The 253660-nt window shown below is 44.5% G+C and overlaps 3 protein-coding genes across 6 annotated transcripts; 1 reads left to right on the top strand and 2 right to left on the bottom strand.

Annotated features, from left to right (window-relative positions):
• Positions 1–36619: 36619 nt before the first annotated feature.
• Positions 36620–113856, bottom strand: LOC143942831 (cathepsin K-like). 2 transcript variants are annotated; one of them, XM_077464231.1, is made up of 8 exons: positions 113771–113856; positions 84444–84570; positions 81597–81719; positions 74419–74571; positions 61082–61300; positions 51825–51990; positions 49023–49128; positions 36620–41480 (listed from the first exon to the last, which is right to left on the bottom strand). In XM_077464231.1, exons 1-8 carry the CDS (start codon positions 113839–113841, stop codon positions 41381–41383), a joined length of 1065 nt encoding a protein of 354 aa, XP_077320357.1. In that variant the 5' UTR covers positions 113842–113856; the 3' UTR covers positions 36620–41380. The 2 variants fall into 2 exon arrangements, with proteins under 2 accessions (XP_077320357.1, XP_077320358.1); XM_077464232.1 differs by lacking the exon at positions 113771–113856 and adding an exon at positions 104745–104901.
• A 3475-nt stretch (positions 113857–117331) lies between these two features.
• Positions 117332–143262, bottom strand: CTSK (cathepsin K). 3 transcript variants are annotated; one of them, XM_077464235.1, is made up of 8 exons: positions 141105–143262; positions 138022–138151; positions 132661–132783; positions 130880–131029; positions 129539–129757; positions 127928–128093; positions 118380–118485; positions 117332–117673 (listed from the first exon to the last, which is right to left on the bottom strand). In XM_077464235.1, exons 2-8 carry the CDS (start codon positions 138145–138147, stop codon positions 117574–117576), a joined length of 990 nt encoding a protein of 329 aa, XP_077320361.1. In that variant the 5' UTR covers positions 138148–138151; positions 141105–143262; the 3' UTR covers positions 117332–117573. The 3 variants fall into 3 exon arrangements, with proteins under 3 accessions (XP_077320361.1, XP_077320359.1, XP_077320360.1); XM_077464233.1 differs by having other exon boundaries at positions 141065–143258; XM_077464234.1 differs by lacking the exon at positions 141105–143262 and adding an exon at positions 140551–140764.
• A 58614-nt stretch (positions 143263–201876) lies between these two features.
• On the top strand, positions 201877–245311 carry CTSS (cathepsin S). The gene is made up of 8 exons (XM_077464230.1): positions 201877–202042; positions 222815–222932; positions 224846–224968; positions 230217–230372; positions 238113–238337; positions 238430–238592; positions 238909–239011; positions 245068–245311. Exons 2-8 carry the CDS (start codon positions 222816–222818, stop codon positions 245165–245167), a joined length of 987 nt encoding a protein of 328 aa, XP_077320356.1. The 5' UTR covers positions 201877–202042; position 222815; the 3' UTR covers positions 245168–245311.
• The last annotated feature ends 8349 nt before the right edge of the window (positions 245312–253660 follow it).

Here is a 253660-nt window from a genome sequence, read left to right as displayed (position 1 = left end):
AGTGCAGGTGCCCCCATGCAGCTGGGGGACCTGAGCCGTGCCCAGGTGTGCCCACTCCTTAAGACAGCCCTGGGTATAAGTTCCCTGTATTGAAGTGTTTAAAGAACTCATGAAATGCTTTAACAAAAGTGAAGAAAAGTTGAAGCATGGGACTGCTGGCAACATGACAATATTACGCACGTTTGCTAACATCAGATTATTGTATTTTGTAACACAGTGTTTCTATTCTCATGGTGTGAGTTTGTCTCTTGTAACATGACCTCTATATTGCAGATAAAAAATGTCTCAAATTACCCAAAAAGAACAAACCACAAATATAACTTCCCCAAAATACCAAACCACACTGTGTAACCACAATTTATGAACAAATTCTGAATAATTATAACAGCAGATGAATAGCTGAACATGCAAAATGCACATAGAAAAATATTAGGGTCCACCAACTAAGCAAACATTTTTTCTTTTAGAAATGTGAACCAAAAAAGTGCTCTACGGTGTGTCTTTGGCCCCCTATTTAAGAAGAAGAACCCCTCCCTAACCCCTTGGGCCACAAGACTCTTGATGGGGGCAAGGCATACTCAGGTCCACCCAGCAAAATTGCCCAATGGATTCTGCTGCTCATCAGCCAAAGCCAACGAATACTATATGGGGAGCTCTCACAAAGAAAGACTCCCCCAAAGAAGTGGAGGAAAGAACCCAATGGCCACGTATTCTCCCCCTAGACTTCAGGGTAGGCCCAAAGACCCAAACCTTACCATCTGTGAAATGAAAATGAAAAATAATGAAAAAAATACATAAAAATAGTGCAGAGAGACATATGTGGAGAGTGTATAAATAAAAAATAAAAAATGCCAATGTGTGCATAATGGCAAGGCCTGCCACCAACTAAGCAAATTTTATGATCTGTAAAGGTATATTGTATAAGAAAGACATGAAATCTGATCCACCAAATATAGGGGCTAAAAGTCATACCAAATCCATAGATATGGAGATAAAATCCAATTTTCCATTATGGATGCTGAATAACAAGCTAAAGTATAAGTTCTGCACCTGATGTAGGTCCACCTAAAGGTCCCTTCCACACAAGGACGTCCAGCTGTCTTGCATCCCTCTCAGGGTTTTAATTCACCCAGTAGGGACAGAGTTGCAGATAACCTGATGTGATAGGAAAGACCCTGAGGAATGTACCCATCAATGGAGATCAGTCCTGGAAAGTGACAGCCACTGAAACCTGGATGTGGCTACGATGCAGCAACATGCTTCAGAGTGACCAACTCTACTCAAACTCTTCTGTTATCTTCAGCCTCAGTACAATAAACACATGAGGAGTTCAGTTTCATTTGCTTCGTGGAGTTGCTGACTTGCTATGATTGTCTTGTTTAAAATGCTTGTAAACCTCTGAAATGAAAAAAGAACGAAATGAGGAATGAAGCATATTCCTCTATAGTGTGAACTTGCCTCAATCCAAACCACTAAGTCTTGTTCCTATACGATATCTCCTCCCTCTGCTTGAGCCACTTCTGACAGATTAAGCCGACACTGCAGAATCCTGGTGATGGCCCTGCCCACGTTCCAGCACATGGAGGGTGATTGACACCCTCAGCTGTGCATGTTTCCCTATGAGACTGTGTAGGGGGTGTCCCTTCTCTACATTCAGATCTCATTTTACACTCAGCTCTCTGCTCTGTGCTGTGCAACAGGGGTCCCCAACCCACGGGCCATGGCCTGCTGCTGGGCCGAAGCCTGTTTGCAGCCGGGCCGTGAAGGCTGCGCTTTCAGAGGTTTGACAGCGGCGGGCGAGCAGAGAGATGAGATCACCTCTCGCCACCCGCCCCGCATCACAGCAGTTCCGCCCTCACAGTCGGCTGAGGATACAACACTGTCCCAGGTGCTGTGTGCGAGCAGAGAGATGACGTCATCTCTCACTGCCTGCCCCGCATCACCACCGTCCAGCCCTTAAGGCCGACTGCAAACACTACACTGAGGTTTGGCAGGCGAGCAGAGAGATGACATCTCTCAGTGCCCACCCTGCATCACCGCTGTTCCGCCATCACCTGGAAAGTGACAATCTGCGTCTGGCAAGTGACAAGCTGCATCTTTTGGTAGGCGACGGTGGTAAGTGACAAGCTGCCTCTTTTGGCAGGCAATGGTGGCAAATGGCAAGCTGCATCTGTCGGTAGGCGACGGTGGCAAGTGACAAGCCACATCTTTTGGCAGGCAATGGTGGTAAGTGGCAAGCTGCATCCGTTGGTAGGAGACAGTGGCAAGTGACAAGCTGCATATGTTGGCAGGCGACGGTGACAATCTGAATTTGGTGGCAGGTGACATGGCAAGTGACACACTCAGGGTTCCCACTGATTCTGCATTATGGTGAGTTTAACTGTTTCTTTTTTTATTACAATGTAATAATGGAAATTATGTGCTTCAATCATCCTGATACCATATCAACAATGGTGCTGTGATGATTAAAGCCCAAACATCAGCCATTGCCTCAACAAATGGCCCGCAAAAAACCACATCACCAAAAAGAAAGTTAATTAAATCCACAAGGACTTTTTTTTACCACTTTTATTACTTTATATTGGCTTTTAAAATTTACAAATGTAGCAATTTAGAATTTGGATGAAAGGTTTAGCACTGGGAAACACTTTTTGAAAGATAAAAAGTGCATTTTATATGCAACTATATAGATCAGACCAAAATGAGGGACAAATTTGGGTGAATAAGGAACAGAGGGACATTGCTCCAAATCAGGGACAGTCCCTCGAAATCAGGGACAGATGAGAACTATGTGATGGTAACATTTAAATGCTTGAATAATTACTCTAAGAAAACAGATTTTGAGCCACTGAATTCATGGATGCCTTTTATGAATCATGTTTAAATGCATGAGACTTGTTAAACACTAAGCAAAGTTTGTTCTGGATGTTTTCATTAAATTATATATGTGCATTGTCTTGGATTGCCCTTGTTAAATACATACAGCCTGATGCTCAAATAAATCTGTGTCTCCAGTTTTGGAACTTTGTACTAGAGTGGTGCAGATACCCTGCGAGAGAGAATGCGTATGTTGTGGGAGGATATATATCCATAAAGTTTGCTTTATTGATCTCCTCTAGACCAGGACTATATATACTATATTACCAAAAGTATTGGGACACCTGTCTTTTTACACACATGAACTTTAATGGCATCCAGTCTTAAGCCCAGGGCCGTCTTTAAGGCAGGGCAAAAGGGGCAGCTGCCCTGGGCCCTGTCATTGTTGTGGGGCCCAAAGCAGCTGCCTCATACTTGCCAACTATCCCAGTTTACATTCCCTTGTCCCTTGAAGTTTTAGCCCTGTTGTTGTGTACAGATGACTCACCTGCAGACCCTGTGTTTACATGTAAATAACTGGCATTCATATGTAAATAGCAGCGGCATTACTAAGCAAATAGCTGTGGCCATCTGCACTGATATGTAAATAAAGGTGACATTCATATGTATATCATGCTCCCCTCCAGTGAGAAGATGATGTGCTGTAACCTCTAGCAATCAGTGAGCAGTATTACTGTACAGTAATCTCTAGCAACTAATTAACAAGCAGAAATCATTTGCTGTAACCTCTAGCAACTAATCAGTGAGCCGTAATGTGTGCTGTAACTTCTAGCAACCAGTAAGTAAGCAGTAATGATATGCTGTAACCACTGGCAACCAATCACAATTGCTGCCTGATCTGATACAGTAAACTGATTTTAATTCTAGCTGCTATTTATTGTATGTCTCAGAGCAGGTGGAGAGTGAAATTGCATGGGAGGGGACCCCCAAAAAATTTTTTTCCTGGGGTCCAATCAATATTAAAGACGGCCCTGCTTAAGCCGCGTACACACGACGGGAAATGTGTGATGACAGGCTGTTGGTGGAAAATCCTACCATAAAGCAACCAATTTTTGGTCCAAGAACTCCTCCTCTTCCTGTTCCTGGACTGGACTTGGGTCAAAGCGATAACTCCAAGGCCTATAATAAATAACACATCGGGGGTTATTTACTAAAGGAAAATCCACTTTGCACTGCAAGTGCACTTGGAAATAAAGTCACTGTAGATCCGAGGGGGACATGCAAAGAAAATAAAAAACAGCATTTTAGCTTGCACGTGATTGGATGATAAAATCAGCAGAACTTCCACTCATTTCAGATCTACCCCTTAGATTTAGGGTGACTGCATTTTCAAGTGCACTTGCAGTGCAAAGTGGATTTGCCTTTCGTAAATAACCCCCATTATCTCCTCCGATTACGCAACATGTCTGGCTGACGAATGGCCATTCAGAAATGAACTGAAAAGCACGAAATGAAAAGTGTGAACTGAAAAGCGCTAAATGAAATGCGCTATATGAAAAGTGCAAAATGAAAAGCATGAATCAACACTCACCAAACTTCTACTAACAGGAAATTAGGAGAAGGAGCCCAAAGGGTGGTGGTAATGAGCCAAAAAAACATGAAGTACGTCTGTACTTTCGTGTTTGTTTGCCGACAATTCAATAATTTGGACCAGTGCACAAACAAGGTCCATAAAGCCATGGATGAGCGAGTTCGGGGTGAAGGAATTTTATCTGGCCTGCGCAGATTCATGATCTCAACCCGATAGAGCGCCTTTGGGATAATTTAGAGTGGAGACTGCGAGCCCAGCTTTCTTATCCAACATCAGTGCCTGACCTCACAAATGCTCTTCTGGAAGAATGGTCAAACATTCTCATAGACACACTCCTAAACCTTGTGGACAGCCTTCCCAGAAGAGTTGAAGCATCCCAATACTTTTGACAATATAGTGTATGTCTGCACACCTTGTGGTGATACAATTTTATCTGTGAGAGGGAGGTGACAGGGGTTTAATATTAACCATCTGCAAAATCCTAGGAGTTTTTTATCCTCCACCTTGGGTCACCCCCTCTGGACCACAGTAATCACAAACACACCAATCTATCTAAGCCTGGCTTTTTTTCTCAAACAATAGGTGCTGGAACTCAACCACGACCCCCCAAAACCCCTCCCCCCACACACACCCTCCAAATCACATCAAATAATGTGTGTGGTTATATTTCACAAACAGTAGAAGGGATTGCATTACATACAGAATGCAGAGTTCATGGGGGTTACACACAGTGCAGAGCTGTCACTTGTAAACACAGAAACCAGACTTCTGTATTTACAAGTGATTGCGGACGGTGAGCAGGCACCAAAGGGTCTGAGCCAGAGGTGGTGGAACTGAGTTCCACCAAGTTCCCCCTGAAAAAAAGCCCCATATTCAAGGATTTCAGGATTTCAAGGATTTCAGGACTTATATACTACAGGGGATGATAAAGTTTGTGGATGTACTATGAACATAAAGTCAAGCATATATGAACACTAAATATCTGGGGCTGGGCTAATTGCACAATTGAAGGTGTTTCTATGTTGGAAGCCGGCAATGCACATGCATCCTTTATGAACGTATATATAGCAAAGAGAAATATAACAAGACAACCTAAAGTTAAGGCTAATGTCTCATGTGGCTCCATAGGGAGCAGATATGTGTTTAAAGTCTAAATGCTCATTTAATCCATGAAGTACCTTTGGACATCTATCCAGGTGGCCGCCTGCAGTATTCTACAAATATATTTTTGATACCTTTTGCACATATTTCAATTATGTTTAGTCAGTTGGGTGCAACAATGTCATTGGGTTGTTTTTAACCTGTGTTTGGTTATTATTGGTTTGTTGAAGATGTGTGGAACAATTTTTAATATACAAAGAATAAAGATATTTTTATTTTTACAAACAGGAGTTGTCCTATTCTAGTTAAGATTTAAAAAGGACCTAAATTGCACTAGACAATAGTATGAAGGGTTAATGCACTTTCACATCAGGGATGTGCAGTCAGGAGAGGTAGGTGAAGTTAAATAATCAAATACAGTGGCGTAACTAGAACCTTCAGGGCCCTGATGCAAGAAACCATGAAGGGCCCCCCTGAACCCCAGCCAGGGCCCTTCCCTCCGAGTCCGGCGGTGGAACTCCAGGGCGTGATCACAGGTATGACCTTTGTGAGCCCTGTAGTTCCACCACTGGTATCAGTATTTTTTTTTTATTATTATTTTTTTTATTTTTAGGTGCCCCATTGGGGGACTTTCCCTAGGCAGGATGGGGTCCCCGTTTCCAGAAGAGATGAGATCCTTTTCTCCAGGGCAGATGAAGTTAGGGGTCCCTGTCCCCAGGGGAGATGGGGGTCCCTGTCCCTACATGAAAAGGGGTCCCTGTCCCCAGGGGGAGATGGAGGGGGTAAGTAATGGTGTGTGGGGGATGGGGTCCTCTCACTCACCATGACCAAGCTGCAGGCCGTGCACTCATCCATGTTGGCCTTGGCTCCATCCAGTGTGCTGGACGGGCGATCAGCATATCTCCCAGAAAGACCTTTCATCATCTGTGTATGACGGGGGAGGAGGGGGGCTGGCAGACAAGCCTGCAGTGTCCTCCGGGGAGCCGTCTCTCATAGGGCTGCACTGCATCTGTGTGCTTAAAGTTTGTTTACCCGGGAGAAGTATGCAGTGCAGTGTGGGCCGGACTCAGGGGGCGGGACTCTGGCTGGGGAGAACAGACATCGGACTGAGCGGCAATGCATGGAGCAGGAGAGGGGTACTCTGAGGAGCCGGCCGAGGACACAGGTCATGCGAGGAATGCACAACTAAGGAGCAGCCAGTGCGATAGTCGAGCATGGAGCTCTGCTAGTCACCCTCCACCTCCAGCCACCCGTGTGCATGGTGCACTGGTACCCCTAGCTTCCTATGCTGCTGCCGGCCATATGTAGAGGGGGCTGCATGGGCCCCCTGCATCACAGGGCCCAGTTACGGTCGCGACTGCTGCACCCCCTATAGTTACGCCCCTGATCAAATATGTTTGCAAAATATGTAATGTCAGAATGCAGTGTTGCTGACACTTTCGTGAAAAACCATACTATTCCATTACGGCTTAAAGGCATCTCCCAAGTATGTAATTTAAACCCTTGGCGCTGGCTGCCGCCAGCCCTTTAGAGGGTTTGCTATGCCGGGAGGTGGGCAGGGCTTATGGCCACGTGACTGAAGTGATTGGCTGTCACGCCAGTCACATGATCCGAAAAGTCCCGATTGCAAACAGCGTACAGAAACATTCCATGAGCCGCTGGTCACTGTGCCGGGAGTACTGTCAGTAATATTGCCGAGAGGCTGCATATTTGCGTGCGCTTGGTGCTAAGAGGTTAAGTGAGTGGTGTTTTTATATGTCGCCCTCAAAGTTGCATTAGAAGGTCCCTCTCCCAGCAGTATGACATTCTTTAGAATTTTTTTCTTTGTTAAATGCTGCCAATGGCAGTTCCAAGCTCCCAGTGCCCCTTTTTGACAATTGTTTGCCTATTAGCCTTGAAAATTACCTAATTGGTATTTGCTGCTAAGTTTGGGTTTTTATAACATCTAAAATAGGATTTAAGGAACCCCCTGTGAGTCAAATCCAAACAGATCTGACCATCCCTAATTGTGATCTTTGCCACACAATGATGACTCACTGAACTCCATACTGTATTCAGGGTGGGCCGCATGTGTTTTCTAACAATGTTCAGATGAATGTTCCTGTAGCACCCTCTAAGTAGGTAGGTGCTAGAGGTAGGATTCCTTGTTAGGACAGGTACATTTAGGTAAGCCTGGCTGTCAGTCAGGCCTGCTTGTTTTGTTCTGATCTGGGCTGGGAGTGGCTCAGAGTAGTGCTGGGTGACTCACAGGTGACATCACTAGGACCTCCTACTTTTTTCCAGAAGGTTCTAGTGTTTTCTGGAAACAGAGGCTGGAGGGGAGGTGGAGTCACCTGGGGTGTTCTGGCGAGCCCTGACCAATCCCCAAATTGTATTGGCAGGGGGAAGGCCTCCTCAAGTACCCAGGGTCAGCCCAGCTGGGGGGAGTTGTTAGGTGGAAGAGATGGAGTGAGAGAGTGCTGAGATTGTCGGAGGACAGCGAGGGAGCTCCCTGGTCTGGGGGGGGGGGGGTGACCTTGGGCCAGGGTTTGGGTGCAGTCAGGACCATCTTTAAGAACAGGTGAAAATGTTCAGGACCTGAGGCACAAGAGAGAGCAAGAAGAGGACAGTGGGAGAGTGCAATGCTGAGAGACTCCAGGGAGGACAATTGGTCGCAGTCAGGAGGGCTGGTGAGTGAGGCACAGTCAGGAGGACTGGGGAGGCACACCTGGGAGGACTGGGAGCTTGCAGTCAGAGATGGGTGCAGAACCAGAGGAGTGGACTGTGGAAGGAACAGTGGAAAAGAGGCAGCTGCAGCCAGGAGGGCTGGCAGGACCCGAAGAGAGCTAACTGGGATCAGTAGCTGTAGTTAGGACAGCTGGCACAAGGACTTTCTACCATTTTTCTCTGCTATACCAAAGGGCCCGCCGTCCCTGCCTGTAAAGGGTGGTTACTAAGGCCTGGCTGACCAAGTGTCAGGCCTAACCAACATTATGTGCTAGCTGATCCTGGGAACCAAGTGACATGCTGGAGGTTGCTAAGTGTAACAGTCTGCAGCAAGTTAAGTGCTGGAGGTGTGAGGACTGATGATCTTCAAGCAAGAGTGTACAGGAGGAAGCTGAAGTAGTATGTACAGGGAGTGTACATAGTTTTGCCAAAACAAATTGCTTTGATTCATGCTGGGCATCCCATATCTCCCATTCCCATCCAAGTTATATCCCTCAACAAAACAAAAAAAGAACAAAGTTTACTGACTGATTCATGTCTCGGTGTGCCTGAGAGTGAATGCAACTGGGCAGGGTGATAGACAAACCCCAATATTCAGCAGCCCCTGTGGGGGTACCTCTACATTCCAGTATCGCATACCTGAAAACCAGGCTGCCATTTCCAAGGAGAAGCTGCAAGATTTACACTTCTTCTCATTGAAAACGTCATGGTGGAATTTTCCAACACAGAGTTATTCTACCATACTATACAGGGCTCCACTGGAACCAAGACAAGAGCAAAAAAAAGTAATAGGGCTAATTTAGACAGGATCTAATTAACCTATCCGTGTGGTTTTCAGAGCATGAAAAGAAACCCACACAAGCAAAGAGAAAAAGTGTAGGCTTCATGGAGGTCATGTCCTGGTTGGGATCTGATCTAAGGATCTTAGTGACGCAAAGCAGGAATGCTAACCACTAAGCCACTGTGCTGTCCAATAGTTGCTGGGTAAATACAAATCTATCATGGGAGAATAATGGAGGCTGCCATCGCTAATCTTTCATTTTGATAATACTAGTTTCCTGCGGCCAAGCTGATGGCTTCAATGCTGTGTTTGTAAATGACTTGGAACAAATTTAGGGATAAGAATTTCTGGCACTTTTCTAAGACAAATTTTCAGCATGCTTGTTTTGGGCTATTGACTTAAAAGTACTGAAGTCAGACATAGCCAGGCATATAACATATTTGAAAAGGAGGTCAACAATGGCAATCACCCTAGGACAGGATAAATTATGTTTAATGGTCTGTGGAAAGCACAACTTGAGATTTGAAGTTTGCTCATAGTTGAGTACTCTCTATTACTTGACTACTCTTGACTACTATCTCTCTCTATGACAATGCTGGATATTTGGAGGCTCATCACCAAGCATCATTCATCACTGTCACATAATTTCAGGAAGGGTTGTGAACCACATACTCCCCATTACCAGGGCCATCTTTAATATGGATTGGACCCTGGGCAAAAAAAATTTCTTGGGGCCCCCCCATGCAATTTCACTCTCCACCTGCTCTGAAACCTACAATAAATAGCAGCTAGACTTAAAAGCGGTTTACTGTATCAGATCAGGCAGTAATTGCGATTGGTTGCCAGAGGTTACAGCATATCATTACTGCTTACTGACTGGTTGCTTAAGGTTACAGCACACGTTACTGCTCACTGATTAGTTGCTGAAGGTTACAGCAAATGATTTCTGCTTGTTGATTGGTTGCTAGAGATTACTGTACAGTATTACTGCTCATTGATTGGTTGCTAGAGGTTACAGCACCTCTCATCGGCTCACTGCAGGGGGGCATGATATACATATGAATGCCGCATTTATTTACATATCAATGCCATCGGTCGCAGCTATTTACTTATGAATGCTGCCGCTATTTGCATATGAATGCCAGTTATTTACATGTAAACACAGGGTCTGCAGGTGAGTCATCTGTACACAACAATAAAGCAGAGCTGGGCAACATTAGTAGCAGTACTTCACACTGAGATATCGGGACACAGCACAGGACTAAAACTTCAAAGGACAGGGGAATTTAAACTGGGATAGTTGGCAAGTATGAGGCAGCTGCTTTGGGCCCCACAACAATGACAGGGCCCAGGGCAGCTGTCCCTTTTGCCCTGCCTTAAAGATGGCCCTGCCCATTACCCAGGTGCTATCCCAAGTCACTTATGTCATCAGACCGCAAATGCATTCAACAGATTAGCTTCTAGAGGGAGGCCTTTGTACAATTATCAAGGCATGAACCGGTCAGAACCTTTTCACCTTATTAAAGGAAGAAGAAACTGGAAATGAAATACCACAGCAAATAGCTTAGTTACTAACACAGATATGAAGAATCAAATGATTTGTAATGACTCATTTCTCACAGTTTGAGCCACAAAAAAAAAAGGCATTCACCACAGCAAAAACAAAACGATCACTACGCAAGATAGTACCAACTTGCCATGCCCATGACACAATAGAGGGTTGTACTCCAGTAACTTGAGGGAACATCAACATTTTTAAACTTAAAACAACTTAAAGTGGAAGTAAACCCTTCTATCGTTCAGTCTAGGAAGCTGCCATCTTGGCCTCTAATAATTCTTCAACTGCCATAATGCTGCACATGTGATCAGTTATGACACCAGCCATTGGATGGTTTGAAAGTTTGGTTGAGAGCACAACCAATGTGAACATTAGCATTTCCGGCATGCCGGGAATGTAAGAGTTTTTTTAAACTGGGTTTACTCCCGCTTTAAGCCAAGTACACACGATCGGATTTTCCGACGGGAAATGTGTGATAACAGGCTGTTGGTGGAAAATCCCACAGTGTTTGTGCTCCATCAGACAATTGTTGGCCAACTTTCAGTGGACAAATGTTGGATGGCAGGTTTATAAATTTTCCATGGACAAATGTCTGCTGTCGGATTTTCCGAGCGTGTGTACACAAGTCCGTTAGACAAAAGTCCAAAGTACAAACACCAGGGGAGGGCTGGCAGCCTTAGGCCTGGGGGGAAAGTCCAGTCAAGTGGCCCATTGAACCCCAGAATCAGCTGACCATCCATTACACCACATTTCCAATACAGAGAGGGAGGGAGACTGCTCCACATTGCCCGAGAGAGAGAGAGAGACTGCTTGACACTGGCGGTCGCTCTCTCTGTGCGGGCAGTGTGAAGCGGTCGCGCTCTCTGTGCGGGCAGTGTGAAGCAGTCGCGCTCTCTGTGCGGGCAGTGTGAAGCGGTCGCGCTCTCTGTGCGGGCAGTGTGAAGCGGTCGCGCTCTCTGTGCGGGCAGTGTGAAGCGGTCGCGCTCTCTGTGCGGGCAGTGTGAAGTGGTCGCGCTCTCTGTGGGGGCAGTGTGGAGCAGTCACTCCCTGTGGGGGCAATCATTTTGGAGCAGTCTCCCAGAGAGAGACTGCATGATTGCCCCAGAGAGACTGAGAAAAAGAGCTTGCCCCTTCCCCGCACCCAGTACAAAGACCAATAAGACTGCAGGAGGGTGAAGACTAAAGACTGTTCTGTCACTGCCGCCACACTAAGTGCTACCTGTGGAGTCTGGAGCTTCTCTGGTGAGTGAGCACCACACCACTGGGCAAGCCAAGCCAGCAGAGTAGCCGAGAGTCACAGCGAGTTCAGCAGGCTAAACATGCAAGTCCTGCTTTCTCCCTGGCATGACCACCATATTCACCAGGGTGCAGGCTCCACCTGTGTCAATTGTGGGTAGTGAGAAAAGCACATGCAGGTGCACACCCTGGGGCACCAGCCAGATTAAGGGCATTGTGGGCCTGGTGCTGCAGTGGAGCAGGTTTAGGAGTGGCAGGAATATGAGGCAAGTAATGTCATTTCCCAGCTCTCCTCTTACTGGCCATCCTTCCCATGTTTCCAGGAGCCTGTGCTAGCTTGTGCCCAGACTTGGTCGCAGTCACACAGGTGTAATGCTAGTGAAGCCTGGCACTTGATTTACTAACCATCCATAAGAGCTGTGTGTGGGTGTGTGCTCTGAGGTGAAAGTTTTCAAGCCATCAGAATACAGGGATCGCTGCCGGCAGCTTAGCAGCCAGCAGTGATCAAAAAAAAAGAAATAAAGACAAGCTGGTTGTATTGTCGGTTGATAGATCGAATTCTGTGCAGCCAGTCTGCACATAGATTGATTGAAATTTCTGCTGAACAGGCAGAATTTCAATCTGTCTACGGTGGCCTAAGTCCACTAGTCTCTGTTTAATAATATCCTCAAATCTTCTGAACGGAGCGCTCCACTTAGGTGTAGAAATTCACTTTGAACTCCACCTTATTTCCAGAACTCTTTTTAGGGCCCTTTCACACTGAAGGCGCTTTACAGGCGTTTTAGTGCTAAAAATAGCGCCTGTAAACTGCCTCTCATGCCACCCCAGTGTGAAAGCCCCGAGCGCCCTCACAATGGGGCGGTGCGCTTGTAGGACATTCTGAAAAGTGCTGCAAGCAGCATTATTGGGGCGGTTTGGGAGAGGTGCCCTGCCCACTGAAATGAGCAACACAGGCGGTTTTAACTCTTTCTTGAGCTGCTAGTGGGTTTTAAAAGTGCCCCGCTAGCGCTGCTAAAACGAGCAATGCTTTACCCCTACTGCTCACACCGCCCCAGTGTGAAAGTACCCTTGGATATTAGATGTGCAAACAATAAGGTGAGAGCACATCTAATACCTACAGAGAGTAATGGAAATGAGGTGGAGTTCAAAGTGAACCGTATAATTACCTGCAGGGAATGGCATTTAGAGGGTTAAAACAGGCAGGGATGAAATGTAATATCAACTCCTCACTGCCTGTCAAATGCCTCTGAAAAGTGACCTGAGCATGGATCACTTTTTAGAGGAGTGGCTGCTGCAAGTGAATACAAGCCTTGACTAGGGGATGTGCTCATTTGTGAGGCTCTTCTATAACCACTTATACTCTAAATTACTTATCTAACAAATGACCAGACGACACATTATCCTCTTTGGAGTCGAATGGCCATAGCAGCCCATTTTTCTTTATTACAAACATATGAAAAAATACAAAAATACTCTGAAACATAACTTAAATGCATATAAATACATTTTTAATAAAAAACATTATAAACCAAATATATATACATCCAGCATTAACCCATTTTTGATCTAGAGGTCTTTGAAGGTAAATTAGAATTTTTAACCCACCAGTTGTATCGGTAAACCATAAACAGGCCCCCCGCCGTGTAATTACGCAAGCTCAGAGACAAACCAGCAACTTCCTTCCAGATACAACCTCCTCCATTCCATTATTAACCTTTTAAGGGAGAAAAAAGGACACCCATACCTCCATCTGTGCCCAACCCCCTTTAACCTCCATTATTTTTTCCAGCACCACCTTCAAAGACCCCATAGACCTAACGCTGCTACGACAACAAATTCCCCCTAACCTACCAAATAACAAAAAACTGAAGCAAACCGCCACTCTGAAACATGGAAAAAACACACACCGCATACCACTACACCGTGACCACTAAAATTACAAGTAGGGAGGGAGGGTGGGAAAAAACTCTCCTCCTGCTTCCTATTCCCCCAGCGCGCACTGAAACTCTGCGCGCCGACTCCGCCCCCTTTCCTCGTCATCCCCCCCGCTCAAGGGCCCGCCTCCTCCACACTTCCTTTCTGCCCAGCCGAGCCTCACCGCCCCCACCCTCGTCATGTCGGCCCTCCCCTTATCCTAATGTCCGGGCCATTTCTTTAGTGTGCACAGTCCCCCAGACTTCTTTTAGGTTGCACATTTTTGCTGCATTTTCTGGAATTGCAACAAAGATGCAGCATGCAGGACGTTTTCAGAACATGCAGTAAAAATGTGCAACCTCTATGGGACCAGGGACAACATGCAGGAAGACTGCCAGGACACCAGTACTGCAGCCAAACCGCAGCATTCCAGTGTGAGCCCACATCATACCACCTAGAAGGTACTGCTCAGGCTGCTAGAAAAAAAAAAAACTCATAGGCTGCAAAGTGGGGGAGGGAGGAGGAGTTCACTTACTAGGATGGTCTCAGCCTCCCAGGAGCCTTACTGGATTCCAGCCGACTGCTCAGATTGAACTTTCCCGCCCACACATCCTCCTCACAGACAGCACACGGGCTGCCCCGGAGTGTGGGGGGGGAAAGAAGCAGGTCCTGCCTCTGCCAGCCAATGGTGTGGAGGAGGGAGGTTCTGGGCGGGGCTGTGCTGTGTAACACAGACTGTCAGCCCTGAAATGAAGACATCGCTGGATCACAGTACTGGACTCGGCCAGCTCAAGATCTGCGCATGTGTGCTCTTGAGCTGATGGCACAGCAGCCTTTGCCACAGCATATCAGAGCAGCCCAGGGGGCAATTGCATCCCTGCCCCCCAGCCCAGCCCTCCCCTGACAAACACGCATGCTCAGAAGCAAGGACAAGCTGGATGCAGTCGTTCTTGTAAACTAGCATTCGGAATGGAGAATTAACATTCATGACGTGGCAAATTCTGAAATCTCCAAATGCAGCGCACAATTCTCTTCTTCTTTAATGGGATAATAATGAAGCTGCTTTGCTGGTGATACCGATGGAGTTATTGCAAACTAATTTTCAAAGGCTTATTTTTTGGTGTCCCTTGTTAATTTTACATTTTTGTAAAATGTAACTGCCTACTCCCAAACTGTAATTTGAAGTAAAACACATAACCAAGTATTATTCTACACAATTCTTTTATTGTGCATTAAAAACAGAAAACAAATAAAATTAGACTTGCTATCTGCCAATAGAATTTAATAAAAAAAACTGCATTCTATGCATCCAAAAATAGACAAAAAAAAAAACAAATCAAATCTTTATTCAACCAAAAAAATAATCTCAATAACTCCAAGGCCAATAATTAATAACACGTTATCTCCCCCAATTCCGCAACATGTCTGGTTGACGAACGGCTGTTCAGAAACAAACTGAAAAGCCCGAAATTAAAAATGCAAACTGAAAAGCGTCAAATGAAAAGCGCGAAAAGAAAAGCGCGCATCAACACTCACCAAACTTCTACTAACACAAAATTAGCACAAGGAGCCCAAAGGGTGGCGCTAAAGAGCTGAAAGACAACGTAGTAAGTCACTATGTTCATATTTGTTGGCCAACAATTGTGGGGGTGTGTGTACGCGAGACAAGTTTGGGCCTACTGAACAAAATTCCACGGTTTTGTTGGCCAACAAGCCGATCGTGTGTACAAGGCATAAGTTATAACTGTTGTTACCACTAAAAGCCATTTATGTCAACAAAAATAAAAGTATTAATAAGCAAGGCACTTTACAAACCCAAACAACAATTGCAAAAAATCTTGAGGAAAAATTAAGATTTTTACCTTAAAGAACTTTTATTTTTGCAATATTGGATATAGAAAGTAATTAACCGTCGACCATTATGCCATATAAAGGTTGCTAGGAAAATTAAACATGCTTAAAATATGGTTGTCTTGCCTCCAGTTTTCAGCTTAGAAAATCATACACCATTCTATATTGGCTCATAATAATCTACATTTAGAAGAATGTATAGACTGTAGTTTTTGTCTTCATCCTTAAAGAAGATTTTTTGGAGAACTAAAGAGGTATGAATACATGTATTTAGGATGTCATCATTAATTGCTGATATTCCTCTCTGTGTTTAATAAAATGAGGGATTCTAGAATTTCCGAATCCTGACCAACCAAAGACCTTAATCTTACACAGTTGAATACATGCAAAACTAAAAAGTGCTTTATATACTGCACAAAGGTTTGTAAAGATATGGTGGTGGATTTACCAAAACGGGAGAGTGCAAAATATGATGCAGCTCTGCATAGAAACCAATCAGCTTTCAGGTTTTATTGTCAAAGCTTAATTGAACAAGCTGAAGTTAGAAGCTGATTGGTTACTATCCACAGCTGCAACAGATTCTGAGTATTTCAGTTTTAGTAAATCTCCTCCATGGCCATACAAAATCTTAAAGCAACAAGTAGGACAATTTTCTTATTCTAAATATTTCACGTCAACAGTGGCAGCTGGTGCTCAAAAAATTTTGGGGGGGGCGCAAACAATCTGAAAAATTAAACTGTGCCCATCATATGCAGCCTCACTGTGCCCATCAATTTCAGCATCACTGTGCCCATCAAAATGCAGCCTCACTGTGCCCATCAAATGCAGCCTCACTGTGCCCATCAAATGCAGCCTCACTGTGCCCATCAATTTCAGCCTCACTGTGCCCATCAAAAGCAGCCTCACTGTGCCCATCAAAAGCAGCCTCACTGTGCCAATCAATTTCAGCCTCATTATGCCCATCATATGTAGCCTCACTGTGCACATCAATTGCAGCCTCACTGTGCACATCAAAATGCAGCCTCGTTGTGCCCATGAATTGCAGTCTCACTGTGCCCATCAATTGCAGCCTCACTGTGCCCATCGATTGCAGCCTCACTGTGCCCATCGATTGCAGCCTCACTGTGCCCATCATATGCAGCTTCACTGTGCCCATCACAGTAAGCCAATCACATTTCAAGTAAAAGAAAATAAAACCACTTAACCTAAGGTGTCCTCATCAGAGTCCCCCTTTACAACAGGTGTCCCCATCAGCATCCCCCTTAATATCGGGTGTCCCTATCAGAGTCCCCCTATACATCAGGTGTCCTCATCAAAGTCCCCCTTTACAGCAGATGCCCCTCTTTACATCAGGTGTCCCCCTATACATCAAGTGTCCCCATCAGAGTCTTCCTATACATCAGGTGTCCCCATCAGAGTCTTCCTATACATCAGGTGTCCCCATCAGAGTCTTCCTTTAGAACTGAATAGTTTTAATTGAAACCAAGAAACATAAGCTGAACAATATCAACATTAACCAATTGAGCTTCAGTTTTCAAAGCTTCTTTTGGAATGTCACTTTGTTCTGGCAAAAACATTCAGGGTCTAAATATTACGAATCAAATTTATATTTTTTGAGAATGATAATGGAAAACGATTTGTTTTGGAAAACTGTATACAGTGAGTGAGGTATGATCTCAAACATACTAAACAAAGCTTTTATCTGTACAGAGTATAAAGTTTTTAGAAATATTGTTAGGCCTCAACATTGTTATGCCCCATACACAAGGTCGGAAATTCAGATGGAAAAAGCCAGATCGGATTATGTTGTCGGAAAATCCGATCGTGTGTGGGCTCTATCTGACTTTTTCCGTCAGAATTTCCCGTCGGGAAAAAGTTTGAGAGCTGGATCTAAAAGTGCCACACATGCTCAGAAAAAATTTGGAGACGAAAGCTATTGGCTACTGGCCTCTATATAGTCCAGTCGAACGTGACAACTTTGTGCAACCTTGTGTATGCAACACAAGTTTTGGCCAAAATCCGTCGGGAAAAATCAGACGGATTTTGCGGTCAGAATGTCCGACCGTGTGTATGGGGCATTAGATGGTGAAGGATGTTTCTTTGTGTTGTCTTATGCTTGATGGGATTTGGGTTGGGGAATCAGCCTTTTCTGGAAAAAAACAAAACTTTTTTTTTCCATAACTATACTTTAAGGGCCTAATTTCTGGGCTCACGTTACTGTGTTCCATCTGGCTTGGCATCCATTGACCTTAGGATGGCATTGGGAAAGGAGCAATGCTGCTGGAGAACATTACTGTTACATTATAGTTGAAACATGTTGACCTGCGGATGGAAATGAAACTATTTGGAGTAGGCCACTGAGTGGAAGTGGTCATTAGCTGGTGGATGATGTCTAGATGTTCCAACATGACTTAGACACACTGGCACGTATGTTAAGTAGCACTGCATACAAGGTGGAGGGTGGGTCATAGTAGCACCTGTCAAATCATTTTCATAGTGTGGTGCCCTGATGGCATGTTATATCATGGTTGGGGCAGGCAAGTTGCTTGAATTAATGAAATATTTGTATAGCGCACAACGCAACCTAAATCACCTCAAGGCGCTTTGACGAGCTTTGGTCATAAGCTAGAAGAGTTTTTTCCTAAAAGCCAGGTGGTTTTCTTCCAGACAGATGTTGATTGGTAGAGCATTCCATAGCCGAGGTCCTTGGACAGCGAATCTCCGTTCCCCCTTAGATTTATACCGGGCTTTTGGCACGAGGAGGAGGTTTTTGTTGGCTGATCGAAGACTGCGGCTTGGTGTGTAATGATGTATTTTCTCAGCTGGGTATTGCGGAGCTTCTCTATGCACGCATTTGTGGGTGAGGCAGAGGGTCTTGAATGTGATCCGATTTTTTACGGTTAGCCAATGTAAGCTCCTCAGGGAAGGAGGGATTGGTTCCCAGGGTTTTTTTCCTGTTATCAGCCTTCCCGCCGTGTTTTGGATCAGTTGTAATGACCTGTTATCAAAGGCTTTATAGCAGGCATATCGGCAGGCCCATTGAAGCATTCTCCTGCTCTCTGGTGGACCAGTCGGAATCTTTCTAATGTTTTATTTAGATTTTTAGGAAATGTGTAATAATGCATGTAATCGCACATACATAAATGCATGCATATATTGCACATGCATATAATTGAAATCTAAAATAAAGGCTATAAAAACGCATCTGTTTCCTTCTTTCTGCAACATGCTTCTAGATACCAAGTAAGCCTTCATAACAGAGACATTTATGGTTGGAGAGATTAGAGAGATTACATTAATATGTAACTAGACAATACTTATCTTTCCATTTTAGGCAGAAGAGGAAGTGGTAGTAAGATCTAAGGTTTTACGCCCCGGCTGAGCCCACAATGCTGAACTGTACAGATGAGTTTCGGAAAGTGATGGCCATAGATAACTTCTCTGCAGAAATAATTTTTTTTCTAATTTGCAGCACTGTCGAACGATGACTGTTATGGCAAGCTTGGTGCATCTGCCAGTAAGTCCAGGAGCCTAAAGTGTCTCCAACTAAAGGAATTGTGGATAGACTTAGCCCTTGTACACACGGTCGGAGATTCCAGCGGAATGTTTCCTATCGGACCGTTTTGTCGGATATTCCGACTGTGTGTGGTCTGCATCGGACTGCTTCCGTCGGAATATCCAACGGACCAAGTTTTCCAACTTGCCGGTAAAATTTTCCGACAAAATGCTCCTATCGGACATACTTCGATCATGTGTAGCCTACTCCGACGGACAAAGTGCCACGCATGCTCAGATCAAATTCCTAGACCAAAGCTATTGGCTACTAGCCTGAACGTAGTCCCGTCTTAACGAAATAACGCCATCACGTTATGTACAATCGGATTTTCCAACAACTTAGTCCGACCGTGTGTATGCAACATCACTTCCGGAATTACTCCGACAGATTTGGTTGTCGGAATCTCCGACCGTGTGTACAAGGGCTAAGGGAGGGTTATAAGCCCTGCCAATTTTACATAGTTACAAAGGTTGAATAAAGACACCAGTCCATCCTGAGTGAGTGTCTTCAATTGTCCCTATCCCTGTACATTGCACACTCACATCAGTCCCTACCCTCAAAGAGCCCACAATCCAAGGTCCCCATTCATATACTAGGGCCAATTTACCTACCAGCATGTCTTTGGAGTGTGGGAGGAAACCAGAATACCTGGAGGCACAGGGAGAACATGCAAACTTGAGACAGGTAGAGTCATGGTTGGGATTTGAACCAGTGACCCTTTTTACTGCTAGGTGAGAGCGTTAACCACTAAAACACTATGCCACTATGCCACTATGTCACTCAATAATTTTGATTTACTATAGGGGAGATTTCCCTTCACTTCATGTCCTGTAGCCAAAACAGGATCCGAGAGGAAATCCCTCCTCCCATTTTGGTTTCCTTCTCTTCCCATATTTGATTTCTGACATGTTGGCTCTTTTGGAGCAATTGAGGCAGGTGTTCTTTTCTCACCTATGATTTGGAGGTTCGTATAGTGCTTTTTTGGTGATCTCTTCATTGCTGTGGCCATTTCATCCACGCTACCTAGGGGAGGGAGAAGGAGAGTCATCTGATAGGTGAGGCCTATGTGGATTATATTTAAAAGTGTTTTCCCAGTTTTTGGATACCAAGGATAGTCAAGGTTTTTCCATTTTTTTTACAGAAATATTGCTTTGTTTGTCTATATAAATTTTAGAACTTGGTTACTGGAATGCATATCCTCCTGTGAAGTCTGTATTTTTGTGTGTTGGTTTAAGACCATCTTTCCACACTTGGGGTGTCCTTTGAACTAGTATTGGCTCCTTTTTCCCATCCTTTTACAGTCAGGTAAGATATCTTTAGTGGTCGTTTTAATATCTGAGCTCTTAATAATATCTGTATACTGTAAAAAAAAAAAAAATGATATATATACACACACACAGTAGCTCACAAAAGTGAGTACACCCCTCACAGCTTATGTGGTATCAAACGTATATCGGCAGGGCAGGACTTAGGGTGCTGGGGGCCCCTGGGCTTGAGTCACTTTCGGGCCCTACCTTCTATATTAATTTGTCACCATCTGGTGCCGTAACAATATAATCGATCCAATCGTTATTTGAAGTGCCAAGCTACTTTTAAAAGGTGACTGGTACCGTAGACAGTGTTAAATGCTAAACAAAGTAATAATCTATTATCTGATTGAAGCTTGAAAAGTTTTTTTTCCAATAAATAAATAATGATTAAAAAAGTTCAAAGTGATCAAGTATTTATTGCAATGCACAAATATCTTGGTCAGAATGAGAACATAAAACACTTATTTACCTGGAAAACATATTGAAAAACAATCAACTACCTTGTAAGGTTGCAATCATAACAAATCAATTGCAAGAATATAACAAAATAACTAATTGAACAAAGTAGTGCCAGATAAATTGTACATTCTACTCCTCCTGAGTATTACAATACCACATGTGTGGGACTTTTCCACAGCCTGGCCACTTAGAGAGGCCCAACATGCAGGGAGCGCCATCACGTGTTCTAGGAGCATAAATTACACATCTAACTTCTTGACTACCTATTACACTTTTGAAGGCCCTGGAGCACCAGGACTATGACACGTGACACTGATGTGGCACTGATGACAAGTGGCACTGATGTGGCACTGATGACAGATGGCACTAATATGTGGCACTGCTGACAGATGGCACTAATACGTGGCACTGATGACACGTGACACTGATGACAGATGACACTAATACATGGCACTGAAGACACATGACACTGATAACAGATGGCACTAAAATGCGGCACTGATGACATGTGACACTGATGACAGATGACACTAATATGTGGCACTGCTGACAGATGGCACTAATACGTGGCACTGATGACAGATGGCACTAGTACGTGACACTGATGACACATGACACTGATGTAGTGGTCAGTGTGTAGTGTAGTGGTCAGTGGGGTGTGTAGTAGTCAGTGTGTAGTGTAGTGGTCAGTGGGTAGTGTAGTGGTCAGTGGGTGTGTAGTGGTCAGTGGGTAGTGTAGTGGTCAGTGGGTGTGTAGTGGGCAGTGTGTAGTGGGCAGTGGGGTGTGTAGTGGTCATTGTTCAGTGTAGTGGTCAGTGTGTAGTGGGGGTGTAGAGGTCAGTGGGGTATGTAGTGGGCAGTGTAGTGGTCAGTGGGGTGTGTAATGGGCTATGTAGTGTTCAGTGGGGTGTGTAGTGGTCAGTGGGGTGTGTAGTAGTCAGTGTTTAGTGTAGTGGTCAGTGGGGTGTTTAGTGGTCAGTGTTTAGTGTAGTGGTCAGTGGGGTGTGTAGTGGGCAGTGGGTGTGTAGTGGCCAGTGTGTAGTGGACAGTGTAGTGGTCAGTGGGGTGTGTAGTGGTCAGTGTGTAGTGGGCAGTGGGTGTGTAGTGGCCAGTGTGTAGTGGTCAGTGGGCAGTGTAGTGCTCAGTGTGTAGTAGCCGGTGTGTAGTGATGAGTGTGTAGCGGTCAGTGGGCAGTGTAGCGGTCAGTGTGCACACTAACCACTACACTACCAACTACACACTGCCCAGTACACTGTAGTGTAGTGGCCAATGTAGGAATAAGGTAGGTCAGTTTAGGAATTGGGTAGGTCAGTACTGTTATAGGAAGGGAAGGGACCACTACATTATAAACTGACACTGACAGTGAGACTCTGGTAGAAACATCCAATGTAAAGAACACACGTTATGATGCATAAACTAATGTAGTTAGTAATTAGGGCCGGTTCACATATATGTGATATGCGAAATCGCATGTGATTTGCACCACACTGCAGTGCAAATTACATGCGATGTCTGTGTGATGCGAATTCAGCCATACAGATTGTACAGATTGTATGGCTGAATTCGAATCACATTGGGACCATTGGGGGGCGCCGATACAGATTCTCGCCAAGGGCGCTAGAGACCCGAGGTACGCCTCTGCACATGGATTTTTGTTATTAGCTCTTTATTATTGACTGTATCTGTTCCAGAAAACGGCTGCTATGGAAGCTCAGCTGGATGCAAAGAAATGTGTAGATATGTGAAGACCTTTTCGTTTCGTAGAGAAGACTTGTGTTATAACAAGTTCCGTGTACTTACCGGTCTCTCCCCAGATGGGTAGATACTCATCTTGCTGGATGTCCAACATGATTTCCAAGCCGTTTCCTGTCCCTCCTTTCACAGTGGTGAGCGGAGGCCGACCATTGTGTCCAGAATTGAACATGTAACATTTCCCGTACCTTGTGAACACCTGAAGAGACAGAAGAGAGGAACGGCCTTAATAATTCATTCTACGGCATCAGTAAAGCAAACACACTGGTAAAAGTTAAAAATGTGTTACTTAATTAAAGTTAATTAATTAAAGTTAAAAAATTTGTTAGTTAGTTAGTTAAAAAATTAGTTAGTTAAAAAATTAGTTAAAAAATATGTGACATGTTGAGAAGCGTACGACAAAGTTACCCCCCCCCCCCCCCCTACGGTTTTTCCACCAGAAAATTTACACCCAATCATTGCACTGCAAGAGGGTGTTCTTATGTTTTCTGTTTATTTTTTTATGACTACTACCATGGGCGTCCGCAGAACTTTTTTCAGGGATGGGCATCATTTTAAGGTCTCCCGTGCTCTGACCCTTTTCGACAATGTCATTATCACATTATCACGGTCATAGACTGCAGATGTAGTACAGGTGATGGTCAAAGACTGCAGACATGGCCCAAGAGACTGTCAGAGACTGCAGACATGGCCCAAGGGAATGTTAGAGACTGCGGACATGGCCCAAGAGACTGTCAGAGACTGCAGACATGGCCCAAGGGAATGTCAGAGACTGCAGACATGGCCCAAGAGACTGTCAGTGACTGCATACATGGCTCAAGAGACTGTAAGAGACTGCGGACATGGCCCAAGAGACTGTCAGTGACTGCATACATGGCTCAAGAGACTGTAAGAGACTGCGGACATGGCACAAGAGACTGTCAGTGACTGCATACATGGCTCAAGAGACTGTCAGTGACTGCATACATGGCTCAAGAGACTGTAAGAGACTGCGGACATGGCCCAAGAGACTGTCAGTGACTGCATACATGGCTCAAGAGACTGTAAGAGACTGCGGACATGGCACAAGAGATGACCAGAGACTGCATATATAGCCCAAGAGACTGTCAGAAACTGCATACATGGCTCAAGAGACTATGGACATGGCACAAGAGACTGTCAGAAACTGCATACATGTGGGGGGTGATAGAGAGAGAGAGGGGGGTGGCAGAAAAAGACAGAGGGGGTGACAGAGAGAGACAGGGTGATAGGGGGGGTGAAAAAGACAGAGGGGTGAGAGAGAGAGAGAGGGGGGTGATAGAAAGGCGTGATGGGGTAATCACTCCTGATCTGATTCCGGGGGGGCACTTGCCCCCCCTTGCCCCTACCTGCGGACGCCCATGACTACTACTAGGATTATGACTTTGTGAAGCATACATTATGTTGTTTCTCTGATGGGTTTCAAATTCTAAAGTGGAACTGAAATCAGATGTCGAGGTTTTCATTCAAGAATATGACTTTTCGATGAGATCCGGGGCTATTCTCACTACTGGACTGCCTACTTGCCTTGACACTAGGCTCCTAAAAACACAATGAAGGAAATGTCTGTTATCCACAGCAAACAAATCCAGCTGTCAGTTTTCCAATGCATTTTTTTTAAAAACAAAAGGCTAATTTACATCGGTTGCTATGGGGAACATGTACACTTTTTTTATTTTATTTTTTATTTTAATTACAGATGTACTTATTTAAAGGCTGCCAACCAACAACGTGCCAACAGCCTCAGAAAGCTTTTTTTTTGCATTTATGACCACATTACAGACGATATTCAGTATTTATTTTGTTGTCAAAGTTGCACAAGGTGGTAAGAAATATAATTATATAGAGTGTATACAGAAAAATTGTATATAGCATCATATAAATGGAAGGGTTCATTGAGATTCTACCATTAGCCCTTGTACACACGGTCGGACATTCTGACAACCAAATCCGTTGAATTTTGTCCGACGGATTTTGTCTGAAACTGTTGCATACACACGGTCGGATAAAGTTGCCGGAAAATCCGATTGTACATAACGTAATGACGTTATTTCGTTATGACGGGACTACGTTCAGGTTAGTAGCCAATAGCTTTTGTCTAGGAAATTGATCTGAGCATGCGTGGCACTTTGTCCGTCGGAGTAGGCTACACATGATCGGAGTATGTCCGGTTGGAGCATTTTGTCGGAAAATTTTACCGGAAAGTTGGAAAAGTTGGTCCGTCGGATATTCCGATGGAAACAATCCGATGGAGACCACACACAGTCGGAATATCCGACAAAACGGTCCGATAGGACACATTCCGTCGGAACCTCCGACCGTGTGTACAAGGGCTTAGGAGAGGCCCTGACAGAGAATGAGATGATATTTGGTGAGGGGAGAATAATAAACCTGGAAATGTAACCACAGTGACACTTCCTCTCTTTATCTTCAACCTAGAGGAGCGTGCAGCTAAGGGTTCTATCCATAGTAGGGTTGCCACCTTTTCTTCAAGCCAATCCCGAACACTTTAGCGACACGGGGCACATTTTTATTCGAAGTATAGACTATAGGATTATAAAAGACCTGGGACACCTTTGGGTGCCCCAAGGAGAGTGGTAATGCAGCATGCTGTGGCAAACAGTGGGTGTGGCCAAACTGCTTTTGCTGACATCATGCCCCCCTCCCAGTGATGCCAAACCTGCCCCCAGACAGCGTCCCATAGCTCACGAATGGCAACAGATTTTTGTGCGACTATCTCAGTTACTAGGGGAGCCACAGCTCAGTCTAAATAATGTGTCCGGGTTTCAGGCAGACTGAAACCCGGACACACGATTCTAAACCCGAACTGTCTGGGTGAATCCTGGACAGGTGGCAACCCTAATCCATAGATTAATCATCGACAAAGTCAACAAACATAGTCAAAGTCACCTCTGAGAAGACAGAGTAGAGCTGCCTCATAATGAGCAGCAGAGTAGACTGAGGCAGATCAGGTTGTGGGGATGCTTTTCTACAGCAGGGACAGGGAAGCTGGTCAGAGTTAATGAGAAGATTGATGGAGCCAAATAGAGGGCAATCTTAGAAGAAAACCTGTTATGCCCTGTACACACGGTCGGACTTTCCGATGGAAAATGTGCGATCGGATTGTGTTGTCGGAAAATCCTATCGAGTGTTGGCTCCATCTGACTTTTTCCGTCGCAATTTCTGACACACAAAGTTTGAGAGCTGGATCTAAAATTTTCCTACAACAAAATCCAATCATTTATATTCCGACCGCGCGTAGACAATTCCGACAGACAAAGTGCCGCGCATGCTCAGAATAAATTACGAGACGAAAGCTATCGGCTACTGGCCCGTTTATAGTTCCGTCGTACGTGTTCTACATCACCACGTTCAGAACGAATGGGTTTTCCGACAACTTTGTGCGACCGTGTGTATGCAAGACAAGTTTGGGCCAAAATCCGGAGGAAAAAAATCCAATGGATTTTGTCGTCGGAAAGTTCGACCGTGTGTACAAGGCATTAGAGTCTGCAAAAAAGACTTGAGACTGGGGCGGAGGTTCACCTTACAGCAGGACAACGACCCTAAACATACAGCCAGAGCTACAATGGAATGGTTTAGATCAAAGCATATTCATGTGTTAGAATGGCCCAGTCAAATCCAGACCTAAATCCAATTGAGAATCTGTGGCAAGACTTGAAAATTGCTGTTCACAGACGCTCTCCATCCAATCTGACAGAGCTTGAACTATTTTGCAAAGAAAAATGGGCAAAAACGTTCCTCTCTAGATGGGCAAAGCTGGTAGAGACATCCCCAAAAAGACTTGCAGCTGTAATTGCAGTGAAAGGGGGTTCTACAAAGTATTGACTCCAGGGGGCGCCATACAAATGTACCCCACACTTTTCACATATTTATTTGTAAAACATTTTGAAAACCGTTTATCATTTTCCTTCCACTTCACAATTATGTGCCACTTTGTGTTGGTCTACCACATAAAATCCCAATAAAATACATTTACGGTTTTTGGTTGTAACATGACAAAATGTGGAAAATTTCAATTTCACAGAGAGTGCGCGTTGCAGTGTATTGTGTTAAAAAAATGGCTTATGTATGACGGTTGAAACAAAAATACCATTTGAGTTAATATGTAATGCACAAAACCTTATAAGGTAGATAAAAAGCTACTCTGAGTAAAATGACAAGCCTCCATCCCGGTATATACATAAATATGCAAAAAATAAAAAAAAAGCTGTGGTCATGGGACTTTGAGTGAGGCAAGTCACTGAATCAGATAAAGTATATATGTATATAAGTAAAAATTAAATTGATCTATTATACAGATAACAAAAAAATTCTCATAATACATGATACAATCATAAAAACATTTTCCATAAAGAGCTGACATACATGAATTCAATTTATTTTATTTTATTTTATATTGTAGATACATGATTGCATGAATAAGTAGGCACATAGATAAACATAGATCTGGGTAAAAAATCAAACTTTGGAGACAAATAAAACACTCTATGGGTTTTGAGGATCCATCTTTTCATCAGGAGTGTGTTGTCAATAATATCTATACATTTGAGTAATAAAAAATTATGTATTAATGGGGATTCCCTATATAAGGGAAAAAAAAAAAAAAAAAAAAAAAAATTTTTGTTTTTAAATTGGAAAACAAGAAATCTAGACACTTATATGTCAGCTAATGTGACATGTATAATAGCCAAGCTGCTGAAAGAGTGTTTATTGGGTGTCCAATAAAGTGTCAGCTCCGGGGCTGAGGCTAGGGTATGCACACTAAGCCTAGGGAACAGCCGATAAGCAAGATCAGAAACCTTATTTGATGATGACGGTAGAAAACATGTATAAGATTATTTTTTATTTTTTGCATATTCAAGTGACAGTACTGTCAGTCCAGGAAACAGAGAGCAGGACTGGTAATGTTGTGTGTAATGCGTCTTGTATAATATGTTTGTATGTTTTAAAACTAGAAGATCTGTTAACAGCTTCCGGACCAGGTTGGCTCCCCTGCGCGAGTTGTCGTAGCTGTACGCCGGCTCTTTAAACACCTCTGGAGGCGTGTCCACGGAACCGAATCGCATGCTCGGCGGGGTTGATGACCGCGGGGCATGCAGTGACTTATATAGGGACATCGCCGGGTGATGTCCCGCCTATTATGATGTCACAGTCCCAATGGATGCTGGGACTGTGACATCATAATGGGCGGGGACATCACCTGGCGATGTCCCTATATAAGTCACCGCACACCGCGTCCCTGTCATTGTGGCCAGAGACAGCGACAAGTCAACAGCTCAAGAAGAGAAGAACAGAAGGCGACGAAGACAACGGTGACAGAGGCGATAGAAGACCGGGCCAACACTTGTAAAAGAGCTAGAAGAAGGCGCGGTGGCCCAGCAAGAAGAACCGAAGAGGGGGACAAAACCCCCGAAGTCGGAAGAAGACCCCTGGAAGAAGAAAGCCGGGCTCCTCCGCTAGTAAAAGAGCTAGCAGAAGATAGCGGAGGAGTCCGGTGAGAAGACCCCCCAAGACGGAAGACCCCCGGAGCTGTGCAATAAATTATTTTTAAACCTTGTGTTTTGTGTTTTTTGACTTTTTTTCACAGGTGAATGGGTAGGGGTACATTGTAACCCCTACTCATTCACATAGGGTGGGGGGCCGGGATCCGGGGGCCCCCTTATTAAAGGGGGCTCCTGGATTCCGATAAGCCCCCCGCCCGCAGACCCCGACAACCAACGGCCAGGGTTGTCGGGAAGAGGCCCTTGTCCTCATCAACATGGGGACAAGGTGCTTTGGGGTGGGGGGGCCGCGCTGCCCCCCCACCCCAAAACACCCCCCCATGTTGAGGGCACGCGGCCTGGTACGGCTCAGGAGGGGGGGGCGCTCACTCGTCCCCACCCCCTTTCCTGACCGGCCGGATAGCGTGTGCGCGGATAAGGGTCTGATATTGACCTAGGGCGGACCCCGACGCCGTTTTTTCGGTGTAGGGCTTCCCCTTTAACTCCATACCAGGCGACGGGGCCAGCGACGCTTCCTTCGCTAGTCCCGGCTACCTGGAGCAGCGTTCAAAATTAACGGACTTTCCTCCGTGTGTGTTGTCGCTCTTTTTTTGTTTATAGCGCAAAAAATAAAAACCGCAGAGGAAGCTCTATTTGTGGGGAAAAAAGCACATCAATTTTGTTTCGGTACATCGTCGCACACAATTGTCAGTTAAAGTGACGCAGTGCCGTATCGCAAAAAATGGCCTGGTCAATAAGGGGGAAAATCTTCCGGGGTTGAAGCTGTTAATTACTTGAGGTTCGGGCCATAGCCAAATGACGCAGACCTCAATTTTGGGAGGCCGTCATAGGACGCTCCTCCCCTGTGCACGCTCCCTGCGCGCGCCCTGCAGGGCGCGCACGGAGCGCGTTGTGATCACCTAGTCACTGAGACTCGGGTGATCACTGATCCGAGTAAGGGGCCAGTCTTGGCCCCTTACCATGTGATCAGCTGTCAGCCAATGACAGATGATCACATGATGTGAGCAAAAGCTCGGGAATCAGTTTTTTTCAGCGTGAGGAGAAAAAAAAGCCGATCACCGGCTTTTGTTAAAGGGACATCGGTCCCGAAGAGGAAGGAACACAGGCACCTCATCTGTGCCAATCAGTACCCCCTGCCATTGCCACTTGTTATTGCCACCTGCCAGTGCCCACCAGTGCCACCTATTAATTCCCACAAGTGCCACCTATCAATGCCCACAAGTGCCAACTATCAATGCCCACACATGCCACCTATCAATGCTCACCAGTGGTGCCAATCAGTGCCACCTATCAGTGTAAGCAATCAGTGCCCATTATTTCCACTCATCAGTGCCCATCACTGCCACCCATCAGTACCTATCACTGCCACCTATCGGTGACCATCACTGCCGCCTCATCAGCGCACATTAATGAAGGAGAAAAATTACCTGTTTGAAAATTTTTATGACAAAATATAAAAATAATATATATTTTTTTAAATTCAGTCTTTTTCTATTTTTTTTGCAAAAAATAAAAACCACAGAGGTGATCAAATACCACCAAAAGAAAGCTCTATTTGTGGGTAAAAAATTTTAAAAAATTACTTTGGGTACAGTGTTGTAAGACCGCGCAATTGTCATTCAAAGTGCATCAGCGCTGCAAGCTGAAAATTGGTCTGGACAGGAGGGGGGTTTAAGTGCCCAGTAAGCAAGTGATTAAATAAAATCCGATTTAAAAAAAGAAAATCAGCAAGGGATAGGGTTGCCACCTGTTCGGGATTCACCTGGACAGTTCGGGTTTTGAATCATGTGTTTGGGTTTCAGTCCACCTGAAACCCGGACACAATATTCAGACAGGAATGTGGCTTAGAACAGGGCCCCATAGGAGGGTGAGGGGAGCACTATGCATGCCACATTACTATTCTTTGGAGTGCCCAAAGGTGTCCTAGGCCTGTTACAATCCTATAGATCAGAGGTCTCCAAACATTCTAAAGAATGGGCCAGTTTAGGGTGGCCGGACTATGCCCAGTGGGAGTAAACAATGCCCGATCTTTGGTATTAGGCTGAGAAATAGTTGGTGTCCGTGGGAGGAAATATGCCCAATTTTTGTTGTCGTTAGAAGAAATGATACCCAATCGCTGATGTCAGTGGAAGGAATACTGCCCATTGTTGGTGTCAATGGTAGGAATAATGACTCAATGGCCCAATAAAGGCAAGCAAAGGGCTGCATCTGGCCCCAGGGCCGCAGTTTGGAGACCACTGTTATAGTGTATAAAATATATATTTTTGTTAAAGCGTTCGGGTTTGGCTTGAAGAAAAAGTGGCAACCCTAGCAAGGGATAATGATGATAGCCGCACCCCTTGATCATCTTCCTATCCCACTAAATTGCAAGCATTAAATCCTACATGAGAGTGACAACGCTTCTCTGAATTCAGGAGCAGTGTAGCATTGTTGCCCAGGTGTCACAGAAAGCTGCATTAGGTGGACTTCATGATCAACAGGTATTTGTGGGAACTTTTCAAGGAACTAAGAAAAAACTGGAAGTGCAGATATATTTAAAATTAGGGGGTTTTCTTAGTGGAAGGCCATATTCCTACTTTAAATGAATGGGCTGCCTTTACACAGCTCATCGTTGTGCAAAGTGTAATGCAAAGTATGTATTAAGCCATGCAAGCTTCTCTCCCCTCTGTATCACTCTCAAGCTCTTCCACCTCCTGTATTGCTTCCCATAGACGTTTTTTCCTTCTATATTTTCAAGTGACCCTATTTGTATTGTGGGACGACCAAAGTGATCGCGTTGTCGGAAAATCCGATCGTGTGTGGGGCTCGATCAGACGTTTTCCGTCGGAATTTCTGACACGCAAAGTTTGAGAGTCAGGTCTAAATATTTTCCGACAACAAAATCCGATTGTTTAATTTCCGATCGCGTGTAGACAATTCCGACGGACAAAGTGGCACGCATGCTCAGAATAAATTACGACAGGAAAGCTATTGGCTACTGGTCTCTTTGTAGTCCCGTCGTACATGATTTACATCACCTCGTTCTGAACGGTCGGATTTTCTGACAACTTTGTGTGACCGTGTGTATGCAAGACAAGTTTGGGCCAAAATCCGGAGGAAAAAATCAGATGGATTTTTCCGTCGGAATGTCCGACCGTGTGTACGGGACATTAGCCCATGGGCGGGTGAAACGCCTTAGCAGGTGTGGCTCTCAGTGGAGACAAGCTTTATGTTGTAACCAGGCTGACAACCGATGTGCATCTCCCTACATGTTTCGTCTGTACATATCTATATATTTATACTTTTTTACACCTTGTCGCCGTTCTGGTGTCTTAGCTTCCAGATGCTGCATGCAGGCAGCCCATTGAAGTCGATTAGGATGCAGCGGCTGCAAGGACACATTCACTGGTCCGAAAGTGACAGGGGTGAGGGCCCCAAATATACACTGCCTGCGTATGGGGCCACTTTCCTGCATATCAGTTGGATTTGGGTCCACTGCATCCCAGTAGACTTCAAATTTTGCACTGCAACTGCAAGCCTAGCGTTTGGCTCATGGTGGAAGTTCGTACCACATTGATCCCAATGGGCGAGTTTGAGAGTCAGTGCCACCCATCAAATGCTGCATCCTGAAATAAAATAATTGGAGCCGTAAAGCATCGTGGCCATGGCATGTGTACAGGCCTGTCAGACTGTAATGCTAGAATTAAGGTGGGTGGCGGGGGGGTGGTAAAAACCACTGCTTAGCACTGAACCACTTGTTTTTACTGTCCCCCACCTGCCAAGATTCGAGCTACAAAACGCTCAGTTGTACATTTACAAAAGTACAGCCTGCTGCATTTTTTCACATGAAGACTTACCGCAATGCACATAAACACATGGCAAACGCACGTGAAGACAACTCAGTAAGGGCTCTCGAAAGCCAACCCAAATCCAAACAATACTGCCAGACAGGGCTACAGCTGCAGCATTTTAACGTTGAAAACATTGATACAGTGCATTCCCGCAATGTAAAATGACCTATTGGCAGTTTTAAAAAATTTCAGATACTCCATTACACTATTAGTATGATGGCGCCATCTGGTGGAAAAGTATATTGCAAACACTGCAGTTCACTATTCATCTGATGACGCTCTCTAGTGGTGGAAAAGTGTATTACAGGTACTGTATTTCACCATATATATATATATATATATATATATATATATATACATGGTGCCCTCTGGTCGTGAAAAAATATATTACAGCTTCTGCATTTACCCATACATCTGATGGCACCCTCTGGTAGTGAAAAGGTGTATATATATATATATATATATATATATATATATATATATATATAATTAGTATTTTCTTTATTCAGATTATTTCCAATACAAAGTACAAATAGCTAAATAGTCATTACAATCTTCATAAAAAATCTGAGAAAGTAAATCTATCAATTTATATTTCCTAATCTGGAAATATGTGGAAAAGGATTTCGCAGTCATTTTACATTTTGAATAATTTTAAATGCTCACCAGAAGTATAGATCCGTATGTATTCCTTGATCAAATCTATTGGGTGTAGCACTGAAACTAACCACCAGGTGTCAATCACTCTCCCCCCCTTCCATGCCCTCTCATGGTGGAAAAGTATATTGCAGCTGCTGCATGTCATTGTCCATCTGATTGCGTTCTCTGGATTTCACAATACATCTGATGGTCCCTCTAGTGGTAAAAAGTAAAATGTAATTACTGTTGTTTATTACCTTTCATCATCTGTCTCATTGCACCCTCTGAAGTTCACCTTTCATCTGATGGTGCCATCTTGTGGTGGAAAAGTATATTGCAGATACCGCATTGCACTATTGGTATGATGGGACCATCTAGTAGTGGAAAAGTATATTGCAGACACTGCATATGGCCCCCTCTTGTGGTGGAAAAGTGTATTGTAGACACTGTAGTTTACCCGTTAGTATGATGGTGCCCCCTGGTCATGGAAGAGGGTATTGCAGTTACTGTATTTCACCATACATCTGATGACACCCTCTAGTGGGGAAAAGCCATATTACCATTTTCAATTCACAATCAAACTGCAGGGGGAGAGGGCTATAAAGATTAAGATCAGCCCATAATTTAGCTGCTGTAGGATCTATGCATTTTTTTTTTTAAGTCAAATCCCAGTAAGATGGCGCTTCACTCAGTAAAATGCATCTGTTCTGACCTTAGAGTGTGATGCCGCATGATAGGGAGAAGTGTTAAAGGAGTCTGACTGTATTCATATTGGAACCTGGGAAACAAACTAGGAGAGCCTCTAGTGGACAGGATGTGTCGGGGGACCCTAAGCTGATATTACCTTTGCTGGATTGAGATATTAATGTGTGTATACATCCATCTGGAGGTGAGTTCTGCAAGCAGAGTGGTGGCACAATTGTTTATCATTAAAGGAACAACATTCATGTACCTGGTGTTGGGTGTTATTCTCACAAGAAAGAAGATATTTATTCACCACTACTCTGCATTGTGGAAGTCATTGGAGAGACCTCTTACACTTTTATTTTATTTATATTTTTGCACTTAGAATGCAATGACACTTTTTATATAAGCTTATGTTGGCATATGCTTAGAGCTTTATATTAATCACAATCACTCTGGTACAGTATTTGTATACTATATTATTGCATCACACATTCATATTTTATTCACATTAGAGCTGCATTTATGTAGGTGTGTTGGGATAGTGCAGTATATATATATATATATATATATATATATATATATATATATATATATATATAAATATATATATTGCAATATTGAAATTACTGATGTTTATTGCAGTTCATCATCTGTCTGATAGCACCCTCTGGTGGTGGAAACGTGTATTGCAGCTACTGCTCTTTAACATATGTCTGAGAGCGCCCTCTGGTGTTGAAAATGTACTATGCATCCTTAAAGTTTGGGAGCCATGGCTGGCATATGCCTTTCCCGAACTCCTTCTGGCTAGTATGGATCGGCTCTGGCTGGTTTCCTGGATGATCCCGGGTCCCCCTCTCCTGTTCCCTTCTGACACCATCTGGTGGTGAAAAAGTATATTACAGATACTGCATTACAACATACATGTGATGGGGCATCCTATAGTAATGAAAAAGTACATTACAGTTACTGTAGTTCATCATTCATAGCACTCTCTGTTGGTAAAAAATTTATATTGCAGCTGCTGCAGTTCACCATGGGGCTGATGGGGCCCTCTGGTGGTGGAAAAGTATATTACAGCTACTGCAGTTATCCATCCCTCTGATGCTGACATCTGTTGGTAAAAATGTTTACTGCAGCTTCTTAAGTCTCCTTCAATTCACTATCCATCTGACTGTGACCTCTGGTGGTGAAAAGTATATCCCAGCTAATGCAGAAGAAGTTAATAGTCTCTCTGCTCCTTCAGTGGGTACTTGTCAGTGTGGCTCCTTGTAAGACACGACAGGGGATGCGGTGCCAACCCCCTTGGAGTGCAAGTGGCCTGGGAACACCTGGGATTATTCAACCATTTTTAGAGGAACTCTGGTACATTGCAGTTACTGTAGTTCACCATTCATAGCTCCCTCTGGTGGTAAAAATGTTTATTGCAGCTGCTGCAGTTCACCATATGGCTGATGGGGCCCTCTGGTGGTGGAAAAGTATATTACAGCTACTGCAGTTATCCATCCCTCTGATGCTGACATCTGTTGATAAAATGTTTATTGCAGCTTCTTCAGTCTCCTTCAATTCACTATCCATCTGACTGTGACCTCTGGTAGTGAAAAGTATATCCCAGCTAATGCAGAAGAAGTTAATAGTCTCTCTGCTCCTTCAGTGGGTACTTGTCAGTGTGGCTCCTTGTAAGACACAACAGGGGATGCGGTCCCCCCCCCCCCCCCCCCACCTTGGAGTGCAAGTGGCCTGCGAACACCTGGGATTATCCAACCATTTTTAGAGGAATGCTGAGTAAATTTTTGAAAAATCTTGTCCCCATCCAGAAATGTCAACAAAGGGAAGAGAGCAGAGGGACTATTACGGTGCACATTACAGATGATAAAGACAATGTCTTTATCATCTGTAATGTGCACCGCAATAGTCCCTCTGCTCTCTTCCCTTTGTTGACATTTCTGGTTGGGGACCAGATTTTTCAAAAATTTACTCTACATTAATTTGGGATGATGGTGCATTATGTAATGTCTTATTTTCATATTCTTTATATTGTGAGGCCATTTATAATTTCTTTAGAGGAACGCTGATCAGGAGATTTTCCATTTATACTGCTTATTGGTAATTATGGTTTATGGAAATGTTTTCATATGTATATGAATAACCCTTCTTGTTTAATATGTTGAAATGCTAAATATATAATTTTTTAAACAGAAAACCATACCCCTGAGGAAGACCTTTTAGGTCGAAACGCTTCGGGAATCCTATACAACAGACATTGGACATATAATTCTGTGTATAATTTTTATGTTTGCAATTATTTATGTATGTATATTTCAATGGCTGTACATCCCCCAACCAGAGCTCATATTTTAATAGCAATATGTTTGATTTTATGACGATAACCTCTCAATAAAGAACCCTTTCTTAATATCTATTTCTTTAATTTATTGACCCTGCTGCAGAAAACCCCCGCTGGGGGAACCTTCCCATATTGTATCTCTATGAGGGCAGCAGCACTAATATCACTCACAATCTGTGTCTTTCCCATGCCTGAGGTTAATAGTCTGGCAGTGATATCTGGTGGTTAAAAAAATATAAGTAAACGATTGATTCCTGCTGAAATAATGTCTTTGGGCCATTCTTTATGAATTATATAAATTCCTTATGATTTTTATTTTATTATTAGTATTGCTGCTAGTATTTATTTATGGATTTAATTTATTTTTATGCTTTATAAATCCAATACTTTGTGTCTTTCAATTGCAACAAGTATGCAAATATGACATTCTGAGTATCAAATTTTTAATGTTGATATACTGCAGTAAAATTACGTAATCCTTGCTCCATTTATTTATTGGTTCACACACATGAATTGCTTGTTCCTATAATCAAAATACTATGATTTTTTTTTTTTCTAAAGGCCTAGGCCAGTGATGGCGAACCTTGGCCCCCCAGATGTTTTGGAACTACATTTCCCATGATGCTCAGGCACTCTGCAGTGTAGTTGAGCATCATGGGAAATGTAGTTCCAAAACATCTGGGGTGCCAAGGTTCGTCATCACTGGCCTAGAAGCTGTAGGCTTAGCAGAGATTAAATCTGTTTCCACTGTGAATAACCAATCATATGCAAAGGCCATAAAAATTGAGGCTTTTTGCTAACGCAATATTGGTTGAATGAAGTGAACAGAACTCCATCTTATTTACTAAGCTCAGTGAACACCGCTAAATAAATAATCCCCATTTGTTTAGTAAATCAACCCAATGCAAGTGTGAACAGACACCTGAAATAAAGAAAAAGAGACCAGAGATATTTATTGTTTTTATTTTACTTATTGAACATTTATTGATCACAGCACAAAAATTCCTATTACAAAAAAAAACTAAAAAAAAATCATCATCATCAATATCAAACAATGAATAAAAGTTTGAAATCCAAGAGTTCCAGACTCCTTACGGCTCATTTACACTTACGGCTCTCAGTGCCACCCCAAAGAAGAGTGATCCCTGGTTGATCACTTTTCAGGGGCATTTGACAGGCAGTTTGGAGGTCGTATGTTGCCACCCAGCTGCCTGGATTAACCCTTAAAAACCTGCCGCACTGCTGCCAAGTACATTATACCCGGGTACAGAGCGGCTGTGGCACAACCCCAATCTGACATTTCAATAAAGTAAAAAAAAAGAAGAAGAAAACAAGATAAACAGTGCCCTGTGTTGTAAAAAAAAACAAAAAAAAAAACACATAAGGCCCCACCGCTGGCACACAGCAGACACCAGCATGCACATTAAAGTGCCTTTCGTTTTCGATAATTTAACAAGAAGAGAAAATATCCTAGGAACATTTAACAAGCAATTTTTGTCTCCTGTTAAATGCGCTCAGGATATTTTCTCTTCTTGTTAAATGTTCCTAGGCTAAGATCATTTAACAAGCAGAGGAAATAGCCTAAGAACATTTAACAAGCAGGCTGGTTGAAAGTCCTTGACTGTTGTCTGTTGCTTAGTTAGGGTATTGTTTTGGGCTATCTTTGGTTGAAGGTTCTTAGTAGACATGTGCAATTAGTTTCGTTCCTAATTAGTTTTTTAACGAATTTGGACAAATTCGTTGATTTGGAAATATCCGAATTAGCGAAAACCAGTTTAAATTCAAATATTCGAAAATTTGTAAATTCGTTCATTTGCACATTCGTAAATTCGTATATTCGCAAACTAATACATTCACACATTTGTAAATTTGTACATTCGTAAATTCGCACAGTTGTAAATTCGTACATCCGTAAATTCGTACATCCGTAAATTTGTACATTCGCAATTCGTAAATTCGTACATTCGCAAATTTGTACATTCACACATTCGTAAATTCGTACATTTGCACATTCATACATGCTTAAATTTGCAAATTCATACATTCGCACATTCGTAAATTCGTACAGTCGGAAATGAGTACATTTTTACATTTGGAAATTTGTAAATTCGTAAATCTGAAATAATAACTACAACAACTACTATATCAACTAATAATAACTTAACTATTACTAACTATTAAATTATAGGTATTGTAATTTCCTTTCAAATTTGTCTGTTAGTGAACGTAACAAATACAACTTTATCCAAAATAACGAATTCCGTATCCAAGCGAATGGAACATAATGAATTAATAATAATAAATAACAATAATAATAACTTTTTATTATTATTTATTATTAATGTGTTCTGTTCCATTTGTTTAGATGCGGCATTCGTTATTTCGAATAATTCCTAACGTCGGATAAATTTGTATTCGTTACGTTCACTAACAGCCAAATTTGAAAGGAAATTACAATAGCTATAATTTAATAGTTGGTTATTATTTCAGATTTTCTCATTTCCGGGTTTTTGGATTTTTCTAATTTCGAAATTTCTGAATTTTCTAATTTCAAAATTTACAAATTTACAAATTTACAAATGTACGAATATGCAAATGTATGAATGTACACATTTTCTAATTTACGAATGTATGAATTTACAAATGTGCGAATGTACAAATTTACGAATACACATATTTTCTAATTTACCAATGTATGAATGTACAAATTTACAAATGTACGAATTTACTAATTGCGATTATAATGAATGACCCGAAAAACAAAACAAAAACGAACGAAATGAAAACAAACAAATTTTTGGGCAGTACACCTGTCTAGTTCTTAGGTTATTGTTTTAAAATAATTTTGGACCAAGAAACACAGAAAAATAAATCTTAATCAAAAATCCTAAGAAAACTCAATGAGCAGTAATGTTCAATTAAAACCAATCAAATATCCGTGGTCATTAATTTTGGTTAATCTGATCTTACGGTCACCACTGCAACCAATCAGATCCCTCTCTTGTCATGGCATTGGGGATTGATTCCTCTTTTGCCACAGCATTGGGAGAAGATCTTTATCTCAAACTCTGATGAAGCGTATGTTGACTCCCGAAATGCATTGGGTACTTATTTGATTGTCTCCCTGACCCTTACTGGACGTTATATCGGGACCTTATAGCTGTGGTGTGGCGCTTCAATTCACATTTATGTGTCCGTTCTGTGAAATAACTAACCATTGCACACAACACCTGCTCATACCCAATATTGTCTAATGGCAAACCCGTGTACCCAATAGCAGAAGCTGCAGGATTGTGAACTTATCATTTTGATCCCGGTTCCTTTAAAGCAGAATCTCAGTGGAAAAAAAAAATTAATAAGGTACAATAACAAACCAACTTTTGCTGCAACATTCACATTCAATCTAGAGGTCACCCCCTCTCCCACAGTATACGTTTCTGCTGCTAGATGTCTGATGACCAGCATCATTTAACTCGCGTCCTTTGAGTCCAAGTAGTCCTTGACCAGCCCCCCAGCCTGATGACCGGTCTATGTGGTGTCCTCTTTGTGCATTGTGTATGGGTCACATAAGGGGGTAGCTGCCAAGGTTGGCGATGCCGCAAAAGGAAAGGTAGCACAGTGATGAGCCCATCTCTGCCACTCTTCTCTCTCCTCCTATCAGCATACTTCTTGTCAGCACATGAGATAATTGGCTTCTTGTATTGCGTCTTCTGCTTTTTGTTTTTAACCTTTTTTTTATCCTTTGTTGTATCTCAGTGCTGCTTAACTCCTGAAGCCTCTTTTCAGCCATTTTCTTCTTACATATACTCAGGGCAGCTTTTCTGAAGGTGACAACAATGGATCATATCTGTGTAAAGTCAATAAGCTGTGTGATAAGGAGACAATGCAGAAACACAATTGGAAGACTGAGCGTTGTCACCCTACAACAGGAAGTATCTGAACAAGGACCATTGTGGTGGGATTGCTCTGTATTATTTAGCATGAAATCAGTTGGACTAAATATAAAAAAAACACTTTTAATGACATTAACAGGTTAAAGTTCATGGGCTCAGTGAGTAAAATCTAGACATGTGCACTTAACAAAAAATTTGTTCGTTTTCGTTTCATTTGTTTTTTTACTTGGAAATTTGGAAATTCGGAGATTCGAAAATTTGAAACTTCGGAAAGTCAAAAATTTGAATTACCAGATTTCCGTACTTTGAATTTCCGAATTTTAAAATTTCCAAATTTTTTCATTCCGAATTTCCGAATTTTCAAATGTTCAAATTTTTTAATTCAGAATTTCTGATTTCTGAATTTTCAAATTTCCGAATTTTCAAATTCCACATTTTTGGATTTTCGGAATTCAAAAATTGGGAAATTCTGTGATTCGAAAATCTGAAAAAAAGAAAGAAAATCTGTAAAATTTTAAATAATAACTAACTAATAATAACTAACTATTAAATTATAGGTATTGGAATTTCCTTTCAAATCTGGCCGTTTGTGAACGTTACGAATTTATCTGAAGTTACGAATTATCTGAAATAACGAATGCCACATCTAAACGAATGGAAAAAAATAATAATAAATAGTAATAATAAAAAAGGTTTTATTATTATTATTGTTATTTATTATTATTAGATTGTTACGTTCCATTCGTTTAGACATGGCATTCATTATTTCAGATAATTCGTAACTTCGGATAAATTTGTATTCATTACGTTCACTAATAGCCAAATTTGAATGGAAATCCCAATACCTGTAATTTAATATTTATTATTAGTTATTTATTATTTCAGATTTTCATTCTTATTTTTGAATTTCCTGATTTCCATTTTCCAAAATTTTGAATTTCCAATTTCCGAATTTAGAATTTCCGAAAATTTAGAAGTTCTGAAATTTCAAATTTTCCAATTTCTGAAATTTAGAATTTTACAATTTCCGAAGTTTAGAATGTCTGAAATCTAGAATTTCTGAAATCTAGAATTTTTGAAATCTAGAATTTAGAATTTTTCAATTTCCGAAATTTAGAATACTTACATTTAGAATTTTCTTATATCTTTAACAAATTAATGAAATTTGGAAAGTCAGCAATTCGGAAGTCAACGGATTAACAAAATTTGGAAATTAGAAAAATTGGAAATTGAAAAAATCAGAAATTCGGATTAACAAATTAACGAAATTCAGAAATTTTAAAATTCGGAAATTGAAAAATTCTGAAATTCAGAAATGAACGAATTTGTCAAAAGAACAAATTAGAACTAAACAAATTGCACATGTCTAGTAAAATCTGCCTGTTGTTGTGGCACCTGGGAGCTACCATTGCAGCGTAGTTTAGCCCATTAACTTGCATTGCAATATATGCTGTGGCTGGCTATAGCCACATACCTGCAGGTAATGGCATTTTCACACCAACCTTTGCGCTTTGAAAAATACACCCATATGCTTGGAAACTCAAGTGGCCATTGTTACATGGGTGAAGCCACACACAGTGTATTCTGCAGTGCCTGTCGATCGGCTAAATTGAGCTATAACTGCGGCAAGAGCCCTATAAGAGATTTTAGTGATTGAGTTTATATAAAGGCAAATTTGTGTAAACATTTATATCAGTGTAACTTCCCGACGACATAGAAAGTCATCATTCAAAGAAATAAAGAAGGGTAAGAAGGACGTCGGGGTTCCAGAGATGACCGGTCTATGTGGTGTCATCTGTGTGCATTCTGTACGGGTCACATAAGGGGGTAGCTGGCGAGGCTGGCGATGCCGCAAGCATTATTTTTGTCTCTGGCCATTAGGATGTAGCCTTTATCACCCCAATCCTCGCCCCAGCTGTGGAGAGAAAAGAATTGGATGACATGTTACATAGTTACATAGTAGGTGTGGTCGAAAAAAAGACACAAGTCCATCAAGTCCAACCCATGTGTGTGATTATATGTCAGTATTACATTGTATACCCCTGTATGTTGTGGTCAATCAGGTGCTTATCTAATAGTTTCTTGAAACAATCGATTCCCCGGCTGAGACCACCACCTGTGGAAGGGAATTCCACATCCTTGCCGCTCTTACATGTCTATACAGGACCAGGTTTACAGCCTACAGCTTCTTAGTCACCAGTGTTGCTGCAATAGGTGGAGTCTTATACAGTGAGGAAAAAAAGTATTTGATCCCCTGCTGATTTTGTACATTTGCCCACTGACAAATAAATGATCGGTCTATCATTTTAATGGTAGGTTTATTTTAACAGTGAGAGAATAACAAAGAAATCCAGAAAAAAGTTATAAACTGATTTGCATTTCAATGAGTGAAATAAGTATCTGACCCCTTCGCAACACATGACTTGATGGCAAAACCCTTGTTGGCAATCACAGAGGTCAGACGTTTCTTGTAGTTGGCCACCAGGTTTGCCAACATCTCAGGAGGGATTTTGTCCCCACTCCTCTTTGCAGATCCTCTCCAAGTCATTAGGGTTTTGATGCTGACATTTGGTAACTCAAACCTTCCGCTCCCTCCACACATTTTCCATGGAATTCAGGTCTGGAGACTGGAGGCAACTCCAGGACCTTACTGTGCTTTTTCTGGAGCCACTCCTTTGTTGCCTTGGCCGTGTGTTTTGGGTCACTGTCATGCTGGAATACCCATCCATGACCCATTTTAAATACACTGGCTGAGGGAAGGAGGTTCTCACCCAAGATCTGAGGGTGCATGCCACAACTGTTTTCCACTTCAAACAGCCGACATGCAGCTGTGGCGGGCGGTCCTTAAGTAGTAGTTGAGTGAAATAAGTATTTTGACCCCTTTGTAAAACATAACTTGGTGGCAAAACCCATGTTGGCAATTAGAGGCCAGATGTGTCTTGGAGTTGGCCACCAGGTTTTCCCACATCTTGGGAGGGATTTTGTCCCTCTTTGCAGATCCTCTCCAAGTCATAAGGGTTTCGAGGCTGACGTTTGGTAACTTGAACCTTCAGTTCCCTCCACATATCTATGGGACTAAGGTCTGGAGACTGGCTAGGCCACTCCAGGACCTTAATGTGCTTCTTGAGCCAGTCCTTTGTTGCCTTGGCCATGTGTTTTTGGTAATTGTCATGCTGGGATACCCATCCACGACCCATTTTCAATGCCCTTGCTGAGGGAAGGAAGTTCTCACTGAAGATTTGACGGCACATGGCCCCGTCCATCGTCCCTTTGAAGTGGTGAAGTTGTCCTGTCCCCTTAGCAGAAAAACACCCCCAAAGCATAATGTTTCCACCTCCATGTTTGACGGTGGGGACGTTGTTCTTGGGGTCATAGGCAGCATTCCTTCTTCTCCAAACACGGCGAGTAGAGTTGATGCCAAAGAGGTCGATGTTGGTCTCATCTGACCACAACACTTTCACCCAGTTCTCCTCTGAATCATTCAGATGTTCATTTGCAAACTTCAGACGGGCTGTAAATGTGCTTTCTTGAGCAGGGGGACATTGCGGGAGCTGCAGGATTTCAGTCCTTCACTGTGTTACCAATTGTTTTCCTGGTGACTATGGTCCCAGCTGCCTTGAGATCATTGACAAGATTCTCCCGTGTAGTTCTGGGCTGATTCCTCACAGTTCTCATGATCATTGAAGCTCCATGAGGTGAGATCTTGCATGGAGCCCCAGACCAAGGGAGGCTGAGCCCACGTACACACGGTCGGAGATTTTGCCAACCAAATCCGTCGGATTTTGCCCGTCGGATTTAGTCCGACGGATTGTGTCCGAAACTGTTGCATACACACGGTCGGGCCAAGTTGGCGAAAAATCCGATCTTTCAGAACGTGATGACGTAATTTCGTTACGATGGGACTACATTCAGGCTAGTAGCCAATAGCTTTGACGTAGGAATTTGATCTGAGCATGCGTGGCGCTTGGTCCGATGAAAATGCTCTACACATGATCGGATTAGGTCCGTCTGGCCCAGTTGGTCGGGAAATATTTCCAGCATGTTGGAAAATTGGGTCGGACGGAGATTCGGACGGAATCAGTCTGATGCATACCACACACAGTCGGATTATCTGACGACACAGTCCGATAAGACTCATTCCGACAGATTCTCCGACCGTGTGTACAAGGGCTGACAGTTATATTGTGCTTCTTCCATTTATGAATAATCACACCAACTGTTGTGACGCTCTCACCAAGCTGCTTGACGATGGTTTTGTAGCCTATTCCAGCCTTGTCCCTGACATCCTTTGGTCTTGTCCATGGTGGAGTGATTGGAATCTGATTGCTTCTGTGGACAGGTGTCTTTTATACTGGTAACAAGCTGAGATTAGGAGCACTCCCTTTAAGAGAGTGCTCCTAATCTCAGCTTGTTACCCGTATAGAAGACACTTGAGAGCCAGAAATCTTGCTGATTGATAGGGGGATCAAATACTTATTTTACTCATTAAAATGCAAATCAATTTATAACTTTTTTGAAATGTGTTTTTCTGGATATTTTTGTTGTTATTCTGTCTCTCACTGTTAAAATAAACCGACCATTAAAATTATAGACTGATCATTTCTTTGGCAGTGGGAAAACATACAAAATCAGCAGGGGATCAAATACTTTATTCCCTCATTGTAGGGAAAATGAGAAACTTGTTCCCCATTAGGTCTGCTCTCACCTTGTAATTGACAGCAGGCAGTGGACGGATTCTATAGCCAATAGCAGACTGTCTATTCACCAAGAATATGTCCACTGCCTGCTGTCACTCACAAGGGGAGAGGACCTTTAATGGGAACTAGCTCATGATATTTCCTCCCCCATGTGCCTCTTCCCCTGATTTCTCTGTCAAAATCAAGTGCTCAACTATCAACTCATCCCCCCATGACGAGGTCCTAGGTGTAATCCTGGACTCTGAAGTCTCCTTTCAGGCCCACATCCAATCGATGTCCAAAGCTTGCCGCCTGAACCTCCGCAATATCTCCAAGATACGTCCCTTCCTAACCAAGGTCACCACAAAGCTTCTAACCCACTCCCTGGTCATCTCTCGCCTTGACTACTGCAACTCTCTCCTCCTTTCTTACTCTTACATAGGCTATCCCCCCTTCAGTCCATCATGAATGCTGCTGCCAGACTCCTCCACCTTACAAACCGCTCTGGGTCTGCTACCCCTCTCTGCCAATCCCTCCATTGGCTGCCACTTAACCAACAAATTAAATTCAAAATACTAACAACAACTTACAAAGCCATCCACAACTCTGTCCCCAGATACAGTACATCACTAATCGAGTCTCAAAACACCAACCCAACCGTCCTCTTCATTCCTCCCAAGACCTCCTGCTCTCTAGCTCCCTTGTCATCTCTTCCCATGCTCGCCTCCAGGATTTCTCCAGAGCCTCTCCCATCCTCTGGAATGCTCTACCCCAATCTGTCTGACTTTCTCCTACTTTGTCCACTTTCAGACGATCCCTGAAAACTCATCTCTACAGAGAAACCTATCTGGCCCTCAGCTGACAACTGTACATTTATCTTCTCAATCAGCTCATCCCCCACAGTTATTACCTTTTATATCTATTGACCCTCCCTTCTAGACTGTAAGCTCTAAGGGGCAGGGCCCTCTGATTTCTACTGCATTCAAGTGTATTGTAGTTGTACTGTCTACACTCAAGTTGTAAAGTGCTGCGTAAACTGTTGGCCCTATATAAATCCTGTATAATAATAATAATAACTAGTGTCTTTGAATGCCCATCAGGCTCCCATTCTCTGCCGTAGCACTGTCTGACAGGTGAGGGTAGAGTGTCTGTATGGATACTCAGGTCTCAGTGTGCCTCCTCACTCAGTGTGTGACCCAGATTCATGTAACTGTCTGAATCATAAATCGAAAGGGAAATAGATAGATACAGTAGATACAGTGCCTTGAAAAAGTATTCCTACCTCTTGAAATTTTCTACATGTTGTCATGTTACAAACAAAATTGTAAATATATTTTATTGGGATTTTATGTGATAGACCAACACAAAGTGGCACATTATTGTGAAGTGGAAGCAAAATTTGGTTTTCACATTTTTTACAAATTAATATCTGAAAGGTGTGGTGTGCATTTATATTCAGCCCCCTTTACTCTGATACCCCTAAATAAAATCTAGTGGGACCAATTGCCTTCAGAAGTCACCTAATTAGTAAATAGAGTCCACCAGTGTGTAATTTAATCTCAATATAAATACAGCTGTTCTCTGAAGCCCTCAGAGGTTCGTTAGAGAACCTTAGTGAACAAACAGCATCGTGAAGGCCAAGGAACACACCAGACAGGTCAGAGAGAAAGTTGCGGAGAAGTTTAAAGTGGTATTAAAATATAAAAAAATATCCCAAGCTTTGAACATCTCATGGAGCTCTGTTCAATCCATCATCCAAAAATGGAAAGAATATGGCACAACTGCAAACCTACCAAGACATGGCCATCCACCTAAACTGACAGGCCGGGCAAGAAGAGCATTCGTCAGAGAAGCAACCAAGAGGTCCATGGTAACTCTGGAGGAGCTGCAGAGATCCACAGCTCGGGTGAGAGAATCTGACCACAGGACAACTATTAGTCGTGCTGTCCACAAATCTGGCCTTTATGGAAGAGGGGCAAGAAGAAAGCCATTGTGAAAGAAAGCCATAAGAAGTCCTGCTTGCAATTGGTGAGAAGCCATGTGGGGGACACAGCAAACATGTGGAAGAAGGTGCTCTGGTCAGATGAAACCAAAATTTGACTTTTTGGCCTTAAGGCAAAACGCTATGTGTGGTGGAAAACTAACACTGCACATCACCCTGAACACACCATCCCCACTGTGAAACATGGAGGTGGCAGCATCATGCTGTGGGGATACTTTTCTACAGCAGGGACAGGGAAGCTGGTCAGAGTTGATGGGAAGATGGATGGAGCCAAATAGAGGGCAATCTTAGTACACACAATCAGATTTTCTGCTGATTTTTGTCTTCAGATTTACCAAAACCATATAGTAGAAGGGCCTCTCTGATTGCCTACACATTGAAACTCCTAAGGTTTGCCCTCATATTATATGGTTTTGGTAAATCTGAAGGAAAAAATCAGCAGAAAATCTGATTGCGTGTATGGGACTTTAGAGTCTGCAAAAGACTTAAGACTGGGGCGGAGGTTCACCTTCCAGCAGGACAACAACCCTAAACATACAGCCAGAGCTACAATGGAATGGTTTAAATAAAAGCATATTCATGTGTTAGCCCTTGTACACACGGTCGGAGATTCCGACAGAATGTTTCCTACCGGACCGTCTTGTTGGATATTCCGACTGTGTGTGGTCTGCATCGGACTGTTTTTCCAACTTTTCCAACTTTCCGGTAAAATTTTCAGACAAAATGCTCCGATCGGACATACTCCGATCATGTGTAGCCTACTCCGACGGACAAAGTGCCACGCATGCTCAGATCAAATTCCTAGACCAAAGCTATTGGCTACTAGCCTGAACGTAGTCCCGTCCTAACGAAATAACATCATCAAGTTATGTACAATCAGATTTTCCGACAACTTAGTCCGACCGTGTGTATGCAACATCACTTCCGGACCTCTTCCGGAATTAATCCGTCGGAATTACTCAGACGGATTTGGTTGTCGGAATCTCCGACCGTGTGTACAAGGGCTTAGAATGGCCCAGTCAAAGTCCAGACCTAAATCCAATTGAGAATCTGTGGCAAGACTTGAAAATTGCTGTTCACAGACACTCTCCATCCAATCTGACAGAACTTCAGGTATTTTGCAAAGAAGAATGGGCAAAAATGTCACTCTCTAGATGTGAAAAGCTGGTAGAGACATCCCCAAAAAGACTTGCAGCTGTAATTGCAGTGAAAGGGGGTTCTGTAAAGTATGGACTCCGGGGGGGCTGAATACAAATGTACTCCACACTTTTCATATATTTTTTTGTAAAAAAAATTGAAAACCATTTTATCATTTTCCTTCCACTTCACAATTATGTGCCACTTTGTGTTGGTCTATCACATAAAATCCCAATAAAATACATTTATGTTTTCAGTTGTAACATGACAAAATGTGGAAAATATCAAGGGGGTGTGAATACTTTTTCAAAGCACTGTAGATGGATAGCTAGCTAGTTATAGCATGTATACTCTAAAACCACCACTAGATGGCAGCACATCCCCACCATCATCATTACGTGCTCTGTACTTAAAGCGAACCTTCACTCAGTAAAAGAACTTTCTCTCCTATTTCCTCCACCCCCTCTCATACTCTTATACTATAGCAGAACATTTCACCATTTTCCGTAATGTTTATTAGATTACATGCCCAGCACTCCCTGCTTCCTTGTCTAGGTGAGAATGAGGAAGGGACCCCTGTTGCCTTCTGGGAGATCACGTCCCAACTGTCCCTGATTTTGAGGGACTGTCCCTGATTTGGAGCAATGTCCCTCTGTCCCTCATTTGTCCCTCATTTTGGTCTGATCTATATATCTGTATATAAAATGCACTTTTTATCTTTCAAAAAATGTTTTCCAGCGCTAAACTTTTCATACAAATTCTAAATTGCTGCATTTGTAAATTTTAAAAGCCAATATAAATAGTGGCAACATTTTGTTGAGAATTTTTTTAATTCTCCTTTAAGGGGGCGTGTCGTATGCCTACATACATTTGCTAGTAGGTGTCCCTCATTCCCATCTCAAAATGTTGGGAGGTATGGGAGATCCATGTCTCACATCCCAGAAGACAGTGTTTTACTGAGGGGCACATGAGCACCTTGAGATCTGCGCATGCGCAGACATAATGTTGGGCTGTGCCGGTGCCCCTGGAAGCTGGAAATCATCAGTAAGCACCACAACTCCACTGATCTCCACCAGCTTCCTGGTCATGTACTGAGCGGCTACCCTGCTGCACTGTGAACACAGGAGGTCGGCTGCTTGGCATGGGCACCACTTAAAGAATGCTTTGCATTTTCTGAACAATTACAAGACGTTCTCTGATTGGATGAGGTATCATGATGTCACCACCCCACTTCTCCACCTCATCCATTCAGATAACACTTAACACTTAGCATTTATCAGAAGGTGTAAAGAATTCTCTGAACAGCACCCATGCCAGCTGCCTGCTCTCCTGTGTTCAGAATGCAGCAGAGCAGCCATGGGGGGGGGGGGGGGGGGGCAGAAATAAGTGGCGATCACTGGAGTAGCAGAGGTTTCTAGCTTCCAGGGGCATCAGTCAGGTATGGTATATATACATAGTTATATTACTCAAAGCTGATCCAGTGTAGCTGTGTAAAAATGTACCATACCAGGAATTCTTCTTTAGAAATAAATAAAAATAAATAAATAATAAAGGTTTGTGTTTAATAAAAAGATATGACTTTAAAAAATCACACTGATTACAATACATAACATGTATTATGTACTATAAATAGGTAAAGTACCTGTTCTTGATAATCCAGTACTTCTGTTTCTTCTGTGCCCCATAGCCGACAGCAAGCACAGCATGGTCAATATCTTCTGCATTGCATTCTGGGTCATAATATACACCTGTATTGTCAGTACAGAGGAAAAGCATGTAATTACAATACAGAATAAGAGGACATGTCCTTATCCCCCCCCCCCCCCCACCACCATACTAACCAATATTATATGTTTCCACATGCTCCAATCATTTACATAGGATCTATGACAGGTCATTCCATCCTGACACTGTCATACATCTTCAATGTGATAATAAAGCTTCTTTCTTTTACAAAAGTATTGCAAAGGTTTGGTTGGTCCATAGAAAATACATAAAAAAATAATAATAATAATGTATATATATATATATATATATATATATATATATATATATATATATATAGTTTTAATGTGGGGTACACTATAAGAAAATCGGGGGGGGGGGGGGATGATCATCTGATTTTCCTCATTGTTTCACAGCAAAATCGGAAAAATTTGTATTAAAATTCATATATGACAAAGGCTTTTTTATTTTTTGTTGCTTATTGTTTCTGATCATGCGCATTCTTTCTTTTCTGTTTTATTTTTGTACGGAACTTAAAAGGAAAATCATCAAAAAATTTGGAGTTTGTTCCTTCAGGAAAATCAGCCTCAAAGTTCAATGGACCAAGCTCTTTTAAAGAGTTTTAATGGAGGTGTTTTTTTTTTTTTTACTCCATTTAATAGACAAAGCTTTGCTATCCATAAAACAGGTCAACAGAAATGCTAAATATCTTAGCAATTGCACTAGAGTCAGAGGATTGCAAGAAAATCCAGGAAACACTTTGGGTCAAAATAGTTGGAAGATAAATATTAAACAACAATGTATCCCATTGGAAAAACCTTTAGCAAAGCTTTTAAATGTAGTTGATTGCTTACTCTGAAATGACCACTAGATGGCTGCCCATCATCATAAATAAAAGGGATACACCATATAGCATGTATACTCTAAAATTACCACTAGATGGCGGCCATCATCATAAATAAAAGGGATACACATATAGCCTGTATACTCTGAAATGACCACTAGATGGCAGCACATCATCATGAATAAAAGGGATACACATATAGCCTGTATACTCTGAAATGACCACTAGATGGCGGCCATCATAAATAAAAGGGATACTTATATAGCCTGTATACTCTGAAATGACCACTAGATGGTGGTCATCTGGCCATCATAAATAAAAGGGATACACATATAGCCTGTATACTCTGAAATGACCACTAGATGGCGGCCATAATCATAAATAAAAGGCATACACATATAGCCTGTATACTCTGAAATGACCACTAGATGGTGGACATCATCAATAAAAGGGATACACATATAGCCTGTATACTCTGAAATGACCACTAGATGGCGGTCATCATAAATAAAAAGGATACACATATAGCCTGTATACTCTAAAATGACCACTAGATGGCAGCCATCATAAATAAAAGGGATACACATATAGCCTGTATACTCTAAAATGACCACTAGATGGCGGCCATCATCATAAATAAAAGGGATACACATATAGCCTGTATACTCTGAAATGACCACTAGATGGCGGACCATCATCATAAATAAAAAGGATACACATATAGCCTGTATACTCTGAAATGACCACTAGATGGCAGCCATCATAAATAAAAGGGATACACATATAGCCTGTATACTCTGAAATGACCACTAGATGGCTGCCCATCATCATAAATAAAAGGGATACACATATAGCCTGTATACTCTAAAATGACCGCTAGATGGCGGCCATCATCAAAAATAAAAGGGATACACAAATAGCCTGTATACTCTGAAATGACCACTAGATGGCGGCCATCATAAATAAAAAGGATACACATATAGCCTGTATACTCTAAAATGACCACTAGATGGCGGCCCATCATGATAAATAAAAGGGATACACATATAGCCTGTATACTCTGAAATGACCACTAGATGGCTGCCCATCATCATAAATAAAAGAGATACACATATAGCCTGTATACTCTGAAATGACCACTAGATGGCTGCCCATCATCATAAATAAAAGAGATACACATATAGCCTGTATACTCTGAAATGACCACTAGATGGCGGCCCATCATGATAAATAAAAGGGATACACATATAGCCTGTATACTCTGAAATGACCACTAGATGGCTGCCCATCATCATAAATAAAAGGGATACACAAATAGCCTGTATACTCTGAAATGATCACTAGATGGCGGCCATCATCATAAATAAAAGGGATACACATATAGCCTGTATACTCTGAAATGATCACTAGATGGCGGCCATCATCATAAATAAAAGGGATACACATATAGCCTGTATACTCTGAAATGATCACTAGATGGCAGCCCATCATCATAAATAAAAGATTCCCATGCATGTGCACAAATGAGGTAGGTCTCTACAAAGCCCCTGATTCCCAAAACCTATGGGATGTTTGCAAATGCCAGGGAATCCTCCGCATTTACACAGGTCCCAAATACCTGGCAGACCTGTGGGACATCTGTACACGTTTGGGATATTTCAAGATGGCAGCATAGAAAACTGTGCTGACAAACAGCGTCCTTTCAGTAGCTTAGTGAGCTCTTGCTGAGATTGTAAATATTGGTATAAATCCTATTACATGATAGTGAAATTGTAAAATAGCAGTTATAACCTACAGTACATGATTACAAAATGAAAGCTCAATTCTGATTGGCTGCTATTACTCCAGTTTATTTCAAAATTAGACAAAATTTACCTGTACTGTAAAACTGGAAGGTGGACAGACTGGCATCGATGCCCACTGAGACAGGTCCAACCGTGCCTACGGCCTTCTTCAGCGCCTTCTCACTGCCCTCCGTGACTTCTTTATATGATTTACATTTAGCAGCTTTGCCTGCTGTGGTGTAGTTACAGGGCTGGTCCTAGGAAGAACAACCATCACACATGAGTTTATTTGGTCTAACGCAGCCTTTCTCAACCATTTACCGTGGGGAACCCTTGAAATAAATCCCCAGGTGCATGGGACCCCTAATATTAATGATCTATATTTACAAGTACATGGTCAGGGGGAAGAATGATCCCTTCATTGGTGGTCAATGGGAAGAATGTTCCTTTACATTTGTGATCAGTGGGAAGAATGTCCCTTACATTGGTGATCAGTGGGAAGAATGTCCCTTACATTGGTGATCAGTGGGAAGAATGTTCCTTACATTGGCGGTCAATCAATGGGAAAAATGCTCCTTACATTGGTGGTCAGTGGGAAGAATGATCCTTACATTGGTGGTCAATGGGAAGAATGATCCTTACATTGGTGGTCAGTGGGAAGAATGTTCCTTACATTGGTGGTCAGTGGGAAGGAGGAGGAGGACACACCCAAAGAGCTCTCTGTGAGAACCACCCATTTTTCAAGCCTGGGCCTTGCCTGCTAGCTTGGCCCAGGAATAATGCCTGATCCTGGGGGAGGCCCTGAGATGGATCCCCCTGATGACACGGGGCCCAGTGAGGAGGAGGTGGAGGATCTGTCTGTGGGTCCGGGCCCTGGTATGGATGCCAGCGTTTTCAGCCTTAAGGTTGTTAATCGCTTTAGGGCGATTGGGAGAGCGGAGGAGAAACTTAAAGTTTTGAGAGTGGAGCTTAAAAACTTCAAAGCCAAATACTTCCAGGCCTGGAGTAAGAATCGCACCGCCATGAAGCCTGAGCTACAGGAATTAGAGGAAAAAGTAAAGCAGCAAACTTTATTGTTGGGAAAACTAAAAGAAAAAAGTGGAGCATTTAAAGAAAAGTTTGAAAACGAGAGAAGGTTTGTCAGCCAGTCCTCATCGTGTTCAGTGGATCAGCCTCAGCATATGGATGACCCGGGTCCATCTGCCTCTGCTCCTCTCCCCCCATGTAAGGCCTTGGAGTCGCCGGCGGCAACCAGCCAGGGGGTTGAGAGTGAGAATGGCACCCTGACCTTCATCCAGAGGATGGAATCCCCCCTGAGAGGAGACAAGTTTGTAATGTCTGATAATCCATCAGAGGTCCCGGAGGATGTTCAGAAGAATCAGCCAGGGAATGAGGATGAACCTGCACCAAATCCCCTGAACATGGATGTTGCTGCACCCGCATGTGCTGAGACCTGTAGTTCCACTACCACATTTGCTGCATGTGTTTCACACACTGTGGCTGACACCTGCAATGTGATTGCTTCACCTGAGCCTCTCTGTGTTCCAGCAGAGCTGATTGATGCTGATGGGGGAGGGGGTCAGAATACTGCACCATGTGCAGTGGAAGCCATGGATGTGTCAGTCCAGCCTGCACTGTCCTCTGCAGAAAGTCCTGTCCTGATGGAAGAGAACAGGCCAGCTGAAGATTCCACCAGCACAGCAGTGGGAACTGACACTGCTGGGAAGACTGCAGGACATGTGAATATACCAGCAAGTATCAACAATGACAGTCATGATAAAACAATGAATGTGGTGGGTGGTGGTGGTGATGGTGAAGGGGTTAATACTGCTGGGAAAAACAAAGATGACATTTCTCTCTCTGCTCAGAGGAAAGACTCATCGATTGTACAGACCAAATCTGTACAATCGATATCTGCTAAAGATGTCTCAGACAGTTCAAAACACACAAATATCTCTTCTGCTGGGAGGAATATGGGGAGTTATGCGTCTGTTGTGGGGAGTCGCACCAAGGAGGGTGGGGGGAATACTGTAAATATTGGTGGTCACAATATAGGGGGTTTTGGTGGTGGGTATAGGAGGAGGAATGTGGTTCAGTTCAAGTGGGAGGGGGAGGGGACCCCACCAGTGAGGGGGAGGGTGGCAGAGTTGATTTTGGAAATGGGGTTTAAAGCTGTGGATATTTTTGCTTTGATTTGCCCAGTGGGGAGTTATGAATTTGATTTGTCTTTTGTAAAACCTGAGGGGTTGGATTTATTTTGGGAGCGACATAGGAGGTGCCAGGGCCTTTCGCAGTGGAGTGGTTTGGTGCCAAAGGTGATTTCCAGGCAGCCTCTGATAAAATCGGTGACCATCCTGGTGCGTAACGAATCCATACCAGAGGCTGATTTGATAGTATGGCTACGCCGATATGGTGAGGTCCTCACTCCACTGCGGAAGGTCCTGGATGAGCATGGGATATGGACAGGGGCCTGGACGGTGTCACTAAAACTGGGGGTGCTGGGCAATGTAGTCCAACATCTGCCCTGCTCAGCTTTTCTGGGAAGAGATCGGCTGACTATTTTCTACCAGGGACAGCCCAAAGTCTGCAATAAATGTGGTGAAAAGGGCCATTTTGCCTCTACCTGCACCCGTAAAAAGTGTTCGCTATGCCAGGGTCTGGACCACTTGGCGAAAGATTGTACCCAAATTCGGTGCAATCTGTGCCAACAGCTTGGCCATCCTTACAGTAAGTGTCCAGAGGCTTTACATAACCTGCAAGGATTGGAGGCTGAGCTGCAGAGGCTGGATAGGGAGGATCAGGCCGCTGTAACTGTTGTTGTCCCTCCTGTGTCAGTTCCATCTGTTTCCCCTGGTAATGTGGTCCCTGAGTCTGTCCCTCCTGTGTCTGTTCCATCTGTTTCAGGTTCTGTTTCCCCTGGTAATGTTGTCCCTGAGTCTGTCCCTCCTGTGTCAGTTCCTTCTGTTTCAGATTCTGTTCCCTCTAGTGATGTGGTCCCTAAGTCTGTCCCCCATGTGGTTGTCCCTATTCCTGCTGTACGTAGGTCCTCCAGACTAGCGGAGGCTGCTGGGGGGGCAGGTTTAGCGGATCTTCCTTCTCAGCCTCCAGTCCCTGTCCCTCGGCAGCGCAAACGTGGTCAGGGGAATGTGGGGGTGCTGGATGGGGGTGGGGCGGATGGAAGGGTGTCCATATCCCATGTCTCACCCTCTGTTGAGGGGGATTCAGATGATGAGGGGTGGGAGACGTTTAGGAGGAAGAAAAAGAAGAAGAGGAAGACAAAAAAAGTAGTTATTTCTTCCTCAGAGTCGGACCCAGGAGGGGTACCTCCTGGTAACCCTTTTTCAGTTTTGTCAGGTGATGGGATGTCTGATGTATCTTTTTCTTTATCATCCATGGATGAGGGGGAGTCACATAGTCTGAAGAGAGCTGTTTCTGGTGATGAGAGTGTGGCAAAGGTTAAGAAACGACTACCCCAATCATCCTGATGGCAGTTCCCACTCCGATAAAGGTGGCGACCATTAATGTCGCCAGCATGAAATCTGCAAGAGCTCGTGATATTGCCTTATTTTTGCTCAGCGAGTTTGATGCCGAGATTTTATTTTTGCAAGAGACCTGGCTCAATACTTTGGCCGATGTCCATCTAGCAAAAAGGGAGTGGAGATGCGGTCCCTCCTTTTGGTCTCTTGCGGCAGAGCCCTGCAGCGGAGTTGCGGTCCTTTTTAAAACCGATATGGTAACGTGCCGGCGGGTAATTGAGGTAGAGATTGGGAGATGCATGGTCTTGGACGTCTCTGTTAGGGGGCAGGACTTGCGCCTGATTAATATCTATGGACCGCAGTCAAGATGGGGCAGGAAATGCCTCCTCACAGAGATCAAGCCCTTCCTTTTTACATCCCAGCAGGTTGTCTTTGGAGGTGATTTTAACACCATAATTAGGCCTGAAGACAGGAGAGGCTCCATAGACAGGCTGGCGTACGATAGCGTTTTTCTTAGAGATATGGTGAGACAAGCAGGCCTGGTAGATGTGCATATTAAGCACTGCCCTGGCAGCACGGGATTCACATTTCAGAGAGGGAATAGTCAGAGTAGGATAGATAGGTTTTTTTTAAAGGAGAACTCTGCTTTCTCGGCTCCTGAGTTGAGGGTGGTGGAGTTCTCTGACCACTGTATGCTGTCTGTGACTCTGAATGCCTCGGACACTCCACCCAGGGGAAGGGGTACCTGGAAACTGAATTCGGCTCTCCTGGAAGACGTAGAGGTAAGACAATCCTTTGAGGATTTTTTTCAGGCACAGGTTTCTATTCTGGACTTTTGCAGCACTAAGTCAGAGTGGTGGGAGCTTGTGAAACAAAGGGCGATTGGACTTTTCAAGGCCATAAGTAAGAAGAAGCAGCTTGGTATGTACATTGCCTACCAGCATTTGCGGAGGAAGCTTGATCGTCTTGTCTCGTATAGAGGAGATCCAGGGGAGATCTCTGAGGTCAAGTTTCTTCTTAGAAAGTGTCAATACGACCGGCATACCTCCTTGGTTCTGGAGAGGGATTATGGAAAATATCACTCGCCTGATCCTTACCAGAACTGTAAGCAAGGCATAGCAGTTAAGACGGTCATAGGCCTGAGGGATAGTACGGGTTCCCTGGTGAAGTCCAGATCAGGGATCCTGGAGATCTTCAGATCATATTATGCAGACCTTCTGGGAAGAAAGGACCTTTGTCGGGACAAGATGGAAAGCTTTCTGGATTCTACTCCAGGATTGGGAAATGGTACATTGCCTTTGATGGATTTGACAGAACCAATTTCAGTGGATGAGGTAGTTCATGCTATAGAGAAGCTGGCTACCAAAAAATCGCCTGGGCCAGATGGGTTGACAGCTGAATTCTACAAGTGTTTTAAGTCCATTCTGGCTCCCTTTTTAGCGGAGGTTTATAACAGCTGTCTAGAAGAGGGTTCGCTCCCTCCCTCCATGAGGCAATCCGCTGTGATTCTTCTGTCAAAAGGTAAAGACCCCTCAATGATTGAGAACTGGCGCCCCATCAGTCTTCTCAATGTTGATAGAAAGATCTTGGCGAAGATTCTTTTTTGGCGCTTGTCGTCAGTGGCAGGCGATTTGTTGTCCAGTCATCAGCACTGCTCGGTCCAAGGTAGAAGTACCTTTTCAGCGGTTTTAGCTGTCCGGGAGGCTTTGGAACGATGCAGGGCTGCTGGATGGAGAAAGTACTTGCTGGCATTGGATCAGGCGAAGGCTTTTGATAGAGTCAATCACGAGTACCTGTATTTGCTACTTGGTAGATACGGCCTGCAGGGGAGGTTTATAGATTGGCTGAAGACATTATATAAAGGGGCTGAGAGCTTCCCACTGGTTAATGGTTGGGTTGGACGGCCTTTTGAGGTTGGCTCTGGTGTGCGCCAGGGATGTCCTCTGAGCCCCCTGTTATATGTATTCGCAATCGACCCCTTCATAAGAAGGCTAGAGAGTGGATCTTTGTGCGGGGTGCCTTTGGGCATTGCTGGTGTGCCACCTTTGAAGGTCGTGGCCTATGCCGATGATGTGTCTGTTATTGTCTCTGGAACGGAGGAGGCGCAGGAGGTGGTCTCTATGATAGAGCAGTACACGGAGGCTTCTGGTTCTAAAGTCAACCATGAAAAGAGTGAAGTTTTCTGGATGGGTGAGGAAGGTGAAAGCTTCGAACTTCCGGATGCTTTCCCAGAGCCCCAGCAGGAAATTAAAGTGTTGGGCATCAAATTTGGTCCTGGTGACTATGGTCATCGAAATTGGGAAAGCAGGTTGGTGTGTGCCAATGCCAAAGTAGCAAGTTGGAAGAAATGGAAGCTTTCATTGAGGGAGAGGGTTGACTTGATCAAAACGTACCTGGTCCCAATTTTTTTATATGTCAGCTTCGTCTGTATCTTGCCAGTATCTCTCTATGCAAGGGTGTACAGCTGCTTTTTCCAACTGTTATGGGGAAGTAGGCTGAACCTGATCAAACGCAATGTAACTTACCTGTCTAGGCGGGAGGGTGGCCTAGGAATGGTCAACCCAATAGTTTTCTTTTCTCTGCTGTTTTTAAAGTACAATCTTGGTAACATGCTAGCAGAGAACCCGCCGGGATGGGTGGGTATTTTTCAATCTTGTTTTAGGCCTTTTCTGCGATCCTGGGAAGATGGCGGACCAGTGAAAAGTCTGAGAGTCCGACATGGCAAGCTCCCGGCTTATGTTGCCCCGTGTCTGAAAATACTTCGGCAGTGGCAGGTGACAGTGGAGGATATCAAGTCCCTCCCCAGGAAGCTTCTGGAGAAGAGGATTTTGGGCTCTGCTTTCAGTGTGTCACTGGCCTTAAGGGATTGCCCAGGCTCTGTAATGAGGGAGGGGTTGCGTTTAATCAATTTAGAAAGAATCCCCTTGAAGTTTAGGGATCAAGCCTGGCTCGCCTTCCATGGAAGGCTCTATGTGAGAGGGAACTTGAAGCATCGCCCTGTGGATGATCGGGATTGTCCTAGAGCGGAGTGTGTTGGTAAAGTGGAGTCTATGGACCACTTTTTGCTCCAGTGTCCCTTTAACATAGAGGTGTATAAAAGGGTGGGGAGGGCTCTAGGCATCCCCTTTTTCTATCGCATGAGTTATGCGGAGTGGGTGTATGGGGCATTCCCGACTCACTGGGATTTTGATTTGGATACACTGTTTTTAGTTAGTATAGTTGTCCGTTACTTCACATGGAATGCACGGTGCCAGATTACCCTGCGGAAGAAAGTCCTCTCTGTTGAGGTGGTGGTGCACGATATTCTGGGTGAGGTTGGGAAAATTCGGGGTCTTGAGAAGGGCAGGGAGCCTCGGGCAGTCTGGATAAGGGCGTGGAGGAATATCAGACCTGCCTTTGGTGAACTGCCCATCTCTGGGTGAGGAGCTCTTTTCTTTTTCTGGTTCTTTCACTCCCTTAGCTTTTTTTGGTTAGTATCTTCTTTTTGAAGAAGGGCTGCATGCATAATGGGTACAGGTTTGTTTCTTAACCTCACAAGTTTGATGTCTGGTGTAATGGTGTGAGTCGTAATAGGATTTATGTTATTGCTGTAAAGTATTTTTTTTTTTTTTTTTTTTTTTGGTTTGAGAGCAGTTTTGCTATATTCATTTTAATTTATGTAAATATGTATATATTTATGTATATTTATATATTGTGATTTTATGCTTAATGATTGCAAGACTTTTAATAAAGAAAAATTGGGAAGAATGCTCCTTACATTGGCGGTCAATCAATGGGAAAAATGCTCCTTACATTGGTGGTCAGTGGGAAGAATGATCCTTACATTGGTGGTCAGTGGGAAGAACGATCCTTACATTGGTGATCAGGGGGAAGAATGCTCCTTACACTGGTGATCAGGGGGAAGAATGTGCCTTACATTGGTGGTCAGTGGGAAGAATGATCCTTACATTGGTGATCAGGGGGAAAAATGCTCCTTACATTGGTGGTCAGTGGGAAGAACGATCCTTACATTGGTGGTCAATGGGAAGAATGATCCTTACATTGGTGATCAGGGGGAAGAATGCTCCTTACATTGGTGATCAGGGGGAAGAATGCTCCTTACATTGGTGGTCAGTGGGAAGAATGCTCCTTACATTGGTGATCAGGGGGAAGAATGTGCCTTACATTGGTGGTCAGTGGGAAGAATGCTCCTTACATTGGTGATCAGGGGGAAGAATGTGCCTTACATTGGTGGTCAGTGGGAAGAATGATCCTTACATTGGTGATCAGGGGGAAGAATGTGCCTTACATTGGTGGTCAGTGGGAAGAATGCTCCTTACATTGGTGATCAGGGGGAAGAATGTGCCTTACATTGGTGGTCAGTGGGAAGAATGATCCTTACATTGGCGGTCAATCAATGGGAAAAATGCTCCTTACATTGGTGATCAGGGGGAAGAATGCTCCTTACATTGGTGGTCAGTGGGAAGAATGCTCCTTACATTGGTGATCAGGGGGAAGAATGTGCCTTACATTGGTGGTCAGTGGGAAGAATGATCCTTACATTGGTGATCAGGGGGAAGAATGTGCCTTACATTGGTGGTCAGTGGGAAGAATGTTCCTTACATTGGCGGTCAATCAATGGGAAAAATGCTCCTTACATTGGTGATCAGTGGGAAGAATCCCCCCTTACGATTAGCTAAAATGATCATTGGCATCAATGTCCACTCATTGAGAAGGCAGAAAACTGCTCATTGCTCAAGGAACCACTAACAACCCCCAGAGAAACCTTAGAATTCCATGGAACACTGATTGACAAAGGCTGGACTAAGGATGACAAAAGCATCTGAAAAAACATACATATACTGTACATATCATGTACGCAATCACATGTTGCTTAACATGTTTGGTACATATCTGCAATACATGCACATTTTACCATGTCTTGTCCCCTTAAAATGCTTCAAGTACAGGAAGTCAGTGAGCACCTAGACAACTCTACCTCTGCTGTACTGAAATCCCAAGCAGTATTGTAAGTCCTATTTGAGTTTCCAACTGAACTACAGAACCCCCCCCCCCCCCACTATGTAAGGGTGGTGATTAAAGAGGGAGGTGTTCTGTAGCCCACAAAAAACAAACAAAGAACTCAGTAAGACTGACAGTGACCCCATTATGTCATACAGCTATTAAAAATAACAATGCTAAAGCCTACTTTTTGGAGGAATGAGGTCTACTCTCTAGTCACACATACTTTTGGAAAGTAGATTTAAACCCAGATGGGGTGATATTTAGTTTACTAAAGCACTGCATATCCAAATCTATTGTTTTTTTTTTTTTTTTCATAAAATACTGTTTTCACCTTTTATTCAGGTTTCCTCCAGCCTCTTTCAGCCACTTCCTATCTAGATGCAATTGCTCCAGGGTGGGCTGAACATCATTGGTCGGCACCAGATTACTCATGGCTAAGAGTTGCCACCTCATCCCTTTAAACCCGAACACCTTTTAATTACACAGGTTCTGAGGCTAATTAAATGCAGATAAGGCACCAAGTGAGTTTAATTACCACCTTAATCAGCCACAGAACCTGTGTAATTATTATGTGTTCAGGTTTAAAGGGATGAGGTGGCAACCCTACTCACGGTGGACCATATCTGTGTAAGGTTTGTTGGCACACCCACTTGCAAGGCACATGTGGCAGGGTGACAAAACAGCAGCAGAGTTGGGAGACAGTTGTCACCTTATAGCAGTAAGTGCCTGAAGAAGGACCTTCATGGTAGAGTCACCAAGTATTTGAACTCGAGGTGCAAATTTAAGAATATCAAAAAAAAATTTTGAAGGTACATTTACATAAAGCTTATATAAGAATTCAATGAATGGTTTATGAATGAGTACCTACCTCTCCAACATAAGGATAGGCTTTTTCCGAGTCAATGCCTTTATTGTCCCTCACGTACTCAAACGCATTGGTCATGTAGCCTCCTCCACACCCGTCATTCTTCTTCACACAGTCCACCAGGTTCTGAGGACTGAGAACCACTAGTTTCTTCGTCTTCTTCTTTAGCTGACCTTCCAGGGCCCCAACTGAGCTAAAAGCCCAGCATGACCCACATGAACCCTATGGAGCATCACAGAGAAGGATTCCCATTAGATTACATATACAATATGGAATAATTAAAAGACCTATCTGATGTACAAAAGAAAGAATAAATATTAAGGAATTACATTTCGTAACTGTTAATAAATAAAAAATTAGATCAAATGAGAGAAAATTTGTCCCGTGGTGTAGTGAAACACATGTAGCACTAACCCCCGAGGGAGCTGCTGGTTATTTTTGGGCTTACCATTAACTTCCTCTTCTCCTTGTTGCCCGTCTAGGGGATGTCCCGTGGTAGGTGACCCAGTAAACTTGAGACTGACAATAGATCCACTTGAATGGATTTTATTTGCAAACTTCAATCATTGAACAGTCTTTAACTTGGGATCAGAGGGTTGGAAAGGAATTCAGGTACTCTCAATGTCAAAGTCTATAAACGTTAAGGAACTTGCTTACTTTGACTGCATTCAGAGAATAGCCATTCGCAGCTGGATGAACACTCAGGTTGGACAGTCCCTCTCTCACAAGGCCTAGCAGCCAACAAGGTGCTTACTCAGGAACAAAGTCTTTGTCATGGACGTTGTTGTAGAACACGTAGGAAACTAAGCTGTAGAACACTTGTAGGATACCTGGATCTTTCAGCCTGCTTGGCGATATCCACAAGACCGGATTCTCTCGGTTACTTCAGCCCTTCCAGGCTCTTGTTAAGAAAACCAAACTCACATGTGGTGTTCTTCTAAAGAGTCCTCCCCTGGAATGCTCGAAGTTCAATGGGCCTCTCCCAGATCAGAGACGGCACCCATCCACCTCAGAATCCTCCTCTACTTTCCATGCCTTGGGCTAGCCAGCCCGAGGTATTAAAGTCAGGTGGAACCGCACCCCAGGCCATAGCCTTCCTAGGGGCTGGTCAGGAGGACCAGGACCATGTAATCAGCACTTCATACTGGGCCGGACACCCCAAACCACGTGACGTCCGTGTCTTAAATACCCTCTCCCAGAGGGCACAGCGAGAGGACCACTCCCACTGACCTGACTACGAAAGAGAGTAACTTAAGCACCTGGCTAGACCATAGTTCCACGGCTGCCACCAGAGACAGTGCCCCCTGTGACCAGGCTGAACATCTCACAGTCCAGTCAGATTGACACAGAAGTCAAATTTAGACAAATAAACCCAAACCAAACTGTAGTTTGGGTAAAGTTTTAACTTTGAAAAACATAGCGCGTGCTCTTCAGGAGCCCGGCGCTACACACACTTACAAAAACAAAACACCCGGGGCAAAAAATAAAAATAAAAAAATGGGTACACAAAAGTGAGAACAAAAAAAGTGTACAGGGTGTACACATGGTCCTCCTCCGAATAGAAAGGATCCTTGCTCTTATCCCCTGGGGTGCAAGGCTCTTGACAGGAACTGGGGTACTCACTGGTCCACCTGGGTAAAACCAGGTGGAGCCCTTTCTTTGGAAGGTGAGCCGAAAACAGACCAACCCTGAATACTGCCACATGCCCTCCCCCGCCCCCAAAGACTTTCAGGGCAGGTCAGAGGACCTGCATCCTACTGAGAAAGTGCATACAGTACTGTGCAAAAAGTGCAGGGACAAACACACATATAAAAAAGGGAAAAGGGGAAGTGGATAAGTGTTTGTACCATAGTGAAATACCATGGCAGGCACTTTGGCCATGAATTAAAAATTCCTCTGGTCCAACCCAAAAGGCCTGGCCTTCAGGTGTGAAAAAAAGTGTGTACATGGTGCAGTGACCTTGGTGCCAAAAGCCCTACGGCACCCCTGGACTGCTACCCCAAGAGCAATACACCACGAGGCTTCTTTCACAGCCCTCAGCCAGACCAGTGCAGCCCCATCCCTACCAGGAAGGCATCAGGGCTCAACCGGGAATAGCCTGGTGCACCAGGCCAGAATCAACCCGGAAAAGGCAATTCCGTATGAGATGTAGCTGGGGCCTCAAAACAAAGCTTGAGGTGTTTCGTGGATGTTTCGTGGATGATTATCTATATAAAGGAGCATAGGAGTTGGTGAGTGTGTTTGGTTAACCATCTACCCTGTTTCCCCTAAAATAAGACCTAGCATGAGTGTCGGTGATGGCTGCAATATAAGCCCTACCCCCCAAATAAACCCCATCCTCTTTCCCCAAAAATAAGCCCTACCCTGAGAATAAGACATAGAAGGACTTTAACTAGAGCTTATTTGGGGGGTATGGCTTATATTGCAGCCATTGTCGACAATCACGCTAGGTCTTATTTTAGGGGAAACAGGGTATACACACCAAATGTTCATTCAACTCCTTTATATGGATAATATGGTTCATTATATCTCTATATACATTCCATAGAAATTTTGGCCGCATCAGCTCCTGATGAGTGCAGAAACATCCATGAAACGCGTCGCGATTTGCTTTGATGCCCCAGCTACATCTCATACGGAATCATACTTATTTTATTACTATCTGATTTACTCAACTACATAATTTTCCCCTATTCAGTAGATGCATATTTACCATGTGGGTATACCTGTCGGTATCAGGCATGTTGTTGCTGGCATTACTATGTTTTACTATTCAATCTACTATCTATTATTCAATCATGTGCTGCTGTACAATTATTATTTTTTTTTTATTATGCTCATGCCATGTGCATGCCTCTTATATGTATATGAAATGAATATTTTTTACTGTATATGAAATGAATACTTTTTATTGTCTGTATATTTATTATAACCAATAAACACTCCATGGTGTTATTCAAACATGGTCAAATTTACCTCCACTATCCAAGCGCTTCATTTTAAAGTCCCAACTTTCCCTTTTGTATTTACCTATTACAGGGGTGGAGGCATCATTTAAAGTCCCAATTCCCCCTTTTTTTTCTTATGTTAGCTAAGGCATAACCGCATATTTATTTGAATGGGTTGCCGTTTCCCCCCAGGAAGCTCAGGAAAGAAGTCCCTGTTGGCCCTTGTACACACGGTCAGACATTGCGACGGAAAATGTCTGATAGGACCGTGTTGTCGGATAATCCAACAGTGTGTGGGCTCCATCGGACTGTTTCCGTCGGAATACCCGACCGACAAAGTTTTAGAGCTGGGCTATAAAATTTTCCGACAACATGGTCCAATGGGACTTTGTCCTATCGCTTGTAGAGAATTCTGATCGGACAAAGTGCCACGCATGCTCAGATCAAATTCCTAGACCAAAGCTATTAACTACTAGCCTGAACGTAGTCCCGTCGTAACTAAATAACGTCATCACGTTCTGAACGGTCAGATTTTCCGACAACTTTGTCTGACCGTGTGTATGCAACACAAGTTTCGGATAAAATCCGTCGGACAAAATCTGATGGATTTTGTTGTCGGAATGTCCGACCGTGTGTACAAGGGCTTATACTTTGGAAATGACAGCTTGCATGAACCACGGGTACAGCACGGTTCTCAAAGTAGGTGGGATTTCCAGTGCGGGCGGTGTGCCAGTAGGATTAGGTCCTGTGTTTTACTGTGGGGTGGTTGCAACTATGGGAATTTCTGTGGGTCCTGCAGCGGCACCACCCACACAGGTGTAAACCTAGCCTGAGAGCTCATTCACACCAGAAGGTTTGAGCTGCATTAATCAACATTTATTAACCACTTGCTTACTGGGCATTTATACCCCCCCCCTATCCAGACCAATTTTCAGCTTTCAGCGCTGTCGCACTTTGAATGACAATTGCACGGTCATACAACACTGCACACAAATGAAATATATATCATTTTTTTCTCCAAAATAGAGCTTTCTTTTGGTGGTATTTGATCACCTGTGCGATTTTTTTATTTTTAAATGTAAAAAGACAGAATAAAAAAAAAAAAATGTTATTTTGTTTTAAAATTTTATAACAGGTAATTTTTGTCCGTCATTGATGTATGCTGATGAGGCGGCACTGATCGGCACCAATAGATGGCAGTGATGGGCACTGATGGGTAGCAGTGATGGGCACTGATCGGTTACACTGATAGGCAGCACTTTTAGGTGCCACTGATTGGCACCACTGGTGGGCATTGATAGGTGGCACTTGTTGGCACAGTTACTCTATAAATGAGGCATAATTTCCTCTTCCTTTTCGGGACCGATGTCCCTTTGAGATGAGCCGGTGACTGGCTTTTTTTTTCTCCTCCGCTGTCAGCGTGAGGAGAAAAAAAAAAAACGATCACCAAGCTTTTGTATACATCAGGTGATCAGCTGTCATTGGCTGACAGCTGATCACATGGTAAGGGGCCAGGATCAGTTTCAGTGACTCGATCATATGACAGCCTCCTGGGAATTCACATCCGCGCTGTGGCCGTCATTCAGCCATTAGAATAGGAAATTATTCTCGCACTACCGTGTGTAAAACGGAAATAATAAGAGCAAAAAAAAAAGGGGAGGGGAGGAGAAGGAGAACAGCCGCAAACACCTATGTGGATCAAGCCGCATCCACTGAATGTACACAATATTGAAGAAATTGATGTTGCGCTGTTCAAAAGGAATATGTGGAAAATATAAGACCAATATGTGTCAAGATAGCATAGATCAGCGGGCTAGAAAAATAATAATTCAATTGTGCAAATAGTCTATTTTTAAAATACCTAAGAATAATAGCAATCTACATATATTGCAAAGAATTACTTATGGTGCATATACCTAAAAATCAATATTAAAGTGCATAGTGCAAAACAAAACCTCTATGTGAAAAAACATATGGAACTTAGGATAAATACGTTAAGGAACGTGCAAAAAACTGCAAATAAAGTGCTAAATATCACTATATCAAATATTGGTATCATACACTCTGCATGTAAATAATGGAAGTGCCAAAAAGTGCTCACGTGCAAAACCTGTGCAGGCTGATTCGCATGCGTGGAAAAAACTAATTGCATGTCAATACAACCAATAATTAAATCAATCTGGAAATGTATAGTCCATATGAATCTACCAATCCATACAGACAGAAGTAAATGTCCAAAGATGTCAATCTTATCCTTCAAAAATCTTCTGAATAAAGGATAGCATGTATGACTGCTGCAATCCACCATGCATAAAGTATTTCCTTATGTGCAAAACAACATAAAAAAGTGCAAGTGCTTTCCTTGTGCAAAGTTATCTGATGTGCAAAATATTCCACATGTGCAAAAGTGTTTTTTTCTCTTCATGCCAAACCACACTAGTAAGTAATGGCCTCTTACCTTGTGGTAAAGAGGTAACCACATGTATTAAAATACTGGCCATTTCACCTCCTTTTCCCCATGCCCTAGGATCTGAGTGGATAATGTTTAAGCCTGGACCCCCGGGTTATCCTTGAACCATCTTTGCCTCTCAGCAGTAGCCGGAGTAGCTCAAAAGAAGGGGAGTGCCATATAGTGTAGTATTTTTTAAAACCAGCAACGCATTTATTAGATAAAATACAAGGTACTCATAGAAAACACAACAACAACAACAACGCTTATCTCCTATGAGCACCGATCTTACATCAATATGGAGCGGCTATCCCGTCCCTACACGTGACTTCACGGCTACGTGACTTCAATTATTATTTTTTTTAATGTGAAGCAAACAACAAATAGGACAAAATAGCAGGAAAAGTCAATGTGCATAACTATTCACCCCCCTAAAGTCAATACTTTGTAGAGCCACATTTTTCGGCTATCACGGCTCCAAGTCACTTTGGATAAGTCTCTGTGAGCTTGCCACATCTCACCACTGGGATTTTTGCACATTCCAAAACTGCTCCAACTCAAATCCCTGTACTGAATCCTGGTAACCGAGCCATCCTCTCGCTGGACGCAGCTAAGGCCTTCGACAGTGTCGAGTGGCCTTACCTGTGGAAGGTTTTGGAAAGGATGGGCCTAGGCAGACGGTTTATTAGTTGGGTCAGATTACTTTACGCTAACCCTGTAGCTAGGATTCGGGTTAACTCTGCAACGTCAGAGCCCTTTCCCTTGTTTCGTGGTACCAGGCAGGGATGCCCTTTATCTCCCTTGCTCTTTGCCCTGGCTCTAGAGCCTCTTGCCGCTAGGATAAGGGGAGATGCTGGTATTAAAGGATTTATTTGTGACACAGGTGTGGATGTGGTATCGCTCTATGCAGACGACACTTTATTATACCTAGGTGTCACACAGGGCTCCCTGACGGCCGTTATGACTCTAATTACGGACTTTGGCGCTCTTTCTGGCTTTTCTATTAACTGGAATAAGTCAGTACTCTTACCCCTAGACCCCATACCGACTCCCCTCCCTGACTGTGCAGCTATGATTCAAGTAGTGTCCACTTTTCGATATCTGGGGGTGCAGGTCTCCCGAGAGGTCGCACATTATGTTCAATTAAATCTGGTCCCCCTACTGGCTAAATTTAGGGAAAAATGCAAGGCTTGGTGCAAACTGCCGTTATCAGTGGTGGGGCGGGCTAATCTTATAAAAATGGTCTGGGCTCCCCAATTACTATACGTTTGCCACAACTCCCCGGTGTGGATACCCAAATACTGGTTTGACAAAATAGATTCCCAATTCAGAGAGTTAATTTGGCGTAAAAAAGGTGCCAGGATTAGTCTGAGAATACTACAGTATGGTAAAGAGGCAGGGGGCTTGGCCGTCCCCCATGCCAGGGCCTATTTTTTGGCTTCCCAACTACAGCAGCTTGGTGGATGGGGACTGGAAGATCCGCTGGACCCTATTCGCAGGTTGCTGAGCCATACGGCTCGCCACCGTGTAGCATTCTCAAACTTAGAAGCGGGCTTCCCCTATCTTCCTAGGGGGGCTCCGACTGTGGTCTTATTGAACACACTCTGGAAATATGTTAAGCGGCTGTTGAAAATCCAGGGCTTTTTTTCTCTTACCCCTATTTGGGACAATGGTTCTTATCATCAGCTGCTGAGGCTCAAGGGTTTCCACAGCTGGCAGGTGAAAGGTCTGGAATATTTGACCCAATTATACAGTGGCCCTACACTTAAGTCCTTTTTGGAGCTGCAGGGGGAGTTCGCACTACCACGCACTGATTTTTTCAAATACCTTCAATTGAGACACGCTTTACAGTCTTAGTCCAGAGCTACCCCACTTGCCTTGGTTGACCATGCGATCGTGCACTCTATCATGATGACAGCCAGTAGGAAGGATATGATTTCTAAGGGATATGCCATTATTACTGGGGCGCTCCAAGACTCGGCTATGTTGCCAAGCAGGCGTAAATGGGAAGGGGACCTAGGACCTCTAGATGGTGAGACCTGGGATCTCTGTCTTATCTCTGCCCACCCGGTGTCAGTGTCGACCTCCCAGAGACTTTCACATCTTTATTTGCTACATAGAGCCTATAAGACACCGGCTAAACTGTATGATTGGGGCCTCCGGGACTCCCCCTTGTGCCCTAAATGTAAAAGAGACCACGGAGACCTTCTCCATATGTTCTGGAAGTGCCCTAAACTGACTCGTTATTGGACTGCGATTTTGGAGACTATTCATCAGGTGTTCAGAATCATGATTCCCACAAGCCCGGTGATCTGCCTGCTGGGGGCCCTGGACGAGGAGTCCCTTACCCCAGCCGTCCGCACGGCAATTCTCAGGTTGCTTTATGTGGCTCGTAAATTGATAGCCCAGATGTGGATCACGCCCAGGGTACCCAGCAGGCAACAGTGGATTGATCAGGTTAATAGGATGCTGATACGTGAGAGGCTGGCATACCAACATAGGAACACCCCCCAAAAGTTTTATAATATGTGGCAGGACTGGCTGGACTTACCAGGCCTGGCACCGCACCAGTTGATTCAAAATAGGTTGCTGCAGGGCTAATCTGACCTCGACATCTGCCATGGGTTCTAACTTACCTGTTTAGAGTGTTTGTATACAACTGTTGAAGCATGCTATCGGATGCTGATAGCTGTGGGTATTATGTACGGTACTACTTCCATGTATTCTGTCTCTCAGGGATCTCTGACTATCTCTCCCTCCCCCTAGTCTATTCTGCTTTCTTTTTTCTTTTTTCTTTTACTCTTTTATTTTGTTTCTTTTGAATAGAAAATGAAAAATTCGAGTACTGTGACTGCACGGAAGATTTCTCCTTCTTCCCTCTTGCTTATTATGTTGATGTCATGTTTGCTGACACCCTGTCTATTTTGTTTGTACAACAACGCTCCGGTCTTACTTATTCTCATTTAATGTACCTCCTTGATTTGCTACTTATGGGAAGAATATGATTGTTAATCTGATTTCATAATGTGTGCGTTGATATTGTGTGTGGCCATTGTCATGGATGTCTTGTACTATTATGTTTTCTAATAAAAACTTTTTCTGATAAAAAAAAACAAAAACTACTCCAGCTCCTTCAAGTTGGATGGTTTGCGCTTGTGAACAGCAATCTTTAAGTCTGACCACAGATTTTCTATTGGATTATTGGATTGAGGTCTGGGCTTTGACTAGGCCATTTCAACACATTTACATGTTTCCCCTTAACCACTTGCCGCCCGCCCTATTACAAATAGACGGCGGCAAAGTGGTTTGATAATCCTGACCGGACGTCATATGACGTCCTCAGGATTATAAGCCGCTGGGCGCCCCCGGGGGAGCGCATCGCGGCGAACGTTGTTGCGGGGTGTCAATCTGACACCCGGCAACTACGATCTCGGTAAAGAGTCTCCGACGGAGACTCTTTACCACATGATCAGCCGTGTCCAATCACGGCTGATCACAGTGTAAATGGGAAGAGCCGGTGATCGGCTTTTCCTCACTCGCGTCTGTCAGACGCGAGTAGAGGAGAGCCGATCGGCTGCTCCTCTGACAGGGGGGGTCTGTGCTGATCGATTATCAGCACAGCCCCCCCGAGGATGCCCACACTGGACCACCAGGGACACCACCAGGGAAAAGGTAATCCTCCCTAGACCACCAGGGATGCCCATGGTCAGCACAATGGATGCCAATCAGTGCCCATAATGGATGCCAATCACTGCCCACAATGGGCATCACTGATTGGCATGCATTATTGTTTGGCACTGATTGGCATCCATTAGTACAGTAAAAAAACAAATCCCGCCTATGAGTGCCCACCCGTGCCGCCTATGAGTGCCCACCTGTTATGAGTGCCCACCTGTGCCACCTATGAGTGCCCACCTGTGCCGCCTATGAGTGCCCACCTGTGCTGCCTATCAGTGCCCACCCATGCCCATCTGTGCTGCCTATCCATGCCCATCTGTGCCGCCTATCCATGCCCATCTGTGCCGCCTATCCATGCCAATCCGTGCCAGCTATCAGTGCCAATTTGTGCCACCTATCAGTGTCCATCCGTGTCGCCCATCCGTGTTGCCCATCCGTGCCGCCTATCAGTGTCCATCAATGCCACCTCATCAGTGCCACTTCATTGGTGCCCATCAGTGCCGCCTTATCAGTGCCCATCAGTGTAGCCCCATCAGTGCCCATCAGTGAAGGAGAAAACGTACTTATTTACAAAGTTTTGAAACTGAAACAAAAAAAAACATTTTTTTTTTCAAAATTTTCGGTATTTTTTTATTTGTAGCGCAAAAAATAAAAACCGTAGAGGTGATCAAATACCACCAAAAGAAAGCTCTATTTGTGGGAAAAAAAATGATAAAAATTCATTTGGGTACAGTGTAGCATGACCGCGCAATTGTCATTCAAAGTGCGACAGCGCTGAAAGCTCAAAATTGGTCTGGGCAGGAAGGTGTTTAAGTGCCCGGTATTGAAGTGGTTAAACCGCTCAAGTGTTGCTTTAGCAGTGTGTTTGGGGTCATTGTCCTGCTGGAAGGTGAACCTCCGTCCTAGCCTCAAATCACACACAGAGTGGCACAGGTTTTGCTCAAGAATATCCCTGTATTAAGCACCATCCATCTTTCCCTCAACCCTGACCAGTTTCCCAGTCCCGACTGCTGAAAAATATCCCCACAGCATGATGCTGCCACCACCATGTTTCACTGTGGGGATGGTGTTCTTTGGGTGATGTGATGTGTTGGGTTTGCGCCAGACATTGCGTTATCTTTGGCCAAAGAGTTAAATTTTAGTCTCATCAGACCAGAGCACCTTCCTCCATACATTTTGGAAGTCTCCCATATGCCTTTTCACAAACTAAAAATGTGCCATTTTGTTTTTTTGCTGAAAGTAATGTCTTTCTTCTGGCCATAAAGCCCAACTCTATGGAGCGTACGGCTTATTGTCGTCCTATGTACAGATACTCCAGTCTCTGCAGCTCCTCCAGGGTTACCTTAGGTCTCCGTGCTGCCTCTCTGATTAATGCCCTCCTTGCCCGGTCTGTGAGTTTTGGTGTGCGGCCGTCTCTTGGCAGGTTTTGCTGTTGTGCCATGTTCTTTCCATTTGGTTATGATAGATTTGATGATGCTCTTAGGGATCATCAAAGATTTGGATATTTTTTTATACCCTAACCCTGACTTGTACTTCTCAACAACATTGTCCCTTACTTGTTTGGAGAGTTCCTTGGTCTTCATGGCAATGTTTAGTTAGTGGTGCCTCTTGCTTAGGTGTTGCAGCCTCTGGGGCCTTTTCAAAAAGGTGTGTATATGTAATGACAGATCATGTGACACTTAAGCCCCGTACACACTATCAGATTGTCTGCTGAGTTTTTCCTTCAGATTTACCAAAACCATATAATATGAGGTCAAACCTTAGGAGTTTCAATGTGTATGCAATCAGGCAGGCCCTTCTACTACATGGTTTTGGTAAATCTGAAGGAAAAACTCAGCAGACAATCTGATAGTGTGTACGGGGCTTTAGATTACACACAAGTAGACATCATTTGACTAATTATGTGACTTCTGAAGGTAATTGGTTGCACCAGAGCTTTTTATGGGCTTCATAACAAAGAGGGTGAATACATACACACATGACAATTATCAGTTTTTTATTTCTGAAAAATAGTTTTATGTATATATTGTAAGGGATCTTCCCGGGGTAGGGTGAGTTTGGACACAGTTCACAGCAGACTTGGAATTTATAAAGCAGACCTTGGCGTTTATTCGTGGTACAAACAGTCCAACAAACAAAAATATACGGCAACACCGTGCTTTTTAAGTACAACAGAAAAAAATAAACAAAACAACCTAGCCCGGCTGGGCGCTTACTAACAGGTTCTTCTCACCTATCTGACACTTATAAACACAGCGTCTTTCGCCTGGATATCGCAGGGTGGATTTTAGCTCCAGCAGTGGCTGTGCTTGCAGCTTCCTCCAACACACAGACTGTTCATTCCCAGGCTGAGAGAGAGCACCTGCAGACCCTACAGAGCCTTTACCTTCCCAGGCTAATTAGGATCAAAGCTCACCTGATCCAAAACCCAGAACTGGATCGGGGGGTGTGTGGAATGACAGGTCCCTCTACCAAACCTACCTGCCATTCCATATAAATCCAGGCCCGGCAAGATTAAATAACAACTCAGCAGCATATTGCTGCTGAGAAACTGATCCATCCTGGACTTACCATCTCACACTGTGTAGCAACCTAGGTGAGATGTACACCCCCTCGACCACTTCTCCAGTGACATGTCTACAATATGTAGCACCGGCTTCTGAATAGCACGTGCTATGTGTTTTTTTCTATTTAAAATTCTTAAAGCCACAGTTGGGTTTTAGGGTCAATTATACCAAATTATGGTTTCAGTACCAGTCTAGTTGGATTGCAATAGGTTCTGTTTGGTCACAGGTGTCGCTGTCACTACTGGCAAGTGCGTGAACACAGTTTAGCTAGGTGCATTGAGTGTCATTCTTTCTTGGAACCAGCCCAGTGGGAGTGTCATCCTGCTGTGCATTCTGGGAGAGGGTACTTAAGGTGCTGTGATCACGTGCTTCTGGGTTCCGGTCCAGAAGAGCTTTATGTCTGTTTGGTCCTGGTCCTCCTGACCAGCCCCCATGGCCCTCTTGGCCTGGGGTGTGGATCCATCTAATTCTGAGTCTTGGGGCTGGCTAGCCCGAGGCAAAGTAACTGGAAGGAGGATTCAAAGGTGGTCCGGTGCTGTCTCATCTGTGGAGAGGCCCAGCAACTGAAGAAGCATCCAGAGGAAGACTCTTTGGGAGAAGGCCACGCATAAGGCTGGCTTCTTAGAAAGAGCCTGGAGGCTCAGTTGAAAGACACCAAGTGAATCTACACTCATACTGAATCGCCGGACCGGCTGCAAGATACTGGTACCGTATGAGGGCTCTATAAATTTGTCTACATCCTTCAGTTACAACAAGTCTGTGGCAGAGACTTTGTTCAAGTGTTCTATATGCAAGTCTGTGGCAGAGACTTTGTTCAAGTGTTCTATATGCAAGTCTGTGGCACAGGGTTTATTTTGCTCAAGCACTCTATCGGCTGCTAGGCCTAGTGAGAGGAGGTCTATCCGGTAGCTGTGAGAATCTAGTTGTGAGTGGCCATTCTCTGGATTTCTATAGTGAGAGACTTCCTATCTTTTGCAGTTCCAAGAGTACCTGAACTTCCTACCTAACCCTTTACCCTTCATTGAGAGACTGTTCTGTCTACTTGTTGTCAAATAAATATACTCAGAGTGGATCCAGTGTCAGTTTCTGCAGTTCTTTGGGCCATCTACCACGGGAAACCCCTAGACGTACACGAGGTCAAGAAGGTAACGGTAAGCTTAATTAAATCAGCCGCTCCTTCGGGGGTCAGTGCTACATATATTTTTATAATTTTACTTCACCACCTTAGACTATTGTGTTCTGATCCATCACATAGATTTCAGATTAAAAAACATTGCACTAAAGGCTGTAATGTAACAAAATAGGTAAAAAAAGCCAAGGGGGGGTGAATGTTTTTTTTTTTTCTGCAAGGCACTCTACTTAAGAGGACGTTTAATTAACATTGCTGTTTAATTTTTTACGATTTTTTTACAATTTCTTGCACAGTTTTGCACTTTTTTCATTCTCACTACAGTGCTGCACATTTTATATGATTATCATTTATAGGACTGGGTACATTGTCTGTTTTTGCTAGCAGCTGTGCACATTTTTTATTTCATTTTTTTGGTATAGCGCTCACTTTCACCCCCTTTTTTTGTACCTTTGCCACATGCTCCCAGTCATAAAGGTTCCACATACTATAAAGGTAAATTGAAGTTTATACATTTTTGAGTGGAAAATTGCTAATCTTAGATTAAATATATATTTTTTTAATGTTACCTGATTTCGGATTGGCGTGACATAACCTTTCTTCCTATAATCAATAGAGTCCGGGAGGGGTACTAGTTCCTCGTCATCAACTGTGACATTCCTCACCCTATTTTTTGGTGGGACTTTCAGCCCTGTCATTGTCTTCACAACTTCTTCACTGGTCTGCAAAGAAATCGAGACTTGTAGAATAACAGTTTTACTAATTGGCAGGTCAGTAGTCACAATAAATAGGTGTTAAAAACAAGATAAATTGATTAATATGTCAATAGATACAGGCAGATATGACCAATCTGCAAAGAATCACACAATTCCTGAATCACAATTTCATGTTTGTCTAAATTGTACAATTCTCTTGTTTTGTAAGTGAAAACCTTTCTTTTCTAATAAAAAAAAAGTACAATTCTCTTATTACATGCACATATTTAGTGACATCGGTGATTTGTGGTTGACAGTTCTGGCCTCCAATGCTGCCAATCACAAAAGATCACACATCCTGCGGCGCTGTGTGATCTATCTGCAATTCTTCTAAACATATACAGTGCTGCACCGCTGCGTGGTCTTTCACTTTTGTGAATGAGAGTTTATTGCCATGGGGTTGTGTCATACATGGCACCAGCCTGACAGCGCTGATCAGTCATTTGTAAAGGTGGGCAATCACCCAACACTGCTGCGCTGTGTGATCCATCAGCTGGGGTTGTGTATGTTACAAACAGCCAAAAATACATTACACAGCTCCTCTGTGCTGCCTGTTCATTCTTAAAGTGCTACTAAACCCACAACAGTAAAATCGGCCTGCCTATGCAGTAAAGCATGCTCGTTATAGTCACAGTGGAACCTAAGGGGTTAATCCTCCACATTGTGCAAAAAGGCTGTTTGATCCTGTCTCTTTTGTTCCTCCCCCTTCTTCCAGTGTCCCCAATCAATCTGCTGATAGTACAGAGCTCCGGGAGGCATTCTGCACATGCTCAGTTTAATGTGTATTGCTAGAGAGTTTTTTTTTTGTTCTTGGGAAGGGTGCATGTGATCGGCACAGGGCCAATCACCACTGTCCAGGCAGAGGGTCGGGGTCCTGCAGCCTTATAGGACAGTCAGAGGAGAATTAAAACTCCTCCTACAAGCTTTAACCAGCCACTGATAGAAGTCACAAGACTGCTGTATACTGCTGATGAGAAAAGGTATTTAGCAGGTTATATTTACTAAAATAATTGCATTACATTTTCTGTGTACTGAGGGAGACCAGATATATTAAATGCAGTGTCTTAGGTTTGAGTAACACTTTAATAGCATGGGCTCTTTCACACTAGCGGTTGGGGCAGTAAAACCCCACAGTTCAGCTGCAGCGGCTGGAGGTGTACACATGCCACTGCCATAATGCTTTGCTTATACAATCTGTTGCTGCCAGCGGACTACGCTGGTGCATGGTCAGGGAAGCCCCTCCCGCTAGGCAAACTAGGCAGCCACCTATAGTGCACTACTGCCTAGGGGAAGCAGCCATGGTCACTGACTTCCCCACTAGCCTGGCCGGGGAACACAGGGGGCGAAAAAATGGCACCCTACACAAGGCTGGGGAGCTAAATGACTCTCCACAGAAAGCAGCAGCCATGGAGGACATTTGTCACGGCTGCTGCGGAGGAGGTCAGCAGCAGCTCAGCCTGTAGGGAGAGCGACGGGTGGGCACTATGTCTTTGGACATAGGAGAATTCTGCTGCCTCAATGAGTCCGCTCTGACCCTGTTGTAGCCACCCGCACCCTAGGCAAGACTAATGTGGGGGTGTTTGGTGTTAGTTTTTCCTGTTAGTTTTTCCTAGGGTGTGAAATAGTCAAGCACCGGTCCTGTGCATGGTATACGGGGTTAAGTTGCAGGTGTGGTATGGGCATGATGTGCTGAAAAAAAGTACTGCGTGCAGCCACACGGATGGCAATTAAATTTGAAATGTCTGTGTGACATCTCAATAAAGTTTGTTAAAAAAAACGAAAACAACAGCCTCAAAGATGACACAGTTATGCGGGGCTGTGTGATGTATCTGCAGTTGCTTGTAAGCCAACACAGCCCTGGCTGATTGATCACACAGTGCCACAGTGTTAGGGAATTTTTACCAGATTTATAAATTAACAAATAGCACTAGGGTTGCACTGATACAATTTTTTTATGAGTACCGATACTTTGTTTTTAGTACTCGCTGATACCAATTACCGATACCGCAACTGTTTTGTTTGCACTTCAGCTGTCAGCAATGGTACAAAGCATTGAAAAGTTATTTACAAATTAAAGCGGAGTTCCACACAATTTTGAGAGGTGGTCTTACACAAAAGATCACCTCTCCACCCCTCGCTTTTGGATATTTAAAACATGTTTTTTTTTCTTTCTAACTTACCTTTTTTGGCAGTACTAAGAGTACTTCCGATCCGGCCAGGCCTCAGCCGAGGACGTGACATCCTCTTCTGCGGCGAGCCCCAAGTTGTCTTCTGGGACATGGGAAAATGCTAATGTAAGCAAGCATCTCCCCGTTCTGCCTAGTGACAGTGTCACTGATCTCTGCTCTGATTGGACAGTAAGAAACACTGCCCAGGACACACTTAACCCTTACACTGCCACCTAGTGGTTAAGCCCTTCACTGCCAGTGTCATTTACACAGGAATCAGTGCATTTGTATAGCACTGATTGCTGTATAAATGACAATGGTCCCAAAAATGTGTCAAAAATGTCCGATGTGTGCGACATAATGTCACAGTCACAAAAAATAATCGCTGATCGGCGCAATTACCGGTAAAAAAAAATTATTAATAAAAATACCATAAAACGATCCCCTATTTGGTAAAAGCTATAACTTTTGCGCAAACCAATAAATAACCGCTTATTGCGATTTTTTTTATATATTTTTGGGGGATAATTATTATAGCAAAATGTAAACAATAATGCGTGTTTTTTTTTTTTAATTGACGCTCTTTTTTTGTTTATAGCGCAAAAAATAAAAACGGCAGGGGTGATCAAATACCACCAAAAGTAAGCTCTATTTGTGAAAAAAAAGGACGTCAATTTTGTTTGGGAGCCACGTTGCACGACCGCGCAATTGTCAGTTAAAGCAACGCAGTGCCGAATCGCAAAAAGTGCTCTGGTCTTTGGCCTGCAAAATGGTCCGGGGCTTAAGTGGTTAAACTGACTTACTTCATCTGCAGGAGTTCGTCCCTTAGATTTGTAGATGAAGAAACAGAAAGATACAAAAAAAAACACAAAGTTTCCTTTTATCTTAGTGTTTCAGCAGCTGAGCAATGTTGTTGATAAACATGACTGTTTTTTTTTTTTTTTTGACAGCTCCAATTGCGGGAATACTTCACTGTCAACAGGGGAACCCCACTGACAGCTGAATGAGTCTCATCGGTTGTTATCCTTAATAACTGATAATTGAGTGCTTTTTTTTTTTTGCACTTCAGCTATCAGTGGGGGAATTCCGCTGACAGCTGAAAGAACTGAGCCTGAAAGTATCGGTTTCAGGTATTGGTGCATTTGCATGACTACCAATACTTGTGCAAATGCTTATTATTGGCTAATATAGATTTGGGACAAATATCTGCAGCTGGGCTAATTAAGTAGATACACCACCAAAAGCATGTTAGAGTGAGAAACAACTCATCTATAAAAAGAAAAGTGCTGAGACTGCTGAGGGAGCGGGGGACGCTCTCACACCGAGGTCATTAAAATGCAATATGACTTGTACTGAAAATGTTTATACCACATTTTAACCAAACTGGAGGTTCCCTTTTAGTGTCTCACATCCTCCTAAACCCCGGACTCTGCATTCACTATATTTGGTCTCCCACAGTACACAGAACATGGAAATTACTAAATATCTTTTCTCATTAGCAGCGTATGGTCTTGTGACTTCTATCGGTTTCGGGTAAGGAGGAGCTTTCATACTGCACTGAGCTATAAGGATCCCGGACCCCTGACCCTCTGTCTGGACAGTGCTGATTGGCCCTGTGCTGATTACCCTCTAGCAATACACACCAAACTGAGTATGTGCAGCCTGACTCCAAAGGCTCTGTCTTATCTAGACCTGTTCTGGAGTCAGCGGAAGAAGGGGAGGATCTATGCATACAGGATCAAACAGCCTTTTTTACACAATCCAGAGGATTACTCCTTAGGTTCCACATTGAGTATAACAAGCGTCGGGGCGGCTGGTGCTCACCTTTTTTTTTAATGCAGACAAACTGAAAAATTCTGAAAAATACTTCATAATACTTTGAATACATCAGTTGCAGCCTCACTGTGCCTATCAAATTCAGCTACTTTGCCAATCAAATGCAGCCACTGTGCCCATCATATGCAGCCACTGTGCCCATCATATGCAGCCACTGTGCCCATCATATGCAGCCCCTGTGCCCATCATATGCAGCCACTGTGTCCATCATATACAGCCACTGTGGGCATCATATGCAGCCACTGTGCCCACTATATGCAGGCACTGTACCCACCAAATACAGTCACTGTGCCCATCATATGCAGCCACTGTGCCAATCAAATGCAGCCACTGTGCCCATCATATGCAGCCCCTGTGCCCATCATATGCAGCCCCTGTGCTCATCATATGCAGCCCCTGTGCCCATCATATGCAGCCACTGTGTCCATCATATACAGCCACTGTGGGCATCATATGCAGCCACTGTGCCCACTATATGCAGGCACTGTACCCACCAAATACAGCTACTGTGCCCATCATATGCAGCCACCGTGCCCACTAAATAAAGACACTGTACCCATTATATGCAGCCAGGCGTGTCCCCCCGCCTGTCACTTTAACCAACCCCCCCCCCCCCTGCGGCAGTACTTACCACTTGTGTGGTGGGGCTCTGCTCCTCTCCTGGAGTGACGGGGCTCTCCTCCTCTTCTTCTGCAGTGGCAGGAAGCGGCGACTCCTGTGTCCACTCGGCTTCTCAGGCTTCTTCCGCCGTGTCTCCTCTTCCGCCAATGCATTAGGCATCCCATAGGATCGCCTAATGCTTTGGTCAATCGGGAGACAGGTCTCACTGACCTGCCTCCTGATTGGCAGGGAAGAACGTTATTGTGAAAATAGTGAAAATTAATTTTCACAATGCCACAGCCTATTAGAGCCTCTGGTTCTAATCCTGTGCTTCAAAATACACACCCTCTGCCTATCCCCGCCATAGTAATTCATGTGTCCGGCATCCTGAAAGGGGCCGGGCACATGAATAGGGAGGGCGGCGGAGGTGTCAAGAGGGGGCGGCACCCGTGCGTCCACAATTCACTGCCACTGCCACTGACCAGCATGCTTTACTACATATACAGACTGATTTTACTGTTGTGGGTTTAGTAACACTTTAAAGTGGTTGTAAATCTCTAATATGAAATCTGAACAAAGCATATCTGTTTATATTGTGTACTCTCAATTAAGAGCAATAAAATGGAGTCCCACCCAAAAATGGATCTTCTGCTTTAAGTGTTGGTGACCCCCTGACATGCCACATTTGGCATGTCATTTTTATTGGGGGTGGAGCGGGTACCCTGTTTTAACAGGCAGCCAGCTCCCACTTCCTCCCCTAGCGCCGCGGCGCTGGAAGGAAGATCACCTCTCTCCCCTCCCTCCCTGCAATCTTCTGGGACACGTTCACAGTGCGCAGCGTGCCACAGTTAGAATGCCAGCACCGGGGAGAGGAGTGGGGCTTTGTACGCCCGCATCGCTGGACCGTGGGACAGGTGAGTGTCCGATTATTAAAAGTCAGCAGCTACACTGTTTGTAGCTGCTGACTTTTAAATGGGCGGAACTCCGCTTTAAGGGGTGGATTTACTAAAACTGGAGCGTGCAAAATCGGGTGCAGCTGTGCATGGTAGCCAATCAGCTTATAACTTCAGCTTGTTCAATTAAGCTTTGACAAAAAAAACTGGAAGCCGATTGGTTTCTATGCAGAACTGCACCAGGTTTTCCACTCTCCCGTTTTAGTAAATCAACTCCAAAGTGTCATTTCTGTCTGCTGGATCATTCCTCTGCTATCAGTGACTCTTCTGACAGAGTCCCTTCTGACAAATTTTCCTGACACCAAGAGAAAAATGGTGACAGGGGAGGGAGCTCCAGCACACAGCTTGTGATTGACAGCCACAGCTCTGTTCCTGTGTAAAGGGGGCTGTGTCCTTTCCCTCCAATCAGCTCTCTTTGAGCTCTGCAAAGTGTAACTTCCGCTTTTTGCCACATGCTTTCTAAAGCTCAGAAAAGCTGTGCAAAGTTTGCACTTTAACCACTTGCCTGCCAGCCGCCGCAGTTGTACTGAGGCAGAATGGCACGGCTGGGACGAAACTACATTATGTTATGTTGCTTCGCTCTGTGACCACTAGGAGCCGATGCGAGTGCCCGGCGGTCACGATTACTGCCGGGCTCCTGAGATCATTGTTGCTGACACACGGAGAACCGGAATCTGTGTGTGTAAACACACAGATCCCGGTTCTCTGAGGGCAGAAGAGACAGATCATTTGTATGAACAGCGATCTGTCATCTCCCCTACACAGTCCCCTCCCCCCTTCAGTTAGAACACACACTAGGGAACACAGTTAACTCCTTGATTGCCCCCTAGTGTTAACCCCTTCCCTGCCAGTGACATTTACACAGTAATCAGTGCATTTTTATAGCACTGATCGCTGTATAAATGACAATGGTACCAAAAATGTGTCAAAATTGTCCAATGTGTCCCCCATAATGTCACAGTCCCGATAAAAATCACAGATCACCGCCATTACTAGTAAAATAATAATAATTATTATTATTATTAAATAGTATTAGAACGAACGACCCGAAAAACTGAAAAAAACAAAACAAAAAACAAATGAAATTAATACGAACAAATTTTTCGGTAGTGCACATGTCATGTCTACTTGCAGAACAGCGAAAAGAGTAAAGGGAAAATAGCCTGAAAAAATAAAACGAATGCAGACACCACATCTAACGATTGGAAATCTGCATGTATTACATTTTTTTTCTTGGGTTTAGATACAAACACGCACAATGTTTTTCATTATTAGTTCAACCAATTTTATCAGCAGTCATACCAACCAAACAGCCAACCTATGAAATGGATTAGGATAAGAATCCCATTATGTACTTAGATCAATATATAGGACTGACCAATGAAAACATTTTGTGGGGCTGGCTTTATCCATTGTTACCACGTCAGCCACTTACCATGTCCCCCAGACGATTCATGGCCAGGTTATAGGTGTGTAGGCCTTGCAGAAATTCTTCATTATGGGCAGCAATGAATTTATAGTTCTTCTCCCAAATCAGACGTCTCATTACCTCCTCCAGCTGGAAGATAAAAAAAAAAAGCAAGAGTGAGGATAGAATGAAAAACACACTGGGACTTCTACAAAAGTTCTACAAAGATCTCCAAACTGTGGCCCCTTGCTTGCCTTTATCCATCACTTAGGACACTTTTCCTCTCACTGATACAAGACAATGTTCTGCTACTGACAACAATGAGATACTATTCTTCCCACTGATACCAAATATGGAGCACTATTCCTCCCACTGATACCAATGATGGGGCACCATTCCTCCTACTGATACCAATGATGGGGCACTATTCCTCCCACTGATACCAATGATGGGGCACTATTCCTCCCACTGATACCAATGATGGGACACTATTCCTCCCACAGATACCAATGATGGGGCACTATTCTTCCCACTGATACCAATGATGGAGCACTATCCCACCCACTGATACCAATGATGGGGCACCATTGCTCCCACTGATACCAAATATGGAGCACTATTCCTCCCACTGATACCAGTGATGGGGCACTATTCTTCCCACTGATACCAATGATGGAGCACTATCCCACCCACTGATACCAATGATGGGGCACTATTCCTCCCACTGATACCAAATATGGAGCACTATTCCTCCCACTGATACCAATGATGGGGCATTATCCCTCGTTTTGATACCAATGATAGGGCACTATTCCTCCCATTGATACCAATGATGGGGCACTATTCCTCCCACTGATACCAATGATGGGGCACTATTCTTCCCACTGATACCAGTGATGGAGCACTATCCCACCCACTGATACCAATGATGGTGCACTATTCCTCCCACGAATACCAATGATGGAACACTATTCCTCCCACGAATACCAATGATGGAACACTATTCCTCCCACTGACACGAATGATGGGGGGACTTTTTCTCCCACTGACACCAATGGCGGGGTACTATTTCTCCCTTTACCAAAGATGCATGCTCCCAATGGCCGCAGTCTGGTCCCCCTAAATTGGCCCTTTGTTTAGAATGTTTGGAGACCCCTGATCTAAGAGTTAAAGGGGACAATTAAAAAATCAGCAAACACATTAAGAGCCCTTTCACACAGAGCCACCTAGGGCATCAGCGGTAAAACGACGCCCATAAAGGGGGCGACACCCTGAAAGGGGGTTAAATCCACCCACAAAACGCAGCCGGAGCGGTGTTTTGCCGGCGCTATTGCAGCGCTGCCCCATTGGTTTCAATGGGGAGCAGTGGTGGAGGAGCGGTGAGTTCAAGAAGCTGCTGGCAGGACTTTTCTGATGCCCTGCCAGCGCACCGCTTCAGTGTTAAAGCCCAAGTGCATGGAGCAGCGGTTTTAGGGCATTTTGCAGACGCTATTTTTAACGCTATAGTGCCTGCAAAATGCCCTCAGTGTGAAAGGGGTCTTAAGGACAAGGATGGAATATTTTTGTTGAATCCAGTGAGAAGGAACCAATATCTTATCATTGAATTGACACCCAGAAAAATCTGAACTAGTCTTACATACAATCACTTGTCGAATCTTTCAACATAAAATCAAAACATTGACATGGTACTCGAAGAAAAAAAGTTGTTTAAAATTAGTCGAGTCCATGAAGGCACCATGGAATGGTCAGACGAGCATTTTTTTATACATTCTCATCCGTACATTAGAACAAAATTCTACAGGCGAACGGCCAGCTTGACACTTACCTCATGCTCAAACACCATCCAGCTCAGTATCTCCTTCTCTATGGTCAATGGCCTCCATGCATGGCTTCATTTTCTCTTGTTAAGCCCGTAGGCTAAATGAGAGAAAATCACTCAAATCTCTCATCAATGCTAACAGGATGGATTTAGGAATCTCCACTGCTGACCATGGGACTGTGACAGCTGCACTGACATGACACCTTTTTAAACATCATCCCCCTGGTTTGGATTGCATTTTTCCAGGTTTGCTCTGGGTCCTACTGATATCTAGTTTATTTTATAGCCCTGATGAAGGGGGGATGCTGAGCCCCCAAAACTCATAAAAAACTTGACAGAGGATATAACTTTCCCAATTCTATCCATAGCTAAACTTTAAGAAGGAAATATCATGACACTGAAATATGGTTAAATCCCAGAAAGACCAAGTGCATGTAACACTTTGTCCAGTGCTTATTCATGGCCCCATTGCTGAGCTAGCATGGAACATCTGCCACAGTTAGTAAATGTTTTTCAGCAGTTGACTGATCCTATAGCCCATCAGCAACTAGGACACTGCACAGCCCATTATACAGAGGGAGGGGATGGTGGCTACAGTACTGTAGCTGCCTCATAGAAATGCCCATAAATTGGGCTTCAGCCTGGGGTGGAGCTACAGCACAGCACAGATGGAAGTAAAATTTTAATTTTAATGCAGAAGGCCACAGATTGGAACTTGAACCATGCATTTGGTCTATTGAGGGATTTATCTAGGATTCTTCAAATGTGATTATACTACTTCTTCTTTACACTGCCTTAACATTCACTTCATGTTTAGCTCCTAGGGCCTGTGATGTCTAGTTATACTTGCTATACCATGTTCTTACCGGGTCTTGCCCACAGTGGAAGATTGACAGGTGGCCACCATACAAGATATCAAAACAAATTCAGCCAACCCTACCAAATCTCAAATCTGGGCAATAAACATGAAAGATTTATATTGGCTACACTCTGTCTTAGCTCAATCAATTGAATCTTCTTCCCAAGAACAGAGTTTCCAGTAAATAAATGGTTACCTGTCCATTATATTGTTTTTGGTACGTCCTCTTCCACTGTTCCCACTCATAGTCCAAAGTGTCATCCCAGAATTGACCAGCTTTCAACAGAGGAAAAGCAAGAAGCAGGAGGTAGAGTATCATTGTGCTGCAGAAAGACAATTGTTTATTACATCAGTAGAATGAAGAGAACCAGTCTTGTTTGTAGACATAGTGAAAGCCCCAATTTTGTACAATAAAGCAATATACTCCCAGCTCTTACTACCTATTGTCCTAGGCTGCTAGGAGGCAGGCAGCTCCTACTGCATAGCATACTTAATTTTAGGTCATCTCATGCTGTCTAGAGCATTTGTTTGCTAGGACTGATTTGGCCCCCACTGCCTAGCGCCCTTAGTTGCTAGGATTCGGTTGGCTCCTGCTGCCTAGCGTCCTTGGTTGCTAGGACATATTTGGCTATTGTTGCCTAGTGCCCTTGGTTGCTAGGACATATTTTGCTCCTGTTGCCTAGTGTCCTTGGTTGCTAGCACTCAAACGGCTCCTACTGCCCAGCATCCTCGGTTGCTAGCATTCAATCAACTTCTACTGCCTAGTGTCCTTGGTTGCTAGCACTCAAATGGCTCCTACTGCCCAGCATCCTTGGTTGCTAACATTCAATCAACTTCTACTGCCTAGTGTTCTTGGTTGCTAGGACTCATTCAGGAGGCCATTCAGGACTGTGGTGTAAACATCAATAGTGTGTAATCTGCAGCTGCGTATATCTCGCAGTCATTTCTCCTCTAAGTGCCCAAAGGGTGTCCCAAGTCTTTCAGAGTCCTAGCAATGCCAAACTATCCTATCATTTGAGAGAGCTGAACCCCCGCAGGAAAAATATTATCTACACCCCTGGATACACAGCTGCAATAATCTGTGTCTTTTATATCAGACTGGAGTTCAGCTTTAAATCGTAAAATTCACCTGTTGGTTTACATGGCTACATAGTTCGATTGGAAATAATCCATCTAATTCAACCAAAACCTAGTTCGTCTTTAAAGGTTATTATGCAGATGGTTCAAGAGAGGCAATTTTCTCAATGACCCCCTCCCGATTCTTTCTAGAAGTACTACAGAGGAATAATTCCTATCGCAGGGTCCTGTTTTTACCCAACCCTGGACATTCCTTTTTGCACTGCCATTCTCTCCCCCCCCCCCCCTTCTGTTCCCATGTCCTTCCCGACTAGTGAACATTTCCTTCCCTTTGGGTTCCTTGACAGTTTGTTTCAGAGTTTTGAGGACTATCTGGTCGTTGTTGCTTTAGGAACTTATTGCATGCACTGGTACTTCATTGTATGCTTACATGGCCATGGAACAGAACTTGGCCTATTTATATCTTGAAATGCATATATACCTTCCAGTGCTTTTTATTCATTTTCACCTGAAAAACTTTGAACGAAAAGACAATGTTCCTCTCACAGCATTTTCACTGGAAGGAAGAGTTAGGTCTCTTTTGAATAACTTCACCATAACCCACTGGCACTGCTCTACGAACCCTTCTCTACAGAGTTCTGTCAAATTAATAAAACAGTTGTCTGTAAATTAAATATAAGGCCTTATATTTGACCACATCTGTACTACAAGACCCTGGTTTGATGGGCACAGAGGCGGCATTTGACAGGCACAGAGGCTGCATTTGAGGCTACAAGTGGCTGTATATGATGGGCGCAAGTGGCTGCATTTCATGGGCGCAAGTGGCTGTATATGATAGGCGCAAGCGGCTGCATTTGATGGGCACAAGTGGCTGTATATGATAGGCGCAAGCGGCTGCATTTGATGGGCACAATTGGCTGCATTTGATGGGGCACAAGTGGCTGCATTTGACGGGGACATTGACTGCATTTGATGGGCACAGTGGCGGTATTTGATGGGCACAATGGCAGCATTTGACGGGCACAGTAGCAGTATTTGATGGGCACAGCGGCGGCATTTGATGGGGCACAAGTGGCTGCATTTGATGGAACACAAGTGGCTGCATTTGACGGGAACAGTGGCTGTTTTTGATGGGGTACAGTGGCTGTTTTTGATGGGGCACAGTGGCTGTTTTTGATGGGGCACAGTGGCTGCTTTTGATGGGCACAGTGGCTGCATATGATGGGCAAAGTGGCTGCATATGATGGGCACATTAGCTGCAATTGATGGCACAGTGGCTGCATCTGATGTTTTTTTTTCCGTGTTTTTCTGAATTTTTTAGCTTGTTTGCAGCCCCCCAAAAATTCTGAGCACCAGCCGCCACTGCAGGTGGATGAACAATGTGGTAAGAGGAGTCAGCACAAGAAAAAAAGCCAGTCAGTAGTTAAATTGGCAGAGGTGCCCAAAGTGTTTTTTCAAAGGATAGTAAAACATCCAATTACTTAATTTCGCCAAATAAAACAAATTTTGTGTTAAAGCGTTAAAGCCATGAAACGCTTTTTATTCAATGATATATGACTGGAAGTTTACTGTAACAGAGGATTTGAGCCTATCATTAAAACAAATGCATTGGGCGACTCTGCCAATCGAACTACCGGTGGGCTGACTCCATGTATGATGAATGGCACTGCATTGCACTGCACATAAATCAAGTGCATTGCTGTGCATTGTGGTATTGTGTGTTATTATGTACAATGACACAAAAGTGACTAGGCCCTTACTAATTATTTCCATGAAAGTGGATGTGGTATTAAGCCTGCTCGTGACCAGCTCATAACCTATGTAGCTCTTGCTAGGAAATGAGTAGGTTTGGTTATTCGATAAATATTTCTAGCACATATGGGACGGTTTTCACTAGAGGTGAACTAAGAATACAGCTGACATCTGTGCATTTTGTGTGAATGAGGAAGTTACAAGGAACAGATGGTTTAACTTATAAAAAAATGACTGACGATTGACGCCTACACCCAAAAACACCAAAAAACAGTCACAGCCATCCAATGGAGGAAGAATAAACAAAGGCTGATGCATGCTAAAAAAATTTTTTATGTCTGCTTTATTAGTGCTTTATGTGACAAAATAATAAAAGTGGTGCTTGGCAATGCATTAATTTATCATATGGTGGTGGCGGATCCCCAGGTTCAAGCATGCTTACTCTGGTACTCGCCAAAATGAATCTTCCACTGGGGTCATCCTACATTTTCTCCTTTCCTTCCATCCTTGCTGCACCCCACTGGCCAACCATACACATCCTCCTCTCTACGTGCTGCAGTGCTCACCATCGATGTCCACCTCTCCTCACTACAGTATTAACACCACTCTGATAATGGCATATATTTTCAAACATTTTTTAAATTGGAACATTGGCAGTGGCACAAGGCCTTCATTATTTTGGCACAAGTGATCAGACATTTATAGACGCTGCATAACACTTTAAGGGTTCTTTCAAACTCATGGTAACGGCAATTTTACATTGTGGGACCGCGCCACGACTGTGAGACAAGTGTTTGGCTCACAGTTGCATTGTGGCCCCCGTTGATCTCAATGGTCGAGTTTAACATGCGATAACGTCATTACACCAGCCAATCATGATAGCCAAAGACTGGCACCCAGAAGAAGCTGGCGAGAAGATGCTGGTAAGGATCTCATGGGTGTCGGACTGTCAGAACTATGGTAAGTATTTTCGGCCTATGGTTCCACTTTGATTGTGTAGCACTCTCTAGTGTGCAACTAGTGTTAGTGCGGGCAGATTTAAGTTTTGACTCATGGTAAGTTTGTGAGTCAGGGTTAATGCAGGTAAGGCTGGATGGCTCCACAGAGGCAGGTCTCTGGTACCTCCCCCTGGATATAGAAGTTTGGAGAAGCTTCTAGAAGTTAGGAGGCCAGGAGGGACTGATCTGCATACTTGAGTGAGCTTGACTAATCCCCAGGCAGTATGCTCTGGCAAGGTGGCTAGGTAAGCCCTTAAATATGAGGGAGCGATGCCAGCATGGGAGTCAGGTGGAAAATACTTGAGTGAGCTTGACCAATTCCCAGGCAGAGTACTCTGGCCAGGTGACTAGGTCAGCCTTTAAATATGAGGGAGCGATGCCAGCAAGGTGGAAAATGGAGTGTGGTAGAGGGAACCCTGGGTCTGAGTGGGGGGACTCTGCCTCCAGCTTGGGAAGTTCCTATCAGCATCTCAGTTTGGTTTAAGAGGGAATCTTGCCTCGTGAGTACATCAGCACACCCAGGGATTCACAAGGGGAGAGACTGCCACAAGTGGTAAGCTTTCAGGAGGACAGAGCTGTGCTTAACCCTTCCTATCCCTTGCCCTGGGAGATCTCCGGAGCAGCCAGGTGGGCAAGTAGCCAGGAGGTCTGGTAGTTGTTGCAGGCAATAGAGCTGGTAGCAGTTCTATCATACTGTGCTATAATCTAAAGAGGGCTAAGAGCTCCTAGTTCTCAAGAGACTTTTGCTGTTTTGATCATTAAGGACCGATGGTGTCCAGAAAGGAGAACAGTCCAGGATTTTGTACATAAGAAGGAAGTTGTCCTCATCTGTTGTTTCAGCCAAGCTGGCAATCCCAAAACCCCTTTACCCCATCCAAGTTATTATCCCTAATAAAACAACAAAACCAAGTTCCGAGACTGTTTTCTTGTGTGTGGAAGAAAGTGGAAAATGCTTGTTGCTTGGCTGTGCAGGAATAGGGGAGCCAGCTACCAGAAACCCTGCGGGGGTAGTGCTACACTTGATTTGGCATGACTGACAGAATGCCACATAGAACTTGTCTTTTAATATTGTTCATTTGGCACCTGGAAAATGTGCTGATATTTACATCAAAAAATACATTTACAAGTATTTTCCTTTATAGATTCCCCCGAATGACCCCAGTACAGAGAAATTGGGTTAGGAAACATTGGGTTTCCTTAGTGTAACTGAGGGTCCCGGTTGGGTGTATTTTTTAGTTTTAGGGTTTTTCAGGCTGCTCTCTGGCGCAGGGTCCACTATAGGGCTCTTGAAATACAGTATCAAATATGTAGAAATAAAAAAGGGCACAGTGCGGCTTTTCCAATAAATAGACATATCACTGTGGAGTCCAAAGAGCAACCTCTTCAGAATGAGTTCCAGAAGTTCCACCAGGGACCCTCCCCATAGAAAGCCAATTGCAAAACCAACGTCTTGGCTTTGTTAAAATTATACAAATTATGGAATTTTCGAGTTCCCACAAGGAAGAAAAAAACTTTTATTGGGTATTTTTTTTTAGTTCTGTATTTTTAACAGAAAGTAAGAAAATATTTTTCCAAAGTGAGGGGAAATCCACTCTTTCACAACTGTCACCAGATCAGGTGGAATGTTGCATACCTCCCAATTGTTCCTCATTTGGTGGGACAGTAATTCCCTTGGGACAAAGTTTCTCCTTTTTCCTTAGTTGTTCCTCATTTTTGGCCTGATGTATAGGCCTCTATTTAAATTGCACTTTAAAAGTAAGTAAATAAACCTTTCACCTTGCCTAGACCGCACCCGTTATTTGGTGCAGTGCGCAATGCTTCATTTAAATCCCCTCAGCTAGGACTTCTGGGAAGGAAGGTCGAGGGGTGGTGGTGAGCATACCTCCCAACTTTTTGAAATCGGAACGGGGGACATCTATTAGCAAAAGTATGTAGGCATAGGACACACCCCCGCCACACCCCTAAAAGGAGAATTATAGCAAAAAAAAGGTTAGTTAACCACTTGCCGACCAGCGCACGACGATGTACGTCGACAGAATGGCACGGGCAGGCAAATGGGCATACATGTACGTCCCTTTAAATTTGCCGCCCTGCCATCGGGAGCGCGCCACCGGCGGCGCGCTCCCACGCTTGTTGGGACCTCCGTGAGTCCGGTCGCGGGACCCGCGGACTTGATCGCCGCAGGCATCCCCGCGATCGTCTCACGGAGCGGCCGAATGAAGAAATGCTGTTGTAAACAACATTTCTCCATTCTGCCTAGCAACTAGTGACGCTGATCTCTGCTCCATGTGATTGGAGCAGAGATCAGTGTTCACTAAATGAAAGCCCAACCCCCCTACAGTTAGTAACACACCCCTAGGAACACTTAACCCCTACACTGCCACCCACTGGTTAACCCCTTCACTGCCAGTGTCATTTACACAGGAATCACTGCATTTATATAGCAGTGATTATTGTATAAATGACAATGGTCCCAAAAATGTGTCAAAAATGTCCGATGGGTCCCCCACAATGTCGCAGTCACAATAAAAATCGCTGATCGCCGCCATTACTAGTAGAAAAAAAAATTATAAAAAATTATTAATAAAAATGCTATAAAACTATCCCTATTTTGTAAACGCTATAACTTTTGCGCAAACCAATCAATAATCGCTTATTGCGATTTTTTTTTACCAAAAATATGTAGAAGAATACGTATCGGCCTAAACTGAGGGAAAAAAATGTTTTTTTATATATTTTTGGGGGATATTTATTATAACAAAATGTAAAAAATAATGTGTTTTTTTCAAAATTGTCGCTCTATTTTTGTTTATAGCGCAAAAAATAAAAACCGCAGGGGTGATCAAATACCACCAAAAGAAAGCTCTATTTGTGGGAAAAAAAGGACGTCAATTTTGTTTGGGAGCCACGTCGCACGACCGCGCAATTGTCAGTTAAAGCGACGCAGTGCCGAATCGCAAAAAGTGGTCTGGTCTTTGACCAGCAAATTGGTCCGGTCTGAAAGTGGTTAAACTCACAAGTGCATTTTTAACCACTAATATTCCTTTATACTGGCTTTTTAAATTTACAAAGGCAGCAATTTAGAACGTGGATGAAAGGTTTAGCACTGGGAAACACTTTTTGAAAGATAAGTATCGCATTTGATATAAAACGATATAAATCAAAATGAGGGGCAAATCAGGAGAAAAGAGGGACAGAGGGGCTTTGTTCCAAATCAATCAGGGACAGTGCCTTAAAATCAGGGACAGTTGGGAGCCCTGATTTCACCCAACCTGTAAATAATAGTATTTTAATATAAACAGCCGGAATAAAGAAAAAGTACTGACATTTGTTTAACCAATCATTTTTTTGCATATTAATTCTTCATAGTCCATGTCATTGGGAATGTGGTAGGGTGTGTTCATTCTTCTTGCTACATTGTTTCCTTTTCAATCTCAGAAAGTTGGGAGTTATGAGATTACCCCACTATTCCTTTTTCTGGTGACATTTTTGATTTCCCTTCTTTTTCTCTCCCAATAAAAGTCACCTTGAGAAATCGGGCCATTGGGGACATAGACTGCAATAAAAACCTAACATACATCACTCAAAGTAAACACCTAATATCATGCTGAGCCCTAACTCACACATCCTAAATCAGCCATGGTGCAGAAAGTATACTGCAGGATCCCACATGTTCCAATATGTGGGGGGGGGGTCTCAGCCTGTTCGACTCAATGATGGCTGAACCTTATGCAGATGTGTTTTGAAGGGATAGGTGGTTTGTTGTCCTAGAGCAGGGGTCTCAAATTGGTGGCCCCCCAGCTGTTGCAGAACTACAAGTCCCATGAGGCATTGCAAGGCTGACAGTTACAAGCATGACTCCCAGAGGCTGAGGCATGACGGGACTTGTAGTTTCGCAACAGCTGGAGGGCCATCAGTTTGAGACCCCTGTCCTAGAGGCTGCTCACCAACAACTGTGGGGTCTTGCTGGACTCCCAGAGGGATCAGTTGACGTTTTGAAAGGATGGAACACACCAGCTTGTACAGACTTTTAAAATATTCTTATTTTGGAAGAGCCAAGGTGTTTCAGGGGCTCAGCACTCCCCCTACATCAGGGCCTTTCTAATCCAAGTACCTTCATCGTCCTGCTTTTAGCCCTGCCCTGGTGAAGGGGGAGTACTGTACAAGTTGTTCAACATGTTAGCTTTAATCCAGCAAAAAACTTGGCCTAAGTCCCTGCCCAGGGACCCCACTAACTCTCATGCATTTCACCTTTTAAGGCTTAGTCGTAGCCTATGACTAAACCATGAGTGGTGAAATGTGTTGGAGTGGAAGGTCTCTGGGCGGGAACTAAGGCCAAGGTCTTTCTTTGCTGGAATAAAGCTTTGAGGTTGGATACGTCTTGTTTTGTTTTGTCTTTTCTTTGGAGTGGATTTGGAGCACGGGCAGCCAACACCCAAGTTCTGGGAGACAGCAGGAGATTTGGAAAGTATTTGCCTATGTCACCTGTAGGCACACTTATGCCGCGTACACACGATCGCACATTCCGACAACAAAATCCATGGGATTTTTTCCGACGGATGTTGGCTCAAACACGGTCACACAATGTTGTCAGAAATTGTGAACGTCAAGAACGCGGTGAAGAACAACACGTACGAGAAAATTGAAGTCCAATAGCCAGTGCGGCTCTTCTGCTTGATTCCGAGCATGCGTGGAACTTTGTGCATCGGAATTGTGTACACACGATCGGAATTTCCGACAGTGGATTTTGTTGTCGGAAAATTTGAGATCCAGATCTCAAATTTTGTGTGTTGGAAATTCCAATGGAAAATGTCCGATGGAGCCCACACAATTTCCGACAACAAGCTCCCATCGAACATTTTCCATCGGAAAATCCGACCGTGTGTACGGGGCATTACTGTTCTGGGTAGGAGGTGGGAGTGTGGCATATTAACCATGACAGCCATCTGCAATGACACACAACCCGAACCCACCTCTCCATGCCCCAACTGCTTATTAGGGTCAAACAGGAGTACAGGGCTACAAGGCAACTCAGTATGGGGAAGAGCAAAAGGCATGTTGATTCTAAAGCAGCTTATAGGCCTAACAAAGTTTTGGTTATCAAAATAATTATTTTGAATAAATGGAAAGTCCCAGTCTTGATAAGCCTGCTGGTTCTAAACCGGATTATAGGCCTAACAAGATGTTAGCTATCCAGGTAATAATTCTGAATAAATGGAAAGTCCCAGTCCTATTATGGGAAAAGTCACGTTAAAGCGGAGGTCCACTCACCGCTGCAAAAATTAAAAACCAGCAGCTACACATACTGCAGCTGCCGGCTTTTAATAATCGGACACTTACCTGTCCTGGAGTCCAGCGATGTCGGCACCGCAGCTGATGTTTCCAACAGTTGTCAGGTAAATGTCGCCTCCATTGCGAATAAGGGAACCCAGCAGTGTAGCCTTTTGGCTTCACGCTGGGAACCCTACTGTGCATGCATGAGACTCTGCTCCTCTCACCTACTGGCCAGGCGACAGGGGGAGGAGGAGGGAGGAGGAGGGAAAGGCTGTCTCTAGTGCGAGGCTGTCTCCTCTCCCCCCCGAAAGGTGCCAAATGTGGCACCGGAGGGGGAGAGGAGTACAATGAGAGGAAGTTCCACTTTTGGGTGGAACCCCGCTTTAATATGAGTTGCCTAAATGCCAATAAACGTGTTCAAATGCATGTGATCACTTTGAGTACTAAGTGTTCTTTACAAGTAGATATCCCTCTTTCTTTGTATTTACATCCAGTGCAGCTTTAATTAAATGGCTGTGCCCATCCTAGGTGCAGGATATGTTTATATATATATATATATATATATATATATATATATATATATATAGTATCTCACAAAAGTGAGTACACCCCTCACATTTTTGTAAATATTTTATTCTATCTTTTCATGTGACAACACTGAAGAAATGACACTTTGCTACAATGTAAAGTAGTGAGTGTACAGCTTGTATAAGGCCCCTTTTACACGGACGGATAGAATGGCGCTTTTAGCTGCGGATTTTCTAGTTTTCTACCGCAGCTAAAAGCACACAATGCTTTCCTATGGCCCCATTCACACACAGCGTTTAGCTGCGATTTCGTTACATGCGGTTCGGTGCGAATAGCAAAAAATAGAATTGAATGCGTCCAGGTGCGATATAGCGCAGCTATATGCACATAACCGCAGGTAATCGCAGTCTTTTGTGTCAGCTGCGGATAGCAGCGTGAGAAGGGATACAAGGGACCGAAAAAAAAAAGAAAAAAAAAAGGGTTGCTATGGGAACGACTATATTAGATAACTGCAGCTAAACGCAACTGCACAGAAACGCACAGAAACGCACAGAAACGCAGGTGATTGCACTGTACAAATGCAGCCGATCGCTCTGCCTGGAGTCTTGAATTTCACAGAAAAAAAATAAACATGCTAAACTGCGGCAGAACAGCCGTCTGTGTGAAAGGGGCCTTACAGTGTACATTTGCAGTTTCCTCAAAATAACTTAACACACAGCCATTAATGTCTAAACCACTGACAACAAAAGTGAGTACACCTCTAAGTATCCAAATTGGGGGCCCAAAGAGACAATATTTTGTGTGGCCACCATTATTTTCCAGCACTGCCTTCACCCTCTTGGGCATGGAGGTCACCAGAGGTTCACAGGTTGCCACTGGAGTCCTCTTCCACTCCTCCATGACGACATCACAAAGCTGGAGACCTTGCGCTCCTCCACTTTTTGTTTGAGGATGCCCCACAGATGCTCAATAGGGTTTAGGTCTGGAGACATGCTTGGCCAGCCCATCACCTTTACCCTCAGCTTCATTAGCAAGGCAGGGGTCGTCTTGCAGGTGTGTTTGGGGTCGTTATCATGTTGGAATACTGCCTTGTGGTCTAGTCTCTGAAGGGAGGGGATCATGCTCTGCTTCAGTATGTCACAGTACATGTTGGCATTCATGGTACCCTCAATGAACTGTAGTTCCCCAGTGCTGGCAGCACTCATGCAGCCCCAGACCATGACACTCCCACCACCATGCTTGACTGTAGGCAAGACACACTTGTCTTTGTACTCCTTACTTGGTTGCCACCACACACGCTTGACACCATCTGAACCAAATAAGTTTATCTTGGTCTCATCAGACCACAGGACATGGTTCCAGTAATCCATGTCCTTAGTCTGCTTGTCTTCAGCAAACTGTCTGCAGGCTTTCTTGTGCATCATCTTTAGAAGAGGCTTCCTTCTGGGACGACATCCATTCAGACCAATTTGATGCAGTGTGTAGTGTATGGTCTGAGCACTGACAGGCTGACCACCCCCACCCCTTCAACCTCTGCAGCAATGCTGGCAGCACTCATGCGTTTATTTTTCCCAAAGACAACCATGACGGGGCCTGTTCTGAGTAGAACCAGTCCTGTTAAACCGCCATATGGTCTTGGCCACTGTGCTGCAGCTCAGTTTCAGGATCTTGGCAATCTTCTTATAGCCTAGGCCATCTTTATGTAGAGCAACAATTATTTTTTTCAGATCCTCAGAGTTATTTGCCATGAGGTGCCATGTTGAAATTCCAGTGACCAGTATGAGAGAGTGAGAGCGATAACACCAAATTTAACACACCTGCTCCCCATTCACACCTGAGACCTTGTAACACTAACGAGTCACATGACACCTGGAAGGGAAAATGACTAATTGGGTCCAGTTTGGGCATTTTCACTTAGAGGTGTACTCACTTTTGTTGCCAGCGGTTTAGACATTAATGGCTGTGTGTTGAGTTATTTTGAGGGGACAGTAAATGTACACTGTTATACAAGCTGTACACTCACTACATTGTAGCAAAGTGTCATTTCTTCAGTGTTGTCACATGAAAAGATAGAATGAAATATTTACAAATATGTGAGGGGTGTACTCACTTTTGTGAGATACTGTAAGTGTTTTGAAGTGTTTTAATAAAGCTGTCACATCTAGATTTTACACTATCTATGTGGAGCATGTTTGCTCTTTTTTATACTTCCCTCTATGGTGTCTCATATCAGGAGGAGAGATGGAGATATAAGCACTGCCTGACTTCTCTCATGAAAGTCACATAGCCTCTGGTAAGCCTCAGAGTGTTATTTGGTGGAGGAGTGGAGGACATATTGGTGATATGCCCGGTGAGATCACGCTGCACTGTTTTTCACGGAAATTTGTGATTGCTAGTTCCTTGTGGAGTATTTGTCTTGTTTGTCACTGTATTTTTGTTATCAACAGTTGGGTAATAAATGTGTAGCAAGGTCCCGGGCCGCCAGAGGCCTAATGGTGACCTCCAGAGTTAGGGACAGCGGACATCCTTCCATGTAGAGTGGGTTACAAGGCATGGTGGGTGTAATGCAAGGTAGATTGATGGGCGCCAGACACTTCTTGAATGCAAAGAGATTTATTGTCTCTTGAACAGAACTGTTGGAGAGAGGGCTAGGTGCAATGTTAATTGGCAGACTCCGAGACTTCTATAGGCAGACAGCCATGCAGGAAAAGGCATCCAGCCAGACACCACATTTGCATGAGTAGGACCGCTGTAGGACCGCTGTCACCTATTGTAACAGTTTCTAACAATAAACTCCTTCACTTCGTCTACAATCTCCTATTGTAGAACTTCACTCAACTGAGCTCCCAGTCTTTGACTAGACTAATGCCGTGTACATACGATCGGAATCCTCGTCGGAAAAAGATCTGATGGTTTTCCAGACGGAATTCGGCTCAAGCTGTCTTGCCTACACACGATCACACCAAATTCCGATCGTTTAGAACGCGGTGACGTTGAACACATACTAGAAAAAGGAAGTTCAATAGCCAGTAGCCATTAGCTTCTGTCTCGTAGTTGAATCTGAGCATGCGTGATTTTTGGCGTGTCGGAATTGCATACACACGATCGGAATTTCTGATAGAAAGTTTTTCCGTCTGGGAAAATTGAGAACATGCTATCAATTTTTGGCTGGCGGAAATACGGACAGCTAAATTCCGATGGAGAACACACACGGTCGCATTTTCCGATGAAAAGCTCTCATCGGTCTTTTTCTGGACGGAATGCCAATCATGTGTACGTGGCATAACAGATCCACTCGCCACTGGATCTCCTGAGCTCTTCCAGTCTTCTCACTCAGTATCTTCCTCAAGCGTCACCCCCCCATCCCTGCTGGGTCCCTAGCTTGCTACTCACAGATACTCCTCAAGCATCACCCCACTAGCCTGCTCAGTACCTGGCTTGATGCACAATAATTCTCTGCAAGCATCACCTCCACTGGCTTGGCACTTGCTGAAGTTTCCCAATTCTTCACCGTCCCTGGTACTGCTCTAGTACCCTGGTGGATGATCCCTTAGTGGCGACAGTTTCCCCTCTACCTCTGACCACGACAGGTTCTCCGGCCAGCAGAAACTTTACTTCTGGTTGGACTGCAAACCCGCAGTTCCAACCCTATGCTGCTCTCTTGCTTCTGGATAGGCCCTCAGGCAGCCTAGAAGCCAGATGTCCCCAGGATAGGCCTTAAGCCCCGTACACACGAGAGGACTTATGTCCGACAGACTTCCGAAGGAGTTCCGTCGGAGTTCTGACGGACTTTTCGGCTGAGCGGACTTGGCCACACACAATCACACTAAACTCCGACGGATTCGAACGTGATGACGTACGACTGGATTCGAATAAGGAAGTTCATAGCCAGTAGCCAATAGCTGCCCTAGCGTCGGTTTTAGTCCGTCGGAATAGCATACACACGAGCGAACTTTTCGAAGGGACCGGGTCCGGCGGAGTTCCTTCGGAAAAATTTGAAGCACGTTCCATATTCTAAAGTCCTTCGGACTTTGGCGAGTCAAAAGTCCGTTGCAGCCCACACACGATCGAATAGTCTGACGGAATCAGTCCGTCGGACTTTGGATGTTGAAAAGTCCGCTCGTGTGTACGGGGCTTTAGGGTTGCCACCTTTTCTTCAAGCCAAACCCGAACACTTTAGCAGCGCCGGTGTCCTATCATATAAGGTCCCCCATCCGATAGCGTCCGCTGTGTACTGCGCATGCGCAGTACACAGCAACACAGATTCCGAAAATAGCCGAGGATGAACGGTGCCTGCGCCGTGAGTCCAGGTTCTAGCCCCACCATCCAAGTGGACATAGAGTAGGAATATAAAAGAGCCGAGTGCAGCGAGGCCGAGCCCAAAGCGTGGCGAGCAAAGCTCGCCCGTGAGGGGCCCTCTAATATTCACAACCCTATGTCCGCTTGGATGGTGGGGCTACCACCTCCACTCACGACGCAGGCGCCGTTCAGCTTCGGAAATTTTCCGAAGCTTCGTATGCTCCGTACTGCGCATGCTGACGCTATATGATGGCAGGACACTATCTGCCAGAACACCGGCAATTTTTTTTTTTTGTAGTACATTAAATTCATTACCACTGTACATTGTAATGAACATCTTTTTTTATGTTGTATACACTATACATATAGTTTTGTGATTAAATAACATTTCTGGAGGGGATGATGGGTGCAGTATGTACAGGAGAGGAGTGCTATGATGGGTGTAGTATGTACAGGAGAGGAGTGTGGAGGGTATGATGGGGGCAGTATGTACAGGAGAGGAGTGCTATGATGGGGGCAGTATGTACAGGAGAGGAGTGTGGAGGGTATGATGGGGGCAGTATGTACAGTAGAGGAGTGTGGAGGGTATGATGGGGGCAGTATGTACAGCAGAGGAGTGTGGAGGGTATGATGGGGGCAGTATGTACAGGAGAGGAGTGTGGAGGGTATGATGGGTGCAGTATGTACAGGAGAGGGGTGCAGAGGGTATGATGGGTGCAGTATGTACAGGAGAGGGGTGCAGAGGGTATGATGGGGGCAGTATGTACAGGAGAGGAGTGCGGAGGGTATGATGGGGGCAGTATGTACAGGAGAGGGGTACAGAGGGTATGATGGGTGCAGTATGTACAGGAGAGGGGTACAGAGGGTATGATGGGTGCAGTATGTACAGGAGAGGGGTGCATAGGGTATGATGGGGGCTGCATGTACAGGATAGGAGTGTGACGGGTATGATGGAGGCAGTATGTACAGGAGAGGGGTGCGGAGGGTATGATGGGTGCAGTATGTACAGGAGAGGAGTGTGGAGGGTATGATGGGGGCAGTGTGTAAAGGAGAGGGGTGAAGAGGGTATGATGGGGGCAGAATGTACAGGAGAGGGGTGCAGAGGGTATGATGGAGGCAGTATGTACAGGAGAGGGATGCAGAGGGTATGATGGAGGCAGTATGTACAGGAGAGGGGTGCAGAGGGTATGATGGAGGCAGTATGGGGAGGGATTTCTTGCGGTGTCTGTGGGGTGACTATGGAATGAAGTCCCTCAGCTGGGGGGTAGGAAGCGGCTCGGAGTGATGTCTGTATGAAGTGGTCTGGGGGTGATATAAGCTGGGGGGAGTTGGGGGCTGAGAAGTGGTCAGATAGGGATGTCTATAATTAAAAAAAAAAGAGCTATTGTGATCAGCTACTAAAATATACAACAATACTATTAAATGAAAACAATGTGTTATAAGATGCTGCCCCCAGCACTCTGTATGTACAGATGATGGGGAGGTAATGTATGACCATTCATATATCCTGTGTTATCCAGGCTCTGAGTCTGGACTATCGGGGGTGTAAACTCACCACATACACAGGGGGTTAAGTGAATGGTCATTAATCACATCACATAATCCTGACAGAGGATGGGGAAGTTTGTGTACATAGATAAGTGAGCTGCTTGGGAGATCCTGTGATTGGACTGCAGACTCCCCCCCCCACACACTCACTGCTGTCTCTTCCGATTCTGCTTATCTTTAACCTTCACAAAAGAAACGCTCCTGGAACTTTGCTTAGTAAAATAAAAAGTCTGCTCACCTCTTGATGAGCAGCGGGCAGCCCGACAGCAGCTCCAGTGATCTCCTCCGCTCCGCCTCCCCCTTCTTTCAGACCACAGCACTAGTGATTGCAGAGGGGGGAACAGAGATAATGGAGACCCTGCAGGAGTCTGGAGGGGGGAGACAGAAAGGAGCTTCAGATTCCCAACACACACACACCAGCACAGTGTGTGTATTTATTGAGACGAAATGATACTGCTGCTGTGACTGTCTCCACAGTGGCATGTATTGTAATGAAGCTCCCCCCTGCCAGAATGGTCTGTCCGGGTTTCAGGCAGTCTGAAAACCGGGCAGATGATTCAGAACCCGGACTGTCCGGGTGAATCCCGTACAGGTGGCAACCCTAATAGGCCTCAGGTCTCTGACCTAGCAGCCTGGGGCAGTAAAACACACGTCCACCCAGACAGTGATCCAGGTGGCACAGAACCCCGATCACCTGACTACACCCAAATAAATAGGTTCTCCCAGCAGGCCAAGGGACTCAAGAAAATCCCTGCCCATTGGCTGAGACACCCCACTCATTCTAAATCTGTCCTTATCTAATGCCTCCAGATACCCGGCCATCTAGTGACAGAAGAGAGAAGTGCAGCAATTCCAGAGTTAGGGCAAAATCAATTGACCTCCTGATAATTGGCCAAGGCAACTATTGGCAAATAAATTTAATAGCAACCCTTCCTAAACATCAGGGTGCTACAACTGTTCACTTGTGGAATAGCGCAGCACTTAGATAGTGTAATGCCCTGTACACACGGTCGGAAATTCCAACAGAAAAGGACCAATCGGATTATATTGTCGGATAATCCGATCGTGTGTGGGCTCTATCTGACTTTTTCCGTCGGAAATTCCAACAGAAAAAATTTGAGAGCAGGATCTAAAATTTTCAGACAAAAAAATCCGATCTCACATTTTCCGATCGTTTGTAGAGAATTCCAATCGAACAAAGTGCATACTCAGATCAAATTACGAGACCAAAGCTATTGGCTACTAGCCTCTACGTAGTCCCGTTGTAAGCAACAAACGTCACCACGTTACGTACGATCGGATTTTCTGACAACTTTGTCCGACCGTGTGTATGCAACACAAGTTTCAGACAAAATCTGTCGCAAAAAATCAGACGGATTTTGTCGTCGGAAAGTCTGACCGTGTGTACAAGGCATAACATTCTATTATAGTGTATCCTATATTGGGTGATAGCAGCTTTTTGTATATAGATCGTTAGCACAGTGTCTTTTTGGTTGTTTTATTTCCTAAGATAGTCCGCGTCATCTAGAGGCCATATTGCACTATTTTTCATATTTGCACATTCAAACTGCAGAGACTGTTACCCGAGAACATTTGATTTTGCCCCATTCACACAGAACACATTTACATGCAGATTCAATGGTTGAACAGGTATATAAATTTTTTTTTTTTTTTATAAATACACTCCATTTTGTTTGCTAAAGTATAATGCACTGTGTATAATAAACAATTGTTGTTGTTCTTTTTGCATCATTGCTGCTGATTTTCTCTGGCCTCTTTCAGCCACTTCCTGTCTACATGCACTCACTCTAACATTTGCTACACATCATTGCTCTGGAGCTGCTTCCTGACAATGGTAGACTGTGCCTGAGCAATGTGTGCCTGTACAGCCACTTGTAGTGTCCCCGAGGAGCGTGGCATAGGAGAGCAACATACAACAGGAAGTGCCTGAACAGGATCACCAGGGATGGTTTTATTTAAAGCTGCAGATTTGGAAAGACTGAAAACAATTTCTGGAATTGTGTTAAAGCGTATATAACAGACATCCCAAGTCTCCTGAGAGTTGCGGGAGTCTCCAGCATTTGGCTGTGGGCTCCTGGTCACCCGTGTGCGCCGGGCGATCTCCTGGCTGGACTTGTCACTCAGCCACAGACAGAAGACAGAGCAGCCTGAGCGGCTGATTGGAGTACGGCTGTGGCGGCTGCTTGGGCTGCTCTGTCTTCTGTCTGTTGCCAGTGGAGGGGGTAGGACAGAGTCGGAGTGCTCCGCTGGTGGACACTGAGGTTGTGCTGTTGGACACTGATTAGATGGCACTGAAGGACACTGGTGGGCTGCGCTGGTAGGCACTGATAGGCTGCACTGGTGGGCACTGATGAGGTGGCATTGATGGACACTGATGGGCTGCACTAGTGGGCACTGATGAGGTGGCATTGATGGACACAGATGGGCTGCACTGGTAGGCACTGATGGGCTGCACTGGTGGGCACGGATGAGGTGGCACAGATGGGCTGCACTGGTGAACACAGATCTGATGGACACCGATAGGCTGCACTGATGGACACTGATAGGCTGCACTGGTGGGCACTGATAAGATGGCACAGATGGGCTGCACTGGTGGGCATTGACAGACACTGATAGGCTGCACTGGTGGACACTGACGCGCTGCACTGGTGGGTACTGATGCGGTGACAGATGGGCTGCACTGGTGGGCACTAATGAGGTGGCACTGATGGACACTGATAGGCTGCACTGATGAGGTGGCACTGATGGGCGACACTGATGGGCTACACTGGTGGGCATTGATGAGGTGGCACTGATGAACACTAATGGGCTGCACTGGTGAGCACTGATGAGGTGGCACTAATGGACACTGATGGGCTGCACTGGTAGGCACTGATGAGGTGGTATGAATTGACAATGATGGTCACTGATAGGCTGCGCTGATAAGGTGCACTGATGGGCTGCACTGGTGGGCACTGATGGACACTGATGAGCTGCACTGGTAGGCACTGATGAGGTGGCACAAATTGACACTGATGGTCACTGATAGGCTGCACTGATGAACACTGATAGGCTGCATTTACTTAGCACTGATTTAATTTAATATGAATATCTGTAAAACAGGTGCAATTTTTTTTTTGTTTATTCATACTGGAATCTTGTTGATAACTTCCTGTAATCTCTTTCTCTGGACTGTAATCAGTTAGCAATGTTCCCTGCTAATTCTGTGGACTACAAAACACCTCCCCCTGTTATGAAGAATAGAGGGAAATCTTATATAGTGCTGACACACTCCCTGTCCTAAAGTGACAACGCTGCTGAGTACGGCTGTCACCCTACAAGAAGAAGTGAGTCAATGGCAGGATTACAAGTTTAAAATAAAGAAAAACAAAAGTGTGAAAAAGGAAAACTAACGCAGCCCCCACATCTAAGGACTGTAATACTATTCATTTGTGTTTCTGGGCTTACATACTCTGTAAACACAACTTACATTTCCAGATGTCCCTTAGAAGATAGTAAATCTTTTGAGTTCAGGCTGCATTCACACTTGTGAAGTGCGTGAATGCGTGCAAAGTCATGTGCAGTCACAGAACATGCAAAAAAAAAAAAAAATCATATAATCCTTGTGGTGTCATTCATTGTTAATGGCAAACCCAAACCGAGACTTGCCAAAACAATAAAATAAACAAAAAAAAACACACACACAACCAAATGGGCAAAAGATATTCAAGACTCTTTGCTGCGCATAGGCAGCCCTTTAAAATGAAAGGGCTGCCCTATGCGTAAAGCACAACAAAACGAGCATGCACATAAGCGCAATGTGCTGCATAGTATAAAGAGGGGGGGGGGGGCAAGGTGATTGCAATGAGGGACGGATAATTACTAGATTGAAAATCTACAAATCTATGCACTGTGTAATAGGCAATAATGAAAGTATTTATAACAATAAGAATACATAAATATGCAATATATAAAATTGGATTTTAAAATTCAAAAGAATAGCAACTGAAAATGTTCGGTTACTGAAAAAAAGCTAAAGTTTAAGTTGGCCTTCCTTACAACTGGGTACATTTTTAGGAGCACAGTTCCGGGTTAAAGAACTACTACATATATATATATATATATATATATATATATATATATATATATGCAACATGCACAAATAACATAAAATATATCCGTAAAGTACTATATGTAGTAAACACGCTGTTCAACCAAAATAAATGTGTGTAGTTTCAGTCTTTCGAAACTCTGGTACCCAACCTGCAGCCTGAGGGTCACATGTAGCCCTTTGGCACTTTTTTGTGTAGCCTTCAGGCCCTTAGGCTCCAACAACACCTATAGCATTTATGCAGTCTCTGAAATCTCTTGTAGCATACTCGTAGTCTCTGACCATGTCCTGCAGCAAGTCCACAGTCTCTGACCATTTATTGCAGCATGCCCGTAGTCTACTGCAGGGTTTCCCAACCAGGGTTGCGTGGAACCCAAGGGTTCCTCCAATGGTTGCTAGGGGTTCCTTTAGCAATGACTGATTTTTGCCTTTCAGATAAGATCCCAGTGACACCAATGATCTTTTTAGCTATCTGTAGGGTGGAAATTCTTCCCCAAGACCACAGATGTAAGGAGCACTCTTCCATTGACCATCCCACAAATTTATCATGAGTTGTAGATATAGCCATTTTTAACAGGGGTTCCCTGAGACCGAAAAGGTTATTTCAAGGGTTCCTCCGTGTTGAAAAGGTTGAGAACGTCCGGTCTACTGTGTCTTGCCCATTGCCTTTGACCATATCCTGTTGTGCGTCTGCTGTCCTGCACACGGAATATTCCCTGAATTTTATGTGCGGCCCTTTGGTGGTGCCAGGGGTCACAGTTGAAGCCTCCTGAATCAAAAAAGTTGACCACAACTGCTCTAAAAAAAATCTAAGTAAATGGAACAAAAAAAAAACTCTTCTGCAGACAAAGAGATTGACTTTCAGCTAGGCGATTGGAAAGAAGCGTAAATGAAAACCAGAGCTGATTACCTGCAGGGTGGACTGTTTCCTCCTCTGTCTATGGATTCTTCTAGCTGACTCTGCTAAGACTGAGCTGTTTGAAATATTGTGGGCTGCTCCCTTCCAGGAAGGCCAGTCGGGGAATTCTAGGGGTTGGGTTAGATAAAAAAAAAAATCACAGACTAGAACTCAGCAACAGTTTTCAGATCCTTTCTCTGTAGAGCAGATCTCATTCTCTAGAAACCTGTTATATTACGTAACAGGCGTATTTGTGTTGTGTGAGTAGATGTGCAAGAAGAGCAGAGCCAGGACCTTTGCCCTGGAGATCTTTATTCCACTAAATCAGCAGTAGTTAACTTTCTTGATATGGGGGAGTCCTCAAGTGCATCCCCTGACATCATCAACAGGCTGCACAAAATATTCAGTTCACCAAGAGATGGTCAGAGGGCAAACATGCTTCATGAAATGGTCAGAGAGTGTAGACATGCTACAGCAGATGGCTAGAGAATATGAGCCTGCTACAAGAGATGGTCAGAAAGTGCAGGCCACCAGCATGTCAGAAAGTGTAGATATGCTAAAGGAGATGGTAAGAGTCTACAGACCTGCTACAAGAGATGGTCAGAGGGCAAACATGCTTCATGAAATGGTCAGAGAGTGTAGACATGCTACAGCAGATGGCTAGAGAATATGGGCCTGCTACAAGAGATGGTCAGAAAGTGCAGGCCATCAGCATGTCAGAAATTGTAGATATGCTAAAGGAGATGGTAAGAGTCTACAGACCTGCTACAAGAGATGGTCAGAGAGTACACACATGCTGCTGGAGATGGTCATAGAGTGTAGGCATACTACAGAAAAGATAAAAGACTACAGGACTGATTCATGCTAAGGTCAGACTTGCTACAAGAGATGATCAGAGTGTAGACATTCTGCAGGAGATGGTCAGTGACTACAAGCCTGCTACAAGAGATGGTCAGATACTGCAGATATGCCACAAAGGATGGTCAGAGAGTGTGGGCATGCTATAGGAGATGGTCAGAGACTATGGGCCTGGTACAAGAGATGATCAAAGAGGGTAGACATACTACAGAAAAGGTGAGATACTGACGGCCTGATACAAGATATGGTCAGAGAGTGCACACATGCTACAGGAGATTAGGGTTGCCACCTCATCCCTTTAAACCTGAATACAAATGAATTACACAGGTTCTGAGGCTAAATGTATTTAACACACCAAGTGAGTTTAATTACCACCTTAATCAGCCGCAAAACCGTGTAATTAATATGTTTTCTGTTTTAAAATGATGAGGTGGCAACCCTACAGGAGATGGTCAGAGAGTGTAGACATGCTACAGGAGATGGTGAGACAGTGTAGACATGCTACAGGAGATGGTGAGACAGTGTTGACATGCTGCAAGAGATAGTCTGAGACTACAGGCCTGCTACAATTGATGGTCAGATACTATCGATATGCTACAAGAAATGGTCAGAGAGTATAGGCATGCTACAGGAGATGTTCAGAGACTATAGGCCTGCTGCAAGAGGTGACCAGAGAGTGCACACATCCTCCAGGAGATGGTTAGAGAATGTAGACATACTACAGGGGATAGTCAGCTACTACAGACCTGCTACAGGAAATGGTCAGAAAGTGTAGACATGTGATGGCCAGAGGCTATGGGCCTGATACAAGAGATGGACAGAAAGTGCTGGTTTTCAGCAAGTGAGAAAGTTTAGACATGCTATAGGAGATGGTCAGAGACTACAGGCCTGATACTAGAGATGGTAAGATACTGCAGATATGCCACAAGGCATGGTCTGAGAGCGTAGACATGCTTTAGGAGATGGTCAGAGAGTATAGACAGGCTATAGGAGATGGTCAGAGACTATGGGCATGCTACAAGATATGGTCCCAGAGTGTAGACATGCTACAGAAAAGGTCATAGACTACAGGTCTGATATAATATATGGTCAGAGGGTTCCCACATGCTGCAGGAGATGGTCAGAGAGTGTAGACACACTAAAAGAGATGGTCAGAGAATACAGACCTCCTATAATTGATAGTCATAGACTGCAGAAATGTCACAAGAAATGTTCAAAGAGTACAGATATGCTACAAGAAATGGTCTGAGACTACAGGCCTACTATAAGAGATTGTCAGATACTGTAGATATGACACAAGAAATGGTCAGAGATTGTAGACATGCTACAGGAGATGTTCAGAGACTATAGGCCTGCTGCAAGAGATGGTCAGAGAGAGTAGACATACTACAGAAGATGGTCAGAGACTATAGATCTGCTACAACAGGGGTAGGTAACCCCCGGCACTGGTGCCGCAAGTGGCACTTGAAGACTCTTTTGCCGGCACTCGACTCCCGCCCCATCAGCAGAGCAGGAAAGTGTCAGTGAGACACTAATGCATTCCAATTTCAGAATTCCCCACGCCACACCTGTACTGAGTGGGAGGCACTGTTCCCCCACACATTGTAAAAGATGGGAAACATTCATCACATACAAGCACGTGGGCTGGATGTGAGAGGTGGATCAGCAGGATGAGTGTGCCAGGAAAGGTAGATGTGTCTCATCCCTGCTTCAGAGCCGTCTTTAATATTGATTGGACCCTGGGCAAAACTTTTCTTGCCCCCCCCCCCCCATGCAATTTCCCTCTCCACCTGCTCTGAGACATACAATAAATAGCAGCTAGACTTAAAATCAGTTTACTGTATCAGATCAGGCAGCAGTTGCGATTGGTTGCCAGCAGTTACAGCATTTCATTACTGCTTACTGACTGGTTGCTAGAGGTTACAGGACACATTACGGCTCACTGATTAGTTGCTAGAGGTTACAGCACATCATCTCCTCACAACAGGGGAGCATGAGATATATATATATATATATATATATATATATATATATATATATATATATATATATATATATATATATATATATATATATATATATATATATGAATGCCGCCTTTATTTACATATCAATGCCGCTGGCTGAAACTATTTACTTAGTATTGTCGCCACTATTTACATATGAATGCCGGTTATTTACATGTAAACGCAGGGTCTGCAGGTGAGTCATCTGCGCACAACAGTAGGGAAAAGTCGGGCAGCATTAGTACCAGCACTTCACACTGAGATATTGGGACACAGCACAGGACTAAAACTTCAAGGGACAAGGGAATTTAAACCTGAATAGTTGGCAAGTATGAGGCAACTGTTTTGGGCCCCACAACAATGACAGGGCCCAGGACAGCTGCCCCTTTTGCCCTGCCTTAAAGATGGCCCTGCTCTGCTTCCTTTCACCAGTCTGTATATCATAGATGATAAGAGGGTACAGCGGGGGAGCAGATGAGCAGGAGGGGTTCAGAGGTGGAAGAGATGAGAAGGGGATTCAGCAGTGGGACACATGAGCAGCGGGGTACAGTGTTGGGGCAGATGACAAAGGGGGATCAGTGGTGGGAGAGAAAAGTGGGGTGGTAGAGCAGTGGGGCAGATGTGAAAGGAGGTGTATTGGTGGGACTGATGAACAGGGGGAATAGAGGTGGGGCAGAAGCGCAGGGGGTACAGAGGTGAGACAGATGTGCAGGAGGTACATTGGTGGAGCAGATTAGAAAGCAGGTTACAGTGGTGGAGTAGAGGAGCAGATGCATTCAGTGTTAGGACAGATGAGAAGGTGATTCAGTAGCGAGACAGAAGAGCATGGGGATACGTCGGTGGGGCAGATGAGAAAAGGGGTACATTGATGGGGCAGATGAGCAGCGGGGTTACAGTGGAGGGACAGAAGAGCAAGGGGGTACAGTGGTGGGGCAGATGTACAGGAGGTACAGTAGTGAGAGGGATGAAAAGGGGGTTCAGCGGTGGGACAGAAAAGCAGGGGTTACAGTGATGGGGCAGATGAGCAGGGGGTTACAGTGGTGGGACAGATAAGCGGGGGGGTCCATCTTGGGCCAGATGAGAAGAGGGTTACAGTGGTGGGAAAAATGAGCAGGGGGGTCAGTGTTGAGGCAGATGAGAAGGGGGTTCAGCGATGGCACAGAAGAGCAGTTGGGTACAGCAGTGGGGCAGATGGGAGGATGTGAATGTAGGTGCATTGGTGGGACAGATGAGCAGGTGGTTACAGTGGTTGGGCAGAAGAGCAGGGGGTACAGAGGTGGGGGAGATGTACAGGGGGGTACAGTGGCGGGGAAGAGGAGAAAGGAGGTACATACATGGTGGGATAGATGTGCAGAAGGTACAGTGGTGGGGCAGATGAGTAAGGGGGCTACAGTGGTGGAACAGATGAGCAGGGGGTTACAGTGGCGGGACAGAAGAGCAAGGGGGTACAATGGTGAAAGTGTTAGGACAGATAGTTGGTTCAGCAGTGAGACAGAAGAGCATGGGGGTACGGCGGTGGAGCAGATGTGCAGGAGGTACAGTGGTGGGACAGATGTGCAGGAAGTACAGTGGTGGGGCAGATGAGAAAAGTGGTTACAGTGGTGGGATAGATGAGCAGATAGGTTCAGAGTTAGGACAGATGAGAAGATGGTTTAGCGGTGAGACAGAAGAGTATAGGGGTACGGCGGTGGAGCAGATGTGCAGGGAGGTACAGTGGTGGGGCAGATGAGAAAGGGGAACATGGTGGGGCAGATGAGCAGGGGGCTACAGTGGTAGGGCAGATGAGCAGGGGGTTACAGGGGTGGGAAAGAAGAGCAGGGGATTACAGTGGTGAAACAGATTTGCAAGGGGGACAGTGATCTGGGGTGTAAATGTGCATGAATTGGGGCTGATCTGAGGCGTGAGTGCAGGATGTTAAATTCTCACTACTCAAGTTACAGCATTTTCCTGATTGAGAGTATGAAGTTGACATTTTTTTGTTATATTGTTATAAAATTGGCACTCTCAAATTAGTTTGAAAATATTTTTCAGCACACTGTGCTCAAAAGGTTGCCTACCTCTGTGCTACAATAAATGGTCAGCGAGTGTAGACATGGTAGAGAAGATGGTCAGAGAGTGTAGACATGGTAGAGAAGATGGTCAGAGAGTGAAGACATGGTAGAGAAGATGGTCAGAGAGTGTAGACATGGTAGAGAAGATGGTCAGAGAGTGAAGACATGGTAGAGAAGATGGTCAGAGAGTGTAGACATGGTACAGAAGATGGTCAGAGAGTGTAGACATGGTAGAGAAGATGGTCAGAGAGTGAAGACATGGTACAGAAGATGGTCAGAGAGTGAAGACATGGTACAGAAGATGGTCAGAGAGTGAAGACATGGTACAGAAGATGGTCAGAGAGTGTAGACATGGTACAGAAGATGGTCAGAGAGTGTAGACATGGTAGAGAAGGTGGTCAGAGAGTTTAGACATGGTACAGAAGATGGTCAATGACATGCTGCAGGTGATAGTCAGAGACTATAGACCTGCTACAAGATATGGTCAAGCAAAGCACCCCCACGTGTACAGACACATGCTTTAAACACACACACTCTCTAGGCTGTTGTACACTCTAGCCCAGGGGTGTCCAAACTTTTTTCAAAGAGGGCCAGATTTCATGAAGTGAACATGCGTGAGGACCGATCAATTTTGCCTGACATTTTTGGAACCATTACAATTAAATGCAAATTTAATATTTTATGCAAAGTTTATTGATGACAATATATGATGATATATAATATATATATCTTCTCTTCTCCTCTCAGGGTAACAATGAGCTCAGGCGTGTTATGTTTAAAAAATATATATATAAATCTCTATTTCTCTCTCTCTCTCTCTCTCGCAAAAGGAAACAAACCTCTTTCCGGTTTGATGTGGCCCCCCCCAAGTATATCCATCTGTGGCCCCCAAAGCTCGAGCGTGTTATGTTTTTTATGCTGTTAATATATCCATCTTCTTTAGGCTGACAAATCCCGAGCACCGCGCTTATTCTTAGTATGAGCCGGGGCGTGTGGCTGGGCGTGTTCAAAAGTCTGTGTGCCCGCAAGGAAGCTGACAGCGCGCAGCGTCACTGCCAATCACAGGCACTGTGACATTTCCCCGATCTCTACATCCGCAGTCTGCAGATGCAGAGATCGGGAATAGTCACAGTGCCTGTGATTGGCTCTGTCAACTTCATAGCGGCTCGGGCACATAGACTTGTGAACACGCCCCGGCTCATACTAAGAATGAGCGTGGCGCTCAGGGATTTGTCAGGCTAAAGAAGATAGAGATATTAACAGCATGAGAAACATAACATGTTTTGTGGGTCATAGATGGATATATATGCAGATTAGTGGGGGCCACATCAAACCGGAACGCGGGCCGCACTTTGGACATGCCTGCTCTAGCCCCTTTCGTCCATGTGCATGAGCCCTAAACAAGATTTCTGTTTAACATGTATAACACGTATTATGAGCAAAAAAACATGCATCAATCTTTTTGTGCTCACATTAGAAACCTGGCCAATTGTCACACTGTGATTCTGTTTAATGAAGCCAGAAACAAAATTGTAATTCCTTTTTGTTTTATGCAAATTAAATGTGTCTTAGTCCCATCTGCAGAATGATTGCATAATACATTCACTGAGACAACATACACACCCATTGTATGATAATAAAATCCTAAAGTAAACATTAATGCTTTGATTTGAGCCAAAAATATTTGTAATGGAACAATTGCTAGTATTTAACTAATGAATGACCTTCCCTGATATATATAACCAGTAATATACACGTAGGTAGATAGAGGCACTCTCAGAACTTGAGAGGAGGAGCAGGACGCATTTAAGCAATTGTAATGTTCATTGTTTTGGTGGGGAGCAATCCAACTTTCTCAACCAGGAAAGTAACGTGACAACATTTTTTAGAGGCCGAAACTTCCAATTCTTATTTTTCAAATACACATTGAGCTGCTTAGATAAAATTTGCTTGAACAAAATTTTGCACAAGACTTGGAAAAACGAGGATAAAACCAAGGCACACAGCGGGGGGGGGACACAAGCAACTCACCTTCTCAGATGGTGTTAAAGTGGTTGTAAACCCTTACAAACCACTTTCTTTTCAAAGATTTTTATTATCAATTAACAGAGTGATTACACAGTACAATGTAGACATAAGATAATCAAGTCATTAGGTTAAGTAACATGAAGTCAGTAGCACTGGGACAAGGCCCCATAACAATAAAGTCAGGCTTAAATTGGGATCTAGATGGTTTGATCGTAGAGGAGAGTAAATTCTAACAAGAACAATGAGGAACCGGCAACCCGGAATCTTCGAGGTTGGGGAAATAGGTTACTCCCAGGATTGAGAATTGAAGCATACATGGGAGTACAGGCTTACAAACCACTTTGACCTACAGGTAAGCCTAGATTAAGGCTTACCTGTAGGTCCAAGAAATATCTCCTAAACCTATACGGTTTAGGAGATATTTACCTGAAGACAGCCACCGCAGGCGCACTGGGCAAGCCGCTGTCAACGGCGATATGCCGTGAGTGGCGGCTCCCATGTGCAGGAGTGACGTAATCGCTGCTCCGGCGAATCACAGCGCCGGAGCAGCGAGACCCACCAAGAAGATGGATGCTCGGAACTACAGGGGACAGCGGTGACTTCGCTGGCTCCTGTGTCAGGTAAGTGACACATAATGGACTACTATGTGATGCATAGTAATCCATTATGCTTTACCTTTGCAGGGAATCAAAGAGGAAGTAAACCCATCAGGGTTTACTTCCTCTTTAAATCCCAAAAAGACTAATGGAGACTGCAGTGCTGGGACGGAGGAGAGGTTGGAGGGCCACCAGAGAGGTGAGTTTGAAGTTTCTTCCTTTGCACACTTTTTAGAATTTTTTCGCTACCTTAACAAGGCTGCTTTAATTTTACAACTGTAGCACACCCCCTAAGGAGCCGCAGATGAACTGGGATCCTCCACCCTTCACAGCCAGGCACACTGTATCTTCACAGGTACTCCAGAGTCAGAGAACAGTTTGTGACTTTGTTTTTTTTTCTAGAGAGTAATAGCTTGGATAGGGATGGGAGGTTATTGGATGCCCACACAACTTTAGCAGAACTTCAGGGACACTCTTCCTATATACAGCTCAAATTCTTCCTCCAGCACACACTTGCTTGCAGAACCCAACTGGATCACTGTGAAGATCTGACAGGCAGAATAAATGGAATGGTCCATTACAGGTGGGAACTCGAGGCCCCTTGATTGTGTAGCAAAGTATTACAGTGTTCAGCTTGTAGTCATCCTTCTGTGACTACTAACCCCAGCATCACCTCTTCAGGCACTGCCAACCTGCCTGGCTGTCTTTAATATTGATTGGACCCTGGGGAAACCTTTTCATGGGCCCCCCCACTGGCCCAACAAAACCACCCCCCCCCCCGGCCCACATTATGCTATTTCTCTCTCCACCTGCTCTGAGACATACACTAAATAGCAGGTAGACTCAAAATCAGTTTATTGCAGTAGATCAGACAGCAATTGCAATTGGTTGTCAGAGGTTAAAGCATATTATTACTACTTACTGACTGGTTGCTAGAAGTTATAGCACATTATTACTGCTCACTGATTGGTCACTAGAGGTTACTGCACATCCTTGTTGTGCATTGATTGGTTGCTAGAGGTTACTGCACATCATTAACGCTCACTGATTGGTTGCTAGAGGTTACTGCACATCATTACTGCTCATTGCTTGGTCGCTAGATTATAAATAGATTATGCTACAAATGCAAAGCAGTCCCATTGCCAGATTAAAAGTGTTTTGCATTGCAGCAGAATTTGGAAAGAAAAGATGGGGTTAATTAAGCCGACCAGGATTACATTCAAAAACAGTACTGACAAGGATCATAGCAAGCAGAAATCACTGATCGTTTAGGTGCTAAAGAAGTGAAAGTTCAACTCAGCAGGCCAGGGCAAATAGTTTCATAGTTTCATAGTAAGGTTGAATAAAGACACTAGTCCATCCAGTTCAACCTGAGTGAGTGTCTACCCCATCCCTGTACATTGCACACTCACATCAGTCCCTACCCTCAAGGAGCCCACAATCCAAGGTCCCCATTCATATACTAGGGCCAATTTTTGCACAGAAGCCAATTTACCTACCTGCATGTCTTTGGAGTGTTGGAGGAAACCGGAGTACCCGGAGGAAATCCACGCAGGCAGAGAGAGAACATGCAAACTTCAGGCAGGTAGTGAATGAACTAATTCAGATTGTAAATCACACAACATACCAGCTGCCTGCTCATCCATGCCGACCAGTGTTATATACAGGAAGTGCTGGTAATGTTGTTAAAAAGCAGAGAGGTAAAGAAGAAGAGCGGTAACAGATTAACGACTCAAACAGCCATGCACATGTTCTCATTCAGATCGTAACTCTCACCGCCCACTGGCTTTTCTCATCCATGCTGCCTTAGGACTGTCATTGCCTCCTCGCTGCCATTCTCTCTCACTCCTCTGACCCCTGCCACTGCTCATTAGTGTGTCTCTCCACTTGGCCAGTTCTGCTGCCGGGCAAGGACACTGCCACTAAGGCCGCGTACACACGGGCGGACTGTTCGCCCAACTTAGTCCGCTGAACAGTGTTTCAGCGGACAATCCGCTCGTGTGTGGGCTTCAGCGGACTGTTTCAGCGGACAGTCTGACGAACAAAGTCTTACGGAATTTCCGTAAGACAGTCCGTCCAAACTTGGTTTCAGCGGACAGTCCGCTCGTGTGTAGGCTAGTTCGACAGACTAAGTTTGGCGCATGCTCAGAAAGGATTTACACGGCAAAGGTTGCATTGCAGTGTATTGGACGTCGAATTTCTCGTCCCGTCGTACGTGCCGTTCACGTCATCGCGCACGCTTTCAGCGGACTGTCTGCTCATCGTGTGTGGTCAAGTACGTTCATGCAAATTTTGAACGGACTGTTTGTCGGATTGTCTGACGAACTTAGTTGGGCGAACAGTCCGCCCGTGTGTACGCGGCCTTACTGTTTTAGTTTCCCTGCAGCTGCACTATGTGACACGGTGCGATTGTGATGATGTTGGGCCCCTCAACAATGACAGAGCCCTGGACAGGTGCCTCGTTTGCCCCGCCTTAAAGACGGCCCTGGTCCAGGCTAAATTCTCCCCAGAGTCCTTCAGATTGACACTCACAAGCCCACCCGGCTGACTCTCAGGAGATCTTCCAGTAGTGCTGACCTGCTCCTGCTGTCCTCTCTCCTTGCTCCCGTGCCTCCAGGAAGGGCTTCCTCCATGTGTTATGGCAGGATACTTCCAGCACCCGAGCCATGGTCAAAGGTCACTGTGCTACCCAACCCCAGACTAGGGGGTATCCCTGAGGGCCATTGACAGCCTCCTTAGCACTCCATCTCCATCTTCCACCTGACTCCCGTCTGGCATGACTCATGCTTACTTATTTTCACACTGCAGCGCCACTAAAGCACCAGTCGTTTATGTGGTGCTTTAGCAGTGTTTTAGCTGCGCTTTTTGGTCGCTAGCGGGCAGATTTTTTAAGGTCACTTTGTTTAAAAAAAGGAAAAAAGTCCAGTTTTGCAGCACTTTCAAAGCTCTTTTAAGGTGTTTTGGAAGCGCTGCCCATTTATTTTAATGGGCCATGGGCATTTTTGGAGCGCTATTTTACATTTTCCAAACTCCCACAAGCGCACTGCCCGAGTGGGAATGCACTCATTGCAAAGAATGGGAGACAGTTTTCAGGCGGTTATTTGTGAACTGTCTTTGCATTATTTCAATACAAGTTCATTGTACTGTGACTGACTGTGTTATTGCTGCCCCAACACGTTGCCCCCCACCTACAGGCATGACGACCAAACTGTGGGACCTTATATAGACAGGTGTGTACCTTTCTAAATCATGTCCAATCAACTAAATTTACCACAGGTGGACTTCAATCAAGTTGAAGAAACAGGATGCACCTGAGATCAATTTTGAGCCCCCTTTCACACTGGGGCAGTTTTCAGGCCCCTTAGCGCTGGAAATCACCTCTGCTAAGCGCCTGAAAACTGCCTCCCATTCATTCAAGTGTGACTTTTCACACTGGGGCGGTGCACTTGCAGAACGTTCCAAAATGATCTTTGGGGCGGGTTGGGAGTGCTGTATTTAGCACTCCCTAAATGCCTTGCCCATTGGAATGAATGGACAGTGCTTCCGCCTGAAAAACGTTTTGGAAGCGATGCAACACATGGGTTTTTAACCCCTTCTTTGGGTTTAAAAGCACCTCACTGGAGGCCAAAAGCGCAGCTTAAACAGCGGTGTGGAAGGGGTCTGAGTGTCATGGCAAAGGCTGTGAATACTTATGTACATGGGATTTTTTCCCCTTTATTCTTAGACGTAGTATATGAAGCCCTGCTTTTGGAGATGTATGCTGTTCAGTTTCCACCTAAACCAACTGGACACAAAGCTGACCTGTTTCTCCTGTCCTGTGTTTTCAGCTAGACTCCTGTAGCTGGCTGTCTAATGCCCTGTACACACGGTCGAAAATTCAGATGGAAAAGGTCAGATCGGATTATATTGTCGGAAAATCCGATCGTGTGTGGGCTCTATTGGACTTTTTCTGTTTCCTGATCTCAAATTTTCAGACAAAAAAATCCGATCTGACTTTTTCCGATTGTTTGTAGAGAATTCCGATCGGACAAAGTGCCACGCATGCTCAGATCAAATTAGGAGACCAAAGCTATTGGCTACTAGCCTTAACGTAGTCCCGTCGTAACGAACGAACGTCATCACGTTCCGAACGATCGGATTTTTCGTCAACTTTGTCCCACCGCATGTATGCAACACCAGTTTAGGACAAAATCCGTCGGGAAAAATCAGACGGATTTTGTTGTCAGAATGTCCGACCGTGTGTACAAGGCATAACATGTTGCTAAGCACTAACATTTTCTGATACTCCATAACATAAATGGAGAGTGTTATTTTAAGCACTATTCACCACTCACCAATAAAGGGTATAGAGGGAGGCTCTTATAGAAGGAATAATAACATGAAATTCTGATTCCTACTAAGAATCACACCTTTATCCTTCAACTATCACAAGGTCCAAGATGAGATTGGACATATTTATAGGTAAAAAGAACCCTTTGTACAGTAATGTGAAAAAATGAACTATTAGGTTAAAAAGCAGGCACCCAGAAGCATCCCTGTATGCTTGTCTTTATTTCGGAGAATCCCAATATTTCTGAAACCCTGGATATTCAGTTATGCTATTTTGTCTGGCTATTTGGTCCACCAATGTAATGTCCAACCAATAGCAAGGCTTGGGAGGAGGTTGTCCAGAGCTTGACCCTACAGTATCTGTACATTTAAATTAAAGGGATTGCTAGAGCTGAAAGGGATCCATAAGGAGCTTACAACTGCCTCTATGCATGGGTGTTGTGAGATGAGATAGCAAGAGAAATGATATGAGTGCCTAAAAAAAAAAAAACACTTAGCCTTGACCTCCTCAAAGAGTACCCTTACCCCAATTATAAAATGTGACCATTAAGAATTACACTTATCCAAAGCGTAATAAACCTAAACCAGAAAGCTAACAAAACCTGTAACCTTTTAAAAGACATTATAATAAAAATTACTTGAAAAAAAAACAGCACTGAAAATGTCCTGCACCAAGTCCCTTCAATTACAGTAATGACACTGGACAGCAATAAGATCTCATTACTGATATCTGATAATAATAGGATGGTTTATTAATTCTAGTTGACATAAACTGCATTGGGAAAAGTGAGACTTCAGGATAGTAGATGGCAGAGCCAGGAGTTCCGGCAAAGAGATCTCACTGATGGAATTCCAAAAACATGTAAGAAACCAATGGGCGATTCAACACATCAGTGGCTGAATAGAATTGAAATATGATTTTTGTTGGCAGACTGAAACTTTTTATCCTCTGCCTGCAGCAAGGTTCTTATCTTCACATCAGTGGGAAGCTGGCAAGGTTGGCGATACCGCAGGCATTTTTCTTGTCTCTGGCTAGCAGTGCAAATCCTTTTCTTCCCCATTGTGTTCCCCAGCTGGAAGAAAATACAGAAAATGTCAATGAGCACACAGCCTTCATGAACATCAACATAGTATGCAAGTTTTCATAGATGCCCATCAAAAAAAAAAAAAGGAAGAAAGGGAGACCCTATCAAGTAGACATGTACTATTCGTTTCATAACGAATTGAATTTCGGACAAATTTTGCATCCTTCAGAGATTCAGATACCAAGTACTCACTGGTCAGCTTCAGCTGATCATATGGAGCTGGGCCTTTTGGCTAGATTGACCTGAGTGCGCCTTGCCCCATTTAGGAGTCTTACATCCTGGAAGGCCAGGGAAGGGTCTTTGGGAAGGGGCCAAAAATACACACCTAGTGCAACTTCTTTGCTCACTTTGGTGTTTTATTTGTACACACGGCACCGCAAGTTCGAAAAACAAGAGTGGCACAGGCTATGACAGTTTCTAATAAACCATTTCAGTACAGGAGCCTGTGCAACTGTGCAACACTGTAGGGAAGGCTGGAGGTCAGACATTTTGGTGGTGTGGGAGGGCGATATTGTATCAAAGTGAGTATATTATCTGAAAAAAAAAGATGTATAGATTATTTGAATGAGGAGATGGGAATTTTGAGAACGATTGATGAGAAATATGTTTTTTAGGGTCAAACTTTATTTAAGATTATAGGTGTGCTTGAATATAAAGCAGGGCGAAGAAGCAGGAGTAGAAAAGATCTATTTACCTATTCTTGACGATCCAGTGCTTTGTCCCCTTCAGATTTCCATATCCAACAGCCAGAATAGCATGATTGATCCCCTCGGGGTTACAGTTTTTGTCATAATAAACTCCTGCAGAGATAACACACAAGTTGTTATAGGTGGAACAGGAGAAAAACCTCCCTTGTCCTTCAATACAAAGCCAACAACAATTTTCTGATTTCCAAATGGCTGAAGATGATTACAGGACTTTGCATGTGGTTAGTAGTGATGGACGAACTTCCGACGGGACGTTTCGCGAACGCGAAACGCGAACGGGCACAAACGTTCGCGAAAACGACCGTTCGCCGCGGGCTCCATTGACTTCAATGGGAGGCGAATTTCGCAAACCTTTAGGTCGAATTTGCGGCCACGGGGTAATTATTAGGGGGTAGCACGTAGTCCCACCACCTGGACAATAGCATAATACATGTATGAGGTGAATTTGGGATCGATAACTACAAGCATTTTTTTTTTATTTGGGAAATTGTTCTGACAATTCAGGACTATGGAGCTAATGAAGGCAATGGAGGAGAGGGAAGGTCAGGGACCAGGGTAGGCAAACAAGAGGGTGCAGGAGATACAGAGCACTGACAGCAGCACCGTAATACAGAGCACTGACATCAGCACCGTGACATACAGCGCTGACAGCAGCTCCGTGACATACAGCGCTGACAGCAGCTCCGTGACATACAGCGCTGACAGCAGCTCCGTGACATACAGCGCTGACAGCAGCTCCGTGACATACAGCGCTGACAGCAGCTCCGTGACATACAGCGCTGACAGCAGCACCGTGACATACAGCGCTGACAGCAGCTCCGTGACATACAGCGCTGACAGCAGCTTGACAGCAGCTCCGTGACATACAGCGCTGACAGCAGCTCCGTGACATACAGCACTGACAGCAGCTCCGTGACATACAGCGCTGACAGCAGCTCCGTGACATACAGCGCTGACAGCAGCACCGTGACATACAGCGCTGACAGCAGCTCCGTGACATACAGCGCTGACAGCAGCTCCGTGACATACAGCGCTGACAGCAGCTCCGTGACATACAGCACTGACAGCAGCTCCGTGACATACAGCGCTGACAGCAGCTCCGTGACATACAGCGCTGACAGCAGCACCGTGACATACAGCGCTGACAGCAGCTCCGTGACATACAGCGCTGACAGCAGCTCCGTGACATACAGCGCTGACAGCAGCTCCGTGACATACAGCGCTGACAGCAGCTCCGTGACATACAGCGCTGACAGCAGCTCCGTGACATACAGCGCTGACAGCAGCTCCGTGACATACAGCGCTGACAGCAGCTCCGTGACATACAGCGCTGACAGCAGCTCCGTGACATACAGCGCTGACAGCAGCACCGTAAGCAGCCCCAGGAGGAAGTCAGCACAGCACAGGGATGGTGTGATCCCCTCATAATAAGAACCCCCAGGAGGAAGTCAGCACAGCACAGGGATGGTGGGAGCCCCTCATAATAAGAACCCCCAGGAGGAAGTCAGCACAGCACAGGGATGGTGGGAGCCCCTCATAATAAGAACACCCAGGAGGAAGTCAGCACAGCACAGGGATGGTGGGAACCCCTCATAATAAGCAGCCCCAGTAGAAATATGACACCGCTCAACCTCTTCAAAGAGGAGGGTAGGGGCATATAGTACGGTGTGCTTTTTTGGGTCAGGGAAGTGAGCCAAATGAATTAAGAAGGTCTGTGTGCTTGATTCCAAAAATTGTTTATAGACATATACATGGTCTACTGATCACATGTGTTGAATTCCTCCGAGATCCATGCCTCATTCATTTTTAGAAATGTGAGGTAGTTAACACTGTCGTGAGCTAGGCGAGTACGCTTATCGGTCACAATCCCCCCTGCTGCGCTGAACGTCCTTTCGGACAGGACACTGGATGAGGGGCAAGCCAACAGTTCGATTGCAAATTGGGCAAGCTCTGGCCAGAGGTCAAGCCTGCCCACCCAGTAGTCTAGGGGTTCATCACTCCTCAGAGCGTCCACATCGGCCGTTAACCCAATGTAGTCGGACACCTGACGGTCTAGGCGTTCCCTGATGCTGGATCCGGATGACACCTGTCGATGGGTCGGCTGAAAGAATGACCTCATATCCGAAGTCACCAACACATCTTCAAACCGGCCTCTTCTTGCAGGCGCTGTTGGATTGGTACCCGCAAATCCTTCTCTGGGAGTGGGAATTGCTCCTCTGCCAGCGCACGCAAAAGCAGAATGCAGCATTTCTCGAAGCAAGGCCTGGAAGTGCTGCATTCTGACAGCCCTCTGCGACGGCGGTAACATTTCCGCCATTTTGTGTTTGTACCGGGGATCTAAGTACGTTGCCACCCAGTACTGGTCCTTGACCCTCATGCTTTTTATACGGGGGTCCCTATTAAAACACTGGAGCATGAAGGCCCCCATTTGCACTCAAGCGGAAGGTATGTGGTGGTGGTGGTGTTGTTGGTGGTAGTGTCTTTGGGGGTGCACATAGCAGAGAGTGAAGAAGAGGGTGCAGATCGAGAGGATGAGGAGGGTGCAGAAGAATAAGGCTGAGTGAGCCACTCAACCAAGTCTGGTGCGTCCTTTAAAGTAATTGAACGCACCTTCTGCAACTTCCCACTTTGGCTCAAGGCTGTTGCTCCTGCCCTACCCCTACCACCCCTGCGGAAGGGCCTGCCTCTTCCTCTGCCTGTCATTTTTTAAATCACCCTGTGACAAAACTCTTAGTCCCTATACCGCTGAAGGACTGCTGCAGTATAGGGCAGCGGTCAGCAGTAGTGCACGTCAACCCTATGTATTGTGGACCGATAGCGGTCCTTACAGAACAGCAGACTGTACTGCACTCAGGCCTATGTACCGTAGCACCCTATACCAAGTTACCAGTCCTTATAAAAACTTTTGTGGACCAAGCAGGTTGTGTGTTAGTGATTAGCAGACTGTACGTCAGTCCCTATACCAATGAAGGACTGCTGCAGTATAGGGCAGCGGTCAGCAGTAGTGCACGGCAACCCTATGTATTGTGGACCGATAGCGGTCCTTACAGAACAGCAGACTGTACTGCACTCAGGCCTATGTACCGTAGCACCCTATACCAAGTTACCAGTCCTTATAAGAACTTTTGTGGACCAAGCAGGTTGTGTGTTAGTGTTTAGCAGACTGTGCGTCAGTCCCTATACCGCTGAAGGACTGCTGCAGTATAGGGCAGCGGTCAGCAGTAGTGCACGGCAACCCTATGTATTGTGGACCGATAGCGGTCCTTACAGAACAGCAGACTGTAACGCACTCAGGCCTATGTACCGTAGCACCCTATACCAAGTTACCAGTCCTTATAAGAACTTTTGTGGACCAAGCAGGTTGTGTGTTAGTGATTAGCAGACTGTACGTCAGTCCCTATACCAATGAAGGACTGCTGCAGTATAGGGCAGCGGTCAGCAGTAGTGCACGGCAACCCTATGTATTGTGGACCGATAGCGGTCCTTACAGAACAGCAGACTGTAACGCACTCAGGCCTATGTACCGTAGCACCCTATACCAAGTTACCAGTCCTTATAAGAACTTTTGTGGACCAAGCAGGTTGTGTGTTAGTGATTAGCAGACTGTACGTCAGTCCCTATACCAATGAAGGACTGCTGCAGTATAGGGCAGCGGTCAGCAGTAGTGCACGGCAACCCTATGTATTGTGGACCGATAGCGGTCCTTACAGAACAGCAGACTGTAACGCACTCAGGCCTATGTACCGTAGCACCCTATACCAAGTTACCAGTCCTTATAAGAACTTTTGTGGACCAAGCAGGTTGTGTGTTAGTGTTTAGCAGACTGTGCGTCAGTCCCTATACCGCTGAAGGACTGCTGCAGTATAGGGCAGCGGTCAGCAGTAGTGCACGGCAACCCTATGTATTGTGGACCGATAGCGGTCCTTACAGAACAGCAGACTGTAACGCACTCAGGCCTATGTACCGTAGCACCCTATACCAAGTTACCAGTCCTTATAAGAACTTTTGTGGACCAAGCAGGTTGTGTGTTAGTGTTTAGCAGACTGTGCGTCAGTCCCTATACCGCTGAAGGACTGCTGCAGTATAGGGCAGCGGTCAGCAGTAGTGCACGGCAACCCTATGTATTGTGGACCGATAGCGGTCCTTACAGAACAGCAGACTGTAACGCACTCAGGCCTATGTACCGTAGCACCCTATACCAAGTTACCAGTCCTTATAAGAACTTTTGTGGACCAAGCAGGTTGTGTGTTAGTGTTTAGCAGACTGTGCGTCAGTCCCTATACCGCTGAAGGACTGCTGCAGTATAGGGCAGCGGTCAGCAGTAGTGCACGGCAACCCTATGTATTGTGGACCGATAGCGGTCCTTACAGAACAGCAGACTGTAACGCACTCAGGCCTATGTACCGTAGCACCCTATACCAAGTTACCAGTCCTTATAAGAACTTTTGTGGACCAAGCAGGTTGTGTGTTAGTGATTAGCAGACTGTACGTCAGTCCCTATACCAATGAAGGACTGCTGCAGTATAGGGCAGCGGTCAGCAGTAGTGCACGGCAACCCTATGTATTGTGGACCGATAGCGGTCCTTACAGAACAGCAGACTGTAACGCACTCAGGCCTATGTACCGTAGCACCCTATACCAAGTTACCAGTCCTTATAAGAACTTTTGTGGACCAAGCAGGTTGTGTGTTAGTGATTAGCAGACTGTACGTCAGTCCCTATACCAATGAAGGACTGCTGCAGTATAGGGCAGCGGTCAGCAGTAGTGCACGGCAACCCTATGTATTGTGGACCGATAGCGGTCCTTACAGAACAGCAGACTGTAACGCACTCAGGCCTATGTACCGTAGCACCCTATACCAAGTTACCAGTCCTTATAAGAACTTTTGTGGACCAAGCAGGTTGTGTATTAGTGTTTAGCAGACTGTGCGTCAGTCCCTATACCGCTGAAGGACTGCTGCAGTATAGGGCAGCGGTCAGCAGTAGTGCACGGCAACCCTATGTATTGTGGACCGATAGCAGTCCTTACAGAACAGCAGACTGTACTGCACTCAGGCCTATGTACCGTAGCACCCTATACCAAGTTACCAGTCCTTATAAGAACTTTTGTGGACCAAGCAGGTTGTGTGTTAGTGTTTAGCAGACTGTGCGTCAGTCCCTATACCGCTGAAGGACTGCTGCAGTATAGGGCAGCGGTCAGCAGTAGTGCACGTCAACCCTATGTATTGTGGACCGATAGCGGTCCTTACAGAACAGCAGACTGTAACGCACTCAGGCCTATGTACCGTAGCACCCTATACCAAGTTACCAGTCCTTATAAGAACTTTTGTGGACCAAGCAGGTTGTGTATTAGTGTTTAGCAGACTGTGCGTCAGTCCCTATACCGCTGAAGGACTGCTGCAGTATAGGGCAGCGGTCAGCAGTAGTGCACGGCAACCCTATCTATTGTGGACCGATAGCGGTCCTTACAGAACAGCAGACTGTACCGCACCCAAGCCTATGTACCGTAGCACCCTAGACAGACCAAGTTACCAGTCCTGATAAAGAGCTTTGTGGAACAAGTGAGTTGTGAATGATTAGCAGACTGCAGCAGAAGGGCAGCAGTCAAGTATAATATTCTTTCTATATTTGGAAGAAAGAATATTATACGTGTACAAGCCTATTACCGTACCACTGATACCAGTCCTGAAAAGAACCTTTGTGGAACTAATAGTAACAGCAAGTCTTTAAAATTATCCTCACTGCCTGACACACTGCTTCCTGCCTGTCCCTATACAAATTGGCAAAAAAGAGTAGGCTGGAACGATTAGCTGGAACAGCTCTTTTGTGGACCTGATAGTAACAGCTAATGATGATGATGATGATGATGATGAAGAAAGACTAATCTGGCTGAGCTGTCCCTAAAATAGCAGCATACAGCGCTCTGTCCCTTTATCTAAACTGACAAAAGAAACTCAGGCTGCTGACCTAACACCTATACCAGTCCTGAAAAGAACTTTTGTGTACCAAATAGCTAGCGTTTTCTCTGTCCCTACTCCACACAGGATCCTTTCCCTACAGTGACAGAAGAAAGAATGTAAAATGGCCACCGGATCGGGTGTATTTATAGGTTAGGGGGAATGTCCAAGTGTCCATGAGCTGTCATGTCTCAATTGGTTGTCCTGTAACACATGATAAACGTGTCACGAAAGGTTAAAGTTCTTGTATACATTAAACACGTAAGTCCGCCGGGGCGAACGACGGAAAAAGGCGTTCGAACCCGCGGACGGCGAAAGTCGGAAATTCGCCGCGAAACGACCGCCGGGCGAACCGTTCGGCCATCACTAGTGGTTAGCAGTTTGTCATCTTCCAGTTTATTTGGCAAACAGTAAGAAGCCAGAGTTGAAAATTTGCAGGACCTACAACAAAGACTGAGATTTCAATTTATTGTAGTAAGACCAGTCAAAGTTGGTTTCTGATTGGTTGATGCGGATTACTGCACTTTGTGAGTAGTTTGCTGTTTTGGGGCACTGAAGCTTAATTAGTAAATTAAGTCCATAAATAAAGTTCATAAATAGTGAATAGTGTTAGCAAAAAATTTGAACAAAAACAAAAATCCAAAAAGTAGTTTTAATAGAATAGTGATCTGAAGATACAAATGGTCAAATCCACCATGTGATCCACCACCTAATGCAAGATGGACTCTTACCAGAGTTACAGGACTCTATTACGGAGTCAGATGCGCTCAATGTAATGTATCAGCATGAATCCAACATCGCATATCCTTCAACGGCTTGGAGCGTCTAGTGCTTCAAGTATATCTCCGTAGATGTAGAGGGTGTGCATTGTGGATATAAATGGAAAGAACATCCAGATAGTGTGATTCCTCAAAACACTCTTATTCATTGAGCAAATGACCTCTGTTCTGGGCTGCACAGGGGCCTAAGAGTTGTGGGGGTGGAGACTCATTGGAGCAATTCAGGGACATGGCAGCAGCTGCTTGAACTGCCATACAGCGGTTCTCCTAGATTTTTAATCCAGACCCCCTGCCAGACACCAAACAAGGTTATGACCATTGCGACACGTGGGATCATTAGCTCTAGAGGTAGATGTGCTCTCAAGTGAGTTCACGTCAGTTAGGAACTATATTTGAGGGCCTGGCAGCCCATGTTTATTAAAAAAGACAAGAACATAACAAAAGTTCAACAGATGCTTTAAAACACAGGGGTTCTTCTCCAGCAAAATACGCAAAATCCAAATGAAAATGCAAGCCCATCTGGCTACTCTTCTGGTCCCTCAAACGTCCAGCTCTTCCAGGCACACAGCTTGGAGCTTCTTGGATGCACACAGCCTTGGGCTCCTCAAGCGCACACACCTTTGGACTCCTTGGACGCACATAGCTTTGGGCTCCTTGGACACAGAAAGCTTCAAGCCCGTCAATGCACACAGCTTTGAGCTTCTTAATGCAGAGAACATCTATCGTCACACAGAAGCTCTCTTAATAGCAGCCACTGATCCGACTCCGCCTATTTATGGACTTTATTTATGGACTTTATTCACTGATTTTAAGTGCTGCATTGCTTTTAACAGTTTATTTTTCACAGTACATCTGACTGTATTTGCCAGCGACTTTTTCTCACCTTTTCTATATCTAGTTTTTGTCAGTTTTTGTCTTCCCATTTGCACATTGTATATATCCCTAACACTTTGGACCAACACCTACAGAAACTAGGTTCTCTTGAAAAAGATACTCAGCTTTCCATGTACCTCCGCCAGTCAATTAAAGCCCAACTGAAGATCTGTGTTGAATGGTATTGGAGCTTTCAAAGAGTTGGTGTCTTCTGTCTTTGCTCCATGCCTAGTGACTGGCAATTAAGGCCCAAGCATTGCATTCTGGGAGGTCACATGCTTCCCTATACCTGAATGCATTAAGGATTTTCCAAGGGCTCCGACACAGCAACAAAATGGTGGGGGAGTGCAACAAATGGTACGTTTTAACCAGTGGGGGGTTGTACTTTTAAAAGACTTGCCACTTTGCCCAGAATGTGAACACCTCTCTCCAAAACCCTTAGCCCCAACCCCAGCTAAATTGCACCCTTACAGACAGCTAAAAAGTTTATTGATGTGATGCCACTGACTCCACCAAGTGGTGTTGTCCCAGAGCTATGCAGGCATCATCAAATGGGAGGTCAATCATCCTTGGCTTAAGGAACCCCTAGCAACCTCTGGAAGAACCCTGGTTGAAAATGGCTGCTATAAGCAATAGTCTATAGCAGTTTTGACAAGTGTGTGTTTACCTGCTCCCTGCCTGGCCTATAGTAAAATGACAGCTATGCGTTAATTATGCCGTTCTCGGTGGACGTCATATGACATCTTTCCAGAATCACACCTCGCAGCGTAATCTGTCACCGGCTTTGTTTAAATCTTTGGTATTAACACTTCTGTAGCAAGGCATTTGTAACCACTCTTTCCTTAGATGACCCCTTAACTCTTAGCCCTTGTACACACGCTCGGAGAACCCGTCGGAATGTGTCCTATCGGACCATGTTCTCAGATAATCCGACTGTGTGTGGTATGCATTGGACTGATTCCGTCTGAATATCCATCGGACCCAATTTTCCAACTTGTTGGAAATATTTTCCGACCAACTGGTTCGATCGGACATATTCCGATCATGTGTAGAGAATTTTGATCGGACCAAGTGCCACGTATGCTCAGATCAAATTCCTACATCAAAGCTATTGGCTACTAGCCTGAATGTAGTCCCATCGTAACGAAATTACGTCATCACGTTCTGAAAGATCGGATTTTTCAACAACTTAGTCCGACCGTGTGTATGCAACAGTTTCGGACAAGATCCGACGGACAAAATCCGACGGATTTGGTTGTCGAAATCTCCGACCGTGTGTACAGGGGCTTAGACATGTTAACTCACACTAAATTCCAAAGGTGTCACCCTGTTTTTACCCCTCTCACCCTGCATGATGTACAAATTTCCCATAATGCCTATCCCTTACCAGAAGCTGGATTGGCCCTCTGCCATGTGTAGTTGTCAGATGACCCATAATTTGCAAGACAGTCCCAAAATGGTCATATGTGTAAAATGTATAGTTTCAGAAGTGTTTTGTACAGATTCATCAGTGTTTCATGTCAGCGTCAAAATTACCAGCAACAATTGCTCTTCCTTCAACTCTATGGTTTGGCTAGAAATCGCTGAAAGAGACTGACTTGAATCAGAGTACAACCCAATGCTGTAGCACCATCGCCATCAAAGCAGCAAGATTAATTTGCTTGTTGCATAAGCAATTTTTAGCAGTAATCAATTATTGCTACAAAATCGCCGGTGTGACATTACCCTTTAAATACATCCATTTATTAAGGTGTCACACAAAAAATGTGCATTATGTTCCACTTTAACATGCTACATGGAGTATGTTTGCCCCCCAAGGTGTTCACCCCCTGTGTCTCATATATTTATATTCTTAAGCACAGGTTATATTATTACCATGGTATGGGATACGACACAAACATCCTCTTTGTAGGTCCATTTCTCTCACCTTTATTGTAGAACTGAAAGGAGGGTTGACTAGCATCGATACTGACTGACACAGGGCCAACCTGTGCAACCGCTCTTTTCAGGGCCTTCTCATCCCCTATAGGAATTTCTTTGAAACCCTTGCACCCCGCAGCTTTTCCAGATGGCTTGTAGAGACAGCCTTCATCCTAGTACAAATAAAATGAAGGCACCAGTAAACCTCAAAGAGATAAATAGCTATAACCATGTATGAAAAAGTGGATCATAGTGTCTTGACAGCAACAGTTTAGTGGTGTTGGAGATTGGTGCAGGACTGTGCGATTACAAGTCCAATAAGGTAACTACAAAGAATGAAGGGAAATCTCTACAATGGGTTACAGATGGCAAAAGCCTCTGACAGGTTTTCAACTAGTCCCTAATCTAATCAAAATTGAAAAATAAATGGCTATGGTACATCTTAACTGATAGTTAGTGTTGGGTTTCATGTTGAGGATTAACTTCAGACCTTCAATTCCCAAAGGGACTGTAAGTCCCTGCCTCCAATCTCCCAATATAAAAACTATGTTTGAACCTAGATACCATAAACTTTGTTGCCCCAGTGACGACGTCCATTAGGGCAAAACGCATTGGGCAGCGTTTCAGGGGTGACATCATCATGCCCGTACGGCGTTTTTATGTATTTGATGCTTATTTTAATCCTCTTCATTGTATAGCCCCCGTTTTAGGTATCTGAAGGTAGTTTGAGAAGCATCTGAGGGGATTGTATATAACTGGCGAGCTTGCTTTGATGCATCTGGGTTTGAGCAAAGCTGTTTTACACCTGTCCATCCATCCATTGAATTGAGAGTCTATTACTAAGGTGCAGCTAGACCTGTAAAAGGTCTTTGTTTCTGGTAATGCCGCGTACACATTATCGGACTATCCGGGGGGACAAACCGCCGGACTTTGCAGTGGAGGTCCGCTGGATTTTCTGAACGAGCGGACATGCCCACACACGACCTGACTTTTCCGGCGGACTAGCACACAGAAGGGCGGATTGTCAATTTTGGGTCAAAACTTTTTCTAAGTCCGTCGGACTTTTGGGGAAAAAAAGTCAGCCGGAGCCCACACATGGGTGGATTATCCGGCGGACTCTGGTCCGCCGGACCAAGGCCGCCGGATATTCCAATTGTGTGTACGAGGCATAAAAGGCAATTTTATTCCCTCAGTGGAGTACTTTGTGGTAATCATCATCTGAAGCACTGGATCTTTGTGTGAAACGCATGAGTAGAGCACTTTACATTACTGCATATATTTTTTATTATTTCATTGGGATTAATTTTTTTTTTTGGATTGTTACACAAATTTCATGAATTATGGGACTATTTTCTCACTATAATTTTTTTATTCTGTTATATTGATTTACTTATTAAATATACATTTCATTGATTTATGACATATAGAAAGCACTATATGCACTCTATGAGACAGTGAAACACATTTTTATTTTATTTTGGTGTTTAGATTGTTATGTGAGATATAGTGAGTGCTGTTGTCTCCACTGGATTGAGACTGTTCATATTTGTAAAGGTATTTGTATTTAGATACACTAAGCACAGAACACTTTATTATTTTTTGCATTGATCAAACATACCTGTCCGATATATGGATAAATCGCATCAGAGTCTATGCCATTGTTATCCCTTACGTAGCCAAAAGCATTGGTCATGTATCCACCCTGACAGCCATAGTTATCTGCATCACAGTCCACAAGGTTCTGGGGACTGAGGGAGACCAGTTCTCCGGTCTTCTTCATGAGCTGGCCCTCCAAAGCTCCTACGGAACTAAATGCCCAACATGAACCACAGGCACCCTGCCAGGAAAAAGAGGTTGACGTCATGATTAATATTTGCGACATTGATTTATATACCAGCATAATCCCCCGATGCACAAAGTAAGCCCTTGTACACACGATCGGAGATTCCGATGGAATGTGTCCGATCGGAGCGTTTTGTCGGATATTCCGACTGTGTGTGGTATGCATCGGACTGTTTCCGTCGAATATCCGTCGGACCAAATTTTCCAACTTGCCGGAAATATTTTCCGACAAAATGCTCCGATCGGACATACTCCGATCATGTGTAGAGAATTCCGATCGGACAAAGTGCCACGCATGCTCAGATCAAATTCCTACATCAAAGCTATTGGCTACTAGCCTGAACGTAGTCCCATCGTAACTAAATAACGTCATCACGTTCTGAACGATCGGATTGTCCGACAACTTCGTCCGACCATGTGTATACAACAGTTTCGGACAAAATCCGACGGATTTGGTTGTCGGAATCTCCGACCGTGTATACAAGGGCTAAGAGTGGTGGATAGTACAGATAATAAATGAAATACATAAAGTGTTACAAATGGAAATGTGCATACAGCTGTAGAGCAAGAACATAAACAGTAAAAACAGAGTGCAACAAAAAACAGAGCCCAAAAACCTACATGTATGCATTACATAGGTAAGAAGTAGGAGAATGAGCAAGCTGAATATTAGGTATGGTGTGTGCCTGGCCATGCTGTGGAGATGGAAGCACCCAAAGCAGTGCTGAATCAATGATCAATAACTAGTACTCAAATATACCCTCTCTAGCCCTCCTGAACTCATTTTAATTGAAGCTCCCACCCAGCTGCTTACATATCTACAGTAAGTGGGAGAGCCAAGGATCACTCCTTGTTTTCCAAGATAAAATCCTTTGGCCATTCCAGCGCATTGAGCCCTCATGGACTTTAACAGGGGCCAGAGTTAGAGACTGGAGATGCTCAGAGAATTGCTCTTTACAAGTCTATGAAGGCTTATGGCACTGGTATGGCTAGTGGTGAAAAGGACTTCTTCCTGATTTTGTGGTGGGTCTAAGTTAGTGGTCATGAACACCATACTTGCATACCTTAATTGCTAAGATTTCAGAGTGTGGACAATTGGGCTGACCTAGACATTTACCTGATTTTGTACTGGAGTCACGTATCCCTTCTTTCTGTAGTCAATGTATTTTGGGATTCGGGTTGTCCAGTCAGGTTCATACGTATTGTTGGACTGCCGATTGGATGGAACTCTTAGTCCAGTCATAGTTTGAACTACTTCCTCACTGGTCTGCCAATAAAAGAACACACAATACAAGGGTTAAAAAGTCGTCATACCAGCCAATCAGAGTTTGTATTTGTAATGCAAAACAATCTGATTGGTTGCTAACTGAGACAGAAACTAATTATTCCTTCCTTGCTTTCTTTTTTTCCCTTTTTAATAACACTTACCCCTGACTTTCTCCTTTATTTGTAAACTTTAAAGCATTCTTAAAATTATAAGTTGGCATTTGCCAAAACAATTACCTAAATGGCCCCCACCATCTTCATCAAACCATTGGATAATAAAATGAACGTGTACAGGCATACTCCACTTTTAAGTACACAATGGGGTTTATTTACCAAAGCTGAAAAGTGAAAAATGAGGCTCACTTCTGCATAGAAACCAATACGCTTCCATGTTTTATTACCAAAGCTTAATTGAACAATCTGGGGTTAGAAGCGCATTGGATTCTATGCAGAAGTGAGCCTGATTTTGCACTTTTCAGCTTTAATAAATAAACCCTGTTGTGTACTTAAAAGTGGGGTATGCCTGTATTGCATTTTCCCACGAATCCATAGCTGTTCCCCATTTAGTAGCTTAAGAAACATGATATAGAGCAAAATTAAATTGGGAAGCTTTGTAGTCAGCACAACGTGCAAGATTCATTCCATATGCTTCCCCGTAGCATGGTCATGTGAATCACCAGTCATAAATCACATCACCAAAGGCTGAAGTGTCAGTGCAACTTCCCTCTGCAGTTTCGTTCCTCTTAAATTTGTCAACCTCCCATCTTGTATAATCAACATAGTTGTAAATTCATGTCTGGGCAACAATGTGGGAAGTGGAGCCATCCCTAGGCCTTTTTCATACTGGAGCCCAGTGTAGGTACAATCTTCGTGATCCCTGTTCCTACATCCCTTGTACAAACTGCTGGTTGTAACCACCTGCTGTTGATTTAGCTACATGCCCAGCCCAGCCAAGCCATATCTCTTTATATTTAAGACTGGGTATACCCCAACTATATTCTCTATACCTGCACTACCTGAGACTCCATGCACACCTCTGTGTTCTTCATACATACCTTTACCCCAGTGGTCCTGTTTGCTCATCATCCTACTACTCTAAGATTCTACTGTACTCCAGTCTCCCTATGAGCTCTGCACCCCAGTATTCCATGCCCTTCCTGCCTGTAAAACCAACACCCCTGTGCTATCCAATAGTTCAGTATTCAGTGCTTTCATAGATTCTCAGCTCTAGTGCTACTGCTTTTCTGGTCAGCTGTAACATGGATTCGCTGTCTGAGCACACTTCCATCCAGTGTGCAGGCTACAGGGAGGGTCTACAATCCCAACCATTTTTGACAGTTCCATTCATGACTATTTCTGTTAGTTAACTGTTACAGCAAATCTGTCGAGCTTAAAAAAAGAATCTCAGTGTGCTGGCACCATTTGAGTAGCCGTGGCATTGAGGAGGCCACGAAGCAGCTATCTTGCTGGATCTTGGAGGGGAGTGCAGGGCAGTTAGCTTTAAAGATAATCTGTATACATATTTACACCAATGCTTCTTATATTTGATATCACATAGGACACATGTCCTCCAGACATATGACAGAACCATAGGAGTCCCATTACATATGTGGCTTAATATTGGCCTCTCACCATGTCTCCCAGGTGGTTCATAGCCAGATCGTAAGTGTGCTTCCCCTGGGAGTATTCTATGTTATGGGTGGTGATCAGCTTCAGATTCTTCTCCCAGATTTGCCTTCTCTTCATGTCATCCAGCTAAGGAGAAAATTTGAAAAAAAAGAAAAGTTATAGGTGTGACAGTTTTTTGTTTCTTATCTCTTATTTTTAGTTTTATTTTTTTTAGTTTTATGTATTTAAAACATGGTGGCCAAATTCAAAACATGACATCTAGAATACAGTCTGCCAGTAGCATTAACACCACAGTCTTTTGTTTTTCTGAGTCCCCCCTGTAATGTGGTTTATTATCTGGTGATATGGCCAGTAAGCCTGGTGTTTTTTAACTTTCTTTAAAGCATGAACTAGGAAATACCTACGTTTCCAATGGTCCTTTGCCAGCCACGGCATATTTTTCTGATCTTCTTTGGGCCTCTTTATTGGCTGGCGAGGAATGACATCACTTCTGCACATGCACGCAGGAGATAGTCATGGCAGCACTCAGAGACAGGCCCGCCACGGTCAGCTGAGCTGCCAATCCGTAGCATCGAACAAGTGGGTAGGGGCAATCTCCACTGATTAACGTTGCTGATGTCCAAGGGTGGCTATGTTGCTCCTCCATAGATACAGTGGAGGAGTGAATATAGCCACCCTAAAACAGGAGGTTGATCACCAGCCTTTAAAAGAAAAGCTGAACAGCCACCACACCCAATTATAAATAAATTACAATATATTTAATTTTGGCTTTGGGTTTAGTCAGACCTTAAGGAAATAAGTAATAAGTATAAGTCATCATTATGATAAGTTATTTGAAGGAAAGATGGTTTCTTGTCCCTGTTGTTGTAAACATGGTACTTAAGATCATGAGGCAATGAATAATCATTTTTGTTATTAAACAGTCCAATGATCATAGGGTATATTAATGGTCTGGAAATGTTGTACTTAAAAATATTTATATAAGTGGCATGCTGTATTAAGTTATCAATGTAGCGAGCTTCATTAAATGACCCTATGAACATTAGATGATAATAAATATACCAGTCTGAGCAAGAATGAGGATGCAGTCTGTTGTCTGGTTGAGATGCATGAATGATCCCTTTTCACATAGGAAACCTGTGCATTAAAAATACATAGACTGCTATTTTTAATTTAATCAAAATTAATGGTACATATAATCTATTATAGGAATGTTTTGTTGAAATGAATGGTCTGGGGGGTAGGATCTCTTTAAATACTTTTAAGTCACTGATCTGGAGTGAAATCACAGCGATCACTCTGCAAACTTCCTTAATGGCTTTGAAATTTAGAAGTCTTTGTGAAAGAAAGATGGCCGGGCAACGAATATTTTTAGAGCTCCCATGTCAGCCAGGGCTGTCTTTAAGGCAGGGCAAAAGGGGCAGCTGCCCTGGGCCCCTGTCATTGTTGTGGGGCCCAAAACAGTTGCATCATACTTGCCAACTATTCAGGTTTAAATTCCCTTGTCCCTTGAAGTTTTAGTCCTGTGCTGTGTCCCAATATCTCAGTGTGAAATGCTGGTGCTAATGCTGCCCAGCTCTTCCCTATTGTTGTGTGCAGATGACTCACCTGCAGACCCTGCGTTTACATGTAAATAACCGGCATTCATATGTAAATAGTGGCGACAATACTAAGTAAATAGTTGCGGCCAGCGGCATTGATATGTAAATAAAGGCGGCATTCATATGTATATCATGCTCCCCTGCTGTGAGGAGATGATGTGCTGTAACCTCTAGCAACTAATCAGTGAGCCGTGATGTGTGCTGTAACCTCTAGCAACCAGTCAGTAAGCAGTAATGAAATGCTGTAACTGCTGGCAATCAATTGCAACTGCTGCCTGATCTTATACAGTAAACTGATTTTAAGTCTAGCTGCTATTTATTGTATGTCTCGGAGCAGGTGGAGAGGGAAATTGCAGGGGGGGGGGGGGGCCAAGAAAATTTTTGCCCAGGGTCCAATCAATATTAAAGACGGCCCTGGTGTCAGCCTATGTATTTGTCAGATGTACTTTATAATCCAAAGTCATGCTAAACAGGGTTTCCAGAGATGTGAAAAAAATCACATGGGCCTGGTGCAAATTCCCACACCCAACCTCATACGAAAAACCTTCCACTGTTATGTTCAGTTTAGGTACCTAACTTTAATAGGACTTCTCCTTGTCCTTAAAATAGCTGTGCTTCTCAATAGTTCCTGGCCTGAGCAGGAGACAGGAGAAACGCCTACCTTTCAAGACCTTTTTTTACTGCTTATCAGCAGATCACTGCTTCTGGGCTAGAGTTGTGATGAGGTGTGGGACCTGTGTGGAAGCAGAAGCAACCTATAGGGCTTCGGCCTACAGATTGCTCCTGCTCATGGCTTAGAAAAGATCTGTTGGCAAACAGAAAAAGATCAAAACCCTTAAAAGCTAAAGCGACATCAAAAAATTCCAAAAGCAGTTCTCTACAAAAGAAGAGATATTATACAAACCCAGTGGTGTCAGGAGGGGGGCTGAGGGGGGCTGGAGCCCCGAGTGTGTGTCCCCAAAAATCCCCGGGTCTCAGGCATGCACAATTCTGTTATTAGCCCCGAGCCCAAGCGCCGCCGCTGAGTGGGGACCGATCTGACCCCGAGCGCGGCTGAGTGACATGGCAGGTCCAGCCTTCTGGAGCCTGCAGCGCCTATGATGGACAATACACTAGTCCAATGCCAGGACCGTGGGACGTGACTACGGCTGAGCTGCAGCAGGAGGTCATGTCACCTGAAGTCTGGTCAGGTAGGTCAGTGCATGTCAGTGTGGGTCAGTGTATGTCAGGCTTCTTTTCGATCTAGCACTTGTCTGATCTTCAGGTATTTCTTCTCTCTAAATCTAGTTTGGTATCTGTATACGTAGACATATATATGCATGCCTATGTAGGTTTATCATGGACATGCATACTATACCTCCCTTATCTATTTTCAGGGGAAAAAAAAAATAAAAAATTCGGCTCCAGTGGATTCATATTGGCCGGCCCCTGACCGGGATTTTTGGGAATCGAGGCTTAAATTTATCAACAACCCTAAAATTAACTACATGTGAAAAAACGCTTTCTGATGCCCCCCTTTTTCCATGGGATAACATTCCCACTGATATACCATTTACATACTGCCCTTCACTCGTTTTTAATGTTTATATCTGCAACATTGAGACATATATCACCTATTTCTAACGTGTAAGTAAATGTTTTAAAAACAATGTACACCTTATTTGGAAAAGTGTTTTTCTTGTAAGAGGTTATTGATTATATATTTTGTACTTTAGATGAATCTCTCCTTTTTCCTCTGCACCCTTGAAGAAGGAATTTTCCGAAACGCATCGGGTGTAAGGAGAACATCTCATACTAATGCTTGACATGGTGATATTTACTGACTATGTTCAGACAACCAATGTTCAATCCTTTTTTATTATATGTAATATTCAATAAATAATTGTTTTACTATATATTTTTTTGTTATTACTTTATTGAAATTCTTTTTTTGCTGTGTTGCCTATAAAGTCCACCTAGGGGAACTTCTTCCTTCTATTGTGAAATTTGGATGTGGCACACAACAAAGCATTATACTTGCCATTCTCTTCTCTCTCCGTGTATGTCAGGTAGGTCAGTGTGTGTCAGGTAGGTCAGTGTGGGTCAGTGTATGTCAGGTAGGTCAGTGCGTGTCAGGTAGGTCAGGTAGGTCAATGCGTGTCAGGTAGGTCAGTGCATGTCAGGTAGGTCAGTGTGGGTGAGTGTATGTCAGGTAGTTTAGTGTATGTCAGGTACGCCAGTGCATGTCAGGTAGGTCAGTGCGTGTCAGGTAGGTCAGTGTGGGTCAGTGTATGTCAGGTAGGTCAGTGTGCGTCAGGTAGGTCAGTGCACGTCAGGAAGGGAAAACTCCCCCCCCATGTACCAGGCTGGGACTTCGGGCTGAAGCCCCTGGTCTTTTTGCCACCCAGCAATGCCCTTGTACAAACCACTCTGGCAGGTCACGTCTCCAATTTTTGCTCCACTGAAGCCTTCTTCGGAAGGAGTGCTAAATGTCCCCCCCCCCCCCCCCCCGGACCTAATAGACTCTAAGTGATCTTATAGGCCAAACATCATTAGTTTCAGCATGAATTTGTCTTAATCATGTATTTCAGCACAGTAAATTTCTATCTTGAGTTTGAGGCTAAGCTTAGAGGCATGAGCCGCTGGACAGGTAAGCATATTCCTTTTTTTTGCAGGGAACTTTTTCTGGAATTGTATTTGTGATGTTGCAATGTCTTTTTCCCCAGTGTATTAGGGCAAGGAAGCAGTCTGGATATGGAGTAACAACTATAGATATGAGATATCTATATGTAATATCTACTTTAAATGACGACTAGAGGTCCAAACAACTTTAAACAGAAGAGGAAAAAGAGTAATGCAGCTTCAGAGTGTAATGTGGGAACAGATCTGGTGAAAAAAAATGAGTAGTAGTGATGGTTGCCCCCCCGACCTTAAAAGACCTAGATAAATCATTGGTTTTCAACATGGAATTTTCTAAGGCCACTTTCACACATGCGGATGATATGTCCGTATTTCATCCAACCGTTTGCGGATGAAATACGGACATACATTCATCCCTATGGGATAGCGGGTGTCTGCGGATGAACATCCACAGACACCCGATTGCCTCCGCCTCCGCAACAGTCCGATTCTGCAGACGGAGGAAAATCCTATTTTTCTATCCGTCTGCAGAGCGGATCGGATGAACACGGACACACGATCCGTGCTCATCCGATCCCCATAGAGGAGAGCGGAGAGCTGACAGGGCGGTGTCCGCAGCTGGCTCAGCGGGGACAACGGAGTGATCCCCGCTGAGCGAGCGGATCATCACGGGGCGGATCATTACTGATCCGCCCCGTGTGAAAGAGGCCTTAATCGTGTATTTCAGATTTCTAAATTCAAGCCATTATTGGCCTGGTAGTTTTTTTTTTTTTTTGTAGTAGGCTTAAGGTGTGATGTAAGGTTATGCTCTAATATATAAGGGTTGGAGTACCTTCAGATTAAGGGTTTAGTTTATGTTCAGGAGTATGTTCAGGTTAAGGGTTAGTTTCTTTAAGCCCAATTATAGGCTCACAAATGTTATAGGTTGTATTTCACAAGTCTGCTCTTAGCTACTCTTTTGAGAAAAACCTACTGCTTACACAATACAGTAGCTCAAGCTAGAGTGATGTGAGTCCTTCCCCTCCAAAAAGTTAAACCAGTACTAATTTAGTTATAGGGAAAAATGGAGAGGATGCAGAATATCTAAGCAATTCATTAGCAGTAGCAGTATACCATATATTTACTGATTAGGACAAACACTTACTTGGCTGTTATACTGTTTGTCATGGGTCTTCTTCCACAATTCCCATTCAGAGTCTAGAACGTCACCCCAGTACAAGGTGCCCCTCACCAATGGAAGCGCAATACTAAGTAGGTAAATCCAATACATTGTACTGTGGAAAAATACATATTATTATTATTACTTTTATATCTGGCCTTATACAAAATGTAGTAAGTGATTGCAACCAATAAAAACTATCCACGAGCCACCACTATGGAATTCTTTATTCTCAAAAGTCATCTTATGTCGCGTACACACGACCGGACTTTTCGAGGGACTAGGTCCGACGGACTTTCGGCGGAGTTCTGACGGAGTTCTGACGGACTTTCCGAATGAACGGACTTGGCCACACACAATCACACCAAAGTCCGACGGATTCGAACGTGATGACTTACAACCAGACTAGAATAAGGAAGTTCATAGCCAGTAGCCAATAGCGGCCCTCGCGTTGGTTTTTGAACAAAATTTGAAACATGTTCCATTTCTAAAGTCTGTCAGATTTTTGCAAATCAAAAGTCCGCTGCAGTCCACACACGATCGAATGGTCCGCCGGAATCGTTCCGTTTGGACCTTTGATTTCGAAAAGTCCAGTCGTGTGTACGCGGCATAAGTGTTATCCTGTTTTTCTTCCATTTTTTAAAAGACACATAGATGGTCAGTTCATTGTAAAATAATATTTTACTTATGGGTGGCAACAGTAAACTAAATTAGGTTCTGTTTTTTTTTTTTTTTTTTTATATCACCTAGGGTCCTCTTTGGTTAGCAAAGTATCTGGCTGTTTTTTCCCACCAAGGAGCCAAAGACCTCTACTGCTGTGAAAGAAGAGGTCACAGGTCACTAATGCCGCATGCACGCGATCGTAATTCTCGTCCGAAAAAGCTCTGATGGTTTTCCAGATGGAATTCCGACGGAATTCGGCTCAAGCTGTCTTGCCTACACACTGTCACACCAAATTCCGATCATTTATAACGCGGTGGCGTACAACACGTACGACAGGACTAGAAAAAGGAAGTTCAATAGCCAGTAGCCAATAGCTTCTGTCTCGTAGTTGAATCTGAGCATGCGTGATTTTTGGCGTGTCTGAATTGCATACACACGATCGTAATTTCCAATAGAAGGTTTTTCTATCGGGAAAATTCACAACGTGCTATCAATTTTTGGCTGGCGGAAATTCGGACAGCTAAATTCTGATGGAGCATACACGCGGTTGCATTTTCCGATGAAAAGCTCTCGTCGGTCTTTTTCTGGCAGGAATTCCGAAGGTGTGTACGCGGCATTACACTTCTTATATGCATAAGGGTAGGGCACAGACAGGGATGCGCTTAGGTTCAGTTCCAGAAGTTAACTGTCGTTGCTGGGCTAATGAGTTGCAGTCAAGAAATTCAGCGCTCCACAGCTGCACATATACAAATATCGCCACATGATGTCATGAGTATCCCTGCCCCATTGTGTATGCTAGTTGTTAGAATCTCAGGCCCCCAGCTCATTGGCCCGGCAATAACAGCTAATTTCAGAGTTCAAACCAAACTCATTTCAGATAGAACCCAAGCTCATTGGCCCAACAATGACATCGAACTTCTTGGTTCAATTCAAAACCAAGCCCAAATCGAAGACCATCACTGGTCACAGGTCAGTCACAACTCTCCTACTACAGTAGGGGAGTCATGAATGGTCCACACCTCTCCCATCTCAGAAGGGTAGGTCACAACCAGGGGCGGACTGACAACTCATGGGGCCCCCGGGCAATAGGAGATTATGGGGCCCCCAGGCAATAGGAGATTATGGGGCCCCCGAGCAAAAGGAGATTATGGGGCCACACAGTATACACACACATGTACACACAGTATAGACATACATGTTTCTATTGGCTGAGAAGGTACTGGAGAGGTGGGGCAGCTATAACCTCAGGATTGTTAGACCAAAAGGATGTCGGTAAGAAATATTTCAGAGACAGATGTAAAAAAAAAAAACACAGATTTTTACATACTGTTCCTGGTTTTACTGAGGCTGGCAACCCTGATGGGGCCCCTTAGTGGCCCGGGGCCCTCGGGCAGTGCCCAAGTGGCAGAATGGTCAGTCCGCCCCTGGTTACAACTCACTCACACCTTTTCTACTGCAGGAAGGAGGTTTTGGGTCTCTCATACCTCTGCCAGAGGGAAGTCTCAGCTCATTCACACCTCTCCTGAAATTTCCAAAAGAGACAAGGTGATATCTTTTACTGGAAGCCTGGGTGGAGCAGGCATTACACAGAAGACATAGAGTGGAAATAAGCTTCTAACATCTACCCACACCTGAAATATCAAAGAGGGCAAAAGCAGCAGTTGCCATGTTGCATACTATCCAACATCCAAAGTCCTGACAATATGAGATCAATAGAAGACGCTACAAAGATGCCTCTGTATTATTGCTCATTGTCCAGGATGGAACACTTAAGCTAAGCTGCTCTCCGCTAAGCAAATATCCAAACTTGTTTGAAGTAGGTATGATTTGATGAAGTACAGCCATCCTCACCATATCAAACCCTTGTTTGATCTTTGCAGAGTCAAAATTGATGGATGATAAGCCTCAAAAGCAAATGAAAAGCAGTATGAACCAGATGGTAAAGATAATAGTCAATCAGCATTTGCAGAAAAAGGACAGCAACAATACATCTCTTGGAAAAAAAATCTACTTTAAGATGGCAGTAGGGTTGTAGATTAATTTTGTACTCCAAAGAAGCAACTAGAGGACAAATTCCTTTGTTTGATTTCATGATGGCTGCCAAAAGCAAAGGGCAAGGTCTGGAAGTCCAACAAGAAAAGCTTGATGCAAGAGATACAACTAGCCAACTTTAATCAACCTCTCCTCCAATTTAATGACATAACAGAAATACCAGTTTTCAAAGTTAACCCGTCTAATATGGCAGGTTTGACTATATAATATTTGATTCATGGTGAAGCGTTTCATTTCTCCTAGACCTGTTTTTGAGTAGGACTTAGAAATAGAAGCATTCTATGTAAAAGACTAGCGTACACACATTACTTACATTTTAAAGTAAAGGCGCTCTTCTTTCTTTATGTCTGTACCTGTTTGGGAATTTCCTGGCTGATCGCCTCTTGTGATTGCTCCCGAGTTTTATACGGTCCTTTATAGGGAAGTGTTAGTGGAACAGTTTGGTCCAGGAGATCTCGAGTTTGCTGACTCATGATGGAAATGGACAACTTACTCATTTGACATACACACACACACACATTTATTAAAGTCAATATTAACAATACAAAGCATCAATATTCACATTAAGAATTATTTCCTGGTTTAGGTTTTAATAAAATCACTCAACCTAAGGTCTCAATGACCTTGCCATGCTTTTTTGAAAGGAACCGAATGGAATGGAATGCCAAAACTCGTGGCAATGCCGCATACAGAGAATGCAATGCATATCTCTAAAATTTCTGAGATAAGAAAGTGGGATATCTTTTAGCACGAAGTAAGTAGGCAAAGGACAAACACCTCCCCACCCCAGTTATGTGGACCATAAAGCATTAATATGCCAGGAATGATTGGTTAAATCCATCTGTAGCACTGCCCCCGCTGAAGCCACATGGTATGTGGTCCTCTGTTATCTGCCACAACTCTTTAAGCCACTTGGTCTCTTTCATATCCTACCACTCTATAATAGTTTACAGAAAACAGATCACAGGCAACCGATGACAGATAAAGTAGCAAAGTCTCCACCAGACCTAGGAGACCCCTCCTAGGCCACTGATAGTCTCCTCTGCACTCCATCTTCAACCAGACTCCACTGCTGCCAAGACTCATTCATATTTAAGGGCTGGCTCAGCCACTTGCCAGGCCCATTGCCAGGGGCCAAGTTCCCTTAAGTATGCAGATAAACCCTTCTGGCCTCCGCCCACTAACTTCTTGAAGTTTCTCCAAACTTCCATAATCAGGCTGACCTGCAATAAACTCTTTTTCCAGATTCCAGACTCATTTTACCATGAGTAAACAAATTTGCCTGTACTTCAACACTAGCACACCAGAGGATGCTACAGAGGTAAAGAACACTTGTAGATAAAAGCAAACTGTTCAGCTTTGACCAACGTTGAAGAATGCCCTTGCTTTATGTGCAGGCCATTTACATACCTCCTGAAGCCCGTCCAAAAAAATGTCCCAGAAATGACATTATTCCGTCATGCCTTGTATCTAGGACATTCTTAATACGCTCCCAGCTGATTCAAACCCCCTCACATGCACTCTTTCTTCCCTGTCACAGTAGCTCTGATCTCAGTGTTGTTGCAGTTGAGGAGATAGTGGACCAGACATGTGCTGGGGTTTAAGAGCTCACTCGTGTGATGGTGGGGTTGAGCAGTAACAGCTGGGAGTGTTTTAGCAATGTTCCTAGCAACAAGAAGGACAGAGTTGTAATGCCACCTCTGAGAGTTTTTCAGCCAGGCTACTGTACCTGGATGACCTACACCTTTAGCAAGAGCATTATCTGAATTTAGTCAAAGCTGCACGGTTTGTTTTTCTCTACAGGCACCCCTTTACCAGCATAGGCAGTTTTTTGGTAAAAGTGAATGTAGCACCCTCCTAGGTGTTAGAGGGTGCATAGTTTTGGGTTTCCCTGCTTAACAGGGGGACTGGCAGGCACATTTAGATGCTCTCTGCCTAACAGGGAGCAGAGATTCATTGCTAGGGTTGGCTCAGTGTGATCAGATGCTGCTTATGTTGTCTGCTTGTTTCACACTGGTCCAATAGGAAGGGACATATTGGACAGTGGGAGGAAAACTGCCAAATGGCAGCATGGGTGTAGGTGCAGCCCTGGCCATTGGCAGAGGAGGGTGCCTCAAGGCATGCTGGGTGACTGTATTTATACTAGGAGAACACATCTGCACGGGGGCTCTGGATGGAGAGTGGAGTCCTGAAGGGAGGGGGGCTGCTGGCCCTCCTCTGTACAGGCTGCCATGCATCCTCAGGTGGTCAACCTGTGGGTCAGGGCCGCAGAAGCTGCAATCCAGGTGTCCTGCAGAGCTGACTGAAAGGGAGACACACTTAGCAGGATCTGTTCCTGGCTACTGTGAGTAAAGACCTAATTCCAGGGGCCTGTTCTGTGAGGGCCATCCCTGCAAGCTAGTAAAGTTAGTGGATGGGTGCCGGTGTTCTGGCAGATAGTGTCCTGCCATCATATAGTGTCCGCCCTGTACTGCACATGCGCAGAAGCTTCAGAAAATCTCAGAAGATGAACGGTGCCTGCGCCGTGAGTGGAGGTGGTAGCCCCGCCATCCAAGTGGACATAGGGTTGGGAAAATTAGAGGGCCCCTCGCGAGCGAGCTTCGCTCGCCACGCTTCGGGCTCGGCCTTGCTGCGCTCGGCTCTTTTATATTCCAACTCTATGTCCACTTGGATGGTGGGGATAGAACCTGGACTCACGGCGCAGGCGCCGTTCATCTTCGAGTATTTTTGGAATCTGTATGTGCTGTGTACTGCGCATGCGCAGTACACAGCGGACACTATCCGATGGGGGACCGTATATGATAGGACACCGGCTAAAGGGGATACTGGTTAGTGTCCTGAAGAATTAGAGTTCATTGAGTCTGCTGCAAGAGCAAGCAACAGACTTATTCTTCCATACTAATGCTATATGGTTCAGCAGAAGATCTTCTATCCAGTTCAATCAAGTGAGGCCAACTGGCCAAGTGAGAGTGTCCTCTTCTGTGCATAGTTAAAAGTTGGATTATCCAACTAATCCCTTCTCCTATCCAAGTTCTACCAATAAACACAAAAAAAAAGACAAATCCCCTAGACTGGCCATTGGATAACAGGCAGATGTGTGTGCACCTGGTCCTGTGAAAATACCCAAGCATCTGGCTGCAGGATAATCAGTGGGAGGTCCAGGGAAGTCTATACTCAGCGACCCCTACAGGGGGTAGTGATACATGTCTTAACCTTTGAACTTGTTCAGATCCATGCTATAGCCGAATGATAGCTACTGCATGGACCTACTTTCCCGGGAGTACGTCTATTGATGTCCTCCCGTGCCCAAGCGGCCTGCGCGCCCCCTGCAGGGCATTGAAGAATGTGGTGCGCTCTGTGATCAGCAAGTCTATGAGGCTTGGCTAATCACAGATTGGAGTAAGCAGTCGATCCTGACCCCTTACCACGTGATCAGCTGTCAGCCAAGGATAGCCGATCATGTGATGTAAACAGAGCCTGTAATTGGCTATTTTTTCTCCGTGCACTGACAGCGTGTGGAGCAAAAAAAGGCGATCACCGGCAGCTCTCAGAGGGACATTGGTCCTGATCAAGGAGAGACCCTGACATCTCATCTGTGCCCACCTGTGCTACCTGTCAGTGCCACCTACCAGTGCCACCCATCAGTGCCACCTATCAGTGTCACCAATCAGTGCCTCATCAACAGTGCTGTCCATCAGTGTCACCTACCACTGCCCATCAGTGTCACCTACCAGTGCCCATCAGTGCCACCTATCAGTGCCCATCAGTGGTACCTATCAGTAACATCTATCAGTGCCACCCATCAGGGCCATCTTATCAGTGCCGCCTATCAGTGCCCAGTAAGCAACAGGTTACCGTATATACTCGAGTATAGGCCGACCCGAATATAAGCCGAGGCCCCCAATTTACCCCCAAAAAAACTGGCAAACTTATTGACTCGTGTATAAGCCGAGGGTGAGACATGCCTGTCCATCCCTGTGTGTGTGTCCGTCCATCCCTGTGTGTCCGTCCATCCCTGTGTGTCCGTCCATCCCTGTGTGTCCGTCCATCCATCCATCCATCCCTGTGTGTGTGTGTGTCCATCCATCCATCCATCCCTGTGTGTGTGTGTCTCCATCCATCCATCCATCCCTGTGTGTGTGTGTCTCCATCCATCCATCCCTGTGTGTGTGTGTCTCCATCCATCCATCCCTGTGTGTGTGTGTATCCATCCATCCCTGTGTGTGTGTGTCTCCATCCATCCATCCCTGTGTGTGTGTGTCCATGTGTGTGTGTGTGTGTGTGTGTGTGTGTGTGTGTGTGTGTGTGTGTGTGTGTGTGTCCAGCCTACCTGTGTCCCGAGCCTGTGTCCCGAGCCTCCGTCCTGTGCCTTGCCTCCTTGCCTCCGTCCCGTGCCGTGCCTTGCCTCCTTGCCTCCGTCCCGTGCCGTGCCTTGCCTCCTTGCCTCCGTCCCGTGTCGTGCCTTGCCTCCGTCCCGTCCCGTGCCGTGCCTTGCCTTGCCTCCGTCCCGTGCCTTGCCAGGATCGCCGCTCTTCGTCGGCGGCCATTCTAAAATTCAAAAGCCGCGCCTCCGCCTTCGCCTGTGATAGGCGGAACACTGAATTTCCCAGCAGCCTGTGTTCCGCCTATCACGGACATCGTCTCATCCTCGTCCGTAGTACGAGGATGAGCGGATGTCCGTGATAGGCGGAACACTGACTGCTGGGAAATTCAGTGTTCCGCCTATCACAGGCGAAGGCGGAGGCGGAGGCGCGGCTTTTGAATTTTAGAATGTCCGCTGTCTGTCTGCTCGACACGCTGATCGAGCAGGCAGACAGCGATGACTCGAGTATAAGCCGAGGGGGGCACTTTCAGCCTCAAAAAAGAGGCTGAAAATCTCGGCTTATACTCGAGTATATACGGTAAGTGTCGAGTTATGTTTGAGAAATCTAAAAAAGGTTCTACCCAACTCAAACCAGAAGACATTTAAACTAGAGCTCCACTACTGTAAACCAGGAATCTGAAAAGTCAGCGGCGTAACTAGAACCTTAAGGGACCCGATGCAAGACGTCATTCAGGTCTTGTATACATGCTGCTCATGTGATAGCGAGTATACCACCCATACATTGGATACATTGGAACAGGGAATGTTCCGTTTTGTTTCCAGACACATCTTCACCGACATCTGTTTTCCATCATGGAAAATCACATGATTTCCTGTCAGCAGACTCTGACCTGGACGCCAGGAAGAATAGTCATGACACATCGTATTCTGAACAAAACATTCACTAATTAACAAAACATTTCTCAAAAACGTGCAGGAAAGATAGAAGATTTTACACGTTCTTTTATAGACAATGTATTTTTTTTTTTTTTTTTTTTTACAAAAGGCAAATCCACTTTGCACTACAAGTGCAAACTACAAGTGCAGAGTGCACTTAAAATTGCACTGACAGTGCACTTGGAAGTAAAGTCGCCGTAGATCCGAGGGGGACATGCAAGGAAAATAAAAAACAGCAATTTAGCTTACACGTGATTGGATGAGGAGATCAGCAGAGCTTCCCCTCATTTCAGATCTACCCCTTAGATTTACAGCGACTGCACTTCCAAATGCACTTTCAGTGCAATTTTAAGTGCACTTTGCACTTGTAGATTGCACTTGTAGTGCAAAGTGGATTTGCCTTTCATAAACAACCCTCATTGCAATGCACAACATAGCACATTGGGGGTTATTTATGAAAGGCAAATCCACTTTGCACTGAAAGTGCACTTAGAATTGCAGTCGCTCTAAATCTGAGGGGTAGATCTGACATGAGGGGAAGCTCTGCTGATTTTATCATACAATTATGTGCAAGCTAAAATGCTGTTTTTTATTTTCCTTGCATGTCCCGCTCGGATCTGCAGCGACTTTAATAGGTATTTCTTTTTTTATTCTTATTTTTTACAGTACATATTTTTTATCTTGTCTGCTCTATTCAACCATTTCTCACTCCCTCCCACCCACCAGCCTGCACACTCCCACCCACCATCCTGCCCACTCCCACCCACCATCCTGCACACTCCCACCCACCATCCTGCCCACTCCCACCCACCAGCCTGTCCACTCCCACCCACCAGCCTGCCCATTCCCACCCTCCAGCCTGTCCACTCCCACCCACCAGCCTGTCCACTCCCACCCACCAGCCTGCCCATTCCCACCCTCCAGCCCGTCCACTCCCTCTCACCAGCCTGCCCACTCCCTGCCACCAGACTGCACGCTCCCACCCACCAGCCTGCCCATTCCCACCCACCATCCTGCCCACTCCCTATCACAATCCTGCCAACTCCCACCCACCATCCTTCTCACTATCTCTCACCAGCTTGCCCACTCATACACACCAGCATGCTCATTACCTCACAACAGCCTGCCCACTCATACCCACCAGCTTGCCCACTCCCACCAGCCTGCCCACTCTCATACTCACCAATCAACTCACTTACTCCCATCACTATGACAACTCCCACCCACAAATCTGCCCACTCGCTACCACCATCCTGCCCACTCCCACCCACCAGCCTGCCCACTCCCTCTCACCAGCCTGCCCACTCTCTCTCACTATCCTGCCCACTCTCTCTCACTATCCTGCCCACTCTCTCTCACCAGCCTGCTCACTCCCACCCACCAGCCTGTCCACTCCCTCTCACCAGCCTGCCCACTCCCACCCACCAGACTGTACACTCCCTATCACCAGCCTGCCCATTCTCAACCACCATACTTCCCACTCCCTCTCACAATCCTGCCCACTCCCACCCACCAGCCTGCTCACTCCCACCCACCAGCCTGTCCACTCCCTCTCACCAGCCTGCCCACTCCCACCCACCAGCGTGCCCACTCCCGGCCTGCCACCAGCCTGCCCACTCCCTGTCACCAGCCTGCCCACTCATACCCACCAGCCTGTCCACTCATACCCACCAGCCTGCCCACTCCCACCCTTAACCTGTCCACTCCCTCTCACCAGCCTGCCCACTCCCTGCCACCATCCTGCCATCTCCCTCTCACCAGCCCGCTCACTCCCACCCACCAGCCTGCCCACTCATACCCACCACCCTGTCCACTCCCTCTGACCAGCTTGCCCACTCTCACCCTCTAGCCCGTTCACTCCCTGTCACCAGCCTGCCCACTCCCTGCCAACATCCTGCCCACTCCCACCCACCAGCCTGCACACTCCTACCCACCAGCCTGCCTACTCCCTCCCACCAGCCTGCCCACTCCCTCTCACCAGCCTGCCCACTCCCACCCACCAGACTTTACACTCCATATCACCAGCCTGCCCATTCTCAACCACCATACTTCCCAACTCCTTCTCACAATCCTGCCCACTCCCACCCACCATCCTTCTCACTCCCTCTCACCAGCCTGCCCACTCACACACCAGCATGCTCAGTACCTCACACCAACATGCCCACTCATACCCACCAGCCTGCCCACTCTCATACACACCAGTCAACTCCTATCAGTATGACAACTCCCACCCACCAGACTCCCCACTCCCTTTCATCCTGCCTGCCCATTCCCACCCACCAGTTTGCTCACTTACTCTTACCAAGCTTAAAATTCCCTGCTTGCCCACTATCATCCACCTACCAGGTCACAACCACCCATCTCCTTGATCACCACCAACCACCTCCCTGTTTACTACAAAACAACCTCTCACTAAATAATACTTCCTTGCTCACTACCAACCCCCACGCACACTACCACCCACCCCCACGCATACTACCACCCACCCCCACGCTAACTACCATCCACCTCCTTGCTAACTACCACCCACCCCCACGCTAACTACCACCCACCCCTACGCACACTACCACCCACCTCTAAGCACACTACCACCCACCCCTACGCACACTACCACCCACCCCCACGCACACTACCACCCACCTACACGCTCAATACCACCCACCTTCCTGCTCAATACCACCCACCCCCACGCACACTACCACCCATCCCCACGCACACTACCACCCACCTTCCTGCTCAATACCACCCACCTTCCTGCTCAATACCACCCACCTTCCTGCACACTACCACCCACCTTCCTGCTCAATACCACCCACCTTCCTGCTCACTACCACCCACCTCCACGCTCACTTATACCCACCTCCACGCTCACTTACACCCACCTCCACGCTCACTTACACCCTCCTTAATGCTCAGTACCACCCACCTCCACGATCAACACCACACCCATCCATGGTGAAAACAACACACCTCCATGCTCCTTGCTAACTACCACCCACCCTCATGCACACTACCACCTACCCCCATGCACACTACCACCCACCCCAACACACTGCCACCCACCCCCACGCTAAATACCACCCACTCCTACGCACACTACCACCCACCCCTATGCACAGTCTACCACCCACCTTCCTGTTCAATACCACCAAACTTCCTGCTCAATAACACCCACCTTCCTGCTCAATACCACCCACCCCCACGCACACTACCACCCACCCCCATGATCAACACCACACCCATCCATGGTGAATAAAACACACCTCCATGCTCCTTGCTAACTACCACCCACCCCAATGCACACTACCACCACCTTCCTGTACACTACCACCCACCTTCCTGCACACTACCACCCACCTTCCTGCACACTACCACCCACCCCCATGCACAATACCACCCACCTACACGCTCACTACCACCCACCTACACGCTCACTACCACCCACCTACGCGCTCACTACCACCCACCTACACGTTCACTACCACCCACCTACACGTTCCCTACCACCCACCTACACGTTCACTACCACCCACCTCCATGATCAACACCACACCCATCCATGGTCAATACAACACACCCTCATGCTTCTTGCTAACTACCACCCACCCCCACGCACACTACCACCCACCCCTATGCACACTACCACCCACCCCTATGCCCACTACCACCCACCCTCACGCTCACTACCACCCACCCTCACGCTCACTACCACCCACCCCCACGCACACTACCACCCATCCCCACGCACACTACCACCCACCTTCCTGCTCAATACCACCCACCTTCCTGCTCAATATCACCCACCCTCACGCTCACTACCACCCACCCCCATGCACACTACCACCCATCTTCCTGCTCAATACTTACTAACACCCACCTCCATGTTCACTTCCACCCTCCTTAATGCTCACTACCACCCACCTCCACGATCAACACCACACACATCCATGGTCAATATCAACCACATCCCTGCTCACTACAATCCAATTCCTTGTTCACCAACTCCAACAAGGCTGCTTTATCACTGCCAGGCTCAATATATCCAAACACAGTAACAGATCTCTCATACTTACTGCTTCTCTTCATCATCACAAATTACATATTAGTCCTCACGACCATGGCTCTCATGTTCCACAAGTGAAAAGTTCATTTTGTTTTAAGTATAATACACTAAATACATTTTTTTTTTTTTTTTTTTTTTTAGGTAATACTGATCGAAATCATCTGTAATTATCAGTTGTTGACTACATTGATTCACTTTATATTGCAGGTAGGTAGCCATGATATTTCTCTCTGTTAAGATATTTTAAATATTGTTTATAAAATGAATATATATATTTTTTATTTCCTATTATCTAGATTAAAGAGACAATTGGATTTGATTTTTTTCAAAACCAAGCTAATCTGAATTGTATAATATATATGTATATATATAGATATATACATATGTATATATCTATATCTATATATATATATATATATATATATATATATATATATATATATATATATATATATATATATATATATATATATATATATATATATATATATATATATATATATATATTATATAAAATGTTGAATATACTTGAACTATGTTTTATTCTAAGTTTTATTTATAGTAAGTATTCTGGATTGTTTGTATATCCATCACTCTTGTCTTTCTTTCTCTTTTTCTCTATTCTCCTTTCTTTTTTTTTTCTTTATCTTTCATTTCTCCTTTGCTGGTTTATTTGTTCAATTAGCTATCTTTTCTTAGACTTGTTTTTAATATTTATTTTAAAAACATTTTATCACTTGCTCTGTATTGATGCAATTTATTTTATCTCGTCCATTTGTCTTTTTATCATTATTATTTATTTTTTGCGCTAGTGCCATTTGATTATTTTTGTCGGTCACTTTTCCATGTCAATTTTATTCTCTTAATGTTTTTTTGTAATCGGCCACTTTTTATATCTTTAGATCTCTCACTAGTCTCTCTTGCTCATTCTCTCTCTCGCACGCTCTCTCTTTCCCTCGTGCTCGCGCTCCCTCCCTCTCTCCTTCGCACGCACGCGCTCCCTCCCTCTGTCCCTCGCGCGCTCCCTCCCTCGCGCGCTCCCTCCCTCCCTCTCTCTCTCCCACTCCCTCCCTCTCTCTCCCTCGTGCGCTCCCTCCCTCTCTATCTCCCTCCCGCGCACGCTCCCTCCCTCTCTGTCGCGCGCTCCCTCCCTCTCTCCCTCTTGCGCAGGTGCTCCCTCTCGCGCGCGCACTCCCTCTCGCGCACGCTCGCTCCCTCTCTCGCGCGCTCCCTCTCTCCCTCTCGTGCTTGCCCCCTCTCTGCCTCTCTCTCTCCCCCTCCCTCTCTCTCCCTCCCTCTCTCCCACGCGCGCTCCCTCTCGCGCGCGCTCCCTCTCGCCCGCGCTCCCTCTCTCCCTCTCACAGACGCTCACTCCCTCTCGGGCACGCTCCCTCTCTCCCTCTCGCCCCCCTCTCCCTCGGGCTCGCCCCCTCTCTCTCCCCCCCTCTCTCTCCCCCTCCCTCTCTCTCTCCCCCTCCCTCTCTCTCTCTCTCCCTCTCTCTCTCCCTCCCTCTCACTCCCTCCCTTGCTCTCTCTTTCGCTCTCTCTCTCTCTCTCTCCCTCTCTCTCCCCCTCCCTCTCTCTCTCCCCCCCTCTCTCTCTCCCCCTCCCTCTCTCTCCCTCCCCCTCTCTCTCTCTCCCTCCCTCTCGTGCTCTCTCTTTCCCTCTCTCTCTCCCCCCTCTCTCCCTTCCCCCTCTCTCCCTCCCCTCTCTCCCTCTCTCTCTCCCCCTCCCTCTCTCTCTCCCCCTCCCTCTCTCTCTCTCTCCCTCTCTCTCTCTCCCTCTCTTGCTCTCTCTTTCGCTCTCTCTCCCCCTCCCTCTCTCTCCCTCCCCCCTCTCTCTCTCCCTCCCTCTCGCACTCTCTCTCTCTCTCCCTCACTCTCTCCCCCCTCTCTCTCTCCCCCTCCCTCTCTCTCTCCCCCTCCCTCTCTCTTTCGCTCTCTCTCCCCCCCTCTCTCTCCCCCCTCTCTCTCTCTCCCTCTCTCCCCCCTCTCTCCCTCTCTCTCCCTCTCCCTCTCTCTCTCCCCCTGTCTCTCTCTCCCCTCCCTCTCTCCCCCTCCCTCTCTCCCCCTCCCTCTCTCTCTCCCCCTCCCTCTCTCTCTTCCTCTCTCTCCCGCTCTCGCTCTCTCTTTCGCTCTCTCTCGCTAAGTTTTTTTTATTGTGTAATTCAGATGTTTGAAATTTTATATATATTGTATGGATTATAATTTTAAAGTTTCTTTTAAAGTTTATTAAAATATTATTTAAGTGATCAAATCCTGTCTTTGTTTGTATTTTACTATGTATTTTTATTTTTAAAATAAAATTATAAATTTAAAAAATTGTATGGTTTTATTATTTTGAGTTTACATAATGCTGTCGTTATAAAGTTTTTATATAAAATTACACATGAATTAATATTATAAAATTAGATATTTAACAACTTGATCACTGGGCACTTAAACCCCCTTAATAACCAGACCAATTTTCAGCTTTCACATTTTGAATGACAATTACTCCGTCATGCAACACTGTACCCATATGAAATTTTTGTCCTTTTTTTCACACAAATGGAGCTTTCTATTGGTGGTATTTAATCACCGCTGGGTTTTTTATTTTTTGTGCTATAAAAGAAATAAGATCGAAAATTCTGTAAAAAAAATAATTTTACTTTGTTTCTGTTATAAAATTTAGCAGATTATTAATTTTTCTTCATAAATTTTGGCCAAAATGTATACTGCTACATATCTTTGGTAAAAAAATAAGTAAAAATTGGCGGATATTATTTGGTCTTTGTGAAAGTTATAGAGTCCACAAGCTATGGTGCCAATATCTGAAAATTGATCACACCCGAAGGACTGACTGCCTATCTAATTTCTTGAGACCTAACATGCCAGGAAAGTACAAATACCCCCCAAATGACCCCTTTTTGGAAAGAAGACATTCCAAGGTATTTAGTAAGAGGCATGATGAGTTTTTTTAAGTAATTTTTCCCACAATTCTTTGCAAAATCAAGATTTTTTTTTCACAAAATTGTCATATTATCAGGTTATTTCTCACACACAGCATATGCATACCACAAATTACACCCCAAAACACATTCTGCTATTACTCCCGAGTATGGCGATACCACATGTGTGAGACTTTTACACAGCGTGGCCACATATAGAGGCCCAACATGCAGGGAGCACCATCAGGCGTTTTGGAGCACCCAGGACAATTATAACATTTCTCTCCTACATGTAAAAATCATCATTTATTTGCTAGAAATTTACATAGAACCCCAAAACATTATATATGTTTTTTTTAGCAAAGACCCTAGAGAATACAATGGTGGTTGTTGCAACTTTTTATCTCACACTGTGTTTGCGCAGCAATTTTTCGAATGCGTTTTTTGGAAAAAAAACTGTTGTGCTTTAAAAAAAAAAAAAAAAAAAAGTAAATTGATACCTAACATGTCACCCTTCAAAATTGCACACGCTTGTGCAATGGTGCCAAACGTCGCTACTTAAAAATCCCCATAGGCGACACATTACATTTTTTTTTACTGGTTACATGTTTGGAGTTACAGAGGAGGTCTAGGGCCAAAATTATTGCTCTCGCTCTAACATTCGCAGCGATACCTCACATGTGTGGTTTGAACACCGTTTTCATATGTGGGAGGGACTTACGTATGCGTTCGCTTCTGCATGCGAGCACATGGGGACAGGGGCGCTTTAAAATTATTAAATTTTTTTTTAATTGTTCATTTTACTTTATTTTAGTTTGACACTTTGTTCCCCAAAAATAAATTTTTTGATTACTTTTATTCCTATTACAAGGAATGCAAACATCCCTTGTAATAGTAATATGGCATGACAGGTCCCCTTTACAGTGAGATATCTGGTCAATAAGACCCCTCACCTCTAGACCGGGAAACCTGAAATAAAAAAATAAAAAAACTATTCTGGCTTCACTAGTATTGGCGAATCGGGAGAAGCACCGGAGGGCGGCAGGAGGGGGGGGGAGTCCCCTGTCGCCTCCTGTAAGAACAATCAAGCAGCGGAACAGCCGATACAATCATTCTTATGGTGTAGGGAATCGCTGGTTGAAAAAGCTGATATCTGAATGATGCCTGTAGCTACAGGCTTCATTCAGATATGCCCGCACAAATTCAAGGACGTCATATGACAGTTGATGGGTGGGAAGTGGTTAAAATGCTTTTCTTTTTTTTAACACAAAGTTGTCCATTTATACAATATTTCTAACACATAGCATGTACATACCAAAAATTACTCCCCAAAATAGATTCTCTTACTCCTCCTGAGTACGGCGATACCACATGTGTGAGACTTCCACAGCCTGGCCACATACAGAGGCCGAGTACAGCCAAGCATGGCCGAGTATGGCTGGGTATCACCGAGTATTACAGGGTATCACCGAGTATGGCTGAGCATGGCCGAGTATGGCTGGGTATCACCGAGTATTACAGGGTATCACCGAGTATGGCTGAGCATGGCCGAGTATGGCTGGGTATCACCGAGTATTACAGGATATCACACATTATGGCTGGGTATTGCAGGGTATCGGAGCGACGAGCGGCCGTTTACCGTGATCCGGAACCGGCGGTCACGGATGCCCTTGAGTGCGCGCCCCAGGGGGCACGTGAGAGCGGAATTCTGGGAGGACGTCATAGTACATCCTCCCAGAGTTAAGCAACCGCCCTGTAGCCATCATTTGGCTATGGGCCGGTTGTTATGTGGTTAAATCACAAATATAATTTCATAAAAATACACGTTCATTTAAAGTTATACATAAATAGTATTTGCAGTATTCATTTATATAAAATTGAAATTTTATTTTTAACAAAATTAAAACAATAGATCGTTTAATAATAAAGTTTATTTTTAAGAATAATTATAATTTGTCATGGTTATATAAAAGCTTACTAATTCATTTTGTATTTATTCTAATATTGACATTGCAAGGTAAAATAAAACTTTTTAATTTCTGCAGGTTTTTTGTTCTTGTTTTTGGTCAGTGTGTGTGTATGCGTGCTTGTTTGTGTGTGTGTGTGTGTGTGTATGTGTGTGTGTATATATATATATATATATATATATATATATATATATATGTAAGTATATATGTATATGTGTGTATATGTATGTATGTGTATATGTATGTGTGTGTATATAATATATAATATATATATATATATATATATATATATATATATATATATATATATATATATATACTTTTATTACTACTATTTAAAAAAAAATGTTTTGTGATGGATATTTTTTTTTTTTTTACTTTTCTATTCCTAGATATGCCGAGCTGCTTAATACAACATTGCAGCCACGTCAGTGCCAAAATATCTAGTCCTGCAAATATAACATTGTTTTGATTCCCAAAGGATTGCCATCAAATTAAAATTTGGTTGGAAAATGCAGGTATGGAGTATTCTATAATTGTATGATAATATTTTTTATTTTATATTTATTTTATATTATATATATTACAGGGCTCGACAAACCCCGGGCGCCAGGTCGCATTTGCGACTAGAATTCGCGTCCTGGCGCCTGGGGCAACACAGCTGGGTTATCCTGTCTCCGTGTGGACCCCGAACTCCGCCGTGCGATTGCATCGGGCCGTGCCGGCCAGTAATTGAGCCCGCGGCTTTGCGGCCTTCTAAAGTCTTTCCGCAGTCTGGCACCATCTTGTGGTGGATGTTGAAATTACAACCCATCCAATAATGCTAATCCTAATGGAGCTTCAAAGTGAAGAGAAGGAAGTGATTGCGGGCATCATCTGGCGCCTTTTGCCCAACGATGAGTGTGGTGGCTGGTAAAAAAAATATATATATATATATATATATATATATATATATATATATATATATATATATATATATAAAAAAATATTTTTTCATAATAGCTTTTATTTATTTATTTTTTAAAAGTAAAAAATAATAATTTTAATTAAGGGGAAAAAAAAATTATTATTTGTAATCTCCCTGCTCGGCCCCTGTCTGATCAGGTTCACCTGTCAGTTTTTCAGGCGGACCTGATCGAACCCTTAGCGGGGATATGGCAGTAAATAAGCAGGAATATGGCGGAAGTAAAAGAAGTCACATTCTTTTGTTAACCACTTCGTGCCCACGCTATAGTCGAAAGATGTCTACAGCGCGGACAACAATTGCCGGTATGGCGTCCCTGGACATCCTCCTGTTTACTTCCCCTCTGCACACCTCCATGGGCGCGCATCGGGGAAGTTCTGTGTTGGCCGTGTCCCTTGGGTACAGCCAATCACAGATCATGCTAAATGGCCAATCACAGCGGCCATTTAGCACTTGAGCGGTGTGTCCAATGAGAGATGATCTCATATGTGGGGGGCTGGGGGCTATCTTCCCCTCACTCGTCTCCATGTCAGGCCAGGGACAGGTCCAGATCGTCGTCACGGACCTGGCTCCTAACTTTTTTAGCTGGCTCCTAGATTCCAAGCAAATTTGTCAACCCCTGATATATTATATTTATGTTTTTTTTATTTTTTTTTTTTTATTATTATTTATTATTACAGGCTGCTCTACAATAAAAATGTAAATAAAGGGGCATAAAATAATAAATAAAAACCTTAAATATAAAAAATGTTTTATATTATATATATTATATTTATGGTTTTTATTGCCAATGATAACATTGGTAATAAAATAATAAAAGCCTTAAATATAATATTTTTTATTTTCTACTTATTTTCTATTATATAAATTATATTTATGGTTTTTATTTATTATTATTAATATTTTTATTATTATTTATTATTATTATTCAGGCTGCTCTGTAATAAAAATACAAATAAAGGGGTATAAAATAATAAATAAAAACCTTAAACATAATATTTTTTTATTTTCTATTATATTTATGTTTTTTATTTATTATTTTATACCCCTTTATTTACATTTTTATTGTAGAGCAGCCTGAATAATATAGTGAAACAGTAATATATATATATATATATATATATATATATATATATATATATATATATATATATATATATATATATATATATATACATATATATATATATATATATATATACATATATATATATATATACACATATATATATATATATATATATATATATATATATATATATATATATATATATATGGTTTTTTTTTTTTTAAGAAGAGGGGAAAAAAGGCTGCAAATCCCTGTATTGTCCAGGCTGCCCTGCATCTGCTATTTACTGGCTCGATTCACCATAGGCTCAGCACCCAGTTGCAGCGTCCATAGCGTCGCTTAGCAACCTGCGGAGCACCTGTCCTTGGCAACCGGAGTGCGACCACAGTAACCCACAGACTTCAACATGGCCGATCGTCAGACCCAAAAGGATCTTTATCAATAACCTGGATACGTACTCTGCCAGGAACATAGGAAAGAGGGGGGGTGGTGGGTCTTATGCCCCCTACACACGTTCTGATTGTCGTAAGACAGATCGTTCACATTTTGTTGCATACAACTAAGATCGAATACAAAAGTGCAAAATGTGTGTAAGATTTTTGTCGTACGATTCTGGAAAAATCTTCCGTTGTGCGTAGCTACGTATTTTAAATGATGTCAAATATGCGTGACCCGTGTGCCCTTCTGGTTTATTTTTGTGTTTCCGATCATGCGTGGCGTTTGTCGAACGACTTTTATCGGACGCATACTGTACCGACTACACGATTGTCGTATGATGGGCTGTCATCCGACCAAAGTTTTCCCATTTGCCCCTTCGGATTTGGTTGGACGGACTGTCGTGATCGGCTGTCGAAAGCTGCGTACTAACGATCAGATTATCGAACGATCTGTCCGAAAGCGACTTTTGTGGTCCGATAATCGGAACGTGTGTACGGGGCATTAATGTACAAAGCAGGCGCAAGCCAGGTGCTAATAAGAGCAAAGTAGGCTCAATCCAGCCCGTTAAAGTGGCGTTTCCCCCAAAAAGTTCACTTTATTTGGATGTGCAGCAAATGAGCTAAAACTAAAAAATTGGATAAAAAGGAAATTCCACTTACCTATAGCTAGGTAAGAAGTCTATGGATTTACCATATTGAAGTGCTGAATGTTATAGCGCCCCTGGCCTTGGGCAACCCAACGGCCTCGTCCATCTGGGAGAATGGCTATTATAGCCACACGCAACTGCTCCTGGCAACTGTTATAATGTGATGCCTGTAGATGGCAGTGTAAACCTGGTTATCTAGAAGCTGAATTGTCAGCGGGATTCTCAGTGATGTCACCAGCTCAGCACTGCCATCTACAGGCACCACTGAGAATTACACCCGCACGCTGCTGTGCTGAAGGGGCGCTCTCTGCTCTACCACTCCTGCGCACAAGCTGTAGCTGGCTTTGCCAATGCCATATATATATATATATATATATATATATATATATATATATATAATTACATTTATGTTTTTTATTGCCAATGATAACATTGGTAATAAAATAATAAAAACCTTAAATATAATCTTTTTTATTTTCTATTCATTTCTGTTTTATATATATTATATTTATGGTTTTTATTTATTATTTTTTTACATTTTTATTATTTATTATTATTATTCAGGCTGCTCTACAATAAAAATATAACAAAGCCGATGTAGAGCAGCCTGGATAACACAGTGATACACAGTCTTTTTATCTGTTTCACTGTAGTATGCAGACTGCTGTACACTAAAAATGCAAATAAAGGAGTATAAAATAATAAATAAAAAACATAAATATAATATAAAAAATAAATATAAAATAAAAAAATATTATGTAAATATATATATATATATTTATTTTTTATTTTTCAAGAAGAGAGGAAAAAGAAGACAGTGTACCAATGTATTCATCCAGTCGGCTCTCTCTACATTGGCTATTCACAGGACACTCCACCCACATGTTATCAGCGTAGGAGTATTCGGGGTTAATGACCCTCCTGGGTACGGAACTGTCCCCCACTGATGTTCCCGAAATTGGCGTGAGCGCCGTATGACATAGCACTGGGTAGAATCGAACTCTCGGACACAGCGATGCAACACTGTCTTCCCCGCTTGCCCACTATCATCCACCTACCAGGTCACAACCACCCATCTCCCTGTTTACTACAAAACAACCTCTCACTAAATAATACCTCCTTGCTCACTACCACCCACCCACCCCCATGCACACTCCCACCCACCTTCCTGCTCAATACCACCCACCTTCCTGCACACTACCAACTACCCCCACGCACACTACCACCTACCTTCCTGCTCAATAGCACCCACCTTCTTGCACACTACCACCCACCTCCACGCTCACTAACACCCACCTCCATGATCAACACTACACCCATCCATGGTCACTACAACACACCTCCATGCTCCTTGCTAACTACCACCCACCCCCACGCACACTACCACCCACCCCCATGCACACTACCACCCACCTTCCTGCTCAATACCACCCAGCCCCATGCACTCTGCCACCCACCTCCATGCACACAACCACCCACACACACTACCACCCACCCTCATGCACACTACCACCCACCTTCCTGCTCAATACCACCCACCTTCCTGCTCATTACCACCCACACCCTCACACTCACTACCACCCACCTCCACACTCACTACCACCCACCCCCACGCACACTACCACCCACCCCTATGCACACTACCACCCACCTTCCTGCTCAATACCACCCACCTTCCTGCACACTACCACGCACCCCCACGCACACTACCACCCATCCCCATGAACTCTACCACTCACCTTCCTGCTCAATACCACCCACCCCCATGCACACTACCACGCCCCCATGCACACTACCACCTACCTTCCTGCTCAATAGCACCCACCTTCTTGCACACTACCACCCACCTCCACGCTCACTAACACCCACCTCCATGATCAACACCACACCCATCCATGGTCACTACAACACACCTCCATGCTCCTTGCTAACTACCACCCACCCCCACGCACACTACCACCCACCCCCATGCACACTACCACCCACCTTCCTGCTCAATACCACCCAGCCCCAAGCACTCTGCCACCCACCTCCATGCACACAACCACCCACACACACTACCACCCACCCTCATGCACACTACCACCCACCTTCCTGCTCAATACCACCCACCTTCCTGCTCATTACCACCCACACCCTCACACTCACTACCACCCACCTCCACACTCACTACCACCCACCCCCACGCACACTACCACCCACCCCTATGCACACTACCACCCACCTTCCTGCTCAATACCACCCACCTTCCTGCACACTACCACGCACCCCCACGCACACACTACCACCCATCCCCATGAACTCTACCACTCACCTTCCTGCTCAATACCACCCACCCCCATGCACACTACCACGCCCCCATGCACACTACCACCCTCCTTCCTGCTCAGTACCACCCTCCTTCCTGCACACTACCACCCACCTCCACGCTCACTACCACCCATCCCCACATACACTACCATCCACCTCCTTGCTAACTACCACCCACCCCCACGCTAACTACTACCCACCCCCGCACACACTACCACCCACCCCTATGCACACTACCACCCACCCGCCTGCTCAATACCACCCACCTTCGTGCTTAATACCACCCACCTTTCTGCACACTACCACCCACCCCTACGCACACTACCACCCATCCCCATGCACTCTTCCACCCACCTTCCTGCTCAATACCACCCACCTTCCTGCACACTGACACCCACCTCCACGCTCACTACCACCCACCTACACGCTCACTACCATCCACCTCCTTGCTAACTACCACCCACCCCCACACACACTACCACCCACCCCTATGCACACTACCACCCACCTTCCTGCTCAATACCACCCACCCCATGTACACTACCACCCAATTTCCTGCTCAGTACCACCCACCTTCCTGCACACTACCACCCACCTCCACGCTCACTACCACCCACCCCCACGTACACTACCATCCACCTCCTTGCTAACTACCACCCACGCCCACGCTAACTACCACCCACACCCACGCACACTACCACCCACCCCCCTGCTCAATACCACCCACCTTCGTGCTTAATACCACCCACCTTCCTGCACGCTACCACCCACCCCTACGCACACTACCACCCATCCCCATGCACTCTACCACCCACCTTCCTGCTCAATACCACCCACCCCCATGCACACTACCACCCACCTTCCTGCTCAATACCACCCACCTTCTTGCACACTACCACCCACCTCCACGTATACTACCATCCACCTCCTTGCTAACTACCACCCACCCCCACACTAACTACCACCCACGCACACTACCACCCACCCCCACGCACACTACCACCCACCCCCACACACACTACCACCCACCCCCATTCTAACTACCACCCATCCCCCCGCACAATACCACCCACCTTCCTGCTCAATACCACCCACCTTCCTGCTCAATACCACCCCCCTTCCTGCACACTACCTCCCACCCCCACGCTAACTACCACCCATCCCCAGGCTCACTACCACCCACCCCCACGCACACTACCACCCACCTCCACGCACACTACCACCCACCTTCCTGCTCAATACCACCCACCTCCATGCACACTACCACCCACCTCCACGTTCACTACCACCCACCTCCACGATCAACCCCATACCCATCCATGGTCACTACAACACACCTCCATGCTCCTTGCTAACTACCACCCACCCCCATGCACACTACCACCCACCCCCATGCACACTACCACCCACCTTCCTGCTCAATACCACCCAGCCCCATGCACTCTGCCACCCACCTCCATGCACACAACCACCCACCCCCACACACACTACCACCCACCCTCATGCACACTACCACCCACCTTCCTGCTCAATACCACCCACCTTCCTGCTCATTACCACCCACCCTCACGCTAACTACCACCCACCCCCACGCTAACTACTACCCACCCCCGCACACACTACCACCCACCCCTATGCACACTACCACCCACCCGCCTGCTCAATACCACCCACCTTCGTGCTTAATACCACCCACCTTTCTGCACACTACCACCCACCCCTACGCACACTACCACCCATCCCCACGCACACTACCACCCATCCCCATGCACTCTACCACCCACCTTCCTGCTCAATACCACCCACCTTCCTGCACACTAACACCCACCTCCACGCTCACTACCACCCACCTCCACGCTCACTACCATCCACCTCCTTGCTAACTACCACCCACCCCCACACACACTACCACCCACCCCTATGCACACTACCACCCACCTTCCTGCTCAATACCACCCACCCCATGTACACTACCACCCAATTTCCTGCTCAGTACCACCCACCTTCCTGCACACTACCACCCACCTCCACGCTCACTACCACCCACCCCCACGTACACTACCATCCACCTCCTTGCTAACTAACACCCACCCCCATGCTAACTACCACCCACGCACACTACCACCCACCCCCCTGCTCAATACCACCCACCTTCGTGCTTAATACCACCCACCTTCCTGCACACTACCACCCACCCCTACGCACACTACCACCCATCCCCATGCACTCTACCACCCACCTTCCTGCTCAATACCACCCACCCCCATGCACACTGCCACCCACCCCCATGCACACTACCACCCACCTTCCTGCTCAATACCACCCACCTTCTTGCACACTACCACCCACCTACACGTATACTACCATCCACCTCCTTGCTAACTACCACCCACCCCCACACTAACTACCACCCACGCACACTACCACCCACCCCCATGCACACTACCACCCACCCCCACACACACTACCACCCACCCCCATTCTAACTACCACCCATCCCCCCGCACAATACCACCCACCTTCCTGCTCAATACCACCCACCTTCCTGCTCAATACCACCCACCTTCCTGCACACTACCTCCCACCCCCACGCTAACTACCACCCATCCCTAGGCTCACTACCACCCACCCCCACGCACACTACCACCCACCTCCACGCACACTACCACCCACCTTCCTGCTCAATACCACCCACCCCCATGCACACTACCACCCACCTCCACGTTCACTACCACCCACCTCCACGATCAACCCCACACCCATCCATGGTCAATACAACACACCTCCATGCTCCTTGCTAACTACCACCCACCCCCACGCACACTACCACCCACCCCTATGCACACTACCACACACCTTCCTGCTCAATACCACCAACCTTCCTGCTCAATACCACCCTCCTTCCTGCACACTACCACCCACCCCCAGGCTAACTACCACCCACCCCCACGCTCACTACCACCCACCCCCACGCACACTACCACCTACCCCCACGCACACTACTAACCACCCCTATGCACGCTACCACCCACCTTCCTGCACACTACCACCCACCTTTGTGCAGCTTTGTGGTGTGAACAGGGCACAGAGATAACAATGATTTTCTATGTGCCTGTGTGGTGACCGATGTTGATAAAGTGCAATAAAATGCATAGATTCTGCTTGCAGGACATTTTCTAACGTCCAACGAATGTTGATTGGCTGCCCTGCGGCTGTTTAACCACTACGGATCCGCGCTATAGCCAAATGACGGCTACAGCGCGGACCTCCTTTGCCAGGACTACGTCTATTGACGTGGTCCCGTGCACAAGCGGCCTGCGCGCCCCCTGAGGGGCGCGCGTGGCACGCTCCCTGAGGGGCGAGCGCGGTGCGCTCTGTGTTCAGTGAGTCTATGAGACTCGCCTGATCACGGATCGAAGCAAGGGGTCGATCCCGACCCCTTACCATGTGAACGGCTGTCAGCCAATGACAGCTGATCATGTGATACAACGGAGCGGGTAATCGGCTATTTTTCCTCCTCGCGCTGACAGCACGAGGAGAAAAAAAAAAGAGCCGATCACCGGCGGTCGTGATTGGGACACCAGTCCCGATCATGGCCAGCTTGCCAGTGCCCACCTGCCCCCTGCCAGTGTCACCTTAGTAATAAAAAAGTGCCCCCCATCAGTGCCACCCATCAGTGCCCATAGTGCCACCCAGCAGTGCCCACAGTGCCACACATCAGTGCCCACAGTGCCACCCATCAGTGCCCTCAGTGTCACCCATCAGTGCCCACAATCTGCCTCAACAACGGTGCTGCACCCCGTGCCCATCAGTGTCATTTACCAGTGCCCATCAGTGTCGCCCATCAGTGCCCAGCAGTGCCACCTATCAGAGCCACCTATCAGTGCCACCTATCAGTGCCCATGAGTCCAATCTATCAGTGCCACCTATCAGTGCCCCTTAGTGCCACCCATCCGTGCCACCCATCCGTGCCATCTTATCTGTGCCCATCTTTGCCCATCAGTGCCGCCTTATCTGTGCCCATCAGTACTGCCTTATCTGTGCCTATCGGTGCCACCTTATCTGTTCCTATTAGTGCTGCCTTAACTATGCCCACATCAGTGCCCACCAGTGCAGCCTATCAGTGCCCACCAGTGCCGCCTCATCAGCGCACTTCAATGAAGGAGAAAAATGACCTGTTTGCAAAATTTTATAACAAACTATTAAACATGATTTTTTTTTTTTTTTTGCATCTTTTTTTGTTTGTTTAGCAAAAAATAAAACTCCCAGCTGTAATTAAATACCACCAAAAGAAAGCTCTATTTGTGGGAAAAAAATGATAAAAATTTAATTTGGGTACAATGTTGTATTGCCGCGCAATTGTCATTCAAAGTGCATCAGCGCTGAAAGCTGAAAATTGGTCTGGGCAGGAGGGGGGTTTAAGTGCCCAGTAAGCAAGTGGTTAAAAAGCGCCATTACATTATTGAACACCGAACTGGAACCCGAACATACAGTAAATTGTTCAGGTTCGGGTCAGGGACCCAAAAACCCAAAAGTCTGGTACGAACTCGAACTTTACAGTTCGGGTTCGATCAACCCTAGTCACAATTCTGCAGAGAACCAATGAGCTTCTAACCTCAGCTTGTTTAATTAAGCTTTAGCAATAAAACCTGGAAGCTGATTGGTTTCTCTGAAGAATTGTGACCAATTTTGCCCTCTCTAGCTTTAGTAAATTAATCCCGTAAAGAGGGGCTCAAGAGCGAGCATGCACGAGTGCCCCCAGAGAAAAAGGCTTGCTATGGGGACATTCAGCAGGGGGGAAGAAGAGGAGGATCGGGGCTGCTCTGTGCAAAACCACTGTACAGATAAGTGTAACGTATTTTTTATTTAACCACTTGCTTGCTGGGCACTTAAACCTCCCTCCTGCCCAGACCAATTTTAGCTTTCAGCGCTGTCACACTTTGAATGACAATTGCACGGTCATACTACACTGTACCCAAATGAAATTTTTATCTTTTTTTTTCACACAAATGGAGCTTTTGTTTGGCGGTATTAAATCACTACTTGGGTTTTTATTTTTTGCTAAACAAACAAAAAAAGACAGACATTTAAAAAAAAAAAAAAAAGTTTCATAGTTTGTTATAAAAACGGCTGATTTTCCTCCTTTATTGATATTCGCTGATGAGGCTGCACTGATGGGCACTGATGGGCTGCAGTAATGGCCACTGCTGGGCTGTACTGATAGGCACAGATAAGCCCCTGTACACACGGTCGGAGATTTTGACAACCAAATCCGTCGGATTTTGCCCGTCGGATTTTGTCCGAAACTGTTGCATACACACGGCCGGACAAAGTTGGCGAAAAATCCGATCTTTCAGAACGTAATGACGTAATTTCGTTACGATGGGACTACATTCAGGCTAGTAGCCAATAGCTTTGATGTAGGAATTTGATCTGAGCATGCGTGGCACTTGGTCCGATCAAAATTCTCTACACATGATCTGAGTATGTCCGATCGAACCAATTGGTCGGGAAATATTTCCAACAAGTTGGAAATTTGGGTCCGACGGAGATTCCGACGGAATCAGTCCGATGCATACCACACACAGTCGGATTATCCGACAACACGGTCCGATAGGACACATTCCGACGGATTCTCCGACCGTGTGTACAAGGCTTTAGGCGACACTGATAGGCGCAGATAAGGCGACACTGATAAGACGGCACTGATGGGCACTGACAAGATGGCACTGATGGGCCATGATGGGTGTCACTGATGAGTGTCCCTGATAGATGGCACTGATGGGCACTGGTAGGTGGCACTGATGGGCACTGGTAGGTGGTATTGATAGGCAGCACTGGTGATGAGGCACTGATTGGTGACATTTATAGGTGGCACTGTGGGCACTGATAGGTGACACTGTGGGCACTGATAGGTGACACTGTGGGCACTGATAGGTGGCACTGGTGGGCACTGGTAGGTGGCGCTGGTGGGCACTGGTAGATGGCACTGTTGTGCACTGGTTGTGCACTGGTAGGTGTCACAGGTGGGCACAGAAGACTCTGCAGAGGCTCTCAACGATCAGGACTGATGTCCTTCTCACAGCCGTTGGTGATTGGCCTTTTTGTTAGCGTGAGGAGTTGGTAGCGTAACAAGATAAAATAGCCAATTACCGGCTCTGTTTACATCACATGATCAGCTGTCATTGGCTGACAGCTGATCCGGTGGTAAGGGGGGCGGGATCGACCCCTTACTCCGATCCGTGATCCAGCGAGTCTCATGGACTCAATGATCACAGAGAGCGCCACACATTCCCTACAGGGGGCGCGCAGGCCCCTCGAGCACGGGAGGACGTCTCTGGACGCCCTCCCGGCAAAGTAGGTCCACGCTGTAGCCGTCTTTCCGCTATAACGCGGACAGGAAGAGGTTAAAACAAATTGGAGTATTTACCATCACTATAAAGTCAGGAATACATACTTAAATATAATATTTTTTTAAACCAGAGTTTAGTGTCACTTTAATGTTTTTCTTGAACATCACAGTTTATGCAGATTAATATTCTGTAACATAATTTATCTTGTGACTCAGTTTGCGCAGAGTCATAGTATAAAGGTGATCAGTCATTCCGGGTAGAATAGATCACATGTTCCACTGTCAGCAAAGCAATGAATCTGTTTGTGTATTATGAAATGTTATTATGAAATGTTCACAGGACTCGCTGACCCAGCTGGCAAAGCAAAATGACAGGAAGTTATTAGTATTAGTGCTTGAGATGTTGGATTCGTGGATAGGCAATGCCATGGCAGAGAGTGGAAACGTCTTCAGAGGGTCGGCAGGCTGCTGTTAGTTTAGTCATCTAATGCTCCAGTCACACATGATGATTAGCCATGCTGAAAATCCCAGTGCCAAGAATCTACTGACTTCCTGTGGCTTGGATTGACAGCTGTGGCCACCAACAGCCTTGCATTGCAGTGTATGGGGTTGGTGGGCGCAGTGATTTGTGACTGTTCGCATAGATAGTGATCACCTGCGCGGCTTGTGTCCGCCTCAGCACAATCACCAATTGTGATCACTGGCTGCATGAATCGCTGCACCGGCCATCAGCCTGTCATTGCACCAGTGGCAGCCCGTGCATTAAGGGTCCTCTCTCTTGCCACCCCACTCTATCACCAATAGATAGATCCATGCATTGCATGAATCTATCTATGGCCGCCACTGCCACCCCCTCTTCAGGCGCCGGGCGCTTTACAGGTGCAGGGCGCCTGAATTACAGCGGCGGGGGATTGTTTTGAAGTACCTGATTAGGGCCATAGGCTCTAATATGCGTCAAAAAATGCAGGGCGCTCGCAGGTCACTCAGTTGTGTTAGAAAAGAAAATGAATCTTTGCTTTCCTAACATTAAACCGCCTCTCCACCAATAAGGTGCTCAGATCTGTTACGCGTCACCTGATTGGCTGAAACGACAGGCGCTGTGATTGGACGCCAGGCTTCCAATCATAGCAGAGGACAGGAAGAGAGGACGGGAGAAGACATCGAGGAGCTGTCCCACCGAGACAGGTAAGTGCAGACAGTGGGATGGCGGGGGGCACACTGGCAGCATTTGATATGGCACAGTGGCTGCGCTTGATGGGGCACAGTGGGAGCAATTGATGGGCACAGTGGCGGCAATTGATGGGCACAGTGGCTGCGTTTGATGGCACAGTGGCTGCGTTTGATGGCACAGTGGCTGCGTTTGATGGGCACAGTGGCGGCAATTGATGTGCACAGTGGCGGCAAATGATGGGCACAGTGGCTGCGTTTGATGGGCATAGTGGCTGCGTTTGATGGGCACAGTGGCTGCGTTTGATGGGCACAGTGGCTGCAATTGATGGCACAGTGAGGCTGCAATTGATGGGGTCAGAATTTTTCAGTTTGTTTGCGCCACCCCCACAAAAAAATTTTTGGAGCACCAGCCACCACTGCATTGCATCATACAAGACAGGGCCCCTCCTGGCCAAAAGTGACTTAGGACATAGATTTATCAGTCTCTTTCCCTACAGCTTCAGCTGCACAGATGAATGAATAGGAAACTCTTTCAGGCGTCCTGTTAATTAACAAACTGAAACATAGTGAACACAGAAACATAGTGAACACAGTTTACTATGTTTCAGTGATAAATTGTACACAAAGGTGATTGGTACCGAACGTTCGCTGTGTTCATTCAGGAAAGGAAGGGGCCAGTACATGACATATTTGCCAGCCCCTTTCCCCTGCTCTCCATCCTGAAAGATCCACTTGTCTGCCCACAGCAGCTGCCAAAGGGAGAGGAGAGGAGGGAAGCTGGCAGCACTGTGGGGTAAAGGGGTACACAAGGGGGGCCCGGAGAGCAGACGGAAGGGCGCATGTGTTAGAACCATTTCCCCTGCAGTGCAGCCGGAGGGAGAAAGAGGAGGAGAAGCTGGCAGCCCTGCAGGAGAGGCAGAAGAGGATCAGTGTCTGTAAGGCCGCGTACACACGGGCGGACTGTTCGCCCAACTTTGTTCGTCAAACAATCCGACAAACAGTCCGCTCAAAATTTGCATGAACGGACTTGACCACACACGATGAACGAACAGTCCGCTGAAAGCGTGCGCGATGACGTGTACAGCACGTACGACGGGACGAGAAATTCGACGTCCAATACACTGCAATGCAACCTTCGCCGTGTAAATCCTTTCTGAGCATGCGCGAAACTTAGTTTGTCGAACAAGCCTACACACGAGCGGACTGTCCGCTGAAACCAAGTTTCAGCGGACTGTCTTACGGAAATTCCGAAAAACTTTGTTCGTCAGACTGTCCGCTGAAACTGTCCGCTGAAGCCCACACACGAGCGGACTGTCCGCTGAAACACTGTTCAGCGGACAAAGTTGGGCGAACAGTCCGCCCGTGTGTACGCGGCCTAATAAGACAGTACAGCTGGCCCTCCTTCTCAGCAGTGTACTGCCTTATCAGCGGCCCTGGACTATCCACTAACAGCTGTCAATCCAAGCTGCAGGAATCAGTAGATTCTTGCCACTTGAATTTGCAGCATGGAAAAATGCCCATGCATATGGAGCCTTATAGCGAAGCTGTGCTTTGCCCATGCATAGAGAAACAAGAAGTTCACTTAACTGCTGCCCTTCCCACTGATGCGTTCATCTGTGTTGCTCAATGAAGGCTCAATCAAAGGACGCATAGAAAGCAATTGTTTTCTATGTGCTCAGTCCATACCAAATAGATGCATTGCATAAACAATATCAGCATGTCTGAATTTTTACGCGGTCTGAAGCACAGCAATGTGTTACAAAGCCTGGCAGCATGTAAAAAAATGTATTCTTAAACCGGAAGTAAATTCCGGTTTTCCATTTGTACCAGGTGAAGATGGAATCCCTATCAGCGGAGTCCTCATGGCGCTGGAAGGCTCTTTTAGGCTTGGTTCACACCTAAGACAGATCCGTCTCACAGCAGGGGCCCAGTGCATCCTGGTTCACTGTTTCAGGTCCGATTTCAGGCCCGATTTCAGGCCCGAATTTTGAGATGAATTTGCACCTGAAAAGGACCAAAAGATATATATACAGTATGTCACAAAAGTAAGTACACCTCTCACATTTTTGTAAATATTTTATTCTATCTTTTCATGTGACAAAACTGAATAAATGACACTTTGCTACAATGTAAAGTAGTGAGTGTACAGCTTGTATAACAGTGTAAATTTGCTGTCCCCTCAAGCTAACTCAACACACAGCCATTAATGTCTAAATCCGCTGCCAACAAAAGTGGCTACACCCCTAAATGAAAATGTCCAAATTTGCCCCAAAGTGTCAATATTTTGTGTGGCCGCCATTATTTTCCAGCACTGCCTTAACCCTCTCAGGCATGGAGGTCACCAGAGCTTCACAGGTTGCCACTGGAGTCCTCTTCCACTCCTCCATGATGACATCACAAAGCTGGTAGATCTTATGCCCCGTACACACGATCGGACTATCCGGCGGACTTTTGTGTGGGCTCTGACTTAGAACGGAGTTTTGACTCAAAATTGTCTGCCGGACTGCCAAGTCGACAGAAGACCAGGCCAACGCTAGTAAAAGAACTATAAGAAGATAGTGGAGGCCCGGCATAGGAACCAAAGAGGGGGACAAGACCCCCAAAGAGCAGGACAAGACCCCGAAGTCAGAAGAAGACCCCCAGACTGCGCCGACGACGAAGAAGAAAGCCGAGCTCCTCCGCTAGTAAAAGAGCTAGAAGAAGATAGAGGAAGAGTCCGGCGAGAAAACCCCCCAAGGCGGAAGAAGAGAAGACCACCGGAGCTGTCCAATAAATTATTTAAAAAACTTGTGTTGTGTATTTTTTATTTACACTTTTTTTCACCAGGTGAATGGGTAGGGGTACATCGTATTCCGATAAGCCCCCCGCCCGCAGACCCCGACAACCAATGGCCAGGGTTGTCGGGAAGAGGCCCTTGTCCTCATCAACATGGGGACAAGGTGCTTTGGAGTAGGAGGGCTGCAGGGCGCCCCCTTCCCCAAAGCACCCCTCCATGTTGAGGGCAAGGCTGGTACAGCTCAGGAGGGGGCGGGGCGCTCGCTCGTTCCCACCCCCTTTCCTGACCGGCCGGACTGCGTGCTTGGATAAGGGTCTGCTATGGACTTTGGGGGGACCCCCACACCATTTTTTTGGCATAGGGCTTCCTCTTTAAGTCTATACCAGGTGACAGGGCTAGCGAGGTGTCAATCTCGCCGATGGAGGCGGCGACATTGACTTCCTGCGGTAGTCCCGTCTACCTGGAGCCGCGTTCAAAATGAACAGACTTTTCTCCGTGTGTGGGCAAGTCTGTTCATTTCAAAAGTCCAGTCATGTGTGGGCAGGTTTGCTCATTCGGAAAGTCCGGCAGAACCTCCGCTGCAAAGTCCGGCTGTTTGTTCCGCCGGACTAAGTCCGCCCGATAGTCCGATCGTGTGTATGCAGCATTAGAGACCTTGCACTGCTCCACCTTCCGTTGCCCCATAGATGCTCAAAAAGGTTTAGGTCTGGAGACATGCTTGGCCAGTCCATCACCTTTACCCTCAGCTCCTTTAGCAAGGAAGTAGTCGTTATCATGATGAAATACTGCCCTCATTCTCCGAAGAGAGGGGATCATGCTCTGCTTCAGTATGTCACATTACATGTTGGCATTCATGGTTCCCTCAATGAACTATAGCTCCCCTGTGCTGGCAGCACTCATGCCGCCCCAGACCATGACACCCCCACCACCACGCTTGACTGTAGGCAAGACACACTTGTCTTTGTACTTCTCACCTGGTTGACGCCACACACGCTTGACACCATCTGAACCAAATGATTTGGAGTTGTGGCCCAATACTTTTGGCAATAGCGAGTTTGGAATGGAGGAACTTGACTGGCCTGCACAGAGTCCCGACGATAACACCTTTGGGATGAATTAGAGCGGAGACTGCAAACCAGGTCTTCTTATCCACATCAGTGCCTGACCTCACAAAGGTAAAGCTGTTATAGCTGCAAAGGGTGGGCCAGCTCAATATTGAAACCTGCTGAATAAGACTGAGGTTCCCTTAAGTTTACACTTGTGTAAAGGCAGGCGCCCCAATACTTTTGGCTATATATATGTATATATATGCTGGGTAATTACCCAGCCCTAAGCTCATTGGGATAGACTATAGCGCAAACCCAAAGTTCAGATAAAGATGAGTTTAGAGAATGGCCAAGCTCATCTCTAGTCTTTACTACAGGAAGTTCCGGCACAGAGGACATCATTGCCCCACCTCTCCAACTTGGTAAGTCAGAGAACACTTTGCATTCTTTGAGAAAATGCAACATTCACCAGAATGGCACCTGTACTGAGCAGGCAACCTTCTGTGTTCAGAATGCAGGGCATCTGATTGGCACAAGACCTGAAAGCTAGTGGAGATCATTGGAGTGGCGGTGTCTACTTCAGTTACTAGTCGCTTTCACAGGGCTGAGGACTCTCCCCCCTACATGTGACAATGCTGGGCCAATCACCAAGCACCAGTGCTGCCACATGAGACGAAAGGCATTCATTTACATGATGTTCTGCTGCATACTGGGAAGTACCAGGTATTTTCTTTGTTGCTGCCAGAAGAACAAAGTTTGTAAGTGCAATAAAGGGAATAAAGTATAGTTAAATGTTAATTTTTCCTTTATGTGGAAATTAAAGGTTTGGTTTAAAAAAAAAAAAAAGCGCACAAGCGGTTTTGCCCTTGTACTTTTTTTGCAATGACAAATTTCATAATTCACAGTCATGGCGTATATCAGGGATATGCAATTAGCAGACCTCCGGCTGTTGAAGAACCACAAATTCCATGAGGTATAGCAAGACTCTGACAGCCACAAGCAGGACACCCAGAGGCAGAGGCATGATTGGTATCCGCAGGTAGGGACAAGCTGACTCACTGTGTTCATCTTCGGCTATTTTTGGAGACTTTGTTGTGCTTTGTACTGCGCAAGCGCTGCGCCTGCGCAGTACAGGGGGGTCCTTATCTGCCAGGGGGAACGCTCTCAGCAGAACACCGGCTCCAAATCGTCTCCACAGCTGTTGCAGATCAGTGTCATTGAGCTTACAGAGCGCTTTACTGCCGCCTTTGGCTGTTTCCTGTATGTGCGCCCTCATGTTTGCTTTGCTGCCTGTAATGTATTTTCAAAGGGACATGTGGAAACAGGAGCCGGGAGAAGGAAGACCACCATGACCTTACAAGTGAAGGGAGAGGGCTGTTTGCATACAAGGGGCAGAGCGGTGTGTGCTTACAGATTTGTGTGTGGGGGGCCAGACATATATAAAGATGAGGGGGGCAGCTGAGTGCATACAGGTATGATCAGTGAAGGGGGGTGCCAGATATAGGAAAGATCATATCATCTGTGCTGTGCTGTATACAGCTATATACACCCATCTTCCTTCCTGTATTCCTTCATCATCACTAACTGCAGATAAACATCATCTGACCTGTATATATAGCTGTATACAGGACAGATGATGAATATCTGCAGTCAGTGATGATGGAGGAAGGTCTCTGTATATACCCACCTTCCTTCCTGTGTATCTAGAGAGACGTTCCTCCATCATCACTGACTGCAGATATAAATCATCTGTCCTGTATACAGCTATATACATCCACCTTCCTTCCTATATATACTAATACCATCTACCCCCTCTATATACACATACTGTACAGGCCACATTTGATCGGCACAATGAGGCTGCAATTAATGGGAACAGTGAGGCTGCATATGATGGGCACATGCCTGCTCTTTATGGAATAATGACTAAGCCCCTCCCCTTCATGACATTGTCAAAGGGGCGAAGCATGGGTGACCTTAAAATGATGCCTCCCCCCCCCCCCCGAAAAAAGTTATTGGGACACCATTATGATGGGACCTGTAATCTGGCAGCAGCTGGAGGTCCGCTAATTGCATATCCCTGGCATATAGCGTACGTCCGTGGCAGTGAAAGGGTTAACACACATAGCTACCAGCAAAGTGAAATGGAAGCATAAAGGCAATTACTGTATTTGGTAGATATTTGCTCATTCTAAATTCTGTAATCGGTGACCAGGATATGATGGGCGCAAGAAAACGGAGATTTCACAAGCTGTTGAGTCACGTGCAGAAAGCTAGGTCATATTTTGCCCTGTTCCGTGTGGTTTGCAGAGTAGTATACATTTCTCTCTTTGTTCCTGTAAGTTAAGAACAAATAGACACTTTCAGTTCCCATTACATGGAAAAATTATATTTTTCAACATATTCAGTATCTGTATTATACAAAAATGTCTGTACATTCAAAACCAGGCAGTAGAATATAAGCATATAAGCCAACTGTTCACCCCCAATGGACCAGAGCAATTTTTTCATTTCTGCTATGAACCTGCTTATTTGGCAATTACTTAAGATAACAAAGTATTACCCTGCACCTCTGGACCCCTTTACATTACACAGCCCCGCAACGCTGGACCCCTTTACATTACACAGCCCCCACACCTCTGCACCCCTTTACATTACACAGCCCCCGCACCGCTGGACCCCTTTACATTACACAGCCCCCGCACCTCTGCACCCCTTTACATTACACAGCCCCAGCACCTCTGGAGCCCTTTACATTACACAGCCCCCACACCCCTTTACATTACACAGCCCCCGCACCTCTGGACCTTTACATTACACAGCCCCCGCACCTCTGGACCCCTTTACATTACACAGCCCCCGCACCTCTGGACCCCTTTACATTACCCAGCCCCGTACCTCTGGACCCGTTTACATTACACAGTCCCTGCACCTTAGGACCCCTTTACATTACACAGCCCCCCAACCTCTTGACTCCTTTATATTACACAGCTCTTGCACCTCTGGACCCCTTTACATTACACAACTGTAGAGGCAGCTCCTGAAGAGCATGCGCTATACGTTTTTTCAAAGGTAAATTTATGCCTGAACTGCAGTTTGGTTTGGATACAATTGTCTAAATTTAGACTTCAGCATTAGTCTGACTGGACTGTGAGATGTTTAGCCTGGCCACAGGGGGCACTGTCTCTTCTGACAGGCATGGAACTATGGTCTGGTTAGGTGCCTAAGTTACTCTCTCTCGGAGCCCACCCAGTGGCAGTAGCGCTCTCGCTGTGCTTTCTGGGAGAGTGTATTTAAGATGCGGACATCACGTGGTTCGGAGGTTCCGGTCCAGAATGATATACTGACTTCATGGTCCTGGCCCTCCTGACCAGCCCCCAGGAAGGCTATGGCCTGAGGTGCAGATTTGATTTCTCGGGGCTGGCTAGCCCGAGGCAAGGAAACGAAAGAAGGATTCTGAGGTGGTTGGGTGCTGTCCCTGGTTTGGGAGAGACCCAGTGACTTCAAGCATTCCAGGGGAGGACTCTTCAGAAGAAGACCACGTGCAGGTTGGTTTCTTAGTAAGAGCCTGGAAGGGCTGAAGTACCCAAGAGAATGCGGTATTGTGGATATTGCCAAGCTGGCTGAAAGATCCAGGTATCACACAAGTGTTTTTCAAGTTTAGTTTCCCTACGTGTTCTACAACAACGTCTGTGGCAGAAACATATCTTGTATGTTCTACAGCAGGGGTGCCCAACCTTTTGAAGAGCGAGGGCCACTTAAGAGACTTGGTAACTGGTCGCGGGCCACAATAAGTGGAGCGGACAGAAGACAGATCCGTGTCTGCTCTGTATATGCAGAGCGGGCATGGACACAGTCCACTCTACTAACTCTGTGGGCCCCCCTATCCGATCCAACCAGATGGAAGGGGTTGGATCACCTTCTGTTTTTTATTTTATTAGTGGATCAGATTGGAGGTAGGTGGGTGCAAATGGACACAAGTCCGTTTACATCTGCCACTCTATAGAGGTGAATGGAGGGTTTGTGTGGGTTGAAACGATCATGTGAAAGGGGCCCAAGGCTGCTTTCATACTTATGTGTGCCAATTTACATGCACTGCGGGTGCAGTACAGTGCACCTGTGGCTTTCCTGCAGGTTAGCTGCACTTTGCCATTGATGTCTATTATATCCTGCAGGTGTGCTGCACTTTCTGAAAGCGCACCAAACCCACACATAATAATAGAAGTCTATGCCTCAGTGCAGGAAACCCAAAGGTGCAGTGTGCTGCACCTGCGGGTTTCAGTTTTAAAGAAGCCCAATAACCACTGCAGAACAGATATGCCCATATATACAATGCTTTTAGTAATAAGCTTGCCTTTAATAACAGTCTTCCATTCAGGTATCGCCGGCTGTTGCTGTCCCAGGCAGAATACATTTGGTATCTCTCCACTTGGGACAGGAGCCGGTGCTATACAGGAAGCATCTGCAAAGGTGGCTCTGCTCCCTCCGCAGCCGCTTGCTTCATCTACCGCTGGCTTCATTTAAAACACTGATGCTCTGGGATGGCGGGACGGCAGCCCACGATCTGGGCTTGAGAACCTGCTATTCCAAAGCAGGAGGTTGCAGGCCACATCAGAAGGCTCCACAGGCCACATGTGTCCCCCGGGCCACTGGTTGGGCACCCCTGTTCTACAGCAACGTCTGTGGCAGAGACTTGTTCCTGAGTAAGCACCTTGTTGGCTGCTAGGCCTTGTGAGAGAGGGACTGTCATACTTGAGTGATCATCCAGTTGCGAATGGCTATTCTCTGGATGCAGTCACAGTAAGCAAGTTCTTCAACATTTTGACTTTGACACTAATGCCGCATACACATGACCGAATTGTGCCGGACCACATTACGCCGGACAATTAGATCGTGTGTGGGCTCCAGCGGACTTTTTTATCGTAAAGTCCGGTGGACTTAGAAAGTAGTTTTGACTCAAAATGTGTTCGCCGGACTTGGCTTTCAGCAGACAATACGTTCGTCAGTGTGCTAGTCCAGCGGACTAAGAATGACGCATGCTCAGAAGCAAGTACGAGAAGGAAGCTATTGGCTACTGGCTACTGAACTTCCTTTTTCTAGTCCCGTCGTACGCGCTGTACGTCATCGCGCTAGAAATCGCCGGACTTTCGGAGTGTCCGTGTGTGGCCAAGTCAGTTCGTTAGAAATCCGGCAGATTGTTTGCCGGATTGTTTGCCGGACTAAGTCTGCCGGACAATTCGATCGTGTGTACGTGGCATAAGAGTACCTGAACTTACTTTCCATACTTCTGATCCCAATTTAAGAGACTGTTCATTGTCTACATTTTGCAAATAAAATCTATTCAAGTGGATCTGTTGTCAGTCTCTCGAGTTACTGAATAGAGAACAATAATTCTAGCACCAGACCTCCTGTGTAAGGCCGCGTACACACGGGAGGACTATCCGTCCAACTAAGTCCGTCAGACAATCCGACAGACAGTCCGTCCTACTTTTGAATGAACGGACTTGACCACACACGATGAACAGACAGTCCGCTGAAAGCTTGCGCGATGACGTGTACAGCACGTACGACGGGACTAGAAATACGACGTCCAATACACTGCAATGCAAGCTTTGGCCGTGTAAATCCTTTCTGAGCATGCGCCATACTTAGTCCGTCCAACTTGCCTACTCACGAGCGGACTGTCCGCTGAAACCAAGTTTGGACGGACTGTATTACGGAAATTCCGAAAGACTTAGTCCGCCAGACTGTCCGCTGAAAAAGTCAGCTGAAGCCCACACACGAGCGGACTGTCCGCTGAAACACGTTTCAGCGGACCAAGTCCGTCAGACAGTCCGCCCGTGTGTACGCGGCCTTACTCTAAATTGATAACCTGTACGGTGTACACAAATAAAATGTATGTCCTTTTTTTCCACATAAATAGAGCTTTCTTTTGGTGGTATTTGATCACCTCTGCGGTTTTTATTTTTTGCGCTAGAGGCAAGGATATTTTGAAAAAAAAAAAAAAATATATATATATATATATATATATATATATATATTTTACTTTCTGCTATAAAACATAGCCAATGAGAAAAAAAAAATTAAAAAATCAAATTTCTTCATCAATTTAGGCCAATATGTATTCTGCTACATATTTTTGGTAAAACAAATCCCAATAAGCGTGTATTGATTGGTTTGTGCAAGCCCTTGTACACACGGTCGGAGATTCCGTCGGAATGTGTCCGATAGGACCGTTTTGTCGGATAATCCGACTGTGTGTGGTCTTCATCGGACTGTTTGCGTTGGAGTATCCGACAGACCAAGTTTTCCAACTTGTCGGTAAAATTTTCCGACAACATGATCCGATCGGACCTTGTCCGATCATGTGTAGAGAATTCCGATCGGACAAAGTGCCACGCATGCTCAGATCAAATTCCTACACCAAAGCTATTGGCTACTAGCCTGAACGTAGTCCCGTTGTAACGAAATAACGCTGTCACATTACGTACGATCAGATTTTCCGACAACTTTGTCCGACCGTGTGTATGCAACACCAGTTTCGGACAAAATTTGACGGATTTTGTTGTCGGAATGTCCAACTGTGTGTACAAGGGCTTATAGTTATCTCGTCTAGGATTTTTTTTTTTTTTTACTAGCAATGGCGACAGTGATTGATTTTTTTACTGTGACATTGCAGCGGTCAGATCGGACACCGAACTGACACTTTTCTGGGAACCAGTGACATTATTACAGTGATCAGTGCTAAAAATATGCACTGACACTGTATAAATGAAGTGTGTTCCATATTTGTGCTTTCTTACTCTTGGGAGGATGGGCTCACTTCATGGAAACAGTGATTCGTGTTCCTGATTAGCAGAAGCACTAGATCACAGTGTCCATGCCATTCCTTGTTTACATCGGCAGACCGCTGTTCTATCTCTCTGAGGAACGATCGGCTGATTGCCCCCCCCCCCATGGCCAATGGGCACGCATGCCATCCAGTGGCTATTGCATGGAACGACGTACAGGTAGGTTGTTTCATGCAGCCGTGCCACCTTGCTGCAGTAGAACCAGTACAGCAGGTGGTCGGCAAATGGTTAAAATAATATATAATGTTTGGGGGTTCAAGTCATTTCCTAACAGAAATAGCTGATTTCTACACTTACTGTATGTGAGACGTGTCAGAATAGGCAAGTGGTCAAACAGAAGAACATTTTACTAAAAACGTTTTTTATTTGTCAAGTTGCTTGGACCGACATCCTATGTGTATTAGAGCTGGACGATTTTCTCCAAAAAAAAAACTCCATTCATGATTCGAATCAAGTTTTTTTTTTTTATGGACACTGCGCCAGTCCTGAGGAGCTGCGGGCAGGAGTTTTTAGGCCAGGCCGTGGCTAAAAACTCCTGCCCGCAGCTCCTGGTGAAAACATTTTTTTGAAAAAAATCGATTTGCTGAAAATTTTAATCATAAGAGAAAAGGGGGTAGGTGCGCTATGGACCCTAAATGTGAAATAAAATTAAAATACTATATATGAACAACCCAAAAACGGAATTAGAACCCTAAAATTAAGAAGAAAGGGGCTGCCACTACCACGTAAATTCACCCGGAAGGTGAAAAAAGTGAATATGTGCCCAAAGTGGTAGTCACGGCGCTCACCTACTATTAATTGCACATAATGCAGGCTCACCTGCTATTAATTTGCACTTTGTTTTTGTGTCAAAAATATATAAAGGTGTAACTGAAAAGTGCCTACGTGACAATATCTCGTAAAATGTCTCACATAAAATGATATACAAACATGAAAATGAAAAGAAACCAATATTGTATGAGAAACATCAAGTGGGTATGATACATGTATAAATCCCTATATATTTTTGACACAAAAACAAAGTGCAAATTAATAGCAGGTGAGCCTGCATTATGTGCAATTAATAGTAGGTGAGCGCCGTGACTACCACTTTGGGCACATATTGAAAATTTTAATCGATTTGACCTCTCAACTCGATTCAAGATTCAAAACGATTTTTTCCCCAGCCCTAATGTGTATACCCAGCTTTACTCTATGCTTTGGTTTTATTCAGAGAAAGAGTCTGAAAGAAAACCACTTCTGCTAATCTGAAAAACAATCACTTCTTGGTATTTCTTATTCCTGAAGGTGCTGGAGATGTCTAAATAATACCCACTCCTCCATTCACATGAATTTGCATGTACAGTGCCTTTAAAAAGTATTCATACCCCTTATAATTTTCCACATTTTGTTATGTTACAACCAAAAACATAAATGTATTTTATTGGGATTTTATGTGATAGACCAACACAAAGTGGCAAATAATTGTGAAGTGGAAGGAAAAGGATAAATGATTTCCACAATTTTTTACAATTAAATATCTGAAAAGTGTGACGTGCATTTGTATTCAGCCCCCTTTTACTCTGATACCCCTAACTAGAACCAATTACCTTCAGAAGTCACCTAATTAGTCATTAGTCAATCAAGTCCATCTGTGTGTAATTTAATCTCAGTGTAAGTACAGCTGTTCTGTAAAGCCCTGAGAGGTTTGTTAGAGAACCTTAGTGAACAAACAGCAAAGAAAACCTATTAGAGTCTGCAAAAGACTTGAAACTAGGGCGGAGGTTCACCTTCCAGCAGGACAACAACCCTAAATATACAGCCAGAGCTACAATGGAATGATTTAGATCAGTGGTCTCCAAACTATGGCTGGATCTGGCTCTTTGCATGCTTTTATCCGGCCTTAGGACACTGTTCCTCCCACTGACACCAACAAATTGGCATAATTCCTGTTACTAACATCAATAATGGGGCACTATTTCTCTCATTGATACCAATAATGGGGCACTGTTTCTCCCACTGACACTAACAATAGGGCACTATTCCTCCCCCTAATGCCAAAGGTGAACTGTTTACTCCCACTAGGGATGAGCTTCGTGTTCGAGTCGAACATACGTTCGACTCGAACATCGGCTGTTCGTCCGTTCGGCGAAGTCCGAACATTTTGGTCCGTTCGCGCCAAATTCGTGTGGTGCTCACGACCCACAATGCACTGCGATGGCGCAGTGCATTGCTGGCTCATGATTGGCCAAGCATGCACTGTGACCCCGCATGCTTGGCCAATCTCAGCGCCAGCAGCGAGGAGAGCCATGATTGGCCACAGGCAGGATGCCTGTGGCCAATCATAGCTCAGGCTGTGTAGTGCACGCCCCACACTATATAAGGCCGCCAACGCGGCGGCCTTGTGTAGTGTGTTGGCGCCTGAAGCAGTGGGTGTTCTGTGTACCTTCAACACAGTACACACCGATCGTTTTCGGCCGATTTTCGATCTTGCTGTTGTGTAGTGGTTGTTGTCTGCGTGCCCTGACAGCAGTATACACCGCTATATTCACCTCACCTATATAGCTAGTGATCTATCTTTTATAATAGAGCTTGCAGTCAGTAGTGTTAGGAGATAGTGCGTTCTGTCTGCGTGCTCTGTACCCAGTACATACTGCTATATCCACCTGCATAGCTGTTCTCTATTTGAGCCCACTTGCCATCTGCAGGAGTTATTGGAAGTTGTGTGTGCCTCCAGCACAGCACAGTATACATCTGTATATACCCCTTTATCTCTAGTGTTCTATAATAAAGGCATCTGCAGGAGTTAGTAGGTGTTCTGTGTACCTTCAACACAGTACACACCGATTGTTTTTCGGACGATTTTCGATCTTGCTGTTGTGTAGTGGTTGTTGTCTGCGTGCCCTGACCGCAGTATACACCGCTATATTCACCTCACCTATATAGCTAGTGAGAGCCACCTATCAGTGGTACCTATCAGTGCCCCTTAGTGCCACCCATCTGTGCCACCCATCCGTGCCATCTTATCTGTGCCCGTCTTTGCCCATCAGTGCCGCCTTATCTGTGCCCATCGGTGCCGCCTTATCTGTGCCTATTAGTGCCGCCTTAACTATGCCTATCAGTGCCTATCAGTGCCCACCAGTGCAGCCTATCAGTGCCCACCAATGCAGCCTATCAGTGCCCACCAGTGCAGCCTATCAGTGCCGCCTCATCAGCGCACTTCAATGAAGGAGAAAAATGACCTATTTGCAAAATTTTATAACAAACTATTAAACATGATTTTTTTTTGCATCTTTTTTTGTTTGTTTAGCAAAAAATAAAACTCCCAGCTGTGATTAAATACCACCAAAAGAAAGCTCTATTTGTGGGAAAAAAATGATAAAAATTTCATTTGGGTACAGTGTTGTATGCCTGCGCAATTGTCATTCAAAGTGCATCAGCGCTGAAAGCTGAAAATTGGTCTGGGACTGAGGGGGGTTTAAGTGCCCAGTAAGCAAGTGGTTAAAAATGTACCAGTTGAAAATTACAAACAGATTCAACTTAACACAACAAACCTACACAGTCCCTGTCTTGTTTGCACCGCCTGTATACTGCTGTTCTGAGTATATAGGGCCTGGGGGCCACACGCATTTCCTTTTTTTAATATGGGTACGGGGTTCCCCTTAATATGCGTACAAGACCCAAAGGGGCAGGTAATGGGCAGGGAGGGCTACCCATGCCATTTTTCTCAATGATTTTCAACCATATTGCAGGAACCAGATATAACATTAAAACCGCAAGCAGCTTTAAATGACGTTATTTCCGTTAAATGTCATTTTGTGCAGGGACTGTTCTAAACACGGGAAACACGTGGCACTTCACAGGCATACTACAGACACCCCCCAGGCACCATATTTAAAGCAATATTTCACATTTATTTTCCACTTTAATCGTCATTAAAATCAGTGCTCCTGCCAAAATGGCCGTATTTAAAACTTTTTTTTGCATTGACCCATGTCCCCTGGGGCAGGAGCCAGGTCCCCAAACCCTTTTTAGGACAGTATCTTGCATATTAGCCGTTAAAATTAGCACTTTTCATTTCGAACGTTCGAGTCCCATAGACTTCAATGGGGTTCTAACGTTCGTACGAATTTGGGGTCCGTTCGAAAGTTCTGGTGCGAACCGAACCGGGGGGTGTTCGGCTCATCCCTAACTCCCACTGACGCCAGTACAATTTTTACTCCCACTGGCCACAGACAGGCCCTTCTTAGGTCTGAAGGACAGTAAACTGGCCCTTTACTTAGAAAGTTTAGATCAAAGCATATTCATGTGTTAGAATGGCCCAGTCAAAGTCCAGACCTAAATCCAATTGAGAATCTGTGACAAGACTTGAAAATTGCTGTTCACAGACGCTTTCCATCCAATCTGACAGAGCTTAAGCTCATAGAAGAATGGGCAAAAATGTCCCTCTCTAGATGTGAAAAGCTGGTAGAGACATCCCCAAAAAGACTTGCAGCTGTAATTGCAGTGAAAGGTGTTCTAAAAGGTATTTACTCATATATACTTTTTCAAGGCACTGTAAATAGTGAAGGAGACCATTTGGGGAGACCATCTGGGGTAGTGACAGCTTTGATAATGTAAGTATGAATTACCTGCTGTAGGCTTTATGTAGTTTTTAGCATAGATCATATTGTCAATATGGCCCAGCTCAAGATCTAAAAAAGCCAAACTGTCTGGGCTACACATAAAGGTGAAAGAAAGGCCTAAATCGTTGGAATTACAATGAGACACAAAATCTTCTACAGGTGGTCCAGTCCTGTCCCATATGACGATAATATCGTCTATGTAGCGACCTATATAAATTATATATTCGAAAAATGGATTATCATTCCAAATGGCCAGGTGTTCCCAGAGTCCCATTGCTAGGTTTGCATAACTGGGCGTAAAATTAGCACCCATGGCTGTCCCTTGGGTTTGTAAGTAAAAAATGTTATCGAAAGAAAAATAATTGTGGGTCAGGCAGAAATTGGTTGAATATAAGATGAAGTCTGCCTGCGTGGATTTGATGGATGGATCATGAGATAGAAAATGTTTGACAGCTCGAAGACCAACATTATGGGGGATTGATGTGTATAAAGAATTTACATCCAGGGAGACCCATTGGTATATGGGTTCCCAGGTATAGGTTTCGAGAGTATCCAGAAGATTGGTACCGTCATGTATGTCTGTTGGTAGATTTTGTGCTAATGGTTGTAGGAAGTGATCAATGTAAATGGAAAAGAAACTGGTGACACTCTCCAATGATGCTACGATGGGTCGTCCTGGGGGATTTTCTGGGCCTTTATGTATTTTTGGGAGATGATAGAAGTAAGGGGTATTGTAGTAATCTCTGGATAGAAAAGACGCTTTGGCTTTGGTGAGGATTTGGTCATTAAGGGCTTGTTTGACGAGTGTTTTCGGCCTCTAGGGAGAAACGGGGAAGTGGGTCACTAGTGAGGCGTGTGTATGTTTTGTTATCCAATAATAGTCTGTTTGCCTCACCAAGGTATACATCACGGTTTTGAATAACAATACCACCCCCTTTGTCTGCTGATTTAATGATAATGGAGGTGATTTTGGTTCGTTTATTGAGGGAGAATGTTTCTTGTGGGGTGAGGTTATTTTTAAAGCGTTGGGAGGGAGTGGGTTTACAAATGCATTTAATGTCAAAGTATACAACTTGATAGAAACTCTGTATGTATGTAGGGGCCTTTGGTATGACTGGGATTGAATATAGATTTCAGGTGAAAAGTAGTATGTTTAATGGGAGGGGAATCACAAAGATATTGTGTGAAATATGGGGTATCTGGAATGATGGCATCTTCGTCAGCATTATAGAGTTCTTCTAGAATTGCTAGGCATGGGGTATAATCTCTTTTCTTTAGAAATTATCCACATCCTCAATAGAAAAGCCTGTCAATATGCTCAACATAACATGTGATAGCCTGCATGTGATTTTTGTACCAAAAAGATCCAGCCTGAAGTACAGCTGAAGGTTGTTATTACCGGTCTCTCCTTATGAAACTGCTAGTTGCCTGGCTGTCATGCTGATCCTATTGTTTTAGTACTATGAAGAGTCACCCACCCAAAACTAGATAAAGAATTTGTTCCCTTGTTTCAGGTCAGTGACTCTATAAACCGAATCGGCAATAACAGCTCTCACATTTCCCTCTCATGACTGGTTTATTATAAACAAACAATGTAAAAACCTTTCTTCTCAATAACAGCACATAAAGTGCCTTTGGGTGCGTACACAATATGTGTCTTTAGGAATACCCAGGCTGTGTTATTGGAGAACCAGTTCCTGGTTTCTTGTTAGCAAACAGAAGAGCAGTTAAACTGTATATATATATATATATATATATATATATATATATATATATATATATATATATATATACACACACTACATTGTCAAAAGTATTGGAACGCCTTTACACGTACATGAACTTTATTGGCCTCCCAGTCTTAGTCCGTAGGGTTCAATATTGAGTTGGCCCACCCTTTGCAGCTATAACAGCTTCAACTCTTCTGGGAAGGCCGTCCACAAGGTTTAGGAGTGTGCCTATGGGAATGTTTGACCATTCTTCCAGAAGCGCATTTGTGAGGCCAAGCACTGATGTTAGATGAGAAGGCCTGATTTGCAGTCTCCGCTCTAATTCATCCCAATGGTGTTCTTTCGGGGTTGAGGTCAGAACTCTGTGCAGGTCAGTAAAGTTCCTCCACTCCAATCTTGCTCATCCATGTCTTTATGGACCTTCCTTTGTGCACTGGTTCAAATCATTTGGTGCAGGGGGTACATGTTTACCTGGGCTGTGCCCAGCCCCCTGTCATTTGTTTGGCAATCCCTTGCCTATTATCCTGGAAAATGGCCATTACTGTTTTTGAAGGTTTGGCTCCCATTGACTTCAATGGGTTTTGGTATCGGACGGCACCTGATCTTTAGTAATGTTCGCCAACTCTCAACTGAACCCAGATATGTTGGGATCCCATTGACTTCCCATGGAAGTTCGCAAATTTACCCTGAATACGGATCCCTGGCATTTGACTCCTCACTAATCCCTAATCCATACGCCCGGCCCCTAATCTACATGCATGGTGCCGGACGCATGGATTCCAATGTTTTTTTTTTCTTTTGAAGCACATGATTAGAGCCTGAGGCTCTAATTGGCTGAAAAAAGAGTTGGCTCAGAGCCGTCGTCCATCTCTCCCGGGGTGGGGGGGGGGGATGATGGTAGTTTGTGGGCACTTTTTTTTTTCATTATTTTTTTTTTTTATACGCTGTTGCTTACTTTTTTTATTTTTTTTTATTACTTTTGTTGCTGTCACAAGCAAAGTGAACATCCCTTGTGACAGTAATAGTCAGTGACAGGCACTCTTTATGGAGAGATCTGTGGTCTACAAGATCAAAAATCCCTCCATTGCCCATAAAAGCATTCAAAACACCAAGATTGGTGTTTTTGAATGCTTTCGATTTTAAAAAATTGTGCAGATGGTTTCTGAGCAAACCTGAAGTAAACCGGAATCCCCCATGAGTGAGCTCCAATGAGCAGAGTGAAACATTTGGGGGGGGGGGGGGGGGGGTGGCCTGGCGGGGGTCCAAGCTGAGACTGTCATTCACTATCACATAGCAGGCTTTGTCTTGATGTGTGGCTTCCAGGATACCTATCACTCACGTACATTGTACCCCTACTCATTCACCAAAAAAAGGTGTCAAAAATAATTAAACATAGGAGGCAGTTTTTTTAACAATTCCTTTATTAAATTTTTTTTTAAAAATGTCCCCTGATGTAGATCCACTGTCAATCACAACGCCCGCCGCACTGCCAGATCCAAAAAAAGAAAACAATAAACGCTCCGCCCGCGACAAAGGCTAAGCGCAGAATGCGGCGGGCGTTGCGATCGATGATGGATCTACATTAGGGGACATTGTTTTTTGATTTATTTAAAGGAATTGTCAAAAACTTCCTCCTGTCTTTATTTTTTGTTGACACTTTTTCTTGTGAATAGGTAGGGGTACAATGTACCCCATACTCATTCACATATGGAGGGGGCCAGGATCTGGGGCCCCCCTTGTAAGCCCTTGTACACACGGTCGGACATTCCGACGGAAAATGTCTGATCGGACCGTGTTGTTGGATAATCCAACCGACTGTGGGCTCCATCGGACTGTTTCCGTCGCAATATCAGACGGACCAAGTTTTCCAGCTTGGCTATAAAACTTTCCCGCCAACATGATCTGATCGGACCTTGTCCGATCATGTGTAGAGAATTCCGATCGGACAAAGTGCCACACATGCTCAGATCAAATTCCTACACCAAAAGCTATTGGCTACTAGCCTGAACGTAGTCCCGTCATAATGAAATAACGTCATCACGTTCTGAACAATCGGATTTTCCGACAACTTTGTCCAACCGTGTGTATGCAACAGTTTCAGACAAAATCCGTCTGACAAAATCCAACGGATTTGGTTGTCAGAATGTCCGATCGTGTGTACAAGGGCTTAAAGGAGGCTTCCAGATTCCAATATACCTGCTTGAGCGAAATCCCTGTGGAATTCCATTGTGAAAACCATTAGAGCTTTTTCCGACCAAAATTCCGATCGTGTGTACGCGGCATTAGAAAGCCAGTCAGGTTTGCACCATTATCCCTTTGCCCCCTTCTAAGTCTGCTCACTCAAACATAAGCTGCCAATTCTACCATGTATTTATTCAAATATTTGTCTAAAGTTCCACTTTATTTGCCAAATTGGAAGCAAAGGGTTCTATTTATAACATATTTCCCATGCTCCTCAGATAAGTTTGACCTGAAAAAACAAAAAAAAAAGAACGTATCTTTTTGTGCCAAGTGGCAAAAAATAAATGTTTTGACATTTTCAGAGGGTGAATGGTTCTGCAAATAGGTTATAAATAGACCCCATGGTTTAACCCAAATAAGAAAGGCTATGGCCGCGTACACACGGGCGGATTGTCTGCCCAACTAAGTTCGTCAGACAATCCGACAGACAGTCCGTTCAAAATTTGAATGAACGGACTTGACCACACACGATGAGCAGACAGTCCGCTGAAAGCTTGCGCGATGACGTGTACAGCACGTACGACGGGACTAGAAAAACGACGTCCTATACACTGCAATGCAACCTTCGGCCGTGTAAACCCTTTCTGAGCATGCGCCATACTTAGTCCGTCCAACTTGCCTACACACGAGCGGACTGTCCGCTGAAACCAAGTTTGGACGGACAAAACCAAGTTTGAATGGACTGTCTTACGGAAATTCCGTAAGACTTTGTTCGTCAGACTGTCCGCTGAAAAAGTCCGCTGAAGCCCACACACGAGCGGACTGTCCGCTGAAACACTGTTCAGCGGACTAAGTTGGGCAGACAGTCCGCCCGTGTGTACGCGGCCTAAGGCAACAAAACCAAACATGAACTTTGAAAACTCTTCCAACTTGTATACTCACAAAACGCCACATCTTAGAAAACACATCTGTGTGCCTTCAATCCTGAAAAAGTCTCCACAAGGTGGTTTAGGTCCAGCCGTTTGGCTCTAGCATTTTCAATGCTTAGGATAGCAAGCCCAGAAAGCTTTTGCTCAGACATAGTGCTTCTGAGATAATTCTTTATTAGTTTTAGTTTTGAGAAGGATCTTTCTGCTGAGGCCACAGTCACAGATAGTGTTAGGAATAAAACCAACGCTATGCACACATCTGGCAAATTTGATGAAAGAGCACTATTCTCAACTAAGAGCAAACGTGCAAGATCCTTCACAGAGGACAATTTCTGAATGTCCTCTTTAACCACTTCCCGACCAGCGCACGACGATGTACGTCGACAGAATGGCACGGGCAGGCATATTGGCGTACATGTACGTCCAATATTCGTTGCCGCCCTGCCATCGGGAGTGCGCCGCCGGCGGCGCGCTCCCGCGCTGGTCGGGACCCCCGTGAGTCCGGTCGCGGGACCCGCGGACTCGATCGCCGCGGGCATCCCCGCGATCGTCTCACGGAGCGACCGAATGGAGGAAATGCTGTATAAACAACATTTTTCCATTCTGCCTAGCAACTAGTGACGCTGATCTCTGCTCCATGTGATTGGAGCAGAGATCAGTGTACACTAAATGAAAGCCCAACCCCCCCACAGTTAGTAACACACCCCTAGGAACACTTAACCCCTACACTGCCACCCACTGGTTAACCCTTTCACTGCCAGTGTCATTTACACAGGAATCACTGCATTTATATAGCAGTGATTACTGTATAAATGACAATGGTCCCAAAAATGTGTCAAAAATGTCCGATGGGTCCCCCACAATGTCGCAGTCACAATAAAAATCGCAGATCGCCGCCATTACTAGTAAAAAAAAAATAATAAAAAATTATTAATAAAAATGCTATAAAACTATCCCTATTTTGTAAACGCTATAACTTTTGCGCAAACCAATCAATAATCGCTTATTGCGATTTTTCTTACCAAAAATATGTAGAAGAATACGTATCGGCCTAAACTGAGGGAAAAAAATGTTTTTATATATATTTTTGGGGGATATTTATTATTACAAAAAGTAAAAAATAATGCGTTTTTTTCAAAATTATCGCTCTATTTTTGTTTATAGCGCAAAAAATAAAAACCGCAGGGGTGATCAAATACCACCAAAAGAAAGCTCTATTTGTGGGAAAAAAAGGACGTTAATTTTGTTTGGGAGCCACGTCGCATGACCGCGCAATTGTCAGTTAAAGCGACGCAGTGCCGAATCGCAAAAAGTGGTCTGGTCTTTGACCAGCAAATTGGTCCGGTCTGAAAGTGGTTAAAGTGGAGTTCCACCCTCAAGTGGAAGTTCCACTCATCGGAACCCTCCCCCCTCCGATGCCACAATTGGCACCTTTCATGGGGGAGGGGGTGCAGATACCTGTATAATCCAGGTATTTGCACCCACTTCCGGGAATAGCTAGCTGCAGATGCCCCCCCCCGTTGTGTTCTGGGAAACACACAGTTCCCAAGACACAGCGGGGACCAGTGTCATTGCGCTGCGCGACTTGCACATGCACAGTAGGGAACCGGGCAGTGAAGCCGCAGTGCTTCCTGATTCCTTGACAGAGGATGGCGGTGGGGGCAGCAGAGAGACGAGCGATTGCTCGTCATCTGCTGCCGACATCGCTGGACCCTGGAACAGGTAAGGGTTCATTTATTATTTGTAGCTGCTGACTTTTAATATTTTTTTTGCAGGTGGCGCTCCTCTTTAAGTGCTGATCTAAAACTTATGCCGTGTACACACGAGCGGAATTTCCGGCAGAAAAAGTCAGGCGGGAGGTTTTCATCGTATATTCCGGTTGTGTGTATGCCCCATGAGCCTTTTTACGTAGAAAATTCTGACGGACCTAGAAAGAGAACATGTTCTAAATTTTTCAGACGGAACAAATTCATAGCGGGAAAACCGCTCGTCTGTATGATGTTCCGACAGACCAAAAACGACGCATGCCCTGAAGCAAGTACAAGACGGAAGCTATTGGCTACTGAACTTCCTTTTCTAGTCCTGTCATACGTGTTGTACGTCGCCGTGTTCTTGACGGTCGGACTTTGGTGTGACCGTGTGTATGCAAGACAGCTTCAGCGGATTTCTGTTGGAATTCCGTCGGAGAAACCTTCAGAGTTTATTCCGACGGAAAAAACACTTGAGGGTACATGGCATTAGAAGCTGACCAGCGAAAGTCGTTGAGAGGTCTTTTTCATACTTTTGTTGCAGATTTGATGCAGCTTTAAACAAATCATCATCCAATGCTGATGCTAGAACTGCAGGTTGAATTATTTCAAACCGCTGAACAACCCGATTAAGTCCCTGGAACCTGTTTGACAACTGGTTTACTATTATGTCTAATCACCTATAGGAAACGTTGATTTTGAAACGTTCTTCAAGGTCCGCTATGGAGACGATCAGCCTGTAGTACTGCTGAGGTGTTCAGCTCATCTGCATTGTTGGGTCTGGTGTCTCTCATCTTCCTCTTGACAATACCCCACAGATTCTCTATGGGGTTTAGGTCAGGCAAGTTTGCTGGCCAATCAAGCACAGTAATACCATGATCATTAAACCAGGTATTGGTACTTTTGACAGTGTAGGCGGGTGCCAAGTCCTGCTGTAAAATGAAATCAGTATGGTCAGCAGAGGGAAGCATGAAGTTCTCTAGAATTTCCTGGTAGAGGGCTGCCCTGACTTTGGGACTTGATAAAACACAGTGGACCGACACCAGCAGATGACACGGCTCCCCAAATGATCACTGACTGGAAACTTCGCACTGGACCTCATGCATCTTGAATTCTGTGCCTCTCCACTCTTCCTGTAGACTCTGGGACCTTGATTTCCAAATGAAATGCAAAATGTACTTTCATCCCAAAAGAGGACTTTACACCACTGAGCAACAGCCCAGTCCTTTTCCTCCTTAGCCCAGGTAAGACGCTTCTGACATTGTGTCTGGTTCAGGAGTGGCTTGACACAAGGAATGCAAAAGTTGTAGCCCATGTCCTGGATATGTTTATGTGTGGTTCCTCTTGAAACACTGACATCAGCCATAGTCCACTCCTTGTGAATATCCCCCAAGTTCTTGAATGGCCTTTGCTTCACAATCCTCTCAAGGCTGTGGTTATCCCTGTTGCTTGTGCACCATTTTCTACCACACTTTTTCCTTCCAACTCAACTTTCCATTAATATGCTTGGATACAGCACTCTGTGAACAGACACCTTCTTTAGCAATAACCTTTTGTGAGTTACCCTTCATATGGAGGGTGTCAATAATTGCTGAAATAAATTAACTTTTTATATTCACATTTTTTGAGGTGCACCTGTATATTAACCAGTTGCCGACCGCCGCACGACGATGTACGTCGATAGCATGGCACGGGCAGGCATATTGGCGTACATGTACGTCCCTTGCCTCCCGCGGGTCGGGGGCCCGATCGGGCCCCCGCCCGGTGCCTGCGGCGGTCGGTATTCGTGCGGGAGCGATCCCGGACGAGGGGACGGCCATTCGTTCATGGCCACCCCCTCGCGATCGCTCCCGACGAATAGGAATCCCCCGTGACATCACTTCCTCTCCTGTAATGTAAACACAGGAGAGGAAGTGATGTATTCTCTCCTCCGTGTCGGTATTTTTCGTTCCGACACGGAGGAGAGCGGATCGGTGAGTTGCACCAACACTCTACACACACAGTAGAACATGCCAGGCACACTCACACCCCCCCTTTACCCCCCGATCACCCCCCCAATTACCCCTGCCCCCCAGTCACAGTGACACCAATGTCATTTTTTTTTTTTTTTTGCATTGGTGTCATTTGTGACTGTAATAACTGTTAGGGCAGTTAGAGTTAGCCCCCTTTAGTTCTAATGTACCCCCCTAACCCCCCCAATAAAGGTTTAACCCCGTGATCACCCCCCGTCGCCAGTGTCACTAAGGCTGGGTTCACATTGCAGCGGTTTATGAGAACGAATGTGATTCGCACCGCACTGCAGTGCAAATCACATCCGATCTCTGTGCGATTCGAGTTCAGCCATTCGCCGCACCCGCCGCACCCGCCACACCCGCCGCACCCACCGCAAATTCGCACGGGACCCTTTTTTTGGCCCGCAGCAGAATCGGATCGCATGGGTGTTCACACCATGCGATCCGAGTTTGCAGATCGCACTGCGATATGCGAACTGATCTGGGGGTGTCAGTAACATTTCACTGACACTCCCAGCAGTTCGCATAGGGCAGTGTGAACTGCCGCCGGGAGGCATGCGATGCGGGAACCCGCCGCGGATTTGCGGCGTTTCCGCATCGCTCCAGTGTGAACCCAGCCTAATAAGCGATCATTTTTCTGATCGCCGTATTAGTGTCACAGGTGACGCTAGTTAGGCAGGTAGGTATTTAGGTTCGCCGCAGCTTTTTATAGCGCCAGGGACCCCCATATACTACCGCATAAAGCCCCCTGATTGCCCCCTAGTTAACCCTTTCACCAGTGATCACCATATAACTGTTACAGGTGACGCTGGTTGGTTAGTTATTTTTTATAGTTTCAGGGCACCCGCCATTTATTACCTAATAAAGGTTTAACCCCCTGATCACCCGGCGGGTGTCATTTGTGACTAATAACTGTTAGGGCAGTTAGGGTTAGCCCCCTTTAGTTCTAAGGTACCCCCCTAACCCCCCCAATAAAGGTTTAACCCCGTGATCACCCCCCGTCGCCAGTGTCACTAAGGCTGGGTTCACATTGCAGCGGTTTATGAGAACGGATGTGATTCGCACCGCACTGCAGTGCAAATCACATCCGATCTCTGTGCGATTCGAGTTCAGCCATTCGCCGCACCCGCCGCACCCGCCACACCCGCCGCACCCGCCGCAAATTCGCACGGGACCCTTTTTTTGGCCCGCAGCAGAATCGGATCGCATGGGTGTTCACACCATGCGATCCGAGTTTGCAGATCGCACTGCGATATGCGAACTGATCTGGGGGTGTCAGTAACATTTCACTGACACTCCCAGCAGTTCGCATAGGGCAGTGTGAACTGCCGCCGGGAGGCATGCGATGCGGGAACCCGCCGCGCATTCGTGGCGTTCCCGCATCGCTCCAGTGTGAACCCAGCCTAATAAGCGATCGTTTTTCTGATCGCTGTATTAGTGTCACAGGTGACGCTAGTTAGGCAGGTAGGTATTTAGGTTCGCCGCAGCTTTTTATAGCGCCAGGGACCCCCATATACTACCGCATAAAGCCCCCTGATTGCCCCCTAGTTAACCCTTTCACCAGTGATCACCATATAACTGTTACAGGTGACGCTGGTTGGTTAGTTATTTTTTTATAGTTTCAGGGCACCCGCCATTTATTACCTAGTCTCACTAGTGTACCCCTAAATTTAGGGGTGTCTACTTTCCAAAATGGGGTCATTTGGGGGGGGTTTGTGCCATCTTGGCATTTTATGGCCTTCAAAACTGTAACGCCCTTAGAAAGCCTGAAGGCGGTGCTTGGTTTTCGGGGCCCCGTACGCGGCTAGGCTCCCAAAAAGTCCCACATATGTGGTATCCCCGTACTCAGGAGAAGCAGCAGAATTTATTTTGGGGTGTCATTTCACATATGCCCATGGCATGCGTGAGCAATATATCATTTAGTGACAACTTTGTGAAAAAAAAAAAAAAAAAAAAAAAGTTTGTAATTTTCCCGCAACTTGTGGCAAAATATAAAATATTCCATGGACTCAACATGCCTCTCAGCAAATAGCTTGGGGTGTCTACTTTCTAAAATGGGGTCATTTGTGGGGGTTTTGTGCCATCTTGGCATTTTATGGCCTTCAAAACTGTAATAGGTAGTGAGAAGTGAACTCAAAAATTTACGCCCTTAGAAAGCCTGAAGGCGGTGCTTGGTTTTCGGGGCCCCGTACGCGGCTAGGCTCCCAAAAAGTCCCACATATGTGGTATCCCCGTACTCAGGAGAAGCAGCAGAATTTATTTTGGGGTGTCATTTCACATATGCCCATGGCATGTGTGAGCAATATATCATTTAGTGACAACTTTGTGAAAAAAAAAAAAAAAAAAAAAAAGTTTGTAATTTTCCCGCAACTTGTGGCAAAATATAAAATATTCCATGAACTCAACATGCCTCTCAGCAAATAGCTTGGGGTGTCTACTTTCTAAAATGGGGTCATTTGTGGGGGTTTTGTGCCATCTTGGCATTTTATGGCCTTCAAAACTGTAATAGGTAGTGAGAAGTGAACTCAAAAATGTACGCCCTTAGAAAGCCTGAAGGCGGTGCTTGGTTTTCGGGGCCCCGTACGCGGCTAGGCTCCCAAAAAGTCCCACATATGTGGTATCCCCGTACTCAGGAGAAGCAGCAGAATTTATTTTGGGGTGTTATTTCACATACGCCCATAGCATGTGTGAGCAATATATCATTTAGTGACAACTTTGTGTAAAAAAAAAAAAAAATTTTTTTTTTTGTCATTATTCAATCGCTTGAGGCAAAAAAATAAAATATTCAATGGGCTCAACATGCCTCTTATCAATTTCCTTAGGGGGTCTACTTTCCAAAATGGGGTCATTTGGGGGGGTTTTGTACTGCCCTGCCATTTTAGCACCTCAAGAAATGAGATAGGCAGTCGTAAACTAAAAGCTGCGTAAATTGCAGAAAACGTACCTTAGTTTGTAGATGTGACAACTTTTGCGCAAACCAATAAATATACAATTATTGACTTTTTTTTTACCAAAGACATGTGGCTGAATACATTTTGGCCTAAATGTATGACTAAAATTGAGTTTATTGGATTTTTCTAATAACAAAAAGTAGAAAATATCATTTTTTTTCAAAATTTGCGGTCTTTTTACGTTTATATCGCAAAAAATAAAAATCGCAGAGGCAATCAAATACCATCAAAAGAAAGCTCTATTTGTGGGAAGAAAAGGACGCAAATTTTGTTTGGGTACAACATTGCATGACCGCGCAATTACCAGTTAAAGCAGCGCAGTGCCAAAGTGTAAAAAGACCTCTGGTCATTTACCAGCAAAATGGTCCGGTCTGAAAGTGGTTAAATCATTTTTAGTGGTATATTTAAGAGACCAAAGGGTAGCAAACAAGAGACATTTATTGTGAGGGATAACATATACTTTAAATCGGGAGCCTGTAGGTAAAGAGAACCTGAACTGCGAAAGATGTGTATAAAAAAAAGGCAGTAGTGCACAAAGAACTAGTCACACGTTATTTCCAGTAGGCTACCTACGACTGATCTTTTCCCTACTGCTGACTTACCATGTCTTGTTCCTCACTGTGGCTTTGTGTGGAGATGACCAGCTTGGTAGAGGGAAGGCTTAGCTTCCTCATATCATAGCACATGTCTAATGACTGATAATCTAGCAACTGGCGGGTTAATGATCAAGAAGCATCAAGAGAGGTGGAGAAATTACTGATCCAAAAAATTAAGGAAGTAGGAGCATGGTGATGCATGCAACAAAGGTATAGTTTTCTCACCAGCAAGCAGCACAGAAGGGAAATCGCCCAGTTTCAGTCTGAACATTGTGAGACCCGAATTATTGGACAGCAGTGCTTCTTACATATCCAATATAAAGCTATAATATAAAATAAGATTGTCTATGTACACACGCACACACATGCCAGAAAGTGCACTATTAAAGCGGTTGTATACCCGCACATGCGCGTGGGAGTCTTTTTCCCGGCAAGGTCCGGCAGCGCCAGTCGGACATTCAGCCGGGCATTCACAGTGCATGAGCCGCTGACGTCAGCAGCTGCATGCAAAGTGAATATCTCCTAAACCATACAGGTTTAGGAGATATAAATTTTACCTACAGGTAAGCCTTGTTATAGGGTATATAAGAGTATATAACGACTTTAATTTTCAGGAAGAATTCATAACAAAAGGTGGATTTCTGAGGGTACTGCTTGGATACAATTAACATATCAAATTTTCACATCTTGCATTCAGGTCCACCTTGAATGGTTCCTCTCAATTTAAAGGAGGATATACTCTATTTCGCTGTCTTTCTAGGGTAAAAAGCCATAGATCAACAGTAGACACCCAGTTTGATCTTGCAGTCTTCAACTGCTTTTGGAATACTTAGTACCTGGTCTTATACCTAGTACCTCTGGTCTTATATCTAGTATCTGTTTACCTAGTACATGGTCTTAAAGGCAGTGATCTGAGTAGGCACCCATAAGGAATCATCTTATCAGAATTTCATGATCCCTCAAACTTTCCTGCTGAAAAATTACAACGTTACCAGAGTAAAACTTGGCAGTGTATTTCAGAAAAGAGCCATTAGATCATTATTTGGTTACTGCATAGCTCCCAACTATCCCTGATTTTGAGGAACTGTCCCTGATTTGGAGCAATGTCCCTCTGTCCCTCTTTCCACCTTATCTGTCCCTCATTTTGGTCTGATCCATATAGCTGTATTTAAAATGCACTTTGTATCTTTCAAAAAGTGTTTCCCAGTACTAAACCTTTCTTCCAAATTCTAAATTGCTGCATTTGTACATTTAATAAAAGCCAATATAAAGGAATAGTGGTAAAAAAAAGCCCTTGTGGATTTAATTAAACTTTTTTGGGGTTAATTCTCCTTTAAGGGGGTGTGGCAGGGGGCATGTCCTATGCCTACATACATTTGCTGGTAGGTGCCCCTCATTCCCATCTCAAAATGTTGATATGTTACTGGGTAGTCCACAATTTTCTTCTCTTCTTCTCACACCTCCATAGTGTCTACAAAATCTGAAGGGGATAGGCTAGAGAGTTGAGGACAACAGCAATTTTAGACCACAAAGTCACCTGGAGGAGACCTGGTTCAATTGTCATGTAATACAGCTCCTGTTTTTTCAAGTGAGCATGTAGACAGGTGCAGTTTGCTTCCTGCGCTGCAGGTGGCACTCAATAGCAGCGATTCTGCAGCTTGAGAGGAAATCAGGAGGAACCTGACTCCTCTATGGTCACTGGGGGAGCAAGCCGGTTCGATGCTGTTGCCCCATGTGACTCTGGCAGCCATGTTGGGTCAGGGAGAGCGTATTTAAGGCCCTGGCTCCAGGGATTGGCACAGTTCATGTGAGTGGCTAGTGCGGCGATAGTTACCCCACCTTTTAGGGACAGAATTAGCAGGAGGGAAAGGTTCTTGACGAGGAGGGAAAGCGTAGTGTCACATCTCTTCTGGACATCCTTACGATTGGGCACAAAACAGCCAGGCTGCATTCTGCCCTTCTCTGCAGATGCTGGCTGGAACACACTCTGTTCACGTTGCTGTGAGTGCACCACCGGGATCATTGTGAACTGTTGCTGCATTCCTTTAATACAAGTTTATTATTGTACCTGACTGTGTGATTTATTGTCTCTGCAACCACGCCGCACCACACCTACAAGTGAGGCACTTTCAAAATCAACCAATCACATGTGCTATCAAAAACCTAATACTTTCTTGTGGCTGGAAATACTGAAAGGAAACTACCAGGCTGTAAAATATGGAGGCTGGCATTGCTGACTTGTTTTTCAAGATGTAGGGTCCAGGGCTGCCATCCTTATCATTTCCAAAATGGTACACACCCATAGTAGAAACAAAAACCTGACGGGTTTTAACCCTTGCTTAATGCCTATGTCTATGAACCTATGCTTCCACTCATACGCTGACGGCACTCAACTCTACTTTCGCATCACCGGACAAAAAGACCAGTATCAGGAACTAGAAAAATGCCTCACATTGATAGATGACTGGATGACCACAAACTCCCTCAAACACAATGGATCTAAAACAGAGCTTCTTCTCCTCAACGCAAACCGAAATACAAAAACTAAGACCCCATGGACACCACACACCATCCTTGGACAGACCATATCCCCAAGCACCAAAGCCAAAATCTCGGAGTCATCTTCGACTCAGAGATGTCGATGGATGCACAAACAGGATCAGTAGTCAACATATCTCACTATCTTCTCCGCCTCCTGTGTAGACTCATCCCCTTCATTGCAGAAAAGGAGAAAGCAGTAGTAATTGGAACAATCATCAATTCCCGACTCAACTACGCAAACTCCCTCTACATAAGACTACCGAAATACCAGATTGCATGCCTTCAAATCGTTCAAAACATGGCAGCAAGACTAATCATGGGGAAAAAACCCATCTCCCCAACCCTAAGGACCCTACATTGGCTAACCATAAAGGATGGGATCACATTCAAGACCCTCTGCCTCACTCACAAATACACACAAGGAAACACTCCTCAATACCTATGCGAGAAGATAAAACACTACACACACAATCGCAGCCTTCGAGCAACTAACCAAAACCTCCTCCTCATCCCCAAGTCCCACTACAAATCAAAGGGAGAACAAAGATTCGCAGTCCAAGGACTGTCTATGTCTACTGTCTATAACAGTCTATGGAACTCTCTACTCACTAACATCCGCATGGAAGAAAACCATCAGGTCTTCAGAAAAAAACTCAAGACCCACCTCTTCTAAGAAGCAGGACAACACAGAACGGATCAAGCGCCTTGAGGCAATTCAGTTTGCAGTTGCAGCCTTTGTCAACCCAGGTTCCATGGTAGACCCCAGATCCCTCCTCTGCCCTTAAATGCATTTGATCATGTCAAGATTGGCGTGATCAAATGCTTTACATTTTTTTAAATTGCGCTATTTATATCTGGGTAAAACGGAAGTGATGCAAGATCATTGCTTCTGGGTAACTATATCATAGAGCCAAACCACAGTCAATCTGGTCTTTGTTTGGCTCTATTATCAGCCGGCAGAAGTGCTTACTGGTCGATCCTGTTGCTTGTTAAAGCAATCCAGCTTCTAGTTAGCGGCCAGGATTGCTTTTACAAGACAGCCAACCACTCCATTGGCTATTAAAAAAAAAGGGGTATTGAGATGATGCCTGCAGCTGCAGGCATCATCCTGGTATAATCACTTGAAGTCTAGCAATGTATGGGTAGGTTTCTGTTCAGCACGTGGTTAATGACTGGATAGGTCCTGTCATTTGTATCAACAAGCATTATTAATAGTTCTTTTGCGTAAACTGATTACTTTTTTTTAAAGTATGCTGACCCTTTGAATCACTTACTACATGAGTCAGAAAGCTATGTTTCAGGATTACCAAATCACAATATATTTTTGAGTAAAAAAGTTCCTCTTTTTATGCATGAAAATGCTGTCCTGAGCAACTTTATGTACTTGCAGGCTAAGAACAGTTGGCAGGTACAATGTGCTTGTTTGACATCATTAGAAACCACAGGGCACATATTGTTTCCAGACATACCTTATCATTGAGATAAAAACGATCAGCTCCCTGATTCTGTAAAGGTGATGAGCCAAACGTATCTGGATTTGGTTCGGGGCAATTTTGGTGATCATTCACATACCTCCCAACTTTTTGAGATGGGAATGAGGGACACCTATCAGCAAAAGCATGCAGGCATAGCACACGCCCCTTTCCACGCTCCCCTAAAATTGTACAAAACAACAAGTGCTTTTTTAACCACTACTTTTACTTTATATTGGCTTTTGTAATTTACAAATCCAGCAATTTAGAAATCAGATGAAAGGTTTAGCGTTGGAAAACAAATTTTTATAGATAAAAAGTGCTTTTTATATACAACTATATGGATCAGACCAAAATGGGGGACAAATGAGGAGGAAAGAAGGACAGAGGGACATTGTTCCAAATCAGGGACAGTCCCTCCAAATCAGGGACAGTTGGGAGCTATGGTTAAACGCCTGTACAAAAACGCTCTGAAAACTGCAAAAAACGCCCCAAAAAAAAAAAAATGCCCTAAACACACCAAAATAGCGTTTTTAAATAAAATAGCAATGCCAAGATGTGAACGGAGCCTAAATAGTGAGGTCTCCAGAACTGGACACAATGGGGGTTATTCACTACAAGTGCAAACTACATGTGCAAAGTTCACTTGAAATTGCATTGAAAGTGCACTTGGAAGTGCAGTTGCTGTAGATCCAAGGGGGACATGCAAGGAAAATAAAAAACAGCATTTTAGCTTGCACGTGATTGGATGATAAAATCAGCAGAGCTTCCCCTCATTTCAGATCTATCGCTAAGACCACTTTCACACTGGGGCGTTTTTCAGGCGCTTTAGCGTTTAAAAAAGTGCATGAAAAACGCCTGAAAAGCCTCATCTGCAATCCCAATGTGAAAGCCTGAGTACTTTCACACTGAGACCCCTTTCACACTGGGGCATTTTTCAGGTGCTTTAGCGTTAAAATAAGCGCCTGTAAATCGCCCGAAAGAAGCCTCAACTGCAATCCCAATGCGAAAGCCCGAGTGCTTTCACACTGAGGCGCTGCACTGGCAGGGCGTCAAAAAAAGTCCTGCAGCAGCTTCTTTGCAGCGATTTTGGAACGGTGAATACAACGCTCCTAAAGCGCCCCTTCCCATTGAAATCAATGGGAAGCGCCTGCAAAGCGACTGAAAAGCGTCTGCAAAGCTCTTTTGGCAGCAGGGCTTTGTAAATACTTTTAACCCTTTATTTGGCCACTAGCAGGGGTTAAAAGCGCCCCACTCGTGCTCGAAAAACGCTTTACGAGCGTTTTTCGAGCGCTGGCAGTGTGAAAGGGCTCTTAAAGCACTTGGGATTTCACATTGGGATTGCAGATGAGGCTTCTTTCAAGCGCTTTAAATGCGCTTTTTTTAACGCTAAAGCTCCTGAAAAACGCCCCAGTGTGAAAGGGATCTTAGATTTAGAGCGACTTTACTTCCAAGTGCACTTGCAGTGCAAAGTGGATTTCCCTTTCGTAAATGACCCCCAGTGATCCAAATCAGGGACAGTCCCTCCAAATAAGCGACAGTTGGGAGCTATGGTTAAACGCCTGTACAAAAGCGCTAAAAAAACTCAGCAAAAACGCCCAAAAAGACTCCCTAAAAACACCTGTAAAATAGCAATGCCTAGATGTGAACGGAGTCTAAAAAGTGAGGTCTCCAGAACTGGACACAGTGGAGGTTATTTACTAAAGGCAAATCCACTTTGCACTACAAGTGCAAACTACAAGTGCAAAGTACACTTGAAATTGCACTGAAAGTGCACTTGGAAGTAAAGTCGCTGTAGATCCGAGGGGGACATGCAAGGAAAATAAAAAAACAGCATTTTAGCTTGCACATGATTGGATAATAAAATCAGCAGAGCTTCCCCTCATTTCAGATCTACCCCTCAGATTTAGAGCGACTGCACTTCCAAGTGCACTTTCAGTGCAATTTCAAGTGCACTTTGGGGGTTATTTACAAAAGGCAAATCCACTTTGCCCTACAAGTGCAAACTACAAGTGCAAAGAGCGCTTGAAATTGCACTGAAAGTGCACTTGGAAGTGCAGTCGCTCTAAATCTAAGGGGTAGATCTGAAATGAGGGGAAGCTCTGCTGATTTTATCATCCAATCAGCTGCAAGCTAAAATGCTGTTTTTTATTTTCCTTGCATGTTCTCCTCGGATCTACAGCGACTTTACTTCCAAGTGCACTTTCAGTGCAATTTCAAGTGCACTTTGCACTTGAAGTTTGCACTTGTAGTGCAAAGTGGATTTGCCTTTAGTAAATAACCCCCAGTACTCTAAAACAAACGTCTCTTGCACCCTGTACAGGCACGTGAATAAGCCTGGTCTCAATAGTTTGTAGTTCCTTTGCTACAAGTTGTTGTGCGCTGTCCTTTGATGCGGAAATAGAAATACTCGGTATAGGAGAAACGCTGACGGGCTGATGTGTGTTTAGAAGACCAGAAAAGGGAAAAAAACTCTGCAGTCATTGATTGGAGAAAAGACACATGACGTGATGAAAGTGAAAATAAACCGTCCCGTCTTCCTGTTCCTCCAGTAAAAGACATACAGTATAAGAAGCCACAGTCCCGTCTCTCTCGTTTCTCAGTCTTTCCACCCCAAGCTACAGATCGTAAGCAGATAGGCAACGACAAAAGCCCTCCGTACCTTGACCCGACCCTCCCCACCGAGGTAAGTCAACAATTCAATCTTTTTTGCATTTGTCTTATGAAAAAGAGTGAATCGCAACAGGTGTTGTAATCGTTATTTTTTTTTTTTTTTATTGGAGTTGATATGACTGTTTCTGGGAAAACTCCCTAGCTCCACCTTTTTAGATGTTTCCAGTTAAAGGGGGTTATTTACGAAAGGAAAATCCACTTTGCACTGAAAGTGCACTTGGCAGTAAAGTCGCTGTAGATCCGACGGGGACATGTAAGTAAAATAAAAAAACAACATTTTAGCTTGCACATGATTGGATGATAAAGTCAGCAGAGCTTCCCCTCATTTCCCCTTAGATTTAGAGCGACTGCACTTCCAAGTGCACTTTCAGTGCAAAGTGGATTTGCCTTTTTCGTAAATAACCCCCAAAGTGTACGTTCGCCTTTTTTCACAAAAAAAAAAAAACGCGCACTACAATAAGCAGGATTTTTCCCAAAATGAAAACATTCGCAGTTCGAATTTTGTTTGTTCAAGAAAAACGACCCATCCAGAAAAATTATCCAACCTTCCCCTTTTCAATTTTCCTTTTCAAGGCAGTCGAAAACAATAATCGATTTGACCATAGTGTAAAACCTACTAAAGGCTTCGAAAAACCCAATTTTTTTTTTCCGAACAAAATACGTTTTTTTTTTATATACACTTTAAAGTGGTTGTAAACCCTTACAACACACTTTGACCTACAGGTAAGCCTAGATTAAGGCTTACCTGTAGGTCCAAGAAATATCTCCTAAACCTATACAGTTTAGGAGATATTTGCCGAAAGACAAGCACTGCTGTCTACGGCGCATGCGCCGCAGACAGCGGCGTGCAGGCGCACTGAGTGCGCCGCTGTCAACGGCGATATGCCACGAGTGGCGGCTCCCGTGCGCATGCGCGGGAGTGACGTCATCGCGGCTTCACCGAATGACATCGGCGGAGCAGGAGACCCACCGAGAAGATGGATGCGCCGGACTACAGGGGACAGCGGTGACATCGCTGGCTCCTGTGTCAGGTAAGTGACACATAATGGACTACTATGCGATGCATAGTAGTCCATTATGCTTTGCCTTTGCAGGGAATGAAAGAGGAAGTAAACCCATCAGGGTTTACTTCCTCTTTAACCACTTCAGCCCCGGAAGATTTGGCTGCTGAATGACCGGGCCGTTTTTTGCGATTCGGCACTGCGTCGCTTTAACTGACAATTGCGCGGTCGTGCGATGTTGTACCCAAACAAAATTGACGTGTTTTTTTCCCCACATATAGAGCTTTCTTTTGGTGGTATTTGATCGCCTCTGCGGCTTTTATTTTGTGCGCTATAAACAAAAAAAGGGCGACAATAGTGATAAAAACGCAACTGGGGTTATTTACTATGTAACACAGTGTGATTGACCTAAATAAATCAATCACTAACAGCGCTTTACTGCATATTCAGAAAAACTGCTATTCTCCTCCTGTTCCCAAAGTGCAGTCCAACTAGGTTTGCTACAACACTCCTCTCTTAGTGATTGCCAACAACCAGTATATAAACTTGGAAAATGAGTAAAACACAGTCCAGCACAAAAGTCACTGAGTACTTCCAATCAGTCTACGTAGCAAATGCATGCAGGATAGGAGAAATCATCCCGTGTCTATGGATGTAAGTGAAGACAGTCCTACACCTTCACCGTTTGCACCGCAGTGTGGGTTCACATAGATGGCAGCTTACCAGAAGCAATCTGCTTTAGGGCCTGTCTTTTTAATCCCGCTGTGTGGGCTCCTCCTGTCTGCACTTGTCTCCTCCGTTTTTATTGTGCTGTCCTCGTTGCAAGTGAGCGTGTAAGAAATGCAAGGGGTCCAATATCATGTTATACCTGTCCGGTTTAGGAGATATTCACCTTGCATGCGGCCGCTGATGTCAGCGGCGCATGCACAGTGAAGGTCCGGCGAATCATGCCAGAACTTGCTGGAGGGAAGGGCTCCCGCGTGCATGTGTCATCAAGTCATTGCAGCTATGGCCAATCACAGCCGCGAACCCCTTAGAAGCGCTGAGGGAACATGTCAGCTCCATCAGCAGTGACCGGGTGGCCCTGTGGGAGGTTCATTCTAAAGAAAGTATTTCATAATGAGCTAGTATGCGGTGCATACTAGCTCATTATGCCTTTGCCTTACAGGTTTATTAATTTTTTTGGGCATACAACCACTTTAAGTTTTTATTTTTATTTTTTTTATTAATTCTCCTGTTTTTTTACATTTTTTGCACACGTTTAAAAAAATAATTTTAGGCCCAGAAGATGATGTAAAACATCACAAGATATTACCGCAAAGGTCTGGGAAACACAACATTTCAGTACAAAACACACTGAAGTGAATATTAGGGCAAACAAACGCAATAAATTACCCACATTTTTTGGTAAAATATAAAAGACAAGGTTGCGCCGAGTAAATAGAAACCCAACATGTCAAGCCTTAAATTTGTGTGCGCCCGTGAAATGGTAACAAACTTCAGTACCCTATATTTTCTATAGTTGAGGCTTCAAAAGCCCCCAATAGGTATCAGTTTAGTGTTACAGAGGAGGTGCTAGAATTATTGCTCTCACTCCAGCATCCGTGTGAAGATATGTAACGAGTATCGCAATAGACGTTTTCATGCCTAGGCGCCCCAGACGCACGTATTTATATTCGTACGTGCGTATTTGTGGAGGAGGGGGCCCCAAATCTTTTTTGGTGGGGGGGGGGGGGTTTTATGTGCTTGGGTGTAACTTCATTTTTTTGCAAAAAAAAAAAAAAACATTTTTATTTACTTAGCTATTTTTTTCATCACATGATTTTTTTTTTAGGTGACAGTTTTTTTTTAACCGCTTCAGCCCCAGTAGATTTTACCCCCTTCCTGACCAGAGCACTTTTTGTGATACGGCACTGCGCTGCTTTTACTGTCAATTGCGCTGTCGTGCGACGTTACACCCAAACAAAATTGACATTCTTTTTTTCCCACAAATAGAGCTTTCTTTTGGTGGTGTTTGATCACCTCTGCGTTTTTTATTTTTTCCGCTATAAAAAATATAAGAGCGACAATTTAGAAAAAAAAACAATATTATTTACTGTTTGCTATTATAAATAGGGATGAGCCCGATGTTCGAGTCGAATGTAAGTTGACATGGAGCAGTGATCTCTGTCATGTCACAAAGCAGAACGGGGAAATGCCTTGTTTACATAGGCACTTCCCTGTTCTGCGGCTCCGTGACACGATCGCCGGGAGACCGGCGGACTTCGAGTCTGCTGGTCCCGCGGGCACTGTCACACTGTGCGCTGCGGCATTCGCCCGCTAACCCCGCCAATTAAAGGGACGTACAGGTACGGCCCTTTGCCCAGCGCTACCATTGTGCCAATGTATATCGGTGTGCCCTGGTTTCCAATCACTGCTGTAGTATGTTTGCTAACTCATACCATCTTCTAAAACGTGTCCCTGGTCTTCAACCACTCCTGTAGCGTGTTAGAAAACTCTGACCATGTCCAAATAAGTGCCCCTGATCTTCAACCACTCCTGTAGCATGTTTGCAATCCCTGACCATCCCCACAAATGTGTCCCTGGTCTCCAACCACTCCTGAAGCATGTTTGGAAATTTTGACCATCTCCAGAAACATATCCATAATCTCCAAGCACTCCTGTAGCATGTTTGCAATCTCTGATCATGTCCAAAAATATGCCCCTAGTTTACAATCACTGCTGTAGCATGTTTGCTAACTCTGACCATCTCCTAAAACGTGTCCCTGGTCTTTGATCACTCCTGTTTGAAAACGCAGTCTGACCATGTCCAAATAGGTGCCCCTGATTTCCAACCACTCCTGTAGCATGTTTGCAATCCCTGACCATCCCCACAAATGTGTCCCTGGTCTCCAACCACTCTTGTATCATGTTTGCAATCTCTGACCAACTGCAAAAATGCGTCCCTGATCTCCAACTACTCCTGTAGCATGTTTGCAATCTCTGAACAACTTCAAGAACATGGCCCTGGTCTCCAACCACTCCTTTAGCATGTTTTGCAAACTTTCATCATCTCCAAAAATATGCCCCCAAATTCTCCAACCACTGCTGCAGCATGTTTGCAAAAGCTGATCATCTGCTGCATGTCTCAGTTTCTGACCATCTCATGTTGCATATCTTCAGACAGAACAGGATAGTTAAGAAAAAAAACGTAATGATAGTTAGCAACAATCTTCACCTAATAGGCAATGCTTGTTACAGCTTAAAATAGTGAACACTCCCCACATTCTACTACGGTTACCTGAAAATCTGTACATTTCTTATAGTCAAAGGTGAACTCCAGGCAGATAGCTAAATCCAAACAGTACATAGGAGTTAAATACAGATCTGGGAGCTGATTTATCTGTCAAAGGATTTGCAGTTTTGCCCATCCAGTCTTGAAATTAACACATTCCTGCTGGCACAACCAGGGTGGTGACCCAACTTTTCTTTGCTGCACTTAAGCAATACAGCTAGGCCACTTCCCTGCACCTAATTTGTGAATGGAAAATGAAGGAGCAGCAGCGGACTGATTAGGTGATCTCTCTGCTTTCTCTTCCACTAAGCACGTTTCTTGTACATACAGCAAAATCTAAATTGGCCCTCAATTCTGCTGTCTCCCCTCCTCCCCCAGTCCGAACTCCGTTGTGCAAGAGATTATAAGAGGCGAATATCAAGACAAATTTTAGAAATTACACATTTAATAAAACAGTGAATCGTTATTATTATATTATTATGCAGGATTTATATAGTGCCAACATAAGGGTAGACAGTAATACCCTAATACAGGAGAAATCTGAGAAATCAGAGCGCCCTACTCATTAGAGCTTACAATCTAAGAGGAAGAGTCAAGTAATACAAAAGGTAATAACTGTGGGGGATGAGCTGATGGAGAAAATAAGTGTACAGTTGTTAGGTGGGGGCCGAGTAGGCCTCTCTGAATTATATTTCATTAATCACTTGCCTCAAAATCATGTACTTGTACACTGTGGCATCGGGAGGGGGGTGCTGGGGGGGCTCAAGCCCCGAATGGGTCCCTGAAAAGCCTTGGGTCTCAGGCATGCACCATTGTATTGTTAGGCCCGAGCACCGCCGCCGAGCGGGGACCGATCTGTTCCCGAGTGCAGTCGAGTGACATAGCAGGTCCCGCCTTCTTTAACATGCAGTGCTTATGATGGACGTCCCACAGGTCTAATGCCGGGAAAGTGGGATGTGTGATGTCCATCATGCAGGCTCCAGAAGGCAGGAATTACAATGCGGCCGCCATGCCACATCACTGTGAGATCCCCGATCGGCGCTCGGGCGGGCAGCCGGCTCTCCTCTCCTATTTTGGCTGCCTGCTGTGATGATGATGGGAACACCACACACCGCACACCAAGGCTGAGCTGAGCTGCTGCAGGACACATGAAGTCTGTCTGGTCAGGTAGGTCAGTGTATGTATGCCACTACCATCAGTGTATGTATGTCAGGTAGGTCAGTGTATGTATATCAGGTAGGTAGGTTAGTGTATGTAGGTCAGTGTATGTATATCAGGTAGGTAAGTCTGTATATGTATGTCAGGTAGGTCAGTGTATGTCAGGTAGGTCAGTGTATGTATGTTACTACCGTCAGTGTATGTATATCAGGTAGGTAGGTTAATGTATGTCTGGCAGGTACACCGCCACACAACCCCACCGCCCAGCCAATAAACCCTGTGCCTCTATCCAGCCCTACCCGTGCTGGCCTTGGACATCGGCTGAAGCCCCTGGTCTTTTTGCCACCTACAAACGCACAACGGTTTATTGGAGTCTTAAAGGCGCCAGTTTTAAAAATATGAAAGTATTCAAAAAGCAGATCTTGCCATTTGGAATGCTTTCAAGTGAAGAGGAGGAGTTTGGGGTATAGGCCCCAGATCCCTCCATTAAGAGTACCGGTGACATGCCTATTACTGTTACAAGGGATGTTTACATTCCTTGTGACAGCAATAAAAGTGATCCAAAAAATGTATTAAAATTAAAGGGACAGTGTCAAAATAAAAATAAAAAGTAAAATAAATAGAAAAGTGCCCCATCACAGAAGCGAAATGCATACGTAAGTCGCACCAGCAAATGCAAACAGTGTTCAAACCACACATGTGAGAAATCACCACGATCATTAGCGCGAGAGCAATAATTCTAGTGCTAGATCTACTCTGTAACTCTAAATGGGTAACCTGGAAAAAAAAATTAAAAGTGTTACCTATGGAGATTTTGAAGGACCGTAGTTTTTCGCCATGCCACGAGTGTGCGCAACTTTAAAAAATGACATGTTAGATATCTATTTACTTGTTATAACATCATCTTTCACATTATACAAAAAAATTGGGCTAACTTTACTGTTTTGTTACATTTTTTTATTCATTATTAATATGTATTTTTTTCCAAAATAAATTGTGTTTGCAAGACTGCTATTTTATTCTCTAGGGTCTCTGCCAAAAAAATAAATAAAAATTTTATGTTTGGGTGTTGTAAGTAATTTCCCAGCAAAAAATAAATAAATACTGATTTTAAAGCGGAGGTCCACCCTAAAGTGGAGCTTCCGCTCATTGGAACCCTCCCCCCCCTCCGGCGCCACAATTGGCACCTTTCAGGGGGGAGGGGGGTGCAGGTACCTGTACAGTACAGGTATCTGCACCCACTTCCGGCGTAGACTCTGCAGAAGCCACGCCCCTTTCCGCAGGTCCCCCGCTGCCTGCTGGGAAACACATGGATCCCAGAGACAGCGGGGACCATCCACAAATGTCAGAGAAAGGCCTGGTCCTCAAGTGGTTAACACACTCCCGCGTGAATTGTGGTTTTCTTTCATCTGCCCGGAGTTCAGTTTTTACTCATAAGCTTGTACAGGTATCATGTCACATGTTAGCATTTTAGTATTTTGATGTTGAAAACCCCCAACTATGAAAGGTTTCTGAATACCATTTCCAAATGTCCTGAAAATTGCAGAAACGTGAAACAATGGGTAGGTGACGCCCTAGCCCTTGTACACACGGTCAGACATTCCGACGGAAAATGTCCGATCGGACAGTGTTGTCGGATAATCCGACCGTGTGTGGGCTCCATCGGACTGTTTCCGTCGGAATATCCGACAGACCAAGTTTTCCAGCTGGGCTATAAAATTTTCCGACAACATGATCCGATCGGACCTTGTCCGATCATTTGTAGAGAATTCCGATCGGACAAAGTGCCACGCATGCTCACATCAAATTCCTACACCAAAGCTATTGGCTACTAGCCTGAACGTAGTCCCGTCGTAACGAAATAACGTCACCACGTTGTGAACGATCAGATTTTTCCGACAACTTTGTCCGACCGTGTGTATGCAACAGTTTCGGACAAAATCCGACGGATTTGGTTGTCGGAATGTCCAACCGTGTGTACAAGGGCTTAAACGATCCCAGCTGTAGTTTCCTTCAAATGAACATCCTGTACAGTGAGATATACCATAAAAGGGAAGTTCAAAGGTTGCAACATTGTCATATTTATTGACGCACTGTTGGAAACTAAAATATAGAATCTTTCAAAGGTAGAGTGATAAGGATAATATATGTTAAATGACAAACTTCTGCTAAATAGTTTATTATTTAGTTAAGAAGAACTAGACATTATGGAACAAGCTGACGTGGGACTCCAAATATATTGATAGGTCACTAGTGGAAATATCTCGCGCTCATCTGTTTATAATTCTAGCCCAGCCTTTCTCAACCTTTTCAACACAGAGGAACCCTTGAAATAGTTCTCCGGTCTCGGGGAACCCCTGCTAAAAATGAGAAATCTACAACTCATGATGCATTAGTGTGATGGTCAGTGGGAAGAATGGTCCTTACACTTGTGGTCATTGGGAAGAATTACCATTTAATGGTGTCAGTGGGAACTTATCTGAGAGACAGAAATTGCCCAATCCTGAAGGAACCCCTAGCAACCTCTGGAGGAGCCCTGGTTGAGAAACACAGATCTAGTGAGTCTGTACATACTTTAAAGAGGAAGTAAACACTGATGGGTTTTACTTCCTCTTTTTTCCCCTGCAAAGTAAAAGCCTAATGGACTAATATGCATTGCATACTAGCCCATTATGTTGCACTTACCTGTAAAGGAAGCCTGCGAGGTCCCCGATGGTGGGCGCATCCATCTTCACCCCTCTTTCTTCCGTGGCCGTGGACTACAGCTCTGTGACTGGCTGGAGTCGCGTGACGTCACTCTCGTGCATGCGTGCGGGAGCCGACAGTCACAGCTTTTCTTCAGTGCGCATGCACCGATGATGTCGGCACAAGCGTATTTGGTAAATATTTCCAGTACCTACAGGTAAGCCTTATTATAGGCTCACCTGTAAGGGAAAATGGTGTGTAATGCCACGTACACACAACCGGACTTTCCGGCAGACTAGGTCCGACGGTCTTCCCGACGGACTTTCGGTTGAGTTGCGATGGACTTTCCGAACGAACAGACTTGGCCACACACAAACGGACTAAGTCTGTTCGAAAGTCTGTTAGTTTTGAACGTGATGGCGTAAACGGGGCTAAACAAGGAAGTTCAATAGCCAGTAACCAATAGCTTCCCTTGCGTCATATTTGGTCCGTCGGACCAGCACACAGACAAACGGTTTTCACGATTTTAGTCCGTCTGAATTTAGTCCGTCGGATAGATTTGAAACATGTTCTAGGTCCGTCTGATTTTTTTTTTTTTGAAAAACGATCGGACTCACCCACCCACGATCGGATTGTCCGACGGAATAATCCCTTCGGACCTAGTCTGCGGGAAAGTCCAGTCGTGTGTACGCGGCATAAGGGTTTACAACCAATTTAAAACAAGCACTACCTGCTTTGGCTGCATAGTAGTCCAAGGGGTATGCCTATGAATCATGGTTACCCCATTGCCAATGTAGCGCACCCCCCTAAGGAGCCACAAGTGTAAAAGGATCCCCCCACCCTGCACAGCCAGGCACACCGCATCTTCACAAAGAACAGTCCAGTGCTCTGTTTTATGTTTTATTGAGGGGAATAAACTTGGATAGGGTTTGGGGTGTTATGGGATGCCCACTAGACTTTCATCAAAGAACTCTTCAGGGACAGAACTATTTACAGTGCATATGTACACTTCTCCTCTGCCTCCTACACAATGTTTGATTGTCCGGTCGAATGACCGTCTACTGTTGAAGGAGCATAACCAAAAACGGTCTGCCAATCGGCATCCAATTCACGTTCTCAGCCAACGCCTGAAAGCACTGATCGGTGTGTTGTTGGTGGGGGGGTCCCCTTGTCAGAACACAATAGCTCAGCGGGGAAGATCGCTGTGCTAACATTGAATTGTTAGTACCGCAGTTCCTCTCGAGCTCCTCCGTTTTTCTTTGTTCTGCTCGCTGAGTTGAACGGAAAAAAAAAACCTGCGAGTGTGTATGTCAAGTACCTGGTCTGAGGCCGATTTAATGAGAGGGCTTCCCTTGTGGCTAAGTGCCAAGCACCCCTGAGGGTGAGAACTAGGGAGTACTAGGCTCAAAGACGCATGGGTGCCGTTTAGGTAGATCTGCTGGAAACTGCTTGCAGCATAGTGGACTGGGATAGCTGTCAGCTGGTCTGTCAGGAGAGATGGTAGGACCTCCTTAGCCCTCAGGTGTGTAACGGAACCAAGGCAGCGACCATAGGCAAGGTGGCACCCAAGGAAAAGCAGGAACAGGCTGGCAGGTCCGAACTGAAGAGGCATAGTCAGGATGGGAGCCAAAGTCATATAGAGAAAAGCAAGCCAGGGAATAGGCAGAAGGGTAATCAAGAGCAAGCCAGGGTCATGCTCGGCAAAGCAAGAGAAGCAGAGTCCTTAGATTAAGCCGTGGTCAAAACCAGAGATCAGGCAGCAGAGAAGTCTAGAGGCAAAGCGGGTTGGTAATAGAATACAGGATACCCAGGAGCAAGGAGTACTGGTAGCTGAAGATCATTCCGCAAAATCTAAGTGCGGCCACTGACCTTATATAGGGAGTTTGGCGCCGGTAATGGCACCAGGTGTGCGAGAACCCATTTTTTTTCAAATGAGTACTGCCATGTAAAGTATTGCCAACTATGCCAGGTCTTTTCCTCCGCACCTGCACATGTTTATTCTTCTGTCTGTTTTTCAGCACCTTCTCATTCTTACTCTGAATAGCACCCTGGCAGTGTACCAGACTTTTGTGAGATAAGGCAGGAAGAGGGTTATGGACTGGGGAGGGAGGGGCAGAGTCATAGAAGTGAGAGCGGCCATAAAACGGTTGGATAGTACTTCAGAAAATCTATTCAACAGTTTAATGTCCACTCTCACCTCTGTGACTCCCCCCTCCCCAGACCATAGCCCCGCTGCCTCATCTCACGAAATATCCAAGTTTAATTACCATTGCTGTGTATCTTTGTGTGTGTTTCCCTCAGAGATTGACTTAAGGGGAGAGCCAGCCAGGAAAAAAAAAATTTAAAAGTCAGCAGCTACAAACACTGTAGCTGCTGACTTTTAATAAGCACACTTACTTGTCCAGGGTGCCCACGATGTCGGCCCCCCGAGGCCGACCATCCCTTGGTTCCAACTAATTCCAACTAACTAAGGAAAACAGGCAGTGGAACCTTGCGGCTTCACTGCCCATTTCCTACTGCGTATGCGCGAGTCACGCAGCGCTTTGTGAATGGGGCGCGCTGTGTTCTGGGACACACAGTTCCCAGAACACACCGCGCCCCATTCACCAGAAGACGATGTGAGGAGGAGAAGACTGAAGATCACAGCGGAATAGGAAGAGGCAGATTAGGACGATCTGCCTAGCAACAGGCATTTCTGGTAAGTTAAAAAAAAAAAATGTCCTCCAATTTTTTAGGAACATTTTTATGCAATTTTATTTTTTATTTTTTTAGAGTGACCCTCCACTTTAACAATCTGCTAAAACTTTGTGTATTATTACTGCTTGGACGAAGAGGGTACCATCCCAAAAGCTTGTCCTGAAAATGTGGATGTTAGTTTTTTTCTTCCTATTTCATCTTTCTTTTTTTTTTCAACCGCTTCAGCCCCAGAAGGATTTACCCCCTTCCTGACCAGAGCACTTTTTGCGGCACTGCGTCGCTTTAACTGACAATTGCGCGGTCGTGCGCAGTTGCACCCAAACAAAATTGACCTCCTTTTTTTCCCCACAAATAGAGCTTTCTTTTGTTGGTATTTGATCACCTCTGCGTTTTTTTTCTTTTTTGCGCTATAAACAAAAAAAAAGAGCAACAAAAAAAAAAACGCAATATTTTCCACTTTTTGCGATAATAAATATCCCCAAAAAATATATAAAAAACTAATTTCTTTCTCAGTTTAGGCCGATATTATTATTATTATACAGGATTTATATCGACAGTTTACGCAGCGCTTTACAAAATTAGGGCAGACATTACAATACAATTCAATACAGGGGGGAATCAGAGCCCTGCTCGTTAGAGCTTACAATCTAGGAGGGAGGTTCAAGTTATACAAAAGGGTAATAGCTGTGGGGGATGAGCTGATGGAGAAAATAGTGCAGTTATTAGATGGAGGCCGGATAGGCTTCTCTGAAGAGGAAAGTTTTCAGGGATCGCCTAAAAGTGGATAAATTTGGAGACAGTCTGACAGATTGGGGTAGCGAATTCCAGAGGATGGGCGAGGCTCAGGAGAAGTCCTGGAGGCGGATATGGGAGGAGGTGATGAGGGAGTTAGAGAGCAGGAGGTCTTGGGAGGAACGAAGAGGCCGATATGTATTCTTCTACATATTTTTGGTAAAAAAAAACGCAATAAGCGTATATTGATTGGTTTGTGCAAAAGTTATAGCTTCTACAAAATAGGGGATAGATTTATGTCATTTTTATTACTAATTATTTTTTATTAGTAATAGCGCCGATCTGCGTTTTTTATTGTGACTATTTATTGTGACTGCGACATTATGGCGGACACATCGGACACTTTTGACACTATTTTGGGACCATTGTCATTTAGACAGCGATCAGTGCTATACAAATGATTACTGTGCAAATGACAATGGCAGGGAAGGGGTTAAACACTAGAGGGCGATCAAGAGGTTAAGCGTGTCCTAGGGAGGTGTTCTAACTGTGGGGGGGATGGGCTACCACTGACATGACAGCGATCACTGCTCCTGATGACAGGAAGCAGTAGATCCCTGTCATGTCACTATAAGAACAGGGAAATGCCTTGTTTACAAAGGCATCTCCCCATTCTTCCACTCAGTGACAAGATCACGGGCCCCCGGCGGACATTGAGTCTGTGGCACACGCAGGCACGGTCACGGAGTGTACCCACAATGCCGCGATTTAAAGGGGACATAACTGTAAGCCCATTTGCCCAGCCGGGCCATTGTGCCAACATGCATCTTCATGCGCTGGTCAGCTACTGGTTAAGCAGCTCTCTCCTCCACCATTCTAGCCTAGGCTAGAATAATATGTACCTGGTCCTGCAGCCTCCTGGGATGCTTCTATTACATTTCATTCCAGGAGGCTGCAGGATCAGCACACAGAGAGGCAGAGGGGTGGTCTTGAGGGCAAGCCAGGGAGTAAGTCTGGAGCTGACGGTTGGGTTGCCACCTATTCTTCAAGCCAAACCTGAAGACTTTAGCAGCTCCTTTAGGTGCCCCAAGGAGAGTAGTCATGTGGTTCGCACAGCATGCTCAGCGAACCGTGGGTGTTGGCAAATTTCCCTTGCTGACATCATCGCCCTGCCCCCCCCCCCCGTGAGGCCGAACCTTCACCGCAGACAGCTGCCCACAGCTCCTGGACAGCAACAGATTTGTATGTGACTATCTTGATTATTTGAGGAGCCACAGCCTGGTCTGAATAATGAGTCCGGGTTTCAGTCTGCCTGAAACCCGGACACATGATTCAAAACCCGGACTGTCCAGGTGAATCCCAGACAGGGGGCAACCCTATCTAGCAGCCTGCACACAGAAGTGGCAGCCTGCTGAACAGGACCAAGATAGGGATTCAGTACTCACTGTCTGGCAACACCAGATCACAGTGGGACATAGTGAGACAGAGACAGTGAGACAGGAGACAGATCGTGGGTTCCTAGTATATAGGAACACCGATCGGCCTCCTCCCCTAATCAGTCCCATCCCCTCCACAGTTAGAACACACAGTCAGGGAACACATTTAACCCCTTGATCGCCCCCTAGTGTTAACCCCTTCCCTGCCAGTAAGACATCACTGTATTTTCTGTGTGGGTTGGGTGGGTATGTACTATGAAGGTAAGTGGGGAAAAAAAGCTAGCAGGGGTGAGGGACATGAGTACTGTTTTAGGATAAGGAAAAACAAAAGGCTACTGTGTGATGGCATCATCATTCATGATAATAAGTGAGGACGACATTGTATACATCCCTGGTTTGGGGGTCATGACAATATCATTATGCTGTGACAAACAACAGAGGTAAGGGTTGCGTTGCACTAGCTGCCTCTGTATTTTATGAGGAAGTTGAGAAATGTCTGTCTTGTTATCTGAGTTGCGAAGTTCAACTTGGGAATTTCTTGTAAAATAACTTCCGCTCTGAGATGCAATGGCTGATCAACAGAAAGGAAAATAAGTGAAATCCCAGCCAAAGCTCTATGATTTTATTTTTTTTGCTTTTGAAAGAGCAGGGAAAGCCTAGATCCTCTGTTGGGTTTTGATTGCTATAGAAGACCCTGTTGTGGATATTTTTCCTTCACTTCCTGTCATGGTGACAACATACACTGTATACCTTAAAGAAAGATCTAAACTGACTTGATGAGCAATTGCTGACAGTAGGCTGGCCTGTGTGATGTCGGTGAAGTGATGCAACGTTTTAAATGTATTGTGTTTTTGAAAATAATTTTAAGATGTCTTTATTGTTTGAAGCGGATCTTCATTGTATCTGAGCACCACAAACCAAAACCGCTATTTCATCGATTTTTTATATTCAAAGCAAACTAATATATCCACGTCCACATGCTTTATTTTGCTGAAAAATCACTTTAAAAAAACCAACCCTAGTATTTCTGGTCATCTTGAGTAAAGGCAGATGATTCATGTAGCATTTACTTCCTGCAATCCATCTGCCCTTAGCTCAAGCATGCATGCAGCAGAGTGTGCTTAGCTGAGAAAACCCCTCCTCCTCTCCTCCCCTCTATAAGACTCCTGGGCAGGGGCGGCCCTTCCAGTAACCACTTCCATACCGTGCTGTTGTCATATGACGTCCGCAGAAACACTCTTTCCCTCTGGGCGGGCATCATGTGACGTCCTTGGCTTCCTGCTGGCATAGGGGGCACACGCGCTGACGTCGGCACGTGCGCACGCTGACGTCGGCACGTGCGCACGCCCGCTGCTTCACCAAGAAGCAGATGCACGTGCCCGGCGGCCGTGATGTCCGCCGGGCACACGCGATCGCTCATGACACAGCAGGAACATGGATCTGTGTGTGTAAACGCACAGATTCACGTCCTGTCAGGGGAGAGGAGACCGTGCGTTCCTAGTATATAGGAACGCCGATCGGTCTCCTCCCCTAGTCAGTCCCATTCCCCACAGTTAGAGCACACAGTCAGGGAACACATTTAACTCCTTGATCGCCCCCTAGTGTTAACCCCTTCCCTACAGTTAGATTTATACAGTAATCAGTGGCTATTTATAGCACTGATCGGTGTGCAAATATCAATGGTTTCAAAAAAGTGTCTAACATGTCCGATCTGTCGACTGCAATGTCGCAGTCACGATAAAAATCGCAAATCACCGCCATTACTAGTAAAAAATAATAAACATGCCATGAATCAATAACCTATTTTGTAGACACTATAACTTTTGCGCAAACCAATCAATATACGCTTATTGCGATTTTTTTTTTACCAAAAAAATGTAGAAGGATACATATCAGCCTAAATTGAGGAAAAAATTCGTTTTTTTTTTTTAAAATAAATTTGGGATATTTATTATAGCAAAAAGTAAAAAATATTGTGTTTTTTTTTCAAAACTCTTTTTTTGTTTATAGCGCAAAAAATAAAAACCTCAGAGGTGATCAAATACCACCAAAAGATAGCTCTATTTATTAGGAAAAAAAACGATCAGGGTTGCATAACTGCGCAGTTGTCATTCAAAATGTTATAGCGATGACAGCTGAAAATTGGCCTGCGCAGGAAGGGAATGAAAGTGCCCAGTACTGAAGTGGTTAAGGGCGCACGGCGCCGCCCCTCATCCATGCGTCCGGCCCCATTCAGGACACCAGCGTATGGATTCCAATGCGGCGGGGGGTGTTTTTTTGAAGCACCGATTAGAGCCAGAGGCTCTAATAGGCTTCAATATAGGGTGGACTCGGGACGCAGAGAGTGCGTTCTGATCCAACCCATCCTCCTCCCGGGCCAATCAGGATACCAGTCTTGACACCAGCCACCCAATTGTCTGAAAGGGCAGGCGATCCTATTGGATGCCTAGGAAGAGGAGAGGAGAAGCTGAAAGCCGCCATGGAGGAGAAGACACAGAGCTGCTGCACCATGCTGCCCGCCACCCGCCGACACAGTAGATGGGGTAAGTGCAAACAGCATGGGTGGGTGCCGCTCGGGGGGAGGGGAGGGTGGTTGTTTGCCGCCCCCCCCCCCCCCCAAAAAAAAAAAAAAAACACCCGCCGACACTGCTCCTAGGATTTATGACATAATTTGCCTAGGCAAGAAACCAGGAAGTAACTGAGGAAATGTAGAAAAAAAGTTTAAAACAAGTAAATATAATATACTATCCTACCTATTTACTAATACTAGCAGCAAAAGGATAAAAAAATAATCAACGTTGATTGGGAGAGTGAAGTTCCACTTTAAAATTCAGTAGTTGGGTAGATATGAAATGCTATATACTGTATATATATATATATATATATATAATATATAATATATATATATATATATTTAAAAAAAAATACATATATATATTTCAACTTGTTCAAATGAGCTTTGACAATGAAACCTGGAAGCTGATTGGTTTCTGTGTAGAGCTGATCCCCCCCTGCACAATTTCAAAATGAATGATCAGAGCAGCGATTCATCATTCCCCCCTTGTCCTTCCTAACTGCCCTATACAGCTTTGTATGTATGTTCAATAGTGAGGGACAATCTCAAAGTCAGAAGCTATTGCTGCTGCACTCTTACTTTAGAAAACTTAGAATGCCCTGCAAAAGCAGTGTCATGGGTACATCACATATATATTTGGTATAAATAGTAAAAATGATATCTAACATTAGTTAAAAACTTGCAAACGTAAAAAAAAAAATACTGTCAGTGTCAGACTGGGATATTCAGGGCCTAGTAAACAATATAGTACTACAGTTGTTCCATGCATCCATGTGCAGCCGGTCCCATTCATGTCAATTGGGACACAGCGGCTCCCAATTTGACTTCCATGAGGATGCACGCTATCTGCATTCAGGGGCACATGCGTGTACCCAAACCCACACAAATGTTAAATTTGGAGCAGCAGTCATGTCCGTGCAGCCGCTGTGTCCCAATTGACATGAATGGGACTGTCTGCCTGCGGTTACATGGAACACCTGTGCCACCCGTGTGGGCAAACCCAGCCCCTACATGGATTTACATTTAGGTATGTCTGTGTGAACGAGCCCTCAGAAGATTTTAGGCCTAGGTTCACTTGAATAAATCTAGTATTGGTTTTTCAATCACATCAGTGATCTTTTTTTTTTTTTTTTTACACATTTTGTCACAACAGATGTACTTCTGCTTTTGGTAAAACATTGCAGGAAATGTGGGGGCAGCATGTTTTTCCGAATGTTTAATAATATCAGCTGGAGAAAAAGAAACTTACTTTAAAGCATCCTTTCTGAATTTTTTTTACCCCAGAGGACATTTTCAGGTCTCAGGTAACCCCTTCTAAAATTAATCGATTGGTGATCAGTGGGAAGAATGTCCCTTATATTGATGGTCAGTGGGAAGAATGTCCCTTACATTGGTGATCAGTGGGAAGAATGCTCCTTACATTGGTGATCAGTGGGAAGAATGCTCCTTACATTGGTGATCAGTGAGAAGAATGCTCCTTACATTGGTGATCAGTGAGAAGAATGCTCCTTACATTGGTGATCAGTGGGAAGAATGTTCCTTACATTGGTGATCAGTGGGAAGAATGTCCCTTACATTGGTGATCAGTGAGAAGAATGCTCCTTACATTGGTGATCAGTGGGAAGAATGTTCCTTACATTGGTGATCAGTGAGAAGAATATTCCTTACATTGGTGATCAGTGAGAAGAATGTTCCTTACATTGGTGATCAGTGAGAAGAATGTTCCTTACATTGGTGATCAGTGGGAAGAATGTTCCTTACATTGGTGATCAGTGGGAAGAATGTCCCTTACATTGGTGATCAGTGGGAAGAATGCTCCTTACATTGGCGATCAGTGAGAAGAATGTTCCTTACATTGGTGATCAGTGAGAAGAATGCTCCTTACATTGGTGATCAGTGGGAAGAATGCTCCTTACATTGGTGATCAGTGAGAAGAATGTTCCTTACATTGGTGATCAGTGAGAAGAATGTTCCTTACATTGGTGATCAGTGAGAAGAATGTCCCTTACATTGGTGATCAGTGAGAAGAATGCTCCTTACATTGGTGATCAGTGGGAAGAATGTTCCTTACATTGGTGATAAGTGGGAAGAATGTCCCTTACATTGATGATCAGTGGGAAGAATGTCCCTTACATTGGTGATCAGTGGGAAGAATGCTCCTTACATTGGTGATCAGTGGGAAGAATGTTCCTTACATTGGAAGTCATTAGGAAGAATGTCCCTTACATGAGAGAATAAAAAAAGAAGAGTTCCCCTTGTGGTTTTCAGGCAGCAACAAGAAGCAGAGATAAATCCGTGAAAAGTTATATTTATTTTATTGATTCAACGGCTTATTTGCCATCATAGATTTAAAAATACAGGCTCTGGTATATAATATTATAGCATATCAGTGGATAAACAGTATATGCAACATTTAATACAAAATAGGTTACAGGAACAATTTACAAGTACAGCACTTTTTCAAAAGTTGCAAAATAGCACCCGGGCTGCCCCAATGCATTGGTGATCAGTGGGAAGAATGTCCCTTAAATTGGTGGTCAGTGGGAAGAATGCCCCTTACATTGGAAGTCATTAGGAAGAATGTCCCTTATATTGGTGGTCAGTGGGAAGAATGCCCCTTACATTAGAAGTCATTAGGAAGAATGTCCCTTATATTGGTGGTCAGTGGGAAGAATGCCCCTTACATTAGAAGTCATTAGGAAGAATGTCCCTTATATTGGTGGTCAGTGGGAAGAATGCCCCTTACATTAGAAGTCATTAGGAAGAATGCCCCTTACATTTGAAGTCATTAGGAAGAATGTCCCTTACATTAGTGATCAGTGGGAAGAATGTTCCTCAAATTTGAAGTCAGTAGGAAGAATGCTCCTTACATTGGTGATCAGTGGGAAGAATGCTCCTTACATTGGTGATCAGTGAGAAGAATGTCCCTTATATTGGTGGTCAGTGGGAAGAATGTCCCTTACATTGGAAGTCATTAGGAAGAATGTCCCTTATATTGGTGGTCAGTGGGAAGAATGCCTCTTACATTAGAAGTCATTAGGAAGAATGCCCCTTACATTAGAAGTCATTAGGAAGAATGTCCCTTATATTGGTGGTCAGTGGGAAGAATGCCCCTTACATTAGAAGTCATTAGGAAGAATGTCCCTTATATTGGTGGTCAGTGGGAAGAATGCCCCTTACATTGGAAGTCATTAGGAAGAATGTCCCTTACATTAGAAGTCATTAGGAAGAATGCCCCTTACATTAGAAGTCATTAGGAAGAATGCCCCTTACATTGGAAGTCATTAGGAAGAATGCCCCTTACATTAGAAGTCATTAGGAAGAATGTCCCTTATATTGGTGGTCAGTGGGAAGAATGCCCCTTACATTGGAAGTCATTAGGAAGAATGTCCCTTACATTAGAAGTCAATTAGGAAGAATGCCCCTTACATTAGAAGTCATTAGGAAGAATGTCCCTTACATTGGTGATCAGTGGGAAGAATGTCCCTTACATTGGAAGTCATTAGGAAGAATGTCCCTTACATTGGAAGTCATTAGGAAGAATGTCCCTAATATTGGTGGTCAGTGGGAAGAATGCCCCTTACATTAGAAGTCATTAGGAAGAATGTCCCTAATATTGGTGGTCAGTGGGAAGAATGCCCCTTACATTAGAAGTCATTAGGAAGAATGTCCCTAATATTGGTGGTCAGTGGGAAGAATGCCCCTTACATTAGAAGTCATTAGGAAGAATGTCCCTTACATTGGTGATCAGTGGGAAGAATGTCCCTTATATTGGTGGTCAGTGGGAAGAATGCTCCTTACATTAGAAGTCATTAGGAAGAATGTCCCTTATATTGGTGATCAATGGGAAGAATGTTCCTCAAATTTGAAGTCAGTAGGAAGAATGCTCCTTACATTGGAAGTCAGTGGAAATAATGTCCCTAAGGCCTCTTTCACACGATCATCCGATCCACTCTGCAGACGGACAGAAAAATAGGATTTTCCTCCGTCTGCAGAATCGGACATTTGCGGAGGCGGACAATAGTGGGTGTCTGCGGATGCTCATCCGCAGACACCCGCTATCCCATAGGGATGAATGTATGGCCCGTATTTCATCCGCAAACAGATGGATGAAATACGGACATACCATCCGCATGTGTGAAAGGGGCCTTACATTGGTGATCAGTGGGAAAAAAAGTCCATTACATTGGTGGTCAGTAGGAAGAGTGCTCCTTACAATGGAAGTCAGTAGGAAGAATGTTCCTTACATTGGTGATCAGTGGGAAGAATGTTCCTTACATTGGTGATCAGTGGGAAGAATGCTCCTTATATTGGTGGTCAGTGGGAAGAATGCTCCTTACATTGGAAGTCAGTAGGAAGAATGATTCTTACATTGGTGGCCAGTGGGAAGAATGCTCCTACATTGGATGTAAGAGCAATGAAAGCCCCTTGCATTGGGGATCAGTGATATGAACACCCATACACTGGTGGTCAGTGGGAGGAATGCTCCTTACATTGGTGGTGAGTGGGAACCCCCCCCCCCCCCCCCCCCCTATAGTGGTGGTCAGAATGCCAACAACACAGACAACTTAAAAGTTGACTTTTGTCATACTGCTGGCTCGGCAAAATGGCATTGGACCCAACACTATGCAGGCATCCTCAAATGGAAGGGCAACCAGCCTCAGCTCAATGAACTCTTAGCAACTGCTAGTACTTCTTGTTTCAGGCCGACAATACTAAGCTACTGCCTTGTGATTAGTAGCAGTGGTCTGCAGTATCATTAAACTATACTGTAAATAATTATTAATGAACATCACATATAATCACATATAAAACAAGATAAGGTGTGTGGGGACTGTTAAGTTAAATATCTAACTATTAAAATGATAAGCACCCTCAATAGCCTACTGATCACCTGATATCTATTGTAGTGTGTACTTGTCTTGTGTTGCTCTTCTTGCTCTTCCAGTGTGTGTATTATATGCATGTTCTGTTATGTCCCCTGAATACTGAAAGCTTTTTACCCAAAGTGTGCCATCTTCACTCTGGTTCATATCGGACAACCGATCTTTCTACCGTCTGTAATCTAACTTTTGACAAGTTACTGAAACATTATAACTCTTAGTTTCAATACTCTTTTTATACACCACAGCTTTGATTTATTTTGCATCCTCTGCTAATGTTTAGATCCATAGTATATATCAGAAAAGTGCGACATCATACATGTGCTTTTTGTTCTTCTTCACAGAATGAAGTCTCTGGTGTGTATTTTGTTGGCTGCAACTGTAGCATCGTCTATAGACCCAGCTCTGGACAACCACTGGACATTATGGAAAATCACCCACAATAAGAAATATGACCATGAGGTATGGATCAGATGATACATAGGAAGATGTGGTTTACTGCTGATCCGCCAGAAACATTAATTAATTACTTTGATCTGTTATTTAAAGTGGTAAATAAACCCAAAACCAAAAATGCAATCTATTGCAATTTACCAATCGTTAGATGTGGAGGCTGCATCAATTTCCTTTTCTTTGGCTTTTTTCCTCTCTGCTTTCACCTGGTGATCTGGCCGCTAACACACCTCCGGTATTAGTGAGAGGAATGAGCACAGGAGGAACAGCAGACAGCAGCATTGTCATTCTAGGGGGAGGGGAGTGTTAAATGCATTAGCAGATTTAGAACCACTAACACATTGAAGCCGAACACCAGCTCCCACTTTATAAGCAGTTACAGCAATTTTTTTTTCCCTTTTGGGCATAGTCATATAGAGGGGGTTTGCTGGGTGTGTCTGGGCACACCCTAATCACCCCATGCACCAGGGCCGATGATAAGGCAGTACAGCCTGCCCTCCTGTACCGGACCCATGTTCTATTTGTTCAAAAGGTGTGTGTGTGTGTGGGGGGGGGGGGGGGGCGCTGGCCCGGGCACCTGTCAAGCAGGAGGACCGGCTGTACTGCCTTATTGCAGATACTGATTTTCTTGTTCCTTCTCTGCCTCCCCCCAAGGGGATCAGTTCTAGCATCTGCTCCTCCATCCTATCCTTAGTCCATTTCTCATTCTTAAATGTAAGACATCAGAGGTCCTTTTAGAAACTCTAATATTTCACCAAAGTCCCCCAAAAGCAGTTTAAAAAAAAAAATACATTTTTTTTTTTTAAATGTAAAAAATAAATAAAATAAATAAATAAATATATATAACATTTTACTTTTTTTAATAACTGAAGGGCTTGTTCACATGTACTTTACACTCTGTAATTTCTGCCAAGGCTGCAAATCATAGCGTTGCATGTACACCCCTAGCCGCTGCCTCTTTTGCTCTGTGTTTGAGCTTTGGGAGGCACACCCTAATGCAATTGGCTGCGCACACCTATGATTTTGGGATAAAGGTTTTGCATGAATAAATAAAAGGTGATTTTAATGACCCCTGCCAATGTTAGGTGGTTTATCTCATCCATGTAAACTGATACATTCTGCTAGAGAGTTAGTGCTGTGAAGAAAAGACTTGCTGGCTGGACCAGCAGATGAAAATAAAATAAAGTCTAAAAAAGGAAACAAATGCAGCCGTCTCATCTAAGAATTGATAATCTGCAAAATAATAAAAGTTTGGTTTTGGGTTTAATACTACTGTAATTCTCAATACAGTGGAACCTTGGTTTAGGAGTAATGCGGTTAACGAGTGTTTTGAAAGACGAGCAACTTTAAAAAAAAAATCCTGACTCGGTTTGCGAGTGTTTTCTCACAAAACGAGCAGGATTCAAGCCAATGGGGTGTGCAGTACCACACTTGGCCAGAGGTGCGGGGGCGCCGGTGACACTCAGAACGGTTCAGAGCCGTTCGGAAATACTCGGAAACACTTGCAAATACTCTGTTCCCGAGAGTTTCCGAGCCTTTCCGAGGGTTTTCTGAGTTCAGCCGAGCTGTCCCCGAATATTTCCGAGGCTCTCCGGTGCCCAACCCCTGGCCACATCCAGTATTGATTGCAATAGAAGTCAATGCGTAACAAATTATCTTTGTTTCCATTGACTTCTATGGGGAAACTCGCTTTGATATGCGAGTGCTTTGGATTACAAGCATTCTCCTGGAACAGATTATACTCGTAATCCAAGGTTCCACTGTATATATAATTGTACATCTTTGGTTTACAATTAATCGGGCACTTTTTCTTACAACTGAATCATTCATCTGTGTGTCAATGGGACCTATTGATGGTTTAACATATCTATGTACAGGAACACACCTATCATACGTTAATGTATGTATTGTACATGTTCTAGAGAGAAGACTTGACAAGGAGAATGATTTGGGAAAAGAACTTGAAGTTTGTCTCACTACATAACCTGGAACATGAATTGGGGGTTCACTCGTTCACTGTTGGAATGAACCATCTTGCTGATATGGTATGTATGGTTAATTCTCAAATGCATTAGTGACTAATGAGTGAGAATAAATAATAGAAACATAAGTTTGCTTCAGTTTAACATTAATAAAATCTATTATAATGTGCAACACGGTAGAGACATTCGTACCACTTAGCATGAAGTGTTTGTAGTGCCACCCTTGGGTCCGTGTGTATAGGAGCAGGCACAGCCATACTACTGCATTGGGTGGTTTAAAAGCTATTGAAAGGCTAAAAGATCGTAGACACCTGACCATCACACCTATATAAGCTCGTTGGGCATCCAATTCCTATGCCATGGTCATTAATATGGAGTTGGTTATAACAGCCTCTGCCCTTCTAGGAAAGCTTTACACAAGATTTCAGGGTGTATCTGTGGGAATGTATGGCCATTCAGCCAAAAGAGCATTTGTGAAGTCAGGCACAGATGGTATATGAGAAGACCCAGCTCACAATCCAACTCAAACTGAAGGCCATTTGAGTTCTTCCACACCGAACTCATCCAACCGTATATCTTTATGGAGCCGGCTTTAAGCACAGGGGCAAAGTCATGCTGGGATAGAAAAGGACCTTCACAAAACTGTTGCCTCAATATTGGAAGTACAAAGTCTAAAAATGTCTTTGTATGTTGTAGCATACCCCTAACAGGAAACACCTGAACTCAGTTATATGAAGGGGACAAATATGGTCACCTGGGGGTGATAGACCTGAACGCATGTGTAGTGCCCAAACCATGGCTCACCCTCATATTTACCTCTTTACTCTTCCTAACCTGATATTGCTTCAAGGTTTAAATATAATGATTAGGGGGAAGTTTAGGTGGTGCATAATGTGCGCAATGGACATGGCTCATGGAGACACATGGAAATCTGTTCCGGAAGGGATGCCATGAACTGAAACCTAATTAGAGTAAACTGTAATATAATACAACTTAGGCCTCTAATATGACTACTTGAAAAGCAAATTACTTACAAGTTGGAGCATGTTTGTGTTATCTAGCAATGTTTAGCTTTTAGATGTACAATAGCATTTCACAAGTTGTTAGTGTACTTTTATGCAACAGACAAATGGGGCAACGGGTGCAATAGTGGGTGCAATAGTCTTCCTCTTCTCCTTTTTGTATCTTACACCTACCTTTTATGATGGGGAAGAACAACAACAGAAACAAGGAAGAGAACAGTTTAATCTCATAAGTAATCTAAAAAAAATAAAAAATAAATGTAATAAAAATGATTCAATGTGCTGCATTTTTATATACAACAAAATATCACCTGAATCTGTCTTGATGTCAGCTCCCTGCACAGCAGCCCTTAGTATGGGAGGTGAAAGGGCAACGCTAGCACTTTAACAAAAATAAAAGTACAGCAGGATATAATAGGTAATTAACAGTATTTAGAACGCTTGTATCATGCTGCTGCGCCTAATATGATCAAACCTCTCAGAAAAATTGGGCACTTTCTTTGATGCCATTAGGCTTGTAATATTCTTACAAGGGCAGCTGCTCAGTTCCTGCATCTCCCAAAACTACATCTCCCAAGAACCCTTTCCCTACATGGTGTGTGGGCAGCATTGGGAAGTCGAGGCAACAGCATTGTTTTGCTGAGAACTAAATCAAACTATGCATGTGGAATTGGACATAGAGGGCTATAATATGTGGATTTCTGTAGCCCAGCAGGCCGACCTGACAATGGGGGTTATTTATGAAAGGAAAATCTACTTAGCACTGCAAGTGCACTTGGAAGAATAGTCACTGTAGATCCGAGGGGGACACGCAAGGAAAATAAAAAGCAGCATTTTAGCTTGCACATGATTGGATGATAAAATCAGTAGAGCTTCCACTCATTCCAGATCTACCCCTTAGATTTAGAGCGACTGCACTTCCAAGTGCACTTTCAAGTGCACTTGCAGTGCAAAGTGGATTTGCCTTTCGTAAAATAACCCCCAATGTTGATATTTCAGTGCTGAAGAAGCACCATGTGAAGAAAGAACATTTTTAAAAGCCGCACATTACAACAAAAACATATTTGTAGAAGGTGAATACAGCTTCAGTCTGGGCTCTGTCCAGGCCCCACCCGAACATGTTTCACCCTGCCCGTGGTCCTCATGATAAAGCCTGTGGGTGGGGCGAAATACGTGAGACTTGCACTGGGACTTTTCTTTCTCTATACTTGAGCGGCACACATCGTTTTGGCATAGGTTCCCAGATGAAGCACTGTGTTGTCAGCCAAAACAGGACGTTAGGGGATCACTGGTATTTTTCTGTATTTGCAATATTTTTAAGGGAATGGTTTTGACCTGACAAACACTTCAAGCACCTTCTCTTCCAGGAAATATCAACCGTGTATTCAAATTCCAATATATTCTATATAAACCTATAGACCAGTGTTTTTCAAACAGAGTTCCATGGAACCCTGAGCTTCCTCAAGAGGTTGCAAGAGGTTCCTTGAGCAATGAGCAATTTCTGTCTCTCAGATAAGTTACCAATGACACCATTGATCTTTTTAGCTATCTGTAAGAGGGCAATTCTTCCCAATGAGTATAAGGAACATTGTTTCCGTTGACCATCACACTAATGTATCATGAGTTGTAGATATAGTCATTTTTAGCTGGGGTTCCTTGAGACCAAAAAGTTATTTTTAAGAGTTAGCCCTTGTACACATGGTCGGACATTCTGCCAACCAAATCCGTTGGATTTTGTCCGACGGGTTTTGTCCGACGGATTGTGTCCGAAACTGTTGCATACACACGGTCGGACTCAGTTGTCGGAAAATCCGATCGTTCAGAACGTGATGACGTTATTTCGTTACGACGGGACTACGTTTACGCTAGTAGCCAATGGCTTTGGTGTAGGAATTTGATGTGAGCATGTGTGGCACTTTGTCCGATCAAGATTCTCTACACATGATCGGAGTATGTCCGATCGGACCAGTTTGTCGGAAAATATTTCCATCAAGTTGGAAAATTGGGTCAGACGGATATTCCGACGGAAACAGTCCGATGCAGACCACACACAGTCGGATTATCCGACAAAACTCTCCGATAGGACACATTCCGTCGGAATCTCCGATCGTGTGTACAAGGGCTTACACTGTGTTGAAAAGGTTGAGAATGGATGTTATATACTTTGGTTACAGGCTAAAATTATCCTTGCCTCTCCAGCCCTGAAAATAATATAACTCATTCTTCTCAATTTGAATAAGTTTGTATTGAAAAGTTTTATAAACAATACAAATAATCACAGGATGAATAAGGAGGGAGGTATGTATTACTGTGCAAAATACTGCACAAAAACATTGGTGCCTATTCATAGAATGATATTGATATGGAATGATATTGTCATACAAGCCTTTAGGAGGATCCTTTTAATGTAAAATGAGCAGTCAGGAAGTGATTATGTAGCACCCTGTAGATAATATACAGTATTTAGATCATCCAATAGCTAGCTATACAAAAGAGCATCAATTTCTATACCTAGATAGGATGTCTGAGCCATGGAGGGAGGTTCCATGCTTGGGAAACACACATCGCCCAGGCAAACAAAAACTATAACTCATAGAAAAGTAGAGAATAATAATAAAAAAAAAACATTGTTAAAACATAATAAAGAGAAGGGATCTGCAGTAGAAGGCGAAAGGGGTAGGGAAGGAAAAGTTGGAGAGGAATGGAAGTGGAACATCATGGGCATTTCTGCATGAAGCTAGGTAAAAAATCAAGTCTTCAAGTTGAAACTAGAAGGTATATAGCAGGGGGTCTCCAAACTTTGTGAAGGAAGGGCCAGTTTAATGTTCTTCAGACTTTAGGGGGGGATGTACTGTGCCTAGTGGGAGTAAACATTGCCTGACCTTTGGTATTAGGGGGAGAAATAGTTGGTGTCGATGGGAGGAATAGTGCCCTGTTTTTGTTTCCATTGGAAGGAATGATACTACATTGTTGATATTAGTGGCAGGAATTACCCCCCCTGTTGTTGGTGCCTCAAGGGCCAGATAAAGGCAAGCAAATCTGGGCCCAGGGCCGCAGTATGGTGACCATTGGTATATAGGAAGTCATTCAAATCTCCTGGAAAATAATGAAAGATTTATGGCGCTGGCCAAGGTTTGCTTGACTGCTGTGAGAAAAAAGTGATAAGCCAGAATTGGTCAGTGGAGTAGTTGGTTGGGGTTAAAATTAATGAGAGCTTCATAGTGGTTCTTAGCAATGTTGGTACCCAGTAGTTAATAGACCCCTTTAACACATATATTGATAAAGATAAAGTTTTACATAAATATAACAAGTTTGTTTTAACATAGGAGGGCACCTGCCTTAGGGTCCTTTCACACGGGGCGGATCAGTTCTGATCCGCCCCGTGGATGTCCGTTTGCTCAGCGGGGATCACTCCGCCGATCCCCGCTGAGCAGGGAGATGACAGGTCTGTCTCCGCACACTGTGCAGGGACGGACCTGTCACAGCGCCGCTCTCCCCTATGGGAGATCGGATGACGACGGACCGCAGTGCCCGTCGTCATCCGATCCGATCCGCAGACGGATGGAAAAATAGCTTTTTCCTCCGTCACACTTTTTCGGATCGGAGCGGGTCGGATGTCAGCGGACATGTCACCGCTGACATCCGACACTCCATAGAGCTCTATGGAGCACCCGTTCAGGTCCGCCTGAACAACTGACAGGCGGGCCTGAACGGGACGTTAGTGTGAAAGGGGCCTTAGGTGTTTTTTTTAAAAAAAAATTATAAATATTTAGCTTGGCACTACCCTCTCCTTTCTCATGAGCTTCCCTATAGGTCCTTGACTTGCCTATCCCATCATAGGACCAATAGATTGCCTCCGGAGGCAGGACCAGTTTAACTTAACTTTACAGCAAAAGTCAGAATTTTCAGCTGTCTATATCTTTGGTTTCTACTAGTTTTATTTTAAGAGTATGTAAACCTACCATTTCATAATCCTAATATGTGCCTGCTGTACCATGTACTTGTATGATCCTGTTCTCCTCCCATAAACTCACCAGTCCTGACACCATCCCCCTGCACAGCCGTTCAGTGTGAAGACCAGTGTACTGCGGTTTCCCCTCCCCTAATGCAGCTAAGAACAGAGTGTATGTGATCACTTATAAAAAAAAAAAGGAATTTATCATGTTTTTTATAAGTATACATAAATGTTTTACTTTGCATTTCTATTTTAAAAAGAATGGGTTGTTTTACAAGGTGAGGGTTCACATATACTTTACCAAATACCAGTAATTATATCTCTTTTTATTCAGACTAGCGAAGAAGTGGAGGCCCAGCTAACTGGACTTGTACTACCTCCCCGTGATATGAAGAAGACAGGTAACTCGTGGAATGTTACAGACCGCTTTATGGTGCCGGACGCTATAGATTGGAGGGATAAGGGATGTGTCACAAATGTCAAAAATCAGGTAAGACAGATCAATGAGTATTACTGATATCAATAAATATGTTCAGTAAAACCACACAAAAAGCAGTAAAACATACTTGACAACATCCAGTATTTGTCGCAGTCCCTGGGATACTGTCACGCCCACCCATGGCCCACAATTAACATTCCTACCATCTGGACCTTCCCAAACAGGTCATACCCACCTTCTGGCCAGACCTGCCAAGATCGCTCCAACTTTCTGGATGCCCCCTCCCCTAAATATACAGGAATTGCCCACTCGGGGGTACAATTTCCTTAGTTATTACCCTTTTTCTGAGTTACTACACAAGCTCAGCGAATAAATTAAGGGTGATGCTGTGATCTTGGGGTGCAGCCCAGGACATAGAATCATCAGGACAGAGCATCTAAATGCGGAACTGTCCCAAAAATCTGGGACAGTTGGCATCTATGGTAAAAAAAAAAAAATGATATGAAACTATTCAATATCCTCCTCATTTAGCTTCATTAACTTTTTTGGAGCACTTTAGCAGAAGTGTCAGAGGTCAACTAAAGTCTAACAGATCATGGTCTTCAACTACATGACTTTACACACTGCGGATTAAGAAGGCCCCCTCCGTGTGAGTCCTGCCTGAGGGGAGCTACCTCAATTGGTCTCAATGGCCACATGGCCCTGCTCAATGCAAATTCATTAGACTTTCTTGATAAATAGAAAAATATCCAATCCCTACATGGCTTAGCCTTCAATCAGTATACTGACTGCAATACCCAACAGATACATACAGTAGCAAATACATAGTGAAGGGTTAAACCCTAAACTGGCTATACATTAGCAGATTTTCGAACAAACGTTCATACGAATATTCTCATTCTGATATGACTAATGTTGTTCAAAAGTAATTCAAAAAAAGTTTTTTCTTAACATTTACTTTTGGAGTGACTATAATTTCTTGCATTTAAAACACATTCACTGTTAAATGTATTTGTTCGTAAAGAAATTTCCAGCTCTTTTTTCTTGACATTACCGTCAAAAGCAAACTTCAATTTGACCCCACTAATGATAAGAAAGTTGCACAAACGTTCTTAAAACCTTCTTTTAGAAGACATTCTACTAGTGTATGACCAGTTTAAGAGGGTTGCTTTAGCGTAGGGGATAAAACAGAAACCAGCAATTCACAATGGCTTTCAGCGCCAAGGACCTTAAAGTGAAGTTCCACCCAAAAGTGGAACCATCGCTTTAAGCACTCCTTGCCCCCTTACATGCCACATTTGGCATGCCATTTTTTTTGGGAGGGGGGAGCGGTGCCTACTTTAGAGAGGGACTTCCTGTCCCACTTCCTTCTTCCACTTCTCACCCGCCTAGGTGACTCCTCCTCTTCCCCTTGGCATGTCCTACATCTAGGCAATCTTCTGGGACATGTCACAGGTCCCAGAAGATTGCCTGTCCTCTAAGAAAGCACAGCGCGTCTCGGACAAAAGCCTGGAACTCCGATTTAAGGTACCACTGGCCCTTGACATAGAGAACAAATGTATTAACAAAAATAAATATTGGGCTTGCACTACTGCAACCATTCTCAGCCAGGGTTCTATGAAATCTTAGGCTACTTTCACACTGGGGCTTTGCGGGCGCTGGCGGTAAAGAGGCGGTATATTTAGTGGCGCTTTACCTTCATTTTAGTGGTGCTATGTGGCCGCTAATGGGGCAGTTTTAACCCCCGCTAGCATCCAAAAAAGGGTTAAAACGCTTTGCCAGTGGGTTTGCAGCACTGCCCCATTGTTTTCTACGGGAAGGGGCACTTTAGCAGTGCTCCTACAGCGCTCCAAAGATGCGGCTTGCGGGTCTTTTTTGACCGACCTGCAAGCGTCCTCGGGCTTTCACAATGGAGAGGCAGCAGTGGCTGTTTCAAGGGGCTTTGCAGGCACTATTTTTAGCGCTGTAGCGCCTGCAAAGCGCCCCAATGTGAAAGGGGCCTTAGGGTTCCTCCAAAGGTTGCTAGGAGTTCCTTGACCTGTGGCTTACTGACCTCCTATCTGATGGTGACTGCATAGTTCCGGGTCCAATGCCACTGCATGACGACACCAGTAATGGTTTTAGCTGTCTGTATAGGGGGGTATTCTGACCACCATGGCACAGGGGGTATTCTACCCACTGACCACCATTGCAAGGGGCATTTTTCTCATTGACCACCAATGAATTAGTCTTAGCATGGGAAAAAATTGGTTTTGAGGCTATTTGGACTTTCATGGTACGGTACAAAGGCTATACATAACCAGATTATATATAAAAGTATTTTATTACACAAATATTTAAAATATACAAAACATCAAAAATTATAGACCAAAAGAATATATCTTGCAAATTTGCTCTATAAAGTTATAGATGGGTTTACCAGCAAGGGATAATAGTCAAACAAACTATGTCCCATCTATATATTGAATACTTTTTTGATGCTCAAATTGTTTCTTTTTCTATAATTTTAGATGTTTTGTATATTTTAAAGATTTATGTAATAAAATACTTTTCTATATAATCTGGTTATGTATAGCCAGTACCATAAAAGTCCAAATAGCCTCAAAACCAAATTTCTTTCTCTATCTGATAGGACGTAGGCACCATTTCTTTAGGTGTTCTTATATTTGGCACTCATTCCTTCCTTTTCTTAGCATGGGTTCCCTGGACACCTAAATATGATATCAAGGGTTCCTCTAGGCTCATAAGTTTGATGAAGGCTGCTCTAGAGGCATAGCCTTAGGCCCCTTTCACACCGAGGCGGTTTTCAGGCGCTACAGCGATAAAAATAGTGCCTTTGTAGCGCCTGCAAAAAAACGGCCCCTTTCACTCCAGTGTGAAAGTCGGAGGGCTTTCACACTGGAGCGGTGCGCTGGCAGGATGGTGAAAAAAGTCTTGCTAGCCACATCTTTGGAGCAGTGAAGGAGCGGTGTATTCACCGCTCCTACCCATTGAAATCAATGGCGCAGTGCGGCTATACCGCCGGGAAAAGCGCCGCTGCAGCGTCGCTTTGTGTTCGGTTTTAACCCTTTTTAAAACCTATAAAACCTCCCCGCTGTTGGTTGCATACCGCCGCTAAAACGACGGTAAAGTGGTGCTAAAAATAGTGCCGCTTTACCGCCGACGCCTGAACCACCCCAGTGTGAAAGGGGCCTTAGGCCGGAGGGCTTTCACACTGGAGCGGTGCGCTGGCAGAACGGTGAAAAAAGTCCTGCTAGCCGCATCTTAGCAGCATATAAATACCTATAATAATAATAATAATAATAATAGTAATAAATTAGACTGTCCTTGAAAAAGAATAATATCCTTAAAAGCATCCATATACAAATTTCAGGCAATTTACACCTCTTTCAATTAACTGGAAATCAAACCTGTGAGCAACAATGGTTGCTTTAGAGTTTAGCCAAACCGTCCACTCCCTGCAAATTTGATTGAATGAATTAAATTGATTAAACTGAACTATAATTTGACAACTCTAAACTCGACGCTGCAGCGTCGCTTTGTGGTCGGTTTTAACCCTTTTTAAAACCTATAAAACCGCCCCGCTGTTGGTCGCATACTGCCGATAAAACGACGGTAAAGTGGTGCTAAAAATAGTGCCGCTTTACCGCCGACGCCCGCACCACCCCAGTGTGAAAGGGGCCTTAGGCCGGAGGGCTTTCACACTGGAGCGGTGGGCTGGCAGGACGGTGAAAAAAGTCCTGCTAGCCACATCTTTGGAGTGGTGAAGGAGCGGTGTATTCACCTCTCCTAAACTGCTCCTACCCATTGAAATCAATGTGGCAGCGCGGCTATACCGCCAGGAAAAGCGCCGCTGCAGCGTCACTTTGCGGGTGGTTTTAACCCTTTTTTGGCCACTAGTGGGGGTTAAAGCGACGGTAAAGCCGACGCCAGCACCGCCCCAGTGTGAAAGGGGCCTTTTTTCAGGCGCTACAGCGCAAAAAAATAGCACCTGTGTAGCGCCTGAACAAAACTGGCCCCTTTTACTCCAGTGTGAAAGCCGGAGGGCTTTCACACTGGAGCGGTGCGCTGGCAAAAAATCCTGCTAACCGCATCTTTGGAGCGGTGAAGGAGCGGAGTATTCACCGCTCCTAAACCGCTCCTACCCATTGAAATCAATGGGGCAGCGTGGCTATACCGCCGGCAAAGCGGCAAAACGGCACTAAAAATAGCGCCGCTTTACCGCCGACGCCCGCACTGCCCCAGTGTGAAAGGAGCCTTAGTGACACAATTTTAAAGACTGAAAGGGCCCCCTTTCAAATAAAAATAAAATCAAGGATTTACATTTTTTTTTAAGTGCTTTGACAGATCCCCCCTATTGCTACTTACAAAAATAAATTCTAACACATGTAATCTTGATACTAGTGGGTTCTGAAATAATACACAAAGCTATAGGTATGCTCCAGGCTTAATGTTCATTTTCATATTAGATTTTATCCTGTTTCTGTTTCTGTGTAAAATGAAACCTTTGGTTTCACTGACGCTGTAAACATTACATACAACTCTTATCTAATTCTATTTTTATGGCTTCTATCAACCTGTTTAGAAGTCCTATTATACTGTAACCTTAGCCCTTAACTATCCCTAACCCTCTCGATACCAGAGCCTTTTTTGTGTTTTTTCCTTACAGCTTTAAAAACATTTATTTTAGGTCTGAGCATTAGTTAAACCCCCCCCCCCCCCCAAAAAAAAAATGTAAGCTACCTCTATTTTATTCTATACTATAGTATATGTTTTCTGAAAGGAGACACCCTGCAGAATAAAATAGAGGTAGATTTAATTTTTTTTTTAGGTCACATGATATTTGCGCAAATTTTTAGTATAAATACACTAAAGTTTGTTTTAGAGCAAATGAACTCAACGTGTTGCCCAATTTTGAGTAAAATATAATGGATGAGGTTGTGCCAAATAAATATATACTCAACATATCAAGTCTTAAATTTGTACAGGCCCACAAAATGACGTTGAATTTCAGTACCCTAAATTTTCCATATATGATGGTTTCAAAGCACCTACAGGTCATCAATTTACAGTTAACTGTGAATATTGGCCCTAGAATTATTGTTCTCAGTCTGGTGCGCTCAGTTATATGTAACGTGTGCAGCACAAGTGGGTTGATGTACATAAGGGTGAGGTGGGCTCAACATTTTTTTTTGGGGGGGGGGGGGGGTTTAAGTACTTGGATTAAGTTTGTTTTTTGACAATTTTTTTTCCACTGTAACTCAATTTTTTATAACATAGGGGACAAAAAGTCCCCTTTTTGTGACAGGTTCTCTTTAATGAGCATCAGAAGTTTTTCAGACCCCTGATGTCTCACTTGTCCTCCATTGAAGCTAATGGAGTGCAGATCACGCTCCATCAGCTTCTTCCCTGGCCACCAGAAAGTGATGTTCTTTACAGCCAGGAGAGATCTGATTGGATGTTTATTGGTCTTCTTCTTCTACTATCTGTCTCACCCACCATGCATGTCCCAGGTCTGCAGGTGGACAGTGGAGCCTGGGAAGCATGGTGGTGGTTCATTTTGCAAAGAATACCCAATAATGTGCAGAGAAAAAAAAAAAAAAGGGTTTCTCATTCACTAAGCTAAGGGAAAATTCCCTTGCAAAATGATGTATTTGCCTTCAGTAAATCAATACCATAGTAACATTACAGTTGGTATGCTTGCCATGAATGGTGCTGCACAGTGGTCCAACAGCATCTAGTACTAGGGAAGATACATAATATCCTTGATTTTAGTCACTTATTATGCCAACAATACCATATTAATACAACTGTTGAATATAACATTGTAGACTCCTTGAAGGAATGAATGTACAATATGAAGTCCACTGCGTAACAATTGTTGGCAGCATATAAATAACTATAATAATAATAGTAATAAATTAGACTGTCCTTGAAAAAGAATAATATCCTTAAAAGTGTTCATATACAAATTTCAGGCAATATACACCTCTTTCAATTAACTGGGAAATCAAACCTGTGATCAACAGTGGTTGCTTTAGCCCTTGTACACGCGGTCGGACATTCCGACAACCAAATCTTGTCCGAAACTGTTGCATACACACGGTCGGACAAAGTTGTCGGAAAATCCGATCGTTCAGAACGTGGTGACGTTATTTTGTTACGATGGGACTACGTTCACGCTAGTAGCCAATAGCTTTGGTGTAGGAATTTGATCTGAGCATGCGTGGCACTTTGTCCGATCGGAATTCTCTACACATGATCGGACAAAGTCCGATCGGATCATGTTGTCGGAAAATTTTATAGCCAAGCTGGAAAACTTGGTCTGTCGGATATTTCATGACGGAAACAGTCCGATGGAGCCCACACACGGTCGGATTATCCGACAACACGGTCCGATCGGACATTTTCCATCTGAATGTCCGACCGTGTGTACAAGGGCTTAGAGTTTAGCCAAACTGTCGACCACCCGCAAATTTGATTGTCCAGCTGAATTCAATTGATTAAACTGAGCTATAATTTGACAACTCTAATATAGGTTAATGAAAAAAAAAAGAGATTGAAATCAGAAAAAAATGGCTGCTTGTCTTTTAAAGCAATCAGATTTTCTTTCTATCAAGGCCTTGTTCGAAAACTGCTCATCTCCATATTCAAACACTCAAGATTACAATTTTCAATTGATCAAAAGTTGTTAAAATTGCTGGAAATTTACAATGTGTATGGGCAGCTTAAATTTAATTAAAAAGTAGCAATTGACAGAAAAGGCAATTTAATTTGACCAAATCATTTTTTTTTTTGTGTTGATATCAGGTGAAGTGTTTGAATTGGTTGAATCTTTAATAATCTATCATAGTTTATATGGACAGTATTAGAGTCTCATTGGGCTTCAAAGGAATTCCCAAATTGCAGATTGATCTGTTCTAAAACTGAAACCATTTTTTTTCCCTCTTAATATATTAATAAGCAAATATGAAAATCTATGTACATTATTGGAGGGAGGTGCTCCGGGCGATAGTTCAGATTACTTAGACTAGTATCCCTTATGATCCTAAATATTGTCTGCTGGGGCTTGTGGAACAACTGCCGATCCTTAGAGCTAGGAAGATACTCATGTCCCTGTTATTGTATTATGCGCGCAAGGCCAACGCTATGCACTGGAAACAATCGACCCCCCCCCCCCCTCCCTCAAGTTCCGGAAAAACCTGGTGAACGCCAGTTTGCCCCTTTATAAAGCCACCTACTCAGGCAGGGGTTGCCCGCAAAAATTTGAGAAGGTGTGGTCCTGCTGGTTAGACGATGACACTACGGCAACTGCTGCAGTAGACAACCCCTAGGTTAACAATGTGATGTTAGTATGCGGATAGACTGACCCAAATACTCATGTCATATTATCCTGTAATTTTACGTTTGTGCACAGAATCTCCTGAGCTAACCTCTCCCCATATCGGGGTTTAGATAGATATGGTTAAGTTGTGTTGCTCTGCTATGTTGAGGCATGTTGCTGCCTCAGAGGTAGATTGTTGTTTGTTATAGGATGTGCCTTGCTGTGGCCTGTTGACGCAGCAGGAATGTGCCCCTGTGTGGGTAATGTTTGGCCCGCATGGGGCAGTCTGTATGCCTATGAAAAACTCAATAAAAAAGATTTTATAAAAAATAAAAAGTAAATGAAAATCTATGATGTGGAGCCATGTGGAATAAATCGGATCTACAATTTAGGTGGCTGCCCAATTCTTCTGTAAATTGATATTACCAGTTATAGTATTGATATTGATATTGCTACCTTTGTTGTAGGGCTCCTGTGGATCCTGCTGGGCATTTAGCGCTGTTGGTGCTTTGGAGGGGCAACTGAAGCTGAAGACAGGACAGCTGGTCTCCCTCAGTCCTCAGAACCTTGTCGATTGTTCTACTAAATATGGAAACCATGGCTGCAATGGTGGTTTCATGACCGAAGCTTTTCAGTATGTGATTGATAACCAGGGAATCGATTCTGATACAGCATATCCTTATCACGCCACGGTAAGTAGGTCCTTAATGAACATAACAAGGCTGTCGCTGACCATTTTGGGTATGCGAAACATCTACTTACTGGATATTTTTTTTCTGTTAAGGATGGACAGTGTATCTATAACCCATCTGGCAAGGCTGCCACATGCTTGAAGTATCAGGAAGTAACTCCTGGTGAGGAAAATCTGAAACAAGCCCTTGGTACTGTTGGACCAATATCAGTAGCAATTGATGCAAAACATGCTTCCTTTTACCTGTATAAAAGTGGTAAGTTTTCCCTAAGCTCAATTCCATGTCGTAGTAAAAGTAACTCTTGCAAAGGCTCTCAACTTATTCCTTGCTCCTCCGGCAGCCATCATTCTTCACTGTCGGTGCTCTCAGAATGTGGACAGACCCTTATTGTCTACATCATAAAATGCAGCTAAAAAGTTTATTTCAAACTTGTAAAAGCAACCCACAGACCAAAATACTGCATTATTGCTAAAGTGTGAAGATTATTTTAATTTTTCGGGTAGAATAGGAAAGTAGAAAACTTCTTTAATCTTGTATGGACAAACTTTATTGAAAAGCGTGTTCTCCACAGGTGTCTATGATGATTCATCTTGCACTCAAGATGTGAACCATGGCGTTCTTGCTGTAGGGTATGGAAACCTTGGAGGAAAGGACTTTTGGCTGATAAAAAATAGGTAAGACTGCTTTTTCATTATTTGTTTCTAATTTGTCTTTGTTTTTTTGTAAATGCACCAGCATCAGGCACTGGCACTATGTCTCACATTGTACACTGGTGGTGCGACTCAGTGGTGTCAATGGGCCCTAAACACTATAAAATGTATCACTGATAAGATTACCTTAAAGGGTTACATAGTAACATAGTTAGTAAGGTTGAAAAAAAGACACCAGTCCATCCAGTTCACCCTGAGTGAGTGACTACAATTGTCCCTATCCCTGTACATTGTGTCTCATTAAGATGCTCATCTATTATTTTTATTTAAAGTACCCATATAGCGCCGTCAATTTACGCAGCACTCCACACATACATTGCACACTCAGATTGGTCCCTACCCTCAAGGAGCCCACAATCCAAGGTCCCCAACTCACATTCACATATTAGGGTCAATTTTGGACAGAAGCCAATTAACCTACCAGCATGTCTTTGGAGTAAGGGTAACTCCACTTTTATGGGGGGGACAATGGAATAGCAAATAATGAACAATAATATAGCATATACAATTGTGATATAAGTCATATTGTAATTGAATGGTATTAAAAATTACCTTTCCTTTTTATTCTGCAGCCGTTGTAATTTTCTGTAAATGCAATGCAATATGGCTACATGAAGTTGTTCTGTACACAGAATGTGTACTGACCACTCCCCTTGAACGTCATTTCCTGCTTGTGTGATTGGGTGAATTTTCCCAGAAGTCTGCCTAAGATACAAGTCAGATTTCAGGCATCCCCTGCAATAAAAATGTCATTTTTGGTCAGACATTTGCAATAGGGACACGTCTAAAGAGATGCAGGCCCAGCAGATTTCCTCATTAGTACCCGGCAACTGCCACAGCTGATTGATAATTATGAAACCACTCCCACTAGACCCACTAAGCACAGAGGCACATACAAACACACATGGATTTCTTCAGAATAACAAAAGATAGGAATCTGCAACAAAAGAACAAAGCTTGTTATAATTAATTAAAAATAAATATTCTTGCAGTGTACATAGATCACCCAAGGAGAAAGGTTTTTTTCCTCAACAAAAGTGTAGTTACGCTTTAAAGCAAATGTTCAACTTATCCCCCCACCCACCACTTACTGGGTGGTCTGTGCAGCACATTTCTATTACCCACCCAGAGGATCCAGCATTGTCCTGCTGAGATCCTCTTGTATTCTGACACCTCTCGATCCTGCGCCACCATGTTGATTGTGGCATCATCAAGAGCCCTCTTCCTGATTCAGCCAGGGCGTCTCCTGATGATAAAACACTAAGCACGCCCCCCTCCTCCTTTCTGAATAAAGTGCTGTGCCTCCTGGGATATGTGACATGTATATGTCAATGGGCCCTTAAAGTGGTTGTAAACCCTTACAAACCACTTTGACCTACAGGTAAGCCTAGATTAAGGCTTACCTGTGGGCCCAAGAAATATCTCCTAAACCTACACGGTTTAGGAGATATTTGCCAAAAGACAGGCACCGCTGTCTACGGTGAGCACTGAGCGCCCCACTGTTAAATTGATATTCTGGCCAATGGAATTCATTACCACTCAAATGCCTGACACACCCAAATGTGTCTAAAAAAATGCCTATAGGCATGCACAGTATACAGTTTTAGGACAGCCATAGATGGTCGAACCTTGCTTCCTGCTGAACTGGCCGAGATTCGAACTGTGTATTGGGCAGGCTGACTGTACCAATTTGATTGATCAACTTGGGTACAACCAGCATGCCGTATTTACTTGCGATTATCGCTAGCAGCTGTTATAGCTGCTATCAATAATCACTCTCTTCTCCCAGCGGGGACGGCTTCCCCCACCACGCACTGTCCCTCTGCTAGGAGAATACAATGTCTCGGCAGGACGGGTTCCCCTGTCGGCACTGTCTGTGTTGATGGTAGAATCGTGCAAATTTCTTTCTTGCAACCACGGGTTGAAAATACATTTGCACCATCTATGGCCTGCCTTTGGCGTGTTTTTTTTTTTAAGCAGCTTTTCTTGTGACAAAGGTTCTGCCATTTACAAGAGAAAAGCAAATGCCTAGTGTGCATGAGGGCTCATAAACAAGAGTGAAAGTAAAAGAAAATCCCAAATTTTGAGTTGTCACCAGAACAGAAATAGAGGGGTAAATGTTCCAATCAATATTTCTGGTGCCCCTGGTGAAAACATAGGAAACATAGGACTCCCTCACTTTACTTTCAGTTCTAATTTAATCACAAGTGACATTCATTTCTGCTATCTCAGGAACATCTTTTTAGCTTGACCAACCTACGATCTTCCAAATACCTAACTGTAGAATAAGGGGACTGTCACCATGTTGTACAACAAGAAATTCCATGAATTCTGAATCCACAAAGCAGCCATCTGTTCAAACATTAACCTACCAAATTAACCTATTATATTCAGAACAGATATAAGCACATAATCAAAAAAATATAAAAGCATACAATAATTATTTTTCTTTATCGTTGTGAACAGCTGTAAAGTCATTGGGAATTTCTCGCAGTAAATGAATACCTGTGTGCAACTTAGTAACTTGCTACTACCTTTTATCATAAATAATGTAACACAAAATACGGCTAATATCAACATTATATTTTTGTTTAATGTTTTATCAGAAAACATTACAACTTTATCAAGATCTAAAAAGCATCAGATAATGTGGAAACCAGACAATGATGTTTGGTTTTAAAACCTGGGACAACATAGGTCACATGATATAGGAAAATCTGCATGTGATATACCAGCATAATAATACCGAATGTCAGAGCCGTCTTTAATATTGACTGGACCCTGGGCAAATATTTTCTTGGGCCCCCTCCTTCATGCAATTTCGCTCTCCACATGCTTTGAGACATACAATAAATAGCAGCTAGACTCAAAATCAGTTTACTGATTCAGATCAGGGAGTGATTGCGATTGGTTGCCAGAGGTTACAGTGTATCATTAGCGCTCACTGACTGGTGGCTAGGAGGTTACAGCACACATTATGGCTCACTGTTATTTTCTAGAGGTTACAGCACATGACTTCTGCTTGTTGATTGGTTGCTAGAGATTACTGTACAGTATTACTGCTCACTGATTGTTTGCTAGAGGTTACTGAACATCTATACCACTCACTAATTGGTTGTTAGAGGTTACTGCACATTATTACTGCTCATTGATTGATTTCTAGAGGTTACTGAACATCTATACCACTCATTAATTGGTTGTTAGAGGTTACTGCAAATTATTACTGCTCACTGATTGGTTGCAAGAGGTTAGTGCACAGCATTACTGCTCACTGATTGGTTGCTAAAGGTTACAGCACATCATCTCCTCACTGCCTGCCTGCGCATTCACACGCACCAAAATTCAGGGTGCTGTGGCACCATGTTATTTTGAAGAAGGGTTCCACCACCAATTTGCTTACTTTTGCAGAACAGGCTGATGTTATGCTTAATGACCACAGTTGTAGGCAGGACTTTCCAGCATGCTCCTTTAACTCTCCAGTGGGCAGCATTCAGCAGAAGTGATGGTGGATGTGACCTCAGGGGGACATGATAAACATATGAATACTGACTCTATTTACATATCAATGCCATGGTCCAGGACTATTTACATATTAATGCTATGACTATTTACATACCAATGCAGATTATTTACATGTAAACACAAGGTCTGCAGGTGAGTCATCTGTATATGGCAATAGGTCAGAGCCTTTGAAGCAGCAGCAGAAGTTTACAATGAGATACCGGGACACAGCACAGGACTAAAACTTCAAGGGATAAGGGAATCTAAACTGGGATAGTTGGCAAGTATGTGGCAGCTGCTTTTGGCCCCATTACAATGATGGGGCCCAGGGCAGTTGCCCCTTTTGCCCTGCCTTGCCCTGCTGAATGTTGCCCTGCCGAATGTTGCCCTTGCCCTGCCGAATGTTGTAGAACAGGTTTGGTCGTCTGCTATTGCTAACATACATGTTTACTTAGTAAAGAAAGAACTGAGTATGCATATGGGAGGTCTTCAGTCGTGCTGGATAGGTGTAGCTCTTTCAGATGCTGCTGTCCCATTATTTAATCTTGTGATATACAGTATCTCACAGAAGTGAGTACACCCCTCACATTTTTGTAAATATTTTATTATATCTTTTCATGTGACAACACTGAAGAAATTACACTTTGCTACAATGTAAAGTGGTAAGTGTACAGCTTGTATAACAGTGCCATTTTCCCTCCCTGGTGTCATGCCACTAGTTAGTGTTAGGTCTCAGGTGTGAATTGGGAACAGGTGTGTTAAAATTGGTGTTATCGCTCTCACTCTCTCATACTGGTCACTGGAAGTTCAACATGGCACCTCATGGGAAAGAACTCCCTGAGGATCTGAAAAAAATAATTGTTGCTCTACATAACATGGTGTCAAGCGTGTATGGCGGCAACCAGGTGTGGAGTACAAAGGCGAGTGTGTCTTGCCTACAGTCAAGCATGGTGGTGGGAGTGTCATGGTCTGGGGCTACATGAGTGCTGCCGGCACTGGGTAGCTACAGTTCATTGAGGGAACCATGAATGCCAACATGTACTGTGACAAACTGAAGCAGAGCATGCTCCTCTCCCTTCGGAGATTGGGCCGAAACACCCCTCCAAGACAAGCATTGCCTTGCTAAAGAAGCTGAGGGTAAAGGTGATGGTAAAGGTGATGGACTGGCCAAGCATGTATCCAGACCTAAACCCTATTGAGCATCTGTGGGGCATCCTTAAACGGAAGGTAGAGGAGCACAAGGTCTCTAACATCCACCAGCTCGGTGATGTCGTCATGGAGGAGTGGAGTGGCAACCTGTGAAGCTCTGGTGAACTCCATGCCCAAGAGGGTTAAGGCAGTGCTGGAAAATAATGGTGGCCTCACAAAATATTGTCAATTTGTGCCCAATTTGAACTTTTTCAAGCAGTTTAGACATTAATGGCTGTGTGTTGAGTTATTTTGAGGGAGCAGCAAATTTATACTGTTATACAGGCTGTACACTCATCAGTTTACATTGTGGCAAAGTGTAATTTCTTCAGTCTTGTCACATGAAAAGATATAATAAAATATTTACAAAATGTGAGGGGTGTACTCACTTTTGTGAGATACTGTATATTAGAGTGCTGGTATTTTTATTGATTGGAGTATAACCTTATTTTTCAGAGAACTTTGATATACCACATGGTTTCTATTTATGTGCACATGTGTACCACTCATACCTCTATTTTGGCATAATGATTATAATGGTTTATAGCAAAGGTCTCCAAACTATGTCCCACTACAACTTTTAGTCTGGCCCACAGCTAGGGTCAGTGTGCACTGGTTGAGGGTTAAGGTCAGCAGAGGCTGCCTATGGTCTCCGCATCTGATGTAAGGAGAGACCCTAATGTAAGGGGGGCACACTGATGGGGACCCTGATGTAAGGGGATTCGGATAAGGACCCTGATATAAGGGGGGACACCTAAGACAGACTCTCATGTAAAGGAGGCTCTGATGAAGACCCTAATGTAAGGGGCATCTCTAAAGTAAGGGGACCCTGATGCAAGGTGCAACTCTGATGGGGAGTGCCACTCTGTGACTCCAATAGGGTCCCAAATGTAAAGTGGGACTCTGATAGGGATCCAGATGTAAGGGGGACCCCTAAGGGGATTTCTTTTGGCTCACAATTATTTTTAAAATATACAATGCAGCCCTTGTACCGAAAAGTTTGGAGACTCCTGCTTTATTGTAACGATACAAGTGTTCACAATGCTGTATAACTGGATCAGTGGTTTACTAGGGTCTGCTTTTGTAGTAAAGATGAGAACAGCGAATCATGTTTATTCCTATAAGAATTATCTAGTAAAAATGACAGTATGACAATGTCACTGCCTGTCCTGACATAGGAAGGTTTTCATGCCCTATGAACATGGGCAGAACACCCCCTTATGTATCCTTGTTAATTACTTAAGATTATAAATTAAACAGACTGTAAATTGTGTATAGAAGACCTACAAAAGTGCAAGTACTCATTTTGTCTTTTTTTTTCCCTCATTCAGCTGGGGGGAAAATTACGGAGATAACGGATATGTCCGAATTGCAAGGAACAAGGGAAATATGTGTGGAGTGGCCAGCTATACATCTTATCCAGAAATGTGAAAACAATGGAAATAAAGCACGATAATAAAACTCTTTATACAGCGAATGCGGCCTTTGTACAACACTCTTTTTGATTGTGGCCAACCCATACAGAAATAATGTCAAGACTTTCTGTATCCACTGGAATAAATACAATAAACTTGACTATTGACTTATTTCAAACATACTGAGAAGGTATATATTAGCTGGTATAAAATGTCCACAAACAAACCTCAAATTATCTCTGGTCTCTCTGCAGATCATGGATATATCTTAATTTATAATATCTTTTTAAAATCGCCTGTGATTTTCTGTCAGTGGCTATTCTTTATTATTGATTAGCTATCATAACCTGTCATTTAGCATCTGACAGGTCTAGTAGCTCTTCAATGGTATAGTCCAGTCTACTGGCTCTTTAATGGTGTAGATTAGTCTACTGGCTCATCAGTGGTGTAGATCGGTCTACTAGCTCTTCAATGGTGAAGATCAGTCTACTAGTTCTTCAATGGTTTAGATCAGTCTACTAGTTCTTCAATGGTGTAGATCAGTCTACTTTTTCTTCAATGGTGTAGATTAGTCTACTAGTTCTTCAATGGTTTAGATCAGTCTACTGGTTCTTCAATGGCGTAGATTTGTCTACTAGTTCTTCAATGGTGTAGATCAGTCTACTGGTTCTTCAATGGCGTAGATTAGTCTACTAGTTCTTCAATGGTGTAGATCAGTCTACTGGGTCTTCAAAGGGGTAGGTCCGTCCACAGGCTCTTCAATGGTGTAGATTAGTCTACAGGCTCTTCACTGGTGTATATCAGTCTACAGGCTCTTCACTGGTGTATATCAGTCTACAGGCTCTTTAATGGTGTAGATCAGTCTTTATCAAACTTTTTACACCAGAGTAACCCTTAAAATATTTTTTAGGCCTTGCTAAAACCGATTTATTTGGGGGTCGGGGCTAAAAATGCCCTTACAGTGGTGGGTAAGTGGGAAGAATGTCCCTTCCCTTACAGTTATGGTCAACATTTTACTATGGGAGACAGCTAAAGAGATCATCTGCCTCACAAATTAATACATAGATGATATAATTAATAATAGTTATTATTTATCGGTTTCTTCAGTACTGGATCCACCAAGTGATGTTGACTATGGAACTAAGCAGTCACCATCAAACAAATGGCCCACAAGACACAACACATGGAACCTCTGGAGGAACCCTGGTTGAGAATGGTTAGTGTAGGTATTCAGCTTAGGGCTGAACTACATTTTTGCATACTCCAGACCAGCCCTTCTCAATCAAGGTTCCTCAAAAGGTTGTTTGGGGTTCCTTAAGCAGTTAGCAACTTCTGCCTCTCCGTTAAGTAACCATTGAAACCAAATATCTTTTTAGCTATCTGTAAGGAGGGAAGCTTCCCATTGACCACAAATGTAAGGAACATTCTTCCCAATGACCATCCTTGTTAGCAGGGTTTAGCTGACACCAGTAAGGGTTCACTGTGTTAAAAGAAAGTTGAGAAAGGCTGTTCTACATCATTATTGGGGCAGTTCATTTTATTGGACCCTTGTAACAGCAAAATGGTTCAAACACTGGCATGGCTTTGCCTAAATATATTTGAACTGGAGAAGAGTTTGGAATACCGTATATACTCGAGTATAGGCCGACCCGAATATAAGCCGAGGCACCTACTTTTACCACAAAAAACTGGAAAAAGTTATTGACTCGAGTATAAGCCTAGGGTGGGAAATGCAGCAGCTACCGGTAAATTTCAAAAATAAAAATAGATACCAATAATGTTTTTGAATATTTATTTCAAAGAAAAACAGTAAACTATCTCTGTAAGTGTAAAAGAGGGTCAATAAAACAATATGGTATCAACAATAACTTTAAAAGTACAAAAACCTTAGCTCATTCAGCAACCAAGCTAAAACACAAGAGTTAAAATCCTTCAAAACTGGATTCCTCATCATCTGTATGTCCAAACAGAGCTTCAGCATTAGCTGGTGTGAGATTATCAGCGTAGACATTGTCATCATCACTGAGTTCGCAGTCATCACCATCACTGCTGTCGTTCTCATACAAAGCGCTGTCTTCACTGCCATCCATAGCATTACTAATGCCACATTTCTTGAAGGCGCGTTGCACCATGTCCTCCGGAATCTCTTCCCATGCATCACGAACCCACTTTGCTATCAATTCTATGTCGGGCTTCATCAGATTTCCACCTTTTGTCAGTCGGGCTTGACCAGATGACATCCATTCATGCCACATCTTTCTCACACGGTCTTTAAAAGGTTTATTTAAACACACATCTAGCGGTTGCAATACAGATGTAAGCCCACCTGGAATAACGGCCAAAGTAACTTGAGAAGATTTTGCCATTTCTTTTATGCCATCAGATGTGTGGGCTCTGAACATATCCCAAACTAGCAATGATGTTTTTTTCTTTAAGGCTGCTCCTGGTCGTTCTTTCCAAATTTCTTCCAGCCATTTTTTTGTTCCGTCTTCATCCATCCAGCCTTTAACATGTGCGCGCACTGTAATTCGTGGTGGGAATTTGACCTTTTTAGGCAAGGTCTTTCTTTTAAAAATAATGACAGGCCGCAGCTTTGTTCCATTAGCCAAACATGACAGAACAACTGTGAAATGATTTTTTTCATTTCCTGTGGTTCTGAGAAAAATAGTTTTGTCTCCCAAAGTTGCCACAGTTCTGTTGCTTGGAAGATCAAAGGTCATAGGTGTTTCATCCATATTTCCAATATCTCCCAGGTCATAGTTATGGATCCTTCTTTGTTTTATGATGAATGAATGGAATGACATCACTTTTTCATCAAGGTCTTTTGGCAACTTCTGTGAAATCTTTGTTCTTTGCCGCAAACATAGGCCAAACCTATTCATGAAGCGGGTACACCATCCTGCTGACGCAACAAATTTTTCAATGCCTGGCGCTTTTAATTTGTCATCTTTAGCCATCTGAAGGGCACGTAAGCGAATTCCCATGCGTGTTACGCAGTAACCATTTTGACGACACTCCATAACCCATTTATGCAATTCAGTCTCTAGAGCCCCATATGAAGTTGTTAAACCACGTTGAGCTTTTTTTGCCTTTGGAATCTTTTCCAAGTCAGCTTTCTTTTTCCGCCATTCCCTCACTTGTTTTTCATCAACACAAAATTCCCTACTTGCAATACTGTTATTGCTTTCTTCTGCTCTTGACACAACCTTAAGTTTGAAACCAGCTTCGAATGACCTGCGTTTTTCTTTTGGTCCAGGATTACCGGTAGAAGTATTGGGATCCATTTCTAACAGGATAAAAAAAAAAAAGACTTGTTCGGGTACCTTTTGAGGCCTAATGCAGGCTGATATTACAGAAAGTGATGACATGACTGTTTGCATAGAGCAGCCTGTGTTAGGGCTCATAATATACCGTACATTCTACCAGTGTCCTGCCTGTGCCCATTAAATATACAGTACAGCCTGCCTGTGTCCATTAAATATACCGTCCAGCCTGCCTGTGTCCATTAAATATACCGTACAGCCTGCCTGTGTCCATTAAATATACTGTCCAGCCTGCCTGTGTCCATTAAATATACCGTACAGCCTGCCTGTGTCCATTAAATATACCGTACAGCCTGCCTGTGTCCATTAAATATACAGTAGCCATTGTAATAATGCTCTGGATAACACATTAGACACATACCAGTATACAGCCTGCCCAATAAATATACAGTAGCCATTGTAATAATGCTCTGGATAACACATTAGACACATACCGGTATACAGCCTGCCCAATAAATATACAGTAGCCATTGTAATAATGCTCTGGATAACACATTAGACACATACCGGTATACAGCCTGCCCAATAAATATACAGTAGCCATTGTAATAATGCTCTGGATAACACATTAGACACATACCGGTATACAGCCTGCCCAATAAATATACAGTAGCCATTGTAATAATGCTCTGGATAACACATTAGACACATACCGGTATACAGCCTGCCCAATAAATATACAGTAGCCATTGTAATAATGCTCTGGATAACACATTAGACACATACCGGTATACAGCCTGCCCAATAAATATACAGAAGCCATTGTAATAATGCTCTGGATAACACATTAGACACATACCGGTATACAGCCTGCCCAATAAATATACAGTAGCCATTGTAATAATGCTCTGGATAACACATTAGACACATACCGGTATACAGCCTGCCCAATAAATATACAGTAGCCATTGTAATAATGCTCTGGATAACACATTAGACACATACCGGTATACAGCCTGCCCAATAAATATACAGAAGCCATTGTAATAATGCTCTGGATAACACATTAGACACATACCGGTATACAGCCTGCCCAATAAATATACAGTAGCCATTGTAATAATGCTCTGGATAACACATTAGACACATACCGGTATACAGCCTGCCCATTAAATATACAGTAGCCATTGTGATTTTTCACTCACCTCATGATGCTGATGTCCCGCTGTGATGATGATGATGATGATGTCCACGGACAGGGCCGCTGATAGAATCATGGGGCCCCGTACAGCCTACCTGACGGGGCCCCCTTCAGCTCCACCCTGGCCCCACCCATTGCCCCTCCCCAGACCCCGGCGTTCCCGCATCGCTGCAGTGTGAACCCAGGCTAAAGGCTTTTAAAGCGCCGTCTATGGATAATATAAATTTACCGTAGTGTGCTGCCATTCCACAGGTGGGCATCGTTTTAAAGCATGGTACGGTATGTTTGGTATCGTATCTATTTACTCGGTGCAACATCTTTTATATTTACCGTAACAAAAAAAAAAAAATGGGTATTCTTTTGTGTTTTGTTGCTAGAATTCATTTAGGCTGGGTTCACACTGCTGCGGCTACGAGAACCGGATGTGATTCGCACCGCACTGCAGTGCAAATTACATGCGGTCTCTGTGCGATGCGAGTTCAGCCATACAGATAGTATGGCGGAATTCGCATCCCATTCGGCCCAAACCCACACAGGACCCTTTTTTGGTCCGCAGCAGAATTGGATCGCATGGGTGTTCACACCATGCGATCCGATTCCTGTCCGAGTTTGCAGATCGCACTGCGATATGCGAACTGATCTGGAGGTGTCATTAACATTTCACTGACACTCCCAGCAGTTCGCATAGGGCAGTGTGAAGTGCCGCTGGGAGGTATGCGATGCGGGAAAACACTGCGGATTCACGGCGTTCCCGCTGCAGTGTGAACCCAGCCTAAAGTGCAATTATTAAAATTATGTTTAAAAAGGCTGGGTTCACACTGCAGCGATGCGGGAATGCCGCAAATCCGCGGCGGGTTCCCGCATCGCATACCTCCCAGCGGCACTTCACACTGCCCTATGCGAACTGCTGGGAGTGTCAATGAAATGTTAATGACACCCCCAGATCAGTTCGCATATCGCAGTGCGATCTGCAAACTCGGACAGGAATCGGATCGCATGGTGTGAACACCCATGCGATCCGATTCTGCTGCGGACCAAAAAAAGGGTCCTGTGCGAGTTTGGGCCACGTGCGATGCCAATTCAGCCATACTATCTGTATGGCTGAACTCGCATCGCACAGAGACCGCATGTGATTTGCACTGCAGTGCAGTGCGAATCACATCCGGTTCTCGTAACCTCTGCAGTGTGAACCCAGCCTTTAAGTACCGTACAAAATTGCTTAAGATTTTAACATTTTTTTTAAAGATTTTAAAAAAACGATTACAAAAAAATTACAGGATTCTAATCTACAGTATGACACAAAAGCAGGTTTTTTTTATTCCATAATTTATGCCTCGTGAATTCACCTCACCTTAACTTCCATAGACTGGATTGCCCGGCCCCTGCTCTCTCTGCTTCTTTCTATGGTAGTCGTGTGTAGAGAGAGAGAGAGAGAGAGGATTGGGCATATCACTCCGCAGCACACAGTATCCTATGCTAATACTGTGCGGTGTGCGGAGCGCGTGCAGAGATGTATCGTATTCCGCCGCGCCCGAAATAAAAGAAAGAGTCCCCCCACTGCAGTAGCGATGTGCGGTCTGCGGAGCGGGTGCAGAGGCTGTATTCCTCCGCGCCCGAAACAGAGGAAAGAGTCCCCTCCCCGCTGCAGCCATAGAGCACACCGAGGAAAAAAAAAAACTATAACGAAGGGAATTGAAAGAGGAGGGGATTGTGCTGACCGGCAAACTGACAGGCCATTCACGAGCGTCAGCCAGGGACATGGCCCCGCCCCTTTTTCTCCTCCAGCTCGGGCAAATTTTCAGTGACTCGAGTATAAGCCGAGGCGGCTTTTTTCAGCCCAAAAAGTGGACTGAAAAACTCGGCTTATACTCGAGTATATACGGTACTCAGGGAAGGGACTAAAGTTTTTCCAGTGCAGGATATTAGAATTATGGAAGGTATGATGAAATTCCTAATTAGCATTAAATGAAAATGTTTTAGGGAACCCATTTTCATCAGATGGTGTTTAGACATAATGATTTATTTGATATAACAAAATAATCAGTTTTAATTAAGACGTATGCTAGTATAGATGTACAATATTTCCAAAAATGTTTTAATAAATGATAGTGGTTGACATAAAAGTTTGGATGTGGCTTTTTATTTTAATCTTGATAAGGTTTCACATTAAATACTCTGACCATTCTGTAAGTCAAACACTTTTAAGGGCCAGTTCACACCAGATGCAGTTCCGTTCAGTTCCGTGTGCTTTTTTTCTGCACTAAAAATGCATGCACAGTGTTTTCCATGTATTCCAATGGCTCTAGTTCACACCATGCAGTCAGTTTCTGGTCAGTTCTTGGTGCAGAAACTGACCGGAAACTGACCGGAACTGACTGTATTGGTGCAGAAAAAACGGAACTGCATCTGGTATGAACTGGCCGTAAAGAGGACAAAGGACTAGTAATAACCTGTTTTGCCTGTGGTCTCCCTGCAGCTGATCTTTTTCCCTTCTCTTTTTACTGACTTACCATGTCTTGTTCAGCATTGTTATGTGGAGGCGGCCATCTTGGTAGAGACAGGGCTTTGCTTCCTCATGTCAAATCCTCCAGCATGGAGAACAGTGAGCACAGTGATGACGTCTCCAAATCTCATTCCAAATCTTCTGCTTGAAATTCGCACTGCGGATATACAGCTATGAAGACTTGCAGCAACGGTATCCTACAGTCGATTTTAAAGCTAATATTCTAACGACTGCCACCTTTTTTGTAGACTCAAACTGAATGTATCAAAAGCTGTCTCCCGGAAATCACACTTTAGAAAAACCCCTTCCATTGGGAAAGTCACATCATGACAAAATGACAATATCTATACATATTTAAAGGAGAAGTACAGCCAAAGCTCGTTTGGCTGTACTTCTCCTGTGGGTCACAGTGCAGTTTGTTCAGCGCTCCTGTGAACTGAAGTTTTCAGTAGACAGCGGGCTGAAGTCCGCTGTCTGCTGGCATCAAAGAGCCCATCCAGGTTCAGGCAAGATCACGACAATGGAGTCTGGATCTGCCCACATGCCTGGACCAGCACCCAGCTCAGCCTGCTGAGAGCCTGAGTCGGCTGCTCCTGCCCCCTCCACAGCCCAGCACTCCAGTGATCGCAAGGGGGGCAGAGCAGAGAGCAGTGACTGACAGTCACCAGTTCTATGCTCCGGGAGGTTTGAGAACCGAGCGATCAGCGGTGTTAGATCACTCAGATCTCAGTGTTAGAGGCGCCAGGGGGATAGATGTAGCATTGGACTGATGCTGCATCCAGCTAGGTAAGTATGACTCTGGGAAAAACCTTAACCCTATACTTCTCTTTTAACAGTATCCTAATATACAAACATTTTTTTACATACAGTATCTCACAAAAGTGAGTACACCCCTCACATTTTTGTAAATATTTTATTCTATCTTTTCACGTGACAACACTGAAGAAATGACACTTGTCTACAATGTAAAGTAGTGAGTGTACAGCTTGTATAACAGTGTACATTTGCTGTCCCCTCAAAATAACTCAACACACAGCCATAATGTCTAAACCGCTGGCAACAAAAGGGAGTACACCCCTAAGTGAAAATGTCCAAATTGGGCCCAATTAGCCATTTTCCCGCCCCGGTGTCATGTGACTTGTTAGTGTTGCAAGGTCTCAGTTGTGAATGGGGAGCAGGTGTGTTAAATTTGGTGTTATCGCTCTCACTCTCTCATACTGGTCACTGGAAGTTCAACATGGCACCTCATTGCAAAGAACTATCTGAGGATCTGAAAAAAAGAATTGTTGCTCTACATAAAGATGGTCTAGGCCAGTGAGAGCGAACCTTGGCACCCAAGATTTTTTTGAAACTACATTTCCCATGATGCTCTGGCACTCTGCAGTGTAGTGGAGCATCATGGAAAATGTAGTTGCAAAACATCTAGGGTGCCAAGGTTCGCCATCACTGGCCTAGGCTATAAGAAGATTGCCATGACAATGAAACAGCTGCAGCACGGTGGCCAAGACCATACAGCGGTTTAACAGGACAGGTTCCACTCAG

The sequence above is a fragment of the Lithobates pipiens genome, unplaced genomic scaffold, assembly GCF_037356315.1.
Source record: "Lithobates pipiens isolate NorthernLeopardFrog02 unplaced genomic scaffold, aLitPip1_a1.2 Scaffold_30, whole genome shotgun sequence".
In the NCBI taxonomy this organism is placed as follows: Eukaryota; Metazoa; Chordata; class Amphibia; order Anura; family Ranidae; genus Lithobates; species Lithobates pipiens.
The sequence above is the reverse complement of the archived record's forward strand: the minus strand, read 5'-3'. Positions and strand labels throughout refer to the sequence as shown.

What these genes read in the sequence shown, in the direction of transcription:
- CTSS (XM_077464230.1), top strand. Translation starts at nt 222,816, where the DNA reads ATGAAGTCTCTGGTGTGTATTTTGTTGGCTGCAACTGTAGCATCGTCT. An exon ending in TGAACCATCTTGCTGATATG is followed by an intron (nt 224,969 to 230,216) that starts GTATGTATGGTT and finishes CTTTTTATTCAG; the next exon opens with ACTAGCGAAGAAGTGGAGGC. An exon ending in CATATCCTTATCACGCCACG is followed by an intron (nt 238,338 to 238,429) that starts GTAAGTAGGTCC and finishes TTTTCTGTTAAG; the next exon opens with GATGGACAGTGTATCTATAA.
- CTSK (XM_077464235.1), bottom strand. Translation starts at nt 138,147, where the DNA reads ATGTATTGGATTTACCTACTTAGTATTGCGCTTCCATTGGTGAGGGGC. An exon ending in ACAAACAGTATAACAGCCAA is followed by an intron (nt 132,784 to 138,021) that starts GTAAGTGTTTGT and finishes TTTTCTCCTTAG; the next exon opens with CTGGATGACATGAAGAGAAG. An exon ending in TGACTCCAGTACAAAATCAG is followed by an intron (nt 129,758 to 130,879) that starts GTAAATGTCTAG and finishes TTTTCCTGGCAG; the next exon opens with GGTGCCTGTGGTTCATGTTG.
- LOC143942831 (XM_077464231.1), bottom strand. Translation starts at nt 113,841, where the DNA reads ATGTTCTCTCTCTGCCTGCGTGGATTTCCTCCGGGTACTCCGGTTTCC. An exon ending in AACACTCCAAAGACATGCAG is followed by an intron (nt 84,571 to 113,770) that starts GTAGGTAAATTG and finishes GTCTTTCTGCAG; the next exon opens with CACAATGATACTCTACCTCC. An exon ending in TCACGCCAATCCGAAATCAG is followed by an intron (nt 61,301 to 74,418) that starts GTAACATTAAAA and finishes GATGCTCCATAG; the next exon opens with GGTTCATGTGGGTCATGCTG.